Source organism: Petromyzon marinus, unplaced genomic scaffold (assembly GCF_048934315.1).
Source record: "Petromyzon marinus isolate PM22_M1 ecotype Great Lakes invasive population unplaced genomic scaffold, UKy_Petmar_22M1.pri1.0 PM_G_Scaffold_21, whole genome shotgun sequence".
Taxonomy (NCBI): Eukaryota; Metazoa; Chordata; class Hyperoartia; order Petromyzontiformes; family Petromyzontidae; genus Petromyzon; species Petromyzon marinus.
Window position 1 is genome coordinate 2,644,890 of NW_027422773.1, and position 288,358 is coordinate 2,933,247.

General features: G+C 48.5%; 7 protein-coding genes and 2 long non-coding RNA genes across 16 annotated transcripts; 7 read left to right on the plus strand and 2 right to left on the minus strand.

The window, feature by feature from the left end:
* The first annotated feature begins 13,965 nt into the window (after positions 1 to 13,965).
* On the plus strand, positions 13,966 to 15,676 carry LOC142912581 (uncharacterized). The gene is made up of 3 exons (XR_012934146.1): positions 13,966 to 14,079; positions 14,848 to 14,968; positions 15,507 to 15,676. It is a non-coding gene; the product is annotated as an uncharacterized LOC142912581 (long non-coding RNA).
* A 3,987-nt stretch (positions 15,677 to 19,663) lies between these two features.
* Positions 19,664 to 38,632, plus strand: LOC142912564 (hydroxylysine kinase-like). The gene is made up of 6 exons (XM_076060684.1): positions 19,664 to 19,802; positions 25,081 to 25,408; positions 28,421 to 28,563; positions 34,993 to 35,173; positions 36,323 to 36,632; positions 37,298 to 38,632. Exons 1-6 carry the CDS (start codon positions 19,671 to 19,673, stop codon positions 37,470 to 37,472), a joined length of 1,269 nt encoding a protein of 422 aa, XP_075916799.1. The 5' UTR covers positions 19,664 to 19,670; the 3' UTR covers positions 37,473 to 38,632.
* A 10,745-nt stretch (positions 38,633 to 49,377) lies between these two features.
* On the minus strand, positions 49,378 to 58,136 carry LOC142912565 (speckle-type POZ protein-like). Of its 3 annotated transcripts, none has more exons than XM_076060687.1 (8): positions 58,023 to 58,136; positions 57,342 to 57,463; positions 57,008 to 57,159; positions 53,674 to 53,801; positions 52,714 to 52,876; positions 51,247 to 51,302; positions 50,697 to 50,819; positions 49,378 to 49,673 (listed from the first exon to the last, which is right to left on the minus strand). In XM_076060687.1, the coding sequence occupies exons 1-8, from the start codon at positions 58,098 to 58,100 to the stop codon at positions 49,518 to 49,520; spliced, it is 978 nt and encodes a 325-aa protein (XP_075916802.1). In that variant the 5' UTR covers positions 58,101 to 58,136; the 3' UTR covers positions 49,378 to 49,517. The 3 variants fall into 3 exon arrangements, with proteins under 3 accessions (XP_075916802.1, XP_075916800.1, XP_075916803.1); XM_076060685.1 differs by having other exon boundaries at positions 49,380 to 49,673; positions 52,714 to 52,891; XM_076060688.1 differs by lacking the exon at positions 58,023 to 58,136 and adding an exon at positions 57,883 to 57,970 and having other exon boundaries at positions 49,382 to 49,673; positions 52,714 to 52,891.
* A 5,520-nt stretch (positions 58,137 to 63,656) lies between these two features.
* Positions 63,657 to 72,160, plus strand: LOC142912566 (hydroxylysine kinase-like). The gene is made up of 5 exons (XM_076060689.1): positions 63,657 to 63,981; positions 66,993 to 67,135; positions 67,625 to 67,805; positions 68,951 to 69,266; positions 69,403 to 72,160. Exons 1-5 carry the CDS (start codon positions 63,657 to 63,659, stop codon positions 69,575 to 69,577), a joined length of 1,140 nt encoding a protein of 379 aa, XP_075916804.1. The 3' UTR covers positions 69,578 to 72,160.
* A 19,378-nt stretch (positions 72,161 to 91,538) lies between these two features.
* On the minus strand, positions 91,539 to 100,154 carry LOC142912567 (speckle-type POZ protein-like). 2 transcript variants are annotated; one of them, XM_076060690.1, is made up of 8 exons: positions 100,037 to 100,154; positions 99,356 to 99,477; positions 99,031 to 99,182; positions 95,692 to 95,819; positions 94,731 to 94,908; positions 93,281 to 93,336; positions 92,733 to 92,855; positions 91,539 to 91,709 (listed from the first exon to the last, which is right to left on the minus strand). In XM_076060690.1, exons 1-8 carry the CDS (start codon positions 100,112 to 100,114, stop codon positions 91,554 to 91,556), a joined length of 993 nt encoding a protein of 330 aa, XP_075916805.1. In that variant the 5' UTR covers positions 100,115 to 100,154; the 3' UTR covers positions 91,539 to 91,553. The 2 variants fall into 2 exon arrangements, with proteins under 2 accessions (XP_075916805.1, XP_075916806.1); XM_076060691.1 differs by lacking the exon at positions 100,037 to 100,154 and adding an exon at positions 99,897 to 99,988.
* Positions 100,155 to 103,740: 3,586 nt separating this feature from the next.
* Positions 103,741 to 124,893, plus strand: LOC142912568 (uncharacterized). 2 transcript variants are annotated; one of them, XM_076060692.1, is made up of 7 exons: positions 103,741 to 103,811; positions 111,795 to 111,924; positions 114,228 to 114,412; positions 115,496 to 115,697; positions 122,246 to 122,321; positions 123,950 to 124,014; positions 124,671 to 124,893. In XM_076060692.1, the coding sequence occupies exons 2-7, from the start codon at positions 111,873 to 111,875 to the stop codon at positions 124,796 to 124,798; spliced, it is 708 nt and encodes a 235-aa protein (XP_075916807.1). In that variant the 5' UTR covers positions 103,741 to 103,811; positions 111,795 to 111,872; the 3' UTR covers positions 124,799 to 124,893. The 2 variants fall into 2 exon arrangements, with proteins under 2 accessions (XP_075916807.1, XP_075916808.1); XM_076060693.1 differs by lacking the exon at positions 124,671 to 124,893 and adding an exon at positions 117,566 to 117,744.
* Positions 124,894 to 128,543: 3,650 nt separating this feature from the next.
* LOC142912569 (coxsackievirus and adenovirus receptor homolog) lies at positions 128,544 to 199,792 on the plus strand. Of its 3 annotated transcripts, XM_076060697.1 has the most exons (8): positions 128,544 to 128,654; positions 133,879 to 134,006; positions 137,978 to 138,173; positions 145,810 to 145,962; positions 187,056 to 187,169; positions 191,513 to 191,660; positions 192,892 to 192,931; positions 199,558 to 199,647. In XM_076060697.1, the coding sequence occupies exons 1-8, from the start codon at positions 128,564 to 128,566 to the stop codon at positions 199,561 to 199,563; spliced, it is 876 nt and encodes a 291-aa protein (XP_075916812.1). In that variant the 5' UTR covers positions 128,544 to 128,563; the 3' UTR covers positions 199,564 to 199,647. The 3 variants fall into 3 exon arrangements, with proteins under 3 accessions (XP_075916812.1, XP_075916809.1, XP_075916811.1); XM_076060694.1 differs by lacking the exon at positions 192,892 to 192,931 and having other exon boundaries at positions 199,558 to 199,792; XM_076060696.1 differs by lacking the exons at positions 145,810 to 145,962; positions 192,892 to 192,931 and having other exon boundaries at positions 199,558 to 199,792.
* Positions 199,793 to 243,858: 44,066 nt separating this feature from the next.
* On the plus strand, positions 243,859 to 248,523 carry LOC142912582 (uncharacterized). Its single transcript, XM_076060718.1, has 2 exons — positions 243,859 to 244,023; positions 247,455 to 248,523. The coding sequence occupies exons 1-2, from the start codon at positions 243,997 to 243,999 to the stop codon at positions 248,091 to 248,093; spliced, it is 666 nt and encodes a 221-aa protein (XP_075916833.1). The 5' UTR covers positions 243,859 to 243,996; the 3' UTR covers positions 248,094 to 248,523.
* Positions 248,524 to 271,141: 22,618 nt separating this feature from the next.
* On the plus strand, positions 271,142 to 278,366 carry LOC142912570 (uncharacterized). Of its 2 annotated transcripts, none has more exons than XR_012934142.1 (4): positions 271,142 to 271,218; positions 273,063 to 273,460; positions 277,683 to 277,898; positions 278,281 to 278,366. It is a non-coding gene; the product is annotated as an uncharacterized LOC142912570 (long non-coding RNA). The 2 variants fall into 2 exon arrangements; XR_012934141.1 differs by having other exon boundaries at positions 273,063 to 273,430.
* Positions 278,367 to 288,358: the final 9,992 nt, after the last annotated feature.

The following is a 288,358-nucleotide window of genomic DNA, read 5'->3' on the forward strand; positions in this document are numbered from 1 at the left end:
GACAAACAAACGCATGCCGGGAACCGTGTGAGTTTGTGTTTCTTGTTTCCCCTGCGCAATGTGGGGGAGGGCTTGATCCAGCAGTGGATTGACAAAAGCGCTGTATGCATACTGCACCGGCTACGCTAACGTCACATTTAGACCCATGGACCGAACAAACGCGTCTCTCTTTCTCCATCCGTCTCCACTCTCTCTCTCTCTTCCTCTCTTCACTGCTGGCCTGTAGGTTTGGGCCGAGCGAGTTCCTGCCGGGGATTTGGCTTTTCAGGAGCTGATTCCCCCCGTGATTTTGTCGGCACGAGGCGACCGCGCGGAGTGTCAAGGGCTCCACCGGGCCCCAAGCCGCTGCCCCAGCACCACCGTAGTAGCCAAACCACCGGTGCTCGGCATGGCCTCTATGAAGGTCTTGCTGGACCTCATGTTGCGCACGGGGTACAACATTGTCCAGGAGAACGGACAGAGGAAGTTCGGACCACCGCCCGACTGGCAGGGGCCCCCTCCCGCCCATGGCTGCGAGGTGTTTCTGGGGGGGATCCCGCGCGACCTCTACGAGGATGAGCTGGTGCCCGTGCTGGAGACGGTGGGGAAGCTCTACCAGCTCCGCCTCATGATGGATTATAGCGGAGAGACCCGCGGCTATGCGTTCGCTACCTACGCGACGCTCGCCCAAGCCACGGATGCCATCAAGAAACTCGACAAGGTAGAGATCCGTCCCGGACGCCGCATTGCAGTCTGCATCAGCGTGGACAATCGCCGCCTCTTCATTGGGGGGCTGCCAAAGGACAAGAAGCGAGAGGAGGTGATGATGGCGATGAGTGGTGCCACTGAGGGCGTGGTGGACGTCAAGATGAGCGTTTGTCGCTGGGACAAAACCCTCAACCGAGGCTACGCGTTCATCGAGTACGGGAGCCATCGCGCGGCCGCCATGGCCCGGAAGAAGCTCCTTCGAATCAACTTCCGGCCATGGGGCCGGACCATCAAGGTGGGCTGGGCCATCCCGGAGTGGGACACGGCGGCTGCGGCTGCGACAACGGAAGACGAGGACGAGATGGAGGCGGCGGTGCCAGACCTGCTGCAGCCGGAGTGCACGGGCACCGGCAAAGCCGCACACAGCCTGTTTGAGGGCTGGGGGGCACGCACGCGGCTGTGGTGGGTACCTCGCCACCTGCGGCCCATGCCCGTGGCTCTCGAGGCGCTGCCGGAGGCGGCCATGCTGTCGTGGGAGGTGCGGCTGCGGATGCTGTGCCGGACCGCCGGCATCAGCTACCCAATCTTCGAGCTGCACGCTCACTCGGAGCCCGGGATGCCCGTGGGCCTCCTCTATAAGGTGTCGGTTTCCGGGGTGGGAGAAGGCGCCATCATCTTCCCCGAATTTCTGAGCTCAAGCGTGGAGGGAGCACGGGAGGTGGCGTGTCAGCTCGCCTACAACATCCTCACCAAGGCGAATCCTCCTGGCGGTGGTGGTGATGGCGGTGGTGGTGATGGTGGTGGTGGTGGCGATGGCGGTGGTAGGCCGGGCTGCACTGCGGTCACCGGACAACGTCGAGCGGTGGCAGCATCAGCGGCGTCGTCGTCCCACGGCCGCTGCTGTCCCGTGAGCGACAGGGCGCTGCCGTGGCCGCTGGCGGCACCACAAAGGGCGAGGAGGAGGAGGTGGTGGTGGTGGTGATGGAGGAGGAGGGCGATGAAAAGGAGGAGGTGGATGAGAAGGAGGAGGTGGATGAGAAGGTGGATGAGAAGGAGGCGGTGGATGAAAAGGAGGAGGTGGATGAGAAGGAGGAGGTGGATGAGAAGGTGGATGAGAATGTGGATGAGGAGGCGGTGGATGAGAAGGATGAGGGGAAGGTGGTTGAGTAGAAGGACGAGGTGGAGGGTGACTTTGTGTGGTGGTTTATAACCACCACCCCCTGCTCCGATGCCATTCCCACACGGGAGGGGGGCAGCCGTGGCTCCCCCTCACACTTGGAACCAGGTACATACACAAATACATACACACATAAACATACACAATAAACATACACACATATAAACACATACACAAATACATACACACATAAACACATACACAATATACATACACACATATAAACACATACACAAATACATACACACATAAACACATACACAATATACATACACACACATAAACACATACACAAATACATACACACATAAACACATACACAATATACATACACACATATAAACACATACACAAATACATACACATATAAACATACACACATATATACATACACATATATAAACACATATATACATACGCACATATATACATACACACACATATACATACACACATATATACATACACATATATACATACACACATATACATACACACACAAATACATACACACATAAACACATACACAATATGCATACACACATAAACACACACACATATACATACATATACATACACATATATACATACGCACATATATACATACACACATATACATACACACACATATAATTACACACATATACCTACACACACATATACATACACATAACACGTAGGCTTTCGCGACCAATATTATTCATAATAAAGGTTTTTGGGTTAGATCGCGTTATTTATAAATGTGTCGTAACCCTCCACCACCCGACACAGCCAATCAGCAAAAAGTGTCACGTTGACAAAGGACAAATAGTTCACTACTTGTGTTGAAGAGTGAATCCACAAGATTTACAATGTTTGAGTAGTACTGTGACGTTTCGCTGGTAATTACATCCAGCATCATCGGGCGATTCACCAGAATGGTGAAGCCCTCTCCACTTGCTCCCGGTCTTAAATAGAGCAGCAGGGTGACATCATCATTTAACTCATATCAGGTGCAGTGATTTGAGGCGGAGGGGGGGTATTGTAATTATATAATCGATTGGTAATCAGTCAATGGTTATGATTAGTAATGAGTTGTAGATTAGTTGTAATGTGTGTTATTGTGATTATATGCTACGTTAGTAATCCGCGAACATAAAGCAGACTTCAAACACGGTAGAACGAACTCCTCTGCCGTGGCATATCACTGTTATAATTCAGTTGGCTCACATGACATTGACTTCTCGAAGACGGAGGTTCTTTGCAAACCAACCGGCTACCATGAGAGATTCGTTCATGAGGCCATTCACATATACAAGCACAGAGACAATTTCAACCGAGAAGATGGATTCTGGCTTAGTAACCATTGGAAAGATGTTTTAAACCATTTCCGTTCTTAATTAATTGTATTTTATGATGACCTTCAGACCGCAGCTCTTTCGCTGGCATTGACTCTTAATACCTCTCACACCACGGTTAATGGTATGGTTTACAACATGGAGTATAACAGCGCCTCGCAGCTGTCTCTCTCCCCCTCCTCCATTCCGACCATGGATGAACTCGTCCATCTGAACGGGGCTCGTAGCTATCCGTGGTGCTAAAGTTGAGGGTAAGAATCCACCCATTTTTTCGCCATATAGCATTGTGACATATAACGATTTATTGTTGGTAGCTTAGCTGATTGGAGAATATATAGAGTTTATTGATAACATTGAGGTAATTTATATTTTAGTTTTTTATTGGTTTACTATGTAGTATTCATTATATAGTGTAGTGTATACTCAGTTACTGTTAATAGTTCAGATGTGTAGGCTTTGACTTTAACATAGCCATTTCTGTGACCAGTCACAAGCTAATCACTCAGTTATTTCAATGCTTAATTATCCTGTTTGATTTGTACTAGGTGCCTCTGTAGATGTGTAGGCTTTAACATAACTATTTCTATGACCAGACACAAGCTAATCCCTCAGTTATTTCGATGCTAAATTCTCCTGTTTGATTTGTACTAGGTGCGTCTCTGAATGTGTATGCTTTGACTTTAACATAGCCATTTCTGTGACCAGTCACAAGCTAATCACTCAGCTATTTCAATGCTAAATTCTATGCTAATTCCTTTGTCAAGGGGTGCCTCTGTGGATGTGGATGCTTTGACTTTAACATAGCCATTTCTGTGACCAGTCACAAGCTAATCACTCAGCTATTTCAATGCTAAATTCTATGCTAATTCCTTTGTCAAGGCGCTCTGTTTCTTCTCACACAGCTTAAAGGTCGTGGTCTGAGCTTGGCTGTGTTCGCTCCAGCGCTGTCCTCCAGACAGTCTCGTCCCTTCACCTGATGAAGGCCGCTTGTGTTGTGGCCGAAACGTCGTGAGAATTTTATTGTGTTATTTTATTTTATCAATTTATTATTTTGTTCTCATTCTACGTGACTTTACCGAAAGAACCAAAGAAGATGAATCCTTGCAGTCACGAAAGCTTTAAATCAAAACCTGCATGGGTATTTTGTGCCACCAAACACTCCACCCCCCGTTGTTGATGAAGCAGATGTTGAGAGAGTGGAGAGTTTTCCATACCTGGGCAGTGTGCTCATGACCGGCTCTGGTTTGACAGCAGAGGTCTCGCTCAGAATCAGTCGACCGGCATTACGAGGAGAGACGGAGTGCTGTTGGATTTGGAGCTGAGTGTCTCAATCGGTCTCTGTGGAGGAGGCTCGTGTAGGAATCTGCTACTGGGCAGTTGGAGGCAGGCGCCCTCCGTAACTTTCGTTCGGCACTTCACGTGGCCTTAACGTGCACACAGCCTGGCACAATCGCCGTGGTAACGTCACGGCCACTTAGTGGCGAATGGTGGTTGTGTTTGGAGATCTGAAGTGTAGCAGTTAGCGCTACGCTGCACCACGAACCTGACGACCCAAGTTCGATTCCCACTCGCATCCAACATCGGTGACGATTATTTGAACCGGTCCAGGGCCTCCCCTAGGTCGACTCCGCCTCAAATGAGTTCCTGGTGCAGTGTGTAAACATCGCCACTGGGGAGACAAAGGCGGCCGGGCGTGGTGTTGGCCACCCACCCCCTTCGTGTGCCATGCCGGCCTTCATAGGTGCTCGCTAACAGCACTTGCCCCAACGGTCTGTTAAGGCTACACGGGGGATCTTTGTCTTTTTGCGACCCGGTGAGTGTGTGCAGCAAGTGTCTCTGCTGGGCGTATCAGAAGGCAACGAAAATAAGGACAACTTGGCAGTCACACAGACACAGTGACACACATGCGCAGAGACAAACACACATGCAGAGACACAGACACACACGCAGAGACACATAAACACACACGCAGAGACATAGACACACACACAGACACATGCAGAGACAGACACCGATACAGACACATAAACACAGATACACACAGACACACGCAGAGACACACACACACCGATACAGACACACACATAGACACACGCAGAGACAGGCGTGTGTTTGTTGGGATGATTAAAACAAAGCGTTGTTGTTGTTGTTGGGGAGTTTTTGGTGTTTTCACTTTAGGAGTTCATAGATGAGAGATGTAAACATCTCTAATAAATACATCAGTAAGTGGGTTCATAATGGCCGTGTCAGAGACACTGACACCCTGGGTTCAAGCCCTGGGTCTGGGTGTCTCTCTCTCAGTGGGTTCATAATGGCCGTGTCAGAGACACTGACACCCTGGGTTCAAGCCCTGGGTCTGGGTGTCTCTCTCTCAGTGGGTTCATAATGTCAGAGGCACTGAGACCCTGGGTTCAAGCCCTGGGTCTGGGTGTCTCTCTCAGTGGGTTCATAATGGCCGTATCAGAGACACTGACACCCTGGGTTCAAGTCCTGGGTCTGGGTGTCTCTCTCTCAGTGGGTTCATAATGTCAGAGGCACTGAGACCCTGGGTTCAAGCCCTGGGTCTGGGTGTCTCTCTCTCTCAGTGGGTTCATAATGGCCGTGTCAGAGACACTGACACCCTGGGTTCAAGCCCTGGGTCTGGGTGTCTCTCTCTCTCAGTGGGTTCATAATGGCCGTGTCAGAGACACTGACACCCTGGGTTCAAGCCCTGGGTCTGGGTGTCTCTCTCAGTGGGTTCATAATGGCCGTGTCAGAGACACTGACACCCTGGGTTCAAGCCCTGCGTCTGGGTGTCTCTCTCTCTCAGTGGGTTCATAATGGCCGTGTCAGAGACACTGACACCCTGGGTTCAAGCCCTGGGTCTGGGTGTCTCTCTCAGTGGGTTCATAATGGCCGTGTCAGAGACACTGACACCCTGGGTTCAAGCCCTGGGTCTGGGTGTCTCTCTCAGTGGGTTCATAATGGCCGTGTCAGAGACACTGAGACCCTGGGTTCAAGCCCTGGGTCTGGGTGTCTCTCTCTCAGTGGGTTCATAATGGCCATGTCAGAGACACAGTGACACCCTGCGTTCAAGCCCTGGGTCTGGGTGTCGTGGGTTCCATGCCGACCCTGATGCCCGCTGCTGCTGCCGCTGTATAGACTTTGTCTCTGTCCCTTTTGTCGCGTGGATTTTTTCCGGGCCCTCTGGTTTTCCCCTCCACATTTGAGAAACGTGAGTTGTCGAGTATTTGTCAACTGCTCTAAAGGTCCACGTGATGATGACGACGACGATGATAATAAACCGAATTGCTAGAGCTATCATTTGTAATGGTCAGGTCAGGGCCTTCTGAAAGAGCTATGCCGCATCTCAACGAGGGCCTTACCCGGTAAAAATAAAACGTTTCGTTTTTAGTTCAAGTCTCGTGCACAACATCACGCGTCCACCTGTTAAGAGGAGGAGGAGGAGTTCCAGCCCAGGTAAGTGAACTCGCCACCTTTATTATCGTCACCACCACCACCACCGCGATGTCTCCAGCAAACAACGAAACAGCTGCCAGGCCCCCTTCAGTCTGGGGGCAGGCAGGGAGAGAGGGGACGAGGCCACGACAGACCACGTGACCCACAACCAACGCCGGGGCACGTGGCGACATCAAACAGAACCGTGACGCGCAAAGCGCCCCCACCCCCCCCCCCCCCCCTGGGTGGGGGCGAGTCGGACGGACGACGATTCTCTGTCGACTCTCTCGGATCATTCTGGAAGATGCATTGTGGACGCGCCCCAACAACGCACGCACAGCCTCACCACCCACCGGGCCATCGATAAAGTTGTGTGAGTCTGGTGAGTCTTTGGATCTCTGTGTGGTGAGTCTGTGGGTCTTTGTGTGGTGAGTCTGTGGGTCTCTGTGTGATGAGTCTGTGGGTCTCTGTGTGGTGAGTCTTTGGGTCTCTGTGTGGTGAGTCTGTGGGTCTCTGTGTGATGAGTCTGTGGGTCTCTGTGTGGTGAGTCTGTAGGTCTCTGTGTGATGAGTCTTTGGGTCTCTGTGTGGTGAGTCTATGGGTCTCTGTGTGATGAGTCTATGGGTCTCTGTGTGATGAGTCTATGGGTCTCTGTGTGATGAGTCTGTGGGTCTCTGTGTGATGGGTCTCTGTGTGGTGAGTCTATGGGTCTCTGTGTGGTGAGTCTATGGGTCAAACTCAGAAATATCCAGTGGCGGCAGGCATCGTCAGGGGTCGGGATGGAACCCACGACCTCCTGCGTGCCAGGCGAGGTGGTCGAAATCTAACCACCGCGCAGTGTGATTGGTGTGGCGACGACTTGGGGAGCGGCTTTCATCCGGCGGTGTCAACCGGGGGCGGGGACGAGGTCCTAAAGTTCGATTTCTGCTCCACCGCGGTGGTGGCGGCGGTGGCGGCGGTGGTGTCGGCGGTGGTGGCGGCGGTGGTGGCGGCAGCGGCGGTGGCTACCTGCACTCGGCAGAGACAATATCAGGCTTGGGGACCAGGCCTGGGGCGTTCCCCCCTCGCTCGTTCGCCGGGGAACGAGAAGATCACGCAGGGTGGGGAGAAAAACTCACAAGGCACGGAACTCGAAACAACAGCCAGCAGCAGCATCATCATCATCAGGCCCCATGATGATGATGTCGGTGGTGGTCGTAATTAGCGGTGAGGTGTCACCAGGTACTTGAATTGTGAAGGTTGTCGTGGGTTTACTTTACAACACACTACCGGTTCGTACTGAACAAGCATACTACACTGTACACTACACACCACTCTGTACACTACACTACACACAACACTGTACAGTACACTGCACTGTCCACTACACTATACACTACACTGTACAGTACACTATAAACTAGTAACTAATTGGCACGTTTTGTTTACGTGACACTAAACCTGACTAATTGGCTGCGTCAGGTGGTGGCGGGTTTTACGACACAGCGTTTATATATTGACGCCACTTAACACAAAAACAAATTCGACTTTGGACACAACGGGAATATTGTGTTCATGTAGCAGGAGGAATCCACAAATGTACGGTCGGGGGTACGGGGGTCAGAACGTTACAACAGCAAACACGACATGCAAACACGACACGCAGACACGACATGCTAACACGTCACGCAAACATGACAAGCAGACACGACACGCAGACACGACACGCTAACACGACACGCAGACACGTCACGCAAACACGACACGCAGACACGACACGCAGACACAACACGCTAACACGTCACGCTAACACGACACGCAGACGTCACGCAAACACGACACGCAAACACGACACGCAGACACGACACGCTAACATGACACGCGCCGTCGGCACATGCCAGGTATAGCAAAGGTTAACAAATCAATAAAAATAAATATATAGACACAAATATTTTGTGTATCTTACCGGGTAAGCCCCCCGCTGTGCTACTACGTCACTTGTTTAGTAGAAGCTACACCGGCTACCACAAGTGACAGCTCAACTCAGTGGCTTATCGTCATCATCGTCATCATTATCGTCATCATCGTCATTATCATCGTCATCGTTATCATCGTCGTCATCATCATCGTTATCGTCATCATCGTCATCATCGTTATCATCGTCATCATCATCGTCATCATCGTTGTCATCGTCGTCATCATCATTATCATCGTCGTCATCATCATCGTCATCATCGTCATCATCATCGTCGGGTGGCAAATATAGAGCAGCAGCCAAATGGCTCTGAACGCGTAGAGACGCAGGAAGTGTCAGGGTCAGGATAGGACCCACGACCTCCTGCGTACCAGGCGAGGTAATAATACGGTTTTTCCCCTTTTTGGTACTGGCAAAGGAGGTCTAATGATGTAGATGATCCAGGCGAGGTAGTTAACATCTCATAGCCACCGTGATGACGACGATGATGATGAGGGAGACACCTCAAACTCCAAATACACAGGTGTCAGGGGCGGGGAAGTAGCCCACGCCCTCCTGTGGACCAAGCGAGGCAGTCCACATCTCAGCCATTGTGATGCTGATGATGATTATGAGAGACACCGCAAACTCTAAATATACAGCAGCAGCAGGCGTCGTTAGGGTCTGGATCCAACCCACGCCCTCCCGTGTACCAAGCGAGGCAGTCCACATCTCCGTAGCCACCGCAACGCCACCGCCGCTCACCGGGACGCTCGCCGGCATTCCGTCTGCCCCGCACGGTGCACATCAGCAAGGGGAGCAGCACCAGCACCGTCAGCACCGTCATGGCCACCGTCAAGCTGATGGGGTAGATACTGCTGCCGCTGGCGGGGAGCGTCGCCTCGTCTCCCGTAGACACCGCGGACGAGGGTGGGGAGGAGCGGGAGGTGGATGGGGTGGTGGTGGTGGTGGTGGCGGCGGTGGTGGTGGTGGTGGCATTGGTGGTGGTGGCGGTGGTGGCGGCGGTGGTGGTGGTGGCGGCGGTGGTGGTGGCGGTGGTGGCTACGGGATTGGGGACACGAGGAGATTCGGTGAGACGCGGGGAGATAACGGGGAGATACGGGTAGACATGGGGAAGCAGAGACACGGGGAAACAGAGAGACACAGTGAGACAGATACAGACAGAGAGACAGATACAGACAGAGAAACAGACAGAGACTGACAGAGAGACAGACAGAGAGACACAGACAGAGTGGGATGCTGAGCAGTGTTGTTGGATGAGGTTAGTGAGGAGGAGGTTTTGGTCTTAATCACTTCTCTGTGTATGTGTGTGTGTCTGTCTGTGTGTGTGTCTGTATGCTGGGCTGGCTGAGTCATGTAGCCCGCATGCCCAGCCACCGCATGCCGAAACAGCTTTTGTTCGGCCGGATCGAGGGGGCTGAACGGGCGCGGCATGGACTGGAGAAGAGATGGAGTGATGTGGTACAGAAGGACGTGGAGCTGAGTGGACTTGCCGATGACTGGTACCAGCGGTGTCAAGATCGGCCTCTGTGGAGGAGGCTCGTGAAGGACACTACTGGGCAGTTGGAGGCAGTCGCCCTCCAACAACAACGGAGGGCGGAGGAGCGACGCTCACAACAACGAGCGGAGCGCCGGGTGGCTAAAGCCCAGCAGGTTGGCACAGTAGGGGGCACAGGTGGTGCATCAGCCAGTCATCTCAGTCAGTCGACCCGTGGCACCTGGGTCTGCCCCGTGACCTGCCAGCGGGCGTTCGACACTCCACGTGGCCTCAAGGTGCACATGTCCTGGCACAAATGTCGTGGTGACGTCACCACCACTTAGTGGTGAATGGCGGTTGTTGTTGTGTCTGTGTGTCTGTGTGTGTCTGTGTGTGTCTGGTACAAGCGTCGTGGTGACGTCACCGCCACTTAGTGGCGAATGGCGGTTGTTGTTGTCTGTGTGTGGCTGTCTGTGTGTCTGTGTGTGTGTCTGTCTGTCTGTGTCTATTCAACATTGCCTTGCCAGGCACGCTGAGGAGAGGCTTGCAGAGCCCCAATGTGGTTTCAGGAAAGGGCGGTCCTGCACAGATGCCATATTTTCTGTCCGTCTGCTACAGCACAGGTGTAGGGAATTCCAACAAGACCTACATCTCTGCTTTATTGACCTGGTCAAGGCCTATGATACCATCAGTAGGCCTGGGCTCTGGGTTGTTCTTCATGCTTTTGCAGTCCCTGACCCTCTGCTCACTATCATTAAGGACCTTCATGATGGTGAGCAGGCCCGGGTAAAACTACGTGGCCGGGAGTCAGAGCCATTCCCTGTACACCTTGGGGTGCGATAGCGATGTCCTCTGGCTCCCACATTATTTAACATCTATTTCGACCGCGTAGTTCGTGAAGCCTTCGATGGCCGTACCAGACCAGAGGAATTTCCATCTGGTACAGATGTAGCGCCATAGATGGAACGGCGGTGCCTCGTACCGTCAGGGGAGGGGCTGCAGCGGCAGCCCTAGAGGGGAGGGGCTGCTGGGGGCTCAGGACCCCAGACAGCCCCACCCCTCGGCTCTAGGACCCCAGACAGCCCCACCCCTTGATGGGCAGGAGGCACCAGAGGGGACCTCCCCGGCCGATCTGGAGCCAGCCGCAGCCGAAGAACGAAGACCGGCGGCGGCGGCAGCAGCCGGGTAGGACCCTGGACCCCCTCACCCCACCGTCCTTGTGCAGGGCGGTAGTCGGTGACGTCACGTCGCGCTCAGCCCTCCGGTATGATGATGTCACGTGCGGTGACGTCACGGACAGGGGGCCGGGACGGTGACGTCATGTCCCCCCTGGTTGGGACCCCGTGATGCGTTCGAGGTCGTCGCAGGGAGCCAGGAACGTGTGAAGTTGGGAGTTGGGACCCAGGGTAGGGGGAGATTGGCACCGGGCTAGGGGAGCCTGTGGGTGTGCTAGGGACCTCCCCAGTACCCTACCCCTGGGGTGTGGAGTGTAGGCAGTGAGTGTGCAGTACACGGAGTCATGGTGTGTGAAGAGAAGTCTTTAATAAAACAACTGGCACAAGCCCCTACACGAAGATCTGCCTCCGAGTCGTCATTTACGCCTCAACACTTGTAAGGGCCTTGACGCCGTGCGGGCCGGTGGTGGGACTCTGGGACTCCCGGCCCCACGCCCTTGTAAGGGCGTGGTCGCTGTGCGGGCCGGTGGTGGGACTCTGGGCCGGTGGTGGGACTCTGGGCCAGTGGTGGGACTCTAGGCCAGTGGTGGGACTCTCGGTCAGTAGTGGGACTCTGGGTCAGTGGTGGGACTCTGGGCCAGTGGTGGGACTCTGGGTCAGTGGTGGGACTCTGGGCCGGTGGTGGGACTCTGGGCCAGTGGTGGGACTCTGGGCCAGTGGTGGTGAGACTCTGGGCCGGTGGTGGGACTCTGGGCCTGTGGTGGGACTCTGGGCCAGTGGTGGGACTCTGGGCCAGTGGTGGGACTCTGGGTCAGTGGTGGGACTCTGGGCCTGTGGTGGGACTCTGGGCCAGTGGTGGTGGGACTCTGGGCCTGTGGTGAGACTCTGGGCCAGTGGTGGGACTCTGGGCCTGTGGTGGGACTCTGGGCCAGTGGTGGTGGGACTCTGGGACTCCCGGCCCCACGCCCTTGTAAGGGCGAGGTCCGAGGAAGCCAGAGTGTGGACCCGCACCTTGGCTGGATGAGGTCAGGGTAGCCTCCCCTAGGGTGGTCACAGCGGAGGAGCCCAGAGCGTAGGCAGTGTCACGGCACGCTAGGGGCAGGCCGCGTGCCTAGGCTGTAGCAGTGTATCAGGAGGACTGTTGGAGTGCTGCGTTGTAATAAAGGAGTTACCTATGCAAAGTGTCTCCGAAACCCACTACACAGATACAATGGGAGGCTGATCGATGCCCAGGTGCGGTCAAGGGATGGCTCCCTATCGCTCAACCACGTTGCGTATGCCGATGATCTGGTAATCGCTGCTCACTCAGAGGAGGAGTTGGCGGCGCTGCTGCTAAACCTGGAGCTTGCCACTAAGAGGTGGGGCCTTACCATCAGCCCCACCAACACTAAGGACCTGCCTGGGTATTTTGTAACATTGGACAATCTACCCCCACAACTCCCAATTGGTGATTGAGTTGTGGAGAGAGTGGAGAGTTTCCCATACCTGGGCAGTGTGCTTATGACTGGCTCCAGTTTAACAGCAGAGGTCTCACTCCGAATCAGTCGAGCGGCAATATCTTTTCATCGGTTGCGTAACGCTGTGTGGAAGCTACCTGGTCTGTCACTCCGCACGAATCTTCAGGTCTTCTCGGCCACAGTCATTCCCTCCCTTCTCTACGCTTGCGAAAAGTGGACCCCCCTAATGGAACATATTCGCCGGTTAGAAACATTTAGGCTGGCCTGCCTACGATCCAATTTGGGTTTAAACAGGCTGGATTGTGTGAGCTCACAAATTCCAGAAAAATCTGGACAAAGTCCCATTGGTGAGCTCCTCCGGCAGGCAAGGCTCGGACTCCAGCCCCTCGCACCCGTCCAGAGCCCCCGTTTAGCCCCTGTGGTGGTCACATGAGGGGAGGAACCAATCGGAATTGGCCCTCCCCCCACAGCACTGTCCACGACAGAGTTGCCCGTACGGCACCGCGAGGAGGTAGGGGGTACACACACACACACAGGTACATACACACAGGTGCACACACACACACAGGTAAACACACAGGTACACACACAGGTACACACACACAGGTACACACAACCGCCATTCGCCACTAAGTGGCGGTGACGTCACCACGACGCTTGTGCCAGGCTATAAAGCGTCGTGGTGACGTCACCACCACTTAGTGGCGAATGGCGGTTGTTGTGTGTACCTGTGTGTGTACCTGTGTGTGTACCTGTGTGGTGTGTGCACCTGTGTATGTACAGGTGCACACACACACAGGTACACACACAGGTACACACACAGGTACACACACACAGGTACACACACAAACAGGTACACACACAAACAGGTACACACACACAGGTACACACACACAGGTACACACACAGGTACACACACAAACAGGTACACACACACAGGTACACACACACAGGTACACACACAGGTACACACACACAGGTACACACACAGGTACACACACAGGTGGGCATCACACCCACACACGATAGTCGATCATGTTCAATTCTCATGTAATCAAAGTAGGAATCGATTCATTAAGATTCATTTTCGACCACTTAATTCTCATGTTATCCGAACGAAATCGTTTTAATTAGCTTAATCAACCGTATATCGATTCCAATGTTATCCCAATATAAATCGACTCTATACATCCATTACTCTACAATAATCGATTCCTAATGATATCCCATTAAGAATCGATGCGAGTATAGCTAATCGAACCAGGAATCGAATTTCTCTCCACGTGACTAAAGATCGCTCCATGGCGATGCGTCAACTCGTCTCTAGACTTGGCCTACTCTTCCTCCTCCACCTCGTCACGTGGTGCAGCAGCCACGGTGAGCCGAGCCGGTCGATACATCGGGTGCCAGGTTGTGGTGGACGTGGGGAGCGGTGGTGCAGTGGTTAGCGCACTGTGTGTGTGGGGAGCGGTGGTGCAGTGGTTAGCGCACTGTGTGAGTGAGTGTGGGGAGCGGTGGTGCAGTGGTTAGCGCACTGTGTGTGTGGGGAGCGGTGGTGCAGTGGTTAGCGCACTGTGTGAGTGAGTGTGGGGAGCGGTGGTGCAGTGGTTAGCGCACTGTGTGTGAGTGTGGGGAGCGGTGGTGCAGTGGTTAGCGCACTGTGTGTGTGTGGAGAGCGGTGGTGCAGTGGTTAGCGCACTGTGAGTGTGGGGAGCGGTGGTGCAGTGGTTAGCGCACTGTGTGTGCGGGGAGCGGTGGTGCAGTGGTTAGCGCACTTTGTGTGTGTGTGTGTGGGGAGCGGTGGTGCAGTGGTTAGCGCACTGTGTGTGAGTGTGGGGAGCGGTGGTGCAGTGGTTAGCGCACTGTGTTTGTGTGTGTGGGGAGCGGTGGTGCAGTGGTTAGCGCACTGTGTGTGAGTGTGGGGAGCGGTGGTGCAGTGGTTAGCGCACTGTGAGTGTGTGGGGAGCGGTGGTGCAGTGGTTAGCGCACTGTGTGTGTGAGTGTGTGGGGAGCGGTGGTGCAGTGGTTAGCGCACTGTGAGTGTGTGGGGAGCGGTGGTGCAGTGGTTAGCGCACTGTATGTGAGTGTGGGGAGCGGTGGTGCAGTGGTTAGCGCACACTGAGTGCCGTTTGCCCATCTCCCCAGCCCCGGCTTCCCCACTGAATGTGCGCGTGGAGTCTCGAGACCTGCTGACACAACTCCGCTGGGAACCAGCTGACGTGAACCCCGCCACCAGCAGCGTCACCTACAGAGTGGAGAGCAAACTGTGAGATGGTCGCTCACTCACTCACCCAGCCACTCACTCACCCACTCACTCACTCACCCACTCACCCACCCACTCACTCACCCATCAACTCACCCACCCACTCACTCACTAACGCACTCATTCACCCACTTACTCACTCACCCACCCACTCTCTCACTCGCCCACTCACCCGCTTCCTCACTCACTCACTCACCCATCAACTCACCCACCCACTCACTCACTGACTAACGCACTCACTCACCCACTTACTCACCCACCCACTGTCTCACTCACCCACTCACTCAGCCACTCACTCACTCACTCACCCACCCACTCACTCACCCATCCACTCACTCAACCACTCACTCACTCACCCACTTACTCACCCACCCACTCTCTCACTCACTCACTCACCCACCCACTCACTCACTGACTCACTCACCCACTCTCTCACTCGCCCACTCACCCGCTTGCTCACTCACTCACCCACTCACTCACCCACCCACCCACTCACCCACCCACTCCTCACCACCTCCTCAACGTGTCTCTGTCTGTGCAGCTATGGACGAGCCCACTGGCGGACCGTCTGCGCTGCAACAACAGAGACTCGGTGCGATGTCTCCTCAGCTCTGCGGCATCCCGGTGACCGCTATCACCTGCGCGTCAGAGCCACCGTTTCATCGTCATCACCGGGGGCCTCACCAATCTCCCTGCCCTGGGTCGTGGTTGAGGTCTTACCCTTGGAGACAAGTCAGTGGCTTTGTCTATGTGTGTGTCTCTGTGTGTGTGTCTGTGTGTCTCTGTCTGTGTGTATGTATGTGTGTCTGTGTGTGTATCTCTGTGTGTGTGTGTCTGTGTGTATGAGTCTCTCTGTTTGAGTGTCTCTGTGTGTGTCTGTCTGTGTGTATGTGTGTCTGTGTGTGTGTGTCTGTGTGTGTGTGTCTGTGTGTGTGTGTCTGTGTGTGTGTCTGTGTGTCTCTGTCTCTGTGTGTGTGTATGTCTGTGTGTAGAGTGTCTGTATGTGAGTGTCTCTGTGTCTCTGTGTGTGTGTCTATGTCTCTGTGTGTGGCTGCCTGTGTGTATGTGTGTCTGTGTGTGTCTCTGTGTGTCAGTGTCTCTGTGTGAGTGTCTCTTTGTGTGTGTCTGTGTCTTTGTGTGTGTCTGTGTCTGTGTGAGTGTGTCTCTGTGTGTGAGTGTCTCTGTGTGAGTGTCTCTGTGTGTGTCTCTGTGTGAGTGTCTCTGTGTGTGAATGTCTCTGTGTATTGTCTCTGTGGGAGAGTCTCTGTGCGTGTCTGTGTGTGTCTCTGTGTGTCTGTGTGTGTCTCTATGTGTGAGTGTCTCTTTGTGTGTCTGTGTGTGTGTCTCTGTGTGAGTGTCTCTATGTGTGAGTGTCTCTTTGTGTGTGTCTCTGTGTGTGTGTGTCTCTGTGTGAGTGTCTCTGTGTGAGTGTCTGTGTGTGTGTGTCTCTGTGTGTCTGTGAGTGTCTCTGTGTGTGAGTGTCTCTTTGTGTGTGTCTCTGTGTGTGTGTGTCACTGTGTGTCTGTGTGTGTGTGTGTCTGTGTGTGTGTCTGTGTGTCTCTGTCTCTGTGTGTGTGTATGTCTGTGTGTAGAGTGTCTGTATGTGAGTGTCTCTGTGTCTCTGTGTGTGTGTCTATGTCTCTGTGTGTGTCTGCCTGTGTGTATGTGTGTCTGTGTGTGTCTCTGTGTGTCAGTGTCTCTGTGTAAGTGTCTCTGTGTGTGATTGTCTCTTTGTGTGTGTCTGTGTCTTTGTGTGTGTCTGTGTCTGTGTGTATGTGTCTGTGTGTGAGTGTCTCTGTGTGAGTGTGTCTCTGTGTGTGATTGTCTCTGTGTGAGTGTCTCTGTGTGTGTCTCTTTGTGAGTGTCTCTGTGTGTGAATGTCTCTGTGTGTGTCTCTTTGTGAGTGTCTCTGTGTGTGAATGTCTCTGTGTATTGTCTCTGTGGGAGAGTCTCTGTGCGTGTCTGTGTGTGTCTCTGTGTGTCTGTGTGTGTCTCTATGTGTGAGTATCTCTTTGTGTGTCTGTGTGTGTGTCTCTGTGTGAGTGTCTCTATGTGTGAGTGTCTCTTTGTGTGTGTCTCTGTGTGTGTGTGTCTCTGTGTGAGTGTCTCTGTGTGTGTGTCTCTGTGTGTCTGTGAGTTTCTGTGTGTGAGTGTCTCTTTGTGTGTGTCTCTGTGTGTGTGTGTCACTGTGTGTCTGTGTGTGTGTGTCTCTGTGTGTGTCTCTGTGTGTGTGTCTCTGTGTGTGTGTCTCTGTGTGTGTGTCTCTGTGTGTGTGCCTCCGTGTGTGTCTGTGTGTGTGTCTCTGTGTGTGTCTCTGTGTGTGTCTCTGTGTGTATGTATCTGTGTGTGTCTGTGTGTGTGTGTGTCTCTGAGTGTCTCTGTGTGAGTGTCTCTGTGAGTGTCTCTGTGTGTGAATGTCTCTGTGTATTGTCTCTGTGGGAGAGTCTCTGTGTGTGCATGTCTGTGTGTGTCTCTGTGTGTCTGTGTGTGTCTCTATGTGTGAGTGTCTCTTTGTGTGTCTCTCTGTGTGTGTGTGTCTCTGTGTGAGTGTCTCTATGTGTGAGTGTCTCTTTGTGTGTGTCTCTGTGTGTGTGTGTCTATGGGTCTCTATGAGTCTCTACGGGTCTGTACGGGTCTCTGTGTGTCCCTGTGGGTCTCTGTGAGTCTCTGTGTGTCTGTTGGTCTCTGTGTGTCTCTGTGTGTCTCTGTGGGTGTCTCTGGGTCTCTGTGTGTCTCTGTCGGTCTCTCTGAGTCTCTGTGGGTCTCTGTGTGTCTCTGTCAGTCTCTATGTGTCCCTGTGGGTCTCTGTGGGTCTCTGGTGGCCGGGCCTGCTGTTGGCCACCCACTGCTCGTGTGCTGTGCCAGCCTTCATAGACGCTGTTACTCGCCAACAGCAATTGCCTCAACAGTCTGTTATTTCAAGTTTCATTTCAAGTTTTCATGTATTAGGTATAGCCCTGTGACATGGGAATCAATAGTGGTCACCCACCTAAGTTCATTATAAATGTGGGAGCATTATACGCATTAGTTCGCTATCACGACATACAGTACCCTGGTGTCTACAAACTAAGTTGCCTCTGTGGTAGTAGTTACATTGGTGAAACCAAACGCCATGTCTCGGACCGCATTCGTGAACACAAAGCACACCTTAAACACGGTAGGACCAACACCTCGGCCATGGCAGATCACTGTTATAATTCAGTAGGCTCACATGACATTGACTTCTCCAAGACAGAGGTTCTTTGCAATCCATCTGGCTACCATGAGAGATTTGTTCATGAGGCTATCCACATATACAAACACAGAGACAATTTCAACCGAGAAGATGGACTCTGGCTTAGCAATCATTGGAAGGATTTGATCAACCATTTCAGGTCTTAATTGATTGTTCACGCTTACGGTGGCTTTCAGACAGCATAAATTAATTTTTCGTCTCCCCCCTCCTCTTTTCAGAACATAGATGGACTCTTGATTTAAAGATTTCGTGACTGCAGTAATTCATATTCTTAGCTCTTTCGGTAAAGTCACGTTGAAGGGAAACAATAAAACAATAAAATATATATAAAACACAATATATATTTTATTATTTTATTGTTTCCCTTCAACGTGACTTTACCGAAAGAGCTAAGAATATGAATTACTGCAGTAACGAAAGCTTTAAATCAAAACATCAACAGGCTGATGTGCCACATCTCCTCCTTCAAGAAGTCTCACAGCCCTGCGATGTTGTGTCCACACAACCCAAACTACGGAGTGCCTGGTGGTAAACCGCTGTGCTGTAGCCTGCGCCCCTCCAGTGGAGGAGGAACAGTAAAACCTCGCTGATGCTCTCCTGAAGCACTCCTGTGCGCAACAATCATTGAGACTAGTTGCACGTGCATCGATTGTAAAACCCCGTTCCGTTTCAGGAAGTGGGGACAGTTGGTGCCGTGTGCTCGTTTCACGTCGGGGTGCCACTAAAGGCGCAGGTCCCACTCCTGAGTCATCGGTTACGCGACGCTCTTTTGCACGAATAATCAATCTCTTGCAATTTTATTTAATTATTTAAATCTTCCGTGACTGCAGCGATTCATATTCTTTGTTCTTTCGGTAAAGTCACCACGTAGAAGGGAAACAATAAAATAAATAAAAAATATAAAACAATAAAATTCTTACGACGTTTCGACCGCAACACAAGCAATCACCGTCAGGTGTGAAAACCACAGCAAGAACATTTAACTCGTAATCTCGTAGTCACGTACATGTTAATATAGCCTGAAGATGTCACTTCCCTCTTAATGTCGCCTGATGATGTCACTTCCCTCTTAATGTCGCCTGATGATGTCCCTTCCCTCATAATGTCGCCTGAAGATGTCACTTCCCTCTTAATATCGCCTGATGATGTCACTTCCCTTTTAATGTCGCCTGATGATGTCACTTCCCTCTTAATGTCGCCTGATGATGTCACTTCCCTCTTAATGTCGCCTGATGATGTCACTTCCCTCTTAATGTTGCCTGATGATGTCACTTTCCTCTTAATGTCGCCTGATGATGTCACTTCCCTGTTAATATCGCCTGATGATGTCACTTCCCTTTTAATGTCGCCTGATGATGTCACTTCCTTTTTAATGTCGCCTGATGATGTCACTTCCCTTTTACTGTCGCCTGATGATGTCACTTCCTTTTTAATGTCGCCTGATGATGTCACTTCCCGCTTAATGTCGCCATGAGCAGCAGCATCAGTGAGTGTGGCACTGAAGAGAGAACCCCGTGGGTGAGGCTGATGGAGCGCCGCGTGATGATGCTGCTGCTGCTGGCGGTGGCGGCGGTGGCGCTGATCACAGAGCAACAGGCTCAGGTAACGGGGGTCCCCCCCCCTCTCATTCACCCCTCTGGGGCCCCCTCTCATTCACCCCTCTGGGGCCCCCTCTCATTCACCCCCCAGGGTCCCCTCTCATTCACCCCCTGGGGTCCCCACCCCCTCTCATTCACCCCCTGGGGTCCCTTCTCATTCACCCCCTGGGGTCCCTTCTCATTCACCCCCCTGGGGTCCCCACCCCCTCTCATTCACCCCCTGGGGTCCCCTCTCATTCACCCCCCTGGGGTCCCCACCCCCTCTCATTCACCCCTCTGGGGCCCCCTCTCATTCACCCCCTGGGGTCCCCTCTCATTCACCCCCTGGGGTCCCCTCTCATTCACCCCTTGGGGTCCCCTCTCATTCACCCCCTGGAGTCCCCTCTCATTCACCCCCCTGGGGTCCCCTCTCATTCACCCCCCTGTGTCCCCCTCTCATTCACCCCCTGGGGTCCCCTCTCATTCACCCCCCTGTGCCCCCCCCCCTCTCTCTCGGTGTTGGTGGTGTTTGGGGACTTTATCTCCCGCTCGCGGCTCAACCCACACCCAGTGACGGCCGTTATCTGAACCGGTCCTGGGCCTCCCCCAGTCCGACTCAGCCGCAAATAAGTAGCCGGTGTGGCGGTGTAGTAGAGCGGTGAACATCGCTAGCACTGGGGGAGACAAAGGCGGCCGGGCCTGGTGCTGGCCACCCGCCCCCTCGTGTGCCACAGTGCCGGTAGCCTTCATAGGTGCTGCTACTTGGCTAACAGCACTTAACAGCACTTGTCCCTGTCGCACCCCAAGGTGTACAGGGAATGGCTCTGACTCCCTGCCACGTAGTTTTACCCGGGCCCGCTCACCATCATGAAGGTCCTTAATGATCTTGAGCAGAGGGTCAGGGACTCCAAAAGTACGAAGAACAACCCAGAGCCCAGGCCTACTGATGGTATCATAGGTCTTGACCAGGTCAATAAAGCACAAATGTAGGTCCTGTTGGAATTCACCAGGTACTCATTTAAAGCCATGCCGACCCATGGAAAGCGGTTTAAATATTCGGCACCATTATTGGTCGTGAGTGGGGAGGAATTGAACTCTGTTCACTGGGTTCGCAACACAGCGTTGCAAGCCACCACACTGCCGCTCCCCATTAGGACGGCGCACACGGCATTGACAACCTTGATGCTTCCGGTAGCTTGCGATGAAGTGACCGGTTGGCTCAGCCTGTCAAGAGCACCGAGCTGTACCGCTGAGACCATGAGTTTGAAATTCAGGCAACTTGCTTGTGATTTTAAACCAGGTTTCTCAAGCGTATTGCATTTGGCTAAATTCCAGCTGAGAATGAAAATATCAGTTTCACTCTCGTACGTGAAACATTTTTCTCGGTGGCAGGGCGTGTGGGGAGGTGCTGCTCATGACTGTTTGGGGGGGGGGGGGTGGTGGTGACACGTGGCCCCCCAATGATCCGATCAGAATCCCTCATTTCGATCGGATCATTGGGGTTTACAGTGAGGGAAAAAAAGTATTTGATCCCCTGCTGATTTTGTACGTTTGCCCACTGACAAAGAAATATAATTTTAAGAAATATAATTTTAATGGTAGGTTTATTTGAACAGTGAGAGATAGAATAACAACAACAAAATCCAGAAAAATGCATGTCAAAAATGCTATAAATTGATTTGCATTTTAATGAGGGAAATAAGTATTTGACCCCCTCTCAATCAGAAAGATTTCTGGCTCCCAGGTGTCTTTTATACAGGTAACGAGCTGAGATTAGGAGCACACTCTTAAAGGGAGTGCTCCTAATCTCAGCTCGTTACCTGTATAAAAGACACCTGTCCACAGAAGCAATCAATCAATCAATCAGATCCCAAAGTCTCCACCAGTCAACGCCCTACCTGGTTGATTGACGTTGAGAGACCACGCCCACACACGTAATCGTCTAACGTGGTCGATTCCCACGTCTACACAGTCGGAATCGATTAATGAAGGTTCATTTTAGACCACTGTTGATTCCCATGTTATCCCAATGCAAATCGATTTTATTAGCCTAAGCCACAAATAAATCGATTCTCATGTTATCCCAATGGAAATCGACTCATACATTCGTAACTCTACTATAATCGATTCCTAATGTTATCCCATTAGGAATCGGCGCGAGTATAGTTAATCGAAATTTAAATCGATTTTCTCTGCAGGTGACTTGGCGCAGCAACCACGGTGAGCCGAGCCGATCGATACATCATCGGGTGCCAGGTTGTGGTGGAAGTGGGGAGCGGTGGTGCAGTGGTTAGCGCACTGTGTGTGTGTGGGGAGCGGTGGTGCAGTGGTTAGCGCACTGTGTGTGTGTGGGGGAGCGGTGGTGCAGTGGTTAGCGCACTGTGTGTGTGTGGGGAGCGGTGGTGCAGTGGTTAGCGCACTGTGTGTGTGTGGGGAGCGGTGGTGCAGTGGTTAGCGCACTGTGTGTGTAGTGGGGAGCGGTGGTGCAGTGGTTAGCGCACTGCGTGTGTGGGGAGCGGTGGTGCAGTGGTTAGCACACTGTGTGTTGAGTTTGTGTGCGTTGGGGTGGTAGCTGTGAACACAGTGGGTACTGTGTGGTTAGTAGTGACAAGTACATTATTATACAGCAGTGCCTTAAACTTGTTATTAGATTCAAGTATAACGTTGCAATGACTATTGTTTGCTAAACATAACTTAACATTTTTAATGACTGAGTTGAGTTTATGCGTGCGTTGGGGTGGTAGCTGTGAACACAGTGGGGACTGTCTGTGTACTCAGTAGTGAGTAGTTCATTATTATAAAGCAGTGCATCTCATACACACACACACATCTCATACACACACACGCGCGCGCACACACATCTCATACACACACACACATCTCATACACACACACACGCATCTCATACACACACACATCTCATACACACACACACATCTCATACACACCCACGCATCTCATACACACACACCTCATACACACATGTATCTGATACACACACATCTCATACACACACACATCTCATACACACACACATCTCATACACACACACACATCTCATACACACACGCATCTCATACACACACACAAAGACAAAGACCCCCGTATAGCCTTAACAGACTCGGGGCAATGGCTGGGAGCCAACACCTATGAAGGCCGGCCCAGCACACGATGGGGTGGGTGGCCAAACACCACGCCCGGCCGCATTTGTCTCCCAAGTGGCGATGTTCACAGCCTGCACCAAGTACTCATTTAAGGCTGAGTTGACTTCAAAGACGGAAACAGAAATACTTCTTCACAATTATGGCAAATCGCCTGATGAAGCTGGTTGTAATAATCAGTGAAACGTCATACTCTAATGGTAAATGTTCTGGGTTTACTATCCAATACACCAGTGTGCTGAAGAAGTAACTAATTGGCACGTTTTGTTTACGTGAAATATGCTCTGACTTTAACATAGCTATTTCTGTGACCAGTTACAAGCTAATCACTCAGCTATTTCAATGCTAAATTCTATGCTTATTCCTTTGTCAAGGGGTACCTCTGCAGATGTGTATACTTTAACTTAGCTATTTCAATGAGCCATTTCAATGCTAAATTATATGCTAATTCCTTTGTCAAGACACTTGGTCTTTTTCTTCTCACACAGCTTAAAGGTCGTGATCTAAGCGTGGCTTCTCTCACTCCAGCGCTGTCCTCCAGACAGTCTCGTCCCTTCACCTGATGAAGGCCGCTTGTGTTGTGGCCGAAACGTCGTGATTTTTTGTTATTTTATTTTCACCTACGTGACTTTACCCAATAGAACCAAAGAGTATATTTTATACTTTTTGCATTGTTTACAGTCTGGAAGCTACCCACATGGCAAATTTCAAGTTTGTTGCATGTCGGGAAGTATGCTAAACATTTCGAACAGACACACATATTCACAAATTTCGCTTTTATATATACAGACGAAGGGGTGGGTGACAGCACCACGCCCGGCCGCCTTTGTGTCCCCAGTGGCGATGTTCACACACCACAGCAATTACTCGTTTGAGGCTGAGTCGATCTAGGGGAGGCCCAGGAGCGGTTGAAATAATCGTCACCGGTGGTGGCCGTGAGCGGGAATTTAACTCGGGTTGCCGGGTTCGTAGCGCAGTGCGCTAACCACTACACTACAATGCGTTAAGCTTCCACATGCGTGGGTCACGTGACAGATTTGACGTCACAGCTCACTTGCCGTGCAAAAAAGTGCATTATTGAGCTCCCCCCCTCCTCCTCCCAGAATAAAACACAAAAGTGTATTTTAATAATTTTTGCGTGGTGTACAGTCTGGAAAGTACCCACATGGCAAATTTCAAGTTTGTTGCATGTCGGGAAGTACGCTAAACATTTTGAACAGACACACATAATCACAACTTTGCCTTTTACATTTGTATGGAGATAATTTCGGCCAGGGCTGCTCTGTGTCAGCGACTCTGAAAAATCTGCTGACACCCGGCACACCACGTCCAGTGTGTACCTTTCGCTATCGCCGTGGCTACCGGGGCTGTGCTGCCCACTCCACTCCGCACCAGCGACCCAGAAAATATTCAGTGACAGATTAAGCCCTGATTATTATTCACACAATTACACATCCAGTGGAATTTGAACACGTGATTTCGTGCTTACGGGACAAGGTGTTTACTCGGTGGGCCATAGCTGCAGCTCCCCAATGCTGCATAAACCCACGGTTCTTGTTATAATTCCAGTTACAGTAATGCTACTTTATCAGGCACTGGCTGTATTTCCACTGAAATACACAAGGAGAATTCTCTGTTATTACGAATCTTATATCTGACATGTTTAAGTGGTGCTTTTCTGTTCGGTGAAATGTGTTGCTATTAAATGTGATGCGAGCAAAGAGACTTGTTTATTGATCGCTGATCGATCGATTGACTTCATGGCCGAGCGGTAGCGCGTTGCAGATGTTTGTGGTACGAGCCCCACGACCACCCCGGTTAATACTGTGGGTGTATGAACTGTAAATATTGCGCACTGTCTGCTTCACAGTCGGATGCTCAAGATCTCGGAGATGTAATTTAAATAAGTAGTATGCCACGTGTGTCTGCACAACTTTGTAAATGCGAAAACTACTGTGGACTGTCCGTGAAGCGTAGCGCCTCCAGGGTGTAGCCTCGTGTGTATGCTGAGCTTGTTTCGCACCGTACGTAGCCAACCATGCTCATCGGAGGCGCCTCGCGCTGCACGAATGGAGCGGACGCCAACGTGCACTCGCAAAACCCCAAAAAGCTTTTTGATTGCCCTCGTTTTGTCCGTTGAAGACGATGCAAGCCGCGCCGCAGGACGATGGCCACGAGCACCAGAAGCCGTGCCTCAGCGAGTCCCGCGCGGCGGAGCTGGTGGAGCGCCTCTACGGGGTGAGCATGGCGGGGGTGAGCCCGCTGGCGAGCTACGTCGACCAGAACTACCGCGTGCTGGCGCGCGACGGTCGCCAGTTCGTGCTCAAGGTCACCAACACGCGGGACAGCCAGCGGCCGCAGATGCTCGAGGTGCAGATGGCCATGATGAGGTTCCTGCGGGAGAGGGGCTTCCCCATGCAGGAGGTGGTGGACAACGTCAGCGGGAAGATCATGTCGCTCGAGAGCATCGGTGAGCTGCGCCTGCGGGGGTCCCGGGAGCAGAGACATTGGAGAAGACATGTACATAATACTAAATCTTGTTCTATTTGATGTGCTTCTCCATCTCTCTTTGTCTCCCCCTACATGCTAAGGCCTCGGCACAGAGACCCTATCTCTCTGTGCTCCGTACGTTGTGTCTCTCTTTGTGTCTGTGTGTGAACTCCCTCCACTTAGGTGTCTGTATATATCTCTGCGGTTCTGTGTTTCCTCTCTCTCTCTTAAATTTAGCTCTTCTATGCCTGATGATGATTGCTTGCGTTGCAATCGAATCGTCGTATGCTATTATGTAATTTTATTTTTTCTTATTTCTACGTGACTTTACCGAAAAAACCAAAGAGTAATTCCTGCAGTCACGAAAGCGACAAATCAAGTTTAATAGATGTACAGTGCAGTACAATTGATTTTGCTCCAACTGAACTCTGGCCCCCACAACATAGCACCACGCAGCAGCCTGTGATGCCTGTTTAATGCACGATTGTCACCCATAGAAGCCCTAATCCAGGCTCAACCTGCTTTGCTTTCAGATCTTACGATAGGGCACATTCCAGGTGATTTAGTCATAGGCTGATAGTAATCATACGAATACAGCATTGGTTTATACTTGCAAAGACAACGATCAATATCCGAGCATGAGGCGGTGGTACGATACTGGGTCGCACTCCACTGACGATAAGTGATGTAAAAGGATCATACTTTTTAGTTTTTGTGAGGTTGGTGGATGTAACGCACTGCTTGTTGGTACTGGCCCAAGGTCCACATTGTGATATTTTGTAAATTCTTCATATATATAAAAAAACAATGTTTGGTGTGTGGGATGAAACTGGAATGACTGCTCACAGCAAAGCCACACGGACGAGACGATAACATCTGTGGTGAGAGATCAGAAGCACACTTGCTGTTTTCTCATCTACTGACCTGCAGGTTGGTAGATATAATGTTTGTACAGTTCACCGACGCCGCCATTCGCCAACTGCACAGTGTGTTCCACCTCCCCACACCTCCGATGAGCACGGTTGGCTACGTACGTATGGTGCGAAAGAATTTCAACATACTTACAAAACCTAAATCGTAATTTTTGTTTCTGCTTATCTTCCCACGAGACCCTGAGACGTTTTAATGGCACAGAGAAGCAAACGTCAAACTCTTTGCATCGAGTTCCGGATTGGCTGACAAGGGGAACACGTCAAACCAAAACCATGTATTACATGAACAAGCATAGACGGGAGAGAGATGTCACAAGCGATATATTGTAGAGATATGAGAGAGATTTATTCATGATAAAGGTTTTTGGGTGAGATCGCGTTATTTATAAATGTGTCATAACCCTCCACCACCCGACACAGCCAAACAGTAAAAAATGAGTCACGTTGACAACAGACAAAATAGTTCACTACTTTAGCCCACCGGTGTGATGAAGAGTGAATCCACAACATTTACAATATTTGAGTACGACGTTTCGCTGGTAATTACATCTAGCATCATCGGGCAATTCACCAGAATGGTGAAGCCCTCACTTGCTCCTGGTCTTAAATAGAGCAGCAGGGTGATGTCATCATTTAACTCATTCATAGAGAGAGATTTAATCAGAAATATGATATTTATATGGAAGAGATAGGAGAAAGATCTATCCGCAAGAGGAAAGATTTAGAGAAATGCAAACATGTCGATACAGAGCTTATCTCTCCCCCACACCCACTCCGACCTCCTGCATCGCATCACTTCTATTATTATTATTATTGTAATCATCAACGTTACACTTGTTTTCACAGCAGAGCCTCACTGAGTATCGGGAGGGTCTTGTCAAACTTTTCAGTTGGGGGGCGGGCGTGGGAGCGACGGTTGTCGTGTGTAATTTCAAGTGAGTATTGCTGACTGAGACATGTACTTAATTAGTTCTTGTAAGGCGTGGCGGGATAGTTGTCCTGTAGACCAGAATGAATTAATTTTGGTGGTTCGGGCTTGGCCCACGGGCTGTAGTTGGGACAACCCTGGGCTGCTAAACATTTGTAAAGCAAAGTGCTTCATAGCTCATCGGATTCCTCCAGTAAAAGTACATATTCTGATTATAATGCCTGGGCTAGCAGCGCTCCTTTAAACCCAGGCTCGGGGTTCATCGCGTGAGCTGACATCACCGCCCAACGCCGTGTTTGGAATGCGAAGATCACGGAAAGCCGCTGACCCTTATATTTACGTGATGGAACGAGCGATAAAAGTCGCCTCCTGATGCAGATGGGCCCCCATTCACCCTGCTCCTAAGTAATTTGCTCAAGCTGAACCCAGGGAATTCAGCTAGACTCGTGTGCTGACGTATCCATTCTGGCCCGAATCTGGGTGAATTGCCCCCGGTTCCGGTCAGCGTGCGCTAAGGCACGAGGGTTGCGTGCCACGTTGCAACTTTGGCGGATGCCTTACGCATGGGTGTGGCGAGGTATTATTCCTCTCAAATGCTTTATTTAGCTATAGCGGTTTAGACAACAAGGCCATATAGGAATGCGAATTTCGGAATGCGTTCGTGTTATTAATTTCTGCGTTAATAGTACCGTGAAAGAAAGTCATGAGGAAAAAATCACTCCAATTTACTATTTTTGGGGGGGGGAACAGAAATACTCGATTCAAGTTGCTTGAGAGATTGGCGTTTTAAAGACTACACGAATTTTACGTGCGTTATATATCGGACTTGGCACGTTCATTATTGTTATTAACCATTTAATGCTGAGCAGCAAATTGTCGCTTAATTTCCTAAAAAAAGAATAGTAGCCTTGGCTATCAGTTGAGCAATTCATAAGAGACCCTGTGTAGTATAGCACGTGGGTAATGAACACAGGGCGCAAAGTGGTGAGTTGACACTTTGGCCAGACCTTGGAGGTTCCGATATCAGCTTCCGAACAGCTTTTTATGTTCCAGCAAAAGGAAGCGACGGTGAGATTTCACTAACCGTGGTGACCTCTTGACCTCGGTGGCGACTCCTGCTGTGAATTCTCAGACTGCGGCGAAGGAGAGAAGGAGTTCAACGTGCGGCTGCTCACGTACCTGCCCGGCGTGCCGCTGTCCAGGGTGCTGGCGGATGGCAGCCTGTACTACCAGGTGGGCAAGCTGGCAGCAAGCATCCACCAAGCCCTGCAGCAGGTACGAGAGCACGAGCGCCTCTTGACAGGTGACGTGAGACTGCAGGGATTCATATTCTTGTTGCTTTCGGTAAAGTCACCACGTAGAGGGGGAAACAATACAATAATAAAAAATATAAAACAATAAAATTCTCACGACGTTTCGACTGCAACACAAGCAATCGTCATCAGGTGTGAAAACCACAACAAGGAAATTTGAAAAAAAAAATATTGCTGTGGTTTTCACACCTGATGATGATTGCTTGTGTTGCAGTCGAAACGTCGTGAAAATTCTATTGTTTTATATTTTTATTATTTTATTGTTTCCCTTCTACGTGACTTTACCGAAAGAAACAAGAATATGAGAATATTCGCCAAAGTAAAAAGCCAAAAAATAAATAACTCTCAAATTACTTCATTGGGAAATGCGGAGCGATAGTTTCCCCAACCCCTTACTTAAAAAAAAAACTCTTGAGTCTCGGCGAGCCTTTTCTCTCGGTAAGCAAGTGTAATGTGACGTAACGAGCCCACTCGCTCGGAACGTACGCAGCTGTTCATAATTAGCAACGTGAGAGTCCTTCCAAGTGATCGAATGGCTGGTTTTCAAGCAGCGTATTTTTGGTTTAACATGTAGGCTTTCGCGACCAATATTATTCATAATAAAGGTTTTTGGGTTAGATCGCGTTTATTTATAAATGTGTCGTAACCCTCCACCACCCGACACGGCCAATCAGCAAAAAAAGTGTCACGTTGACAAAAAGACAAATAATTCACTACTTTAGCCCACCGGTGTGTTGAAGAGTGAATCCACATTTACAGTTTGAGTACGACGTTTCACTGGTAATTACATCCAGCATCATCGGGCAATTCGCCAGAATGGTAAAGCCCTCGCTTGCTCCCGGTTTTATATAGAGCAGCAGGGTGACGTCATCACTTAACTCATATCAGGTTCAGTGATTAGAGGCGGAGGGGGGGGTATTGTAATTATATAATCGATTAGTAATCAGTCATTGTTTATGATTATTAATGAGTTGTAGATTAGTAATTCTTTAAATCAAAATGTAATGTGTATTATTTAATAATATGCTTCCAGGCCTCACTAAGCCTGTAGCTGTCAGAGCGATTAAAGTTATTCTTGTTCCTCTCAATTTCAATGGATTCTCTAATTAGTCTTTGCCAGTAATAATTAGTTTTACACACCACTGCAACATTGTCAAAATCAATTGAGTGTCCTTGTTGACAAGCATGTTCTGCCACTGCCGACAGTTGTGTTTGAGATAATTTAATATTTCTCTGATGTTCTTTTAGTCTTGCGCTGATGTTACGTCCCGTCTGTCCAATGTAGCAGCTGCCACATAAACAATTAATCCAATATACACCTTCTGTTGATAATTTAGGTAATGCGTCTTTAGTCCCAGACACTAGTTTTTTTAATTTTGTGTACTGTACCAAATCTTACTGTAATGTTTTGCTTTTGCAAAACACGGGCTAATTTGTCAGTTACTCCCGAGATATATGGAATTTTTATTGTTTTAACAATCTGGTCGCTTTCAGCAGTATTGCTTTGCAATCGTGATTTGGCATTCAGTGCTCTGTTAATTTGAGCATTATTGTAGCCATTCTGTCGTAGTGCGTCTTTAACGTGGTTAACCTCTCTCACTAGACTCTCACCATCTGACACTGTTTTAGCCCGATGTATGAGCGTCTTGATAAGAGAGGATTTCTGAGCTGGATGATGATGTGATTCTGCATTCAGATAGGTATCAGTGTGCGTTTGCTTTCTGTAAACGCTGTGTGTTATTTTACCGTTTAGGCCATGTCCAAGCAAAATATCTAGGAATGGGAGTGTGTTATTCACCTCCATTTCCATGGTGAACTGGATGGCCGGGTTTTGTGCATTGAGATGATTTAGAAAATCATTCAGTGTATCTTTACCATGTGGCCAGACAACCAAAGTGTCATCCACATATCTAAACCAAAAGGATGGTTTTAATGTGCTCGAGGCAAGTGCTCTTATTTCAAAGTTTTCCACGTACAAATTTGCTGTAGCAGGGGATAAAGAAGAACCCATTGCTGCTCATTCCTTTTGTTTAAAGAAATCCCCTCTCCATAAGAAGTAAGTGTTATTTAAACAATGGCCAGCAAGTTTCGGAATATATTTTGGTAAACCGGTATTCTTTACTAGTGTATCAAGTAATTTAAGCGATTCGTCCACTGGAACCTTAGTGAATAGAGAAATCACATCAAAACTTACCAGAATATCATCAGGAGTAAGTTTAATATCTTTAAGCACATTCACAAGATGTTCTGAATTTTTTTTTTATGAATGAAGATGTCCTACCGATGTAGGGCTGTATTTGTTGGGTTATATATTTTGCTAATTGATATGTGGCAGAGCCAATTGTACTGACTATGGGTCGTAATGGGATGCCGATTTTATGAATCTTTGGTAGCCCATAGAGTCTAGGTGGTTTTGAGGCCCTTGGCTTAATTTGGTATTGCTCATTTTTAGGGATTAATGAATTTGCAATTATTGCAGTGGTCTTACGTTCTAAAGTATTAGTTGGATCTCGTTTAATTTTAATGTAGGTGCTTTCCTCTAGTAAATTTCTAATTTATTATCATAATCGGCTCGTGACATCACTACAGTAGTGCGGCCTTTATCAGCTGCTAGGATTTGGATATCCTTGTTTACACGCAGCTCTCTTAAGGCTTTTGCCTCGTTAGAGCTAATATTTACTTTTGGAACTTTGCTATTCTCAATTATTTTAGCAACCTCATGTCTAGTCATCTCTGCCTCATTATGTGGAAGGAGTCTAACTGCTGATTCTACCTCAGCAATGATCTCATCCACTGGAATTGTGCGTGGGGTAACGGCAAAGTTAAGGCCTTTAGAAAGGATAGAGACCATGTCACCGGTTAATACAGTGTTAGTCAAGTTCAGTACGGTTTTGTTTTTAAATTTTTGGTTTTCAGTAGGGATTTGTTTATTATGTAGTCTAGAAAATGTATTAATTTGGTTAGTTTTTGTTAGTTTAAACACATTATGAGCCGATTGTTGTGTTATGTTATCGATTATATTCCAATAATGCATAGATACACTATTGCTTATATCTAAGTGTAACTGCTTTAGCGATTCCGAAATGTAAGATAGTTCACTCCTATTGTGCTGTATTCTCTCTATTAATAATAATTCGCTAGCTCTGTGTAGTATTTGGTTAGCTTTAGAAGACTTTATGTGATGTGTTATTTTAACTGCGTTTGGTATTACCTTTGAATCTCTGCACCTTTTGAGGAACGCCAGTGAAGATATCAATTTCATCCGCTTAATGCGGAGCTTCTCCAATTTTCTGGTTTTAAGAAAAGTATCCTCCCCATAGAAGTTAGTCAGTTTAACATGTAGGCTTTCGCGACCAATATTATTCATAATAAAGGTTTTTGGGTTAGATCGCGTTTATTTATAAATGTGTCGTAACCCTCCACCACCCGACACGGCCAATCAGCAAAAAAAGTGTCACGTTTACAAAAAGACAAATAATTCACTACTTTAGCCCACCGGTGTGTTGAAGAGTGAATCCACATTTACAGTTTGAGTACGACGTTTCGCTGGTAAATACATCCAGCATCATCGGGCAATTCGCCAGAATGGTAAAGCCCTCGCTTGCTCCCGGTTTTATATAGAGCAGCAGGGTGACGTCATCACTTAACTCATATCAGGTGCAGTGATTAGAGGCGGAGGGGGGGGTATTGTAATTATATAATCGATTAGTAATCAGTCATTGGTTATGATTAGTAATGAGTTGTAGATTAGTAATTCTTTAAATCAAAATGTAATGTGTATTATTTAATAACACGCTTCCAGGCCGCACTAAGCCTGTAGCTGTCAGAGCGATTAAAGTTATTCTTGTTCCTCTCAATTTCAATGGATTCTCTAATTAGTCTTTGCCAGTAATAATTAGTTTTACACACCACTGCAACATTGTCAAAATCAATTGAGTGTCCTTGTTGACAAGCATGTTCTGCCACTGCCGACAGTTGTGTTTGAGATAATTTAATATTTCTCTGATGTTCTTTTAGTCTTACGCTGATGTTACGTCCCATCTGTCCAATGTAGCAGCTGCCACATAAACAATTAATCCGATATACACCTTCAGTTGATAATTTAGGTAATGCGTCTTTAGTGCAAGATACTAGTTTTGGAATTTTGTGTACTGTACCAAATCTTACTGTAATGTTTTGCTTTTGCAAAACACGGGCTAATTTGTCAGTTACTCCTGAGATATATGGAATTTTTATTGTTTTAACAATCTGGTCGCTTTCAGCAGTATTGCTTTGCGATCGTGATTTGGCATTCAGTGCTCTGTTAATTTGAGCATTATTGTAGCCATTCTGTCGTAGTGCGTCTTTAACGTGTTTAATCTCTCTCACTAGACTCTCACCATCTGACACTGTTTTAGCCCGATGTATAAAATAACACAGCGTTTACAGAAATCAAATGCACACTGATGCCTATCTGAATGCAGAATCACATCATCATCCAGCTCAGAAATCCTCTCTTATCAAGATGCTCATACATCGGGCTAAAACAGTGTCAGATGGTGAGAGTCTAGTGAGAGAGATTAAACACGTTAAAGACGCACTACGACAGAATGGCTACAATAATGCTCAAATTAACAGAGCACTAAATGCCAAATCACGATCGCAAAGCAATACTGCTGAAAGCGACCAGATTGTTAAAACAATAAAAATTCCATATATCTCAGGAGTAACTGACAAATTAGCCCGTGTTTTGCAAAAGCAAAACATTACAGTAAGATTTGGTACAGTACACAAAATTCAAAAACTAGTATCTTGCACAAGAGACGCATTACCTAACTATCAACAGAAGGTGTATATCGGATTAATTGTTTATGTGGCAGCTGCTACATTGGGCAGACGGGACGTAACATCAGCGTAAGACTAAAAGAACATCAGAGAAATATTAAATTATCTCAAACACAACTGTCGGCAGTGGCAGAACATGCTTGTCAACAAGGACACTCAATTGATTTTGACAATGTTGCAGTGGTGTGTAAAATTAATTATTACTGGCAAAGACTAATTAGATAATCCATTGAAATTGAGAGGAACAAGAATAACTTTAATCGCTCTGACAGCTACAGGCTTAGTGCGGCCTGGAAGCGTATTATTAAATAATACACGTTACATTTTGATTTAAAGAATTACTAATCTACAACTCATTACTAATCATAACCAATGACTGATTACTAATCGATTATATAATTACAATACCCCCTCCCCTCCGCCTCTAATCACTGCACCTGATATGAGTTAAGTGATGACGTCACCCTGCTGCTCTATATAAAACCGGGAGAAAGCGAGGGCTTTACCATTCTGGCGAATTGCCCGATGATGCTGGATGTATTTACCAGCGAAACGTCATACTCAAACTGTAAATGTGGATTCACTCTTCAACACACCGGTGGGCTAAAGTAGTGAATTATTTGTCTTTTTGTCAACGTGACACTTTTTTTTGCTGATTGGCCGTGTCGGGTGGTGGAGGGTTACAACACATTTATAAATAAACGCGATCTAACCCAAAAACCTTTATTATGAACAACGTATTTTTGTTGTTTCCCCCCCCCCCCAAATTTTATTCCAAGCGTCGGGGTGGAGCGGTGGCGCAGTTGTGCGCACACTGCGCTACGAACCCGGCCACCTGAGTTTTATTTCCGGCCACGGCTAACATTCGTGGCAAGTGATATCTGAACCAGTCCTGCCCCCCCCACCCCCCCCTTGTCCTCTATCCTTCACCAACCTACACTGACCAGTTTGGCGAAGTATGGTCAAACACCCTACATGACCAACACTGAATACGGCAGTGCCTTGATAAGGGCTGTATGAGTTGTGCTAATTGGTGCCATGTCATGAGATGGAAAAAAACATCTCATTCTGTGCATCACCTCTGGTTAGAGAATGGCCCACAGAAGGTGATCTCACAAAACTACTTCTCAGATCCATTCAAGTGTCCTGTTATTGACAAATACCAATCAAACATTTGCCAGCCGCACGCAGGACTTGGGCAGCCCCACCCTCAGCTGCATAATAAGTCTAGATTTTTAGCTTTCGTGACTGCAAGGATTCATACTCTTTGGTTTTTTCGGTAAAGTCACGTAGGTAAAACTATAAAATGATAGAATGAAAAAAAATGTAGTTGTTTTTTCATTTATTTTTTTATTTTATAGTTTTACCTACGTGACTTTACCGAAAAAAACCAAAGAGAAAATAATAAGTCAAGGAGAACATCTTTTCTGAAACGAAGACTATCCTTTGCTAAGCTTGACGTTTTGCTGCCTTTAACTTACATGTGTACTCAACTGGCCAATGCGATGTTAATCTCGTATTGCATTTTTTGTCATCTTACCGCCTTCGTTTTTAAACATCTGCATAGTTTGAGCACCCGTTCCTGCACTCCCTGCAACGAGACGATTTCATCTGGAACCTGTCAAACACCCACCTGCTCGAGTCCTACCTCTTCACTCTGGATGGCGACCCCAACCAGGGTCTGGTCAGGGAGGTCATCGCCAAGTTCCGCGAGGAGATCCAACCCAACCTGCACAAGTTTACCAGATGTACGCTCGCCTCGCAGCTTCACCCGGGACGTAGCTCCATGCCTCAGGGGGCGAGGGGCGCTTCAGGCCACCGACGAGGCCTTGAAGCCACGACGGGTGCCACGTACGTGTGTACGTTGAACTTCTTTCGCACCGTACGTAGCCAACCGTGCTAATCGGAGGTGCGGGGGAAGGACAACAAACTAAACACAAAAAATCAGTTCAAAAATAAATTAGTGTTCAATCTAGGTTTAAAAGTGCATAGCTCCAGTGCCTTCCTAATATCGGAAAGAAGAGCTTTTCAGACGGCCGCAGAAGTGCATCTGAAAGCGCGCGATGCGGTGACCGTCTTTCTTTGTTCGATGGTTAGCCAAAAGCCGCTGCGAGGATCACCCGAATTCGCGTGATGGTTTATGCTGCTTGACGAGATCAGCAAGGTATTGTGTTTCATTTGTGGCAAGCATTTTCTTTGCAATGTGCTTCACGTGATTACTTTTACCCAGCATACACAGATGCATTACAAGGCATGCATGTAATGGGGGACACTCGCACAGACACTGATCACAGGTGAAATCAAATGACAGGGTTATTACATTCAGACACTACTGTATATAAATCATAATTGTAATTTCTACCAAATCATTTTTCAATGGATGCTAAATTGTGTTCAACAGTTTTTGTTACACATATACTCATAATAATAATAATGTACAGCCCTTTGTCAATGCACTATCTGGACGAAGGCATTCCCAGGCTGTGTAGGGTCATGGGGGTTGTTTTGCCTCCTTCACCATGCTGGTCGGTGAGGAGGTAGGTAGGATCCCAGGACTGGTTCAGATATCAGTGATGTTCTCCATGGCCGGGAATCAAGGGCTCGTGATGCGGTGTGCATACCACTACACACCGCTCCATATCTCGCCCCTGTACAGGGTTGTACGACGCTGGTGGGTTATTGTAATTCTGTGCCTTTGAAGGCAGGAGAAGTCGGTGATTCACTGAGACTCTGCGGGGGCCGTTCTTAGACTCGCACACGCGGCTTGCGCAACACCAATCGTGCGGCCGGAATAAAAACGGCATGGGCACGAACGATGACGACGGCGACGAGGGGAGGACGGTCAACAATAAAAGACAACGGACGAAATCAAATTCGACGTTTCCCCCTCGCCGCAGGCATAATCCACGGTGACTTCAATGACGACAACATCCTGGTGCAGGAGGTGGCCGCGGGAAGCGAGCAGCAGCAGCAGCAGGGGCCCAAGTCGGCGGAGGGAGCGCCGCGGCACCACGTCTCCGGCATTGTGGACCTCAACTCGATGATGTTCGGCTACCACGTGTACGACCTGGCCATGGCCATCATGTACATGATGGTGGAGAGCGGAGAGGCGATGGAGGCCGGGGGTCACGTCCTGGCCGGCTACGAGAGCGTGCAGGCCCTCGTCGAGGACGAGAGGAGGGCCGTTTACTTCCTGGTGGCGTGCAGGTGAGAGCGGAGGTGGGGAGGGGGGCCGGGGCAGGTCGGGTCGGGTCTGCCCGGATCGCCGTTGGCCGCATCGGGAAACGTTGGCTTCAAAAACCTGTGGCGGTTACGTAACGAGAATTAATCCAGGTCTGGCGAGAATCCGATAAACTCGATGATTGTGCGGCAAAAAAAGTGCTTTATTATTTATTTAAAGCTCTTCATCAGACCAATGATGAAGGTCTTGCCAATGCCATGTCGATCGTCGCGGTGGTTGACCATACTTTACCATGCTGGTTAATGTGTATTGGTGAACGGGGGGGATCAGTAACAGTTAAGACATAATAATGCTGATTACCATGATGTTGCTAACAGCACTTCTACGGATGCTGCTGATGACGGTGATGATGATTATAGAAAAGACACTCATAGCGATGTTGTTTACGATCATGTTGCTGATCACACTGCTGCTGCTGCTGCTGGAGACGAGGAAGATGAAGACGGCGACTTTCCTTCTGCTGGCACTTCTGCTGCTGACCACGAGACTTGATCCAACTATGGCTGCGATTCCTGGACGCTAAAATCCCAGCCGATCAACAAGTCGGCAGCAAAAACCCTCTTGAATAACAAACGATATTAACCGTCATGACAGCAACGGCGACAACAACATGGTCTACTTTTCCCCGCAGGTTCTGCCAGTCGCTGGTCATGGCCCGCTACACGATCCTGCGATACCCGCAGAACGCCGACTACCTGCTGATAACGGCGCGCACCGGCTGGGTGAAGCTACGCGAGCTCTGGACCAGGGGCCTGGAGGACATGCAGAAGCTGTGGTCCGATGTTGCGGCACGGTACAGAAACTAGAACCGCGGTGGAGATCGAGCGGACGGCGAGGAGAGAGAAGGGGGAGTTTGGGGTGGGAGGGGGCCCACCGTGAGACACGTCCTCCCACTCGCCCCACCGGTACCTCCCGAGGCTTCGCAAGGAACCGGTTTCAACTTGAACGTGGCGCCGTTGGTTTTGGACACGTGCGATCTTTGAATACGGAATCTGAAAAATGTGAATTGCTCATGCCAGGCACTTAATGCATAGGGGAGGTTTTTCGTGGCTTCAGATTAGGAACGTATTGTTGCTGCATCCAGCGCTGTTGACAAAACAGCGTTCATATGCGCATCCGTGGGTGATAATAATAATACTGTCAGAATATTTTTTTCCCGTTCATTTACTCAGGAAATCCTGACTTGTTTCTGAGATTTTGTATTCATGAAGTTCCAGCGTTCAGATGTTCGACCAATTCTTTTGTAGCTTGTTTGGCTCGTGAGAGGAAACCGGAGTAACTCGGAGATTACCTGTACATACGAAAGGTGGTGGGGGGGGGTAACACTCGACAACTGCATAGATGTTTTATATTTTTATTATTTTATTGTTTCCCTGCTACGTGACTTTACCGAAAGAACCAAGAATATAAAAAGCGTCACCGTACACCGACATCTGTTGGCCAACTTGCAGCGCAAGGCCTAAAACGTCTGCTTTTCCCAGACAGTCTTCAAATTAAGCACTAAACCCAGGCTCTTCCCCGGCTGAGCTTCAAAGATCTGACGAGATTTGGTGCATTCTGGGTTAATTTTGTTATTTTGTGAGTTGTGGTTGCATTCAAATATTTTTGTTAATCTAAACTACAGTTGACCTTAGAACCCTCAGACACGGGCGTGGGGAGTCCTGGCCTCGTGAAAGATCAGTCGACTTTCTTGTGTTGCCATGACCTTCCACTCGGCGGACTTTGGGAACGGTAGTGGGGTGGGGGTGGTGGGTGTTTGATGATTTTGCTGTAAAGGTTTCCTCTACAAAAGTGGGACACTCCTGGGTTTTGCCACCAAGTACTAAGTCATGTTTTGCAGAGGGGTCAAATACTTATTTCCCTCATTAAAATGCAAATCAATTTATAAAATTTTTGACATGCGTTTTTCTGGATTTTTGTTGTTATTCTGTCTCTCACTGTTCAAATAAACCTACCATGAAAATTATAGACTGATCATTTCTTTGTCAGTGGGCAAACGTACAAAATCAGCAGGGGATCAAATACTTTTTTCCCTCACTGTAAGTTCGATTACAGGGAATGACTATAACATGAATTGAAAGTGATATCTGGACCCCTTCAAACAAACCGCATTGACCAGTGTGGTGCAGTATGGTCAAGTAACCCATATAATATGGGGAAAGGCATCATCCAGCAGTGGATTGATCTGAGGCTGTGAAAATTGGCTAAGCCTCGAACGCAGATGCACCACGTATACACTGCCGCCTCCTGTCTTATGCCATTACCGACGAGAATGTTGCCCTCTCATACTAAATTAAAACTTTTTTTATTTTACCAGGGCCCACTGAGCTGTAAAGCTCTTTTTTTTAGAAGCGACCTGGCCACAAATGATAGCTCAACGAAGTGGCTTATTGTGTGAAAATTTCTAGCAGCCAAATACTCCAAACGCATGCTTCTGAATTGGGAGGGAAAAACCGGAGGACTCGGAGAAAAAGCCACACGACCAAGGGGAGAACATCCAAATATACAGCAGCAGGCGTCAGGGTCGAGATCGAACCAACGACCTCCTGTATACTAGGCGAGGTAGTTAACATCTGGCCACGGTGCTTGCAGCCCATCTTACCCGAGTGAATGTGAGCTTGCATTCTGTGCTCTGGTAACCCGTAATTGTACACAAGCGAGAGTGAGAAAGTACACCGCCAGTGTTTCAGGTCGCCCTATCCGATGAGAGCGATCAAACACGAAGTGCGATTCTCAGAGACAGCAATAATATAATCCCATTCCTCTAGAATTACTGTCAGCTGTGCCCCTATGATGGGAAAGGTTATGCCACTCTTCAGAGGTATGGGGTGCTCTCCTTTCCTTCTCACCTCATCTATGCCAACCGTGTCACGATGTATTTATTTCAATTGTGCCTCTCGTTCGCCAGTCTGATTCTTCAGCTTGTGTACGTCTTGTATCGAGTAGGTGGTGTGGCCAACACCACGCCAAAGGGGCCATCCATAAATGACGTCACGCACCTGGGGGGGGGGGTCAGACATTTGTGACGATGTGTGACGAGGGGGGGGTGAGAAATGTGACGTCACATCAAAATGCGCAACTTTAAATAAATATAGACAACACGTTCCACTTAATTAAATAGACTTGTTAATAAATGTTTTCTCCTACAACATCAGAGTGCAGCGGCACAATAAATACGCACTACAATGACAATCGTTTAAAGCGATTTGAAGCATGTTTTATCTTTTTTTTTGGGGGGGGGGGGGTCAGACATTTGTGACAATGACGAGGGGGGGGGTCAAAAATCGTCCAAAATCGCGTGACGTCATTTATGGACGGCCCCAAAGCCGCTTTTGTCGCCCCAATGCTGACGTATCCACAGCACACCAGGTACTCATTTAAGTCTGAGCCGACATAATTGAGGCCCAGGAAGTCACCGTTGTGACCACATACACACGCACGAACATTCGCCAATGCGTCATCATCGCCACTCCGATCACTTAGCGGCCGACGACAACGACGACGACGACAATGTCTGGGGCCGCTCTACCCGATGCAAGGATTCTGCCGACGGCTAAAGGCTCCTCCTCCCGTGCGCCTCTGGCGATGCCCCCCGAACAGCGCTGTGCCGAGATGGCTGCGTCAACGGCGGGCGCTGCGCGGCTCCCTGGCGTGTGCACCTGCAGGGACGGCTACTCGGGGCTTCGCTGCCACAAGCGTACGGCCACCATCTGCTGCTGCTGCTGCCGCCTCTCAAAACCCCGCCGTCAACTCTTCGTAGAGAGAGATTGGGGGGGGGGGGGTATCCGATCGGGATTTCCTTGGCATTTTTCCCTCCAGTCCTCTGCATTCTCAAACTGAAGTTTGTGGGCCAGTCTTCCACGGTCCATTCGCATCTCCCATTAGTCGCCATTGAAGTGTAAATTGGACCGTATCGCTGCATTGTATTGCAGGCTGCTGATTTTGTGGGAAGTGAAAAGTGGGCCGCAGAAAGGTGTATCTACTGGCTTTACGAAACACCTGTTGTAGCCTATAGTTACCTGTGTACTAGAAGACAGCGAAAGAACGCGTCAACTCCTTGGTAGGTCGGTAAGCTGTACAATGTGGTTATTTATATAAGCATCGTGTCTATCTGTTGATTTGAGAGCTGGAATCGAGACATTCTTCCATATAAGCTGGTATGCTTGATTTGTCACATCGTGTTCCCTGAGACATCACAAATAGTGGCATCAAATGACTGCATCTAACAGAGAAATCCATGTTTAGAAGTCTGTCTCCTTCCTGTTTTATTTCCTCGTAATGATGAATATTTCAAATTTTCAGATTCAGGTTAATGTATCAAGATGCGTTAAAATTGTGGGGAAGATACGTGACCGTTAGTCATTATACCCTGGTCAATGCAGGTTGATGAGGAAACTCACCCGACGTGGATAACCACACACCACTTGCACTCAGATGACCCCAACCACTCGGGACTCAAGCAGGTACACGGATAGCACCGGGAGGTCTTCATCCAGCTGTGGATTGATCGTGGTCAATGATGACATTCAATGTTTAAGGTGTAGTAGCGGTGCAATTGTTAGCGCAATGCACTATGAACCCAGCAGCGAGTCAAGTTTGATTACTGATCACGGATGACATCAGTAGCGAGTGATATCTGAACTAATTCCGGGCACCTACCTGTCCTTCACCAATCCACACTGACCAATGTGGTGAATGATGGTCAAACAACCCCCATGGCAGAAACATCGTGGTGGAGGAATTTATCCAGCAGTGGATCGACAAATGTCTTCACATTTAAATAAAATGTTTAGTGCCAAGCGATTGGACTACACATTTTAATTCTAGATTTAAAGCTTTCGTGACTGCTAGGATCCATACTCTTTGGTTCTATTGGGTAAAGTCAGCGCTGTCCTCCAGACAGTCTCGTCCCTTCACCTGATGAAGGCCGCTTGTGTTGTGGCCGAAACGTCGTGATTTTTTGTTATTTTATTTTCACCTACGTGACTTTACCCAATAGAACCAAAGAGTACTACACATTTTACCCAGCAGAATGGCGGTGATTGTTGCACGCGCAAAACGAAATCGTCTCGCAAGTTCACAGCGTCACATTGTGCGTCTTCATTCTTTGTGCCGTCTGCCTTTTGCTCAAGTCAAGCGCGACGTCCCGTGTAGTCACGGCGCTGTCACTGATCACCAATCGATTATATAATCACTGCACCTGAATGAGTTAAATGAAGACGTCACCCTGCTGCTGCTCTATTTAAGACCGGGAGTAAGTGAGGGCTTTACCATTCTGGCGAATTGCCCGATAATGCTGGATGTAATTACCAGCGAAACGTCGTATTCAAACTGTAAATGTTGTGGATTCACTCTTCAACACACCGGTGAGCTGATGTAGTGAAACTCTTTTGTCAATGTGACACTTTTTTTGCTGATTGGCCGTGTCGGGTGGTGGAGGGTTACGACACATTTATAAATAACGCTAGCTCCGTAACCACCAGGCTAACTACACTAATTACACTGTAACTAGCTCCGTGACCACCAGGCTAACTACACTAATTACACCGTAACTAGCTACGTGACCACCAGGCTAACTACACTAATTACACCGTAACTAGCTACCTGACCACCAGGCTAACTACACTAATTACACCGTAACTAGCTACGTGACCACCAGGCTAACTACACTAATTACACCGTAACTAGCTACGTGACCACCAGGCTAACTACACTAATTACACTGTAACTAGCTACGTGACCACCAGGCTAACTACACTAATTACACCGTAACTAGCTACGTAACCACCAGGCTAACTACACTAATTACACCGTAACTAGCTACGTCACCACCAGGCTAACTACACTAATTACACCGTAACTAGCTACGTGACCACCAGGCTAACTACACTAATTACACCGTAACTAGCTACCTGACCACCAGGCTAACTACATTAATTACACCGTAACTAGCTACGTGACCATCAGGCTAACTACACTAATTACACCGTAACTAGCTACGTGACCACCAGGCTAACTACACTAATTACACTGTAACTAGCTACGTGACCACCAGGCTAACTACACTAATTACACCGTAACTAACTACGTAACCACCAGGCTAACTACACTAATTACACCGTAACTAGCTACGTCACCACCAGGCTAACTACACTAATTACACCGTAACTAGCTACGTAACCAGGCTAACTACACTAATTACACTGTAACTAGCTACGTCACCACCAGGCTAACTATACTAATTACACTGTAACTAGCTACGTAACCACCAGGCTAACTACACTAATTACACCGTAACTAGCTACGTGACCACCAGGCTAACTACACTAATTACACCGTAACTAGCTACGTGACCACCAGGCTAACTACACTAATTACACCATAACTAGCTACCTGACCACCAGGCTAACTACACTAATTACACCGTAACTAGCTACGTGACCACCAGGCTAACTACACTAATTACACCGTAACTAGCTACGTGACCACCAGGCTAACTACACTAATTACACTGTAACTAGCTACGTGACCACCAGGCTAACTACACTAATTACACTGTAACTAGCTACGTAACCACCAGGCTAACTACACTAATTACACCGTAACTAGCTACGTCACCACCAGGCTAACTACATTAATTACACCGTAACTAGCTACGTGACCACCAGGCTAACTACACTAATTACACCGTAACTAGCTACCTGACCACCAGGCTAACTACATTAATTACACCGTAACTAGCTACGTGACCACCAGGCTAACTACACTAATTACACCGTAACTAGCTACGTGACCACCAGGCTAACTACACTAATTACACTGTAACTAGCTACGTGACCACCAGGCTAACTACACTAATTACACCGTAACTAACTACGTAACCACCAGGCTAACTACACTAATTACACCGTAACTAGCTACGTCACCACCAGGCTAACTACACTAATTACACCGTAACTAGCTACGTAACCAGGCTAACTACACTAATTACACTGTAACTAGCTACGTCACCACCAGGCTAACTACACTAATTACACTGTAACTAGCTACGTAACCACCAGGCTAACTACACAAATTACACCGTAACTAGCTACGTGACCACCAGGCTAACTACACTAACTACACCGTAACTAGCTACGTCACCACCAGGCTAACTACACTAATTACACCGTAACTAGCTACGTAACCACCAGGCTAACTACACTAATTACACCGTAACTAGCTACGTGACCACCAGGCTAACTACACTAACTACACTGGGAGTAGCTACAACGGACAGAACCCCAGCTTGGGTCCAGGTCCACGTGTTGGTGACTCTTCACGGACGTCGAATGTAGAGCTTCAGGATGACAACAGCAACTCTGGGGACCCAGCTTATATCCTCCGTGGTCGTGGCTGGCCTCACCCTTGGCCACGACCACCTTCTAGAATCCCCAAGCAGGATCTCGCCCCGACACGTGACCACCCCTAGCCCCCCACTTGGGGACCCTGTGTAGACTTTACCAGTCACGTGTTCTCCGGGGTCAACCAGAGTGCCATGGCCTATAGTAACCCGATTCCATGGCTGACACTCTCACACCCCATCCTGTAGGAGTCGGCAATGCACACCTGAGCGTGGTGTCACTCAGCGCTATGACTCAGCGCTCACAGAGCCCCTCTAGGGCCAGCACAACACCCGCATACAAGTGGTGTCCGCGATGTGAGCACATCGCACTCCGTGCCTCTCTAGGGCCGGCATTACACAGTGACATCCACGATGTCACTATATACGTGGTGTCCACGATGTGAGTACATCGCACACCGTGCACCTCTAGCGCCGGCATTAAACAGCGACGTCTGCGATGTCAGTACATCTGCATTCCTCTTTCCATCCCAGAGTAACTCTCAGCATGCACTGCTCCACGCTTTTTTCCTAAATACTTTTCAGCTTTTGTTCCATGTTCTTGTTTGATAATTCTTATTTATCACCGGTGCTATGGTATAAGCCATTGTCCTTGTGTATTCTGTGCAACGGCATGGACCATAAATAGCTCGGCACACACCCGGCTTGTTGATGTCCAATTGAACGATGCAATGCGGTGGCACTTGAACCTTAAAGCAGGATCCAAAATCCTGGCTTCTCGAGTTGCCACGCATCACTTCCCCATCCATTTGCCTCAATACTGCAACTGTCCAGGAAGCACAGCAAATCGTGGAAAAACGAACGTCTCCCCATCCATTCGGATCTCAATACAGTCCCTCGCCAGCACTCGAGTCGCGCAAGCCTTTTTGGACCCACGCGCTTAACCTTCAACAATGTAACTTCAAACGTGATATTCTTGGGTCTTTCGGTAAAGTCACGTAGATAGGTTCAAAGAAAATAACAAAAAATAACAAAAAAAACTGCAACGTTTCGATCACAACACAAGCAATCGTCATCAGGAGAGCAATCTTATTATCTCTGAGATCAGGGCTAGGCCAGCCCTGAACAAGATCCGTCGACTCGATCAAGTCGCTCACATTTCTGAAGAGATGCCGCGACACTAAGGTAATACCGATCGCCTTCACACTGACATCTGCTGTTGTCACTTCTCCCAATGGTAAACGGATCTTGTTCAGGGCTGGCCTAGCCCTGATCTCAAGGATAATAAGATTGCTCTCCTGATGACGATTGCTTGTGCTGTGATCGAAACGTCGTAGTTTTTTTTGTTATTTTATTTAAACCTATCTACGTGACTTTACCGAAAGACCCAAGAATGTGAATTCCTGCAGTCACGAAAGCTTTAAGGCAACATTCAAACGTGATTCTTGGAAATCCGAATGAAGTCCACAAGACACAAACACCTCATGAAAGACCCGATGTAAAAGGTACCTGGCTTCAATCTTCCGTAAAGCTTACGGGCTACCCTAAACAACATCCGGTCGATGCACAAAAAAGGAAAATAGAAAAAACTCTCCAGTGTGCGACTGGGCTCACCCAGAACCATGGAACATATAACAATTCAATGCCCGATTCACAAACATAATGGAGGCATTACAGTGATACAATCTGCTACAGCTGACGCAGTCATCCGGCTCTACCACCTCAAAGAAACATTATTGTAGTTGCTACACGTCTGCACATACGAATAAGATGTTTGTGAAACTTGAATCGATGTGGTCATGCTATATAAAGCTGCTGCACTGGCTGAAATTGTCAGTTTGTATTTATGCATGTTGTTGTTGCAACGCGTTTTCTCAGTGGTCCGTGAACAGTACACGTCGTGTTGAGTGACCAGAACGACACGTACTGCCCCTTCGAGCTTAGTTGTTCCCCTAACTGATAAATGGAGGCTAATGAAAACACTGTTCGTACAGACGTGTCTAATGCCATACAAGACATTGATGTATGGCACCAGTTACCGCAAATGCGAGCTGTTACCTGAGCAAAATGTAACCAAGCAAAAAGTACATTTAAAATGAATAAATCCAACACTCAGTTCAGCAGAAAATACTGAACGTATGATCACCAAAAATAGAATGCGACTTCTAGATTTGAAGCTTTCGTGACTGCAAGGATGAAATTGTCAGTTTGAATTTATGCATGTTGTTGCAACGCAACAACAACATGCATAGTGGTATTCCAAACTCCCAGGGTGGTGTATTATCATCTTGTGCTAATTCCAAACTTTGTCAGTGGTGCGTTTCATGCTAATTTCCTTTGTCAGAGCGTTTGCTGTTTGCCCCCTCACAGCTTAAAGGGAGGCGACCAGCGCTTGGCTTTCTTCACTCCAACCCTGCCCGCTGGACAGGTTGGTCCCTTCACCTGATGAAGGCCGCTTGTGTTGTGGCCGAAACGTCGTGATTTTTGTTGTTTTAATTTTTTTACCTACGTGACTTTACCGAATAGAACCAAAGAGTAAGAATGCCACTTATAATAATACACATTAAACAGGATGTAATTGAATGGAGTGGTGGCACTAGGAAACTGACGAAACAACCAGTTAAATTCCCAGCCACAGTTAACATCAGTGGGTGAAGAATGACCGACATGGTGTGGTGAGGCCTTCGTTTAAGCAGTGGGTTGACAAAACGCTGTAAATGATGAACAGTGAACACATTACAATTCTCCAGTGAACTGTTTATCAACACATGGTAAACATGCCTTTAAAAGTGGCAAGGCTCCAAAATACAACTTGTTAAAATGTTGTTGTTGGGTGTCAATTTAAATTTGACATATCCACATATCTGTAACATTCCCAGAGTAAAGAACATGACAACTTAAACTGGACATATTTCCAGGTACATTCATGTTTTTTTCAACTTTTAAATACACAGCAAAATAGATTCAAAGCTTTCGTGACTGCAGGAATGACTCTTTGGTTCTTTCGGGTAAAGTCGTGTAGTAATTTCTTTCGACGAGACTTTACCGAAAAAAAGTGTAACACTGCAAAATGTCATGAATGAAAATATTAACATCAAAAACAATTTTAATGAAAAAAATGTGGAATAAGTGGTGCAGAGCTAAAAGCAGCTTTTTTTCTTATATCCAAATACTGATTTCTAGAAGAGATCAGATAACGGTAATATATTTACCACATGAAAAGGGTTTATATTGCCATTTATAATGCAAATCAATTTAGAAAACACGTAATATACAAGAATGGTTCATTTTGCAATTCCAATCATCTGCTGACAATTCATTGTAAAAGGGCCTTACAAAACATTTATATTACATCCAAAACAGTATTATCTGTAATGGAAAAAGATAAAAAGGTCAAACATTGGGGCACTATACCGCATTTCTAGCTTTCATCTCTGAATATGCAAAAAAACTCGTGGGAAGAACCCAAAACTGTCTTGCATGCAATCACACTTTTTCAAAACACACACTTTTTACAAAGACCATATTATTATTTCTGCAATTATATATATTTTTTGGCAGTTACAGTATATCCATTTTCCAATAAACATTTACATTTGGCGCAAAGTGTTTTCAATTTCGGAAGTCATACAAGGCAACAATTTGAAGAGTACATTATCGGTAACTGCCTGATACATTTCAGGGGTCAATTAGTCCACCGCACTCACACTCACTTATGACAGCATAGACTTGCTGCAGATTAGAACCCCAATCAGATTTCAATGCTTTAACTCTCACCATGACAACAAATAACTTCCCCGAATCACCTAATCAGTTTTTAATTGAATAGGTATAGTGCAATGTACCATATACATCTTTAGCATCAAATATATATAAGGACGAAACTAAAATATTAAACAAATAACAAAATAAATAGACTGCTTACAACACTGGCTATCCTTAATTTTGCATGTATTATCCAACTTGTTTTGTACGTTTAACACGTAAAAAAAACTCCAACATTCTCGTCGTTTGCATTTGTTCATATCCCAACACATTGCATTAGATTGTAATATTCTTAAAATCGACTCAAATCCATGACACTGCTCATTTGTTGTACTTTCATATTATATCCTGCAGCTTTGAATATTATTTAAATCTGTGCTTCCAAATCTATGTGTGTAATCCTTCAAAGCTTATGCAATTTTATGTACAATTTAATTTTAAGTGAGAGGTTACGTAAAACAGCGCTGATGCAAAAATTATGGTCCTTCCAATCACGTAAAACTCTGGGTTGACATGATGCTACGAGTTGGTAATAGATGAAATTCATAATAAAAACAAATCATTACAATATAATACGAAACAAAACTTAGAAAACAGCACATCTTGTTTCCGTGAATACAAACTACTAAATTGATGGACATAAGATTTACTTTTGTTGTAAGTCAAAAACCTTTGGGTCATACATGAAAGCCCATACGAGCAAAAAAGTGAAATGTTATCAACTGCGTAACATGGCCAAATTGATGCTGTGCCTTGCCTTTTCTTACACCGAGCACTCCATCCATGCTTTGTTATACGCAGGATACACGACTGCAATATTATCTTTGTCAGTCTTCAAACTCGCGCAATCATAGTACTCCTGTTCTAGTCAATGCATAAGCTGTCTGTGCAATGAAAAATCAATCTGAAAAGTTTACCTCTTGAATTAAGGCCTTATATGGCTTGGCACATTCTTATCTTTCAGAACTGGTTGTTCCCTATACCACTATCTGTAACCTTGAGTACACAGACACTGGACGAATACTCATCCTTCACGTTAAGGTAGACATTGCAGGGTTTTAGACCATTCTGTTTTTGCTTAACTAAACAATTGAACCAAATTGTCCTGCCACCTAGGGACAATCACATCGAACGTTTTATTTTACACTCTCTCAATTGGGATATGTCGTGGTGTTTATTAGGTTGTAGTTTTCCACTTTTTCTACATATATACTTGTTTATAGAGTTGTAGATGTATAGATGTAACACTATATTACATGGTAAAGTGAATTTGGCCACCTTTTTGTGAAAGTAAACATATTTGCTTAAATTAACATTATTTTCAAAGCAGAGGAAAGTTGGTAGTCTGATGCAAAGTCTTCACGGTTGTTTGCATGGAGGCCACAGGTAAATAACCGCACCGTGCAGCCAAAGTTTTCCTGGTCATAGATGTTCTTTGCCTGCCACCGTTAAGTCTGTTTGAGACGCTTGCATGGAGGTCCCAGCTGTGGAGACTGGGCCGTGGCCAAGGCACGGAAAGCATCCGCAACCAGGTGAGGGCGAGACAGAACCATGGACTTCCAGCCCGCCGTCTCCATTACGTCCATCGCATGACTGCAAGTACAAGTCAGGGTTAAGCGAGCTCCTAATAAGCAGTGTCTATAAGGATTGGGGCAAACGGTTAGTCTCCATTAAAAGGGACTGTAATGCAAATTGCCAGGTAACATCATCAATGTTACGCAGCTCAGTGACAGTCACACTCTCACTAGACTTGCCTGTTTATTATGAAGTCAATGGCCCGGGCCTTCAACTGCTCTGCACTGTGCAAATCGGCCAAGATCAAAGTCTCTACAACATTTTCCACCGACAAGTTTGTGCATAGTGCCTCCTCGCACATCACCTTCAACCTCTCTAATGCATACTTGAGAAAAGTAAAAACAAAGTGCAATTTCAGTATTAAGAACACTATTTTCTCTACCTATTTCGCTTGTATAACATTCCCTCACCCCATGAACTACTTTATAAACGCAGTATATAGCAGTCAAATGTTTGAGAATTTTCTTAAAACATGACATCAACCTTTCAGCATATTTATGTTTTAAGTCATGTATTTATTGATCTCTACTATAATTAGGGGTCCTTGTCCTAAACTTTATTATATTGGTTACAAAGTCATGCAAATTACAAAGGAGGTGAGATGTTGTTTTCCAAGAGCTTAAAGAGTTTGGTTGTTAAGCTGATAAACAATGCAACTGCAAGCCACCATATTTCAACTCTAGCAGAATATTAAACTTTAATGAACAAAGCTTGAACATGCGACTTTATACGATTTGTATTCTTATTTCATTACAATCGCTTTAGGAACTATTGAATATGACGTTCCAGAAGGGAGAGTAATGACTCTTAACTGATTATCTGGCAGATCTTCAGGAACAGCAGGATATCCGTTTCCTTAATAAAAGTATATTTGTTCCAATTTATTTCTATACAGCCATGCCATATCAAACAATCTTTTAAAACACTTCCCTTTATTTTATTACTAATTGTATCAATTGTTAATGTGATTAACAAAAAACCCTCAATACAAGAACACACAGCCAAATGGTTGCGCTTAGGATAAAAATGCTGCATGTGAATGCACTTCAATGCACACGCACTAGCCTCTAGCATGGACTAATACCAGTTTGACATTCAATTCAATTGTGAAATTGCATGACAATTTATATTTTTTGTTGAAAATTCAATCATCTCCCAGGACATCAATTCCAAAACCTGAAAGCACTAATGTGAACGTCTGCATCATATACATTTGCTATTCATATTATTTGTGACACGGGCTTTAGAAAATACCTAAATGCTGTTTTAATTTCACTTGCGACCTACAACTGCATACCGATACATCACAAGGTGGTGCGATCTCATGTTAATATTTTAAGCGTGTAACCTTGTCAGCAGCGGCCAGCAGCTCATCAGCCATCTTCTCCAGGTTTGGAGCCCTTCCCGTATAGACAAAACTCATCATTTCCTTGAACACGTCAGGCTCCACATCATTAATCTCCACTCGATTCTGCAAGGTAGCAAGACAATATATTCAAATTAACTTCGGCATATATTGGGATACGAAAATATAGCATTAAATAAAATAAACATCCTTTATATCTACACAACACATGTAAAGTGGCTCCATTCAAGTTGTATTCAACTTGCCGATGACTATTTATTGCGCGTAATAAATCCATTCTTGACACACATGCAATGGCCTTCTGTGAAATGTTGTATAAAAAATTGCTATAAAATACAATCTAACATTCCCTCGGAATGAATACTTTTTGATAATAAATGTGCAATGCGCCAAAAGAGTTACTAGGGTAATAGTTCAACATTTGACAGCACTCTCAAGAGATACTTATCAACCGATCCATTGTGACAAATGCACCTTGGAAATGTATGATCACAGTATTAATGTGCTGTATTAAGATTGCATTTAAAGATACCTTTTTGCTCTCTTCCATTTCATGTTCAAACATAGCATTAAAAACAAGTGACCGACCTGAAAAAGGTAAAGCAACTGTTAACAAATACAGTAAAACCTTGGATTGCGAGAATAATTTGTTCCGGAAACGTGTTTGTAATCCAAAGCACTCGTATATCAAAGCACTCGTATATCAGTTGTGATCACGTGACGCTCGGCAGACAAAGCGTATACGTACTACTCGTATTGCAAAACCTCACTCGTTTATCAAATTAATATGTATTAAAAAATTTTGCTCGTCTTGCAAAACACCTGTAGACCAAGTTACTCGCAATTCAAGGTTTTACTGTACAGTGAATTGGAAAAACACCGGAATGTGGTACAGACACATTTAGATGTTATATCTAGAGATCAAATAATCTAGATACAAAAGAGGTAAAATCCAGATCCATATTTTATTTCATATGGCATATCCATTACAGATTTGTCAAACATGGACACAAATAAATGTCCAAATTAGAGGCTCAAAACCTACACAATAACTGCATTGTGAAAAATGAATTCCTGCACAACGATGATATAGTGAAGTAAATAAAAACGGAATAAAAACTTTAGCAACAGGATTATTAAATATGTTTATCTCTCACACAATACAATATTACATTTATATATATGTAGTGACATCGCTAATGTCACTGTGTAATGCCGGCTACAGAGAGGCACGGCGTGCGATGTATTAACATCACGGGCACCACGTGGATGTGGGTGCAGTACCGGCCCGAGAGGGGCATGGTGAGCGCTGTCTGACAGTGCTGAGTGGCACCACGCTCTGCGTGCAGTGCCGACCCCTACAGGATAGGGTGTGAGAGTGCTGGCCATGGGAATGGGGTTACCAAGGGCCATGGCACTTGACCACGAAGGACACGTGACCGGTAAAGTGTACACAGGGCCCCCAGGTGGGGGCTAGGGGTGGTCACGTGTCAGGGCCGGGAACCCGCTAGAGGATTCCAGAAGGTGGCCGTGGCCAAGGGCGGAGCCACCCTCACCACAGAGGATAAAAGCCGGGTCCCTGAGAGGGACCGGCTGCTGTTGTTCATCCTGAAGAATATACGTCCTACAAGAGTCACCAACACGTGGACCCGGACCCCGGCCAGGGTCCGGTCCGTCGTAGCTAATTCCCGTGTAATTAGTGTAGATAGCCTGGTGGTCCACCACCATAGGTTGTTCATGTGTTAAGGGGTAGTACCCCGTGTGTCGGTTGAAGAAGTGCGTCTGTGACTCAGTTGAATTCACTACACATATTTACTGATGTATCCTTTAACAAAAAGCATTACAAATTGACGTAAGCATTTGCCAGTGTTAGTTAATAAAATTCAGTGTAAAACAGGAAATGGCTGTAGTTGATTATCCCAAACTAATTACAGTATCATTAATTATATGGTTCTATTGTACACTAAACGACGCATGTGTTGCTTGTTGTGGCACAGACCTGCCAATACGGCCTTGTGGGCTTTAAACTCCTGGCCACCAACACGAAGCAGGCAGTCAGTGAAGCGGGAATTGTCCCAGATCTCCCCGAAGTCAACTGCCAGCCGGCAATCTGGTACTTTGAATGTACTCATGCTGGATTGACCAGAAATGTTCACGGAATCCTGCACCACAATAACCTGCATAAACATCAACCAGCTTTGAGAAGGCATTGATGATTTTTTTTTACAAATCCTCACTTAACTTCACATTTTGCATGAAGATGTAGGCTTTGGTTCAATCAAGCAAGCAAATCTGCACAAACATCCTATATCAGAACAAGTGTTGTGAATAATGCCAAAATAGTGGTCCGTGAAATGTTTTTCATATTAATAAATTTTCATTCTATATTTTTGTCAAGTTATTTTACACTGTATAAACAGTTTCAACAGGTAGTGAGGCCCCTAATTATGGGTTCTGCACAACAACAGAGGAAGTGAACAGCCTTCCTTGATGTGCTTCCTTTCATTATCAAAAATGCTTGTATTTTGTAAAGGATTTTAAAGGTAAAAAAATTAAATCTGGTGATTAAAAGGACCCCCCCAAGGACAAGAAACATTTACATCAATCTGGCTGATGTCCGAGAATAGGAAAAGGAATTAATGTGGCGACATTTAAACAAAACACTTTATGTAATACCTGACATTCTAGTTTATAAAAATGTCAAGGTTTAAATATAAACACTATCCAGAGGGAGAAAACCTAAAAAAAATTACGATTGATTATTTAATTGTTGTGCTATGTTAACTCTAGCACCAGTGGAAGAAAAAAGTGCTAGGAGAACTCATGTTAACAATTTCCCTGTATGGAACAGGGAAAGTAATTATTACAATCTTCAATTAAGTAGAATATTGACTCCAACTGTGCAATTGTAATGAATAAAATAGAAAATTACACATTAGCTGCAGCATGTCATACTTACTTCACCAAAGAGTGTCAGTTTGTTAACTGGAAGCAAGCTATTAGATTCATCAAACAAAAAATCTCTTCGAATGAATTTTTTAAATCCCCAGCCTTTTCCTTGGACAAAGCGGTATGCTCGCGGGGTATCTGTAAAAAAATAGGTTTCAAACAATACTCACCAGTTCTTACAATAAACTGTGGTAATTTCATGTAATGGGAAAAAAAACTTCATTATATTTTCAAAGTGTAAAGATAGCAATGTATTCTGAAGCCCTGCGCCACGGTGGCAGTCAACTACCTCGCCTGGTATATAGGTCATGGGTTCGATCTCAACCCGGATGCCTGTATATTTGGAGTCTGCATGTTTTACTTGTGGTTGCATGTATTTTTATCCATGTCTTCCGGTTTTTCCCTCCATATTTATAAAAATCCAGAGTATTTGGCTGCTATGCATTTCCACACAATAAGCCATCTCGTTAAGCTATTGTTTGTGGCCAGGGCACTTCTGAAAAAGAGCTATGTACAGTGAGGAAAAAAAAGTATTTGATCCCCTGCTGATTTTGTACGTTTGCCCACTGACAAAGAAATGATCAGTCTACCATTTTAATGGTAGGTTTATTTGAACAGTGAGAGACAGAATAACAACAAAATCCAGAAAAACGCATGTCAAAAATGTGATCAATTGATTTGCATTTTAATGAGGGAAATAAGTATTTTACCCCTCTGCAAAACATGACCTAGTACTTGGTGGCAAAACCCTTGTTGGCAATCACAGAGGTCAGAAGTTTCTTGTAGTTGGCCACCTGGTTTGCACACATCTCAGGAGGGATTTTGGCCCACTCCTCTTTGCAGATCTTCTCCAAGTCATGAAGGTTTCGAGGCTGACGTTTGGCAACTCGAACCTTCAGCTCCCTCCACATATTTTCTATGGGATTAAGGTCTGGAGACTGGCTAGGCCACTCCAGGACCTTAATGTGCTTTTTCTTGAGCCACTCCTTTGTTGCCTTGGCCGTGTGTTTTGGGTTATTGTCATGCTGGAATACCCATACACGACCCATTTTCAATGCCCTGGCTGAGGGAAGGAGGTTCTCACATGGCCCCGTCCATTTTCCCTTTGATGCGGTGAAGTTGTCCCGTCCCCTTAGCAGAAAAACACCCCCAAAGCATAATGTTTCCACCTCCATGTCTGACAGTGGGGATGGTGTTTTTGGCGTCATAGGCAGCATTCCTCCTCCTCCTCCAAACACGGCGAGTTGAGTTGATGCCAAAGAGGTCCATTTTGGTCTCATCTGACCACAACACTTTCACCCAGTTGTCCTCTGAATCACTCAGATGTTCATTGGCAAGCTTCAGACGGGCATGTATATGTGCTTTCTTGAGCAGGGGGACCTTGCGGGCGCTGCAGGATTTCAGTCCTGCACGGCGTAGTGTGTTACCAATTGTTTTCTTGGTGGCTATGGTCCCAGCTGCATTGAGATCATTGACAAGATCCTCCCGTGTAGTTCTGGGCTGATTCCTCACCGTTCTCATGATCATTGCAACCCCACGAGGTGAGATCTTGCATGGGGCCCCAGACCGAGGGAGATTGACAGTTCTTTTGTGTTTCTTCCATTTGCGAATAATCGCACCAACTGTTGTCACCTTCTCACCAAGCTGCTTGGCAATGGTCTTGTAGCCCATTCCAGCCATGTGTAGGTCTACAATCTTGTCCCTGCCATCCTTGGAGAGCTCTTTGGTCTTGGCCATGGTGGAGAGTTTGGAATCTGATTGATTGCTTCTGTGGAAAGGTGTCTGTTATACAGGTAAGCTGAGATTAGGAGCACTCCCTTTAAGAGTGTGCTCCTAATCTCAGCTCGTTACCTGTATAAAAGACACCTGGGAGCCAGAAATCTTTCTGATTGAGAGGGAGTCAAATACTTATTTCCCTCATTAAAATGCCAATCAATTTATACAATTTTTGACATGCGTTTTTCTGGATTTTTTTGTTGTTATTCTGTCTCTTACTGTTCAAATAAACCTACCATGAAAATTATAGACTGATCATTTCTTTGTTAGTGGGCAAACGTATAAAATCAGCAGGGCATCAAATACTTTTTTCCCACACTGTAACTCAGTGGGCCTTGCCTGGTAAAATAAAAATAGTTCAGTTTAGCTTTTAACTTCAAGGTAGATGAAAATCAGACCTGGATTTAAGTGTATGAAGATATAGTTCATATGGATTAGGTGAATGTGTTTGTGTATTAATAATGCTTGTCTTTGTAAACATGGTTGTGTGACGTGAGTTACATGTTAACATTACCAAAGACAACACCAAAGCAAATAATAAGAAAAAAAACATGAAAGTTTAAAACAAAAAGATAGATTTAGACTCTCAGAAAAATGTTAATAGCCTTAGCAAAGCACAGTAAATGTATGGATGTCATCACTTAAAATAGTTATCGCGCATTGAAAGAGTATCCTGAAAGTAATAAGGCAATTATAAAACAAACAATATGAACCACTAAAGCAAGGTAAAGAAGAAGTGTGAAATGGGATGAAAATGCCAACCTTTGTAAAACCACCAGAAATGAATAAAAAAATGGATGAGAATACAAACAAAAATAATGAAGTTGTAATAAACAGTGAGTGCAAGCAGAAAAAACAAAGCCGTCACTTGATAAATTACAATGGAATAACACATGGTGAAGATTGTAAAACTAGGAAAAGAAATGTCCGTGAATGACAATGTCCAGGTACACTAAGCAAAATGAAATTATTATTGGAGGGTCAATATCATGGAAAACAGAAAAAATATGCATAAAGGCAACTTCTGAAGGTGGAACAGGATCAAGAGCACTTTTGGAAAATGAATTTGATAATGAAAAGTTGCAATGTGCTACAGGATGAAAGATTCCAATCTAGTGCATATTACCTACTATGAAACACTGATTACAAATAGAAACACTGACACATGGAACAAAACTACAAAGTACACAAAGCATGGAGAGAAGTATGTTGAGAATTACAGTGAGAAACTGAAAGAGGAACACGTTGGTCAAATCAAAACGGCAAATTAGAGACATCATATTCACTTTTGTAAATATAGATTGGGCTTGGACAGGACACATCGCTAAATGGGATGGTTGATGGATGAGACTAGTGGTCGAATGGGAAGAAAAGTAGAGTACATGCCCAAGACGATGTCAAACGTAGACAAGGAGATATTAGATCAGCTCATGTGAAGGATGAGGGATGGTGTTCGTAAGGTTTATAAAATGTTTCAAGCAGTCGATAAATAATGGCTGATTATGATATAATCCTGTTACCAAATACACATATGACGTGAATTGATACTTTAATACAAGTAGTTTCACCCATAGCCTTGGTTTCCTCTCCCTTGGCATTAAGAATAGAAATCTTGAACTTGGCGTAGACTTCACTCTTGGGACAGCTGACCAATACCAAGTACAACGATAGGTAATCTTTGCTCTCTTCGTCAAAACCCTCGGGGTTTATGCGTAGGCACCTGATTGAACATATGAACAAGACATGGTCGTTAATATTAGGTGTGTATGTACGCGCAGACTACATTACTAAAACAATATAGTATGAACTAAAACATGCACTATGCAAAATTGTTCTAGTAAAGCACCTCCGTGAGCATTGTGATTTTTTTTAATGTCATAAAATAGCCAGAATTTACTGTACCATTTCAATGTATCATTGGTGCCTGCTGAAAATGTAGAACTCTTGAGAACTTGGCCCATTTCTTCACGACAGAAGCTGAAATTGTTGATGGTCCACATATAAGAGAACTTCACGACCTTAACCTGAAATACACGAGCACATAACAGCTATAAAGCTCAATCATTACCATAAATACATGACCATTGAAAAACCCTGAAGTATTTCACCCACACATCTGAATATTGTGCTCAAAAACACAAACTGTCTATAAGGAAAGAAACATTACTGTAAATGAAAGGGTCTTATTAGTGTTCTGGGATTACCTTGCATGTTCATTACTGCACAGCGTTAACACAAGTCTCAACATGTCATAGATTAGAGTGTGCAATAAAAGGCCTTTTTATTTTTATTTGATAAAAACTGCTGCCCCTTTTGTAAAAATACACTACCAGTCAAAATCAGAGACAATTATCTAGTATAATGTTGTTAGTGCAATTCTATGAACTTTGCAATCTGATGTACAAAAATAGCCTGTACAATGATAATCCATAATTGCACTTACACATAATTATGAAACCATTATGGATCGCTTTGCGACGAACAAAAAACGTGTAAAAGTTAAATGCATTAGCCATGCGCATACTTTGACCGGCACAAGATGGAGACCCGTTGAATGTGATTGGCCACAGGGGAACAAGTTACCTGTGTGTAGCACCAGCTTTCTGCGATGGGCGCATTGGACATTTCAGACGGAGGTGGGGGGCTCGGGGCCCTGGACATGTTTGCATTGAATGCGAGGGAAGTGACATCATCAGGTGACATTAAGAGGGAAGTGACATCATGAGGTGACATTAAGCAGGAAGTGACATCATCAGGCGACATTAAGAGGGAAGTGACATCATCAGGCGATATTAACATGTAAGTGACATCATCAGGCGATATTAACATGTAAGTGACTACGAGATTACGAGTTAAATGTTCTTGCTGTGGTTTTCACACCTGACGATGATTGCTTGTGTTGCGGTCGAAACGTCGTAAGAATTTTATTGTTTTATATTTTTTATTATTTTATTGTTTCCCTTCTACGTGGTGACTTTACCGAAAGAACAAAGAATATGAATCGCTGCAGTCACGGAAGATTTAAATAATTAAATAAATCGCCAGAGATTGATTATTCGTGCAAAAGAGCGTCGCGTAACCGATCACTCAGGAGTGGGACCTGCGCCTTTAGTGGCACCCCGACGTGAAACGAGCACACGGCACCAACTGTCCCCACCTCCTGAAACGGAACGGGGTTTTACAATCGATGCACGTGCAACTAGTCTCAATGATTGTTGCGCACAGGAGTGCTTCAGGAGAGCATCAGCGAGGTTTTACTGTTCCTCCTCCACTGGAGGGGCGCAGGCTACAGCACAGCGGTTTACCACCAGGCACTCCGTAGTTTGGGTTGTGTGGACACAACATCGCAGGGCTGTGAGACTTCTTGAAGGAGGAGATGTGGCACATCAGCCTGTTGATGTTTTGATTTAAAGCTTTCGTTACTGCAGTAATTCATATTCTTAGCTCTTTCGGTAAAGTTACGTTGAAGAGAAACAATAAAATAATAAAATATATTGTGCTTTATATATATTTTATTGTTTTATTGTTTCCCTTCAACGTGACTTTACCGAAAGAGCTAAGAATATGAATTAGTGCAGTCACGAAAGCTTTAAATCAAGAGTCCATCTATGTTCTGAAAAGAGGAGATGGGAGACAAAAAAATAATTTATGCTGTCTGAAAGCCACCGTAAGCATGAACAATCAATTAAGACCTGAAATGGTTTATCAAATCCTTCCAATGATTGCTAAGCCAGAGTCCATCTTCTCGGTTGAAATTGTCTCTGTGTTTGTATATGTGGATAGCCTCATGAACAAATCTCTCATGGTAGCCAGATGGATTGCAAAGAACCTCTGTCTTGGAGAAGTCAATGTCATGTGAGCCTACTGAATTATAACAGTGATCTGCCATGGTCGAGGTGTTGGTCCTACCGTGTTTAAGGTCTGCTTTGTGTTCACGAATGCGGTCCGAGACATGGCGTTTGGTTTCTCCAATGTAACTACTACCACAGAGGCAACTTAGTTTGTAGACACCAGGGTACTGTATGTCGTGATAGCGAACTAATGCGTATAACGCTCCCACGTTTATAATGAACTTAGGTGGGTGACCACTATTGATTCCCATGTCACAGGGCTATACCTAATACATGAAAACTTGAAATGAAACTTGAAATAACAGACTGTTGAGGCAATTGCTGTTGGGGAGTAGCAGCGTCTATGAAGGCTGGCACAGCACACGAGCAGTGGGTGGCCAACAGCAGGCCCGGCCACCAGAGACCCACAGAGACCCACAGGGACACACAGAGACCGACAGAGACACACAGAGACCCACAGAGACTCACAGAGACCGACAGAGACACACAGAGACCCAGAGACACCCACAGAGACACACAAAGACACACAGAGACCAACAGACACACAGAGACTCACAGAGACCCACAGGGACACACAGAGACCCGTAGAGACCCGTAGAGACTCATAGAGACCCATATAGACCCAGAGTGACTGAGACTCGTAGACACCCATAGAGGCTCAGGGACTCACAGAGACCCATAGAGAGACCATCACCACCACCATCATCACAACTATGATCATCACCACCATCACAACCACCACCACGATCACACTGCACCAGGTACTCATTTAAAGCCATGGCGACCCATGGAAAGCGGTTTAAATATTCGGCACCGTTATTGGTCGTGAGTGGGGAGGAATTGAACTCTGTTCACTGGGTTCGCAACACAGCGTTGCAAGCCACCACACTGCCGCACCCCATTAGGACGACGCACACGGCATTGACAACCTTGATGCTTCCGGTTGCTTGCGATGAAGTGACCGGTTGGCTCAGCCTGTCAAGAGCACCGAGCTGTACCGCTGAGACCATGGGTTTGAAATTCAGGCAACTTGCTTGTGATTTTAAACCAGGTTTCTCAAGCGTATTGCATTTGGCTAAATTCCAGCTGAGAATGAAAATATCAGTTTCACTCTCGTACGTGAAACATTTTTCTCGGTGGCAGGGCGTGTGGGGAGGTGCTGCTCATGACTGTTTGGGGGGGGGGGGGGTGGTGGTGGCACGTGGCCCCCCAATGATCCGATCAAAATCCCTCATTTCGATCGGATCAGTGGGGTTTACAGTGAGGGAAAAAAGTATTTGATCCCCTGCTGATTTTGTACGTTTGCCCACTGACAAATATAATTTTAAGAAATATAATTTTAATGGTAGGTTTATTTGAACAGTGAGAGATAGAATAACAACAACACAATCCAGAAAAATGCATGTCAAAAATGCTATAAATTGATTTGCATTTTAATGAGGGAAATAAGTATTTGACCCCCTCTCAATCAGAAAGATTTCTGGCTCCCAGGTGTCTTTTATACAGGTAACGAGCTGAGATTAGGAGCACACTCTTAAAGGGAGTGCTCCTAATCTCAGCTCGTTACCTGTATAAAAGACACCTGTCCACAGAAGCAATCAATCAATCAGATCCCAAACTCTCCACCAGTCAACGCCCTACCTGGTTGATTGACGTTGAGAGACCACGCCCACACACGTGATCGTCTAACGTGGTCGATTCCCACGTCCACACAGTAGGAATCGATTAATGAAGGTTCATTTTAGACCACTGTTGATTCCCATGTTATCCCAATGCAAATCGATTTTATTAGCCTAAGCCACAAATAAATCGATTCCCATGTTATCCCAATGGAAATCGACTCATACATCCGTAACTCTACTATAATGGATTCCTAATGTTATCCCATTAGGAATCGGCGCGAGTATAGTTAATCGAAATTTAAATCGATTTTCCCTGCAGGTGACTTGGCGCAGCAACCACGGTAAGCCGAGCCGATCGATACATCATCGGGTGCCAGGTTGTGGTGGACGTGGGGAGCGGTGGTGCAGTGGTTAGCGCACTGTGTGTGTGTGTGGGGAGCGGTGGTGCAGTGGTTAGCGCACTGTGTGTGTGTTGAGTTTGTGTGCGTTGGGGTGGTAGCTGTGAACACAGTGGGTACTGTGTGGTTAGTAGTGACAAGTACATTATTATACAGCAGTGCCTTAAACTTGTTATTAGATTCAAGTATAACGTTGCAATGACTATTGTTTGCTAAACATAACTTAACATTTTTAATGACTGAGTTGAGTTTATGCGTGCGTTGGGGTGGTAGCTGTGAACACAGTGGGGACTGTCTGTGTACTCAGTAGTGAGTAGTACATTATTATACAGCAGTGCATCTCATACACACACATCTCATACACACACATCTCATACACACACATCTCATATACACACACACATCTCATACACACACACACACCTCATACACACACACACATCTCATACACACACATCTCATATACACACACACATCTCATACACACACACACATCTCATACACACATGCATCTCATACACACACACATCTCATATACACACACATCTCATATACACACACACATCTCATACACACACACACTCGCATGCATCTCATACACACAAAGACAAAGACCCCCGTATAGCCTTAACAGACTCGGGGCAATGGCTGGGAGCCAACACCTATGAAGGCCGGCCCAGCACACGATGGGGTGGGTGGCCAAACACCACGCCCGGCCGCATTTGTCTCCCAAGTGGCGATGTTCACACCCTGCACCAAGTACTCATTTAAGGCTGAGTTGACTTCAAAGACGGAAACAGGAATACTTCTTCACAATTATGGCAAATCGCCTGATGAAGCTGGTTGTAATAATCAGTGAAACGTCATACTCTAATGGTAAATGTTCTGGGTTTACTATCCAATACACCAGTGTGCTGAAGAAGTAACTAATTGGCACGTTTTGTTTACGTGAAATATGCTCTGACTTTAACATAGCTATTTCTGTGACCAGTTACAAGCTAATCACTCAGCTATTTCAATGCTAAATTCTATGCTAATTCCTTTGTCAAGGGGTACCTCTGCGGATGTGTATGCTTTAACTTAGCTATTTCAATGAACCATTTCAATGCTAAATTTTATGCTAATTCCTTTGTCAAGGCACTTTGTGTTTTCTCACACAGCTTAAAGGTCGTGATCTAAGCGTGGCTTCTCTCACTCCAGCGCTGTCCTCCAGACAGTCTCGTCCCTTCACCTGATGAAGGCCGCTTGTGTTGTGGCCGAAACGTCGTGATTTTTTGTTATTTTATTTTCACCTACGTGACTTTACCCAATAGAACCAAAGAGTATATTTTATACTTTTTGCATTGTTTACAGTCTGGAAGCTACCCACATGGCAAATTTCAAGTTTGTTGCATGTCGGGAAGTACGCTAAACATTTGAACAGACACACATAATCACAACTTTGCCTTTTACATTTATATGGAGATAATTTCGGCCAGGGCTGCCCTGTGTCAGCGACTCTGAAAAATCTGCTGACACCCGGCACACCACGTCCCGTGTGTACCTTTCGCTATCGCCGTGGCTACCGGGGCTGTGCTGCCCACTCCACTCCGCACCAGCGACCCGGAAAATATTCAGTGACAGATTAAGCCCTGATTATTATTCACACAATTACACATCCAGTGGAATTTGAACACGTGATTTCGTGCTTACGGGACAAGGTGTTTACTCGGTGGGCCATAGCTGCAGCTCCCCAATGCTGCATAAACCCACGGTTCTTGTTAAAATTCCAGTTACAGTATTGCTACTTTATCAGGCACTGGCTGTATTTCCACTGAAATACACAAGGAGAATTCTCTGTTATTACGAATCTTATATCTGACATGTTTAAGTGGTGCTTTTCTGTTCGGTGAAATGTGTCGCTATTAAATGTGATGCGAGCAAAGAGACGTGTTTATTGATCGCTGATCGATCGATTGACTTCATGGCCGAGCGGTAGCGCGTTGCAGATGTTTGTGGTACGAGTCCCACGACTGCCCCGGTTAACGCTGTGGGTGTATGAACTGAAAATATTGCGCACTGTCTGCTTCACAGTCGGATGCTAAAGATCTCGGAGATGTAATTTAAATAAGTAGTATGCCACGTGTGTCGGCACAACTCTGTAAAAGCGACAACTACTGTGGGCTGTCCGTGAAGCGTAGCGCCTCCAGGGTGTAGCCTCGTGTGTACGCTGAGCTTGTTTCGCACCGTACGTAGCCAACCGTGCTCATCGGAGGCGCCTCGCGCTGCACGGATGGAGCGGACGCCAACGTGCACTCGCAAAACCGAAAAGCTTTTCGATTGCCCTCGTTTTGTCCGTTGAAGACGATGCAAGCCGCGCCGCAGGACGATGGCCGCGAGCACGAGAAGCCGTGCCTCAGCGAGTCCCGCGCGGCGGAGCTGGTGGAGCGCCTCTACGGGGTGAGCGTGGCGGGGGTGAGCCCGCTGGCGAGCTACGTCGACCAGAACTACCGCGTGCTGGCGCGCGACGGTCGCCAGTTCGTGCTCAAGGTCACCAACACGCGGGACAGCCAGCGGCCGCAGCTGCTCGAGGTGCAGATGGCCATGATGAGGTTCCTGCGGGAGAGGGGCTTCCCCATGCAGGAGGTGGTGGACAACGTCAGCGGGAAGATCATGTCGCTCGAGAGCATCGGTGAGCTGCGCCTGCGTGGGTCCCGGGAGCAGAGACATTGGAGAAGAGATGTACATAATACTAAATCTTGTTCTACTTGATGTGCGTCTCCATCTCTCTTTGTCTCCCCCTACATGCTAAGGCCTCGGCACAGAGACTCTATCTCTCTGTGCTCCGTACGTTGTGTCTCTCTTTGTGTCTCTGTGTGAACTCCCTTCTACTTAGGTGTCTGTATATCTATCTGCGGTTCTGTGTTTCCTCTCTCTTAAATTTAGCTCTTCTATGCCTGATGATGATTGCTTGCGTTGCAATCGAAACGTCGTATGCTATTATGTAATTTTATTATTATTTCTTATTTCTACGTGACTTTACCGAAAAAACCAAAGAGTAATTCCTGCAGTCACGAAAGCGACAAATCAAGTTTAATAGATGTACAGTGCAGTACAATTGATTTTGCTGCAACTGAACTCTGGCCCCCACAACGTAGCACCACGCAGCAGCCTGTGATGCCTGTTTAATGCACGATTGTCACCCATAGAAGCCCTAATCCAGGCTCAATCTGCTTAGCTTTCAGATCTTATGATAGGGCACATTCCAGGTGATTTAGTAATAGGCTGATAGTAATCATACGAACACAGCATTGGTTTATACTTGCAAAGACAACGATCAATATCCGAGCATGAGGCGGTGGTATAATACTGGGTCGCACTCCACTGACGATAAGTGATGTAAAAGGATCATACTTTTTAGTTTTTGTGAGGTTGGTGGATGTAACGCACTGCTTGTTGGTACTGGCCCAAGGTCCACATTGTGATATTTTGTAAATTCTTCATATATATATAAAAAAAAACAATGTTTGGTGTGTGGGATGAAACTGGAATGACTGCTCACAGCAAAGCCACACGGACGAGATGATAACATCTGTGGTGAGAGATCAGAAGCACACTTGCTGTTTTCTCATCTACTGACCTGCAGGTTGGTAGATATAATGTTTGTACAGTTCACCGACGCCGCCATTCGCCAACTGCACAGTGTGTTCTACCTCCCCACACCTCCGATGAGCACGGTTGGCTACGTACGTATGGTGCGAAAGAATTTCAACATACTTACGAAACCTAAATCGTAATTTTTGTTTCTGCTTATCTTCCCACGAGACCCTGAGACGTTTTAATGGCACAGAGAAGCAAACGTCAAACTCTTTGCATCGAGTTCCGGATTGGCTGACAAGGGGAACACGTCAAACCAAAACCATGTATTACATGAACAAGCATAGACGGGAGAGAGATGTCACAAGCAATATAATGTAGAGATATGAGAGAGATTTATTCATGATAAAGGTTTTTGGGTGAGATCGCGTTATTAATAAATTTGTCGTAACCCTCCACCACCCGACACAGCCAAACAGTAAAAAACGTGTCACGTTGACAACAGACAAAATAGTTCACTACTTTAGCCCACCGGTGTGATGAGTGAATACACAACATTTACAATATTTGAGTACGACGTTTCGCTGGTAATTACATCCAGCATCATCGGGCAATTCGCCAGAATGGTGAAGCCCTCACTTGCTCCCGGTCTTAAATAGAGCAGCAGAGTGATGTCATCATTTAACTCATTCATAGAGAGATTTAATCAGAAATATATTTACATGGAAGAGATAGGAGAAAGATCTATCCGCAAGAGGAGAGATTTAGAGAAATGCAAACATGTCGATACAGAGCTTATCTCTCCCCCACACCCACTCCGACCTCCTGCATCGCATCACTTCTATTAATATTATTATTGTAATCATCATCGTTACACTTGTTTTCACAGCAGAGCCTCACTGAGTATCGGGAGGGTCTTGTCAAACTTTTCAGTTGGGGGTAAGGCGCGGGGGCGACGGTTGTCGTGTGTAATTTCAAGTGAGTATTGCTGACTGAGACATGTACTTAATTAGTTCTTGTAAGGCGTGGCGGGATAGTTGTCCTGTAGACCAGAATGAATTAATTTTGGTGGTTCGGGCTTGGCCCACGGGCTGTAGTTGGGACAACCCTGGGCTGCTAAACATTTGTAAAGCAAAGTGCTTCATAGCTCATCGGATTCCTCTAGTAAAAGTACATATTCTGATTATAATGCCTGGGCTAGCAGCGCTCCTTTAAACCCAGGCTCGGGGTTCATCGCGTGAGCTGACATCGCCACCCAACGCCGTGTTTGGAATGCGAAGATCACGGAATGCCGCTGACCCTTATATTTACGTGATGGAACGAGCGATAAAAGTCGCCTCCTGATGCAGATGGGGCCCCCATTCACCCTGCTCCTAAGTAATTTGCTCAAGCTGAACCCAGGGAATTCAGCTAGACTCGTGGTGCTGACGTATCCATTCTGGCCCGAACCTGGGCGAATTGCCCCCGGTTCCGGCCAGCGTGCGCTAAGGCGTGAGGGTTGCGTGCCACGTTGCAACTTTGGCGGATGCCTTACGCATGGGTGTGGCGAGGTATTATTCCTCTCAAATGCTTTATTTAGCTACAGCGGTTTAGACAACAAGGCCATATAGGAATGCGAATTTCGGAATGCGTTCGTGTTATTAATTTCTGCGTTAATAGTACCGTGAAAGAAAGTCATGAGGAAAAAATCACTCCAATTTACTATTTTTTTTGGGGGGGAACAGAAATACTCGATTCAAGTTGCTTGAGAGATTGGCGTTTTAAAGACTACACGAATTTTATGTGCGTTATATATCGGACTTAGCACGTTCATTATTGTTATTAACCATTTAATACTGAGCAGCAAATTGTCGCTTAATTTCCTAAAAAAAGAATAGTAGCCTTGGCTATCAGTTGAGCAATTCATAAGAGACCCTGTGTAGTATAGCACGTGGGTAATGGACACAGGGCGCAAAGTGGTGAGTTGACACTTTGGCCAGACCTTGGAGGTTCCGATATCAGCTTCCGAACAGCTTTTTATGTTCCAGCAAAAGGAAGCGACGGTGAGATTTCACTAACCGTGGTGACCTCTTGACCTCGGTGGCGACTCCTGCTGTGAATTCTCAGACTGCGGCGAAGGAGAGAAGGAGTTCAACGTGCGGCTGCTCACGTACCTGCCCGGCGTGCCGCTGTCCAGGGTGCTGGCGGATGGCAGCCTGTACTACCAGGTGGGCAAGCTGGCAGCGAGCATCCACCAAGCCCTGCAGCAGGTACGAGCGCACGAGCGCCTCTTGACAGGTGACGTGAGACTGCAGGGATTCATATTCTTGTTGCTTTCGGTAAAGTCACCACCACGTAGAAGGGAAACAATAAAATAATAAAAAATATAAAACAATGAAATTCTCACGACGTTTCGACTGCAACACAAGCAATCGTCATGAGGTGTGAAAACCACAACAAGGAAATTTGAAAAAAAAAAAAATTCTTGTTGTGGTTTTCACACCTGATGATGAAAAAATGTAGTTGTTTTTTCATTCATTCTTTTATTTTATAGTTTTACCTACGTGACTTTACCGAAAAAAAACAAAGAGAAAATAATAAGTCAAGGAGAACATCTTTTTTGAAACGAAGACTATCCTTTGCTAGCTTGACGTTTTGCTGCCTTTAACTTACATATGTACTCAACTGGCCAATGCGATGTTAATCTCGTATTGCATTTTTTGTCATCTTACCGCCTTCATTTTTAAACATCTGCATAGTTTGAGCACCCGTTCCTGCACTCCCTGCAACGAGACGATTTCATCTGGAACCTGTCAAACACCCACCTGCTCGAGTCCTACCTCTTCACTCTGGACGGCGACCCCAACCAGGGTTTGGTCAGGGAGGTCATCGCCAAGTTCCGCGAGGAGATCCAACCCAACCTGCACAAGTTTACCAGATGTACGCTCGCCTCGCAGCTTCACCCGGGACGTAGCTCCATGCCTCAGGGGGCGAGGGGCGCTTCAGGCCACCGACGAGGCCTTGAAGCCACGACGGGTGCCGCGTACGTGTGTACGTTGAACTTCTTTCGCACCGTACGTAGCCAACCGTGCTAATCGGAGGTGCGGGGGAAGGACAACAAACTAAACACAAAAAATCAGTTCAAAAATAAATTAGTGTTCAATCTAGGTTTAAAAGTGCATAGCTCCAGTGCCTTCCTAATATCGGAAAGAAGAGCTTTTCAGACGGCCGCAGAAGTGCATCTGAAAGCGCGCGATGCGGTGACCGTCTTTGTTTGTTCGATGGTTAGCCACAAGCCGCTGCGAGGATCACCCGAATTCGCGTGATGGTTTATGCTGCTTGACGAGATCAGCAAGGTATTGTGATTCATTTGTGGCAAGCATTTTCTTTGCAATGTGCTTTACGTGATTACTTTTACCCAGCATACACAGATGCATTACAGGGCATGCATGTAATGGGGGACACTCGCACAGACACTGATCACAGGTGAAATCAAATGACAGGGTTATGACATTCAGACGCTACTGTATATAAATCATAATTGTAATTTCTACCAAATCATTTTTCAATGGATGCTAAATTGTGTTCAACAGTTTTTGTTACACATATACTCATAATAATAATGTACAGCCCTTTGTCAATGCACTATCTGGACGAAGGCATTCCCAGGCTGTGTAGGGTCATGGGGGTTGTTTTGCCACCTTCACCATGCTGGTCGGTGAGGAGGTAGGTAGGATCCCAGGACTGGTTCAGATATCAGTGATGTTCTCCATGGCCGGGAATCAAGGGCTCGTGATGCGGTGTGCATACCACTACACACCGCTCCATATCTCGCCCCCGTGCAGGGTTGTACGACGCTGGTGGGTTATTGTAATTCTGTGCCTTTGAAGGCAGGAGAAGTCGGTGATTCACTGAGACTCTGCGGGGGCCGTTCTTAGACTCGCACACGCGGCTTGCGCAACACCAATCGTGCGGCCGGAATAAAAACGGCACGGGCACAAACGATGACGACGGCGACGAGGGGAGGACGGTCAACAATAAAAGACAACGGACGAAATCAAATTCGACGTTCCCCCTCGCCGCAGGCATAATCCACGGTGACTTCAATGACGACAACATCCTGGTGCAGGAGGTGGCCGTGGGAAGCGAGCAGCAGCAGCAGCAGCAGCAGGGGCCCAAGTCGGCGGAGGGAGTGCCGCGGCACCGCGTCTCCGGCATTGTGGACCTCAACTCGATGATGTTCGGCTACCACGTGTACGACCTGGCCATGGCCATCATGTACATGATGGTGGAGAGCGGAGAGGCGATGGAGGCCGGGGGTCACGTCCTAGCCGGCTACGAGAGCGTGCAGGCCCTCACCGAGGACGAGAGGAGGGCCGTTTACTTCCTGGTGGCGTGCAGGTGAGAGCAGAGGTGGGGACACTAAAATCCCAGTCGATCAACAAGTCGGCAGCAAAAACCCTCTTGAATAACAAACGATATTAACCGTAACGACAGCAACGGCGACAACAACAATATGGTCTACTTTTCCCCGCAGGTTCTGCCAGTCGCTGGTCATGGCCCGCTACACGATCCTGCGATACCCGCAGAACGCCGACTACCTGCTGATAACGGCGCGCACCGGCTGGGTGAAGCTACGCGAGCTCTGGACCAGGGGCCTGGAGGACATGCAGAGGCTGTGGTCCGATGTTGCGGCACGGTACAGAAACTAGAACCGCGGTGGAGATCGAGCGAACGGCGAGGAGAGAGAAGGGGGAGTTTGGGGTGGGGGGGGGCCCACCGTGAGACACGTCCTCCCACTCGCCCCACCGGTACCTCCCGAGGCTTCGCAAGGAACCGGTTTCAACTTGATCGTGGCGCCGTTGGTTTTGGACAGTGCGATCTTTGAATACGGAATCTGAAAAATGTGAATTGCTCATGCCAGGCACTTAATGCATAGGGGAGGTTTTTCGTGGCTTCAGGTTGAGGAGGCCACAAGTGCCACCTCGGGTTTTCCAGTCTCGGGCGATGGCGCGCGCGTCCGGTGGATTCGTTGAGTAACTGGAATGCGACGGCATTGGCTTCATCAGCAATACGATCCAAGCGCATTGAGAGACCGTCTAAATCCGCATCGCTGAGAATCGCCTAAAAACAGGAAAGTATTCATTTTCTTCTTTGAAACATTTCGGAGACTTGCGACGATCGTAGACAAGAAGGACGAGGAAAGATTTTGGTCTGGACTTGAACAGGGGGCAGTAAGATGGGAGATCTTAGTTGCTGGTGTGCAGATAATATTATAGGCGATTAGAGGGGGGGGGGAGAGGTTGGAGCGTTGAGAGCCCATGGAAGATCTTGAAGACATTGAAGGCGTCTTCAAGATCCTCCATCTTGCGGTTGAGTCGGAATTAGGTTGAGAGCACAGTGGAGGGATCCGAGTACCGGGTTGATGCGTTCTCATGGATGGGTACAAGTTTGAAGGTTGGACGATCACTTGCACTTAGGAAGGTGGGAGATTTGTGGAGTCCACAGAGAGGGGTCCCTCCATGATTAATCAACGAGCATGATGAAGGCACGAATAAGATTCGGAGCAGCAGTTACATCGGCGCTTTCTCCAACCGGACAGGGGCACATATCTTCCCGGGATAAACTGCTCCGTATAATTGGTCCCTAGCAAAGGAGCTTCATCATCATCATCAGACTTTTTTTTCACGTTCCAGTTCTCAATGAATCCACCTGTACGCGCCAAGTGACGGGCGGGGAAAGCACAGGGCCGTCACAGACAATATCCATTGTCGTATTGTGCTTCTATGCTCCCGTGTCCATTCTTGGCCGCCTTTAACCCGCACTGACCGGCACGGTGAATTGTGGTCACGTGACCCCAACGGAGCAGCACGACGTGGGGTGGGGGTCATCCTCATACAGCAGTGGATTGACACGAGGCCTGTACGCGTGCCTCTCAATCTCACGTCACCGGAGGTTGAACAAACCTGAAGTTGAAGCTGTTGTTTCCTCAACCTGGAGGCACTGGTCACCCACTGCCTTGTTGCATATGTACATACGCGGATTTATACATATTTCCATACACATGTACATTTGCTTTCCATAGGTTACGTGTATATGCATGGATGTATACATGCATGTGTACATTCATACCTACACACATGCATTCATATGTGCAGATATAAATATATAAGTCCACTAATAATTTACATAGGAACATGTTAGCATATCTATACATTTGTAAATACATTTACAAACATATACCCATGTATGTGTACGCAACACATGCATGGGTATATGTCTGTATGGCGCGTACATTGACACGTATGCGTATTTCCATACACATACATTTTTTTCCCATAGGTCATGTGTGTATGCATGCATGTATGTATACATGCATGTATGCATGTGTACATTCATACATAGACACATGCATTCATATGTACAGATATATATGTAAGTCCACTAATAATAAACGTAGGAACATGTTTGCAGATATATACATCTCTAAATACACGTACAAACATATACCCATGTATGTGTACGCAACACATGCATGGGTATATGACATTGCTTACTTAGGCCCATATAATTATATTCGTATGTATAGCACATTGTCCTGTACAGGGTGTGTTGTCCTTGAATGTACCCATAATTAAATAATCGTAATTATACATCTAATTGAACTGTGCGGTTCAAGTTTCAAGTTTGCTATGTTCATGCAGATGAGAACCCAAGAGACCAGGATGGTCTCATGTGAAGACTGACCTGGGCCATTCGGATGGGCAGTAGGGAGAGTGATGAACACCATGTATCCAATTGAGATAATTTGCGGTGTAATTTTCGCCAAACGTGGACCCTGACGCCAGCGCACAGTGGTCCCACTCTTGCGAACTACGCCAAGGGATCTTTAACGTGTCCCCCTGGCTGAAATATTGGCAGCAAAAATAATCCTTACCGTGCTTGCATTTAACGATTGCGAAAACCTCGAGCGAATCCGTGTCGGCAGCACGCACAGAGGCGCGTGCCGAGTGCACAAAAATGTCTCCGCCTTGGTCATTGTGCAAAATCACCAATTCCTAAATAACTGCATCCGTTGGTCATCCATCTTTCTAGAGTGGTCGCCGATAGCAGCACACGAGAAAAGCACGTGATGTTGGCAAACACCTGGGACTTTTAAATCTCGATATGATGCGTGTCAACGCGATGGTCGACATGTGGCGGTCGAGAGGAGGGCATGAGACACAGATGATGAAATCTTCACATTACCAAGTGTGTATGGGTTATGTGATTTCATAAACATAGCTAGGACTGCAGTCTACTGTAATCCATTTTCTTCAGTGATTGGTGGACACCCATGTAACAGGTACATTCACAATCTTATACAGTAAACGTGTACATTGAGACATTAAATGCATGCTGTTAGAATTATGATGTATATGTATTACTATTAGGGATGTTCCAGATTTTCAGATTAATCTGAAAAATATCGCAATCCAGGCTGAGACGTAAAATTTGGGACAAAATAAATAAATATTCTTTATATTGATCTGAAAAAGTGATGTCACAAACAGGTGGCATCACCTTCACGCCAAGAGTGGTGTCACTTGACAGGAGGTAATTGCCACATGACATCACTTGTTAAAACCCCAAAACGCATAAAAATTAGGACATCGTGTAAGTGGTCAAAAATCCATAAGAAGATCCATAATTGTTACAAATGCAAGCAAGTAATTTTTTTTAAATCAGAAAATCACCCATAGTATTTTACATGCATAAGCGTATCTGTACACACAAGTATGGGTGTGCATACACAAATACTAGGCGTGTAGCGATGCATAGACCGTAAACAAACGATTCCTACACCCACAAACGTTCGCATCTAATCGTGCATTTGGGAATTTGTTATTTACAAGTGATGCAAACGACGTCCGAGCGACACCGTACGCATCGCAGTCGGGCCAAGTTGAGTGAACGAAAACCGTAGAGACGAGAACGAAAAAAAGTGTGAAACAATACAAATGCGAGTTTCATCATCGATGGTGACCCACTGCAGGACCGGTGTTTTTATCGGTCGTAGTAACGACGCAGCGGATCAGAATCCTCGATTCCGTATGCTCGCAACACGTGTGGCAAATAGTGAACGTTAGAATCGCCCAGTAAACCGTTTGGCCAACGTTGGCCGAACGTTCACCTCTTGCGCTGGTCCAGATGTTCCACTTTTACTGGGAAACCACTTGCATTCCATCCGTGCAATCCACCTAATTGATCCGGTCACCTAATCCACCGCAGGCACTCGAGGTGCCGCGTTCACCACATTTGGTAATTAAAACCAAATTGTTTAATCTTGAATCTATCGAAGCGCCCGAGTGATGACGATACGTCGAACTGCTGGGTGGTGGGGGGGGGTAGTCTTATTCGTACATGCCTAATATTTACCTACATGCATAACCTGCGCGCACAGGATAGTACTGGCGTAACGCGTGTAGCCAGTTTTCCGCCTTCAAAAGTGCCTTTATTTTTTAACAAAACAGGAGAGACGCGAGCGGCCCAGCTGCGGAGAGCTATCCTCCGGAAACGATGCTTGCGTTCCTCTGCACGGCTACCTCCTGGGGCGACAACCTGTGGTTAATCCCAACATTGCTCCCTGCCATAGCTGCTCGTGCGTTAGGAACGTATTGTTGCTGCATCCAGCGCTGTTGACAAAACGGCGTTCACAGTTGACATGTAGTTCACATGTAGTTCACATGTAGTTCACACAGAGTTTCAGTGCAGCGTGCAACGTGTGCCTAGCTTTGAACTATTGTGTCGTGTTGTTTTAGTTTCCTGCCCCCCCCGCCCCCCTCCCCGAATATATTTCACGTTAAGTGTATTTTTTTTCGGCGCAGGTGAGAAACAAAATAAAAATTGGCGCAAAAACAACTTTCGGCACGTAAAATATAAAAATCGAAAAAATAAAAATATAAATGAATGTTATTGAAGATATTCCCTATGGCGCTTGTCGATGTGATTTCCAATTATGCTGTCAATGTCGCGCATATCCATTTGAAAATCCTGCATAGCAGCGCACCACCCTGTGTGCCACGCACTTACAAAAAGAAATCCCCCGAAAATTCAGTTATTGAAAAACGCGACATGTTTCGAATGCCAACCCCCTTCAAAGCACCGTCTATACGTACACACGCAAACCTGAACAGGCTTAGGCTGAAATTAAGCAACAATGCGGATGCCGAATTTTTTAAATTCTGTCATGTTTGGATTTGACATCCTTCAACACTTCCAGACAATACTTTCGCAGGACCCAAGCTTGCAAACGACAAACACACACACACAAGTTTTAGCCCACGGAATTTTTAAGAGGGCAAATCGCAGTTTTCGGATTTTAAAATCTGATGTCATGTTTGGAATGTGTCACCCTTCAGTATCTCCAGATGCAAACTTGATTAAGTCTGAGTTTGTGAAAAAATAAGACACCCAAGTCTAAAATGTTTTGGTCTTACATTTGAGGGGCCTGTCATTAAAATGGCGGTTTTTCAATTTTTCCAAGTCGTAAATGTCGAGACTCTGCTCTCGTTCTTTAAATTTTAAGCTCTCCAAACGCTTTAGAACATCATTATAATTGACATCGCTCGCTCGGTGAACTTACTCGCCACTGTAATTAGATTGGGGAGGCATGAATGGTTATGTTAATTCGCTTATTATTACTGGAATCTTTAGATGTTAATAATGATTTAGTTGCGGTTGATGATCAAATGTGACGGTGCTGTTGTAGGGTCTCTAGCAATTGCACCACAATCGAGGGGTGTCCCAGAATAACCTGGTAACCCACACTTATTATTCTTCTCTCTAACCCCACGTGTGACTTCTTTGAAGCGCTTGACAATACAACTTTCCCCGTACAGATGTTCCGCACAGTGGCCTTAAAACATTCGCTCGCATCATCTCTTCCATCCCCTTACTCTCTTTTACAAAGCCCTACCTCTCACGAAGGTGTGCTGCTTGTGTGGGTTATCAAGTTTTCCTAACACGCCCGCCAGTTGCAGTAGAATCTGGATATAAGCACACCCTTTACAGAGCAAGGCCACCAGTGTAACGTAAGAATGTGTTGCCATATAAGAACTGTGCTTATAGCAGGTGTGCTTATATCCAGCTACTTATCTGTTTTTATTTGCCAATGATTATTGCCCAGGGTCCACAGCATGGCGACTAGTCGCTCGTGACGCCGACGTGCAGTGTTGTCAACGCAAACCACAATGACATGCGATTTGTGTTCTAGAAGTGTCTGCATGCGACCCCTATTGGCCTGCGGCCTAACCGCGCACCTATCTCGTCTGAGCAGGTTTTGAGCCTGGATACTGCTCGGATGGGCGACCACCTTGCACAAAACACAGGTGCAGTAGTAGTGGGCATTCTGGGCAGTGCAGCTAAATCCATTTTGTGTCTGTACTCCCCCTGAGCTTTATCAAGACACATTGACGTGTGGTCAGATAACCCCTCACTACCGACTGCTGGGTGGCGTGAGCCCTTATCCAGCAGTGGATTGACAAACGGGGGATGTATACACGCACACGTACGGCTGTGTAGCCAAGACGAAAGATAATCCGTTTGATCTCTTCGAAACAATGGCATTGTAATCGAACAAATTGTTCAGTCATTTTCACAAGTGAGGGGGAGAGAAAGAAGGGGGAGGGGGGGGGTGGACTTTTTCCAACTCTGACCTCTTTTTAGCTCGCTGGTTGCCCCCAGTGGTCCGGCAGAGGCCGTGGTTTTATACCGGGGGTTTGTGCAGTGCACGGAATTTATAGCGGTCCGCATCCAGTTGGGCGAACCACCACACCCCCCGTACATTCCACGTACAACCAGAGGACCAGAGCCCCCCGCAGTCCATTCAGTCTTCACGCGTGGCGCGCCCGCACACGAGGAGGCCTTACATTTCTCATGGAATATTTTCTGGGTCGCTGGTAGACCGGAGGAGGCACACGTGATTTTTTTTGTTTGTTTAGCCACGGCCGTAGTGTGAGAAGTGCGTACTGGACGTGGTGTGCCGTGTGTGGGATGTGGTTGAAATTAAAGCCCCGCTCCTCACATGCGCACCCGTGGGTGATAATAATAATACTGTCAGAATCTTTTTTTTCCCGTTCATTTACTCAGGAAATCCTGACTGTTTCTGAGATTTTGTATTCATGAAGTTCCAGCGTTCAGATGTTCGACCAATTCTTTTGTAACTTGTTTGGCTCGTGAGAGGAAACCGGAGTAACTCGGAGATTACCTGTGCATACGACATCTGTTGGCCAACTTGCAGCGCAAGGCCTAAAACGTCTGCTTTTCCCAGACAGTCTTCAAATTAAGCACTAAACCCAGGCTCTTCCCCGGTTGAGCTTCAAAGATCTGACGAGATTTGGTGCATTCTGGGTTAATTTTGTTATTTTGTGAGTTGCGGTTGCATTCAGATATTTTTTTAATCTAAACTACAGTTGACCACAGAACCCTCAGACACGGGCGTGGGGAGTCCTGGCCTCGTGAAAGATCAGTGGACTTTCTTGCGTTGCCATGACCTTCCACTCGGCGGACTTTGGGAACGGTAGTGTGGTGGGGGTGGTGGGTGTTTGATGATTTTGCTGTAAAGGTTTCCTCTACAAAAGTGGGACACTCCTGGGTTTTGCCACCAAGTACTAAGTCATGTTTTGCAGAGGGGTCAAATACTTATTTCCCTCATTAAAATGCAAATCAATTTATAACATTTTTGACATGCGTTTTTCTGGATTTTTGTTGTTGTTATTCTGTCTCTCACTGTTCAAATAAACCTACCATGAAAATTATAGACTGATCATTTCTTTGTCAGTGGGCAAACGTACAAAATCAGCAGAGGATCAAATACTTTTTTCCCTCACTGTAAGTTCGATTACAGGGAATGACTATAACATGAATTGGAAGTGATATCTGGACCCCTTCAAACAAACCGCATTGGCCAGTGTGGTGCAGTATGGTCAAGCAACCCATATAATATGGGGAAAGGCATCATCCAGCAGTGGATTAATCTGAGGCTGTGAAAATTGGCTAAGCCTCGAACGCAGATGCACCACATATACACTGCCGCCTCCTGTCTTATGCCATTGCCGACGAGAATGTTGCGCTCTCATACAAAATTAAAACTATTTTTTATTTTACCAGGGCCCACTGAGCTGTAAAGCTCTTTTTTTTAGAAGCGACCTGGCCACAAATGATAGCTCAACGAAGTGGCTTATCGCGTGAAAATTTCTAGCAGCCAAATACTCCAAACGCATGCTTCTGAATGGGGAGGGAAAAACCGGAGGACTCGGAGAAAAAGCCACACGATCAAGGGGAGAACATCCAAATATACAGCAGCAGGCGTCAGGGTCGAGATCGAACCAACGACCTCCTGTATACCAGGCGAGGTAGTTAACATCTAGCCTCTGTGCTTGCAGCCCATCTTACCCGAGTGAATGTGAGCTTGCATTCTGTGCTCTGGTAACCCGTAATTGTACACAAGCGAGAGTGAGAAAGTACACCACCAGTTTTTCAGGTCGCCCTATCCGATGAGAGCGATCAAACACGATGTGCGATTCTCAGAGACAGCAATAATATAATTCCATTCCTCTAGAATTACTGTCAGCTGTGCCCCTATGATAGGAAAGGTTATGCCACTCTTCAGAGGTGTAGAGGAGTAGAATGGGGAAGTGGCATCACTTGTGCTGTCCAGGGCGATGACGTGACGTCATGCGCTCGGGGCAGCAGAGTGACGTCACGGCTCCTGAAGGATAAAAAGGGGACCCCGGGACATAAGAGGGGTCGTAGCTGGAGAGTAGGGTCTGAGAAGGGTGAAACGGGGAGCCAAGGGCAAGAGGGTAGGGATAGGGGAGAGCACAGTGCCAGGCTAGACGTGGCTGTGCTCTTCGCTCGGCCGTGTTGGTTGATCCCACGGCCGGGGCAGAGGAGACAGCACAGGGCAGCCGGCTGTGTCGGGACCTAGCCCGGGACCCCTAACCCCTGGGGAGTTGTTCACCCCTGTGTATTGTTAAAGATTTGTAATAAAACCTTGGCAGAAGCCCCTACCTTACCTTAGCCTCCGAGTGAGTCGTCGGGAACTCCTTTACAGAGGTATGGGGTGCTCTCCTTTCCTTCTCACCTCATCTATGCCAACCGTGTCACGATGTATTTATTTCAATTGTGCCTCTCGTTCGCCAGTCTGATTCTTCAGCTTGTGTACGTCTTGTATCGAGTAATTATCGAATCAAGAAGGCGTCCTGTTCTTAAGCGGTGCTAAATGGATCGCTACATCCCAGGACCATGAGAGATGCCAACGGTTTTGGGAGTGGATTATGGCTGATGAAAATGATGAACATACACATGAACCCAGAAATCTGAGTTGAATTCGCAGCCGTGACTCACATCAGTGGAGAGTTACATATTTATTCATCGTCGCTGGGACTTCCCCCATTTACCATCCCACACTGACCAGCGTGGTGAAGTATGGTCAAATAACCTTAATGACCGACATGCATGGGGATGCCTTCATCCAGCACTGGATTGACAAAGGGATTCAAATGATCATTGTTATTATATATATAAAAAAAACATGTTTCAAATTCTGTCTTTTGTTTTGTGTGTAGCCCTCTGCTATCCACCGTGCTACAATGGAGGTACCCGCTTGAACAGTAACCGGTGTGCTTGTTCCAAGGGATACATGGGTGCGCGATGCACCATCGGTATGTATTTCCTTTATCTTACCATTCAGCGACACGTGTGCGCATTTCATAATTTTTTTGGGGAGTTTGTGCCATCTGCATTTCATAAAAAAACCCATCAATGTTTAGTTTTACATACTGCGTCGTTCATGCAAATTGCGCCTCACAATCGCCGTGGAACTACAGACGAGCTGGAAGAGACAGCAGCCTGCGCGAGGTGAGCGGGCGCATTCATAAATTGCCCAAGCTCTGCTGATCTCAATATATTAAGATTTTTCAACCAAATAATGAGCGATTATATGTGGCAGATTAAGAGGTCTGCAGGTGTGTGTGTGTGTTTAGCAATGGAAAGTGATAACAAGGTCAATAAGGCAAGATCCTTTGCATGTGACAACCACCTATGGCTCATTGCTGGAAACCCTTATTCTTAAAAAGTGTGTTCACGCTGTGTTCACGTGAAAGTGTTTCTACTCCATTGTCGATCAACACTGCAGTGTGTGCTGCACATCCTTTAACATGGTTCCACGTGTAATGACTTTTAACACTTAGTATGTAATTTGTTCATGGTCTGCCAAATGAGGAAAAACGGGATTGCAGTAAACAAAATATATAACTCTGACCGTCAGTACATCAATTCCATTTGTCGTGTCTTCACATGAAGAAGGTAAGCCTACCGTCAACGTATTTGAATCACAAGGGGATATTTCAGACTGGTGGCTAGAAACCCACCATCATTAACAGCGGTCTCTCATACAGCGTTGTTGGGATAAGCACTGTTAGCAATAACATTGCCCATTAAGGTTGGCATGGCTACATGAGTAGGTGGTGTGGCCAACACCACGCCAAAGGGGCCGTCCATAAATGACGTCACGCACCTGGGGGGGGGGGGGGTCAGACATTTGTGACGATGCGTGACGAGGGGGGGGGGGTGAGAAATGTGACGTCACATCAAAATGCGCAACTTTAAATAAATATAGACAACACGTTCCACTTAATTAAATAGACTTGTTAATAAATGTTTTCTCCTACAACATCAGAGTGCAGCGGCACAATAAATACGCACTACAATGACAATAGTTTTAAGCGATTTGAAGCATGTTTTATCTTTTTTTTGGGGGGGGGGGTCAGACATTTGTGACAATGACGAGGGGGGGGGGGGGGGGTCAAAAATCGTCCAAAATCGCGTGACGTCATTTATGGACGGCCCCAAAGCCGCTTTTGTCGCCCCAATGCTGACGTTGTATCCACAGCACACCAGGTACTCATTTAAATCTGCACCGACATGATTGAGGCCCAGGAAGTCACCGTTGTGACCACATACACACGCACGAACATTCGCCAATGCGTCATCATCGCCACTCCGATCACTTGGCGGCCGACGACAACGACGACGACGATGTCTGGGGCCGCTCTACCCGATGCAAGGATTCTGCCGACGGCTAAAGGCTCCTCCTCCCGTGCGCCTCTGGCGATGCCCCCCGAACAGCGCTGTGCCGAGATGGCTGCGTCAACGGCGGGCGCTGCGCGGCTCCCTGGCGTGTGCACCTGCAGGGACGGCTACTCGGGGCTTCGCTGCCACAAGCGTACGGCCACCATCTGCTGCTGCTGCTGCCGCCTCTCAAATCCCCGCCGTCAACTCTTCGTAGAGAGAGATTGGGGGGGGTATCCGATTGGGATTCCTTGGCATTTTTCCCTCTAGTCCTCTGCATTCTCAAACTGAAGTTTGTGGGCCAGTCTTCCACGGTCCATTCGCATCTCCCATTAGTCGCCATTGAAGTGTAAATTGGACCGTATCGCTGCATTGTATTGCAGGCTGCTGATTTTGTGGGAGTTGAAAAGTGGGCCGCAGAAAGGTGTATCTACTGGCTTTACGAAACACCTGTTGTAGCCTATAGTTACCTGTGTACTAGAGGACATCGAAAGAACTGGTTAACTCCTTGGCAGGTCGGTAAGCTGTACAATGTGGTTATTTATATAAGCATCGTGTCTATCTGTTGATTTGAGAGCTGGAATCGAGACATTCTTCCATATAAGCTGGTATGCTTGATTTGTCACATCGTGTTCCCTGAGATATCACAAATAGTGGCATCAAATGACTGCATCTCACAGAGAAATCCATTTTGATTTAAAGCTTTCATGACTGGAGTAATTCATATTCTTAGTTCTTTCGGTAAAGTCACGTTGAAGGGAAACAATAAAATAATAAAATATATAAAACAATAAAAATTCTCACGACGTTTCGACCATAACACAAACGGTCGTCATCAGGTGTGTCGGTTTGCATAAATATATTTTTAAACGGTGTATTTATTTATTTCTAAAAACGTTAGCGCCGTGCGCAGCGATTTGGCAGTTTATTTAGAAGGACTAGTCCATCTATGTTCTGAAAAGAGGAGGGGGGAGACGAAAAATTTTAATGTATGCTGTCTGAAAGCCACTGTAAGCGTGAACAATCAATTAAGACCTGAAATGGTTTATCAAATCTTCCCAATGATTGCTAAGCCAGAATCCATCTTCTCGGTTGAAATTGTCTCTGTGCTTGTATATGTGGATAGCCTCATGAACGAATCTCTCATGGTAGCCAGATGGCTTACAAAGAACCTCTGTCTTGGAAAAGTCAATGTCATGTGAGCCTACTGAATTATAACAATGATCTGCCATGGCCGAGGTGTTGGTCCTACCGTGTTAAAGGTCTGCTTTGTGTTCACGAATGCGGTCCGAGACATGGCGTTTGGTTTCTCCAATGTAACTACTACCACAGAGGCAACTTAGTTTGTATGTCCGGAATCACATCTTTTACAGACGGAACCAGATCACGGATTTTATATAATGTGTTGAAACGGACCTGGATCTTGTGTTTATTCAAGATTTTTGACATCTTTTTTGTGATACCCGCAATGTAGGGTAAAGTGATGGTTTTGAAAGGCTCCTCAAGAGGGTCCTTCTTCATGGTTTGAGTGATAGCTTTGCGGATTGTATAGTCGGAGTAACCATTAGCGTTAAGAGCTTGGTGTACGTGCTTGAGTTCACTGCCTATGTGTTCCTGGTCGGATATGCATTGGGCTCTATGATACAGAGTCTTGATGAGAGAATTCTTCTGTGATGGATGGTGGTGGGAATCCGGTTTCAGATAAGCATCCGTATGGGTAGCTTTCCTGTAGACAGAGTGGCTCATTGAACCATCAGGTCTCTTTTTAATTAGGACATCCAAAAAAGGTAGCTTGCCATCTTTTTCGACTTCCATGGTAAATCTGATGGCTGGGTGTATGGAATTAATGTGGTCGAAGAATTGGTCTAGAGCAGGCCGGCCATGTGGCCAGATGACAAAAGTGTCATCCCCGTACCTCTTCCATAAGGTTGGGCGCAGAGTGGCAGTCTGGATGGCGTCTCAAATTTCTCCATGAAAATGTTAGCTATAACCGGAGATAGGGGGGAGCCCATTGGGGTGCCCTCAGATTGTTTGTAGAAAGTTCCATTCCAAGTGAAGTATGTATTGGTTAAACAGTGTCTCACCAGGGGGTGTACCTCAGTGTTTAGTCCTTGATGAACCAAGTCTTCAATGATTGCGATGGTGTCAGGTACAGGAACCTTGGTGAATAAGGAAACTACATCAAAACTGACAAGCAGGTCGTCTGGGGACAGGGAAATACCCTTGATTGTCGATACCAGGTGAGTAGAATTTTGTACCGCAGAGGTGGTTTTTCCAGTGAAAGGATGCAGGATTTCAGACAAAAAAAGATCTGAAATCGCTGCAACCTTCAAAAACGCTAAGATGCCAGCTAGCAACCTCAGCAAAGATGAGCGTTTTGAATTATATAAATTAAAAAAGAGGGATGATATTGTACTCCTCTCAGCTGACAAGGGCAATGCTACTGTCATCATGGATAAAAAAGAATACAACAACAAAATTAAAGAATTACTCGACGATGGTAGTTATACAAAAATAAAAAGAGATCCCACCAACAGCCTCGTCACACAAACCAACAAAATAATTTCTGATTCAACTGCATTAATTGATCAATCTAAACAGTTTTCGTTGAAACCTTCTGCTGCCAGGCCACTAAGATTATACGGCTTACCAAAAATACATAAAGTAGATACACCCCTTCATCCCATCGTCTCTACTATCAACTCCCCCACCTACAAACTGGCTCGTTTTTTGTCTGAAATCCTGCATCCTTTCACTGGAAAAACCACCTCTGCGGTACAAAATTCTACTCCCCTGGTATCGACAATCAAGGGTATTTCCCTGTCCCCAGACGACCTGCTTGTCAGTTTTGATGTAGTTTCCTTATTCACCAAGGTTTCTGTACCTGACACCATCGCAATAATTGAAGACTTGGTTCATCAAGGACTAAACACTGAGGTACCCCCCCTGGTGAGACACTGTTTAACCGATACATACTTCACTTGGAATGGAACTTTCTACAAACAAACTGAGGGCACCCCAATGGGCTCCCCCCTATCTCCGGTTATAGCTAACATTTTCATGGAGAAATATGAGACTGACGCCATCCAGACTGCCACTCTGCGCCCAACCTTATGGAAGAGGTACGTGGATGACACTTTTGTCATCTGGCCACATGGCCGGCCTGCTCTAGACCAATTCTTCGACCCCATCAATTGCATACACCCAGCCATCAGATTTACCATGGAAGTCGAAAAAGATGGCAAGCTACCTTTTTTGGATGTCCTAATTAAAAAGAGACCTGATGGTTCAATGAGCCACTCTGTCTACAGGAAAGCTACCCATACGGATGCTTATCTGAAACCGGATTCCCACCACCATCCATCAGAGAAGAATTCTCTCATCAAGACTCTGTATCATAGAGCCCAATGCATATCAGACCAGGAACACATAGACAGTGAACTCAAGCACGTACACCAAGCTCTTAAGGCTAATGGTTACTCCGACTATACAATCCGCATAGCTATCACTCAAACCATGAAGAAGGACCCTCTTGAGGAGCCTTTCAAAACCATCACTTTACCCTACATTGCGGGTATCACAAAAAAGATGTCAAAAATCTTGAATAAACACAAGATCCAGGTCCATTTCAACACATTACATAAAATCCGTGATCTGGTTCCGTCTGTAAAAGATGTGATTCCGGACATACAATACCCTGGTGTCTACAAACTAAGTTGCCTCTGTGGTAGTAGTTACATTGGAGAAACCAAACGCCATGTCTCGGACCGCATTCGTGAACACAAAGCAGACCTTAAACACGGTAGGACCAACACCTCGGCCGTGGCAGATCATTGTTATAATTCAGTAGGCTCACATGACATTGACTTTTCCAAGACAGAGGTTCTTTGTAAGCCATCTGGCTACCATGAGAGATTCGTTCATGAGGCTATCCACATATACAAGCACAGAGACAATTTCAACCGAGAAGATGGATTCTGGCTTAGCAATCATTGGAAAGATTTGATAAACCATTTCAGGTCTTAATTGATTGTTCACGCTTACAGTGGCTTTCAGACAGCATACATTAACATTTTTCGTCTCCCCCCTCCTCTTTTCAGAACATAGATGGACTAGTCCTTCTAAATATACTGCCAAATCACTGCGCGTGGCGCTAACGTTTTTATAAATAATTAAATACACCGTTTAAAAATAAATAAATGTATGCAAACCGACACACCTGATGACGACCGTTTGTGTTATGGTCGAAACGTTGTGAGAATTTTTATTGTTTTATATATTTGATTATTTTATTGTTTCCCTTCAACGTGACTTTACCGAAAGAACTAAGAAAAGAGAAATCCATGTTTAGAAGTCTGTCTCCTTCCTGTTTTATTTCCTCGTAATGATGAATATTTCATATTTTCAGATTCTGGTTAATGTATCAAGATGCGTTAAAATTGTGGGAAAGATATGTGACCGTTAGTCATTATACCCTGGTCAATGCAGGTTGGTGAGAAAACTCACCCGACGTGGATAACCACACACCACTTGCACTCAGATGACCCCAACTACTCGGGACTCAAGCAGGTACACGGATAGCACCGGGAGGTCTTCATCCAGCTGTGGATTGATCGTGGTCAATGATGACATTCAATGTTTAAGGTGTAGTAGCGGTGCAATTGTTAGCGCAATGCACTATGAACCCAGCAGCGACTCAAGTTTGATTACTGATCACGGATGACATCACTAGCGAGTGATATCTGAACTAATTCTGGGCACCTACCTGTCCACCAATCCACACTGACCAATGTGGTGAATGATGGTCAAACAACCCCCATGGCAGAAACATCGTGGTGGAGGAATTTATCCAGCAGTGGATCGACAAAGGTCTTCACATTTAAATAAAATGTTTAGTGCCAAGTGATTGGACTACACATTTTAATTCTAGATTTAAAGCTTTCGTGACTGCTAGGATCCATACTCTTTGGTTCTATTGGGTAAAGTCAGCGCTGTCCTCCAGACAGTCTCGTCCCTTCACCTGATGAAGGCCGCTTGTGTTGTGGCCGAAACGTCGTGATTTTTTGTTATGTTATTTTCACCTACGTGACTTTACCCAATAGAACCAAAGAGTACTACACATTTTACCCAGCAGAATGGCGGTGATTGTCGCACGTGCAAAACGAAATCGTCTCGCAAGTTCACAGTGTCATATTGTGCGTCTTCATTCTTTGTGCCGTCTGCCTTTTGCTCAGGCCAAGCGCGACATCCCGTGTAGTCACGGTGCTGTCACTGATCACCAATCGATTATATAATTACTGCACCTGAATGAGTTAAATGAAGACGTCACCCTACTGCTGCTCTATTTAAGACCGGGAGCAAGTGAGGGCTTTACCATTCTGGCGAATTGCCCGATGATGCTGGATGTAATTACCAGCGAAACGTCGTATTCAAACTGTAAATGTTGTGGATTCACCCTTCAACACAGCGGTGTGTAGTTTTTGTCAACGTGACACTTTTTTGCTGATTGGCCGTGTCGGGTGGTGGAGGGTTACGACACATTTATAACTAACGCGATCTAACCCAAAAACCTTTATTATGAATCACGACACTAATTACACCATAACTAGCTACGTGTCCACCAGGCTAACTACACTAATTACAACGTAACTAGCTACATAACCACCAGGCTAACTACACTAATTACACCGTACCTAGCTACGTAACCACCAGGCTAACTACAATAATTACACCGTAACTAGCTACGTGACCACCAGGCTAACTACACTAATTACACCGTAACTAGCTACGTAACCACCAGGCTAACTACACTAATTACATCGTAACTAGCTACGTGACCACCAGGCTAACGACACTAATTACACCGTAACTAGCTACATAACCACCAGGCTAACTACACTAATTACACCGTAACTAGCTACGTGACCACCAGGCTAACTACACTAATTACACCGTAACTACACTGGGAGTAGCTACAACGGACAGGACCCCAGCTTGGGTCCAGGTCCACGTGTTGGTGACTCTTCACGGACGTCGAATGTAGATCTTCAGGATGACAACAGCAACTCTGGGGACCCAGCTTATATCCTCCGTGGTCGTGGCTGGCCCCACCCTTGGCCACGACCACCTTCTAGAATCCTCGAGCAGGATCTCGCCCCGACACGTGACCACCCCTAGCCCCCCACTCGGGGACCCTGTGTAGACTTTACCAGTCACGTGTTCTCCGGGGTCAACCAGAGTGCCATGGCCTATAGTAACCCGATTCCATGGCTGACACTCTCACACCCCATCCTGTAGGGGTCGGCAATGCACACCTGAGCGTGGTGTCACTCAGCGCTATGACTCAGCGCTCACAGAGCCCCTCTAGGGCCAGCACGACACCCGCCTCTCTAGGGCCGGCATTACACAGTGACATCCACGATGTCACTATATACGTGGTGTCCATGATGTGAGTACATCGCACACCGTGCCCCTCTAGCGCCGGCATTACACAGTGACGTCTGCGATGTCAGTACATCTGCATTCCTCTTTCCATCCCAGAGTAACTCTCAGCATGCACCGCTCCACGCTTTTTTCCTAAATACTTTTCAGCTTTTGTTCCATGTTCTTGTTTGATAATTCTTATTTATCACCGGTGCTATGGTATAAGCCATGGTCCTTGTGTATTCTGTGCAACGGCATGGACCATAAATAGCTCGGCACACACCCGGCTTGTTGATGTCCAATTGAACGATGCAATGCGGTGGCACTGGAACCTTAAAGCAGGATCCAAAATCCTGGCTTCTCGAGTTGCCACGCATCACTTCCCCATCCATTTGCCTCAATACTGCAACTGTCCGGGAAGCACAGCAAATCGTGGAAAAACGAACGTCTCCCCATCCACTCGGATCTCAATACAGTCCCTCGCCAGCACTCGAGTCGAGCAAGCCTTTTTGGACCCACGCGCTTAATCTTCAACAACGTAACTTCAAACGTGATGTTCTTGGGTCTTTCGGTAAAGTCACGTAGATAGGTTCAAAGAAAATAACAAAAAAACTACGTTTCGATCACAGCACAAGCAATCGTCATCAGGAGAGCAATCTTATTATCCTGAGATGAGGGCTAGGCCAGCCCTGAACAAGATCCGTCGACTCGATCAAGTCACTCACATTTCTGAAGAGATGCCGCGACACTAAGGTAATACCGATCGCCTTCACACTGACATCTGCTGTTGTCACTTCTCCCAATGGTAAACGGATCTTGTTCAGGGCTGGCCTAGCCCTGATCTCAGGGATAATAAGATTGCTCTCCTGATGACGATTGCTTGTGCTGTGATCGAAACGTCGTAGTTTTTTTGTTATTTTCTTTGAACCTATCTACGTGACTTTACCGAAAGACCCAAGAATGTGAATTCCTGCAGTCACGAAAGCTTTAAGTCAACATTCAAACGTGATTCTTGGAAATCCGAATGAAGTCCACAAGACACAAACACCTCATGAAAGACCCGATGTAAAAGGTACCTGGCTTCGATCTTCCGTAAAGCTTACGGGCTACCCTAAACAACATCCGGTCGATGCACAAAAAAGGAAAATAAAAATAAAACTCTCCAGTGTGCGACTGGGGTCACCCAGAACCATGGAACATATAACAATTCAATGCCCGATTCACAAACATAATGGAGGCATTGCAGTGATACAATCTGCTACAGCTGACGCAGTCATCCGGCTCTACCATCTCCAAGAAACATTATTGTAGTTGCTACACGTCTGCACATACGAATAAGAGGTTTGTGAAACTTGAATCGATGTGGTCATGCTATATAAAGCTGCTGCACTGGCTGAAATTGTCAGTTTGTATTTATGCATGTTGTTGCAACGCGTTTTCTCAGTGGTCCGTGAACAGTACACGTCGTGTTGAGTGACCAGAACGGCACGTACTGCCCCTTCGAGCTTAGTTGTTCCCCTAACTGATAAATGGAGGCTAATGAAAACACTGTTCGTACAGACGTGTCTAATGCCAGACAAGACATTGATGTATGGCACCAATTACCACAAATGCGAGCTGTTACCTGAGCAAAATGTAACCAAGCAAAAAGTACATTTAAAATGAATAAATCCAACACTCAGTTCAGCAGAAAATACTGAACTTATGATCACCAAAAATAGAATGCGACTTCTAGATTTGAAGCTTTCGTGACTGCAAGGATGAAATTGTCAGTTTGTATTTATGCATGTTGTTGTTGCGTTGCAACAACATGCATAGTGATATTCCAAACTCCCAGGGTGGTGTATTATCATCTTGTGCTACTTCCAAGCTTTGTCAGTGGTGCGTTTCATGCTAATTTCCTTTGTCAGAGCGTTTGCTGTTTGCCCCCTCACAGCTTAAAGGGAGGCGACCAGCGCTTGGCTTTCTTCACTCCAACGCTGCCCGCTGGACAGGTTGGTCCCTTCACCTGATGAAGGCCGCTTGTGTTGTGGCCGAAACTTCGTTATTTTTGTTTATTTAATGTTATTACCTACGTGACTTTACCGAATAGAACCAAAGAGTAAGAATGCCACTCATAATTATACACATTAAACAGGATGTAATTGAATGGAGTGGTGGCACTAGGAAACTGACGAAACAACCAATTCAATTCCCAGCCACAGTTAACATCAGTGGGTGAAGAATGACCGACATGGTGTGGTGAGGCCTTCGTTTAAGCAGTGGGTTGACAAAACGCTGTAAATGATGAACAGTGAACACATTACAATTCTCCAGTGAACTGTTTATCAACACATGGTAAACATGCCTTTAAAAGTGGCCAGGCTCCAAAATACAACTTGTTTAAATGTTGTTGTTGGGTGTCAATTGAAATTTGACATATCCACATATCTGTAACATTCCCAGAGTAAAGAACATGACAACTTAAACTGGACATATTTCCAGGTACATTAATGTTTATTCAACTTTTAAATACACTGCAAAATAGATTCAAAGCTTTCGTGACTGCAGGAATGACTCTTTGGTTCTTTCGGGTAAAGTGTAGTGATTTCTTTCGACGAGACTTTACCGAAAAAAAAGTGTAACACTGCAAAATGTCATGAATGAAAATATTAACATCAAAAACAATTTTAATGAAAAAAATGTGGAATAAGTGGTGCAGAGCTAAAAGCAGCTTTTTTTTCTTACATCCAAATACTGATTTCTAGAAGAGATCAGATAACGGTAATATATTTACCATATGAAAAGGGTTTATATTGCCATTTATAATGCAAATAAATTTAGAAAACACGTAATTTACAAGAATGGTTCATTTTGCAATTCCAATCATCTGCTGACAATTCATTGTAAAAGGGCCTTACAAAACATTTATATTACATCCAAAACAGTATTATCTGTAATGGAAAAAAAGGTCAAACATTGGGGCACTATACCGCATTACTAGCTTCAAGTTTATATTTTGTATTACAATTGTAGCAAAATTTTTAAACTAAACCAATTAACATATTTTCATCTCTGAATATGCAAAAAAACTCGTGGGAAGAACCCAAAACTGTCTTGCATGCAATCACACTTTTTCAAAACACACTTTTTACAAAGACCATATTATTATTTCTGCAATTATATATATTTTTGGCAGTTACAGTATGTCCATTTTCCAATAAACATTTACATTTGGCGCAAAGTATTTTTAATTTCGGAAGTCATACAAGGCAACAATTTGAAGAGTTCATTATCGGTAACTGCCTGATACATTTCAGGGTTCAATTAGTCCACCGCACTGGCTGCACTCTGCTAAGAGTTTTTGTCACACTCACTTACGACAGCATAGACTTGCTGCAGATTAGAACCCCAATCAGATTTCAATGCTTTAACTCTCACCATGACAACAAATAACTTCCCCGAATCACCTAATCAGTTTTTAATTGAATAGGTAGAGTGCAATGTACCATATACATCTTTAGCATCAAATATATATAAGGACGAAACTAAAATATTAAACAAATAACAAAATAAATAGACTGCTTACAACACTGGCTATCCTTAATTTTGCATGTATTATCCAACTTGTTTTTGTACGTTTAACACGTGTAAAAAAACCTCCAACATTCTCGTCGTTTGCATTTGTTCATATCCCAACACATTGCATTAGATTGTAATATTCTTAAAATCGACTCAAATCCATGACACTGCTCATTTGTTGTACTTTCATATTATATCCTGCAGCTTTGAATATTATTTAAATGGTGCTTCCAAATCTATGTGTGTAATCCTTCAAAGCTTATGCAATTTTATGTACAATTTAATTTTAAATGGGAGGTTACGTAAAACAGCGCTGATGCAAAAATTACGGTCCTTCCAATCACGTAAAACTCTGGGTTGACATGATGCTACGAGTTGGTAATAGATGAAATTCATAATAAAAACAAATCATTACAATATAATACGAAACAAAACTTAGAAAACAGCACATCTTGTTTCCGTGAATACAAACTACTAAATTGATGGAAATAAGATTTACTTTTGTTGTAAGTCAAAAATCTTTGGGTCATACATGAAAGCCCATACAAGCAAAAAAGTGAAATGTTATCAACTGCGTAACATGGCCAAATTGATGCTGTGCCTTGCCTTTTCTTACACCGAGCACTCCATCCATGCTTCGTTATACGCAGGATACACGACTGCAATATTATCTTTGTCAGTCTTCAAACTCGGCAATCATAGTACTCCTGTTCTAGTCAATGCATAAGCTGTCTGTGCAATGAAAAATCAATCTGAAAAGTTTACCTCTTGAATTAAGGCCTTATATGGCTTGGCACATTCTTATCTTTCACAACTGGTTCCCTATACCACTATCTGTAACCTTGAGTACACAGACACTGGACGAATACTCATCCTTCACGTTAAGGTAGACATTGCAGGGTTTTAGACCATTCTGTTTTTACTTAACTAAACAATTGAACCAAATTGTCCTGCCAAATAGGGACAATCACATCGAACATTTTATTTTACACTCTCTCAATTGGGATATGTCGTGGTGTTTATTAGGTTGTAGTTTTCCATTTTTTCTACATATGTACTTGTTTATAGAGTTGTAGATGTATAGATGTAGCACTATATTACATGGTAAAGTTAATTTGGCCACCTTTTTGTGAAAGTAAACATATTTGCTTAAATTAACATTATTTTCAAAGCAGAGGAAAGTTGGTAGTCTGATGCAAAGTCTTCACGGTTGTTTGCATGGAGGCCACAGGTAAATAACCGCACCGTGCAGCCCAAGTTTTCCTGGCCATAGATGTTCTTTGCCTGCCACCGTTAAGTCTGTTTGAGACGCTTGCATGGAGGTCCCAGCTGTGGAGACTGGGCCGTGGCCAAGGCACGGAAAGCATCCGCAACCAGGTGAGGGCGAGACAGAACCATGGACTTCCAGCCCGCCGTCTCCATTACGTCCATCGCATGACTGCAAGTACAAGTCAGGGTTAAGCGAGCTCCTAATAAGCAGTGTCTATAAGGATTGGGGCAAACGGTTAGTCTCCATTAAAAGGGACTGTAATGCAAATTGCCATGTAAGCATCATCAATCTTACGCAGCTCAGTGACAGTCACACTCTCACTAGACTTGCCTGTTTATTATGAAGTCAATGGCCCGGGCCTTCAACTGCTCTGCACTGTGCAAATCGGCCAAGATCAAAGTCTCTGCAACATTTTCCACCGACAAGTTTGTGCATAGTGCCTCCTCGCACATCACCTTCAACCTCTCTAATGCATACTTGAGAAAAGTAAAAACAAAGTGCAATTTCAGTATTAAGAACACTATTTTCTCTACCTATTTCGCTTGTATAACATTCCCTCACCCCATGAACTACTTTATAAACGCAGTATACAGCAGTCAAATGTTTGAGAATTTTCTTAAAACATGGCATCAACCTTTCAGCATATTTATGTTTTAAGTCATGTATTTATTGATCTCTACTATAATTAGGGGTCCTTGTCCTAAACTTTATTATATTGGTTACAAAGTCATGCAAATTACAAAGGAGGTGAGATGTTGTTTTCCAAGAGCTTCAAGAGTTTGGTTGTTAAGCTGATAAACAATGCAACTGCAAGCCACCATATTTCAACTCTAGCAGAATATTAAACTTTAATGAACAAAGCTTGAACATGCGACTTTATACGATTTGTATTCTTATTTCATTACAATCGCTTTAGGAACTATTGAATATGATGTTCCAGAAGGGAGAGTAATGACTCTTAACTGATTATCTGGCAGATCTTCAGGAACAGCAGGATATCCGTTTCCTTAATAAAAGTATATTTGTTCCAATTTATTTCTATACAGCCATGCCACATCAAACAATCTTTTAAAACACTTCCCTTTATTTTATTACTAATTGTATCAATTGTTAATGTGATTAACAAAAAACCCTCAATACAAGAACACACAGCCAAATGGTTGCACTTAGGATAAAAATGCTGCATGTGAATGCACTTCAATGCACACGTACTAGCCTCTAGCATGGACTAATACCAGTTTGACATTCAATTCAATTGTGAAATTGCATGACAATTTATATTTTTTGTTGAAAATTCAATCATCTCCCAGGACATCAATTCCAAAACCTGAAAGCACTAATGTGAACGTCTACATCATATACATTTGCTATTCATATTATTTGTGACACGGGCTTTAGAAAAGACCTAAATGCTGTTTTAATTTCACTTGCGACCTACAACTGCATACCGATACATCACAAGGTGGTGCGATCTCATGTTATTATTTTAAGCGTGTAACCTTGTCAGCAGCGGCCAGCAGCTCATCAGCCATCTTCTCCAGGTTTGGAGCCCTTCCCGTATAGACAAAACTCATCATTTCCTTGAACACGTCAGGCTCCACATCATTAATCTCCACTCGATTCTGCAAGGTAGCAACACAATATATTCAAATTAACTTCGGCATATATTGGGAGACGAAAATATAGCATTAAATTAAATAAACATCCTTTATATCTACACAACACATGTAAAGTGGCTCCATTCAAGTTGTATTCAACTTGCCGATGACTATTTATTGCGCGTAATAAATCCATTCTTGACACACATGCAATGGCCTTCTGTGAAATGTTGAATAAAAAATAGCTATAAAACAATCTAACATTCCCTCGGAATGAATACTTTTTGATAATACATGTGCAATGCGCCAAAAGAGTTACTAGGGTAATAGTTCAACATTTGACAGCACTCTCAAGAGATACTTATCAACCGATCCATTGTGATAAATGCACCTTGGAAATGTATGATCACAGTATTAATGTGCTGTATTAAGATTGCATTTAAAGATACCTTTTTGCTCTCTTCCATTTCATGTTCAAACATAGCATTAAAAACAAGTGACCGACCTGAAAAAGGTAAAGCAACTGTTAACAAATACAGTAAAACCTTGGATTGCGAGAATAATTTGCTCCGGAAACGTGTTTGTAATCCAAAGCACTCGTATATCAAAGCACTCGTATATCAGTTGTGATCACGTGACGCTCGGCAGACAAAGCGTATACGTACTACTCGTATTGCAAAACCTCACTCGTTTATCAAATTAATATTTATTAAAAAAATTTGCTCGTCTTGCAAAACACTTGCAGACCAAGTTACTCGCAATTCAAGGTTTTACTGTACAGTGAATTGGAAAAACACCGGAATGTGGTACAGACACATTTAGATGTTATATCTAGAGATCAAATGAGGTAAAATCCAGATCCATATTTTATTTCATATGGCATATCCATTACAGATTTGTCAAACATGGACGCAAATAAATGTCCAAATTAGAGGCTCAAAACCTACACCATAACTGCATTGTGAAAAATGAATTCCTGCACAACAACGATATAGTGAAGTAAATAAAAACGGAATAAAAACTTTAGCAACAGGCTAATTAAATATGTTTATCTCTCACACAATACAATATTACATTTATATATGTAGTGACATCGCGAATGTCGCTGTGTAATGCCGGCTATAGAGAGGCACAGCATGCGATGTATTAACATCGCGGGCACCACGTGGATGTGGGTGCAGTACCGGCCCGAGAGGGGCATGGTGAGCGCTGTCTGGCAGTGCTGAGTGGCACCACGCTCTGCGTGGGGTGCCGACCCCTACAGGATAGGGTGTGAGAGTGCTGGCCATGGGAATGGCGTTACCAAGGGCCATGGCACTTGACCACGAAGGACACGTGATCGGTAAAGTGTACACAGGGCCCCCAGGTGGGGGCTAGGGGTGGTCACGTGTCAGGGCCCGGAACCCGCTAGAGGATTCCAGAAGGTGGTCGTGGCCAAGGGCGGAGCCACCCCCGCCACAGAGGATAAAAGCCGGGTCCCTGAGAGGGACCGGCTGCTGCTGTTCATCCTGAAGAATCTACGTCCTACAAGAGTCACCAACACGTGGACCCGGACCCCGGCCAGGGTCCGGTCCGTCGTAGCTAATTCCCGTGTAATTAGTGTAGATAGCCTGGTGGTCCACCACCATAGGTTGTTCATGTGTTAAGGGGTAGTACCCCGTGTGTCGGTTGAAGAAGTGCGTCTGTGACTCAGTTGAATTCATTACACATATTTACTGATGTATCCTATAACAAAAAGCATTACAAATTGACGTAATCATTTGCCAGTGTTAGTTAATAAAATTCAGTGTAAAACAGGAAATGGCTGTAGTTGATTACCCCAAACTAATTACAGTATCATTAATTATATGGTTCTATTGTACACTAAACGACACATGTGTTGCTTGTTGTGGCACAGACCTGCCAATACGGCCTTGTGTGCTTTAAACTCCTGGCCACCAACACGAAGCAGGCAGTCAGTGAAGCGGGAATTGTCCCAGATCTCCCCGAAGTCAACTGCCAGCCGGCAATCTGGCACTTTCAATGTACTCATGCTGGATTGACCAGAAAAGTTCACGGAATCCTGCACCACACTAACCTGCATAGACATCAACCAGCTTTGAGAAGGCATTTGATGATTTTTTTTTACAAATCCTCACTTAACTACACATTTTGCATGAAGATGTAGGCTTTGGTTCAATCAAGCAAGCAAATCTGCACAGACATCCTATATCAGAACAAGTGTTGTGAATAATGCCAAAATAGAGGTCCGTGAAATGTTTTTCATATTAATCAATTTTCATTCTATATTTTTGTCAAGTTATTTTACACTGTATAAACAGTTTAAACAGGTAGTGAGGCCCCTAATTATGGGTTCTGCACAACAACAGAGGAAGTGAACAGCCCTTCTTGATGTGCTTCCTTTCATTATCAAAAATGCTTGTATTTTGTAAAGTATTTTAAAGATAAAAAATATAAATCTGGCTGATTAAAAGGACCCCCCTAAGGACAAGAAACATTTATATCAAACTGGCTGATGTCCGAGAATAGGAAAAGGAATTCATGTGGCGACATTTAAACAAAACACTTTATGTAATACCTGACATTCTAGTTTATAAAAATGTCAAGGTTTAAATATAAACACTATCCAGAGGGAGAAAATCTAAAAAAAATACGCTTGATTATTTAATTGTTGTGCTATGTTAACTCTAGCACCAGTGGAGGAAAAACGTGCTTGTAAAACTCATGTTAACAATTTCCTTGTATGGAACAGGGAAAGTAATTATTACAATCTTCAATTAAGTAGAATATTGACTCCAACTGTGCAATTGTAATGACTAAAATAGAAAATTACACATTAGCTGCAGCATGTCATACTTACTTCACCAAAGAGTGTCAGTTTGTTATCTGGAAGCAAGCTATTAGATTCATCAAGCAAAAAATTTATTCGAATGAATTTTTTAAATCCCCAATCTTTTCCTTGGAAAAAGCGGTATGCTCGCGGGCTCTCTGTAAAAAAAGATTTCAAACAATACTCACCAGTTCTTACAATAAACTGTGGTAATTTCATGTAATGGGAAAAAAAAACTTAATTCTATTTTCAAAGTGTAAAGACAGCAATGTATTCTAAAGCCCTGCGCCACGGTGGCAGTCAACTACCTCGCCTGGTATATAGGTCATGGGTTCGATCTCAACCCTGATGCCTGTATATTTGGAATCTGCATGTTCTCCTTGTGGTTGCATGTATTTTTATCCAGGTCTTCCGGTTTTTCCCTCCATATTTATAAAAATCCAGAGTATTTGGCTGCTATACATTTCCACACAATAAGCCATCTCGTTAAGCTATCGTTTGTGGCCGGGGCACTTCTGAAAAAGAGCTATGTACAGTGAGGGAAAAAAGTATTTGATTCCCTGCTGATTTTGTACATTTGCCCACTGACAAAGAAATGATCAGTCTATCATTTTAATGGTAGGTTTATTTGAACAGTGAGAGACAGAAAAACAACAAAATTCAGAAAACCGCATGTCAAAAATGTTATAAATTGATTTGCATTTTAATGAGGGAAATAAGTATTTGACCCCTCTGCAAAACATGACCTAGTACTTGGTGGCAAAACCCTTGTTGGCAATCACAGAGGTCAGACGTTTCTTGTAGTTGGCCACCTGGTTTGCACACATCTCAGGAGGGATTTTGTCCCACTCCTCTTTGCAGATCTTCTCCAAGTCATTAAGATTTCGAGGCTGACGTTTGGCAACTCGAACTTTCAGCTCCCTCAGATTTCCTATGGGATTAAGGTCTGGAGACTGGCTAGGCCACCCCAGGACCTTAATGTGCTTCTTCTTGAGCCACTCCTTTGTTGCCTTGGCCATGTGTTTTGGGTTATTGTCATGCTGGAATACCCATACAGGACCCATTTTCAATGCCCTGGCTGAGGGCAGGAGGTTCTCACTCAAGATTTGACGGTACATGGCCCCGTCCATTTTCCCTTTGATGCGGTGAAGTTGTCCCGTCCCCTTAGCAGAAAAACACCCCCAAAGCATAATGTTTACACCTCCATGTTTGACAGTGGGGATGGTGTTCTTGGGGTCATAGGCAGCATTCCTCCTCCTCCAAACACGGCGAGTTGAGTTGATGCCAAAGAGGTCCATTTTGGTCTCATCTGACCACAACACTTTCACCCAGTTGTCCTCTGAATCACTCAGATGTTCATTGGCAAGCTTCAGACAGGCATGTATATGTACTTTGTTTTGCAGGGGGACCTTGCGGGCGCTGCAGGATTTCAGTCCTTCACGGCGTAGTGTGTTACCAATTGTTTTCTTGGTGACTATGGTCCCAGCTGCCTTGAGATCATTGACAAGATCCTCCCGTGTAGTTCTGGGCTGATTCCTCACCGTTCTCATGATCATTGCAACCCCACGAGGTGAGATCTTGCATGGGGCCCCAGACCGAGGGAGATTGACAGTTCTTTTGTGTTTCTTCCATTTGCGAATAATCGCACCAACTGTTGTCACCTTCTCACCAAGCTGCTTGGCAATGGTCTTGTAGCCCATTCCAGCCTTGTGTAGGTCTACAATCTTGTCCCTGACATCCTTGGAGAGCTCTTTGGTCTTGGCCATGGTGGAGAGTTTAGAATCTGATTGATTGCTTCTGTGGAAAGGTGTCTGTTATACAGGTAAGCTGAGATTAGGAGCACTCCCTTTAAGAGTGTGCTCCTAATCTCAGCTCGTTACCTGTATAAACGACACCTGGGAGCCAGAAATCTTTCTGATTGAGAGGGAGTCAAATACTTATTTCCCTCATTAAAATGCCAATCAATTTATACAATTTTTGACATGCGTTTTTCTGGATTTTGTTGTTGTTATTCTGTCTCTCACTGTTGAAATAAACCTACCATTAAAATTATAGACTGATCATTTCTTTGTTAGTGGGCAAACGTACAAAATCAGCAGAGCATCAAATACTTTTTGCCCACACTGTAGCTCAGTGGGCCTTGCCTGGTAAAATAAAAATAGTTCAGTTTAGCTTTTAACTTCAAGGTAGATGAAAATCAGACCTGGATTTAAGTGTATGAAGATATAGTTCATATGGATTAGTTGAATGTGTTTGTGTATTAATAATGCTTGTCTTTGTAAACATGGTTGTGTGACGTGAGTTACATGTTAACATTACCAAAGACAACACCAAAGCAAATAATAAGAAAAAAACATGAAAGTTTAAAACAAAAAGATAGATTTAGACTCTCAGAAACATGTTAATAGCCTTAGCAAAGCACAGTAAATGTATGTATGTCATCACTTAAAATAGTTATCGTGCATTGAAAGAGTATCCTGAAAGTAATAAGGCAATTATAAAACAAACAATATGAACCACTAAAGCAAGGTAAAGAAGTGTGAAATGGGATGAAAATGCCAACCTTTGTAAAACCACCAGAAATGAATAAAAAAATGGATGAGAATACAAACAAAAATAATGAAGTTGTAATAAACAGTGAGTGCAAGCAGAAAAAATAAAGCCGTCACTTGATAAATTACAATGGAATAACACATGGTGAAGATTGTAAAACTAGGAAAAGAAATGTCCGTGAATGACAATGTCCAGGTACACTAAGCAAAATAAAATAATTATTGGAGGGTCAATATCATGGAAAACACTAAAAATATCCATAATGGCAACTTCTGAAGGTGGAACAGGATCAAGAGCACTTTTGGAATATGAATTTGATAATGAAAAGTTGCAATGTGCTACAGGATGAAAGATTCCAATCTAGTGCATATTACCTACTATGAAACACTGATTACAAATAGAAACACTGACAAATGGAACAAAACTAAAAAGTACACAAAGCGTGGAGAGAAGTATGTTGAGAATTACAGTGAGAAACTGAAAGAGGAACACGTTGGTCAAATCAAAACGGCAAATTAGAGACATCATATTCACTGTTGTAAATATAGATTGGGCTCGGACAGGACACATCGCTAAATGGGATGGTTGATGGATGAGACTAGTGGTCGAATAGGAAGAAAAGTAGAGTACATGCCCAAGACGATGTCAAACGTAGACAAGGAGATATTAGATCAGCTCATGTGAAGGATGAGGGATGGTGTTCGTAAGGTTTATAAAATGTTTCAAGCAGTCGATAAATAATGGCTGATTATGATATAATCCTGTTACCAAATACACATATGATGTGAATTGATACTTTAATACAAGTAGTTTCACCCATAGCCTTGGTTTCCTCTCCCTTGGCATTAAGAATAGAAACCTTGAACTTGGCGTAGACTTCACTCTTGGGACAGCTGACCAATAACAAGTACAACGATAGGTAATCTTTACTCTCTTCGTCAAGACCCTTGGGGTGTATGCGTAGGCACCTGATTGAACATATAAACAAGACATATTAGGTGTGTATGTACGCGCAGACTACATTGCTAAAACAATATAGTATGAACTAAAACATGCACTATGCAAAATTGTTCTAGTAAAGCACCTCCGTGAGCATTGTGATTTTTTTTTAATGTCATAAAATAGCCAGAATTTACTGTACCATTTCAATGTATCATTGGTGCCTGCTGAAAATGTAGAACTCTTGAGAACTTGGCCCATTTCTTCACGACAGAAGCTGAAATTGTTGATGGTCCACATATAAGAGAACTTTACAACCTTAACCTGAAATACACGAGCACATAACAGCTATAAAGCTCATTCATTACCATAAATACATGACCATTGACAAACCCTCAAGTATTTCACCCACACATCTGAATATTGTGCTCAAAAACACAAACTGCCTATAAGGAAAGAAACATTACTGTACATGAAAGGGTCTTATTAGTGTTCTGGGATTACCTTGCATGTTCATTACTGCACAGCGTTAACACAAGTCTCAACATGTCATAGATTAGAGTGTGCAATAAAAGGCCTTTTTATTTTTTTTATTTGATAAAAACTGCTGCCCCTTTTGTAAAAATACACTACCAGTCAAAATCAGAGACAATTATCTAGTATAATGTTAGTGCAATTCTATGAACTTTGCAATCTGATGTACAAAAATAGCCTGTACAATGATAATCCATAATTGCACTTACACATAATTATGAAACCATTTTGGATGGCTTTGCGATGAACAAAAAACGTGTAAAAGTTAAATGCATTAGCCATGCGCATACTTTGACCGGCACAAGACCGAGACCCGTTGAATGTGATTGGCCACAGGGGAACAAGTTACCTGTGTGTAGCACCAGCTTTCTGCGATGGGCGCATTGGACATTTCAGACGGAGGTGGGGGGCTCGGGGCCCTGGACATGTTTGCATTGAATGCGAGGGAAGTGACATCATCAGGTGACATTAAGAGGGAAGTGACATCATGAGGTGACATTAAGCAGGAAGTGACATCATCAGGCGACATTAAGAAGGAAGTGACATCAGGCGACATTTAGACGGAAGTGACATCGTCAGGTGACATTGAGAGAGAAGTGACATCAATAGGCAACAATAAGAGGGAAGTGACATCATCAGGCGACATTAAGAGGGAAGTGACATCATCAGGCGATATTAAGAGGGAAGTGACATCATCAGGCGATATTAACAGGGAAGTGACATCATTAGGCGACATTAAGAGGGAAGTGACATCATCAGGCGATATTAACATGTAAGTGACATCATCAGGCGATATTAACATGTAAGTGACTACGAGATTACGAGTTAAATGTTCTTGCTGTGGTTTTCACACCTGACGATGATTGCTTGTGTTGCGGTCGAAACGTCGTAAGAATTTTATTGTTTTATATATTTTTTTATTATTTTATTGTTTCCCTTCTACGTGGTGACTTTACCGAAAGAACAAAGAATATGAATCGCCGCAGTCACGAAATATTTAAATAATTAAATAGAATTGCAAGGGATTGATTATTCATGCAAAAGAGCGTCGCGTAACCGATCACTCAGGAGTGGGACCTGCGCCTTTAGTGGCACCCCGACGTGAAACGAGCACACGGCACCAACTGTCCCCACTTCCTGAAACGGAACGGGGTTTTACAATCGATGCACGTGCAACTAGTCTCAATGATTGTTGCGCACAGGAGTGCTTCAGGAGAGCATCAGCGAGGTTTTACTGTTCCTCCTCCACTGGAGGGGCGCAGGCTACAGCACAGCGGTTTACCACCAGGCACTCCGTAGTTTGGGTTGTGTGGACACAACATCGCAGGGCTGTGAGACTTCTTGAAGGAGGAGATGTGGCACATCAGCCTGTTGATGTTTTGATTTAAAGCTTTCCTTACTGCAGTAATTCATATTCTTAGCTCTTTCGGTAAAGTCACGTTGAAGGGAAACAATAAAATATATTTTGATCTAAAGCTTTCGTGACTGCAGTAATTCATATTCTTAGTTTTTTCGGTAAAGTCACGTTGAAGAGAAACAAGAAAATAACAAAATATATATAAAACAATAAAAAATTCTCACGACGTTTCGACCATAACTCAAACGGTCATCATCAGGTGTGTTGGTTTGCATAAATTTATTTTTAAACGGCACATTTATTTATAAATTATGATGACCGTTTGAGTTATGGTCGAAACGTCGTGAGATTTTTTATTGTTTTATATATATTTTGTTATTTTGTTGTTTCTCTTCAACGTGACTTTACCGAAAAAACTAAGAAAAATAAAATATATATTGTGTTATATATATATTTTATTGTTTTATTGTTTCCCTTCAACGTGACTTTACCGAAAGAGCTAAGAATATGAATTACTGCAGTCATGAAAGCTTTAAATCAAGAGTCCATCTATGTTCTGAAAAGAGGAGGGGGGAGACGAAAAATTAATTTATGCTGTCTGAAAGCCACCGTAAGCGTGAACAATCAATTAAGACCTGAAATGGTTTATCAAATCCTTCCAATGATTGCTAAGCCAGAGTCTATTTTCTCAGTTGAAAGTGTCTCTGTGTTTGTATATGTGGATAGCCTCATGAACAAATCTCTCATGGTAGCCAGATGGATTGCAAAGAACCTCTGTCTTGGAGAAGTCAATGTCATGTGAGCCTACTGAATTATAACAGTGATCTGCCATGGCCGAGGTGTTGGTCCTACCGTGTTTAAGGTCTGCTTTGTGTTCACGAATGCGGTCCGAGACATGGCGTTTGGTTTCTCCAATGTAACTACTACCACAGAGGCAACTTAGTTTGTAGACACCAGGGTACTGTATGTCGTGATAGCGAACTAATGCGTATAATGCTCCCACATTTATAATGAACTTAGGTGGGTGACCACTATTGATTCCCATGTCACAGGGCTATACCTAATACATGAAAACTTGAAATGAAACTTGAATAACAGACTGTTGAGGCAATTGCTGTTGGCGAGTAACAGCGTCTATGAAGGCTGGCACAGCACACGAGCAGTGGGTGGCCAACAGCAGGCCCGGCCACCAGAGACCCACAGAGACCCACAGGGAAACATAGAGACTGACAGAGACACACAGAGACCCACAGAGACTCAGAGAGACCGACAGAGACACACAGAGACCCAGAGACACCCACAGAGACACACTGAGATACACAGAGACCAACAGACACAGAGACTCATAGAGACCCACAGGGACACACAGAGACCCGTACAGACCCGTAGAGACTCATAGAGACCCATATAGACCCAGAGTGACTGAGACTCGTAGACACCCATAGAGGCTCAGGGACTCACAGAGACCCATAGAGACACCATCACCACCACCATCACAACCATGATCATCACCACCATCACAACCACCACCACGATCACACTGCACCAGGTACTCATTTAAAGCCATACCGACCCATGGAAAGCGGTTTAAATATTCGGCACCATTATTGGTCGTGAGTGGGGAGGAATTGAACTCTGTTCACTGGGTTCGCAACACAGCATTGCAAGCCACCACACTGCCGCTCCCCATTAGGACGACGCACACGGCATTGACAACCTTGATGCTTCCGGTTGCTTGCGATGAAGTGACCGGTTGGCTCAGCCTGTCAAGAGCACCGAGCTGTACCGCTGAGACCATGGGTTTGAAATTCAGGCAACTTGCTTGTGATTTTAAACCAGGTTTCTCAAGCGTATTGCATTTGGCTAAATTCCAGCTGAGAATGAAAATATCAGTTTCACTCTCGTACGTGAAACATTTTTCTCGGTGGCAGGGCGTGTGGGGAGGTGCTGCTCATGACTGTTTGGGGGGGGGGGTGGTGGTGACACGTGGCCCCCCAATGATCCGATCAAAATCCCTCATTTCGATCGGATCATTGGGGTTTACAGTGAGGGAAAAAAAGTATTTGATCCCCTGCTGATTTTGTACGTTTGCCCACTGACAAAGAAATATAATTTTAAGAAATATAATTTTAAGAAATATAATTTTAATGGTAGGTTTATTTGAACAGTGAGAGATAGAATAACAACAACAAAATCCAGAAAAATGCATGTCAAAAATGCTATAAATTGATTTGCATTTTAATGAGGGAAATAAGTATTTGACTCCCTCTCAATCAGAAAGATTTCTGGCTCCCAGGTGTCTTTTATACAGGTAACGAGCTGAGATTAGGAGCACACTCTTAGAGGGAGTGCTCCTAATCTCAGCTCGTTACCTGTATAAAAGACACCTGTCCACAGAAGCAATCAATCAATCAGATCCCAAACTCTCCACCAGTCACGCCCTACCTGGTTGATTGACGTTGAGAGACCACGCCCACACACGTGATCGTCTAACGTGGTCGATTCCCACGTCTACACAGTAGGAATCGATTAATGAAGGTTCATTTTAGACCACTGTTGATTCCCATGTTATCCCAATGCAAATCGATTTTATTAGCCTAAGCCACAAATAAATCGGTTCCCATGTTGTCCCAATTGAAATCGACTCATACATCCGTAATTCTATTATAATCGATTCCGAATGTTATCCCGTTAGGAATCGGCGCGAGAATAGTTAATCGAAATTTGAATCGATTTTCTCTGCAGGTGACTTGGCGCAGCAGCCACGGTAAGCCGAGCCGATCGATACATCATCGGGTGCCAGGTTGTGGTGGACGTGGGGAGCGGTGGTGCAGTGGTTAGCGCACTGTGTGTGTGTGGGGAGCGGTGGTGCAGTGGTTAGCGCACTGTGTGTGTGTGGGGAGCGGCGGTGCAGTGGTTAGCGCACTGTGTGAGTGTGTTTATGTGTGCGTTGGGGTGGTAGCTGTGAACACAGTGGGTACTGTGTGGTTAGTAGTGACAAGTACATTATTATACAGCAGTGCCTTAAACTTGTTATTAGATTCAAGTATAACGTTGCAATGACTATTGTTTGCTAAACATAACTTAACATTTTTAATGACTGAGTTGAGTTTATGCGTGCATTGGGGTGGTAGCTGTGAACACAGTGGGGACTGTCTGTGTACTCAGTAGTGAGTAGTACATTATTATACAGCAGTGCATCTCATACACACACACATCTCATACACACACACACGCATCTCATACACACACGCATCTCATACACACACACACATCTCATACACACACACATCTCATACACACCCACGCATCTCATACACACACATGCATCTCATACACACACACGCATCTCATATACACATGCATCTCATATACACACACATCTCATACACACACACACATCTCATACACACACACATCTCATACACACACACTCGCATGCATCTCATACACACAAAGACAAAGACCCCCGTATAGCCTTAACAGACTCGGGGCAATCGCTGGGAGCCAACACCTATGAAGGCCGGCCCAGCACACGATGGGGTGGGTGGCCAAACACCACGCCCGGCCGCATTTGTCTCCCAAGTGGCGATGTTCACACCCTGCACCAAGTACTCATTTAAGGCTGAGTTGACTTCAAAGACGGAAACAGGAATACTTCTTCACAATTATGGCAAATCGCCTGATGAAGCTGGTTGTAATAATCAGTGAAACGTCATACTCTAATGGTAAATGTTCTGGGTTTACTATCCAATACACAACCAGTGTGCTGAAGCAGTAACTAATTGGCACGTTTTGTTTACGTGACAAACCTTACTAATTGGCTGTGTCAGGTGGTGGCGGGTTTAACGACACATTTATATTTACGCAATCTAACCCAAAAAAAGGTCCCTTTATTATGGATGATATTGGTCGCAAAAGCCTACTAGGTTTTAAACTGAGTCGACCCAGGGGAAGCCCAGGACTGGTTCAGATCATCGTCGCTGGTGTTGGCCGTGAGTGGGAATCACTCAGGTCGCCAGGTTCGTAGTGCAGCACGCTCACCGCTGCACTACCGCTTCCCATATACACACACACACATGCATCTCATACACACAACAAAGACAAATATTTCGATTTATAGCTTTCGTGACTGCAATGATTCATCTTCTTTGGTTCTTTCGGTAAAGTCACGTAGAATAAGAATAAAATAATAAATTGATAAAATAAAATAACACAATAATATTCTCACGACGTTTCGGCCACAACACAAGCGGCCTTCATCAGGTGAAGGGACGAGACTGTCTGGTAGGACAGCGCTGGAGTGAAAGAGCCACGTTCAGATCACGGCCTTTAAGCCTCAACTTTAGCACCACGGATAGCTACGGGCCCCGTTCAGACGGACGAGTTCGTCCATGGTCGGAACAGAGGAGGGGGAGAGAGACAGCTGCGAGGCCCTAGTATACTCCATGTTGTAAAACCATACCATTAACCGTGGTGTGAGAGGTATTAAGAGGCAATGCTGGCGAAAGAGCTGCGGTCTGAAGGTCATCGTAAAAATACAATTAATTAAGAACAGAAATGATTTAAAACATCTTTCCAGTGGTTACTAAGCCAGAATCCATCTTCTCGGTTGAAATTGTCTCTGTGCTTGTATATGTGAATGGCCTCATGAACGAATCTCTCATGGTAGCCGGTTGGTTTGCAAAGAACCTCCATCTTGGAGAAGTCAATGTCATGTGAGCCCACTGAATTATAACAGTGATCTGCCACGGCAGAGGAGTTCGTCCTACCGTGTTTCAAGTCTGCTTTATGTTCGCGGATGCGGTCCGAGATATGTCTTTTGGTTTCTCCAATGTAGCTACTACCACAGAGGCACTTTAGTTTGTAAACGCCCGGGTACTGTATGTCTGGAACAGCATCTTTTACAGATGGAACTAAATCACGGATTTTATGTACTGTGTTGAATCGGACCTGGATCTTGTGTTTATTCAGGATTTTGGAGATCTTTTTTAGTGACCCCTGCAATGTAGGGTAAGGTAATAGTTTTGAGTGGCTCCACAAGAGGATCCTTCTTCATGACTGGAGTGATGGCTTTGCGGATTGTGTAGTCGGAGTAGCCATTAGCCCTGAGAGCCTGGTGTACCTGCTTGAGTTCACTGGTAATGTGTTCCTGGTCGGAAATGCATTGGGCTCTATGGTATAGAGTCTTGATGAGGGAGTTCTTCTGGGATGGATGGTGGTGGGAATCCGGTTTCAAGTAAGCATCTGTATGGGTAGCTTTCCTGTAGACAGAGTGGCTCATTGAACCATCATGTCTCCTTTTAATTAAGACATCCAAAAAGGGTAGTTTGCCATCTTTTTCGACCTCCATGGTAAATCTGATGGCTGGGTGTATGGAATTGATGTGGTCGCGGAATTGGTCTAGAGCAGGCTGGCCATGTGGCCAGATGACAAAGGTGTCATCAACGTACCTCTTCCATAAGGTCGGGCGTAGAGTGGCAGTCTGGATGGCGTCAGTTTCAAATTTTTCCATGAATACGTTGGCTACAACCGGAGATAGGGGGGAGCCCATTGGGGTGCCCTCAGTTTGTTTGTAGAAAGTTCCATTTCAGGTGAAGTATGTGTTGGTTAAGCAATGTCTCACCAGGGGGGGTACATTAGTATGCAGTCCTTGATGAACCAGGTCTTCAATGATAGCGATGGTGTCAGGTACCGGGACTTTGGTGAACAAGGACACCACATCAAAACTGACAAGCAGGTCGTTTGGGGACAGGGAAATGCCTTTGATTGTCGATACCAGGTGAGTAGAATTTAGTACCGCAGAGGTGGTTTTTCCAGTGAAAGGTCGCAGTATATCATCAAGAAAGCGTGCCAGTTTGTAGGTGGGGGAGTTGATAGTAGAGACGATGGGACGAAGGGGTGTATCTTCTTTGTGTATCTTTGGAAGGCCATATAATCTTGGTGGTCTGGCAGCAGAGGGTTTCAATGAGAACTGTTTGATCTCATCAATTAATGCTGTTGAATCAGAGATGATTTTGTTCGTTTTGGTGACCAGGCTGTTGGTGAGATCTCTTTTTATTTTTGTATAGCTGCCATCGTCGAGTAGTTCTTGAATTTTGTTGTTATATTCTGTTTTGTCCATGATGACAGTGGCATTGCCTTTGTCGGCTGAGAGGACGACAATATCATCCCTCTTTTTTAATTGAGATAATTCAAAACGTTCGTCTTTGCTGATGTTGCTGGGTGGCAACTTAGCGTTTTTGAGGGTTGCAGCGATTTCAGATCTTGCTACGTCTGCAGAGATGTGACTCAAGCCCTTGAGTGCAACGTCGACATGGGCAATGATATCATTAACCGGTAAGTGTCTCGGTGTGACAGCAAAGTTTAGACCTTTAGCTAAAACGGATTTCAGACCATCAGAAATGGAACTGTTACTGCGATTAATTACGACTTTGTTGACGTCTATCTTTTCGGTGTGTGGATCCGATTTTTTGCTGGAGAGGTGATTGAATTTGGAAATCAAATTGTCCCTACATTTGTTCGACATAGTGGCAGCCGAAGAGGTAGTCATATTGTCTACATGTTCCCAATCCGATGTAGACATTGTTGCTGTCAATTTTAAGTGTGATTTGTAGAGTGTCTTGTCTAACTGATCGAGTTCGGTGCGTGTAAGTCTGATTTTTTCCGAGATAAGAGCGAAGCTAGTTCTAGCTAGAATTCGTTTTGCATTGAGAGAAGTTGCAACAGCAGAGGTTAGTGTAAATGCGGTTGGTATTACCTTAGAGTCGCGGCATCTCTTCAGAAAGGTGAGAGACTCGATTAGTTGAGCCTTCTTATCCCGGAGTCTTTTGAATGATCTTAAGGATGTGTGGAATCCCTCCCCGTAGAGGCGGTTAAATTTCGATTTAAAGCTTTCGTGACTGCAATGATTCATCTTCTTTGGTTCTTTCGGTAAAGTCACGTAGAATGAGAATAAAATAATAAATTGATAAAATAAAATAACACAATAATAATTTCAGATGGTCTGAAATCCGTTTTAGCTAAAGGTCTAAAGTTTGCTGTCACACCGAGAGACTTACCGGTTAATGATATCATTGCCCATGTCGACGTTGCACTCAAGGGCTTGAGTCACATCTCTGCAGCGTAGCAAGATCTGAAATCGCTGCAACCCTCAAAAACGCTAAGTTGCCACCCAGCAACATCAGCAAAGACGAACGTTTTGAATTATCTCAATTAAAAAAGAGGGATGATATTGTCGTCCTCTCAGCTGACAAAGGCAATGCCACTGTCATCATGGACAAAACAGAATATAACAACAAAATTCAAGAACTACTCGACGATGGCAGCTATACAAAAATAAAAAGAGATACCACCAACAGCCTGGTCACCAAAACGAACAAAATCATCTCTGATTCAACAGCATTTATTGATGAGATCAAACAGTTCTCGTTGAAACCCTCTGCTGCCAGACCACCAAGATTATATGGCCTTCCAAAGATACACAAAGAAGATACACCCCTTCGTCCCATCGTCTCTACTATCAACTCCCCCACCTACAAACTGGCACGTTTTCTTGCTGATATACTGCGACCTTTCACTGGAAAAACCACCTCTGCGGTACTAAATTCTACTCACCTGGTATCGACAATCAAAGGCATTTCCCTGTCCCCAAACGACCTGCTTGTCAGTTTTGATGTGGTGTCCTTGTTCACCAAAGTCCCGGTACCTGACACCATCGCTATCATTGAAGACCTGGTTCATCAAGGACTGCATACTGATGTACCCCCCCTGGTGAGACATTGCTTAACCAACACATACTTCACCTGGAATGGAACTTTCTACAAACAAACTGAGGGCACCCCAATGGGCTCCCTCCTATCTCCGGTTGTAGCCAACGTATTCATGGAAAAATTTGAAACTGACGCCATCCAGACTGCCACTCTACGCCCGACCTTATGGAAGAGGTACGTTGATGACACCTTTGTCATCTGGCCACATGGCCAGCCTGCTCTAGACCAATTCCGCGACCACATCAATTCCATACACCCAGCCATCAGATTTACCATGGAGGTCGAAAAAGATGGCAAACTACCCTTTTTGGATGTCTTAATTAAAAGGAGACATGATGGTTCAATGAGCCACTCTGTCTACAGGAAAGCTACCCATACAGATGCTTACTTGAAACCGGATTCCCACCACCATCCATCCCAGAAGAACTCCCTCATCAAGACTCTATGCCATAGAGCCCAATGCATTTCCGACCAGGAACACATTATCAGTGAACTCAAGCACGTACACCAGGCTCTCAGGGCTAATGGCTACTCCGGCTACACAATCCGCAAAGCCATCACTCCAGTCATGAAGAAGGATCCTCTTGTGGAGCCACTCAAAACCATCACCTTGCCCTACATTGCAGGGGTCACTAAAAAAGATCTCCAAAATCCTGAATAAACACAAGATCCAGGTCCGATTCAACACAGTACATAAAATCCGTGATTTAGTTCCATCTGTAAAAGATGCTGTTCCAGACATACAGTACCCGGGCGTTTACAAACTAAAGTGCCTCTGTGGTAGTAGCTACATTGGAGAAACCAAAAGACATATCTCGGACCGCATCCGCGAACATAAAGCAGACTTGAAACACGGTAGGACGAACTCCTCTGCCGTGGCAGATCACTGTTATAATTCAGTGGGCTCACATGACATTGACTTCTCCAAGACGGAGGTTCTTTGCAAACCAACCGGCTACCATGAGAGATTCGTTCATGAGGCCATTCACATATACAAGCACAGAGACAATTTCAACCGAGAAGATGTATTCTGGCTTAGTAACCACTGGAAAGATGTTTTAAATCATTTCTGTTCTTAATTAATTGTATTTTTACGATGACCTTCAGACCGCAGCTCTTTCGCCAGCATTGCCTCTTAATACCTCTCACACCACGGTTAATGGTATGGTTTTACAACATGGAGTATACTAGGGCCTCGCAGCTGTCTCTCTCCCCCTCCTCTGTTCCGACCATGGAGGAACTCGTCCGTCTGAACGGGGCCCGTAGCTATCCGTGGTGCTAAAGTTGAGGGTAAGAATCCACCCATTTTTTCGCCATATAGCATTGTGATATATAACGACTTATTGTTGGTAGCTTAGCTGATTGGAGAATATAGAGTTTATTGATAACATTAAGGTAATTTATATTTTAGTTGTTTATTGGTTCACTATATAGTACTGTGAATAGCTCAGATGTGTAGGCCTTGACTTCAACATAGTCATTTCTGTGACCAGTCACTAGCTAATCACTCAGTTATTTCAATGCTAAATTCGCCTAGTTATTTCAATGCTAAATTTTCCTGTTTGATTTGTACTAAGTGCCTCGGTGAATGTGTATGGTCTGACTTTAACGTAGCTATTTCTGTGAGCAGTTACAAGCTAATCACTCAGCTATTTCAATGCTAAATTCTATGCTAATTCCATTGTCAAGGGGTGCCTCTGCGGATGTGTATGCTTTAACTTAGCTATTTCAATGCTAAATTCTATGCTAATTCCATTGTCAAGGGGTGCCTCTGCGGATGTGTATGCTTTAACTTTTAACATAACTATTTCTGTGACCAGTCACAAGCTAATCATTCAGCCATTTCAATGCTAAATTATATGCTAATTCCTTTGTCAAGGCGCTTTGTTCCTCTCACACAGCTTAAAGGCCGTGATCTGAACGTGGCTCTTTCACTCCAGCGCTGTCCTACCAGACAGTCTCGTCCCTTCACCTGATGAAGGCCGCTTGTGTTGTGGCCGAAACGTCGTGAGAATATTATTGTGTTATTTTATTTTATTTTATCAATTTGTTATTTTATTCTCATTCTACGTGACTTTACCAAAAGAACCAAAGAAGACAATGTTTCTACTTGCTCTGATGTCCGTGATCTTTGTGTTTGATATAAATTTCACCCCCTTTTGCAACGTTAGCTGATTCGATGGCTTCGTTATGTTTTCTTCACCATCGTCTAAATTGTTGCTCTCGGCATATACGCGATGCCACCGCAAGATCAGTGACGCGCACGCCGCTGTCATACTTTTTTCTACGATCTCTTATTTCACGTCGACAGTGATCCTCGCCATTTTCTTCGCAGCTTGGCTTTCCTCACTAACCTTCTTGAATTAATTGACAAAAAAAATTAACGTTAAAATGACAAAAAACACCACGTGGAAATTCACGGAGAGTTGTAGCAAAAGGGTTGCGCACTGAACGAGATCTACTGGACAGGCAGACTGAGGAGCGGCGCTTTGTTTAAGTCGTGAACGGGCTCTACTCTACGCGGTGACTCATCCCGACCCATACAAGTTGCAGCAAGCGCGTCGTACCCCAAGCAAGACGTATCCCAAGACATTTTTTCTCTCGTCAAATACACGACGTGGACCAAATTCAACGTATTCCAAAGCGGTCGTCCACTGTAAATGCGTTTTGGTGAGGAGAGTGCGATGTTGCTGTGATGTAACAGTCGATAACGCTGGTGTTGTTGACGAGGTACAAGAACCAATGGTCGCCGCCTCAGAGCTGAATGTGAACGTCCATTTCAATGCTATAAAATACTGTGAATTATTAAGGTCTAAAATATGAAGCGCGGTGGAAGGATGGTGTCTGATCGACTTATTGCAGGTTAGAGATGTTAACTTATTTGTATTGTATAATGTCATTGTAGTGGTGTGTGCATTGTCTTAATCAATAATCTAATGGTGTGAAATGCATTGTGTTTTAATACGCAACATACATAGGGTTCACGGCGGGAGGAGAAGGGGACGGTGGTGGTGTACCAGCTACACCAGCGGCAGCAAGAACGCGCCGGCCACGCCATGTTGCCGCGGTGTCTAGCGGTGCTCCTTCTGGCCTCCGTCGCGGTCCGAGGTAACAACCACCGTGAACACCGACCAGTCCAGTTCGCTTATTGGTTAGAGCCCTGTGAGCCATGCGGCTCTTGAATCGGGTTGCAACCGCAACGAAACAATAACACGAACAAGAAACCGCAGCGGCAGCATCCAGCAAGCGTCACCGTGACGGTAATCGTCATTGACGCCGTTGTTCGGCATCGTCTTGTCTAGCGTCGTCATCGTCGTCGTCATCCGTAGACGCGTCAGCACCGCCATCGTATAATCCGTAGTTGTGGCAGCAGGTTTCCGACATCGCTGTTATCAGCAGAGTTCATCATTTGGAGAGTCTAATAGGGTGGCTGGAATCGCCAGTGTTCTGTGCATTGAACAAATAAACAGCCCAGGGCCTGCGCTTGAGCAATGGCGAGCTACAGGAGAATGCCACACGTATCGGAGCATTCATAGCTCGGGGTGAGCAGCTCTATCATGGGATACCTTTTCACCAGTATCAAAGTATTAAATATAAGAATAGATTTGACCCTTTTGACCAAGAAAACAGATGTTATTATATTTTGATTTAAAGCTTTCGGGACTGCAGGGATTCATATTCTTGGTTCTTTCGGTAAAGTCACCATGTAGAAGGGAAACAATAAAATAATAACAATATAAAACAATAAAATTCCCTTCTATGTGACTTTACCGAAATGACCAAGAAAACATGTTATTATGTTCAAATACCAAATAGATAACTTTGTCAAGGAATCAATTACTGCATCAGCTACACGTACTTGTGGTGAACATGCAAACAGACATGGTCTGATAAAAAATATATATATAGTGCATTGTACTCTTTGGTTTTTTCGGTAAAGTCACGTAGGTAAAAAAAAAATCTAGAATCTAAATGATAACAGCTGAATTAAACAACTAAATTAAATGATTTAATTTAGTTGTTTTCATTTATTTTATTGATTTTTTTTTACCCACGTGACTTTCCCGAAAAAACCAAAGAGTATGAATCCTTGCAGTCACGAAATCTTCAAATCTAGAAATAGCGCATTGTCTTTGTACTGTTGTTGGCGTTCCCTGGTCTGACAATGGTGAGGCTAGGCCATTAAGAACAAGGCTGTCTCTGGTGTAGACCAATCGGTTTCTCAAAGACAATGCATATAACATTATAGTCACGTTACTTTTTTTATTTAAAGCTTTCGTGACTGCAGGGATTCATATTCTTGCTTCTTTCGGTAAAGTCACCACGTAGAAGGGAAACAATAAAATAATAATATATATAAAACAATAAAATTATCACGATGTTTAGACTGCAACACAAGCAATCATCATCAGGTGTGAAAAACCACGGCAAGCAATGTATTTATTATTTTATTGTTTCCCTTCTACTTGACTTTACCGAAAGAACCAAGAATATAGTTACATTATTATTATTAAAGCACTGCATATATTATCAGAGGTTGTTTGCATGGTCACCACACGTACCGTATGTGGTCATTTTCAGACTTGGTTCCCTGAAAAAGGTGTCTATTTGGTGTTGGAACATCTTAACACAACTCCTCTTTGATTAGTTTAACACGTAGGCTTTCGCGACCAATATTATTCATAATAAAGGTTTTTGGGTTAGATCGCGTTATTTATAAATGTGTCGTAACCCTCCACCACCCGACACGGCCAATCAGCAAAAAAAAGTGTCACGTTGACAAAAGACAAATAATTCACTACTTTAGCCCACCGGTGTGTTAAAGAGTGAATCCACATTTACAGTTTGAGTACGACGTTTCGCTGGTAAATACATCCAGCATCATCGGGCAATTTGCCAGAATGGTAAAGCCCTCGCTTGCTCCCGGTCTTAAATAGAGCAGCAGGGTGACGTCATCATTTAACTCATATCAGGTGCAGTGATGAGAGGCAGGGGGGGAATTGTAATTATATAATCGATTGGTAATCAGCCATTGGTTATGATTAGTAATGAGTTGTAGATTAGTAATTAGTTGTAATGTGTGTTAGTGATTATATGCTACGTTAGTAATCCGTTAATTAGCATGTGTTTCCCCTATAAGGAATTGTAATATGTATTATTTAATAATACTCAAACTGTAAATGTTGTGGATTCACTCTTCAACACCACCGGTGTGGGGCTAAAGTAGTGAACTATTTGTCTTTTGTCAACGTGACACTTTTTTTTTGCTGATTGGCCGTGTCGGGTGGTGGAGGGTTACGACACATTTATAAATAACGCGATCTAACCCAAAAACAACCTTTATTGTGAATAATATTGGTCGCGAAAGCCTACTACGTGTTAAACTCTCTTTCTCCTCTCTTCCCGTGCAGATGTAACTGTCGCAGCAAAGCTCCGGCTCTCCCTGCCGGAGAGGCTGGACGTGACGGAGGGGGTGAGCTTGACCATCAACTGCTCTTTCTCACCGCCGCCGACCGACCCGAATCACGTCATCGTCAAGTGGTCCGTGTTGCCCGCGTTCTACTCGAAGAACACGCCCATTGGCGACGTCATCCAGGTGATGGGCGGACCTCATCCCGGCTCTAACTTTGAACGACCTGACTCCCCCGTCCGTGTCGCCGCTGGCATTGACACGCCGCGGTTTTTGTTTAACCGGCGGCGCGTTATTTGCGCGTGTTTGTTTTGCTCCGGAGGAGTGACGGTGTCACTCAACGACCCAGCTAACGTCTCGTCGAGTGCCACTTTTTTGTTGTTTTAAATAAGGATCTCGTTTTAAGAAGTTTGCCTAATTTCGTAATTGAACGGCTTCCTATTGAATGAAACTGGCACACCCAAGGGATAAAGCCCCACGTGCACAAGGAAAGAGCGTGCGATGTTCCAAACAAATAAAGTGGACTCTTTGATTATCCGCACTTACAGATCGGGAAGACGGCCGTGGATAATTCAAAGTCACGGATAATCCACAACTTTAACCAGTTTCTGTGGATCTCTATGCCAGAAACCACTAATATAAGTTATACATTACTAGACTTAAGGCTTTCGTGACTTCACGAGTTCATATTCTTTGGGTCTTTCGCTAAAATTTCGATTTCAAGTTTTCGTGACTGCAGGGATTCATCTTCTTGGTTCTTTCGGTAAAGTCACCACGTAGAAGGGAAACAATAAAATTATAAAAATAAAACCTAATAATGTTATTATGTTTTATTATTTTATTATTTCCCTTCTTTCGGCAAAGTCACGTAGATAGGTTCATTTTATTTGAACCTATCTGCGTGACTTTTACCGGAAGACCCAAAGAATATTTACATGTCACTGACGAGACGCGCATGCCGAATGATAACACTTTACTGCCCCTGCCCAGCAGAAGGCTCCGCCCACTTAAGCGGATGACGGCGGGGCCACAGCCAATCGGGCATCAATCAAATCGCGGCCGAATTCGTACGCTGCAGGAATCAAACAAAATAAAAAAGTCGTGCATCGCGAAACTTCGCCGCCTCCTCCGCACCGGAGTCTGGGAACGCTGCGCGAGTCGCCGGGAGCCGCTGTGGGACGCTCGGGAGAGACGGGCCGGAGACGGCGGGCGGGCGGGCGGGCGGGCGGCAACACCGGATCGCGGCCTTTCCTTTTTTCTCGTCCGCAGATCTACAACTCGGGCGTCGACGTCGTCGGCGTCGGGGTGGCCGCGCTCGTGGGCGACGTGGCGAAGGGCGACTGCTCCGTGAGGCTCCGGCGCGTCTCCGCGGGCCTCGGCCCCGTGATTGGGTGCATGGTGGTCTGCGGGCGGTGCAACGCGGAGGACGTTGCGGTGGCACGGGAGGCGACGCTGAACGTGACGGTCGCAGGTGAACGGAGCGAGCGGCGTTTGGGGGGGACCGTCCGATCACAAAAGGCCACTTGGCAAAAGATGGGTGGGTGGGTGTGGGTTGGTTTTATTCTAGATTTGAAGGGGACTCCAAAAACCTCAACGGTAACCCCACCCAACCCCGGTCAATTAAAATCCAAAAGGGCATCCTCTTAAAATAATCCGTCCCCAATAAACAAGGCATCGCCAGTGAACTTGAAACCAACGCCGGGACAATCCTTTCTACATCACCAATCCATATCGACGCCTCAATCTGGCTCACAATGCCTAAACTCCCGCCATTAGACACTTTTTTTTCCAAATGTCTTTTCCTGTGGTTTTCACACCTGATGATGATCGCTCGTGTTGCGGTCGAAACGTCGTGATTTTTTGTTATTTTATTTTTACCTACGTGACTTTACCGAATAGAACCAAAGAGTGTGGGTTGGTTTTATATATCTACGGGAACATTTTTGGCGGTCTCACGATGATGACGAAAAGAAGAGGCTGCTTTTTTTACCCCTTTCCGTTCGTCACGTCCTGAAGATGTTGCAGACGCCACTGCCGCCGTCTGTTGAGCTTGGGACTCTCGGTCCAAATTAGGCGACCTGACGCACGGGTACCCGGTTTGTTCGTATCTCTGAAAGTTCCTAGTAGGACATTCGTAAGTAGGGAGTCCCTGTGATCAATTATTATAATAATATAAATTATCTTCTTTGGTTCTTTTGGTAAAGTCACGCGGATTGAGAATAAAATAATAAATTGATAAAATAAAATAACACAATAATATTTTATTCTCATTCTACGTGGTGACTTTACCGAAAGAACCAAAGAAGATGAATCCTTGCAGTCACGAAAGCTTTAAATCGAAATATAAATTATATTTGTAAATTCTGATATCGCGTTTAGCATCTATACACGCTAGCATAATGACTCCCCCCACCGCCCCCCTTTAACGAGGATTCCTTTAGCGCTCACTTTTCCCAGGGGGCCGCACCTCGAGCACTGAGGGAGGCCTGCCTGCAGTGTACCGGTGGCGTGCGCGCGAGGGGAGAATTCTCGTGTAGCACGATTCACACGGGCCCGAAGGATGAAGCCGGTGTCATCCCGTGCGACGGCCCGAGCGGGGAGCAGCTGCGTTGGCGGTTAGCGCTACGCTGCTGCTGCTACGAATTTGGCGGCCCGAGTTCGATTCCCGTTCGCGGCCAACGCCGGTGACGGTGATTTGATCCGGCGTCGGCCTGAAACGAGTTCCCCGGTGCGGTTTGTAAACACCGCCGCTGGGGAGACAAAGGCGAGCCGGGCAGGCGTGGTGCTGGACACCCACCCTGGTGTGGCGTGCCAGCTTCCATTGCCGCTGCTCGCGAGCGGCACTTGACCTAACCGTCTGTCGAGGCTACGCCTTTGATACCCTTGAGCGTCCTGCGTGATAACGTCGCACGTCTGGTGCGCATCGGTCGACCCCACGGCGCCTGCTGCTGGGTCTGTCCCCGTGACCTACCGCCAGTCTTCAAGTGCACCGAGCCTGGCGACAAGCGCCGTGTTGTTGTTGTTGTCGACACCCTTAGAAGAGAGCGTGCGGGGTTAGAGTGATAACGGTGAAGATGCCCCCCCCCTCCCCCCGGTGAGCCGTGTCCAGGCAGTGCCACGTTTTAGCGATTGATCCTCCTGCCTGCCTTGCCGCAGGCGAAGTTTCAAGTTTTTTTTTTCATTTCATTTTATCGGGCGCGGCCCTGCGAGCCGCGCGGCTCTCAGGTCGGGTGCAGCAACAACAGCGAACGAACAAAACGCGAAGCCGCGTTGAGCCGGTGGCGCCGCGTGCCGGTCTCACCGAGCCCCTTCTCCGTCGCCGCCCCGGTTCTCTGTCAGCCCCGCGGCGGCGCGGTGGCGACGCCGCCTCCGACCCCACAGCGACCGCGCCGCTCCCCTCGCCCACGAAGGGGACGTGGCTGGTGGCGGCGGTGGTGGAGGCGGTGGCGGTGGCGACGTTGACAGCGCTGGGCTTGGTGGCCGGGGCTGCTGCCGTCGTCGCCGCGTTCGTCTGCAAGGTGCGCTGAAGCCCGCCACCTGTTCTGTATTTTGAATTTGTGGTGTCTCTCATCATCACGGTGGCTATGAGATGTTAACAACTAGCCCGGTATGCAGGAGGTCATGGGTCTGACCCTGATGTCTGCTGTACATTTGAAGTCTGCGTCTCTCTCTGTCTTTCTAAACACGAGATTTTGATCCTGTCCATAGTAGAGTTTGTTTGGGTGAGATCGTGTAAATATAAATGCTCTGTCGTTAAACCCGCCATCACCTGACACAGCCAATTAGTAAGGTTTGTGTCACATAAACAAAACGTGCTAAGTAGTTACTCGTTTATCGTGTAGTCTATAGTGTACTGTACAGTGTAGTGTATAGTGTAGTGTACAGTGTAGTATGCAGTGTAGTCTATAGTGTAGTATACAGTGTAGTGTATAGTGTAGTCTATAGTGTAGTATACGAGTTCATCACATACCGTTTGTGTGTTGGAGCGTGAACCCACTACAACATTTACAATTATAGTGTAGTTTATAGTGTAGTTATAGTGTAGTATAGTGTAGTTATAGTGTAGTATACTTGTTCAACACTAACTCGTTGTGTGTTGGAGCGTAAACCCACTGCAACATTTACAATTATAGTGTAGTTTATAGTGTAGCGTAGTATACAGTTTAATGTATAGTGTAGTGTATAAAGTAGTATACTAGTTCAACACTAACTGGTTGTGTGTTGGAGAGTAAATCCACTACAACATTTACAATTATAGTGTACTCTTTGGTTTTTTCGGTAAAGTCACGTATAAATAAGAAATAATGAAATAACATAATAGCGTACGACGTTTCGGTTGCAACACAAGCAGCCATCATCAGGTACAGAAGAGCTAAATTTACGAGACGGGAGACACATAACCTCAGATGTATACACAGACACCCAAGTAGGGGGAACTAACACAGATACAACAGGGGACACAGAGAGAGAAGCATACCAGACAAACAGGGTTTAGCAAAATTTTTGGAAACCATGTAAAGCAACACAGTCGGTCGGTCAAAACACAATTAACGCATAGTCCGGTTGATCACGCTATTTCAAAAGATTGCTAAATTGCAAGTAAAGTATGAAACTCAAAATACAACAACAACCGCCATTCGCCACTAAGTGGCGGTGACGTCACCACGACGCTTGTGCCAGGCTATGTGCACCGTGAGGCCACGTGAAGTGTCGAACGCCCGCTGGCAGGAGGTCACTGGGCAGACCCAGGTGCCACGGGTCGACTGACTGAGATGACTGGCTGATGCACCACCTGTGCCCCCTACTGTGCCAACCTGCTGTGCTTTAGCCACCCGGCGCTCCGCTCGTTGTTCTAAGCGTCGCTCCTCCGCCCTCCGTTGTTGTTGGAGGGCGACTGCCTCCAACTGCCCAGTAGCATCCTTCACGAGCCTCCTCCACAGAGGCCGATCTTGACACCGCTGGTACCAGTCATCGGCAAGTCCACTCAGCTCCACGTCCTCCTGTACCACATCACTCCATCTCTTCTCTAGCCCGTGCCGCGCCCGCTTAGCCCCCTCTTCTTCTTCTTCTGGCACTGCAGCCTCAGCAGGGTCATCCTCACTTTGTGCCACGATGTTTTCCTGGCTGAGGGATTTTCCCTCCCCCAGGACCTCACAGAAATGCTCAGCAAATCTGCGAACCTGTTCCTGGGGGTCGGAGATTGGATCACCGTTTTTTCCCCTAATGATGGTAATAGGTGTGGCGCTGCAGGTTACTTTTTTGATGGAGTTAAATAGAGATTTGTGATCACGGGCCACTGAGGCAGACTCCATCTCCTCAGCAACCCGCGACCACCACCCATCCTTGCAGCGCCTCACGGCTCTCCGAACCTCCGAGCGAAGGCTGCGGTAAGCCTCCTCATTCTCTGACGTGGGATTCTGTAGCCGATGACAGTGGGCCTGTCGCTTTTTCTCAACCATCCTGAACACCTCCTCTGTCAGCCAGGGTCTCTGGGGAGGTCTGGACCGCATACCCAAAGCAGCCATTGCAGCTGCATGAGTCAGTCCTAAACCTCGCCCATTTACCCTCGACATCAGGAGGAGTCGGGGACGATGCCAATCCCAGCCGCAAGCGATGATGAAATTCTCGCTTGCAACTTTCATCAGATAACTGAGACCAGGCCACTTTATGTTGGAATGGGGTCCTGGGTGTACACCCACCACCGGAGTGGAAGAATGGCAGGCACATCTTACAGATGACTAGTCGATGGTCAGAGGGCAGATCAGCTCCACGGTAGGTCCTGGTGTCAAGGACATGGGCTCGCATTCGCTGGTCCGTCACTATGTAGTCCAGCAGATGTTCTTGCTTGGACCCGGCATGCATCCATGATGTTGTATGGATGCGCCGATGCCCGAACAGCATGTTGGTAATTACAAGCCCATGGGCTGCACAAAAATCTAGCAGCCTCCTACCGTTGTTATTGAGCTGATCTGGCCCATGCCCTCCAATCACTCCAGACCAGGTGCCAGTATCATGACCAACTCGGGCATTGAAGTCACCCAACATGATGACTCTATCCCGAGGGGCCACTTTAGCCAGCACCTGTGACAGGAGGTCATAGAAGGCATCTGACTCATCGGCTTTGCCTGCATCCCTCCACGGATGTTCATCTTCGGTGGGGGCATAAGTAACCACGACCACCATTCCTCGCCTCCGGTTGATGGGAAGGCGAGCCCAAAGTAGCCTGGGGCTTACAGCTTCCCACACCTCACCGCCACGCTCCCACGCCCCCTTCATTCTTTTGTTCAAAAGAAGACCCACACCCTGTTGTTTGGCAGTCTGCTGCCCCGAGTAGAGGACTGTCCACCCCTCATGGTGGCAGGAGCCAGAGCCGGTCCACCGGACCTCCTGAATGCCGCATAGATCCAGGCGGTACCGGTCCAGCTCCCGACAGAGGAGTGGCAGCCTCTCCTCTGCAGTGAGCGTTCGAACATTCCATGTGGCCACCCGTAGTGGCTTTTCGTTGTTTCTGGAGTAGCCCCGAGGGTAGGTATTCAATCTCCTGGCTCCGCCAATTGGGGTTTGGCCAGGAGACGTCATAGACGCCTGGCCCCCCGGGGCCTCCGGCACAAGCTTATTAGTTACATATTTCAGTTTAATTCGTGGTTTCGTGGTAATTAATTGAAGGTGGAGGGGTTACCAGCCCCTCGCACCCGTCCAGAGCCCCCGTTTAGCCCCTGTGGTGGACACATATGCCATGAGGGGAGGAGCCAATCAAAATTGGATCTCCCCCCACAGCACTGTCCACGACAGAGTTGCCCGTCCCGCACCGCGAGGAGGTAGGGGGTTGTTTTGCCGGACTCAAAATACAGACACACACAGACAACCACGTGGAGCGAGCCAGCACAGAGACAAGGACACAGCAAAGCCGCCCCAAACAGGCAGAGAAGGCAAGGCTGAGTGACAATGGGACAAAATCAGCACGAGGCATGCACGGAGCAAAGCAGGGCGCTGCAGCACACAACATTTGTCTGTGTTGCTTTATATGGTTTCCAAAAATTTTGCTAAACCCTGTTTGTCTGGTATGCTTCTCTCTCTGTGTCCCCTGTTGTATCTGTGTCAGTTCCCCCTACTTGGGTGTTTGTATATACATCTGAGGTTATGTGTCTCCCCTGTCTTGTAAATTTAGCTCTTCTGTACCTGATGATGGTTGCTTGTGTTGCAACCGAAACGTCGTACGCTATTATGTTATTTCATTATTTCTTATTTATACGTGACTTTATCGAAAAAACCAAAGAGTTATCCCTGCAGTTACGAAAGCTTCAAATCAAATTATAGTGTAGTGTAGTATACAGTGTATAGTGTAGTCTATAGTGTACTGTACAGTGTAGTGTATAGCGTAGTCTATAGTGTACTGTACAGTGTAGTGTATGGCGTAGTCTATAGTGTAGTATACTAATTCATTACTAACTGGTTGTGTGTTGGAGAGTAAATCCACTACAACATTTACAATTATAGTGTAGTTTATAGTGTAGTGTAGTATACAGTTTAATGTATAGTGTAGTGTATAATGTAGTATACTAGTTCAACACTAACTGGTTGTGTGTTGGAGAGTAAACCCACTACAACATTTACAATTATAGTGTAGTTTATAGTGTAGTGTAGTATACAGTGTAGTGTATAGTGTAGTCTATAGTTTAGTTTATAGTGTAGTCTATAGTGTAGTATACAGTGTGGTGTATAGTGTAGTCTATAGTGTAGTATATAGTGTAGTGTATCGTGTAGTCTATAGTGTAGTATACTAGTTCAGTACTAACTGGTTGTGTGTTGGAGAGTAAATCCACTACAACGTTTTACAATTCGAGTACCTGGTGACATTTCACCGGTAACTACGACAACAACAACCAGAAACATCAACAGACCTGACGATGCTGCTTGCTGCTGCTGCTGTTGTATTTCGGGAAGCGTCAACGGAGTTCCGTGCGTTGTTGAGTTTATCTTCCCACCCTGCGCGTGATCTTCTCGTTCTCTTTCCTCCAGCGAGGGAGCGACGGAGCGTCCCAATCCTGGTTCCCGAGTGCCTGCTGATGAGTCACGCCGTCTCTGCCGAGTGCAGGTAGCCACCGCCACCACCACCAGCAGCTCCACTATCACCATTCCCAACACCACCACCCCCACCACCACCACCACCAGCAGCTCCACCATCACCATTCCCAACACCACCACCACCACCAGCAGCTCCACCATCACCATTCCCAACACCACCGCCGCGATAGTTTTGATGTAGTCTCTTTGTTTATCAAAGTTCCTGTGCCTGACACAATTGCAAGCATTGGAGATTTGGTCCAACAAGGGCTGAATGCTGATGTACCGGCCCTGGTGACACACTGCCTCACCAACACTTACTTCACCTGGAATGGAACATTCTGCAAACAAGTTGAAGGTACCCCAATGGGTTCTCCCTTATCTCCAATCCTAGCCAATGTTTTGCATGGACAACTTTGAGACGGATGCCGTCCAGGCATCCACCCTACGTCCATCCTTGCGGTACGTGGATGACAAATTCGTCATCTGGCCACATGGCCGACCAGCTCTGAACAGATTCCTCAACCGCATCAACTCTCCATACACCCAGACATCAAATTCACAATGGAAGTGGAAAAGGATGGCAAGCTACCCTTCTTGGATGTTTTAATCGAAAGGAGACCAGATGGCTCAATGGGACACTCTGTCTACAGGAAAGCCACCCATACGGATGCTTATCTAAAACCTGACTCCCACCACCATCCTTCCCAGAAGAATTCCCTCATCAAAGCTCTACACTATGGAGCTGGATATATTTCCGACCGTCATCACCGAGCCAGTGAACTTGAACACGTACACCAAGCTCTCAAGATGAATGGATATTCAGACTACACAATCCGTAAAGCTATCACCCCAACCGTTGGGAAATAACCGTCTGAGGACCCAATTCAAAAACATCACCTTGCCATAGCAAGAGGTCACCAAAAATAATTAAAAAACAATGAGCAAACACAAAATGCAGGTTCGAATTAACACAGCACGTAAAATTCGTGATCTGATCGCATCTGTGAAGGATGTGATCCCTGACATGCAATACCCCAGCGTCTACAAACTAAGCTGTCGTTACATTGGGGAAACTAAGCGACGTGTCTCGGACCGTTCTCGTGACCATAAGTCAGATCTGAAACACGGTAGGACCAATACCTCGGCCGTGTGCTGATCATTGTTTTAATGCGGTGGGCTCACACGACATTGATTTCTCTAAGACGAAGGTACTTTGCAACGGCATTGAAGGCAACAACCATCTACAGGCAACGATGACGATGGTAATTGTTGTTGTTCCATTGGAAACCTCATTTGCCAGTAACAAAATATGATAATTGTTTTTTTAGCCTTTTATCTGGCAACAAAACTGACACCTTTTTTACAAGGAGTCATGTTTACATTGACCACAATACCTGTGGTCGGAAAGCAACCAAAAAACAACAACTCTGATAATGTATGCACGAGGCTCTAAAGAAAGCTGTCTCGGGTGTGGACCAATCAATTTCAAGTACAGTGCCACATACATTATCAGAGTTGTTGTTTTGTGTTTGCGTTCCGACCGCAGGTATTGTGGTCAATGTAAACATGACTCCTTGTTAAAAAAGGTGTCAGTTTTGTTGTCAGATAAAAGGGTAAAAAAAAACAATTATCATGTTGTTGTTGTTTTCCCGGCAGGAGAGGGGGAGGAAGTGGAGGTTTGGCCGATGAAGACGATGAGAAAGGGTGGGGAGAGACCGCCGGTGGGTGGGGAGGGACCGCCCGTGGGTGGGGAGAGACCGCCGGTGGGTGGGGAGGGACCGCCGGTGGGTGGGGAGGGACCGCCGGTGGGTGGGGAGGGACTGCCGGTGGGTGGGGAGGGACCGCCGATGGGTGGGGAGGGACCGCCGGTGGGTGGGGAGGGACCGCCGATGGGTGGTGGGGAGGGACCGCCGGTGGGTGGTGGGGAGAGACCGCCGGTGGGTGGTGGGGAGAGACCGCCGGTGGGTGGTGGGGAGAGACCGCCGGTGGGTGGTGGGGAGAGACCGCCGGTGGGCGGGGAGAGACCGCCGATGGGTGGTGGGGAGGGACCGCCGGTGGGTGGTGGGGAGAGACCGCCGGTGGGTGGTGGGGAGAGACCGCCGGTGGGTGGTGGGGAGAGACCGCCGGTGGGTGGGGAGGGACCACCGGTGGGTGGGGAGAGACCGCCGGTGGGTGGTGGGGAGAGACCGCCGGTGGGTGGGGAGAGACCGGCGGAGGGTGGGGAGGGACTGCCGATGGGTGGTGGGGAGGGACCGGCGGAGGGTGGGGAGGGACTGCCGATGGGTGGTGGGGAGGGACCGCCGGTGGGTGGGGAGGGACCGCCGGCCTTCGGATCTTCATTCCTTGTTCTTTGTGGCGGGGTTCTTTTCCCTTTAAGGTTTTGCAAACGGCGTCAAAGTGCAGACATCCGGAGGGCATCCCGACTCCGCCCAGTGCCACAAGACAACGGAGACAAGTTTGGGAAGCCCCGGTGCATCCGTTACAAAAACCTCGTTCTTTTCTTGAATACCCAACGATGCCCATGCACATCGTATAATTAGATTATTATTATAATGCGTTGTTTACGTTGTTTTACGTTCTAATGATATAAAAATGTTTGGGGGGGGGGGTGGGCGGGAACGGCATGGAAACCACCACGAAATCCACGGTGGGGTTTCTGCGGCGCGATCGTGACGGAGTCGCGTGTCGCACGTCGGGAAGGAGGTTGTTGCGTGTACCTCGGGCGGGCGTCCACGAGTGGCTGAGCTCCGTCGGGGACTGGGGGACCACCGAGGACCACGGGTTCCACTCCCGCGGTCCGATCGCGGCTTCAGCCGGCGTTGGTTCTTCGCGGACACGGCTCGCCTTTCGGCGCGAGCGCGCGGCGAGTTGACGGCGAGCCGATGGGCTTAACCTCCATCGCCAACGGCCTCGCAAAATCATTCTCATTATGAGACCTCCTTTGCCAGTAACAAGATATAGGAATAGGTTTTACCCTTTTAACTGGCACAAAAACTGACACCTTTATTCAAGGCATCGTGTTTGCAATAACCACAACACAAGCAGTCAAAATGCAAACAAAAAAGACAACTCTGATAATAATAATATTGGCACTGTCCTTGAATTTGATTGGTCCACACCCGAGACGGCTTTTCTTAGAGCCTAGTCTCCATTGGTGTTGGACCAGAAGACGCCAAAAGGTCCAACACCAGTGGAGACTAAAGGGCTCTAAGAAAAGCTGTCTCGGGTGTGGACCAATCAAATTCAAGGACAGTGCCAATATCATTATCAGAGTTGTCTTTTTTGTTTGTTTGCATTTTGACTGCTTGTGTTGTGGTTATTGCAAACATGATGCCTTGAATAAAGGTGTCAGTTTTTGTGCCAGTGGTGACTTTACCGAAAGAGCTAAGAATATGTAATGGGGGGGTTGCGAGGCCATACTTCACCGTGCCGGTCGGCGCGGGTTGCTGAAGGGGACCGATCCGGACATCGCTTGCCATTTAAGTTAACCGCGGCCGGCAATGAAGGTCGGGTCAGCGGGTTCAGAGGACGGCGCGCTAACCGTTCTTCTGATGATGATGATGCGTCGTCGATTTCCCGAGAAAGCCTCGCCCGAGTCTCGGGACGCGCGCTTCAGGAGGGTGCTTGCGTGAGGACGCGTTGCGTTGCTGTGAACCGTTGTTCATTTTAAATTTCGACTTGAAGCTTTCGTGACTGCAAGGATTCATCTTCTTTGGTTCTTTCGGTAAAGTCACCACCACGTAGAATGAGAATAAAATAATAAAATAACACAATAAAATTATCACGACGTTTCGGCCACAACGCAAGCGGCCTTCTTCAGGTGAAAGGAACAAACCTGCCGGGACGACAGAGCTTCAATGTAGCTCTGAACAGAGAAGAGGCTCCGTCGTCCCGACAGGTTTGTTCCTTTCACCTGAAGAAGGCCGCTTGCGTTGTGGCCGAAACGTCGCGAGAATTTCATCGTGTTATTTTATTATTTTATTTTCATTCTACGTGGTGGTGACTTTACCGAAAGAACCAGAGAAGGTTGTTCATTTCCCCCGCTGCCGTGTGACCGCTGCCGTGTGAGCGTGCGTAGCGTGCTGTACTATGGCGAGTTGAATAAACGTTGGTGATGTTTTTCATACCGACCGTGTGTCTGCAGTAACTCGACGTAGCGTCTCGTTTCAGAGACTGAGCCTCAAGCGAGCGCTGAGCTCCGTCACCGCCTCTTCCCTGTTCACGCTCCTGAATTTAATTTTTTATTTAAAGCTTTCGTGACTGCAGGGATTCATATTCTTGGTTCTTTCGGTAAAGTCACCAGCACGTAGAAGGGAAACAATAAAATAATAAAAATATAAAACAATACAATTAAATCACCACGTTTCGACTGCAACACAAGAAGCAATCATCATCAGGTGTGAAAAACCACGGCAAGAAAATTTGAAAAAAGTGGCGTTTTTTTTTTCAAATGGTTCTTGCTGTGGTTTTCACACCTGATGATGATTGCTTGTGTTGCTGTCGAAACGTCGTGATTTAATTTTTATAATTTTATTGTTTCCCTTCTACGCGGTGACTTTACCGAAAGAACCAAGAATATGAGGTCCTGAATTGGTCTGTGGAAATTCCACATTGCTACTAAAGCACCGTCACCGGTCGCTCCATGCACGACAACCGCTCCCCCTCCCTTCCTCAAACACTCCCCACCCCCACGATGCTCTCGTTGAGACGTAAGAAAGAGCTGCAACGCCAACGTGCCCACGCCTGATTTGTGTTTCCGATTTGCCTTCTAAAGAAACGTCTGGCCGTGTCGTCTCGCACGCCCAGAGAGGGCATCTCGCATTCCCCCTGGAGGTGATGAAGAACGCCCGATGATCTAGAGACACAAACCTGCATCAGGATTTGCGTCGTATTCATAGGCAGCGTTTGATTTTCATATTTACCGAGGGGGGGGGGGGTGGGGGGGTGGTAGTTAGTGGCAGGGGGTTTGTGTAATAATTTAATAAGTACTTGTCGAGTTTGAACAGGAGAATGCGGTGGATTATTTTGCATCGCTCTCTATGCAAGATGCAGCGGAATGGAAGCACAGTTGGGTTCCAGTTTGCTTTGTCCCTCGCGTTCGGAATCGCGGGTCCATTTAATAAAACTTCCACCCCCCCCGCCCCTAACTTGTAAACTACTGAACATACATTGATGAAGGTGTGCAGGTTAGGGGGGGCATTGCCCCCCACCCCACCCCAAAACTCCGCCCGTGGGTGTAGTCCATTGTTGTTGAGGGGTCACGTGAGGAGAGTTGCTTGGTCCACCGGTGACGATGACGGTGATGGTGATGATGACGGTGACGACGGTGATGATGGTGATGATGGTGACGGTGATGATGGTGATGGTAATGATGATGGTGATGATGACGGTGATGATGATGGTGATGATGACGGTGATGATGATGGTGATGATGATGATTACGGTGATGATGATGGTGACGGTGGTGATGACAGTGATGGTGATGATGACGGTGATGGTGATGACGGTGATGACGGTGATGATGATGACGGTGATGGTGATGATGATGGTGATGAGGTTGATGGTGATGGTGATGATGACGGTGATGATGGTGACGACGGTGATGATGACGGTGATGGTGGTGATGGTGATGATGGTAATGATGATGACGGTGATGATGGTAATGATGATGTTGACGGTGATGGTGATGATGGTAATGATGATGTTGACGGTGATGGTGATGATGGTAATGATGACGGTGATGATGGTGACGGTGACAGTGACGATGACGGTGGTGATGATGGTGATGATGGTGACGGTGATGATGACGGTGATGGTGATGATGATAACGGTGATGATGGTAATGATGATGTTGACGGTGATGGTGATGATGATGACGATGATGGTGATGATGGTAATGATGACGGTGATGATGGTGAATGACGGTAAGGGTCAAAGATCGGGCAAAAGTCGGCTCGTTGCTTTTGACCTTTAACCTTGCCGAGGTCTTAGGGAAGGGGGAGGGTCCTTGTAAAGAGGGGCGTGGTTGGGGCGGGGGAGTCTACCGGAGCTCCACCCCTCGCCCACGTGACGTGTTGAGAGCGGAGTGGGGGAGAGAGAGAGGGGGTTGGGTGAATGGGGTGAGGGGCGTGGCCGTGGGTGGGTGGGTGGGGGTAGTTTCGTGGGTGGGGGTTGCGTGAGGAGGGGGTGGGGGGTGAATCCACCGGAGCTCCGCCCCTCGCCCACGTGATGCGTGACGTCAGGGCGCGAGAGAGCCGAGGAGAAGACAAGATGGCGGCTATGGCGGTGTCTCGCTCTGCGCTGCTGCTGCCGCTGCTGCTGCCGCTGCTGCTGCTGCAGGTGACTGCGATCGCTATGAGCGGTGAGTCGGCGGCTGTCTCGCTGGTCGTGCCGTCTTATTGGCGAGGCTTTGTGTGTGTGTTTGTTTGGGTAAGTTTGTTCTGTTTTCCCAAGTGCACCTAGCCTGGCACGAGCGGCGTTGATAACGTTGGTGGGCGGGGGCGGTGCGGGCGGTGCGGATCTGTGAGGGGGTGTTCGATGTCTCAAAGTGAACCTAGCCTGGCACACGAGGCTGGTGCGGTAACGGGGAGCGGTGGCGCAGTGGTTAGCGACTGGGTTGAACGTCGCCACTGGGGGGGGGTGGGAGGGAGGGAGACAAAGGCGGCCGGGCGTGGTGCTGTGTCACATGTTGTAGCAGCTGCTGCTGCTGCTGACTCGCTAGCAGCACTTGCCCCTACAGCCTGTTGAAGGCTACACGGGGGAGCTTTGTCTTTCCTGGACACAGTCTCCCTCGCGTGTCAGACCTTCATCATAGGTGACACTTCATAGGTGACACTTCATAGGTGACACTTCATAGGTGACACGTCATAGGTGACACTTCATAGGTGACACTTCATAGGTGACACTTCATAGGTTATACTTCATAGGTGACACTTCATAGGTGACACTTCATAGGTTATACTTCATAGGTGACACTTCATAGGTGATACTCATAGGTGACACTTCATAGGTGACACGTCATAGGTGACACTTTATAGGTGACACTTCATAGGTGACACTTCATAGGTGACACTCATAGGTGACGCTTCATAGGTGACACTTCATAGGTGACACTTCATAGGTGACACTTCATAGGTGATACCACAGGTGATACTTCATAGGTGATACTTCATAGGTGACACTTCATAGGTGATACTTCATAGGTGACACTTCATAGGTGATACTTCATAGGTGACACTTCATAGGTGATACTTCATAGGTGATACTTCATAGGTGATACTTCATAGGTGACACTTCATAGTTGACACTTCATAGGTGATACTTCATAGGTGATACTTCATAGGTGACACTTCATAGGTGATACTTCATAGGTGATACTTCATAGGTGACACTTCATAGGTGACACTTCATAGGTGATACTTCATAGGTGATACTTCATAGGTGACACTTCATAGGTGACACTTCATAGGTGATACATCATAGGTGATACTTCATAGGTGACACTTCATAGGTGACACTTCATAGGTGACACTTCATAGGTGACACTTCATAGGTGATACTCATAGGTGACACGTCATAGGTGACACGTCATAGGTGACACTTCATAGGTGACACTTCATAGGTGACACTTCATAGGTGACACTTCATAGGTGATACTCATAGGTGACACGTCATAGGTGACACGTCATAGGTGACACTTCATAGGTGACACTTCATAGGTTATACTTCATAGGTGACACTTCATAGGTGACACTTCATAGGTTATACTTCATAGGTGACACTTCATAGGTGATACTCATAGGTGACACTTCATAGGTGACACGTCATAGGTGACACTTCATAGGTGACACTTCATAGGTGATACTTCATAGGTGATACTTCATAGGTGACACTTCATAGGTGATACTTCATAGGTGACACTTCATAGGTGACACTTCATAGGTGACACTTCATAGGTGACACTTCATAGGTGACACTTCATAGGTGATACTCATAGGTGACACGTCATAGGTGACACTTCATAGGTGACACTTCATAGGTGACACTTCATAGGTTATACTTCATAGGTGACACTTCATAGGTGACACTTCATAGGTTATACTTCATAGGTGACACTTCATAGGTGATACTCATAGGTGACACTTCATAGGTGACACGTCATAGGTGACACTTTATAGGTGACACTTCATAGGTGACACTTCATAGGTGACACTCATAGGTGACGCTTCATAGGTGACACTTCATAGGTGACACTTCATAGGTGACACTTCATAGGTGACACTTCATAGGTGATACCACAGGTGATACTTCATAGGTGATACTTCATAGGTGACACTTCATAGGTGATACTTCATAGGTGACACTTCATAGGTGATACTTCATAGGTGACACTTCATAGGTGATACTTCATAGGTGATACTTCATAGGTGATACTTCATAGGTGATACTTCATAGGTGACACTTCATAGGTGATACTTCATAGGTGATACTTCATAGGTGACACTTCATAGGTGACACTTCATAGGTGATACTTCATAGGTGATACTTCATAGGTGATACTTCATAGGTGATACTTCATAGGTGACACTTCATAGGTGACAATTCATAGGTGATACATCATAGGTGACACGTCATAGGTGACACTTCATAGGTGACACTTCATAGGTGACACTTCATAGGTTATACTTCATAGGTGACACTTCATAGGTGACACTTCATAGGTTATACTTCATAGGTGACAATTCATAGGTGATACTCATAGGTGACACTTCATAGGTGACACGTCATAGGTGACACTTCATAGGTGACACTTCATAGGTGATACTTCATAGGTGATACTTCATAGGTGACACTTCATAGGTGACACTTCATAGGTGATACTTCATAGGTGATCCTTCATAGGTGACACTTCATAGGTGACACTTCATAGGTGATACATCATAGGTGATACTTCATAGGTGACACTTCATAGGTGACACTTCATAGGTGACACTTCATAGGTGATACTCATAGGTGACACGTCATAGGTGACACGTCATAGGTGACACTTCATAGGTGACACTTCATAGGTGACACTTCATAGGTGACACTTCATAGGTGACACTTCATAGGTTATACTTCATAGGTGACACTTCATAGGTGATACTCATAGGTGACACGTCATAGGTGACACGTCATAGGTGACACTTCATAGGTGACACTTCATAGGTGACACTTCATAGGTTATACTTCATAGCTGACACTTCATAGGTGACACTTCATATCTTATACTTCATAGGTGACACTTCATAGGTGATACTCATAGGTGACACTTCATAGGTGACACGTCATAGGTGACACTTTATAGGTGACACTTCATAGGTGACACTTCATAGGTTATACTTCATAGGTGACACTTCATAGGTGACACTTCATAGTTGATACTTCATAGGTGATACTTCATAGGTGACACTTCATAGGTGACACTTCATAGGTGATACTTCATAGGTGATACTTCATAGGTGACACTTCATAGGTGACACTTCATAGGTGACACTTCATAGGTGACACTTCATAGGTGATACCACAGGTGATACCACAGGTGATACTTCATAGGTGATACTTCATAGGTGACACTTCATAGGTGATACTTCATAGGTGACACTTCATAGGTGATACTTCATAGGTGACACTTCATAGGTGATACTTCATAGGTGACACTTCATAGGTGATACTTCATAGGTGATACTTCATAGTTGACACTTCATAGGTGATACTTCATAGGTGATACTTCATAGGTGACACTTCATAGGTGACACTTCATAGGTGATACTTCATAGGTGATACTTCATAGGTGACACTTCATAGGTGACACTTCATAGGTGATACTTCATAGGTGATACTTCATAGGTGACACTTCATAGGTGACACTTCATAGGTGATACTTCATAGGTGACACTTGATAGGTGACACTTCATAGGTGACACTCATAGGTGACGCTTCATAGGTGATACTCATAGGTGACACTTCATAGGTGACACTTCATAGGTGACACTTCATAGGTGACACTCATAGGTGACACTTCATAGGTGACGCTTCATAGGTGACATTTCATAGGTGACACTTCATAGGTGACACTTCATAGGTGACGCTTCATAGGTGATACTCATAGGTGACACTTCATAGGTGACGCTTCATAGGTGACACTTCATAGGTGACACTTCATAGGTGACACTTCATAGGTGACACTTCATAGGTGACACTTCATAGGTGATACTTCAATGTGTGATGTCCACTTCCGCGGGTTCCGTTCCCAGTGAACCACAGAGAGTCACTTGAAGAAGCAGGCAGCTCAGAGGCAGCTCTGTGATGTCCACTTCCGCGGGTTCCGTTCCCAGTGAACCACAGAGAGTCACTTGAAGAAGCAGGCAGCTCAGAGGCAGCTCTGTGTTGTTCATGGCCACCGCGAGGAGGGAGCTTTCGCAACGAGAGTCTAGTCACCACCACCACAACAACAATCTGCTTTTAACGTTTAGTTTTTTTGTCCTTCCCCCGCACTTCCGATTCGCACGGTTGGCTACGTTACGGTTGTGCGAAAGAAGTTCAGCGTGCATATAGACGTACCCCTCCGCCCAGGAGTGGGTCACCTTAGCTGATTTTGTTTCAAGCGGGTGAAAACGCAAGAGGCCACGATAAAATCTTATCGGTCCCCGTGTAATTCTCTGGGTATGGGTCTCTGTGTGAGTCTGCGGGTATCTGTGTGAGTCTACGGGTCTCTGTGTGAGTCTATGGGTCTCTGTGTGAGTCTACGGGCATCTGTGTGAGTCTACGGGTATCTGTGTGAGTCTACGTGTCTCTGTTTGAGTCTACGGGTCTCTGTGTGAGTCTACGGTTCTCTGTATGAATCTACGGGTATCTGTGTAAAGTCTATGGCTCTCTGTGAGTCTTTGGGTCTCCGTGTGAGTCTATGGGTCTCTGTGTGAGTCTACGGGCATCTGTGTGAGTCTACGGGTCTCTGTGTGAGTCTACGGGTCTCTGTGTGAGTCTACGGGTATCTGTGTGAGTCTACGGGTCTCTGTGTGAGTCTACGGGTCTCTGTGTGAGTCTACGGGTCTCTGTGTGAGTCTACGGGTCTCTGTGTGAGTCTATGGGTCTATGTGTGAGTCTACGGGTCTCTGTGTGAGTCTACGGGTCTCTGTGTGAGTCTACGGGTATCTGTGTGAGTCTACGGGTGTCTGTGTGAGTCTATGGGTATATGTGTGAGTCTACGGGTATCTGTGTAAAGTCTATGGGTCTCTGTGAGTCTATGGGTCTCCGTGTGAGTCTACAGGTCTCTGTGTAAGTCTACGGGTGTCTGTGTGAGTCTACGGGTGTCTGTGTGAGTCTACGGGTATTTGTGTGAGTCTATGGGTCTCTGTGTGAGTCTATGGGTATATGTGTGAGTCTACGGGTATCTGTGTAAAGTCTATGGGTCTCTGTGAGTCTATGGGTCTCCGTATGAGTCTACAGGTCTCTGTGTGAGTCTACGGGTCTCTGTGTGAGTCTACTTGAAGATATTACTTCACAACCGTGTCACCACCACCACCCCCTTTCCCCCCTCTTTGCAGCCGTCTCGTGGATGGAGAAAGTGCAGGGGGAGACGGTGGTGCTGGGCTGCACCTGGACGGGCGACCCCACGGACACCGAGGTCCTGGACGTGGAGTGGTTCCTGCAGATGCCCACTACGAACATCTACGTGAGGAAGAGAGAGGGATACAGAGACGCACATCGCTACTCAGAGATGCCTGTAGCTTCTACTCAGAGACGCCTGTAGCTCCTACTCAGAGACGCCCGTAGCTCCTACTCAGAGACGCCTGTAGCTCCTACTCAGAGACGCCCGTAGCTCCTACTCAGAGACGCCTGTAGCTCCTGCTCAGAGACGCCCGTAGCTCCTACTCAGAGACGCCCGTAGCTCCTACTCAGAGACGCCCGTAGCTCCTACTCAGAGACGCCTGTAGCTCCTACACAGAGACGCCCATAGCTCCTACTCAGAGACGCCTGTAGCTCCTACTCAGAGACGCCTGTAGCTCCTACTCAGAGACGCCCGTAGCTCCTACTCAGAGACGCCTGTAGCTCCTGCTCAGAGACGCCCGTAGCTCCTACTCAGAGACGCCCGTAGCTCCTACTCAGAGACGCCCGTAGCTCCTACTCAGAGACGCCTGTAGCTCCTACACAGAGACGCCCATAGCTCCTACTCAGAGACGCCTGTAGCTCCTACTCAGAGACGCCTGTAGCTCCTACTCAGAGACGCCCGTAGCTCCTACTCAGAGACGCCCGTAGCTCCTACTCAGAGACGCCCTTAGCTCCTACTCAGAGACGCCTGTAGCTCGTACTCAGAGATGCCTGTAGCTCCTACTCAAAGACGCCTGTAGCTCCTACTCAGAGACGCCCGTAGCTCCTACGCAGAGACTCCCTTGGGCTCCTATTCAGAGACGCCCGTAGCTCCTACTCAGAGACGCCCGTAGCTCCTACTCAGAGACGCCCATCGGACACGCAGAGACGCCTGTAGCTCCTACTCAGAGACTCCCTTGGGCTCCTACTCAGAGACGCCCGTAGCTCCTACGTAGAAGTCCGCAGGCTCCTACACAGGCACCAGCAGGCTCCTACACAGGCACCAGCAGGCTCCTACACAGGCACCAGCAGGCTCTTACACAGACACCAGTAGGCTCCTACACAGACACCAGCAGGCTCCTACACAGACACCAGCAGGCTCCTACACAGACACCAGCAGGCTCCTACACACACACCAGCAGGCTCCTACACAGACACCAGCAGGCTCCTACACAGGCACCAACAGGCTCCTACACACGCACCAGCAGGCTCCTACACAGACACCAACAGGCTCCTACACAGGCACCAACAGGCTCCTACACAGGCACCAGCAGGCTCCTACACAGGCACCAGCAGGCTCCTACACACACACACCAGCAGGCTCCTACACAGACACCAGCAGGCTCCTACACAGGCACCAACAGGCTCCTACACAGGCACCAGCAGGCTCCTACACAGGCACCAGCAGGCTCCTACACACACACCAGCAGGCTCCTACACAGGCACCAGCAGGCTCCTACACACACACCAGCAGGCTCCTACACAGACACCAGCAGGCTCCTACACAGGCACCAACAGGCTCCTACACACACACCAGCAGGATCCTACACAGACACCAGCAGGCTCCTACACAGACACCAGCAGGCTCCTACACACACACCAGCAGGCTCCTACACAGGCACCAGCAGGCTCCTACACAGACACCAGCAGGCTCCTACACAGGCGCCCGTAGGATCCTACACAGAAGCCGCCCCCACAGGCTCCTACACAGGCACCAGCAGGCTCCTACACAGAAGCCGCCCCCACAGGCTCCTACACAGAAGCCGCCCCCACAGGCTCCTACACAGAAGCCGCCCCCACAGGCTCCTACACAGAAGCCGCCCTCACAGGCTCGTACAGAATCAGAATTCACCTTCTTGGTTCTTTCGGTAAAGTCACCGCCACATAGACTGGAAATAAAATAATGAAATAAAATAATAATAATGCGATTCTCACGACGTTTCGGCCACAACACAAGTGGGCCTTCTTCAGGTGAAGAAACAGGGCTATCAAGAAGACGGAACTTGAATGAACGCTGTCAGGCAAGGACCGCGTCTTTTGAAGCTGTGTGGGCGAAGTTGAATTAGCATGTTACCAGCCTCACCTCCGGAGAGGGAGGTGGGATGGTAACATGCTAATTCAACTCTGCCCACACATATTCTTAGCTCTTTCGGTAAAGTCACGTTGAAGGGCAACAATAAAATAATAAAATATATTAAAATAATAAAATATATAAAACAATAATTTTCTATTGTTTTATATATATTTTATTATTTTATTGTTTCCCTTCAACGTGACTTTACCGAAAGAGCTAACAATATGAATCACTGCAGTCACGAAAGCTTTAAATCAAAATTCCGCCCACACAGCTTCAAAAGACGTGGTCCTTGCTTAACAGCGTTCATTCAAGCTCCGTCTTCTTGATAGCCCTGTTTCTTCACCTGAAGAAGGCCACTTGTGTTGTGGCCGAAATGTCGTGAGAATTGCATTATTACTTGACTTCATTATTTTATTTCCAGTCTACGAAACAGAATCGGAATATGTATATACACTGCAGGAGGAATCCGATGAGCTGTAAAGCTCTTTGTTCACAGATGGGGTGGGTCAGAACGTTCCAACAACAAACGGCTACAAGAACACGTGTCAGGAGTGCAACGTATAGGAAAACAAATCAATTGAACAGTATAAAAATAAATGTAAATTTAAACCTGGTAAAGCCCACTGAACTATTAGGGTCTTATTCTTGGTTCTTTCGGTAAAGTCACCGCCACGTAGAAGGGAAACAATAAAATAATAAAAATATAAAACAATAAAATTCTCACGACGTTTCGACTGCAACACAAGAAGCAATCATCGTCAGGTGTGAAAACCACAGCAAGAACAATTTGAATAAAAATGGCGGGTTTTTTTTAACGTCAGCACCACGGAGAGCGATTTGGAAGTTTGTTCAGATGGACGAGTCCATCTATGTTCGGAAAAGAGGAGGGGGGAGACGAAAATAATGGATGCGGTCTGAAAGTCACCGTAAGCGTGAACAATCAATCAAGACCCGAAATGGTTTAGCAAATCCTTCCAACGATTGCTAAGCCCAGAATCCATCTCCTCGGTTGAAATTGTCTCCGTGTTTGTATATGCGGATAGCCTCATGAACGAATCTCTCTTGGTAACCGTAATCGTGAACAATCAATTAAGACCCCAAATGGTTTATCAAATCCTTCCAACGATTGCTAAGCCCAGAATCCATCTCCTCGGTTGAAATTGTCTCCGTGTTTGTACGTGCGGATAGCCTCATGAACGAAACTCTCTTGGTAACCGTAAGCGTGAACAATCAATTAAGACCCGAAATGGTTTATCAAATCCTTCCAACGATTGCTAAGCCCAGAATCCATCTTCTCGGTTGAAATTGTCTCCGTGTTTGTATATGCGGATAGCCTCATGAACGAATCTCTCTTGGTAACCGTAAGCGTGAACAATCAATTAAGACCCCAAATGTGTTATCAAATCCTTCCAACGATTGCTAAGCCCAGAATCCATCTCCTCGGTTGAAATTGTCTCCGTGTTTGTACGTGCGGATAGCCTCATGAACGAATCTCTCTTGGTAACCGTAAGGGTGAACAAGCAATTAAGACCCCAAATGGTTGATCAAATCCTTCCAATGATTGCTAAGCCCAGAATCCATCTCCTCGGTTGAAATTGTCTCCGTGTTTGTACGTGCGGATAGCCTCATGAACGAATCTCTCTTGGTAACTGTAAGCGTGAACAATCAATTAAGACCCCAAATGGTTTGTCAAATCCTTCCAACGATTGCTAAGCCCAGAATCCATCTCCTCGGTTGAAATTGTCTCCGTGTAGGTACGTGCGGATAGCCTCATGAACGAATCTCTCTTGGTAACCGTAAGCGTGAACAATCAATTAAGACCCCAAATGGTTAGTCAAATCCTTCCGACGATTGCTAAGCCCAGAATCCATCTCCTCGGTTGAAATTGTCTCCGTGTAGGTACGTGCGGATAGCCTCACGGCGGCGGCGGTGGCGATGGCGGAGCCCTTTTTGTCCGTCCCCCACCCCCCTGCCCTCAGGTTGCCACGTTCGCCGGGGGCGAGGGGCACATCTACCCGGACTTCGCGTCCCGCGTGCGATTCGCCCGCAACGCGACGCGGAGGGACGCGTCGCTGCAGATCGCCGGGCTGCGGGCGAGCGACGCCGGCGTCTACACGTGCAAGGTGAAGTTCGGCACTTTCATCAAGCTAGAGACCATCAGGCTCACCGTGCTGGGTAACGAACGCACGCACGCGCACACGCACGTACGCACACGCAGGTACGCACGTACACACACGTACACGCACGCACACACACGTACACACACGCATGCACGTACACACGTATACGCACGCACACGCACGTACACACATGCACGCACACGCACGCACACGCACGTACACACGTACACGCACGCACACGCACGTACACACACGCACGCACACGCACGCACGCACGTACACACGTACACGCACATGCACGTACACACACGCACGCACGCGCACATGCACGCACGCACACACACGTACACACACGTACACGCACGCACGTACACACACGCACGCACACACACGCACGTACATGCACGCACGCACGCACGTACAACAACAACAACCGCCATTCGCCACTAAGTGGCGGTGACGTCACCACGACGCTTGTGCCAGGCTATGTGCACCCTGAGGCCACGTGAAGTATCGAACGCCCGCTGGCAGGAGGTCACGGGGCAGACCCAGGTGCCACGGGTCGACTGACTGTGGCAACCTGCTGTGCTTTAGCCACCCGGCGCTCCGCTCGTTGTTGTGAGCGTCGCTCCTCCGCCCTCCGTTGTTGTTGGAGGGTGACTGCCTCCAACTGCCCAGTAGCGTCCTTCACGAGCCTCCTCCACAGAGGCCGATCTTGACACCGCTGGTACCAGTCATCGGCAAGTCCACTCAGCTCCACGTCCTCCTGTACCACATCACTCCATCTCTTCTCTAGCCCGTGCCGTGCCCGCGTAGCCCCCTCAATCCGGCCAAACAAAAGCTGTTTCGGCATGCGGTGGCTGGGCATGCGGGCTACATGACCCAGCCATCGCAGCCTTCCCCGCCGGAGGAGCTCACCGATGGGACCTTGCCCAGATCTTTCAAGGATTTGTGAGCTCCTCACACAATCCATTCTGGTTAAACCCAGGATGGATCGTAGGCAGGCCAGCATAAATGTTTCTAACCGGCGAAGATGTTCCATTAGGGGGGTCCACGTTTCGCAAGCGTAGAGAAGGGAGGGAATGACCGTGGCCGAGAAGACCTGAAGCTTAGTGCGGAGCGACAGACCAGGTAGCTTCCACACAGCGTTACGCAACCGATGAAAAGATATTGCCGCTCGACTGATTCGGAGTGAGACCTCTGCTGTTAAACTGGAGCCAGTCATAAGCACACTGCCCAGGTATGGGAAACTCTCCACTCTCTCCACAACTGCCCCATCACCGATTGGGAGTTTTGGGGGCGGAGTGTCCGATGGTACAAAATACCCAGGCAGGTGCTTAGTTTTGGTGGGGCTGATGGTAAGGCCCCACCTCTTAGTGGCACGCTCCAGTCTCAGCAGCAGCGTTTCCAACTCCTCCTCTGAATGAGCAGTTATTACCAAATCATCAGCATACATAACATGGTTGAGCAATAGGGAGCCATCCCTTGACCGCACCCGGGCGTCGATCAGCCTCCCATTATAACTGTACCATATGGAGATTCCCCCGGTACAGCTATTGAAGGCTTCACGAACTACGTGGTTAAAGTAGATGTTAAATAATGTGGGAGCCAGAGGACATCCCTGTCACACCCCAAGGTTAACAGGGAATGGCTCTGACTCCCGGCCACGTAGTTTTACCCGGGCCCGCTCACCATCATGAAGGTCCTTAATGATCGTGAGCAGAGGGTCAGGTACTCCAAAAGCACGAAGAACAACCCAGAGCCCAGGCCTACTGATGGTATCATAGGCCTTGACCAGGTCAATAAAGCAGAGATGTAGGTCTTGTTGGAATTCCCTACACCTCTGCTGTAGCAGACGGACAGAAAATATGGCATCTGTGCAGGACCGCCCTTTCCTGAAACCGCATTGGGGCTCCGCAAGCCTCTCCTCAGCATGCCTGGCAAGGCGATGTTGAATAATCCTTGCCAGGACCTTTCCCGGCACACTGAGGAGTGAGATGCCCCTGTAGTTGTTACAGTCTGTGCGGTCCCCCTTCTTAAAAAGGGGGACCACCAGGGCATCCTTCCAATCCTGCGGAACCCATCCAGTGGTCCAGACTGTTGTTATGATGTCATATAGGGCAGTCTGTGCACAAACGCCGCCCTCCCTCAGCATTTCGCTTGGGAGATCATCTCTGCCCGCTGCCTTTTCTGGTCTCAGACTCCGGATCGCCTTCAGTACTTCCTCAACAGATGGCACCTCAGCCAGCCACTCACAGGGGGTGACTTCTTCCAATATTTGAGGCACCGCAGCCTCAGCAGGGTCATCCTCACTTTGTGCCACGATGTTTTCCTGGCTGAGGGATTTTCCCTCCCCCAGGACCTCACAGAAATGCTCAGAAAACCTGCAAACCTGTTTCTGGGGGTCGGAGATTGGGTCACCGTTTTTTCCCCTAATGATGGTAATAGGTGTGGCGCTGCAAATTACTTTTTTGATGGAGTTAAATAGAGATTTGTGATCACGGGCCACTGAGGCAGACTCAATCTCCTCAGCAACCCGCGACTACCACCCATCCTTGCAGCGCCTCACGGCTCTCCGAACCTCCGAGCGAAGGCTGCGGTAAGCCTCCACATTCTCTGACGTGGGATTCTGTAGCCGATGACAGTGGGCCTGTCGCTTTTTCTCAACCATCCTGAACACCTCCTCTGTCAGCCAGGGTCTATGGGGAGGTCTGGACCGCGTACCCAAAGCAGCCATTGCAGCTGCATGAGTCACAGTCCTAAACCTCGCCCATTTACCCTCGACATCAGGAGGAGTGGAGGACGATGCCAATCCCAGCCGCAAGCGATGATGAAATTCTCGCTTGCAACTTTCATCAGATAACTGAGACCAGGCCACTTTAGGTTGGAATGGGGTCCTGGGTATACACCCACCACCGGAGTGGAAGAATGGCAGGCACATCTTACAGATGACTAGTCGATGGTCAGAGGGCAGATCAGCTCCACGGTAGGTCCTGGTGTCAAGGACATGGGCTCGCATCCGCTGGTCCGTCACTATGTAGTCCAGCAGATGTTCTTGCTTGGACCCGGCATGCATCCATGATGTTGTGTGGATGCGCCGATGCCGGAACAGCGTGTTGGTAATTACAAGCCCATGGGCTGCACAAACATCTAGCAGCCTCCTACCGTTGTTATTGAGCTGATCTGGCCCATGCCCTCCAATCACTCCAGACCAGGTGCCAGTATCATGACCAACTCGGGCATTGAAGTCACCCAACATGATAACTCCATCCCGAGGGGCCACTTTAGCCAGCACCTGTGACAGGAGGTCATAGAAGGCATCTGACTCATCGGCTTTGCCTGCATCCCTCCACGGATGTTCATCTTTGGTGGGGGCATAAGTAACAACGACCACCATTCCTCGCCTCCGGTTGATGGGAAGGCGAGCCCAAAGTAGCCTGGGACTTACAGCTTCTCACACCTCACCGCTATGCTCCCACGCCCCCTCATTCTTTTGTTCAAAAGAAGAGCCACACCCTGTTGTTTGGCAGTCTGCTGCCCCGAGTAGAGGACGGTCCACCCCTCATGGTGGCAGGAGCCAGAGCCGGTCCACCGGACCTCCTGAATGCCACACAGATCCAGGCGGTACCGTTCCAGCTCCCGACAGAGGAGTGGCAGCCTCTCCTCCGCAGTGAGCGTTCGAACATTCCACGTGGCCACCCGTAGTGGCTTTTCGTTGTTTCTGGAGGAGCCCCGAGGGTAGATATTCAATCTCCTGGCTCCGCCAATTGGGGTTTGGCCAGGAGACGTCATAGACGCCTGGCCCCCCGGGGCCTCCGGCACAAGCTTATTAGTTACATATTTCAGTTTAACTCGTGGTTTAGCGGTAATTAATTGAAGGTGGAGGGGTTACCAGCCCCTCGCACCCGTACACACACGTACACACACGCACGTACACACACACACGTACACGCGCGCACACGCACGTACACGCACGTGCACGCACACACATGCACGTACACGCATGTACACGCACGCACGCACATGCACGCACGCACACGCACGTACACACACGTACACACATGCACGTACACACACGCACGTACACGCACGTACACGCACTTGCACGCACGTACGCACGTACACGCACACATGTAGACATACGTACACGCACACATGTAGACATACGTACACGCACGTACACGCACGTACGTGCACGCACGCACACACACGTGTGCGTGCGTGCGTGTACGTGTGGGTCTCTGTGGGTCTGGGTGTCTGTGGGTGTCTACGAGTGTACGTGTGCACGTTGAACTTGTTTCGCGCCGTAAAGTAGCCAACCGTGCTGTGGGTCTCTGTGTCTGTGGGTCTCTGTGTCTGTGGGTCTCTGTGGGTCTCTGTGTCTGCGGGTCTCTGTGGGTCTCTGTGAGTCTCTGTGGGTCTCTGTGAGTGTCTCTGTGTCTGTGGGTCTCTGTGGGTCTCTGTGGGTCTCTGTGTCTGCGGGTCTCTGTGGGTCTCTGTGGGTCTCTGTGTCTGCGGGTCTCTGTGGGTCTCTGTGGGTCTCTGTGGGTCTCTGTGTCTGTGGGTCTCTGTGGGTTTCTGTGGGTCTCTGTGAGTGTCTCTGTGAGTCTCTGTGGGTCTCTGTGGGTCTCTGTGGGTCTCTGTGGGTGTCTCTGTGTCTGTGGGTCTCTGTGAGTGTCTCTGTGTCTGCGGGTCTCTGTGGGTCTCTGTGAGTCTCTGTGGGTCTCTGTGGGTCTCTGTGGGTCTTTGTGGGTGTCTCTGTGTCTTCGAGTCTCTATGGGTCTCTGTGGGTCTCTGTGGGTCTCTGTGGGTTTCTCTGTGTCTGTGGGTCTCTGTGGGTCTCTGTGGGTGTCTCTGTGTCTGCGGGTGTCTGTGGGTCTCTGTGGGTCTCTGTGGGTCTCTGTGAGTGTCTCTGTGTCTGCGGGTCTCTGTGAGTCTCTGTGGGTCTCTCTGGGTCTCTGTGTCTGTGGGTCTCTGGGTCTCTGTGAGTGTCTCTGTGTCTGCGGGTCTCTGTGGGTCTGGGTGTCTGTGGGTCTCTGTGGGTCTCTGTGGGTCTGGGTGTCTGTGGGTCTCTGTGGGTCTCTATGGGTGTCTCTGTGTCTACACGTCTGTGTGGTTCTCTGTGAGTCTCTGTGGGTCTCTGCGGGTCTCTGTGGGTCTCTGTGGGTGTCTCTGTGTCTGCGGGTCTCTGTGGGTCTCTGTGAGTCTCTGTGTCTGCGGGTCTCTGTGGGTCTGGGCGTCTGTGGGTCTCTGTGGGTCTCTGGGTGTCTGTGGGTCTCTGTGGGTCTCTGTGGGTCTCTATGTCTGCGGGTCTCTGGGTCTCTGTGAGTCTCTGTGGGTCTCTGTTGGTCTGGGTGTCTGTGGGTCTCTGCAGGTGTCTCTGTGTCTGCGGGTCTCTGGGTCTTTGTGGGTGTCTGTGGGTCTCTGTGAGTCTCTGTGAGTGTCTCTGTGTCTGTGGGTCTCTGTGAGTCTCTGTGAGTGTCTCTGTGTCTGCGGGTCTCTGTGGGTCTCTGTGGATCTCTGTGTCTGTGGGTCTCTGGGTCTCTGTGAGTGTCTCTGTGTCTGCGGGTCTCTGTGGGTCTGGGTGTCTGTGGGTCTCTGTGGGTCTCTGTGGGTCTGGGTGTCTGTGGGTCTCTGTGCGTCTCTATGGGTGTCTCTGTGTCTGCACGTCTCTGTGGGTCTCTGTGAGTCTCTGTGGGTGTCTCTGTGTCTGCGGGTCTCTGTGGGTCTCTGTGAGTCTCTGTGTCTGCGGGTCTCTGTGGGTCTGGGCGTCTGTGGGTCTCTGTGGGTCTCTGTGGGTCTGGGTGTCTGTGGGTCTCTGTGGGTTTCTGTGGGTCTGGGTGTCTGTGGGTCTCTGTGGGTCTCTGTGGGTCTCTGTGTCTGCGGGTCTCTGGGTCTCTGTGAGTCTCTGTGGGTCTCTGTGGGTGTCTCTGTGTCTGCGGGTCTCTGTGGGTCTCTGTGGGTCTGGGTGTCTGTGGGTCTCTGTGGGTGTCTCTGTGTCTGTGGGTCTCTGTGGGTCTGGGTGTCTGTGGGTCTCTGCAGGTCTCTGTGGGTGTCTCTGTGTCTGCGGGTCTCTGGGTCTCTGTGGGTGTCTGTGTGTCTGCGGGTCTCTGGGTCTCTGTGGGTGTCTCTGTGTCTGCAGGTCTCTGTGGGTCTCTGTGGGTCTCTGTGAGTGTCTCTGTGTCTGCGGGTCTCTGTGAGTCTCTGTGGGTCTCTCTGGGTCTCTGTGTCTGTGGGTCTCTGGGTCTCTGTGAGTGTCTCTGTGTCTGCGGGTCTCTGTGGGTCTCTGTGAGTCTCTGTGTCTGCGGGTCTCTGTGGGTCTGGGCGTCTGTGGGTCTCTGTGGGTCTCTGGGTGTCTGTGGGTCTCTGTGGGTCTGGGTGTCTGTGGGTCTCTGTGGGTCTCTGTGGGTCTCTGTGTCTGCGGGTCTCTGGGTCTCTGTGAGTCTCTGTGGGTCTCTGTGTCTGCGGGTCTCTGTGGGTCTCTGTTGGTCTGGGTGTCTGTGGGTCTCTGTGGGTGTCTCTGTGTCTGTGGGTCTCTGTGGGTCTGGGTGTCTGTGGGTCTCTGCAGGTCTCTGTGGGTGTCTCTGTGTCTGTGGGTCTCTGGGTCTTTGTGGGTGTCTGTGGGTCTCTGTGAGTCTCTGTGAGTGTCTCTGTGTCTGTGGGTCTCTGTGAGTCTCTGTGAGTGTCTCTGTGTCTGCGGGTCTCTGTGGGTCTCTGTGGGTCTCTGTGGGTCTCTGTGTCTGTGGGTCTCTGGGTCTCTGTGAGTGTTTCTGTGTCTGCGGGTCTCTGTGGGTCTGGGTGTCTGTGGGTCTCTGTGGGTCTCTGTGGGTCTGGGTGTCTGTGGGTCTCTGTGGGTCTCTATGGGTGTCTCTGTGTCTGCACGTCTCTGTGGGTCTCTGTGAGTCTCTGTGGGTGTCTCTGTGTCTGCGGGTCTCTGTGGGTCTCTGTGAGTCTTTGTGTCTGCGGGTCTCTGTGGGTCTGGGCGTCTGTGGGTCTCTGTGGGTCTCTGTGGGTCTGGGTGTCTGTGGGTCTTTGTGGGTCTCTGTGGGTCTGGGTGTCTGTGGGTCTCTGTGGGTCTCTGTGGGTCTCTGTGTCTGCGGGTCTCTGGGTCTCTGTGAGTCTCTGTGGGTCTCTGTGGGTGTCTCTGTGTCTGCGGATGGGTCTCTGTGGGTCTGGGTGTCTGTGGGTCTCTGTGGGTGTCTCTGTGTCTGTGGGTCTCTGTGGGTCTGGGTGTCTGTGGGTCTCTGTGAGTCTCTGTGAGTGTCTCTGTGTCTCTGTGTCTGTGGGTCTTTGTGAGTCTCTGTGAGTGTCTCTGTGTCTGCGGGTCTCTGTGGGTCTCTGTGAGTCTCTGTGGGTCTCTGTGGGTCTCTGTGGGTGTCTCTGTGGGTCTCTGTGAGTGTCTCTGTGTCTGTGGGTATCTGTGGGTGTCTGTGGGTCTCTGTGAGTCTCTCTGGGTCTCTGTGAGTGTCTCTGTGGGTCTCTGTGGGTGTCTCTGTGTCTGCGGCTCTCTGTGGGTGCCCGTGGGTGTCTGGGTGCCCGTGGGTGTCTACGAGTGTTACGTGCGCACGTTGATCTTGTTTCGTCATGTGGCCACAGGCGCCAAACGGAACGCAACAGAGAGGACTTGGGCCTGTTGTGAGCCCTTTCTCCTGCTGCCCCACCCCCACCCCCCACTGTCCCACCTGGCACAGTGAAGCCGTCCCAGCCCAGCTGCGTGGTGAACGGTTCGCTGCAGCAGGGCGAGGAGCTGTCGCTGCAGTGCCTGTCCACGGAGGGGACGTCGCCCATCAGATATCGGTGGAGCAAGGCCGGCGGGGAGGAGGGTCCCTCACCGTCCGTGCTGGGTGGGTGGCACCTCAGACGGCGCGAGGAACGTGACGAGGACGATGACGACGATGACGACGATGACGACGATGATGACGATGATGACTATGATGATGATGATGAGACCCACAGACTCAACACACATAGAGACCCATAGACTCACCACACAGAGACCCATAGACTCACCACACAGAGAGTCCCACAGACTCACCACACAGAGACCCATAGACTCACCACACACAGAGACCCATAGACTCACCACACACAGAGACCCACAGACTCACCACACACAGAGACTCATAGACTCACCACACACAGAGACCCATAGACTCACCACACACAGAGACCCATAGACTCACCACACACAGAGACCCATAGACTCACCACACACAGAGACCCATAGACTCACCACACACAGAAACCCATAGTCTCACGACACACAGAGACCCATAGACTCACCACACACAGAGACCCATAGACTCACCACACACAGAGACTCATAGAATCAGCACACAGAGACTCATAGACTCATCACCACACAGAGACTCATAGACTCAGCACACACAGATACTCATAGACTCACCACACAGAGACCCATAGACTCACCACACAGAGACCCATAGACTCACCACACAGAGCCCCATAGACTCACCACACAGAGACCCACAGACTCACCACACAGAGACCCATAGACTCACCACACAGAGACCCACAGACTCACCACACACAGAGACCCACAGACTCACCACACAGAGACCCATAGACTCACCACACAGAGACCCATAGACTCATCACACAGAGACCCATAGACTCACCACACACAGAGACCCATAGACTCACCACACAGAGACCCACAGACTCACCACACAGAGACCCACAGACTCACCACACAGAGACCCACAGACTCACCACACACAGAGACCCATAGACTCACCACACACAGAGACCCATAAACTCACCACACACAGAGACCCATAGACTCACCACACAGAGACCCATAGACTCACCACACAGAGACCCATAGACTCACCACACAGAGACCCATAGACTCACCACACAGAGACCCACAGACTCACCACACAGAGACCCACAGACTCACCACACACAGAGACCCATAGACTCACCACACAGAGACCCATAGACTCACCACACAGAGACCCACAGACTCACCACACAGTGACCCATAGAATCATCACACAGAGACCCACAGACTCACCACACAGAGACCCACAGACTCACCACACACAGAGACCCATAGACTCACAAAGAGACCCACAGACTCACCACACAGAGACCCACAGACTCACCACACACAGAGACCCACAGACTCACCACACAGACACCCAAAGACTCACCACACAGAGACTCATAGACTCACCACACAGAGACCCACAGACTCACCACACAGAGACTCACAAACTCACCACACGCAGAGACCCACAGACTCACCACACAGAGACCCACAGACTCACCACACACAGAGACCCACAGACTCACCACACAGAGACCCACAGACTCACCATACAGAGACCCACAGACTCACTACACAGAGCCCACAGATTCACCACACACAGAGACCCACAGACTCACCACACAGAGACCCACAGACTCACCACACAGAGACCCACAGACTTACCACACAGAGACCCATAGACTCACCACACACAGAGACCCACAGACTCACCACACACAGACCCACAGACTCACCACACACAGAGACCCACAGACTCACCACACAGAGACCCACAGACTCACCACACAGAGACCCACAGACTCACCACACAGAGACCCATAGACTCACCACACACAGAGACCCATAGACTCACCACACAGAGACCCATAGACTCACCACACAGAGACCCACAGACTCTCCACACACAGAGACCCATAGACTCACAAAGAGACCCACAGACTCACCACACAGAGAGTCCCACAGACTCACCACACAGAGACCCATAGACTCACCACACACAGAGACCCATAGACTCACCACACACAGAGACCCACAGACTCACCACACACAGAGACTCATAGACTCACCACACACAGAGACCCATAGACTCACCACACACAGAGACCCATAGACTCACCACACACAGAGACCCATAGACTCACCACACACAGAGACCCATAGACTCACCACACACAGAGACCCATAGACTCACCACACACAGAGACCCATAGACTCACCACACACAGAGACCCATAGTCTCACCACACACAGAGACCCATAGACTTACCACACACAGAGACCCATAGACTCACCACACACAGAGACCCACAGACTCACCACACACAGAGACCCATAGACTCACCACACACAGAGACCCACAGACTCACCACACACAGAGACTCATAGACTCACCACACACAGAGACCCATAGACTCACCACACACAGAGACCCATAGACTCACCACACACAGAGACCCATAGACTCACCACACACAGAGACCCATAGACTCACCACACACAGAGACCCATAGACTCACCACACACAGAGACCCATAGACTCACCACACACAGAGACCCATAGCCTCACCACACACAGAGACCCATAGACTTACCACACACAGAGACCCATAGACTCACCACACACAGAGACTCATAGAATCAGCACACAGAGACTCATAGACTCATCACCACACAGAGACTCATAGACTCAGCACACACAGATACTCATAGACTCACCACACAGAGACCCATAGACTCACCACACAGAGACCCATAGACTCACCACACAGAGCCCCATAGACTCACCACACAGAGACCCACAGACTCACCACACAGAGACCCATAGACTCACCACACAGAGACCCACAGACTCACCACACACAGAGACCCACAGACTCACCACACAGAGACCCATAGACTCACCACACAGAGACCCATAGACTCATCACACAGAGACCCATAGACTCACCACACACAGAGACCCATAGACTCACCACACAGAGACCCATAGACTCATCACACAGAGACCCATAGACTCACCACACACAGAGACCCATAGACTCACCACACAGAGACCCACAGACTCACCACACAGAGACCCACCACACAGAGACCCACAGACTCACCACACACAGAGACCCATAGACTCACCACACACAGAGACCCATAAACTCACCACACACAGAGACCCATAGACTCACCACACAGAGACCCATAGACTCACCACACAGAGACCCATAGACTCACCACACAGAGACCCACAGACTCACCACACAGAGACCCACAGACTCACCACACACAGAGACCCATAGACTCACCACACAGAGACCCATAGACTCACCACACAGAGACCCACAGACTCACCACACAGAGACCCATAGAATCATCACACAGAGACCCACAGACTCACCACACAGAGACCCACAGACTCACCACACACAGAGACCCATAGACTCACAAAGAGACCCACAGACTCACCACACAGAGACTCACAAACTCACCACACACAGAGACCCACAGACTCACCACACAGAGACCCACAGACTCACCACACACAGAGACCCACAGACTCACCACACAGAGACCCACAGACTCACCACACAGAGACCCACAGACTCACTACACAGAGCCCACAGACTCACCACACACAGAGACCCACAGACTCATCACACAGAGACCCACAGACTCACCACACAGAGACCCACAGACTCACCACACAGAGACCCACAGACTCACCACACAGAGACCCATAGGCTCACCACACACAGAGACCCACAGACTCACCACACACAGACCCACAGACTCACCACACACAGAGACCCACAGACTCACCACACAGAGACCCACAGACTCACCACACAGAGACCCACAGACTCACCACACAGAGACCCATAGACTCACCACACACAGAGACCCATAGACTCACCACACAGAGACCCACAGACTCACCACACAGAGACCCACAGACTCTCCACACACAGAGACCCATAGACTCACAAAGAGACCCACAGACTCACCACACAGAGAGTCCCACAGACTCACCACACAGAGACCCATAGACTCACCACACACAGAGACCCATAGACTCACCACACACAGAGACCCACAGACTCACCACACACAGAGACTCATAGACTCACCACACACAGAGACCCATAGACTCACCACACACAGAGACCCATAGACTCACCACACACAGAGACCCATAGACTCACCACACACAGAGACCCATAGACTCACCACACACAGAGACCCATAGACTCACCACACACAGAGACCCATAGACTCACCACACACAGAGACCCATAGTCTCACCACACACAGAGACCCATAGACTTACCACACACAGAGACCCATAGACTCACCACACACAGAGACCCACAGACTCACCACACACAGAGACCCATAGACTCACCACACACAGAGACCCACAGACTCACCACACACAGAGACTCATAGACTCACCACACACAGAGACCCATAGACTCACCACACACAGAGACCCATAGACTCACCACACACAGAGACCCATAGACTCACCACACACAGAGACCCATAGACTCACCACACACAGAGACCCATAGACTCACCACACACAGAGACCCATAGACTCACCACACACAGAGACCCATAGTCTCACCACACACAGAGACCCATAGACTTACCACACACAGAGACCCATAGACTCACCACACACAGAGACTCATAGAATCAGCACACAGAGACTCATAGACTCATCACCACACAGAGACTCATAGACTCAGCACACACAGATACTCATAGACTCACCACACAGAGACCCATAGACTCACCACACAGAGACCCATAGACTCACCACACAGAGCCCCATAGACTCACCACACAGAGACCCACAGACTCACCACACAGAGACCCATAGACTCACCACACAGAGACCCACAGACTCACCACACACAGAGACCCACAGACTCACCACACAGAGACCCATAGACTCACCACACAGAGACCCATAGACTCATCACACAGAGACCCATAGACTCACCACACACAGAGACCCATAGACTCACCACACAGAGACCCACAGACTCACCACACAGAGACCCACCACACAGAGAACCACAGACTCACCACACACAGAGACCCATAGACTCACCACACACAGAGACCCATAAACTCACCACACACAGAGACCCATAGACTCACCACACAGAGACCCATAGACTCACCACACAGAGACCCATAGACTCACCACACAGAGACCCATAGACTCACCACACAGAGACCCACAGACTCACCACACAGAGACCCACAGACTCACCACACACAGAGACCCATAGACTCACCACACAGAGACCCATAGACTCACCACACAGAGACCCACAGACTCACCACACAGAGACCCATAGAATCATCACACAGAGACCCACAAACTCACCACACAGAGACCCACAGACTCACCACACACAGAGACCCATAGACTCACAAAGAGACCCACAGACTCACCACACAGAGACCCACAGACTCACCACACACAGAGACCCACAGACTCACTCACATAGAGACCCACAGACTCACCACACACAGAGACCCACAGACTCACCACACAGAGACCCATAGACTCACCACACAGAGACCCACAGACTCACCACACACAGAGACCCACAGACTCACCACACAGAGACCCATAGACTCACCACACAGAGACCCATAGACTCATCACACACAGAGACCAACAGACTCACCACACACAGAGACCCACAGACTCACCACACAGAGACCCACAGACTCACCACACAGAGACCCACAGACTCACCACACAGAGACCCACAGACTCACCACACAGAGACCCATAGACTCACCACACACAGAGACCCACAGACTCACCACACACAGACCCACAGACTCACCACACACAGACCCACAGACTCACCACACACAGAGACCCACAGACTCACCACACAGAGACCCACAGACTCACCACACAGAGACCCACAGACTCACCACACAGAGACCCATAGACTCACCACACAGAGACCCACAGACTCACCACACAGAGACCCACAGACTCTCCACACACAGAGACCCATAGACTCACAAAGAGACCCACAGACTCACCACACAGAGAGTCCCACAGACTCACCACACAGAGACCCATAGACTCACCACACACACAGACCCATAGACTCACCACACACAGAGACCCATAGACTCACCACACACAGAGACCCACAGACTCACCACACACAGAGACTCATAGACTCACCACACACAGAGACCCATAGACTCACCACACACAGAGACCCATAGACTCACCACACACAGAGACCCATAGACTCACCACACACAGAGACCCATAGACTCACCACACACAGAGACCCATAGACTCACCACACACAGAGACCCATAGACTCACCACACACAGAGACCCATAGTCTCACCACACACAGATACCCATAGACTTACCACACACAGAGACCCATAGACTCACCACACACAGAGACCCATAGACTCACCACACACAGAGACCCATAGACTCACCACACACAGAGACCCACAGACTCACCACACACAGAGACTCATAGACTCACCACACACAGAGACCCATAGACTCACCACACACAGAGACCCATAGACTCACCACACACAGAGACCCATAGACTCACCACACACAGAGACCCATAGACTCACCACACACAGAGACGCATAGACTCACGACACACAGAGACCCATAGACTCACCACACACAGAGACCCATAGTCTCACCACACACAGAGACCCATAGACTTACCACACACAGAGACCCATAGACTCACCACACACAGAGACTCATAGAATCAGCACACAGAGACTCATAGACTCATCACCACACAGAGACTCATAGACTCAGCACACACATATACTTATAGACTCACCACACAGAGACCCATAGACTCACCACACAGAGACCCATAGAATCACCACACAGAGACCCATAGACTCACCACACAGAGACCCACAGACTCACCACACAGAGACCCATAGACTCACCACACAGAGACCCACAGACTCACCACACACAGAGACCCACAGACTCACCACACAGAGACCCATAGACTCACCACACAGAGACCCATAGACTCATCACACAGAGACCCATAGATTCACCACACACAGAGACCCATAGACTCATCACACAGAGACCCACAGACTCACCACACAGAGACCCACCACACAGAGACCCACAGACTCACCACACACAGAGACCCATAGACTCACCACACACAGAGACCCATAAACTCACCACACACAGAGACCCATAGACTCACCACACAGAGACCCATAGACTCACTACACAGAGACCCATAGACTCACCACACAGAGACCCATAGACTCACCACACAGAGACCCACAGACTCACCACACAGAGACCCACAGACTCACCACACACAGAGACCCATAGACTCACCACACAGAGACCCATAGACTCACCACACAGAGACCCACAGACTCACCACACAGAGACCCATAGAATCATCACACAGAGACCCACAGACTCACCACACAGAGACCCACAGACTCACCACACACAGAGACCCATAGACTCACAAAGAGACCCACAGACTCACCACACAGAGACCCACAGACTCACCACACACAGAGACCCACAGACTCACTCACATAGAGACCCACAGACTCACCACACACAGAGACCCACAGACTCACCACACAGAGACCCATAGACTCACCACACAGAGACCCACAGACTCACCACACACAGAGACCCACAGACTCACCACACAGAGACCCATAGACTCACCACACAGAGACCCATAGACTCATCACACACAGAGACCAACAGACTCACCACACACAGAGACCCACAGACTCACCACACAGAGACCCACAGACTCACCACACAGAGACCCACAGACTCACCACACAGAGACCCACAGACTCACCACACAGAGACCCATAGACTCACCACACACAGAGACCCACAGACTCACCACACACAGACCCACAGACTCACCACACACAGACCCACAGACTCACCACACACAGAGACCCACAGACTCACCACACAGAGACCCACAGACTCACCACACAGAGACCCACAGACTCACCACACAGAGACCCATAGACTCACCACACAGAGACCCACAGACTCACCACACAGAGACCCACAGACTCTCCACACACAGAGACCCATAGACTCACAAAGAGACCCACAGACTCACCACACAGAGAGTCCCACAGACTCACCACACAGAGACCCATAGACTCACCACACACACAGACCCATAGACTCACCACACACAGAGACCCATAGACTCACCACACACAGAGACCCACAGACTCACCACACACAGAGACTCATAGACTCACCACACACAGAGACCCATAGACTCACCACACACAGAGACCCATAGACTCACCACACACAGAGACCCATAGACTCACCACACACAGAGACCCATAGACTCACCACACACAGAGACCCATAGACTCACCACACACAGAGACCCATAAACTCACCACACACAGAGACCCATAGTCTCACCACACACAGATACCCATAGACTTACCACACACAGAGACCCATAGACTCACCACACACAGAGACCCATAGACTCACCACACACAGAGACCCATAGACTCACCACACACAGAGACCCACAGACTCACCACACACAGAGACTCATAGACTCACCACACACAGAGACCCATAGACTCACCACACACAGAGACCCATAGACTCACCACACACAGAGACCCATAGACTCACCACACACAGAGACCCATAGACTCACCACACACAGAGACGCATAGACTCACGACACACAGAGACCCATAGACTCACCACACACAGAGACCCATAGTCTCACCACACACAGAGACCCATAGACTTACCACACACAGAGACCCATAGACTCACCACACACAGAGACTCATAGAATCAGCACACAGAGACTCATAGACTCATCACCACACAGAGACTCATAGACTCAGCACACACATATACTTATAGACTCACCACACAGAGACCCATAGACTCACCACACAGAGACCCATAGACTCACCACACAGAGACCCATAGACTCACCACACAGAGACCCACAGACTCACCACACAGAGACCCATAGACTCACCACACAGAGACCCACAGACTCACCACACACAGAGACCCACAGACTCACCACACAGAGACCCACAGACTCACCACACAGAGACCCATAGACTCACCACACAGAGACCCACAGACTCACCACACAGAGACCCACAGACTCTCCACACACAGAGACCCATAGACTCACAAAGAGACCCACAGACTCACCACACAGAGAGTCCCACAGACTCACCACACAGAGACCCATAGACTCACCACACACACAGACCCATAGACTCACCACACACAGAGACCCATAGACTCACCACACACAGAGACCCACAGACTCACCACACACAGAGACTCATAGACTCACCACACACAGAGACCCATAGACTCACCACACACAGAGACCCATAGACTCACCACACACAGAGACCCATAGACTCACCACACACAGAGACCCATAGACTCACCACACACAGAGACCCATAAACTCACCACACACAGAGACCCATAGTCTCACCACACACAGATACCCATAGACTTACCACACACAGAGACCCATAGACTCACCACACACAGAGACCCATAGACTCACCACACACAGAGACCCATAGACTCACCACACACAGAGACCCACAGACTCACCACACACAGAGACTCATAGACTCACCACACACAGAGACCCATAGACTCACCACACACAGAGACCCATAGACTCACCACACACAGAGACCCATAGACTCACCACACACAGAGACCCATAGACTCACCACACACAGAGACGCATAGACTCACGACACACAGAGACCCATAGACTCACCACACACAGAGACCCATAGTCTCACCACACACAGAGACCCATAGACTTACCACACACAGAGACCCATAGACTCACCACACACAGAGACTCATAGAATCAGCACACAGAGACTCATAGACTCATCACCACACAGAGACTCATAGACTCAGCACACACATATACTTATAGACTCACCACACAGAGACCCATAGACTCACCACACAGAGACCCATAGACTCACCACACAGAGACCCATAGACTCACCACACAGAGACCCACAGACTCACCACACAGAGACCCATAGACTCACCACACAGAGACCCACAGACTCACCACACACAGAGACCCACAGACTCACCACACAGAGACCCATAGACTCACCACACAGAGACCCATAGACTCATCACACAGAGACCCATAAACTCACCACACACAGAGACCCATAGTCTCACCACACACAGATACCCATAGACTTACCACACACAGAGACCCATAGACTCACCACACACAGAGACCCATAGACTCACCACACACAGAGACCCATAGACTCACCACACACAGAGACCCACAGACTCACCACACACAGAGACTCATAGACTCACCACACACAGAGACCCATAGACTCACCACACACAGAGACCCATAGACTCACCACACACAGAGACCCATAGACTCACCACACACAGAGACCCATAGACTCACCACACACAGAGACGCATAGACTCACGACACACAGAGACCCATAGACTCACCACACACAGAGACCCATAGTCTCACCACACACAGAGACCCATAGACTTACCACACACAGAGACCCATAGACTCACCACACACAGAGACTCATAGAATCAGCACACAGAGACTCATAGACTCATCACCACACAGAGACTCATAGACTCAGCACACACATATACTTATAGACTCACCACACAGAGACCCATAGACTCACCACACAGAGACCCATAGACTCACCACACAGAGACCCATAGACTCACCACACAGAGACCCACAGACTCACCACACAGAGACCCATAGACTCACCACACAGAGACCCACAGACTCACCACACACAGAGACCCACAGACTCACCACACAGAGACCCATAGACTCACCACACAGAGACCCATAGACTCATCACACAGAGACCCATAGACTCACCACACATAGAGACCCATAGACTCACCATACAGAGACCCACAGACTCACCACACAGAGACCCACAGACTCACCACACAGAGACCCACAGACTCACCACACACAGAGACCCATAGACTCACCACACACAGAGACCCATAAACTCACCACACACAGAGACCCATAGACTCACCACACAGAGACCCATAGACTCACCACACAGAGACCCATAGACTCACCACACAGAGACCCATAGACTCACCACACAGAGACCCACAGACTCACCACACAGAGACCCACAGACTCACCACACACAGAGACCCGTAGACTCACCACACAGAGACCCATAGACTCACCACACACAGAGACCCATAGACTCACCACACACAGAGACCCATAGACTCACCACACACAGAGACCCACAGACTCACCACACACAGAGACTCATAGACTCACCACACACAGAGACCCATAGACTCACCACACACAGAGACCCATAGACTCACCACACACAGAGACCCATAGACTCACCACACACAGAGACCCATAGACTCACCACACACAGAGACGCATAGACTCACGACACACAGAGACCCATAGACTCACCACACACAGAGACCCATAGTCTCACCACACACAGAGACCCATAGACTTACCACACACAGAGACCCATAGACTCACCACACACAGAGACTCATAGAATCAGCACACAGAGACTCATAGACTCATCACCACACAGAGACTCATAGACTCAGCACACACATATACTTATAGACTCACCACACAGAGACCCATAGACTCACCACACAGAGACCCATAGACTCACCACACAGAGACCCATAGACTCACCACACAGAGACCCACAGACTCACCACACAGAGACCCATAGACTCACCACACAGAGACCCACAGACTCACCACACACAGAGACCCACAGACTCACCACACAGAGACCCACAGACTCACCACACAGAGACCCATAGACTCACCACACAGAGACCCACAGACTCACCACACAGAGACCCACAGACTCTCCACACACAGAGACCCATAGACTCACAAAGAGACCCACAGACTCACCACACAGAGAGTCCCACAGACTCACCACACAGAGACCCATAGACTCACCACACACACAGACCCATAGACTCACCACACACAGAGACCCATAGACTCACCACACACAGAGACCCACAGACTCACCACACAGAGACCCACAGACTCACCACACAGAGACCCACAGACTCACCACACACAGAGACCCATAGACTCACCACACACAGAGACCCATAAACTCACCACACACACAGACCCATAGACTCACCACACACAGAGACCCATAGACTCACCACACACAGAGACCCACAGACTCACCACACACAGAGACTCATAGACTCACCACACACAGAGACCCATAGACTCACCACACACAGAGACCCATAGACTCACCACACACAGAGACCCATAGACTCACCACACACAGAGACCCATAGACTCACCACACACAGAGACCCATAAACTCACCACACACAGAGACCCATAGTCTCACCACACACAGATACCCATAGACTTACCACACACAGAGACCCATAGACTCACCACACACAGAGACCCATAGACTCACCACACACAGAGACCCATAGACTCACCACACACAGAGACCCACAGACTCACCACACACAGAGACTCATAGACTCACCACACACAGAGACCCATAGACTCACCACACACAGAGACCCATAGACTCACCACACACAGAGACCCATAGACTCACCACACACAGAGACCCATAGACTCACCACACACAGAGACGCATAGACTCACGACACACAGAGACCCATAGACTCACCACACACAGAGACCCATAGTCTCACCACACACAGAGACCCATAGACTTACCACACACAGAGACCCATAGACTCACCACACACAGAGACTCATAGAATCAGCACACAGAGACTCATAGACTCATCACCACACAGAGACTCATAGACTCAGCACACACATATACTTATAGACTCACCACACAGAGACCCATAGACTCACCACACAGAGACCCATAGACTCACCACACAGAGACCCATAGACTCACCACACAGAGACCCACAGACTCACCACACAGAGACCCATAGACTCACCACACAGAGACCCACAGACTCACCACACACAGAGACCCACAGACTCACCACACAGAGACCCATAGACTCACCACACAGAGACCCATAGACTCATCACACAGAGACCCATAAACTCACCACACACAGAGACCCATAGTCTCACCACACACAGATACCCATAGACTTACCACACACAGAGACCCATAGACTCACCACACACAGAGACCCATAGACTCACCACACACAGAGACCCATAGACTCACCACACACAGAGACCCACAGACTCACCACACACAGAGACTCATAGACTCACCACACACAGAGACCCATAGACTCACCACACACAGAGACCCATAGACTCACCACACACAGAGACCCATAGACTCACCACACACAGAGACCCATAGACTCACCACACACAGAGACGCATAGACTCACGACACACAGAGACCCATAGACTCACCACACACAGAGACCCATAGTCTCACCACACACAGAGACCCATAGACTTACCACACACAGAGACCCATAGACTCACCACACACAGAGACTCATAGAATCAGCACACAGAGACTCATAGACTCATCACCACACAGAGACTCATAGACTCAGCACACACATATACTTATAGACTCACCACACAGAGACCCATAGACTCACCACACAGAGACCCATAGACTCACCACACAGAGACCCATAGACTCACCACACAGAGACCCACAGACTCACCACACAGAGACCCATAGACTCACCACACAGAGACCCACAGACTCACCACACACAGAGACCCACAGACTCACCACACAGAGACCCATAGACTCACCACACAGAGACCCATAGACTCATCACACAGAGACCCATAGACTCACCACACATAGAGACCCATAGACTCACCATACAGAGACCCACAGACTCACCACACAGAGACCCACAGACTCACCACACAGAGACCCACAGACTCACCACACACAGAGACCCATAGACTCACCACACACAGAGACCCATAAACTCACCACACACAGAGACCCATAGACTCACCACACAGAGACCCATAGACTCACCACACAGAGACCCATAGACTCACCACACAGAGACCCATAGACTCACCACACAGAGACCCACAGACTCACCACACAGAGACCCACAGACTCACCACACACAGAGACCCGTAGACTCACCACACAGAGACCCATAGACTCACCACACACAGAGACCCATAGACTCACCACACACAGAGACCCATAGACTCACCACACACAGAGACCCACAGACTCACCACACACAGAGACTCATAGACTCACCACACACAGAGACCCATAGACTCACCACACACAGAGACCCATAGACTCACCACACACAGAGACCCATAGACTCACCACACACAGAGACCCATAGACTCACCACACACAGAGACGCATAGACTCACGACACACAGAGACCCATAGACTCACCACACACAGAGACCCATAGTCTCACCACACACAGAGACCCATAGACTTACCACACACAGAGACCCATAGACTCACCACACACAGAGACTCATAGAATCAGCACACAGAGACTCATAGACTCATCACCACACAGAGACTCATAGACTCAGCACACACATATACTTATAGACTCACCACACAGAGACCCATAGACTCACCACACAGAGACCCATAGACTCACCACACAGAGACCCATAGACTCACCACACAGAGACCCACAGACTCACCACACAGAGACCCATAGACTCACCACACAGAGACCCACAGACTCACCACACACAGAGACCCACAGACTCACCACACAGAGACCCACAGACTCACCACACAGAGACCCATAGACTCACCACACAGAGACCCACAGACTCACCACACAGAGACCCACAGACTCTCCACACACAGAGACCCATAGACTCACAAAGAGACCCACAGACTCACCACACAGAGAGTCCCACAGACTCACCACACAGAGACCCATAGACTCACCACACACACAGACCCATAGACTCACCACACACAGAGACCCATAGACTCACCACACACAGAGACCCACAGACTCACCACACACAGAGACTCATAGACTCACCACACACAGAGACCCATAGACTCACCACACACAGAGACCCATAGACTCACCACACACAGAGACCCATAGACTCACCACACACAGAGACCCATAGACTCACCACACACAGAGACCCATAGTCTCACCACACACAGATACCCATAGACTTACCACACACAGAGACCCATAGACTCACCACACACAGAGACCCATAGACTCACCACACACAGAGACCCATAGACTCACCACACACAGAGACCCACAGACTCACCACACACAGAGACTCATAGACTCACCACACACAGAGACCCATAGACTCACCACACACAGAGACCCATAGACTCACCACACACAGAGACCCATAGACTCACCACACACAGAGACCCATAGACTCACCACACACAGAGACGCATAGACTCACGACACACAGAGACCCATAGACTCACCACACACAGAGACCCATAGTCTCACCACACACAGAGACCCATAGACTTACCACACACAGAGACCCATAGACTCACCACACACAGAGACTCATAGAATCAGCACACAGAGACTCATAGACTCATCACCACACAGAGACTCATAGACTCAGCACACACATATACTTATAGACTCACCACACAGAGACCCATAGACTCACCACACAGAGACCCATAGACTCACCACACAGAGACCCATAGACTCACCACACAGAGACCCACAGACTCACCACACAGAGACCCATAGACTCACCACACAGAGACCCACAGACTCACCACACACAGAGACCCACAGACTCACCACACAGAGACCCATAGACTCACCACACAGAGACCCATAGACTCATCACACAGAGACCCATAAACTCACCACACACAGAGACCCATAGTCTCACCACACACAGATACCCATAGACTTACCACACACAGAGACCCATAGACTCACCACACACAGAGACCCATAGACTCACCACACACAGAGACCCATAGACTCACCACACACAGAGACCCACAGACTCACCACACACAGAGACTCATAGACTCACCACACACAGAGACCCATAGACTCACCACACACAGAGACCCATAGACTCACCACACACAGAGACCCATAGACTCACCACACACAGAGACCCATAGACTCACCACACACAGAGACGCATAGACTCACGACACACAGAGACCCATAGACTCACCACACACAGAGACCCATAGTCTCACCACACACAGAGACCCATAGACTTACCACACACAGAGACCCATAGACTCACCACACACAGAGACTCATAGAATCAGCACACAGAGACTCATAGACTCATCACCACACAGAGACTCATAGACTCAGCACACACATATACTTATAGACTCACCACACAGAGACCCATAGACTCACCACACAGAGACCCATAGACTCACCACACAGAGACCCATAGACTCACCACACAGAGACCCACAGACTCACCACACAGAGACCCATAGACTCACCACACAGAGACCCACAGACTCACCACACACAGAGACCCACAGACTCACCACACAGAGACCCATAGACTCACCACACAGAGACCCATAGACTCATCACACAGAGACCCATAGACTCACCACACATAGAGACCCATAGACTCACCATACAGAGACCCACAGACTCACCACACAGAGACCCACAGACTCACCACACAGAGACCCACAGACTCACCACACACAGAGACCCATAGACTCACCACACACAGAGACCCATAAACTCACCACACACACAGACCCATAGACTCACCACACACAGAGACCCATAGACTCACCACACACAGAGACCCACAGACTCACCACACACAGAGACTCATAGACTCACCACACACAGAGACCCATAGACTCACCACACACAGAGACCCATAGACTCACCACACACAGAGACCCATAGACTCACCACACACAGAGACCCATAGACTCACCACACACAGAGACCCATAAACTCACCACACACAGAGACCCATAGTCTCACCACACACAGATACCCATAGACTTACCACACACAGAGACCCATAGACTCACCACACACAGAGACCCATAGACTCACCACACACAGAGACCCATAGACTCACCACACACAGAGACCCACAGACTCACCACACACAGAGACTCATAGACTCACCACACACAGAGACCCATAGACTCACCACACACAGAGACCCATAGACTCACCACACACAGAGACCCATAGACTCACCACACACAGAGACCCATAGACTCACCACACACAGAGACGCATAGACTCACGACACACAGAGACCCATAGACTCACCACACACAGAGACCCATAGTCTCACCACACACAGAGACCCATAGACTTACCACACACAGAGACCCATAGACTCACCACACACAGAGACTCATAGAATCAGCACACAGAGACTCATAGACTCATCACCACACAGAGACTCATAGACTCAGCACACACATATACTTATAGACTCACCACACAGAGACCCATAGACTCACCACACAGAGACCCATAGACTCACCACACAGAGACCCATAGACTCACCACACAGAGACCCACAGACTCACCACACAGAGACCCATAGACTCACCACACAGAGACCCACAGACTCACCACACACAGAGACCCACAGACTCACCACACAGAGACCCATAGACTCACCACACAGAGACCCATAGACTCATCACACAGAGACCCATAAACTCACCACACACAGAGACCCATAGTCTCACCACACACAGATACCCATAGACTTACCACACACAGAGACCCATAGACTCACCACACACAGAGACCCATAGACTCACCACACACAGAGACCCATAGACTCACCACACACAGAGACCCACAGACTCACCACACACAGAGACTCATAGACTCACCACACACAGAGACCCATAGACTCACCACACACAGAGACCCATAGACTCACCACACACAGAGACCCATAGACTCACCACACACAGAGACCCATAGACTCACCACACACAGAGACGCATAGACTCACGACACACAGAGACCCATAGACTCACCACACACAGAGACCCATAGTCTCACCACACACAGAGACCCATAGACTTACCACACACAGAGACCCATAGACTCACCACACACAGAGACTCATAGAATCAGCACACAGAGACTCATAGACTCATCACCACACAGAGACTCATAGACTCAGCACACACATATACTTATAGACTCACCACACAGAGACCCATAGACTCACCACACAGAGACCCATAGACTCACCACACAGAGACCCATAGACTCACCACACAGAGACCCACAGACTCACCACACAGAGACCCATAGACTCACCACACAGAGACCCACAGACTCACCACACACAGAGACCCACAGACTCACCACACAGAGACCCATAGACTCACCACACAGAGACCCATAGACTCATCACACAGAGACCCATAGACTCACCACACATAGAGACCCATAGACTCACCATACAGAGACCCACAGACTCACCACACAGAGACCCACAGACTCACCACACAGAGACCCACAGACTCACCACACACAGAGACCCATAGACTCACCACACACAGAGACCCATAAACTCACCACACACAGAGACCCATAGACTCACCACACAGAGACCCATAGACTCACCACACAGAGACCCATAGACTCACCACACAGAGACCCATAGACTCACCACACAGAGACCCACAGACTCACCACACAGAGACCCACAGACTCACCACACACAGAGACCCGTAGACTCACCACACAGAGACCCATAGACTCACCACACACAGAGACCCATAGACTCACCACACACAGAGACCCATAGACTCACCACACACAGAGACCCACAGACTCACCACACACAGAGACTCATAGACTCACCACACACAGAGACCCATAGACTCACCACACACAGAGACCCATAGACTCACCACACACAGAGACCCATAGACTCACCACACACAGAGACCCATAGACTCACCACACACAGAGACGCATAGACTCACGACACACAGAGACCCATAGACTCACCACACACAGAGACCCATAGTCTCACCACACACAGAGACCCATAGACTTACCACACACAGAGACCCATAGACTCACCACACACAGAGACTCATAGAATCAGCACACAGAGACTCATAGACTCATCACCACACAGAGACTCATAGACTCAGCACACACATATACTTATAGACTCACCACACAGAGACCCATAGACTCACCACACAGAGACCCATAGACTCACCACACAGAGACCCATAGACTCACCACACAGAGACCCACAGACTCACCACACAGAGACCCATAGACTCACCACACAGAGACCCACAGACTCACCACACACAGAGACCCACAGACTCACCACACAGAGACCCACAGACTCACCACACAGAGACCCATAGACTCACCACACAGAGACCCACAGACTCACCACACAGAGACCCACAGACTCTCCACACACAGAGACCCATAGACTCACAAAGAGACCCACAGACTCACCACACAGAGAGTCCCACAGACTCACCACACAGAGACCCATAGACTCACCACACACACAGACCCATAGACTCACCACACACAGAGACCCATAGACTCACCACACACAGAGACCCACAGACTCACCACACACAGAGACTCATAGACTCACCACACACAGAGACCCATAGACTCACCACACACAGAGACCCATAGACTCACCACACACAGAGACCCATAGACTCACCACACACAGAGACCCATAGACTCACCACACACAGAGACCCATAAACTCACCACACACAGAGACCCATAGTCTCACCACACACAGATACCCATAGACTTACCACACACAGAGACCCATAGACTCACCACACACAGAGACCCATAGACTCACCACACACAGAGACCCATAGACTCACCACACACAGAGACCCACAGACTCACCACACACAGAGACTCATAGACTCACCACACACAGAGACCCATAGACTCACCACACACAGAGACCCATAGACTCACCACACACAGAGACCCATAGACTCACCACACACAGAGACCCATAGACTCACCACACACAGAGACGCATAGACTCACGACACACAGAGACCCATAGACTCACCACACACAGAGACCCATAGTCTCACCACACACAGAGACCCATAGACTTACCACACACAGAGACCCATAGACTCACCACACACAGAGACTCATAGAATCAGCACACAGAGACTCATAGACTCATCACCACACAGAGACTCATAGACTCAGCACACACATATACTTTTAGACTCACCACACAGAGACCCATAGACTCACCACACAGAGACCCATAGACTCACCACACAGAGACCCATAGACTCACCACACAGAGACCCACAGACTCACCACACAGAGACCCATAGACTCACCACACAGAGACCCACAGACTCACCACACACAGAGACCCACAGACTCACCACACAGAGACCCATAGACTCACCACACAGAGACCCATAGACTCATCACACAGAGACCCATAAACTCACCACACACAGAGACCCATAGTCTCACCACACACAGATACCCATAGACTTACCACACACAGAGACCCATAGACTCACCACACACAGAGACCCATAGACTCACCACACACAGAGACCCATAGACTCACCACACACAGAGACCCACAGACTCACCACACACAGAGACTCATAGACTCACCACACACAGAGACCCATAGACTCACCACACACAGAGACCCATAGACTCACCACACACAGAGACCCATAGACTCACCACACACAGAGACCCATAGACTCACCACACACAGAGACGCATAGACTCACGACACACAGAGACCCATAGACTCACCACACACAGAGACCCATAGTCTCACCACACACAGAGACCCATAGACTTACCACACACAGAGACCCATAGACTCACCACACACAGAGACTCATAGAATCAGCACACAGAGACTCATAGACTCATCACCACACAGAGACTCATAGACTCAGCACACACATATACTTATAGACTCACCACACAGAGACCCATAGACTCACCACACAGAGACCCATAGACTCACCACACAGAGACCCATAGACTCACCACACAGAGACCCACAGACTCACCACACAGAGACCCATAGACTCACCACACAGAGACCCACAGACTCACCACACACAGAGACCCACAGACTCACCACACAGAGACCCATAGACTCACCACACAGAGACCCATAGACTCATCACACAGAGACCCATAGACTCACCACACATAGAGACCCATAGACTCACCATACAGAGACCCACAGACTCACCACACAGAGACCCACAGACTCACCACACAGAGACCCACAGACTCACCACACACAGAGACCCATAGACTCACCACACACAGAGACCCATAAACTCACCACACACAGAGACCCATAGACTCACCACACAGAGACCCATAGACTCACCACACAGAGACCCATAGACTCACCACACAGAGACCCATAGACTCACCACACAGAGACCCACAGACTCACCACACAGAGACCCACAGACTCACCACACACAGAGACCCGTAGACTCACCACACAGAGACCCATAGACTCACCACACAGAGACCCATAGACTCACCACACAGAGACCCATAGACTCACCACACAGAGACCCACAGACTCACCACACAGAGACCCATAGACTCACCACACAGAGACCCACAGACTCACCACACACAGAGACCCACAGACTCACCACACAGAGACCCACAGACTCACCACACAGAGACCCATAGACTCACCACACAGAGACCCACAGACTCACCACACAGAGACCCACAGACTCTCCACACACAGAGACCCATAGACTCACAAAGAGACCCACAGACTCACCACACAGAGAGTCCCACAGACTCACCACACAGAGACCCATAGACTCACCACACACACAGACCCATAGACTCACCACACACAGAGACCCATAGACTCACCACACACAGAGACCCACAGACTCACCACACACAGAGACTCATAGACTCACCACACACAGAGACCCATAGACTCACCACACACAGAGACCCATAGACTCACCACACACAGAGACCCATAGACTCACCACACACAGAGACCCATAGACTCACCACACACAGAGACCCATAGACTCACCACACACAGAGACCCATAAACTCACCACACACAGAGACCCATAGTCTCACCACACACAGATACCCATAGACTTACCACACACAGAGACCCATAGACTCACCACACACAGAGACCCATAGACTCACCACACACAGAGACCCATAGACTCACCACACACAGAGACCCACAGACTCACCACACACAGAGACTCATAGACTCACCACACACAGAGACCCATAGACTCACCACACACAGAGACCCATAGACTCACCACACACAGAGACCCATAGACTCACCACACACAGAGACCCATAGACTCACCACACACAGAGACGCATAGACTCACGACACACAGAGACCCATAGACTCACCACACACAGAGACCCATAGTCTCACCACACACAGAGACCCATAGACTTACCACACACAGAGACCCATAGACTCACCACACACAGAGACTCATAGAATCAGCACACAGAGACTCATAGACTCATCACCACACAGAGACTCATAGACTCAGCACACACATATACTTATAGACTCACCACACAGAGACCCATAGACTCACCACACAGAGACCCATAGACTCACCACACAGAGACCCATAGACTCACCACACAGAGACCCACAGACTCACCACACAGAGACCCATAGACTCACCACACAGAGACCCACAGACTCACCACACACAGAGACCCACAGACTCACCACACAGAGACCCATAGACTCACCACACAGAGACCCATAGACTCATCACACAGAGACCCATAGACTCACCACACATAGAGACCCATAGACTCACCATACAGAGACCCACAGACTCACCACACAGAGACCCACAGACTCACCACACAGAGACCCACAGACTCACCACACACAGAGACCCATAGACTCACCACACACAGAGACCCATAAACTCACCACACACAGAGACCCATAGACTCACCACACAGAGACCCATAGACTCACCACACAGAGACCCATAGACTCACCACACAGAGACCCATAGACTCACCACACAGAGACCCACAGACTCACCACACAGAGACCCACAGACTCACCACACACAGAGACCCGTAGACTCACCACACAGAGACCCATAGACTCACCACACAGAGACCCACAGACTCACCACACAGAGACGCATAGAATCATCACACAGAGACCCACAGACTCACCACACAGAGACCCACAGACTCACCACACACAGAGACCCATAGACTCACAAAGAGACCCACAGACTCACCACACAGAGACCCACAGACTCACCACACACAGAGACCCACAGACTCACTCCCACAGAGACCCACAGACTCACCACACACAGAGACCCACAGACTCACCACACAGAGACCCATAGACTCACCACACAGAGACCCACAGACTCACCACACACAGAGACCCACAGACTCACCACACAGAGACCCATAGACTCACCACACAGAGACCCATAGACTCATCACACACAGAGACCAACAGACTCACCACACACAGAGACCCACAGACTCACCACACAGACACCCACAGACTCACCACACAGAGACTCATAGACTCACCACACAGAGACCAACAGACTCACCACACAGAGACTCACAAACTCACCACACACAGAGACCCACAGACTCACCACACAGAGACCCATATAATCATCACACAGAGACCCACAGACTCACCACACACGGAGACCCATAGACTCACAAAGAGACCCACAGACTCACCACACAGAGACCCACAGACTCACCACACACAGAGACCCACAGACTCACTCCCACAGAGACCCACAGACTCACCACACACAGAGACCCACAGACTCACCACACAGAGACCCATAGACTCACCACACAGAGACCCACAGACTCATCACACACAGAGACCCACAGACTCACCACACAGAGACCCATAGACTCACCACACAGAGACCCATAGACTCATCACACACAGAGACCAACATACTCACCACACACAGAGACCCACAGACTCACCACACAGACACCCACAGACTCACCACACAGAGACTCATAGACTCACCACACAGAGACCCACAGACTCACCACACAGAGACTCACAAACTCACCACACACAGAGACCCACAGACTCACCACACAGAGACCCACAGACTCACCACACAGAGACCCACAGACTCACCACACACAGAGACCCACAGACTCACCACACAGAGACCCACAGACTCACCACACAGAGACCCACAGACTCACTACACAGAGACCCACAGACTCACCACACACAGAGACCCACAGACTCATCACACAGAGACCCACAGACTCACCACACACAGAGACCCATAGACTCACCACACACAGAGACCCATAAACTCACCACACACAGAGACCCATAGAATCATCACACAGAGACCCACAGACTCACCACACAGAGACCCACAGACTCACCACACACAGAGACCCATAGACTCACAAAGAGACCCACAGACTCACCACGCAGAGACCCACAGACTCACCACACACAGAGACCCACAGACTCACTCCCACAGAGACCCACAGACTCACCACACACAGAGACCCACAGACTCACCACACAGAGACCCATAGACTCACCACACAGAGACCCACAGACTCACCACACACAGAGACCCACAGACTCACCACACAGAGACCCATAGACTCACCACACAGAGACCCATAGACTCATCACACACAGAGACCAACAGACTCACCACACACAGAGACCCACAGACTCACCACACAGACACCCACAGACTCACCACACAGAGACTCATAGACTCACCACACAGAGACCCACAGACTCACCACACAGAGACTCACAAACTCACCACACACAGAGACCCACAGACTCACCACACAGAGACCCATAGAATCATCACACAGAGACCCACAGACTCACCACACACGGAGACCCATAGACTCACAAAGAGACCCACAGACTCACCACACAGAGACCCACAGACTCACCACACACAGAGACCCACAGACTCACTCCCACAGAGACCCACAGACTCACCACACACAGAGACCCACAGACTCACCACACAGAGACCCATAGACTCACCACACAGAGACCCACAGACTCATCACACACAGAGACCCACAGACTCACCACACAGAGACCCATAGACTCACCACACAGAGACCCATAGACTCATCACACACAGAGACCAACATACTCACCACACACAGAGACCCACAGACTCACCACACAGACACCCACAGACTCACCACACAGAGACTCATAGACTCACCACACAGAGACCCACAGACTCACCACACAGAGACTCACAAACTCACCACACACAGAGACCCACAGACTCACCACACAGAGACCCACAGACTCACCACAGAGAGACCCACAGACTCACCACACACAGAGACCCACAGACTCACCACACAGAGACCCACAGACTCACTCACACAGAGACCCACAGACTCACCACACACAGAGACCCACAGACTCACCACACAGAGACCCATAGACTCACCACACAGAGACCCACAGACTCACCACACACAGAGACCCACAGACTCACCACACAGAGACCCATAGACTCACCACACAGAGACCCATAGACTCATCACACACAGAGACCAACAGACTCACCACACACAGAGACCCACAGACTCACCACACAGAGACCCACAGACTCACCACACAGAGACCCACAGACTCACCACACAGAGACCCACAGACTTACCACACAGAGACCCATAGACTCACCACACACAGAGACCCACAGACTCACCACACACAGACCCACAGACTCACCACACACAGACCCACAGACTCACCACACACAGAGACCCACAGACTCACCACACAGAGACCCACAGACTCACCACACAGAGACCCACAGACTCACCACACAGAGACCCATAGACTCACCACACAGAGACCCACAGACTCACCACACAGAGACCCACAGACTCTCCACACACAGACACCCATAGACTCACAAAGAGACCCACAGACTCACCACACAGAGAGTCCCACAGACTCACCACACAGAGACCCATAGACTCACCACACACAGAGACCCATAGACTCACCACACACAGAAACCCATAGACTCACCACACACAGAGACCCACAGACTCACCACACACAGAGACTCATAGACTCACCACACACAGAGACCCATAGACTCACCACACACAGAGACCCATAGACTCACCACACACAGAGACCCATAGACTCACCACACACAGAGACCCATAGACTCACCACACACAGAGACCCATAGACTCACCACACACAGAGACCCATAGACTCACCACACACAGAGACCCATAGTCTCACCACACACAGATACCCATAGACTTACCACACACAGAGACCCATAGACTCACCACACACAGAGACACATAGACTCACCACACACAGAGACCCATAGACTCACCACACACAGAGACCCACAGACTCACCACACACAGAGACTCATAGACTCACCACACACAGAGACCCATAGACTCACCACACACAGAGACCCATAGACTCACCACACACAGAGACCCATAGACTCACCACACACAGAGACCCATAGACTCACCACACACAGAGACGCATAGACTCACGACACACAGAGACCCATAGACTCACCACACACAGAGACCCATAGTCTCACCACACACAGAGACCCATAGACTTACCACACACAGAGACCCATAGACTCACCACACACAGAGACTCATAGAATCAGCACACAGAGACTCATAGACTCATCACCACACAGAGACTCATAGACTCAGCACACACAGATACTTATAGACTCACCACACAGAGACCCATAGACTCACCACACAGAGACCCATAGACTCACCACACAGAGACCCATAGACTCACCACACAGAGACCCACAGACTCACCACACAGAGACCCATAGACTCACCACACAGAGACCCACAGACTCACCACACACAGAGACCCACAGACTCACCACACAGAGACCCATAGACTCACCACACAGAGACCCATAGACTCATCACACAGAGACCCATAGACTCACCACACATAGAGACCCATAGACTCACCATACAGAGACCCACAGACTCACCACACAGAGACCCACAGACTCACCACACAGAGACCCACAGACTCACCACACACAGAGACCCATAGACTCACCACACACAGAGACCCATAAACTCACCACACACAGAGACCCATAGACTCACCACACAGAGACCCATAGACTCACCACACAGAGACCCATAGACTCACCACACAGAGACCCATAGACTCACCACACAGAGACCCACAGACTCACCACACAGAGACCCACAGACTCACCACACACAGAGACCCGTAGACTCACCACACAGAGACCCATAGACTCACCACACAGAGACCCACAGACTCACCACACAGAGACGCATAGAATCATCACACAGAGACCCACAGACTCACCACACAGAGACCCACAGACTCACCACACACAGAGACCCATAGACTCACAAAGAGACCCACAGACTCACCACACAGAGACCCACAGACTCACCACACACAGAGACCCACAGACTCACTCCCACAGAGACCCACAGACTCACCACACACAGAGACCCACAGACTCACCACACAGAGACCCATAGACTCACCACACAGAGACCCACAGACTCACCACACACAGAGACCCACAGACTCACCACACAGAGACCCATAGACTCACCACACAGAGACCCATAGACTCATCACACACAGAGACCAACAGACTCACCACACACAGAGACCCACAGACTCACCACACAGACACCCACAGACTCACCACACAGAGACTCATAGACTCACCACACAGAGACCAACAGACTCACCACACAGAGACTCACAAACTCACCACACACAGAGACCCACAGACTCACCACACAGAGACCCATATAATCATCACACAGAGACCCACAGACTCACCACACACGGAGACCCATAGACTCACAAAGAGACCCACAGACTCACCACACAGAGACCCACAGACTCACCACACACAGAGACCCACAGACTCACTCCCACAGAGACCCACAGACTCACCACACACAGAGACCCACAGACTCACCACACAGAGACCCATAGACTCACCACACAGAGACCCACAGACTCATCACACACAGAGACCCACAGACTCACCACACAGAGACCCATAGACTCACCACACAGAGACCCATAGACTCATCACACACAGAGACCAACATACTCACCACACACAGAGACCCACAGACTCACCACACAGACACCCACAGACTCACCACACAGAGACTCATAGACTCACCACACAGAGACCCACAGACTCACCACACAGAGACTCACAAACTCACCACACACAGAGACCCACAGACTCACCACACAGAGACCCACAGACTCACCACACAGAGACCCACAGACTCACCACACACAGAGACCCACAGACTCACCACACAGAGACCCACAGACTCACCACACAGAGACCCACAGACTCACTACACAGAGACCCACAGACTCACCACACACAGAGACCCACAGACTCATCACACAGAGACCCACAGACTCACCACACACAGAGACCCATAGACTCACCACACACAGAGACCCATAAACTCACCACACACAGAGACCCATAGAATCATCACACAGAGACCCACAGACTCACCACACAGAGACCCACAGACTCACCACACACAGAGACCCATAGACTCACAAAGAGACCCACAGACTCACCACGCAGAGACCCACAGACTCACCACACACAGAGACCCACAGACTCACTCCCACAGAGACCCACAGACTCACCACACACAGAGACCCACAGACTCACCACACAGAGACCCATAGACTCACCACACAGAGACCCACAGACTCACCACACACAGAGACCCACAGACTCACCACACAGAGACCCATAGACTCACCACACAGAGACCCATAGACTCATCACACACAGAGACCAACAGACTCACCACACACAGAGACCCACAGACTCACCACACAGACACCCACAGACTCACCACACAGAGACTCATAGACTCACCACACAGAGACCCACAGACTCACCACACAGAGACTCACAAACTCACCACACACAGAGACCCACAGACTCACCACACAGAGACCCATAGAATCATCACACAGAGACCCACAGACTCACCACACACGGAGACCCATAGACTCACAAAGAGACCCACAGACTCACCACACAGAGACCCACAGACTCACCACACACAGAGACCCACAGACTCACTCCCACAGAGACCCACAGACTCACCACACACAGAGACCCACAGACTCACCACACAGAGACCCATAGACTCACCACACAGAGACCCACAGACTCATCACACACAGAGACCCACAGACTCACCACACAGAGACCCATAGACTCACCACACAGAGACCCATAGACTCATCACACACAGAGACCAACATACTCACCACACACAGAGACCCACAGACTCACCACACAGACACCCACAGACTCACCACACAGAGACTCATAGACTCACCACACAGAGACCCACAGACTCACCACACAGAGACTCACAAACTCACCACACACAGAGACCCACAGACTCACCACACAGAGACCCACAGACTCACCACACAGAGACCCACAGACTCACCACACACAGAGACCCACAGACTCACCACACAGAGACCCACAGACTCACTCACACAGAGACCCACAGACTCACCACACACAGAGACCCACAGACTCACCACACAGAGACCCATAGACTCACCACACAGAGACCCACAGACTCACCACACACAGAGACCCACAGACTCACCACACAGAGACCCATAGACTCACCACACAGAGACCCATAGACTCATCACACACAGAGACCAACAGACTCACCACACACAGAGACCCACAGACTCACCACACAGAGACCCACAGACTCACCACACAGAGACCCACAGACTCACCACACAGAGACCCACAGACTTACCACACAGAGACCCATAGACTCACCACACACAGAGACCCACAGACTCACCACACACAGACCCACAGACTCACCACACACAGACCCACAGACTCACCACACACAGAGACCCACAGACTCACCACACAGAGACCCACAGACTCACCACACAGAGACCCACAGACTCACCACACAGAGACCCATAGACTCACCACACAGAGACCCACAGACTCACCACACAGAGACCCACAGACTCTCCACACACAGACACCCATAGACTCACAAAGAGACCCACAGACTCACCACACAGAGAGTCCCACAGACTCACCACACAGAGACCCATAGACTCACCACACACAGAGACCCATAGACTCACCACACACAGAAACCCATAGACTCACCACACACAGAGACCCACAGACTCACCACACACAGAGACTCATAGACTCACCACACACAGAGACCCATAGACTCACCACACACAGAGACCCATAGACTCACCACACACAGAGACCCATAGACTCACCACACACAGAGACCCATAGACTCACCACACACAGAGACCCATAGACTCACCACACACAGAGACCCATAGACTCACCACACACAGAGACCCATAGTCTCACCACACACAGATACCCATAGACTTACCACACACAGAGACCCATAGACTCACCACACACAGAGACACATAGACTCACCACACACAGAGACCCATAGACTCACCACACACAGAGACCCACAGACTCACCACACACAGAGACTCATAGACTCACCACACACAGAGACCCATAGACTCACCACACACAGAGACCCATAGACTCACCACACACAGAGACCCATAGACTCACCACACACAGAGACCCATAGACTCACCACACACAGAGACGCATAGACTCACGACACACAGAGACCCATAGACTCACCACACACAGAGACCCATAGTCTCACCACACACAGAGACCCATAGACTTACCACACACAGAGACCCATAGACTCACCACACACAGAGACTCATAGAATCAGCACACAGAGACTCATAGACTCATCACCACACAGAGACTCATAGACTCAGCACACACAGATACTTATAGACTCACCACACAGAGACCCATAGACTCACCACACAGAGACCCATAGACTCACCACACAGAGACCCATAGACTCACCACACAGAGACCCACAGACTCACCACACAGAGACCCATAGACTCACCACACAGAGACCCACAGACTCACCACACACAGAGACCCACAGACTCACCACACAGAGACCCATAGACTCACCACACAGAGACCCATAGACTCATCACACAGAGACCCATAGACTCACCACACATAGAGACCCATAGACTCACCATACAGAGACCCACAGACTCACCACACAGAGACCCACAGACTCACCACACAGAGACCCACAGACTCACCACACACAGAGACCCATAGACTCACCACACACAGAGACCCATAAACTCACCACACACAGAGACCCATAGACTCACCACACAGAGACCCATAGACTCACCACACAGAGACCCATAGACTCACCACACAGAGACCCATAGACTCACCACACAGAGACCCACAGACTCACCACACAGAGACCCACAGACTCACCACACACAGAGACCCGTAGACTCACCACACAGAGACCCATAGACTCACCACACAGAGACCCACAGACTCACCACACAGAGACCCATAGAATCATCACACGGAGACCCACAGACTCACCACACAGAGACCCACAGACTCACCACACACAGAGACCCATAGACTCATAAAGAGACCCACAGACTCACCACACAGAGACCCACAGACTCACCACACACAGAGACCCACAGACTCACTCCCACAGAGACCCACAGACTCACCACACACAGAGACCCACAGACTCACCACACAGAGACCCATAGACTCACCACACAGAGACCCACAGACTCACCACACACAGAGACCCACAGATTCACCACACAGAGACCCATAGACTCACCACACAGAGACCCATAGACTCATCACGCACATAGACCAACAGACTCACCACACACAGAGACCCACAGACTCACCACACAGACACCCACAGACTCACCACACAGAGACTCATAGACTCACCACACAGAGACCCACAGACTCACCACACAGAGACTCACAAACTCACCACACACAGAGACCCACAGACTCACCACACAGAGACCCATAGAATCATCACACAGAGACCCACAGACTCACCACACACAGAGACCCATAGACTCACAAAGAGACCCACAGACTCACCACACAGAGACCCACAGACTCACCACACACAGAGACCCACAGACTCACTCCCACAGAGACCCACAGACTCACCACACACAGAGACCCACAGACTCACCACACAGAGACCCATAGACTCACCACACAGAGACCCACAGACTCATCACACACAGAGACCCACAGACTCACCACACAGAGACCCATAGACTCACCACACAGAGACCCATAGACTCATCACACACAGAGACCAACATACTCACCACACACAGAGACCCACAGACTCACCACACAGACACCCACAGACTCACCACACAGAGACTCATAGACTCACCACACAGAGACCCACAGACTCACCACACAGAGACTCACAAACTCACCACACACAGAGACCCACAGACTCACCACACAGAGACCCACAGACTCACCACACAGAGACCCACAGACTCACCACACACAGAGACCCACAGACTCACCACACAGAGACCCACAGACTCACCACACAGAGACCCACAGACTCACTACACAGAGACCCACAGACTCACCACACACAGAGACCCACAGACTCATCACACAGAGACCCACAGACTCACCACACACAGAGACCCACAGAATCACCACACAGAGACCCACAGACTCACCACACAGAGACCCATAGACTCACCACACACAGCGACCCACAGACTCACCACACACAGACCCACAGACTCACCACACACAGAGACCCACAGACTCACCACCCAGAGACCCACAGACTCACCACACAGAGACCCACAGACTCACCACACAGAGACCCATAGACTCACCACACACAGAGACCCATAGACTCACCACACAGAGACCCACAGACTCACCACACAGAGACCCACAGACTCACCACACACAGAGACCCATAGACTCACAAAGAGACCCACAGACTCACCACACAGAGACCCACAGACTCACCACACACAGAGACCCACAGACTCACTCACACAGAGACCCACAGACTCACCACACACAGAGACCCACAGACTCAACACACAGAGAACCATAGACTCACCACACAGAGACCCACAGACTCACCACACACAGAGACCCACAGACTCACCACACAGAGACCCATAGACTCACCACACAGAGACCCATAGACTCATCACACACAGAGACCCACAGACTCACCACACACAGAGACCCACAGACTCACCACACAGACACCCACAGACTCACCACACAGAGACCCATAGACTCACTCACAGAGAGACCCACAGACTCACCACACACAGAGACCCACAGACTCACCACACAGAGACCCATAGACTCACCACACAGAGACCCACAGACTCACCACACACAGAGACCCACAGACTCACCACACAGAGACCCATAGACTCACCACACAGAGACCCATAGACTCATCACACACAGAGACCCACAGACTCACCACACACAGAGACCCACAGACTCACCACACAGACACCCACAGACTCACCACACAGAGACCCATAGACTCACCACACAGAGACCCACAGACTCACCACACAGAGACTCATAGACTCACCACACAGAGACCCACAGACTCACCACACATAGACTCACAAACTCACCACACACAGAGACCCACAGACTCACCACACAGAGACCCATAGACTCACCACACAGAGACCCATAGACTCATCACACACAGAGACCCACAGACTCACCACACACAGAGACCCACAGACTCACCACACAGACACCCACAGACTCACCACACAGAGACCCATAGACTCACCACACAGAGACCCACAGACTCACCACACAGAGACTCATAGACTCACCACACAGACACTCACAAACTCACCACACACATAGACCCACAGACTCACCACACAGAGGCCCACAGACTCACCACACAGAGACCCACAGACTCACCACACACAGAGACCCACAGACTCACCACACAGAGACCCACAGACTCACCACACAGAGACCCACAGACTCACCACACAGAGACCCACAGACTCACCACACACAGAGACCCATAAACTCACCACACACAGAGACCCATAGACTCACCACACAGAGACCCATAGACTCACCACACAGAGACCCATAGACTCACCACACAGAGACCCATAGACTCACCACACAGAGACCCACAGACTCACCACACACAGAGACCCGTAGACTCACCACACAGAGACCCATAGACTCACCACACAGAGACCCACAGACTCACCACACAGAGACCCATAGAATCATCACACAGAGACCCACAGACTCACCACACAGAGACCCACAGACTCACCACACACAGAGACCCATAGACTCACAAAGTGACCCACAGACTCACCACACAGCGACCCACAGACTCACCACACACAGAGACCCACAGACTCACTCCCACAGAGACCCACAGACTCACCACACACAGAGACCCACAGACTCACCACACAGAGACCCATAGACTCACCACACAGAGACCCACAGACTCACCACACACAGAGACCCACAGACTCACCACACAGAGACCCATAGACTCACCACACAGAGACCCATAGACTCATCACACACAGAGACCAACAGACTCACCACACACAGAGACCCACAGACTCACCACACAGACACCCACAGACTCACCACACAGAGACTCATAGACTCACCACACAGAGACCCACAGACTCACCACACAGAGACTCACAAACTCACCACACACAGAGACCCACAGACTCACCACACAGAGACCCATAGAATCATCACACAGAGACCCACAGACTCACCACACACAGAGACCCATAGACTCACAAAGAGACCCACAGACTCACCACACAGAGACCCACAGACTCACCACACACAGAGACCCACAGACTCACTCCCACAGAGACCCACAGACTCACCACACACAGAGACCCACAGACTCACCACACAGAGACCCATAGACTCACCACACAGAGACCCACAGACTCATCACACACAGAGACCCACAGACTCACCACACAGAGACCCATAGACTCACCACACAGAGACCCATAGACTCATCACACACAGAGACCAACATACTCACCACACACAGAGACCCACAGACTCACCACACAGACACCCACAGACTCACCACACAGAGACTCATAGACTCACCACACAGAGACTCACAAACTCACCACACACAGAGACCCACAGACTCACCACACAGAGACCCACAGACTCACCACACAGAGACCCACAGACTCACCACACACAGAGACCCACAGACTCACCACACAGAGACCCACAGACTCACCACACAGAGACCCACAGACTCACTACACAGAGACCCACAGACTCACCACACACAGAGACCCACAGACTCATCACACAGAGACCCACAGACTCACCACACAGAGACCCACAGAATCACCACACAGAGACCCACAGACTCACCACACAGAGACCCATAGAATCACCACACACAGCGACCCACAGACTCACCACACACAGACCCACAGACTCACCACACACAGAGACCCACAGACTCACCACCCAGAGACCCACAGACTCACCACACAGAGACCCACAGACTCACCACACAGAGACCCATAGACTCACCACACACAGAGACCCATAGACTCACCACACAGAGACCCACAGACTCACCACACAGAGACCCACAGACTCACCGCACACAGAGACCCATAGACTCACAAAGAGACCCACAGACTCACCACACAGAGACCCACAGACTCACCACACACAGAGACCCACAGACTCACTCACACAGAGACCCACAGACTCACCACACACAGAGACCCACAGACTCAACACACAGAGACCCATAGACTCACCACACAGAGACCCACAGACTCACCACACACAGAGACCCACAGACTCACCACACAGAGACCCATAGACTCACCACACAGAGACCCATAGACTCATCACACACAGAGACCCACAGACTCACCACACACAGAGACCCACAGACTCACCACACAGACACCCACAGACTCACCACACAGAGACCCATAGACTCACTCACAGAGAGACCCACAGACTCACCACACACAGAGGCCCACAGACTCACCACACAGAGACCCATAGACTCACCACACAGAGACCCACAGACTCACCACACACAGAGACCCACAGACTCACCACACAGAGACCCATAGACTCACCACACAGAGACCCATAGACTCATCACACACAGAGACCCACAGACTCACCACACACAGAGACCCACAGACTCACCACACAGACACCCACAGACTCACCACACAGAGAGCCATAGACTCACCACACAGAGACCCACAGACTCACCACACAGAGACTCATAGACTCACCACACAGAGACCCACAGACTCACCACACATAGACTCACAAACTCACCACACACAGAGACCCACAGACTCACCACACAGAGACCCATAGACTCACCACACAGAGACCCATAGACTCATCACACACAGAGACCCACAGACTCACCACACACAGAGACCCACAGACTCACCACACAGACACCCACAGACTCACCACACAGAGACCCATAGACTCACCACACAGAGACCCACAGACTCACCACACAGAGACTCATAGACTCACCACACAGAGACTCACAAACTCACCACACACATAGACCCACAGACTCACCACACAGAGGCCCACAGACTCACCACACAGAGACCCACAGACTCACCACACACAGAGACCCACAGACTCACCACACAGAGACCCACAGACTCACCACACAGAGACCCACAGACTCACCACACAGAGACCCACAGACTCACCACACACAGAGACCCACAGACTCATCACACAGAGACCCACAGACTCACCACACACAGACCCACAGACTCACCACACACAGAGACCCACAGACTCACCACACAGAGACCCACAGACTCACCACACAGAGACCCACAGACTCACCACACAGAGACCCATAGACTCACCACACACAGAGACCCATAGACTCACCACACAGAGACCCACAGACTCACCACACAGAGACCCACAGACTCACCACACAGAGACCCACAGACTCACCACACAGAGACCCATAGAATCACCACACACAGCGACCCACAGACTCACCACACACAGACCCACAGACTCACCACACACAGAGACCCACAGACTCACCACCCAGAGACCCACAGACTCACCACACAGAGACCCACAGACTCACCACACAGAGACCCATAGACTCACCACACACAGAGACCCATAGACTCACCACACAGAGACCCACAGACTCACCACACAGAGACCCACAGACTCACCGCACACAGAGACCCATAGACTCACAAAGAGACCCACAGACTCACCACACAGAGACCCACAGACTCACCACACACAGAGACCCACAGACTCACTCACACAGAGACCCACAGACTCACCACACACAGAGACCCACAGACTCAACACACAGAGACCCATAGACTCACCACACAGAGACCCACAGACTCACCACACACAGAGACCCACAGACTCACCACACAGAGACCCATAGACTCACCACACAGAGACCCATAGACTCATCACACACAGAGACCCACAGACTCACCACACACAGAGACCCACAGACTCACCACACAGACACCCACAGACTCACCACACAGAGACCCATAGACTCACTCACAGAGAGTCCCACAGACTCACCACACACAGAGGCCCACAGACTCACCACACAGAGACCCATAGACTCACCACACAGAGACCCACAGACTCACCACACACAGAGACCCACAGACTCACCACACAGAGACCCATAGACTCACCACACAGAGACCCATAGACTCATCACACACAGAGACCCACAGACTCACCACACACAGAGACCCACAGACTCACCACACAGACACCCACAGACTCACCACACAGAGAGCCATAGACTCACCACACAGAGACCCACAGACTCACCACACAGAGACTCATAGACTCACCACACAGAGACCCACAGACTCACCACACATAGACTCACAAACTCACCACACACAGAGACCCACAGACACACCACACAGAGACCCATAGACTCACCACACAGAGACCCATAGACTCATCACACACAGAGACCCACAGACTCACCACACACAGAGACCCACAGACTCACCACACAGACACCCACAGACTCACCACACAGAGACCCATAGACTCACCACACAGAGACCCACAGACTCACCACACAGAGACTCATAGACTCACCACACAGAGACTCACAAACTCACCACACACATAGACCCACAGACTCACCACACAGAGGCCCACAGACTCACCACACAGAGACCCACAGACTCACCACACACAGAGACCCACAGACTCACCACACAGAGACCCACAGACTCACCACACAGAGACTCACAGACTCACCACACAGAGACCCACAGACTCACCACACACAGAGACCCACAGACTCATCACACAGAGACCCACAGACTCACCACACACAGACCCACAGACTCACCACACACAGAGACCCACAGACTCACCACACAGAGACCCACAGACTCACCACACAGAGACCCACAGACTCACCACACAGAGACCCATAGACTCACCACACACAGAGACCCATAGACTCACCACACAGAGACCCACAGACTCACCACACAGAGACCCACAGACTCACCACACAGAGACCCACAGACTCACCACACAGAGACCCATAGAATCACCACACACAGCGACCCACAGACTCACCACACACAGACCCACAGACTCACCACACACAGAGACCCACAGACTCACCACCCAGAGACCCACAGACTCACCACACAGAGACCCACAGACTCACCACACAGAGACCCATAGACTCACCACACACAGAGACCCATAGACTCACCACACAGAGACCCACAGACTCACCACACAGAGACCCACAGACTCACCGCACACAGAGACCCATAGACTCACAAAGAGACCCACAGACTCACCACACAGAGACCCACAGACTCACCACACACAGAGACCCACAGACTCACTCACACAGAGACCCACAGACTCACCACACACAGAGACCCACAGACTCAACACACAGAGACCCATAGACTCACCACACAGAGACCCACAGACTCACCACACACAGAGACCCACAGACTCACCACACAGAGACCCATAGACTCACCACACAGAGACCCATAGACTCATCACACACAGAGACCCACAGACTCACCACACACAGAGACCCACAGACTCACCACACAGACACCCACAGACTCACCACACAGAGACCCATAGACTCACTCACAGAGAGACCCACAGACTCACCACACACAGAGACCCACAGACTCACCACACAGAGACCCATAGACTCACCACACAGAGACCCACAGACTCACCACACACAGAGACCCACAGACTCACCACACAGAGACCCATAGACTCACCACACAGAGACCCATAGACTCATCACACACAGAGACCCACAGACTCACCACACACAGAGACCCACAGACTCACCACACAGACACCCACAGACTCACCACACAGAGAGCCATAGACTCACCACACAGAGACCCACAGACTCACCACACAGAGACTCATAGACTCACCACACAGAGACCCACAGACTCACCACACATAGACTCACAAACTCACCACACACAGAGACCCACAGACTCACCACACAGAGACCCATAGACTCACCACACAGAGACCCATAGACTCATCACACACAGAGACCCACAGACTCACCACACACAGAGACCCACAGACTCACCACACAGACACCCACAGACTCACCACACAGAGACCCATAGACTCACCACACAGAGACCCACAGACTCACCACACAGAGACTCATAGACTCACCACACAGAGACTCACAAACTCACCACACACATAGACCCACAGACTCACCACACAGAGGCCCACAGACTCACCACACAGAGACCCACAGACTCACCACACACAGAGACCCACAGACTCACCACACAGAGACCCACAGACTCACCACACAGAGACCCACAGACTCACCACACAGAGACCCATAGACTCACCACACAGAGACCCACAGACTCACCACACAGAGACTCATAGACTCACCACACAGAGACTCACAAACTCACCACACACATAGACCCACAGACTCACCACACAGAGGCCCACAGACTCACCACACAGAGACCCACAGACTCACCACACACAGAGACCCACAGACTCACCACACAGAGACCCACAGACTCACCACACAGAGACCCACAGACTCACCACACAGAGACCCACAGACTCACCACACACAGAGACCCACAGACTCATCACACAGAGACCCACAGACTCACCACACACAGACCCACAGACTCACCACACACAGAGACCCCACAGACTCACCACACAGAGACCCACAGACTCACCACACAGAGACCCACAGACTCACCACACAGAGACCCATAGACTCACCACACACAGAGACCCATAGACTCACCACACAGAGACCCACAGACTCACCACACAGAGACCCACAGACTCACCACACAGAGACCCACAGACTCACCACACAGAGACCCATAGACTCACCACACACAGAGACCCACAGACTCACCACACAGAGACCCATAGACTCACCACACAGAGGCCCACAGACTCACCACACAGAGACCCACAGACTCACCACACAGAGACCCATAGACTTACCACACAGAGACCCATAGACTCACCACACACAGAGACCCATAGACTCACCACACAGAGACCCACAGACTCACCACACAGAGACCCACAGACTCACCACACAGAGACCCACAGACTCACCACACAGAGACCCACAGACTCACCACACACAGACCCACAGACTCACCACACACAGACCCACAGGAGTGAGCTCTCCGCTTGTTGATTCTCCCCGCTTGGTGCGGCACGCAGGAGGAACGCTGCGCATCAGCAACGCGAGCGAGAGCCACGCGGAGACCTATCGGTGCAACGCCAGCAACCGCGTGGGCTGGCGGTCGTGCGTCGTGACCCTCTCGCTCGTGAGCCGTGAGTCTGCCTCTCGCTACGCACGCGGGCGCCACGCGTGTGTGTGCGTGTGTGTGTGTGTGTGTGCGTGTGTGTGTACGTGGCAAAACAACCCCCTACCTCCTCGCGGTGCCGGACGGGAAACTCTGTCGTGGACAGCGCTGTGGGGGGAGATCCAATCTTGATTGGCTCCTCCCCTCATGGCATATGCGTCCACCACAGGGGCTAAACGGGGGCTCTGGACGGGTGCGAGGGGCCGGTTAACCCCTCCACCTTCAATTAATTACCACGAAACTACGAATTAAACTGAAATATGTAACAACTAAGCTTGTGCCGGAGGCCCCGGGGGGCCAGGCGTCTATGACGTCTCCTGGCCAAACCCCAATTGGCGGAGCCAGGAGATTGAATACCTACCCTCGGGGCTACTCCAGAAACAACGAAAAGCCACTACGGTTGGCCGCGTGGAATGTTCGAACGCTCACTGCAGAGGAGAGGCTGCCACTCCTCTGTCGGGAGCTGGACCGGTACCGCCTGGATCTATGCGGCATTCAGGAGGTCCGGTGGACCGGCTCTGGCTCCTGCCACCATGAGGGGTGGACAGTCCTCTACTCGGGGCAGCAGACTGCCAAACAACAGGGTGTGGGTCTTCTTTTGAACAAAAGAATGAAGGGGGCGTGGGAGCGTGGCGGTGAGGTGTGGGAAGCTGTAAGCCCCAGGCTACTTTGGGCTCGCCTTCCCATCAACCGGAGGCGAGGAATGGTGGTCGTGGTTACTTATGCCCCCACCGAAGATGAACATCCGTGGAGGGATGCAGGCAAAGCCGATGAGTCAGATGCCTTCTATGACCTGTCACAGGTGCTGGCTAAAGTGGCCCCTCGGGATAGAGTCATCATGTTGGGTGACTTCAATGCCCGAGTTGGTCATGATACTGGCACCTGGTCTGGAGTGATTGGAGGGCATGGGCCAGATCAGCTCAATAACAACGGTAGGAGGCTGCTAGATTTTTGTGCAGCCCATGGGCTTGTAATTACCAACACGCTGTTCCGGCATCGGCGCATCCACACAACATCATGGATGCATGCCGGGTCCAAGCAAGAACATCTGCTGGACTACATAGTGACGGACCAGCGAATGCGAGCCCATGTCCTTGACACCAGGACCTACCGTGGAGCTGATCTGCCCTCTGACCATCGACTAGTCATCTGTAAGATGCGCCTGCCATTCTTCCACTCCGGTGGTGGGTGTACACCCAGGACCCCATTCCAACCTAACGTGGCCTGGTCTCAGTTATCTGATGAAAGTTGCAAGCGAGAATTTCATCATCGCTTGCGGCTGGGATTGGCATCGTCCCCGACTCCTCCTGATGTCGAGGGTAAGGTTTAGGACTGTGACTCATGCAGCTGCAATGGCTGCTTTGGGTACGCGGTCCAGACCTCCCCAGACACCCTGGATGACAGAGGAGTTGTTCACGATGGTTGAGAAAAAGCGACAGGCCCACTGTCATCGGCTACAGAATCCCAAGTCAGAGAATGAGGAGGCTTACCGCAGCCTTCGCTCGGAGGTTCGGAGAGCCGTGAGGCGCTGCAAGGATGGGTGGTGGTCGCGGGTTGCTGAGGAGATGGAGTCTGCCTCAGTGGCCCGTGATCACAAATCTCTATTTAACTCCATCAAAAAAGTAACCTGCAGCGCCACACCTATTACCATCATTAGGGGAAAAAACGGTGATCCAATTTCCGACCCCCAGGAACAGGTTCGCAGATTTGCTGAGCATTTCTGTGAGGTCCTGGGGGAGGGAAAATCCCTCAGCCAGGAAAACATCGTGGCACAAAGTGAGGATGACCCTGCTGAGGCTGCGGTGCCTCAAATATTGGATGAAGTCACCCCCTGTGAGTGGCTGGCTGAGGCGCCATCTGCTGAGGAAGTATTGAAGGCGATCCGGAGTCTGAGACCAGGAAAGGCAGCGGGCAGAGATGATCTCCCAAGCGAAATGCTGAGGGAGGGTGGCGTTTGTGCACAGACTGCCCTATATGACATCATAACAACAGTCTGGACCACTGGACGGGTTCCGCAGGATTGGAAGGATGCCCAGGTGGTCCCCCTTTTTAAGAAGGGGGACCGCACAGACTGTAACAACTACAGGGGCATCTCACTCCTCAGTGTGCCGGGAAAGGTCCTGACAAGGATTATTCAGCATCGCCTTGCCAGGCACGCTGAGGAGAGGCTTGCGGAGCCCCAATGCGGTTGCAGGAAAGGGCGGTCCTGCACAGATGCCATATTTTCTGTCCGTCTGCTACAGCAGAGGTGTAGGGAATTCCAACAAGACCTACATCTCTGCTTTATTGACCTGGTCAAGGCCTATGATACCATCAGTAGGCCTGGGCTCTGGGTCGTTCTTCGTGCTTTTGGAGTACCTGACCCTCTGCTCACGATCATTAAGGACCTTCATGATGGTGAGCGGGCCCGGGTAAAACTACGTGGCCGGGAGTCAGAGCCATTCCCTGTACACCTTGGGGTGCGACAGGGATGTCCTCTGGCTCCCACATTATTTAACATCTATTTTGACCACGTAGTTCGTGAAGCCTTCAATAGCTGTACCGGGGGAATCTCCATATGGTACAGATATAATGGGAGGCTAATCGATGCCCGGGTGCGGTCAAGGGATGGCTCCCTATTGCTCAACCACGTTATGTATGCTGATGACTTGGTAATAGCTGCTCAGTCAGAGGAGGAGTTGGAGACGCTGCTGCTGAGACTGGAGCGTGCCACTAAGAGGTGGGGCCTTACCATCAGCCCCACCAAAACTAAGCACCTGCCTGGGTATTTTGTACCATCGGACACTCCACCCCCACAACTCCCAATCGGTGATGGGGCAGTTGTGGAGAGAGTGGAGAGTTTCCCATACCTGGGCAGTGTGCTTATGACTGGCTCCAGTTTAACAGCAGAGGTCTCACTCCGAATCAGTCGAGCGGCAATATCTTTTCATCGGTTGCGTAACGCTGTGTGGAAGCTACCTGGTCTGTCGCTCCGCACTAAGCTTCAGGTCTTCTCGGCCACGGTCATTCCCTCCCTTCTCTACGCTTGCGAAACGTGGACCCCCCTAATGGAACATCTTCGCCGGTTAGAAACATTTAGGCTGGCCTGCCTACGATCCATCCTGGGTTTAACCAGACTGGATTGTGTGAGGAGCTCACAAATCCTTCGAAGATCTGGGCAGGGTCCCATCGGTGAGCTCCTCCGGCAGGCAAGGCTGCGATGGCTGGGTCATGTAGCCCGCATGCCCAGCCACCGCATGCCGAAACAGCTTTTGTTTGGCCGGATTGAGGGGGCTAAGCGGGCGCGGCACGGGCTAGAGAAGAGATGGAGTGATGTGGTACAGGAGGACGTGGAGCTGAGTGGACTTGCCGATGACTGGTACCAGCGGTGTCAAGATCGGCCTCTGTGGAGGAGGCTCGTGAAGGATGCTACTGGGCAGTTGGAGGCAGTCGCCCTCCAACAACAACGGAGGGCGGAGGAGCGACGCTCAGAACAACGAGCGGAGCGCCGGGTGGCTAAAGCACAGCAGGTTGGCACAGTAGGGGGCACAGGTGGTGCATCAGCCAGTCATCTCAGTCAGTCGACCCGTGGCACCTGGGTCTGCCCCGTGACCTCCTGCCAGCGGGCGTTCGACACTTCACGTGGCCTCAGGGTACACATAGCCTGGCACAAGCGTCGTGGTGACGTCACCGCCACTTAGTGGCGAATGGCGGTTGTTGTGTGTACGTGTGTGTGTGTGTGCGTGTGGCTGTGCTACGAACCCGGCGACCCGGGGTTCGATTCCCGCTCACGGCCAACACCGCCGGTGACCATTATCTGAACCGGTCCCTGGGCCTCCGCTCGGTCGACACGGCCTCAAATGAGTACCTGGTGCGGTGTGTAAACATCGCCACTGGGGAGACAAAGGCGGCCGGGCGTGGTGCTGGCCACCCACCCCCTCGTGTACCGTTCCGGCTTTCATAGCTGCTGCTGCTCGCTAACAGCACTTGCCCCTACAGTCTGTTACAGACAGCACTTTCCCCTACAGTCTGTTACAGACAGCACTCGCCCTGACAGTCTGTTACAGACAGCACTTTCCCCTACAGTCTGTTACAGACAGCACTTGCCCCTACAGTCTGTTACAGCCAGCACTTTCCCCTACAGTCTGTTACAGACAGCACTTGCCCCTACAGTCTGTTACAGGCAGCACTCGCCCCTACAATCTGTTACAGACAGCACTTGCCCCTACAGTCTGTTAGAGACAGCACTTGCCCCTACAGTCTGTTACAGACAGCACTTTCCCCTACAGTCTGTGAAGGTTACGCGTGTGTGGGTGATCGTGTCGTGTGCAGCGAGCGCTAACGCCGGCGTCGTGACGGGCGCCGTGATGGGCGTGCTCCTCCTCCTCGTCGTCGTCGCCGCCATCGGCTTCCTCGTCCTGTACCCGCTGCTCAAGCGCAAGGCGGCGTGGGACCGAGACTACCGCCACAACGACATCCGGTGAGGGCCCACCCGCTCGCTCGCTCGCCCGCCCGCTAGCCCGGGCCGCCCGCTCACTTGCTTTACCCGCTCGCTTACCTGCTCGCTCGGCCACTGACCCACTCGCCCACTGACTCACTCACCCACTGACTCACTCGCCCACTGACCCACTCGCCCACTGACCCACTGACTCACTCGCCCACTGACCCACTCGCCCACTCGCCTACTCGCCCACTGAATCACTCGCCCACTCGCCCACTTGCCCACTGACTCAGTCGCCCACTGACACACTCGCCCACTCGCCCACTGACCCACTCGCCCACTCGCCCACTGACCCACTGACCCACTCGCCCACTGACTCACTCGCCCACTGACCCACTCGCCCACTGACCCACTCGCCCACTGACCCACTCGCCCACTGACCCACTCACCCACTCGCCCACTGACCCATTCGCCAACTCGGCCTCTGACCCACTCGCCCACTGACCCACTCGCCCACTGACCCACTCGCCCACTGACCCACTCGCCCACTGACCCATTCGCCCACTCGGCCTCTGACCCACTCGCCCACTGACCCACTCGCCCACTGACCCGCTCGCCCACTCGCCCACTGACCCACTAGCCCACTGACTCACTCGCCCACTGACTCACTCGCCCACTCGCCCACTGACCCACTCGCCCACTGACCCACTCACCCACTCGCCCACTGACCCACTCGCCCACTGACCCACTGACCCACTCGCCCACTGACCCACTCGCCCACTCGCCCACTGACCCACTCACCCACTCGCCCACTGACCCACTCGCCCACTGACCCACTGACTCACTCACCCACTGACCCACTCGCCCACTGACTCACTCGCCCACTGACCACACTCGCCCACTGACTCACTCGCCCACTGACTCACTCGCCCACTCGCACAGCTGCAGCAGCAGCGTTGGTCCGAATCTGCCTGAGATTCTCGGACGGTGACAGTCGGAGGACAAACTCCAGCAAGTGGAAGCGTCCGTGTGTGTGTGAGCATCAACTCGCTGAGCCCCTGCCCTCACTGCACCTCGGTGAAAGAGAGCTTCAGAGCTCATCGGATTCCTTTCCTCCTACAGCCTGAATACACATTCTTGATTCTGAGATTCTGAGCAGTCGTGACTTTAACAGATGGACGTTTGTCTGATCCCCTCCCTCACCTCCCTCCCTCTCTCCCTCACCTCCCTCACCTCCCTCACCTCCCTCCCTCTAAATTTCGATTTAAAGCTTTCGTAACTGCAATGATTCATCTTCTTTGGTTCTTTCGGTAAAGTCACGTAGAATGAGAATAAAATAATAAATTGATCAAATGATATAACGCAATAATATTCTCACGACGTTTCGGCCACAACACAAGCGGCCTTCATCAGGTGAAGGGACGAGACTGTCTGGTAGGACAGCGCTGGAGTGAAAAAGCCACGTTCAGATCACGACCTTTAAGCTGTGTGAGAGGAAACAAAGCGCCTTGACAAAAGAATTAGCATATAATTTAGCATTGAAATGGCTGAGTGATTAGCTTGTGACTGGTCACAGAAATGGCTATGTTAAAAGTTAAAGCATACACATCCGCAGAGGCACCCCTTGACAAAGGAATTAGCATAGAATTTAGCATTGAAATAGCTGAGTGATTAGCTTGTAACTGGTCGCAGAAATAGCTATGTTAAAGTCAGAGCATACACATTCACCGAGGCACTTAGTACAAATCAAACAGGAGAATTTAGCATTGAAATAACTAGGCGAATTTAGCATTGAAATAACTGAGTGATTAGCTAGTGACTGGTCACAGAAATGGCTATGTTGAAGTCAAGGCCTACACATCTGAGCTATTCACAGTACTATATAGTGAACCAATAAAAAACTAAAATATAAATTACCTTAATGTTATCAATAAACTCTATATTCTCCAATCAGCTAAGCTACCAACAATAAGTCGTTATATATCACAATGCTATATGGTGAAAAAATGGGTGGATTCTTACCCTCAACTTTAGCAACACGGATAGCTACGGGTCCCGTTCAGACGGACGAGTTCATCCATGGTCGGAACAGAGGAGGGGGAGAGAGACAGCTGCGAGGCGCTATTATACTCCATGTTGTAAACCATACCATTAACCGTGGTGTGAGAGGTATTAAGAGTCAAGGCTGACGAAAGAGCTGCGGTCTGAAGGTCATCGTAAAATACAATTAATTAAGAACAGAAATGGTTTTAAACATCTTTCCAATGGTTACTAAGCCAGAATCCATCTTCTCGGTTGAAATTGTCTCTGTGCTTGTATATGTGAATGGCCTCATGAACGAATCTCTCATGGTAGCCGGTTGGTTTGCAAAGAACCTCCGTCTTGGAGAAGTCAATGTCATGTGAGCCCACTGAATTATAACAGTGATCTGCCACGGCAGAGGAGTTCGTTCTACCGTGTTTCAAGTCTGCTTTATGTTCGCGGATGCGGTCCGAGATATGTCGTTTGGTTTCTCCAATGTAGCTACTACCACAGAGCCACTTTAGTTTGTAAACGCCCGGGTACTGTATGTCTGGAACAGCATCTTTTACAGATGGAACTAAATCACGGATTTTATGTACTGTGTTGAATCGGACCTGGATCTTGTGTTTATTCAGGATTTTGGAGATCTTTTTAGTGACCCCTGCAATGTAGGGTAAGGTGATGGTTTTGAGTGGCTCCACAAGAGGATCCTTCTTCATGACTGGAGTGATGGCTTTGCGGATTGTGTAGTCGGAGTAACCATTAGCCCTGAGAGCCTGGTGTACGTGCTTGAGTTCACTGGTAATGTGTTCCTGGTCGGAAATGCATTGGGCTCTATGGTATAGAGTCTTGATGAGGGAGTTCTTCTGGGATGGATGGTGGTGGGAATCCGGTTTCAAGTAAGCATCTGTATGGGTAGCTTTCCTGTAGACAGAGTGGCTCATTGAACCATCATGTCTCCTTTTAATTAAGACATCCAAAAAGGGTAGTTTGCCATCTTTTTCGACCTCCATGGTAAATCTGATGGCTGGGTGTATGGAATTGATGTGGTCGCGGAATTGGTCTCGAGCAGGCTGGCCATGTGGCCAGATGACAAAGGTGTCATCAACGTACCTCTTCCATAAGGTCGGGCGTAGAGTGGCAGTCTGGATGGCGTCAGTTTCAAATTTTTCCATGAATTCGTTGGCTACAACCGGAGATAGGGGGGAGCCCATTGGCGTGCCCTCAGTTTGTTTGTAGAAAGTTCCATTCCAGGTGAAGTATGTGTTGGTTAAGCAATGTCTCACCAGGGGGGGTACATCATTATGCAGTCCTTGATGAACCAGGTCTTCAATGATAGCGATGGTGTCAGGTACCGGGACTTTGGTGAACAAGGACACCACATCAAAACTGACAAGCAGGTCGTCTGGGGACAGGGAAATGCCTTTGATTGTCAATACCAGGTGAGTAGAGTTTAGTACCGCAGAGGTGGTTTTACCAGTGAAAGGTCGCAGTATATCAGCAAAGACGAACGTTTTGAATTATCTCAATTAAAAAAGAGGGATGATATTGTCGTCCTCTCAGCCGACAAGGGCAATGCCACTGTCATCATGGACAAAACAGAATATAACAACAAAATTCAAGAACTACTCAACGATGGCAGCTATACAAAAATAAAAAGAGATCCCACCAACAGCCTGGTCACCAAAACGAACAAAATCATCTCTGATTCAACAGCATTAATTGATGAGATCAAACAGTTCTCGTTGAAACCCTCTGCTGCCAGACCACCAAGATTATATGGCCTTCCAAAGATACACAAAGAAGATACACCCCTTCGTCCCATCGTCTCTACTATCAACTCCCCCACCTACAATCTGGCACGTTTTCTTGCTGATATACTGCGACCTTTCACTGGAAAAACCACCTCTGCGGTACTAAATTCTACTCACCTGGTATCGACAATCAAAGGCATTTCCCTGTCCCCAGACGACCTGCTTGTCAGTTTTGATGTGGTGTCCTTGTTCACCAAAGTCCCGGTACCTGACACCATCGCTATCATTGAAGACCTGGTTCATCAAGGACTGCAAACTGATGTACCCCCCCTGGTGAGACATTGCTTAACCAACACATACTTCACCTGGAATGGAGCTTTCAACAAACAAACTGAGGGCACCCCAATGGGCTCCCCCCTATCTCCGGTTGTAGCCAACGTATTCATGGAAAAATTTGAAACTGACGCCATCCAGACTGCCACTCTACGCACGACCTTATGGAAGAGGTACGTTGATGACACCTTTGTCATCTGGCCACATGGCCAGCCTGCTCTAGACCAATTCCGCGACCACATCAATTCCATACACCCAGCCATCAGATTTACCATGGAGGTCGAAAAAGATGGCAAACTACCCTTTTTGGATGTCTTAATTAAAATAAGACATGATGGTTCAATGAGCCACTCTGTCTACAGGAAAGCTACCCATACAGATGCTTACTTGAAACCGGATTCCCACCACCATCCATCCCAGAAGAACTCCCTCACCAAGACTCTATACCATAGAGCCCAATGCATTGCCGACCAGGAACACATTACCAGTGAACTCAAGCACGTACACCAGGCTCTCAGGGCTAATGGTTACTCCGACTACACAATCCGCAAAGCCATCACTCCAGTCATGAAGTAGGATCCTCTTGTGGAGCCACTCAAAACCATCACCTTACCCTACATTGCAGGGGTCACTAAAAAGAGCTCCAAAATCCTGAATAAACACAAGATCCAGGTCCGATTCAACACAGAACATAAAATCCGTGATTTAATTCCATCTGTGAAAGATGCTGTTCCAGACATACAGTACCCGGGCGTTTACAAACTAAAGTGCCTCTGTGGTAGTAGCTACATTGGAGAAACCAAACGACATATCTCGGACCGCATCCGCGAACATAAAGCAGACTTGAAACACGATAGAACGAACTCCTCTGCCGTGGAAGATCACTGTTATAATTCAGTGGGCTCACATGACATTGACTTCTCCAAGACGGAGGTTCTTTGCAAACCAACCGGCTACCATGAGAGATTCGTTCATGAGGCCATTCACATATACAAGCACAGAGACAATTTCAACCGAGAGGATGGATTCTGGCTTAGTAACCATTGGAAAGATGTTTTAAACCATTTCTGTTCTTAATTAATTGTATTTTACGATGACCTTCAGACCGCAGCTCTTTCGCCAGCCTTGACTCTTAATACCTCTCACACCACGGTTAATGGTATTGTTTACAACATAGAGTATAATAGCGCCTCGCAGCTGTCTCTCTCCCCCTCCTCTGTTCCGACCATGGATGAACTCGTCCGTCTGAACGGGGCCCGTAGCTATCCGTGTTGCTAAAGTTGAGGGTAAGAATCCATCCATTTTTTCGCCATATAGCATTGTGATATATAACGACTTATTGTTGGTAGCTTAGCTGATTGGAGAATATAGAGTTTATTGATAACATTAAGGTAATTTATATTTTAGTTTTTTATTGGTTCACTATATAGTACTTTGAATAGCTCAGATGTGTAGGCATTGACTTCAACATAGCCATTTCTGTGACCAGTCACTAGCTAATCACTCAGTTATTTCAATGCGAAATTCGCCTAGTTATTTCAATGCTAAATTCTCCTGTTTGATTTGTACTAAGTGCCTCGGTGAATGTGTATGCTCTGACTTTAACATAGCTATTTCTGTGACCAGTTACAAGCTAATCACTCAGCTATTTCAATGCTAAATTCTATGCTAATTCCTTTGTCAAGGGGTGCCTCTGCGGATGTGTATGCTTTAACTTAGCTATTTCAATGCTAAATTCTATGCTAATTCCTTTGTCAAGGGGTGCCTCTGCGGATGTGTATGCTTTAACTTTTAACATAGCTATTTCTGTGACCAGTCACAAGCTAATCACTCAGCCATTTCAATGCTAAATTATATGCTAACTCCCTCCCTCTCTCCCTCACCTCCCTCACCTCCCTCTCTCACCTCACCTCCTTCACCTCCCTCACCTCCCTCACCTCACCTCCATCTCTCACCTCCCTCACCTCCCTCACCTCTCTCACCTCCCTCACCTCCCTCACCTCCCTCACCTCACCTCACCTCCCTCACCTCCCTCACCTCCCTCATCTCCCTCACCTCCCTCACCTCCCTCACCTCCCTCCCTCACCTCCCTCACCTCTCTCCCTCACCTCCCTCACCTCCCTCTCTCACCTCACCTCCTTCACCTCCCTCACCTCCCTCCCTCCCTCACCTCCCTCACCTCCCTCACCTCCCTCACCTCATCTCACCTCACCTCCCTCACCTCCCTCCCTCACCTCCTTCACCTCCCTCACCTTACCTCCCTCACCTCACCTCACCTCCCTCTCTCCCTCACCTCCCTCACCTCACTCACCTCCCGCACCTCACCTCCCTCACCTCACCTCCCTCCCTCACCTCCCTCACCTCCCTCACCTCCCTTTCTCACCTCCCTCACCTCACCTCCCTCCCTCACCTCCCTCACCTCCCTCCCTCACCTCCCTCACCTCCCTCACCTCCCTTTCTCACCTCCCTCACCTCACCTCCCTCCCTCACCTCCCTCACCTCCCGCACCTCACCTCCCTCACCTCCCTCACCTCCCTCACCTCCTTCCCTCACCTCCCTCACCTCCCTCACCTTACCTCCCTCACCTCACCTCACCTCCCTCTCTCCCTCACCTCCCTCACCTCACTCACCTCCCTCACCTCACCTCCCTCACCTCCCTTTCTCACCTCCCTCACCTCACCTCCCTCCCTCACCTCCCTCACCTCCCTCACCTCACCTCCCTCACCTCCCTCACCTCCCTCCCTCACCTCCCTCACCTCCCTCACCTTATCTCCCTCACCTCACCTCACCTCCCTCTCTCCCTCACCTCCCTCACCTCACTCACCTCCCTCACCTCACCTCCCTCACCTCCCTCACCTCCCTCCCTCACCTCCCTCACCTCCCTCCCTCACCTCCCTCACCTCACCCCCCTCCCTCACCTCCCTCACCTCCCCTCCCTCACCTCACCTCACCTCCCTCACCTCCCTCCCTCACCTCCCTCACCTCCCTCTCCTCCCTCACCTCCCTCACCTCCCCTCCCTCACCTCACCCCCCATCACCTCCCTCACCTCCCCTCCCTCACCTCACCTCCCTCCCTCACCTCCCTCACCTCCCTCACCTCCCTCCCTCACCTCCCTCACCTCCCTCACCTCCCTCCCTCACCTCCCTCACCTCCCTCACCTCCCTCTCTCACCTCCCTCACCTCACCTTCCTCCCTCACCTCCCTCACCTCCCTCACCTCCCTCACCTCACCTCCCTCACCTCCCTCACCTCCCTCACCTCCCTCCCTCACCTCCCTCACCTCCCTCCCTCACCTCACCTCACCTCTCTCACCTCCCTCCCTCACCTCCCTCACCTCCCTCTCTCACCTCCCTCACCTCCCTCACCTCCCTCCCTCACCTCCCTCACCTCCCTCACCTCCCTCACCTCCCTCACCTCACCTCACCTCCCTCCCTCCCTCCCTCCCTCCCTCACCTCACCTCTCTCACCTCCCTCCCTCACCTCCCTCACCTCACCTCCCTCCCTCACCTCCCTCACCTCCCTCACCTCCCTCACCTCCCCTCCCTCACCTCACCTCACCTCCCTCACCTCCCCTCCCTCACCTCACCTCCCTCCCTCACCTCCCTCACCTCCCTCACCTCACCTCCCTCACCTCCCTCTCTCACCTCCCTCACCTCCCTCCCTCACCTCCCTCACCTCCCTCACCTCACCTCACCTCCCTCACCTCCCTCACCTCCCTCACCTCCCTCACCTCACCTCCCTCACCTCCCTCCCTCACCTCCCTCACCTCCCTCACCTCCCTCCCTCACCTCCCTCACCTCCCTCACCTCCCTCACCTCCCACCGCAGGATTGACGACTGCCCCCCCGTGTCGATGTGCCGCCCGCCCACGCCCGCGACCCGCGACCCGCCCGGCACCGGCGCCTCCGTCGGCCTCCCGGCACCGGCGCCCCCCGACGGCCTCCCGGCGCTCCGCCGGTCCCCGGGCGGGTCGCCCCACGGGCGAGCGGAGGGCCGCGCGGGGGCCGGGGCCTCCTCCGGCGCGAGGGGGGGGGAGAGCGGCCCGTGAGAGCGTCGCCGTTCCATCGTGCGGCGGCGACCTCTCGGCTCGCTCCCGGTTCTCGGAGGGGGGGGGGCGGGGGTGGGGGGGGGCTTGTGGGACGGCGAGCGAGAGACCCCCGAAGCCCGATTGAATCGGCGGCGTCGGGAGCCCTCCGTTGGCGTCGCGTCGCGGACCCGGTAAACGAAAGCGACGTTTCAAACGAAGGCGGAACGACGCGTCAGGCGGTGAACGTCGTCGCCGCCGCGAATCGCCGAACGGTAATCCGGAGAGAGAGAGAGGGAGAGTGGGTAGCGGTGGGGGTGGTGGCGGTTCCGGTTAGACGTGCGATCACGATTTCAATTTTGTCAGCGCGTAGCTCCCAGCGGCGAACGTGCCGCGCGCCTCTCTCGCCCGCCTCCCCCTCCACCCCGACGCGTGATCGGTCGATGGTGGAATCGGCAGGGCGGGCGGGCGAGCGAGTTGGGCGAAAGGTTTGTTCAGTGTCGGGGGGGTTCCGGATTAGAGAATCGAATCTTAAAATCTGTCGATTTTTGCTTTAAAAAATAAATAAAAAATTTGCACAATTTAACCCCGCGGCTTATCGCGAGCCAAACCGCCGTGCGGCAGACGAGGGGGGCGTGGCCTGTTGGGGTGGGCGGGGCACGGCGAGGGGGTTTCCGGCCTTCGCGAGGCTGCAATTGGCTTGTCGCGGGTGACTCCGTCCGCTCGCAAGCGAGTTTGGGTTCCAGAGGGGCCGTTCCCGAAGTCGCTTTGTTGGCGAGCCCAAAATTTGGTTCGCGAGTCCAACGTTGAGCCCCGTCGATTCGCTCGCTCGGCGCGGCATCGCAAGCGGGTGGCGGTGGTCGGCACGCTCCCGGCAACGGCGCCGCATTCCGCGGTATAACAGGCGCGTAGCGACGGGACACGTTGTACACGGTGACGGTGCACGTTGTACACCGTGACGGTGGTGATGGTGCACGCTCTACACCGTGACGGTGGTGACGGTGCACGTTCTACACCGTGACGGTGGTGACGGTGCACGTTCTACACCGTGACGGTGTCACGCTCTACACCGTGACAGTGCACGTTGTACACGGTGATGGTGGTGACGGTGCACGTTCTACACGGTGACGGTGCACGTTGTACACCGTGACGGTGGTGACGGTGTACACAGTGACAGTGTCACGTTCTACACCGTGACGGTGGTGACGGTGCACGTTCTGCAACTTGCCGTGTTGCTGTGGAGTTTCGTGTCGAGCTGAGGGGGTGGGAGGAACCCGCATTGAATAGAGAAGGGGGGAGGCTGGGGGGGTGAGTTGCCTCTTGTGGTCTGGAAGTTCACCGGCCTTGCCTCGGGCGAAGCCTCTGGGCGTCACACACAGTGACGCTTTTTCCTTTCGTGTTGAACCCAGAACACGGTGGGTCACGGCGGTGGGTCAAAGTCAACGGGTTCCTTTAGGAGGCTTTCACGACCGATATCCGCAACGGAGGTGTTTTGGGGGTTAGACGGCGTGAATATTTAAACGCGTCGTGAAAGACCCGCCGACGAGCAAGGGTTGTCAACGTCAACAGAACGTGGCAAAATTCGTCACCGGTTGTGCGCGTGTTTGATTGTGCACAGTCGTCTATTCGTTTCGTTGTTTTAGTTGACGTCATTAAATTTTTACGCGGAAATTTGCAAAAAAATGTATTCCGTGTCAACGCTCAAAACAAGTGGTGTGTGGGGTGCACAGTCGGTGGTGGAGATTCCACATCCCTACTGGGGGAGGGGCAGAGCCAAGCCACAACATTTACAATCCGAGTGCCGTGACGTTTCGCCAGTAATTACAACCGGCTTCATCAGGTCGACAGCCAGACTTGTGGAGCAGTCCACCAGTTTCGTTCCTTGTACGTAGCCGGCCGTGCGCTAACCGGAGGTGCGGAGCGGTGGCGCAGCGGTTAGCGCCACGCTGCACTGCGAACCCGGCGACCCACAGTTCACTTCCCGCTCACGGCCACCGGCACCGGCGACGATTTTTTGTTATCCGGTCCTGGGCAACCCCCTAGGTCGACTTAGCCTTAAATGAGTAACCTGGTGCAGTGCGTATACATCGGCCTCGAGGGAGACAAAGGCGGCCGGGCGTGGTGCCGGCCACCCACCCCCTCTTGTTCTGTGCCGGCCTTCGTAGGCGCTGCTCGTTACACTGGGGGTCTTTGTGTGTTGTAGCACCAGGACTAGATGTGTGGAATCTGTCCACTTTTGGCTGGGTTGGCAGTGGTGAGCAACTTTGTGGGCTAGTGGTGAGCTATTCTCTCTGTGTGCCAGTGGCGAGCTGTGTCAGTGGTAAGCTGTTCTCTCTCTGTGTGCTAGTTGTGAGCTGTTCTCTCTGTGTGCTAGTGGTGAGCTGTTCTCTCTGTGTTTGTGCCAGTGGTGAGCTGTTCTCTCTCTGTGTGTCAGTGGTGAGCTGTTCTCTCTGTGTGCCAGTGGTGAGCTGTGTCAGTGGTGAGCTGTTCTCTCTGTGTGCCAGTGGTGAGCTGTCAGTGGTGAGCTGTTCTCTCTCTGTGTGTCAGTGGTGAGCTGTTCTCTCTCTGTGTGCCAGTGGTGAGCTGTTCTCTCTGTGTGCCAGTGGTGAGCTGTTATCTCTGTGTGTGTCAGTGGTGAGCTGTTCTCTCTGTGTGCCAATAGTGAGCTGTTCTCTCTCTGTGTGTCAGTGGTGAGCTGTTCTCTCTGTGTGCCAGTGGTGAGCTGTTCTCTCGCTGTGCCAGTGGTGAGCTGCTCTCTCTCTGTGTGTCAGTGGTGAGCTGTTCTCTTTGTGTGTCAGTGATGAGCTGTTCTCTCTCTGTGTTTGCCAGTGGTGAGCTGTTCTCTCGCTGTGCCAGTGGTGAGCTGTTCTCTCTGTGTGCCAGTGGTGAGCTGTTCTCTCTGTGTACCAGTAGTGAGCTGTTCTCTCTGTGTACCAGTAGTGAGCTGTTCTCTCTGTGTGCCAGTGGTGAGCTGTTCCCTCTGTGTGCCAGTGGTGAGCTGTTCTCTCTCTGTGTGCCAGTGGTGAGCTGTTGTCTCTGTGTGTGCCAGTGGTGAGCTGTTCTCTCTGTGTGTGGCAGTGGTGAGCTGTTCTCTCTGTGCTAGTGGTGAGCTGTTCTCTCTGTGTACCAGTAGTGAGCTGTTCTCTCTGTGTGCCAGTGGTGAGCTGTTCTCTCTGTGTGTCAGTGGTGAGCTGTTCTCTCTCTGTGTGCCAGTGGTGAGCTGTTCTCTGTGTGCCAGTGGTGAGCTGTTCTCTCGCTGTGTGCCAGTGGTGAGCTGTTCTCTCTCTGTGTGCCAGTGGTGAGCTGTTCTCTCTCTGTCAGTGGTGAGCTGTTCTCTCTGTGTGTGTGCCAGTGGTGAGCTGTTCTCTCTGTAGGCCAGTGGTGAGCTGTTCTCTCTATGTGCCAGTGGTGAGCTGTTCTCTCTCTGTGTGCCAGTGGTGAGCTGTTCTGTCTGTGTGCCAGTGGTGAGCTGTTCTCTGTGCCAGTGGTGAGCTGTTCTCTCTCTGTGTTTGCCAGTGGTGAGCTGTTCCCTCTGTGTGCCAGTGGTGAGCTGTTCTCTCTCTGTGTGCCAGTGGTGAGCTGTTGTCTCTGTGTGTGCCAGTGGTGAGCTGTTCTCTCTGTGTGTGGCAGTGGTGAGCTGTTCTCTCTGTGCTAGTGGTGAGCTGTTCTCTCTGTGTACCAGTAGTGAGCTGTTCTCTCTGTGTGCCAGTGGTGAGCTGTTCTCTCTGTGTGTCAGTGGTGAGCTGTTCTCTCTCTGTGTGCCAGTGGTGAGCTGTTCTCTGTGTGCCAGTGGTGAGCTGTTCTCTCGCTGTGTGCCAGTGGTGAGCTGTTCTCTCTCTGTGTGCCAGTGGTGAGCTGTTCTCTCTCTGTCAGTGGTGAGCTGTTCTCTCTGTGTGTGTGCCAGTGGTGAGCTGTTCTCTCTGTAGGCCAGTGGTGAGCTGTTCTCTCTATGTGCCAGTGGTGAGCTGTTCTCTCTCTGTGTGCCAGTGGTGAGCTGTTCTGTCTGTGTGCCAGTGGTGAGCTGTTCTCTCTGTGTGCCAGTGGTGAGCTGTTCTCTCTGTGTGCCAGTGGTGAGCTGTTCTCTCTCTGTGTACCAGTGGTGAGCTTTTCTTTCTGTGTGCCAGTGGTGAGCTGTTCTCTCTGTGTGCCAGTGGTGAGCTGTTCTCTCTGTGTGTGGCAGTGGTGAGCTGTTCTCTCTGTGCTAGTGGTGAGCTGTTCTCTCTGTGTACCAGTAGTGAGCTGTTCTCTCTGTGTGCCAGTGGTGAGCTGTTCTCTCTGTGTGTCAGTGGTGAGCTGTTCTCTCTCTGTGTGCCAGTGGTGAGCTGTTCTCTCTCTGTGTGCCAGTGGTGAGCTGTTCTCTCTCTGTGTGCCAGTGGTGAGCTGTTCTCTCTCTGTGTGCCAGTGGTGAGCTGTTCTCTCTCTGTCAGTGGTGAGCTGTTCTCTCTGTGTGTGTGCCAGTGGTGAGCTGTTCTCTCTGTAGGCCAGTGGTGAGCTGTTCTCTCTATGTGCCAGTGGTGAGCTGTTCTCTCTCTGTGTGCCAGTGGTGAGCTGTTCTGTCTGTGTGCCAGTGGTGAGCTGTTCTCTCTGTGTGCCAGTGGTGAGCTGTTCTCTCTGTGTGCCAGTGGTGAGCTGTTCTCTCTCTGTGTGCCAGTGGTGAGCTTTTCTTTCTGTGTGCCAGTGGCGAGCTGTTCTCTCTGTGTGCCAGTGGTGAGCTGTTCTCTCTCTGTCAGTGGTGAGCTGTTCTCTCTCTGTCAGTGGTGAGCTGTTCTCTCTGTGTGTGTGCCAGTGGTGAGCTGTTCTCTCTGTAGGCCAGTGGTGAGCTGTTCTCTCTGTGTGCCAGTGGTGAGCTGTTCTCTCTCTGTGTGCCAGTGGTGAGCTGTTCTCTCTGTGTGCCAGTGGTGAGCTGTTCTCTCTGTGTGTCAGTGGTGAGCTGTTCTCTTGCTGTGCCAGTGGTGAGCTGTTCTCTGTGTGCCAGTGGTGAGCTGTTCTCTCTCTGTGTGTCAGTGGTGAGCTGTTCTCTCTCTGTGCCAGTGGTGAGCTGTTCTCTCTGTGCCAGTGGTGAGCTGTTCTCTGTGTGTCAGTGGTGAGCTGTTCTCTCTGTGTGTGCCAGTGGTGAGCTTTCTCTCTGTGCCAGTGGTGAGCTGTTCTCTCTGTGTGTCAGTGGTGAGCTGTTCTCTCGCTGTGCCAGTGGTGAGCTGTTCTCTCTGTGTGCCAGTGGTGAGCTGTTCTCTCTGTGTGCCAGTGGTGAGCTGTTCTCTCTGTGTGTCAGTGGTGAGCTGTTCTCTCTCTGTGTTTGCCAGTGGTGAGCTGTTCTCTCTTTGTGTTTGCCAGTGGTGAGCTGTTCTCTCGCTGTGCCAGTGGTGAGCTGTTCTCTCTCTCTCTATGTGCTAGGGGTGAGCTGTTCTCTCTGTGTGCCAGTGGTGAGCTGTTCTCTCTCTGTGTGCCAGTGGTGAGCTGTTCTCTCTCTGTGTGCCAGTGGTGAGCTGTTCTCTCTCTGTGTGCCAGTGGTGAGCTGTTCTCTCTCTCTGTGCTAGTGGTGAGCTGTTCTCTCTGTGTGCCAGTGGTGAGCTGTTCTCTCTCTGTGTGCCAGTGGCGAACTGTTCTCTGTTTGCCAGTGGTGAGCTGTTCTCTCTGTGTGCCAGTGGTGAGCTGTTAGTGTGTGCCAGTGGTGAGCTGTTCTCTCTGTGTGCTAGTGGTGAGCTGTTCTCTCTGTGTACCAGTGGTGAGCTGTTCTCTGTGTGCCAGTGGTGAGCTGTTGTCTCTGTGTGCCAGTGGTGAGCTGTTCTCTCTGTGTGCCAGTGGTGAGCTGTTCTCTCTGTGTTTCAGTGGTGAGCTGTTCTCTCTGTGTGCCAGTGGTGAGCTGTTCTCTCTGTGCCAGTGGTGAGCTGTTCTCTCTCTGTGTGCCAGTGGTGAGCTGTTCTCTCTGTGTGCCAGTGGTGAGCTGTTCTCTCTGTGTGTCAGTGGTGAGCTGTTCTCTCGCTGTGCCAGTGGTGAGCTGTTCTCTGTGTGCCAGTGGTGAGCTGTTCTCTCTCTGTGTGTCAGTGGTGAGCTGTTCTCTCTCTGTGCCAGTGGTGAGCTGTTCTCTCTGTGCCAGTGGTGAGCTGTTCTCTCTGTGTGTCAGTGGTGGGCTGTTCTCTCGCTGTGCCAGTGGTGAGCTGTTCTCTGTGCCAGTGGTGAGCTGTTCTCTCTCTGTGTGCCAGTGGTGAGCTGTTCTCTCTCTGTGTGCCAGTGGTGAGCTGTTCTCTCTCTCTGTGCTAGTGGTGAGCTGTTCTCTCTGTGTGCCAGTGGTGAGCTGTTCTCTCTCTGTGTGCCAGTGGTGAGCTGTTCTCTCTCTGTGTGCCAGTGGTGAGCTGTTCTCTCTGTGTGCCAGTGGTGAGCTGTTAGTGTGTGCCAGTGGTGAGCTGTTCTCTCTGTGTGCTAGTGGTGAGCTGTTCTCTCTGTGTACCAGTGGTGAGCTGTTCTCTCTCTGTGTGCCAGTGGTGAGCTGTTCTCTCTCTGTGTGCCAGTGGTGAGCTGTTCTCTCTGTGTGCCAGTGGTGAGCTGTTCTCTCTGTGTGCCAGTGGTGAGCTGTTCTCTCTGTGCCAGTGGTGAGCTGTTCTCTGTGTGTCAGTGGTGAGCTGTTCTCTCTGTGTGCCAGTGGTGAGCTGTTCTCTCTGTGTGCCAGTGGTGAGCTGTTCTCTCTCTGTGTGCCAGTGGTGAGCTGTTCTCTCTCTGTGTGCCAGTGGTGAGCTGTTCTCTCTCTGTCAGTGGTGAGCTGTTCTCTCTGTGTGTGTGCCAGTGGTGAGCTGTTCTCTCTGTAGGCCAGTGGTGAGCTGTTCTCTCTATGTGCCAGTGGTGAGCTGTTCTCTCTCTGTGTGCCAGTGGTGAGCTGTTCTGTCTGTGTGCCAGTGGTGAGCTGTTCTCTCTGTGTGCCAGTGGTGAGCTGTTCTCTCTGTGTGCCAGTGGTGAGCTGTTCTCTCTCTGTGTGCCAGTGGTGAGCTTTTCTTTCTGTGTGCCAGTGGTGAGCTGTTCTCTCTGTGTGCCAGTGGTGAGCTGTTCTCTCTGTGTGTGGCAGTGGTGAGCTGTTCTCTCTGTGCTAGTGGTGAGCTGTTCTCTCTGTGTACCAGTAGTGAGCTGTTCTCTCTGTGTGCCAGTGGTGAGCTGTTCTCTCTGTGTGTCAGTGGTGAGCTGTTCTCTCTCTGTGTGCCAGTGGTGAGCTGTTCTCTCTCTGTGTGCCAGTGGTGAGCTGTTCTCTCTCTGTCAGTGGTGAGCTGTTCTCTCTGTGTGTGTGCCAGTGGTGAGCTGTTCTCTCTGTAGGCCAGTGGTGAGCTGTTCTCTCTATGTGCCAGTGGTGAGCTGTTCTCTCTCTGTGTGCCAGTGGTGAGCTGTTCTGTCTGTGTGCCAGTGGTGAGCTGTTCTCTCTGTGTGCCAGTGGTGAGCTGTTCTCTCTGTGTGCCAGTGGTGAGCTGTTCTCTCTCTATGTGCCAGTGGTGAGCTTTTCTTTCTGTGTGCCAGTGGCGAGCTGTTCTCTCTGTGTGCCAGTGGTGAGCTGTTCTCTCTCTGTCAGTGGTGAGCTGTTCTCTCTCTGTCAGTGGTGAGCTGTTCTCTCTGTGTGTGTGCCAGTGGTGAGCTGTTCTCTCTGTAGGCCAGTGGTGAGCTGTTCTCTCTGTGTGCCAGTGGTGAGCTGTTCTCTCTCTGTGTGCCAGTGGTGAGCTGTTCTCTCTGTGTGCCAGTGGTGAGCTGTTCTCTCTGTGTGCCAGTGGTGAGCTGTTCTCTCTGTGTGTCAGTGGTGAGCTGTTCTCTTGCTGTGCCAGTGGTGAGCTGTTCTCTGTGTGCCAGTGGTGAGCTGTTCTCTCTCTGTGTGTCAGTGGTGAGCTGTTCTCTCTCTGTGCCAGTGGTGAGCTGTTCTCTCTGTGCCAGTGGTGAGCTGTTCTCTGTGTGTCAGTGGTGAGCTGTTCTCTCTGTGTGTGCCAGTGGTGAGCTTTCTCTCTGTGCCAGTGGTGAGCTGTTCTCTCTGTGTGTCAGTGGTGAGCTGTTCTCTCGCTGTGCCAGTGGTGAGCTGTTCTCTCTGTGTGCCAGTGGTGAGCTGTTCTCTCTGTGTGCCAGTGGTGAGCTGTTCTCTCTGTGTGTCAGTGGTGAGCTGTTCTCTCGCTGTGCCAGTGGTGAGCTGTTCTCTGTGTGCCAGTGGTGAGCTGTTCTCTCTCTGTGTGTCAGTGGTGAGCTGTTCTCTCTCTGTGCCAGTGGTGAGCTGTTCTCTCTGTGCCAGTGGTGAGCTGTTCTCTGTTTGTCAGTGGTGAGCTGTTCTCTCTCTGTGTGCCAGTGGTGAGCTTTCTCTCTGTGCCAGTGGTGAGCTGTTCTCTCTGTGTGTCAGTGGTGGGCTGTTCTCTCGCTGTGCCAGTGGTGAGCTGTTCTCTGTGCCAGTGGTGAGCTGTTCTCTCTCTGTGTGCCAGTGGTGAGCTGTTCTCTCTCTGTGTGCCAGTGGTGAGCTGTTCTCTCTCTCTGTGCTAGTGGTGAGCTGTTCTCTCTGTGTGCCAGTGGTGAGCTGTTCTCTCTCTGTGTGCCAGTGGTGAGCTGTTCTCTCTCTGTGTGCCAGTGGTGAGCTGTTCTCTCTGTGTGCCAGTGGTGAGCTGTTAGTGTGTGCCAGTGGTGAGCTGTTCTCTCTGTGTGCTAGTGGTGAGCTGTTCTCTCTGTGTACCAGTGGTGAGCTGTTCTCTCTCTGTGTGCCAGTGGTGAGCTGTTCTCTCTCTGTGTGCCAGTGGTGAGCTGTTCTCTCTGTGTGCCAGTGGTGAGCTGTTCTCTCTGTGTGCCAGTGGTGAGCTGTTCTCTCTGTGCCAGTGGTGAGCTGTTCTCTGTGTGTCAGTGGTGAGCTGTTCTCTCTGTGTGCCAGTGGTGAGCTGTTCTCTCTGTGTGCCAGTGGTGAGCTGTTCTCTCTCTGTGTGCCAGTGGTGAGCTGTTCTCTCTCTGTGTGCCAGTGGTGAGCTGTTCTCTCTCTGTCAGTGGTGAGCTGTTCTCTCTGTGTGTGTGCCAGTGGTGAGCTGTTCTCTCTGTAGGCCAGTGGTGAGCTGTTCTCTCTATGTGCCAGTGGTGAGCTGTTCTCTCTCTGTGTGCCAGTGGTGAGCTGTTCTGTCTGTGTGCCAGTGGTGAGCTGTTCTCTCTGTGTGCCAGTGGTGAGCTGTTCTCTCTGTGTGCCAGTGGTGAGCTGTTCTCTCTCTGTGTGCCAGTGGTGAGCTTTTCTTTCTGTGTGCCAGTGGTGAGCTGTTCTCTCTGTGTGCCAGTGGTGAGCTGTTCTCTCTGTGTGTGGCAGTGGTGAGCTGTTCTCTCTGTGCTAGTGGTGAGCTGTTCTCTCTGTGTACCAGTAGTGAGCTGTTCTCTCTGTGTGCCAGTGGTGAGCTGTTCTCTCTGTGTGTCAGTGGTGAGCTGTTCTCTCTCTGTGTGCCAGTGGTGAGCTGTTCTCTCTCTGTGTGCCAGTGGTGAGCTGTTCTCTCTCTGTCAGTGGTGAGCTGTTCTCTCTGTGTGTGTGCCAGTGGTGAGCTGTTCTCTCTGTAGGCCAGTGGTGAGCTGTTCTCTCTATGTGCCAGTGGTGAGCTGTTCTCTCTCTGTGTGCCAGTGGTGAGCTGTTCTGTCTGTGTGCCAGTGGTGAGCTGTTCTCTCTGTGTGCCAGTGGTGAGCTGTTCTCTCTGTGTGCCAGTGGTGAGCTGTTCTCTCTCTATGTGCCAGTGGTGAGCTTTTCTTTCTGTGTGCCAGTGGCGAGCTGTTCTCTCTGTGTGCCAGTGGTGAGCTGTTCTCTCTCTGTCAGTGGTGAGCTGTTCTCTCTCTGTCAGTGGTGAGCTGTTCTCTCTGTGTGTGTGCCAGTGGTGAGCTGTTCTCTCTGTAGGCCAGTGGTGAGCTGTTCTCTCTGTGTGCCAGTGGTGAGCTGTTCTCTCTCTGTGTGCCAGTGGTGAGCTGTTCTCTCTGTGTGCCAGTGGTGAGCTGTTCTCTCTGTGTGCCAGTGGTGAGCTGTTCTCTCTGTGTGTCAGTGGTGAGCTGTTCTCTTGCTGTGCCAGTGGTGAGCTGTTCTCTGTGTGCCAGTGGTGAGCTGTTCTCTCTCTGTGTGTCAGTGGTGAGCTGTTCTCTCTCTGTGCCAGTGGTGAGCTGTTCTCTCTGTGCCAGTGGTGAGCTGTTCTCTGTGTGTCAGTGGTGAGCTGTTCTCTCTGTGTGTGCCAGTGGTGAGCTTTCTCTCTGTGCCAGTGGTGAGCTGTTCTCTCTGTGTGTCAGTGGTGAGCTGTTCTCTCGCTGTGCCAGTGGTGAGCTGTTCTCTCTGTGTGCCAGTGGTGAGCTGTTCTCTCTGTGTGCCAGTGGTGAGCTGTTCTCTCTGTGTGTCAGTGGTGAGCTGTTCTCTCTCTGTGTTTGCCAGTGGTGAGCTGTTCTCTCTTTGTGTTTGCCAGTGGTGAGCTGTTCTCTCGCTGTGCCAGTGGTGAGCTGTTCTCTCTCTCTCTATGTGCTAGGGGTGAGCTGTTCTCTCTGTGTGCCAGTGGTGAGCTGTTCTCTCTCTGTGTGCCAGTGGTGAGCTGTTCTCTCTCTGTGTGCCAGTGGTGAGCTGTTCTCTCTCTGTGTGCCAGTGGTGAGCTGTTCTCTCTCTCTGTGCTAGTGGTGAGCTGTTCTCTCTGTGTGCCAGTGGTGAGCTGTTCTCTCTCTGTGTGCCAGTGGCGAACTGTTCTCTGTTTGCCAGTGGTGAGCTGTTCTCTCTGTGTGCCAGTGGTGAGCTGTTAGTGTGTGCCAGTGGTGAGCTGTTCTCTCTGTGTGCTAGTGGTGAGCTGTTCTCTCTGTGTACCAGTGGTGAGCTGTTCTCTGTGTGCCAGTGGTGAGCTGTTGTCTCTGTGTGCCAGTGGTGAGCTGTTCTCTCTGTGTGCCAGTGGTGAGCTGTTCTCTCTGTGTTTCAGTGGTGAGCTGTTCTCTCTGTGTGCCAGTGGTGAGCTGTTCTCTCTGTGCCAGTGGTGAGCTGTTCTCTCTCTGTGTGCCAGTGGTGAGCTGTTCTCTCTGTGTGCCAGTGGTGAGCTGTTCTCTCTGTGTGTCAGTGGTGAGCTGTTCTCTCGCTGTGCCAGTGGTGAGCTGTTCTCTGTGTGCCAGTGGTGAGCTGTTCTCTCTCTGTGTGTCAGTGGTGAGCTGTTCTCTCTCTGTGCCAGTGGTGAGCTGTTCTCTCTGTGCCAGTGGTGAGCTGTTCTCTGTTTGTCAGTGGTGAGCTGTTCTCTCTCTGTGTGCCAGTGGTGAGCTTTCTCTCTGTGCCAGTGGTGAGCTGTTCTCTCTGTGTGTCAGTGGTGGGCTGTTCTCTCGCTGTGCCAGTGGTGAGCTGTTCTCTGTGCCAGTGGTGAGCTGTTCTCTCTCTGTGTGCCAGTGGTGAGCTGTTCTCTCTCTGTGTGCCAGTGGTGAGCTGTTCTCTCTCTCTGTGCTAGTGGTGAGCTGTTCTCTCTGTGTGCCAGTGGTGAGCTGTTCTCTCTCTGTGTGCCAGTGGTGAGCTGTTCTCTCTCTGTGTGCCAGTGGTGAGCTGTTCTCTCTGTGTGCCAGTGGTGAGCTGTTAGTGTGTGCCAGTGGTGAGCTGTTCTCTCTGTGTGCTAGTGGTGAGCTGTTCTCTCTGTGTACCAGTGGTGAGCTGTTCTCTCTCTGTGTGCCAGTGGTGAGCTGTTCTCTCTCTGTGTGCCAGTGGTGAGCTGTTCTCTCTGTGTGCCAGTGGTGAGCTGTTCTCTCTGTGTGCCAGTGGTGAGCTGTTCTCTCTGTGCCAGTGGTGAGCTGTTCTCTGTGTGTCAGTGGTGAGCTGTTCTCTCTGTGTGCCAGTGGTGAGCTGTTCTCTCTGTGTGCCAGTGGTGAGCTGTTCTCTCTCTGTGTGCCAGTGGTGAGCTTTTCTTTCTGTGTGCCAGTGGTGAGCTGTTCTCTCTGTGTGCCAGTGGTGAGCTGTTCTCTCTCTGTCAGTGGTGAGCTGTTCTCTCTGTGTGTGTGCCAGTGGTGAGCTGTTCTCTCTGTAGGCCAGTGGTGAGCTGTTCTCTCTGTGTGCCAGTGGTGAGCTGTTCTCTCTCTGTGTGCCAGTGGTGAGCTGTTCTCTCTGTGCCAGTGGTGAGCTGTTCTCTCTCTGTGTGCCAGTGGTGAGCTGTTCTCTCTGTGTGCCAGTGGTGAGCTGTTCTCTCTGTGTGTCAGTGGTGAGCTGTTCTCTCGCTGTGCCAGTGGTGAGCTGTTCTCTGTGTGCCAGTGGTGAGCTGTTCTCTCTCTGTGTGTCAGTGGTGAGCTGTTCTCTCTCTGTGCCAGTGGTGAGCTGTTCTCTCTGTGCCAGTGGTGAGCTGTTCTCTGTGTGTCAGTGGTGAGCTGTTCTCTCTGTGTGTGCCAGTGGTGAGCTGTTCTCTCTCTGTGTGCCAGTGGTGAGCTGTTGTCTCTCTGTGTGTCAGTGGTGAGCTGTTCTCTCTGTGTGTGGCAGTGGTGAGCTGTTCTCTCTGTGCTAGTGGTGAGCTGTTCTCTCTGTGTACCAGTAGTGAGCTGTTCTCTCTGTGTGCCAGTGGTGAGCTGTTCTCTCTGTGTGTCAGTGGTGAGCTGTTCTCTCTCTGTGTGCCAGTGGTGAGCTGTTCTCTGTGTGCCAGTGGTGAGCTGTTCTCTCGCTGTGTGCCAGTGGTGAGCTGTTCTCTCTCTGTGTGCCAGTGGTGAGCTGTTCTCTCTCTGTCAGTGGTGAGCTGTTCTCTCTGTGTGTGTGCCAGTGGTGAGCTGTTCTCTCTGTAGGCCAGTGGTGAGCTGTTCTCTCTATGTGCCAGTGGTGAGCTGTTCTCTCTCTGTGTGCCAGTGGTGAGCTGTTCTGTCTGTGTGCCAGTGGTGAGCTGTTCTCTCTGTGTGCCAGTGGTGAGCTGTTCTCTCTGTGTGCCAGTGGTGAGCTGTTCTCTCTCTGTGTGCCAGTGGTGAGCTTTTCTTTCTGTGTGCCAGTGGTGAGCTGTTCTCTCTGTGTGCCAGTGGTGAGCTGTTCTCTCTGTGTGTGGCAGTGGTGAGCTGTTCTCTCTGTGCTAGTGGTGAGCTGTTCTCTCTGTGTACCAGTAGTGAGCTGTTCTCTCTGTGTGCCAGTGGTGAGCTGTTCTCTCTCTGTGTGCCAGTGGTGAGCTGTTCTCTCGCTGTGTGCCAGTGGTGAGCTGTTCTCTCTCTGTGTGCCAGTGGTGAGCTGTTCTCTCGCTGTGTGCCAGTGGTGAGCTGTTCTCTCTCTGTGTGCCAGTGGTGAGCTGTTCTCTCTCTGTCAGTGGTGAGCTGTTCTCTCTGTGTGTGTGCCAGTGGTGAGCTGTTCTCTCTGTAGGCCAGTGGTGAGCTGTTCTCTCTATGTGCCAGTGGTGAGCTGTTCTCTCTCTGTGTGCCAGTGGTGAGCTGTTCTGTCTGTGTGCCAGTGGTGAGCTGTTCTCTCTGTGTGCCAGTTGTTGTATACGGCCCTTTTTCCACAATTAATATCCATAAGAATATTTACGGATGCATACACCTAGATTTCTTTTTCCTTTCTTTCGTGACAAACAATATATATATTTTTTTTTAATGAATCAAACCAGTAAGCCAGAAACACGAAAAACCAGATGTCGGTCATAAACAGACCATTAAAGAATAAAGAAATAATAAAACTCTCAAGGCGAGGATGTAACAGCTATCGGCGAAAATCTCCAGATGAACAAGAGTTTGATGGGCCCCTTAGGAAAGGTCCCTCCGAGGTCAGAACACCAAGAGAGCAGACACCAGACGCCAACAGGGTAAATCGTATACATATTCTTTTCCTTATTTTCCAGTAAAACAACAAAAAAATTAAAAGGCAACAACAAGAATAAGATAAAATTAGCGATCCTAACGCTCACTCCAATTAAGAACAGGCCACCAGACACAACAGTGAATTATTATCCAATGATTAATTCGCTATCAAATGATTTTCACCTTTAATACTTTTACTGTTAAAACAAAGCTTGGAGCAAGAATACCGAGTCACATCAAAGGTTATCGAGAAGGAATGAGACAACGGGCAAACTTGCGAAAGAGTTTAAACAATATTCCAAGCAACCCCGACCACATTTGTCTCTCTCACAGCGCGGAGAAGCAGGAATTGCACCTTATCACAAGGGGCCATCTGGAAAAGCCAGCCGGGTTTGATGAGGAGACACACCCACCCCACACACGGCAACCAGGCAAAGAAAGTTTTAAAGAAAATTGCAAGATAATATTAATAATAACAACGTGTTAACCTTACACGACATTCCATTATAGAACCTTACAGAACCAAGGGATATGGATTCCAACAATCAAGAAACGGACCTCTTAAACTCAGGATGATAATTATTTTTCTTTTTAATAATTCCATCATAACAATTCGAACCTCGGTAAAACCGAGAGGTGTCGGGAGGACGCAGTTACAAACACGAGTCTTGGCGAACATGGGACCAAATGGTATTTGAGCAATATAAGTCAAAAGTATAAAGAGGTGCTCCCGGCCACCTTTGTCTTTCCCTGCAGAACGTGATAAAATGCATACGCTCGGAAGAGCATCTTCACTTGGAAATAAATCAAATACTATGAATCACAAGCAGGATCATAACTGTGTATGATAAGATACCAACTGTGATGTGAAATGTTAAACTTAAAAAAAATCTTAACCATTTCTTTGTGCGTCGGAACGCGTACGGAAAAGGGGGGGGGGAACCCGCCCCTCTCTCTGGGTGGAGGGATTAGACAACCAGACGCCACCAAGATGAATCGAGGTGTCTGTTGTCTTGATGTTTATGGCTTGAGGAAAGACCCCAACAGAGCCATGTCATAAATGACACACACACAAACATACACACTGACACACGAACCCCCCCCACCACCGACACACGAACCCCCCCACCGACATACGATCAGATCAAAGATAGCTCCACCTCGTGAGGGGGAGCCGAGAAGGGGAGAGATTTTTGGCATAAAAGGAGCCGTTTCAGCATTGAAACCAGCTCATCAGCCCTCGGGGCCAACTCATCAGCCCTCGGGGGCAGCTCAACAGAAGAAGACTCATCTCAACTCAGCTCAACAGAAGAAGACTCATCTCAACTCAACTCAGCAGAAGAAAAAACTTGACCTGTCGCTCGCGAGCGCAGCGTCAGCTACTACAGCAGCGGAAAGAGCGCGCGCCGGCGTAGCTCATCCAGCAGTGGAGGAAACTGCTGTCAGCGAATCAGCACGGAAGCGTTCGCGCATCTTCAAGGAGAAAGAGCGCGGCCAGCAACGCCAAGCAAGAGCGTGCAGCAGCTCAGCCAGCAGTGGAGAGAAACTGCTGTCAGCGAACCAGCACGGGCGCGTTCGCGCATCTTCAAGGAGAGGGAGCGCGCGCCACCAGCGTGCCATCAGCACCTGCATCAGCACCAGCGCGTGCCAACAGCGTGCCATCAGCACCTGCATCAGCACCAGCGCGCGCCACCAGCGTGCCATCAGCACCTGCATCAGCACCAGCGCATGCCAACAGCGTGCCACCAGCGTGCTACAGCGCGCAACTTCGCGTCACCAGGGCTGAGAGGGAAGCGGCCCCGCACTCAACGCCCATCGGCGCGACGACGGCGAGCGTCGTGCTGACTCTTCCAGCCAGCAGTGGACAGAAACTGGCAGCCGTTCGTATGCCCCAACCCCTCCCCCACACTCTTCCCCTCACTCCCCCACCGCGCCGCAACACACAGGAAACACATTTTGGACACACGAGATGCTAACCTCGGCGTCTGCTTTACGCAAAGAATTGAACCAGTGATAACGAAGACACGATACGCATATCGGGATAATCAAGAAGGGTTGCCACTCCAAGGTGCGGCATTAAAAATCAATTCATAACGAAAAATTCTGCTGTCATTGAGTTGCATAATAACCAATCGTCCTACTGTTAAAAACGTGATAAGAATTGACTTGAAGGTCTATGAATGGATGTGGTACTCTGTGGGCAATGTTTAAATACGAATTCACATTATAAGGTTAAGGTTTTGATAGAATAGTTCACTTGTTTTTAATCTCTCTCTCAACAACCGATCGATTGCGTTACACGTCAGGAATTAACCACAGGTGCCGCTATCGAGGTGAAACAACGCAATCGTGAGGGTATCGTGTTAACGCTGTGTTGAAATTCCAAATCCCGAGATTGAGTTTTTCATATTATCCAAAAATTAAAGTTAGCTAGAAATAAAATTGATTAAAGCAGAAGGTTTGTGTGTGATTCTTCCTGAAATTCTGCATAATATTGTTCTGCGTATGAGATCTGAATCCTGGGGACCTATCATAAGCACACTATCACCACATAATCCATAACACACATAATCCGTAATGTTCAATCGAGAGTAATCGTATCCTTATCGATAATACGGAATTGAAGAGCAGAGTCGAATCGTCTCTCTCTCATTCACGCTCACAACGCCTGCGTCACTGCATACGATTAATTGCGTTATTCCAATTCATAACACAATCCTCGTCACCGAGGCTCGACCTGATAATCCATAACGACCTGCATTATCATAACCACGCCCACTCGCATAAATTAATACGATTATCTCTCGAATCAGCATAATTTATGCACATAATTACACTAATTAACATGATTTCGGATAAATTATGCAAATCTCAAATTTCATTTAATTTTCATTATTTTCATCAATTTTCATAACACCTATATATACAACATATTGGGGGCTCGTCCGGGATCTCTCGCAGACAGTTTATGCTTGAATTAAGGAACAAATCACTGTTGTATTAACCAAGGTTTTATGATCTAACGTTGCCCTGTGACTGTAACGGGTGTAAAGCAAACAAAAAAACGCACTCTGAAGGGAAATTCCAGAGTAGCAGGGTATAACAAAGACAATTGAAGTAAGATTATTTGCTCGAGTCAAACTGACCATATCCTGTGATACAATTGTTTATACGTACTCTGAAGGGAATACCAGAGTCACAGGAGTCGAACTGATGCATTCTGGATACAACTGTTTTGATATGCACTCTGAAGTGAAATTCCAGAGATGCTCGTATTAAGAGTAATTTTTGAGTGGATTGCGGGATATTGGGAACTTGTACCAAAAAGGTCAGGCCGATCTGCTACAGAGCAAACAAATCAGGGAGACACATGGAAGGGGAGCTGTATTGATGACATTGGGACACTGCTTAAGAACTGGATAAAATGGGAGAAAAGCGAACACGATGTAAAAACATCAGGAATAGCTACGCTGAACTCAGACCCTCTCGCACAGACAGACAAACAGAGATTATGGGATGAGGAAAATTTCGGAAAAGAAACAGGTGGGACTGATAACTCCGAAGTCAGAGTGAGACAGAATATCAAAACTAAATCACCAGGAGATTATGTACTAATAACGCGAGAAAGGGCGGAGCCGAAGCTCCGAGGCAACTCTCCAGGAAAACGTACACCACGCACAGACGGCCGACACAAACATCGCGACAGGCACGACGCACCAGACAAATATAAATCAAACACCCCACAAAAACCACCTAAGTATGAGCCATGGGGAAAACAGGAGTCACCGAGCAAAGTTGACCCACGTTACAGGCGCAAAATACACTACAAAAATCATGTTAAGCAACGCCACCGTGATGTTAATGACTCATCCGAATCTGACTCGGATGACGATGATCAACTTTCCGAATACTCGTTCAGTAGTAACACTCTGAACTTGATGGACAAAGCTCTCGTCAGAATTCCCTATTTTGATCCACACAATAAGAACAGGGACATTCACACTCACATCGCAACGGTAGAAGCAGAAGCAATGATCAGGGGTCTGAGGAAAACGGATGAAAAAGCGAGTTTGCTGAAACGCAGCTTGCATGGACAGTCCATATCATGGGTAAAGTCGCTACCATACGAGGTTCGGAACGATTTTAAAAAGCTGAGCCTGGCAGTGATTCGGAAGTTTGGAGAATATTTAACACTGTCTGAGGGATTTAACGCTGCAAAATCTATGACCCAGTGTGCAGACGAGGATCCTCGGGATTACCTCATGCGATTTAAAAGAGCGTACTATGCGGGCGATGTGGATCAGTATCACGAAGGTGACAAAAGGTTCAAAATTATGTTTTTTGGATCTTTGAGTCCGGAGATTACAGAAATTGTGGGAATGGTCTTGAATCCAGAGACAGCCTCCTTAGACCACATAGTGGATCGGGCACACATGGCTTGGCTGTACCGGGCTAAAAACAATGATTTCACAGCACACAGTGAACGGGACAAGGCAACCAGCCTATCAGACGAAAATAAAAAACATGTGAGGCATTTGATGCACGCAGGCCCACAGTGCAGAAAACAAAAAGCACCCACGGATTACCAACATAATTACATACACGGGTGGTCAAATAACAATTACACGAGACAATGGCACGCAGACCAGGAGCGATCGCAGCATGCAGGGACGCATATTTGCGAGAATCGCAACGTGTGGAGACCACGAGCAAAGTCAGACCAGTGCTCAATTCCACGGCACACAGACCGAGAGCGTTCGCAGTGTGCAGAGACGCGTATTTGCGACAATCGCCACGGGTGGAAGCAAAGAGCAGGACCATATCTTCACCCAATGCAGCGGCACACAGCCGGCCAAAATTACCCACACAGATGGCGAGATAACAATTACGGTCGACAGTGGCACATAGAGAATGGGCGGCCACGACACACAAAGACACATAATCGCGAGAATCACGGCGTGTATAGGCCAAGAGCAGAATCACGCCGATTCCCCATTCCACGATACACAAGGGGCACACATGGCTTGGCTGTAACAAAGAGGGTGACATGGGCACGTGACAAATCGCTCACACTGGTTGAGAGGAAAATGACAGGGAAAGAGGTGTCCGCTGATCTGAAAAAAAAATCACAGCCCTTGGAAAAAATCAAGCAGGCTGGAGGTTACAAACAGAACCAAGAGGGGAACCATGATTGTGGAAAACTAAATGCGCCATGCACACGCTTTGATGTGGTGGGGAACGCGAGAGTCGCTCCCGTGGTGAACACACCTATTGAACAAGGAAAATTAACCATGAAGCGTGATCTAACAGGAAATGATAACCAACAGGATCGGGAGGAGAAACATGCTTGTTTGGTAAATGGAAACGCGATCAATTGTGTCGCAAAATTGCGTGAGAGTACAGTAAAAGTGCCAGGGAAACGCGTTACGGAGACAAAAATCCATGATGGATTGGGGAATGTGTGGAAATCCAGCACACGCAAAAACATGGAATCGAATCGAGGCACGGAATCAGATCGTGGTACGGAGTCAGCAAATCTGCACATGGCTGCGGAGAAGGCAAATGACCCCAACAGTCGAGCACGGAAACTCGTGTTGTGTACTAATCCTGGTGGTGCTCGACATGGCTTCACGCCACATAAACCCACAGGGAAGGCGAGGGATAAAAAAAATGACCGATACGAACCAAGGAACCGTGCTCATTTGGCTAAAGCCATACCGACAATGAACCAAAACGACGATGTGATGATGTTGCATGGAAAGGTCACAGGTTACTCGAAAATACCTGGTCATGAGAAAAATTATTCTGTACTTTTGACCAAACGTGGCAGTAAGGTTGCCAATAACTTGGTAAACATTAAACAAAGAGATGCCAGGAGGGAAACGGTGTACCACCGGGCTCGAAACCGCTATCCAGTGTTTCCCAGGAACTGAAACAAAAATCAAAGCAATAATTGATAAGACCCGATGTAACATGTTGCCTTAATTTTTCTCTTTTTCCTGTTCTTTTATTTTCTTATTTCAAATGTAATCATGCTAAGTTGTGACACGTACGCGCGCGTTGTAAGGAAAAATCACAAACTTGAAGACAATCGATAGTTCATGGTGGAAAAAGGCATTTTTCTTTAATATTAAAAATAACCGGTGGCAGACCACCGATCATTTTTAAAAGGGCGGAATGTTGTATACGGCCCTTTTTCCACAATTAATATCCATAAGAATATTTACGGATGCATACACCTAGATTTCTTTTTCCTTTCTTTCGTGACAAACAATATATATATTTTTTTTTAATGAATCAAACCAGTAAGCCAGAAACACGAAAAACCAGATGTCGGTCATAAACAGACCATTAAAGAATAAAGAAATAATAAAACTCTCAAGGCGAGGATGTAACAGCTATCGGCGAAAATCTCCAGATGAACAAGAGTTTGATGGGCCCCTTAGGAAAGGTCCCTCCGAGGTCAGAACACCAAGAGAGCAGACACCAGACGCCAACAGGGTAAATCGTATACATATTCTTTTCCTTATTTTCCAGTAAAACAACAAAAAAATTAAAAGGCAACAACAAGAATAAGATAAAATTAGCGATCCTAACGCTCACTCCAATTAAGAACAGGCCACCAGACACAACAGTGAATTATTATCCAATGATTAATTCGCTATCAAATGATTTTCACCTTTAATACTTTTACTGTTAAAACAAAGCTTGGAGCAAGAATACCGAGTCACATCAAAGGTTATCGAGAAGGAATGAGACAACGGGCAAACTTGCGAAAGAGTTTAAACAATATTCCAAGCAACCCCGACCACATTTGTCTCTCTCACAGCGCGGAGAAGCAGGAATTGCACCTTATCACAAGGGGCCATCTGGAAAAGCCAGCCGGGTTTGATGAGGAGACACACCCACCCCACACACGGCAACCAGGCAAAGAAAGTTTTAAAGAAAATTGCAAGATAATATTAATAATAACAACGTGTTAACCTTACACGACATTCCATTATAGAACCTTACAGAACCAAGGGATATGGATTCCAACAATCAAGAAACGGACCTCTTAAACTCAGGATGATAATTATTTTTCTTTTTAATAATTCCATCATAACAATTCGAACCTCGGTAAAACCGAGAGGTGTCGGGAGGACGCAGTTACAAACACGAGTCTTGGCGAACATGGGACCAAATGGTATTTGAGCAATATAAGTCAAAAGTATAAAGAGGTGCTCCCGGCCACCTTTGTCTTTCCCTGCAGAACGTGATAAAATGCATACGCTCGGAAGAGCATCTTCACTTGGAAATAAATCAAATACTATGAATCACAAGCAGGATCATAACTGTGTATGATAAGATACCAACTGTGATGTGAAATGTTAAACTTAAAAAAAATCTTAACCATTTCTTTGTGCGTCGGAACGCGTACGGAAAAGGGGGGGGGGAACCCGCCCCTCTCTCTGGGTGGAGGGATTAGACAACCAGACGCCACCAAGATGAATCGAGGTGTCTGTTGTCTTGATGTTTATGGCTTGAGGAAAGACCCCAACAGAGCCATGTCATAAATGACACACACACAAACATACACACTGACACACGAACCCCCCCCACCACCGACACACGAACCCCCCCACCGACATACGATCAGATCAAAGATAGCTCCACCTCGTGAGGGGGAGCCGAGAAGGGGAGAGATTTTTGGCATAAAAGGAGCCGTTTCAGCATTGAAACCAGCTCATCAGCCCTCGGGGCCAACTCATCAGCCCTCGGGGGCAGCTCAACAGAAGAAGACTCATCTCAACTCAGCTCAACAGAAGAAGACTCATCTCAACTCAACTCAGCAGAAGAAAAAACTTGACCTGTCGCTCGCGAGCGCAGCGTCAGCTACTACAGCAGCGGAAAGAGCGCGCGCCGGCGTAGCTCATCCAGCAGTGGAGGAAACTGCTGTCAGCGAATCAGCACGGAAGCGTTCGCGCATCTTCAAGGAGAAAGAGCGCGGCCAGCAACGCCAAGCAAGAGCGTGCAGCAGCTCAGCCAGCAGTGGAGAGAAACTGCTGTCAGCGAACCAGCACGGGCGCGTTCGCGCATCTTCAAGGAGAGGGAGCGCGCGCCACCAGCGTGCCATCAGCACCTGCATCAGCACCAGCGCGTGCCAACAGCGTGCCATCAGCACCTGCATCAGCACCAGCGCGCGCCACCAGCGTGCCATCAGCACCTGCATCAGCACCAGCGCATGCCAACAGCGTGCCACCAGCGTGCTACAGCGCGCAACTTCGCGTCACCAGGGCTGAGAGGGAAGCGGCCCCGCACTCAACGCCCATCGGCGCGACGACGGCGAGCGTCGTGCTGACTCTTCCAGCCAGCAGTGGACAGAAACTGGCAGCCGTTCGTATGCCCCAACCCCTCCCCCACACTCTTCCCCTCACTCCCCCACCGCGCCGCAACACACAGGAAACACATTTTGGACACACGAGATGCTAACCTCGGCGTCTGCTTTACGCAAAGAATTGAACCAGTGATAACGAAGACACGATACGCATATCGGGATAATCAAGAAGGGTTGCCACTCCAAGGTGCGGCATTAAAAATCAATTCATAACGAAAAATTCTGCTGTCATTGAGTTGCATAATAACCAATCGTCCTACTGTTAAAAACGTGATAAGAATTGACTTGAAGGTCTATGAATGGATGTGGTACTCTGTGGGCAATGTTTAAATACGAATTCACATTATAAGGTTAAGGTTTTGATAGAATAGTTCACTTGTTTTTAATCTCTCTCTCAACAACCGATCGATTGCGTTACACGTCAGGAATTAACCACAGGTGCCGCTATCGAGGTGAAACAACGCAATCGTGAGGGTATCGTGTTAACGCTGTGTTGAAATTCCAAATCCCGAGATTGAGTTTTTCATATTATCCAAAAATTAAAGTTAGCTAGAAATAAAATTGATTAAAGCAGAAGGTTTGTGTGTGATTCTTCCTGAAATTCTGCATAATATTGTTCTGCGTATGAGATCTGAATCCTGGGGACCTATCATAAGCACACTATCACCACATAATCCATAACACACATAATCCGTAATGTTCAATCGAGAGTAATCGTATCCTTATCGATAATACGGAATTGAAGAGCAGAGTCGAATCGTCTCTCTCTCATTCACGCTCACAACGCCTGCGTCACTGCATACGATTAATTGCGTTATTCCAATTCATAACACAATCCTCGTCACCGAGGCTCGACCTGATAATCCATAACGACCTGCATTATCATAACCACGCCCACTCGCATAAATTAATACGATTATCTCTCGAATCAGCATAATTTATGCACATAATTACACTAATTAACATGATTTCGGATAAATTATGCAAATCTCAAATTTCATTTAATTTTCATTATTTTCATCAATTTTCATAACACCTATATATACAACACAGTGGTGAGCTGTTCTCTCTGTGTGCCAGTGGTGAGCTGTTCTCTCTCTGTGTGCCAGTGGTGAGCTTTTCTTTCTGTGTGCCAGTGGCGAGCTGTTCTCTCTGTGTGCCAGTGGTGAGCTGTTCTCTCTCTGTCAGTGGTGAGCTGTTCTCTCTCTGTCAGTGGTGAGCTGTTCTCTCTGTGTGTGTGCCAGTGGTGAGCTGTTCTCTCTCTGTCAGTGGTGAGCTGTTCTCTCTCTGTGTTTGCCAGTGGTGAGCTGTTCTCTCTTTGTGTTTGCCAGTGGTGAGCTGTTCTCTCGCTGTGCCAGTGGTGAGCTGTTCTCTCTCTCTCTATGTGCTAGGGGTGAGCTGTTCTCTCTGTGTGCCAGTGGTGAGCTGTTCTCTCTCTGTGTGCCAGTGGTGAGCTGTTCTCTCTCTGTGTGCCAGTGGTGAGCTGTTCTCTCTCTGTGTGCCAGTGGTGAGCTGTTCTCTCTCTCTGTGCTAGTGGTGAGCTGTTCTCTCTGTGTGCCAGTGGTGAGCTGTTCTCTCTCTGTGTGCCAGTGGCGAACTGTTCTCTGTTTGCCAGTGGTGAGCTGTTCTCTCTGTGTGCCAGTGGTGAGCTGTTAGTGTGTGCCAGTGGTGAGCTGTTCTCTCTGTGTGCTAGTGGTGAGCTGTTCTCTCTGTGTACCAGTGGTGAGCTGTTCTCTGTGTGCCAGTGGTGAGCTGTTGTCTCTGTGTGCCAGTGGTGAGCTGTTCTCTCTGTGTGCCAGTGGTGAGCTGTTCTCTCTGTGTTTCAGTGGTGAGCTGTTCTCTCTGTGTGCCAGTGGTGAGCTGTTCTCTCTGTGCCAGTGGTGAGCTGTTCTCTCTCTGTGTGCCAGTGGTGAGCTGTTCTCTCTGTGTGCCAGTGGTGAGCTGTTCTCTCTGTGTGTCAGTGGTGAGCTGTTCTCTCGCTGTGCCAGTGGTGAGCTGTTCTCTGTGTGCCAGTGGTGAGCTGTTCTCTCTCTGTGTGTCAGTGGTGAGCTGTTCTCTCTCTGTGCCAGTGGTGAGCTGTTCTCTCTGTGCCAGTGGTGAGCTGTTCTCTGTTTGTCAGTGGTGAGCTGTTCTCTCTCTGTGTGCCAGTGGTGAGCTTTCTCTCTGTGCCAGTGGTGAGCTGTTCTCTCTGTGTGTCAGTGGTGGGCTGTTCTCTCGCTGTGCCAGTGGTGAGCTGTTCTCTGTGCCAGTGGTGAGCTGTTCTCTCTCTGTGTGCCAGTGGTGAGCTGTTCTCTCTCTGTGTGCCAGTGGTGAGCTGTTCTCTCTCTCTGTGCTAGTGGTGAGCTGTTCTCTCTGTGTGCCAGTGGTGAGCTGTTCTCTCTCTGTGTGCCAGTGGTGAGCTGTTCTCTCTCTGTGTGCCAGTGGTGAGCTGTTCTCTCTGTGTGCCAGTGGTGAGCTGTTAGTGTGTGCCAGTGGTGAGCTGTTCTCTCTGTGTGCTAGTGGTGAGCTGTTCTCTCTGTGTACCAGTGGTGAGCTGTTCTCTCTCTGTGTGCCAGTGGTGAGCTGTTCTCTCTCTGTGTGCCAGTGGTGAGCTGTTCTCTCTGTGTGCCAGTGGTGAGCTGTTCTCTCTGTGTGCCAGTGGTGAGCTGTTCTCTCTGTGCCAGTGGTGAGCTGTTCTCTGTGTGTCAGTGGTGAGCTGTTCTCTCTGTGTGCCAGTGGTGAGCTGTTCTCTCTGTGTGCCAGTGGTGAGCTGTTCTCTCTCTGTGTGCCAGTGGTGAGCTGTTCTCTCTCTGTGTGCCAGTGGTGAGCTGTTCTCTCTCTGTCAGTGGTGAGCTGTTCTCTCTGTGTGTGTGCCAGTGGTGAGCTGTTCTCTCTGTAGGCCAGTGGTGAGCTGTTCTCTCTATGTGCCAGTGGTGAGCTGTTCTCTCTCTGTGTGCCAGTGGTGAGCTGTTCTGTCTGTGTGCCAGTGGTGAGCTGTTCTCTCTGTGTGCCAGTGGTGAGCTGTTCTCTCTGTGTGCCAGTGGTGAGCTGTTCTCTCTCTGTGTGCCAGTGGTGAGCTTTTCTTTCTGTGTGCCAGTGGTGAGCTGTTCTCTCTGTGTGCCAGTGGTGAGCTGTTCTCTCTGTGTGTGGCAGTGGTGAGCTGTTCTCTCTGTGCTAGTGGTGAGCTGTTCTCTCTGTGTACCAGTAGTGAGCTGTTCTCTCTGTGTGCCAGTGGTGAGCTGTTCTCTCTGTGTGTCAGTGGTGAGCTGTTCTCTCTCTGTGTGCCAGTGGTGAGCTGTTCTCTCTCTGTGTGCCAGTGGTGAGCTGTTCTCTCGCTGTGTGCCAGTGGTGAGCTGTTCTCTCTCTGTGTGCCAGTGGTGAGCTGTTCTCTCTCTGTCAGTGGTGAGCTGTTCTCTCTGTGTGTGTGCCAGTGGTGAGCTGTTCTCTCTGTAGGCCAGTGGTGAGCTGTTCTCTCTATGTGCCAGTGGTGAGCTGTTCTCTCTCTGTGTGCCAGTGGTGAGCTGTTCTGTCTGTGTGCCAGTGGTGAGCTGTTCTCTCTGTGTGCCAGTGGTGAGCTGTTCTCTCTGTGTGCCAGTGGTGAGCTGTTCTCTCTCTGTGTGCCAGTGGTGAGCTTTTCTTTCTGTGTGCCAGTGGCGAGCTGTTCTCTCTGTGTGCCAGTGGTGAGCTGTTCTCTCTCTGTCAGTGGTGAGCTGTTCTCTCTCTGTCAGTGGTGAGCTGTTCTCTCTGTGTGTGTGCCAGTGGTGAGCTGTTCTCTCTGTAGGCCAGTGGTGAGCTGTTCTCTCTGTGTGCCAGTGGTGAGCTGTTCTCTCTCTGTGTGCCAGTGGTGAGCTGTTCTCTCTGTGTGCCAGTGGTGAGCTGTTCTCTCTGTGTGTCAGTGGTGAGCTGTTCTCTTGCTGTGCCAGTGGTGAGCTGTTCTCTGTGTGCCAGTGGTGAGCTGTTCTCTCTCTGTGTGTCAGTGGTGAGCTGTTCTCTCTCTGTGCCAGTGGTGAGCTGTTCTCTCTGTGCCAGTGGTGAGCTGTTCTCTGTGTGTCAGTGGTGAGCTGTTCTCTCTGTGTGTGCCAGTGGTGAGCTTTCTCTCTGTGCCAGTGGTGAGCTGTTCTCTCTGTGTGTCAGTGGTGAGCTGTTCTCTCGCTGTGCCAGTGGTGAGCTGTTCTCTCTGTGTGCCAGTGGTGAGCTGTTCTCTCTGTGTGCCAGTGGTGAGCTGTTCTCTCTGTGTGTCAGTGGTGAGCTGTTCTCTCTCTGTGTTTGCCAGTGGTGAGCTGTTCTCTCTTTGTGTTTGCCAGTGGTGAGCTGTTCTCTCGCTGTGCCAGTGGTGAGCTGTTCTCTCTTTCTCTATGTGCTAGGGGTGAGCTGTTCTCTCTGTGTGCCAGTGGTGAGCTGTTCTCTCTCTGTGTGCCAGTGGTGAGCTGTTCTCTCTCTGTGTGCCAGTGGTGAGCTGTTCTCTCTCTATGTGCCAGTGGTGAGCTGTTCTCTCTCTCTGTGCTAGTGGTGAGCTGTTCTCTCTGTGTGCCAGTGGTGAGCTGTTCTCTCTCTGTGTGCCAGTGGCGAACTGTTCTCTGTTTGCCAGTGGTGAGCTGTTCTCTCTGTGTGCCAGTGGTGAGCTGTTAGTGTGTGCCAGTGGTGAGCTGTTCTCTCTGTGTGCTAGTGGTGAGCTGTTCTCTCTGTGTACCAGTGGTGAGCTGTTCTCTGTGTGCCAGTGGTGAGCTGTTGTCTCTGTGTGCCAGTGGTGAGCTGTTCTCTCTGTGTGCCAGTGGTGAGCTGTTCTCTCTGTGTTTCAGTGGTGAGCTGTTCTCTCTGTGTGCCAGTGGTGAGCTGTTCTCTCTGTGCCAGTGGTGAGCTGTTCTCTCTCTGTGTGCCAGTGGTGAGCTGTTCTCTCTGTGTGCCAGTGGTGAGCTGTTCTCTCTGTGTGTCAGTGGTGAGCTGTTCTCTCGCTGTGCCAGTGGTGAGCTGTTCTCTGTGTGCCAGTGGTGAGCTGTTCTCTCTCTGTGTGTCAGTGGTGAGCTGTTCTCTCTCTGTGCCAGTGGTGAGCTGTTCTCTCTGTGCCAGTGGTGAGCTGTTCTCTGTTTGTCAGTGGTGAGCTGTTCTCTCTCTGTGTGCCAGTGGTGAGCTTTCTCTCTGTGCCAGTGGTGAGCTGTTCTCTCTGTGTGTCAGTGGTGGGCTGTTCTCTCGCTGTGCCAGTGGTGAGCTGTTCTCTGTGCCAGTGGTGAGCTGTTCTCTCTCTGTGTGCCAGTGGTGAGCTGTTCTCTCTCTGTGTGCCAGTGGTGAGCTGTTCTCTCTCTCTGTGCTAGTGGTGAGCTGTTCTCTCTGTGTGCCAGTGGTGAGCTGTTCTCTCTCTGTGTGCCAGTGGTGAGCTGTTCTCTCTCTGTGTGCCAGTGGTGAGCTGTTCTCTCTGTGTGCCAGTGGTGAGCTGTTAGTGTGTGCCAGTGGTGAGCTGTTCTCTCTGTGTGCTAGTGGTGAGCTGTTCTCTCTGTGTACCAGTGGTGAGCTGTTCTCTCTCTGTGTGCCAGTGGTGAGCTGTTCTCTCTCTGTGTGCCAGTGGTGAGCTGTTCTCTCTGTGTGCCAGTGGTGAGCTGTTCTCTCTGTGTGCCAGTGGTGAGCTGTTCTCTCTGTGCCAGTGGTGAGCTGTTCTCTGTGTGTCAGTGGTGAGCTGTTCTCTCTGTGTGCCAGTGGTGAGCTGTTCTCTCTGTGTGCCAGTGGTGAGCTGTTCTCTCTCTGTGTGCCAGTGGTGAGCTTTTCTTTCTGTGTGCCAGTGGTGAGCTGTTCTCTCTGTGTGCCAGTGGTGAGCTGTTCTCTCTCTGTCAGTGGTGAGCTGTTCTCTCTGTGTGTGTGCCAGTGGTGAGCTGTTCTCTCTGTAGGCCAGTGGTGAGCTGTTCTCTCTGTGTGCCAGTGGTGAGCTGTTCTCTCTCTGTGTGCCAGTGGTGAGCTGTTCTCTCTGTGCCAGTGGTGAGCTGTTCTCTCTCTGTGTGCCAGTGGTGAGCTGTTCTCTCTGTGTGCCAGTGGTGAGCTGTTCTCTCTGTGTGTCAGTGGTGAGCTGTTCTCTCGCTGTGCCAGTGGTGAGCTGTTCTCTGTGTGCCAGTGGTGAGCTGTTCTCTCTCTGTGTGTCAGTGGTGAGCTGTTCTCTCTCTGTGCCAGTGGTGAGCTGTTCTCTCTGTGCCAGTGGTGAGCTGTTCTCTGTGTGTCAGTGGTGAGCTGTTCTCTCTGTGTGTGCCAGTGGTGAGCTGTTCTCTCTCTGTGTGCCAGTGGTGAGCTGTTGTCTCTCTGTGTGTCAGTGGTGAGCTGTTCTCTCTGTGTGTGGCAGTGGTGAGCTGTTCTCTCTGTGCTAGTGGTGAGCTGTTCTCTCTGTGTACCAGTAGTGAGCTGTTCTCTCTGTGTGCCAGTGGTGAGCTGTTCTCTCTGTGTGTCAGTGGTGAGCTGTTCTCTCTCTGTGTGCCAGTGGTGAGCTGTTCTCTGTGTGCCAGTGGTGAGCTGTTCTCTCGCTGTGTGCCAGTGGTGAGCTGTTCTCTCTCTGTGTGCCAGTGGTGAGCTGTTCTCTCTCTGTCAGTGGTGAGCTGTTCTCTCTGTGTGTGTGCCAGTGGTGAGCTGTTCTCTCTGTAGGCCAGTGGTGAGCTGTTCTCTCTATGTGCCAGTGGTGAGCTGTTCTCTCTCTGTGTGCCAGTGGTGAGCTGTTCTGTCTGTGTGCCAGTGGTGAGCTGTTCTCTCTGTGTGCCAGTGGTGAGCTGTTCTCTCTGTGTGCCAGTGGTGAGCTGTTCTCTCTCTGTGTGCCAGTGGTGAGCTTTTCTTTCTGTGTGCCAGTGGTGAGCTGTTCTCTCTGTGTGCCAGTGGTGAGCTGTTCTCTCTCTGTCAGTGGTGAGCTGTTCTCTCTGTGTGTGTGCCAGTGGTGAGCTGTTCTCTCTGTAGGCCAGTGGTGAGCTGTTCTCTCTGTGTGCCAGTGGTGAGCTGTTCTCTCTCTGTGTGCCAGTGGTGAGCTGTTCTCTCTGTGCCAGTGGTGAGCTGTTCTCTCTCTGTGTGCCAGTGGTGAGCTGTTCTCTCTGTGTGCCAGTGGTGAGCTGTTCTCTCTGTGTGTCAGTGGTGAGCTGTTCTCTCGCTGTGCCAGTGGTGAGCTGTTCTCTGTGTGCCAGTGGTGAGCTGTTCTCTCTCTGTGTGTCAGTGGTGAGCTGTTCTCTCTCTGTGCCAGTGGTGAGCTGTTCTCTCTGTGCCAGTGGTGAGCTGTTCTCTGTGTGTCAGTGGTGAGCTGTTCTCTCTGTGTGTGCCAGTGGTGAGCTGTTCTCTCTCTGTGTGCCAGTGGTGAGCTGTTGTCTCTCTGTGTGTCAGTGCTGAGCTGTTCTCTCTGTGTGTGGCAGTGGTGAGCTGTTCTCTCTGTGCTAGTGGTGAGCTGTTCTCTCTGTGTACCAGTAGTGAGCTGTTCTCTCTGTGTGCCAGTGGTGAGCTGTTCTCTCTGTGTGTCAGTGGTGAGCTGTTCTCTCTCTGTGTGCCAGTGGTGAGCTGTTCTCTGTGTGCCAGTGGTGAGCTGTTCTCTCGCTGTGTGCCAGTGGTGAGCTGTTCTCTCTCTGTGTGCCAGTGGTGAGCTGTTCTCTCTCTGTCAGTGGTGAGCTGTTCTCTCTGTGTGTGTGCCAGTGGTGAGCTGTTCTCTCTGTAGGCCAGTGGTGAGCTGTTCTCTCTATGTGCCAGTGGTGAGCTGTTCTCTCTCTGTGTGCCAGTGGTGAGCTGTTCTGTCTGTGTGCCAGTGGTGAGCTGTTCTCTCTGTGTGCCAGTGGTGAGCTGTTCTCTCTGTGTGCCAGTGGTGAGCTGTTCTCTCTCTGTGTGCCAGTGGTGAGCTTTTCTTTCTGTGTGCCAGTGGTGAGCTGTTCTCTCTGTGTGCCAGTGGTGAGCTGTTCTCTCTGTGTGTGGCAGTGGTGAGCTGTTCTCTCTGTGCTAGTGGTGAGCTGTTCTCTCTGTGTACCAGTAGTGAGCTGTTCTCTCTGTGTGCCAGTGGTGAGCTGTTAACTCTCTGTGTGTGAGTGGTGAGCTGTTCTCTCTCTGTGTGCCAGTGGTGAGCTGTTCTCTCTCTGTGTGCCAGTGGTGAGCTGTTCTCTCGCTGTGTGCCAGTGGTGAGCTGTTCTCTCTCTGTGTGCCAGTGGTGAGCTGTTCTCTCTCTGTCAGTGGTGAGCTGTTCTCTCTGTGTGTGTGCCAGTGGTGAGCTGTTCTCTCTGTAGGCCAGTGGTGAGCTGTTCTCTCTATGTGCCAGTGGTGAGCTGTTCTCTCTCTGTGTGCCAGTGGTGAGCTGTTCTGTCTGTGTGCCAGTGGTGAGCTGTTCTCTCTGTGTGCCAGTGGTGAGCTGTTCTCTCTGTGTGCCAGTGGTGAGCTGTTCTCTCTCTGTCAGTGGTGAGCTGTTCTCTCTCTGTCAGTGGTGAGCTGTTCTCTCTGTGTGTGTGCCAGTGGTGAGCTGTTCTCTCTGTAGGCCAGTTGTGAGCTGTTCTCTCTGTGTGCCAGTGGTGAGCTGTTCTCTCTCTGTGTGCCAGTGGTGAGCTGTTCTCTCTGTGTGCCAGTGGTGAGCTGTTCTCTCTGTGTGTCAGTGGTGAGCTGTTCTCTTGCTGTGCCAGTGGTGAGCTGTTCTCTGTGTGCCAGTGGTGAGCTGTTCTCTCTCTGTGTGTCAGTGGTGAGCTGTTCTCTCTCTGTGCCAGTGGTGAGCTGTTCTCTCTGTGCCAGTGGTGAGCTGTTCTCTGTGTGTCAGTGGTGAGCTGTTCTCTCTGTGTGTGCCAGTGGTGAGCTTTCTCTCTGTGCCAGTGGTGAGCTGTTCTCTCTGTGTGTCAGTGGTGAGCTGTTCTCTCGCTGTGCCAGTGGTGAGCTGTTCTCTCTGTGTGCCAGTGGTGAGCTGTTCTCTCTGTGTGCCAGTGGTGAGCTGTTCTCTCTGTGTGTCAGTGGTGAGCTGTTCTCTCTCTGTGTTTGCCAGTGGTGAGCTGTTCTCTCTTTGTGTTTGCCAGTGGTGAGCTGTTCTCTCGCTGTGCCAGTGGTGAGCTGTTCTCTCTCTCTCTATGTGCTAGGGGTGAGCTGTTCTCTCTGTGTGCCAGTGGTGAGCTGTTCTCTCTCTGTGTGCCAGTGGTGAGCTGTTCTCTCTCTGTGTGCCAGTGGTGAGCTGTTCTCTCTCTGTGTGCCAGTGGTGAGCTGTTCTCTCTCTCTGTGCTAGTGGTGAGCTGTTCTCTCTGTGTGCCAGTGGTGAGCTGTTCTCTCTCTGTGTGCCAGTGGCGAACTGTTCTCTGTTTGCCAGTGGTGAGCTGTTCTCTCTGTGTGCCAGTGGTGAGCTGTTAGTGTGTGCCAGTGGTGAGCTGTTCTCTCTGTGTGCTAGTGGTGAGCTGTTCTCTCTGTGTACCAGTGGTGAGCTGTTCTCTGTGTGCCAGTGGTGAGCTGTTGTCTCTGTGTGCCAGTGGTGAGCTGTTCTCTCTGTGTGCCAGTGGTGAGCTGTTCTCTCTGTGTTTCAGTGGTGAGCTGTTCTCTCTGTGTGCCAGTGGTGAGCTGTTCTCTCTGTGCCAGTGGTGAGCTGTTCTCTCTCTGTGTGCCAGTGGTGAGCTGTTCTCTCTGTGTGCCAGTGGTGAGCTGTTCTCTCTGTGTGTCAGTGGTGAGCTGTTCTCTCGCTGTGCCAGTGGTGAGCTGTTCTCTGTGTGCCAGTGGTGAGCTGTTCTCTCTCTGTGTGTCAGTGGTGAGCTGTTCTCTCTCTGTGCCAGTGGTGAGCTGTTCTCTCTGTGCCAGTGGTGAGCTGTTCTCTGTTTGTCAGTGGTGAGCTGTTCTCTCTCTGTGTGCCAGTGGTGAGCTTTCTCTCTGTGCCAGTGGTGAGCTGTTCTCTCTGTGTGTCAGTGGTGGGCTGTTCTCTCGCTGTGCCAGTGGTGAGCTGTTCTCTGTGCCAGTGGTGAGCTGTTCTCTCTCTGTGTGCCAGTGGTGAGCTGTTCTCTCTCTGTGTGCCAGTGGTGAGCTGTTCTCTCTCTCTGTGCTAGTGGTGAGCTGTTCTCTCTGTGTGCCAGTGGTGAGCTGTTCTCTCTCTGTGTGCCAGTGGTGAGCTGTTCTCTCTCTGTGTGCCAGTGGTGAGCTGTTCTCTCTGTGTGCCAGTGGTGAGCTGTTAGTGTGTGCCAGTGGTGAGCTGTTCTCTCTGTGTGCTAGTGGTGAGCTGTTCTCTCTGTGTACCAGTGGTGAGCTGTTCTCTCTCTGTGTGCCAGTGGTGAGCTGTTCTCTCTCTGTGTGCCAGTGGTGAGCTGTTCTCTCTGTGTGCCAGTGGTGAGCTGTTCTCTCTGTGTGCCAGTGGTGAGCTGTTCTCTCTGTGCCAGTGGTGTGCTGTTCTCTGTGTGTCAGTGGTGAGCTGTTCTCTCTGTGTGCCAGTGGTGAGCTGTTCTCTCTGTGTGCCAGTGGTAAGCTGTTCTCTCTCTGTGTGCCAGTGGTGAGCTTTTCTTTCTGTGTGCCAGTGGTGAGCTGTTCTCTCTGTGTGCCAGTGGTGAGCTGTTCTCTCTCTGTCAGTGGTGAGCTGTTCTCTCTGTGTGTGTGCCAGTGGTGAGCTGTTCTCTCTGTAGGCCAGTGGTGAGCTGTTCTCTCTGTGTGCCAGTGGTGAGCTGTTCTCTCTCTGTGTGCCAGTGGTGAGCTGTTCTCTCTGTGCCAGTGGTGAGCTGTTCTCTCTCTGTGTGCCAGTGGTGAGCTGTTCTCTCTGTGTGCCAGTGGTGAGCTGTTCTCTCTGTGTGTCAGTGGTGAGCTGTTCTCTCGCTGTGCCAGTGGTGAGCTGTTCTCTGTGTGCCAGTGGTGAGCTGTTCTCTCTCTGTGTGTCAGTGGTGAGCTGTTCTCTCTCTGTGCCAGTGGTGAGCTGTTCTCTCTGTGCCAGTGGTGAGCTGTTCTCTGTGTGTCAGTGGTGAGCTGTTCTCTCTGTGTGTGCCAGTGGTGAGCTTTCTCTCTGTGCCAGTGGTGAGCTGTTCTCTCTGTGTGTCAGTGGTGAGCTGTTCTCTCGCTGTGCCAGTGGTGAGCTGTTCTCTCTGTGTGCCAGTGGTGAGCTGTTCTCTCTCTGTGTGCCAGTGGTGAGCTGTTCTCTCTGTGTGCCAGTGCTGAGCTGTTCTCTCTGTGTGTCAGTGGTGAGCTGTTCTCTCTCTGTGTTTGCCAGTGGTGAGCTGTTCTCTCTCTGTGTTTGCCAGTGGTGAGCTGTTCTCTCGCTGTGCCAGTGGTGAGCTGTTCTCTCTCTCTCTATGTGCTAGGGGTGAGCTGTTCTCTCTGTGTGCCAGTGGTGAGCTGTTCTCTCTCTGTGTGCCAGTGGTGAGCTGTTCTCTCTCTGTGTGCCAGTGGTGAGCTGTTCTCTCTCTGTGTGCCAGTGGTGAGCTGTTCTCTCTCTCTCTGTGCTAGTGGTGAGGTGTTCTCTCTGTGTGCCAGTGGTGAGCTGTTCTCTCTCTGTGTGCCAGTGGTGAGCTGTTCTCTCTCTGTGTGCCAGTGGTGAGCTGTTCTCTCTGTGTGCCAGTGGTGAGCTGTTAGTGTGTGCCAGTGGTGAGCTGTTCTCTCTGTGTGCTAGTGGTGAGCTGTTCTCTCTGTGTACCAGTGGTGAGCTGTTCTCTGTGTGCCAGTGGTGAGCTGTTGTCTCTATGTGCCAGTGGTGAGCTGTTCTCTCTGTGTGCCAGTGGTGAGCTGTTCTCTCTGTGTTTCAGTGGTGAGCTGTTCTCTCTGTGTGCCAGTGGTGAGCTGTTCTCTCTGTGCCAGTGGTGAGCTGTTCTCTCTCTGTGTGCCAGTGGTGAGCTGTTCTCTCTGTGTGCCACTGGTGAGCTGTTCTCTCTGTGTGTCAGTGGTGAGCTGTTCTCTCGCTGTGCCAGTGGTGAGCTGTTCTCTGTGTTTCAGTGGTGAGCTGTTCTCTCTGTGTGCCAGTGGTGAGCTGTTCTCTCTGTGCCAGTGGTGAGCTGTTCTCTCTCTGTGTGCCAGTGGTGAGCTGTTCTCTCTGTGTGCCAGTGGTGAGCTGTTCTCTCTCTGTGTGCCAGTGGTGAGCTGTTCTCTCTGTGTGCCAGTGGTGAGCTGTTAGTGTGTGCCAGTGGTGAGCTGTTCTCTCTGTGTGCTAGTGGTGAGCTGTTCTCTCTGTGTACCAGTGGTGAGCTGTTCTCTCTCTGTGTTTGCCAGTGGTGAGCTGTTCTCTCTCTGTGTGCCAGTGGTGAGCTGTTCTCTCTGTGTGCCAGTGGTGAGCTGTTCTCTCTGTGTGCCAGTGGTGAGCTGTTCTCTCTGTGCCAGTGGTGAGCTGTTCTCTGTGTGTCAGTGGTGAGCTGTTCTCTCTGTGTGCCAGTGGTGAGCTGTTCTCTCTGTGTGCCAGTGGTGAGCTGTTCTCTCTCTGTGTGCCAGTGGTGAGCTTTTCTTTCTGTGTGCCAGTGGTGAGCTGTTCTCTCTGTGTGCCAGTGGTGAGCTGTTCTCTCTCTGTCAGTGGTGAGCTGTTCTCTCTGTGTGTGTGCCAGTGGTGAGCTGTTCTCTCTGTAGGCCAGTGGTGAGCTGTTCTCTCTGTGTGCCAGTGGTGAGCTGTTCTCTCTCTGTGTGCCAGTGGTGAGCTGTTCTCTCTGTGCCAGTGGTGAGCTGTTCTCTCTCTGTGTGCCAGTGGTGAGCTGTTCTCTCTGTGTGCCAGTGGTGAGCTGTTCTCTCTGTGTGTCAGTGGTGAGCTGTTCTCTCGCTGTGCCAGTGGTGAGCTGTTCTCTGTGTGCCAGTGGTGAGCTGTTCTCTCTCTGTGTATCAGTGGTGAGCTGTTCTCTCTCTGTGCCAGTGGTGAGCTGTTCTCTCTGTGCCAGTGGTGAGCTGTTCTCTGTGTGTCAGTGGTGAGCTGTTCTCTCTGTTTGTGCCAGTGGTGAGCTTTCTCTCTGTGCCAGTGGTGAGCTGTTCTCTCTGTGTGTCAGTGGTGAGCTGTTCTCTCGCTGTGCCAGTGGTGAGCTGTTCTCTCTGTGTGCCAGTGGTGAGCTGTTCTCTCTCTGTGTGCCAGTGGTGAGCTGTTCTCTCTGTGTGCCAGTGCTGAGCTGTTCTCTCTGTGTGTCAGTGGTGAGCTGTTCTCTCTCTGTGTTTGCCAGTGGTGAGCTGTTCTCTCTCTGTGTTTGCCAGTGGTGAGCTGTTCTCTCGCTGTGCCAGTGGTGAGCTGTTCTCTCTCTCTCTATGTGCTAGGGGTGAGCTGTTCTCTCTGTGTGCCAGTGGTGAGCTGTTCTCTCTCTGTGTGCCAGTGGTGAGCTGTTCTCTCTCTGTGTGCCAGTGGTGAGCTGTTCTCTCTCTGTGTGCCAGTGGTGAGCTGTTCTCTCTCTCTCTGTGCTAGTGGTGAGGTGTTCTCTCTGTGTGCCAGTGGTGAGCTGTTCTCTCTCTGTGTGCCAGTGGTGAGCTGTTCTCTCTCTGTGTGCCAGTGGTGAGCTGTTCTCTCTGTGTGCCAGTGGTGAGCTGTTAGTGTGTGCCAGTGGTGAGCTGTTCTCTCTGTGTGCTAGTGGTGAGCTGTTCTCTCTGTGTACCAGTGGTGAGCTGTTCTCTGTGTGCCAGTGGTGAGCTGTTGTCTCTATGTGCCAGTGGTGAGCTGTTCTCTCTGTGTGCCAGTGGTGAGCTGTTCTCTCTGTGTTTCAGTGGTGAGCTGTTCTCTCTGTGTGCCAGTGGTGAGCTGTTCTCTCTGTGCCAGTGGTGAGCTGTTCTCTCTCTGTGTGCCAGTGGTGAGCTGTTCTCTCTGTGTGCCAGTGGTGAGCTGTTCTCTCTGTGTGTCAGTGGTGAGCTGTTCTCTCGCTGTGCCAGTGGTGAGCTGTTCTCTGTGTGCCAGTGGTGAGCTGTTCTCTCTCTGTGTGTCAGTGGTGAGCTGTTCTCTCTCTGTGCCAGTGGTGAGCTGTTCTCTCTGTGCCAGTGGTGAGCTGTTCTCTCTGTGTGTCAGTGGTGAGCTGTTCTCTCGCTGTGCCAGTGGTTAGCTGTTCTCTCTGTGTGCCAGTGGTGAGCTGTTCTCTCTCTGTGTGCCAGTGGTGAGCTGTTCTCTCTCTGTGTGCCAGTGGTGAGCTGTTCTCTCTCTCTGTGCTAGTGGTGAGCTGTTCTCTCTGTGTGCCAGTGGTGAGCTGTTCTCTCTCTGTGTGCCAGTGGTGAGCTGTTCTCTCTCTGTGTGCCAGTGGTGAGCTGTTCTCTCTCTGTGTGCCAGTGGTGAGCTGTTCTCTCTGTGTGCCAGTGGTGAGCTGTTCTCTCTGTGTTTCAGTGGTGAGCTGTTCTCTCTGTGTGCCAGTGGTGAGCTGTTAGTGTGTGCCAGTGGTGAGCTGTTCTCTCTGTACCAGTGGTGAGCTGTTCTCTCTCTGTGTGCCAGTGGTGAGCTGTTCTCTCTGTGTGTGACAGTGGTGAGCTGTTCTCTCTCTGTGTGCCAGTGGTGAGCTGTTCTCTCTCTGTGTGCCAGTGGTGAGCTGTTCTCTCTGTGTGCCAGTGGTGAGCTGTTAGTGTGTGCCAGTGGTGAGCTGTTCTCTCTGTGTGCTAGTGGTGAGCTGTTCTCTCTGTGTACCAGTGGTGAGCTGTTCTCTCTCTGTGTGCCAGTGGTGAGCTGTTCTCTCTCTGTGTGCCAGTGGTGAGCTGTTCTCTCTCTGTGTGCCAGTGGTGAGCTGTTCTCTCTGTGTGCCAGTGGTGAGCTGTTCTCTCTGTGTTTCAGTGGTGAGCTGTTCTCTCTGTGTGCCAGTGGTGAGCTGTTAGTGTGTGCCAGTGGTGAGCTGTTCTCTCTGTACCAGTGGTGAGCTGTTCTCTCTCTGTGTGCCAGTGGTGAGCTGTTCTCTCTGTGTGTGACAGTGGTGAGCTGTTCTCTCTCACTGTGTCAGTGGTGAGCTGTTCTCTCTCACTGTGTCAGTGGTGAGCTGTTCTCTCTGTGTGCCAGTGGTGAGCTGTTTTCTCTGTGCCAGTGGTGAGCTGTTCTCTCTCAGTGCCAGTGGTGAGCTGTTCTCTCTGTGTGCCAGTGGTGAGCTGTTAGTGTGTGCCAGTGGTGAGCTGTTCTCTCTCTCTGTAACAGTGGTGAGCTGTTCTCTCTGTGTGCCAGTGGTGAGCTGTTCTCTCGCTGTACCAGTGGTAAGCTGTTCTCTCTCGCTGTGCCAGTGGTGAGGCCGTCGCTGTGCCGGTGAGTGGGTCAATCCCCAACGTCGCCCCCCCCCCCGCCACGCCTCGTGTGCTGCTCTGTACAGCTCTCACACTAACAACAACTCTTCTCTCCGCCTGATGAAGGCCGCTCGTGTTGCCATCGAAACGTCGTGGGCTTTTTTGGCTTTTGTTATTTCCCCAGTGATTATTTAAACATTTTTACTATCTAATTTTTGCCGCGTTATTTTTATTTTCTATCTACCGTTACTTCATAGAAAGGACCAGGAATCACTAATAAAACCCTGTGTCTTCTTTGGTTCTTTCGGTAAAGTCACGAGGAATGAGAATAAAATAATAAATTGATAAAATAAAATAACACAATAATATTCTCACGACGTTTCGGCCACAACACAAGCGGCCTTCATCAGGTGAAGGGACGAGACTGGTAGGACAGCGCTGGAGTGAAAGAGCCACGTTCAGATCACGGCCTTTAAGCTGTGTGAGAGGAACAAAGCGCCTTGACAAAGGAATTAGCATATAATTTAGCATTGAAATGGCTTAATGATTAGCTTGTGACTGGTCACAGAAATAGTTATGTTAAAAGTTAAAGCATACACATCCGCAGAGGCACCCCTTGACAATGGAATTAGCATAGAATTTAGCATTGAAATAGCTAAGTTAAAGCATACACATCCGCAGAGGCACCCCTTGACAATGGAATTAGCATAGAATTTAGCATTGAAATAGCTGAGTGATTAGCTTGTAACTGCTTACAGAAATAGCTACGTTAAAGTCAGACCATACACATTCACCGAGGCACTTAGTACAAATCAAACAGGAGAATTTAGCATTGAAATAACTAGGCGAATTTAGCATTGAAATAACTGAGTGATTAGCTAGTGACTGGTCACAGAAATGACTATGTTGAAGTCAAGGCCTACACATCTGAGCTATTCACAGTACTATATAGTGACCCAATAAAAACTAAAATATAAATTACCTTAATGTTATCAATAAACTCTATATTCTCCAATCAGCTAAGCTACCAACAATAAGTCGTTATATATCACAATGCTATATGGCGAAAAAATGGGTGGATTCTTACCCTCAACTTTAGCACCACGGATAGCTACGGGCCCCGTTCAGACGGATGAGTTCGTCCATGGTCGGAACAGAGGAGGGGGAGAGAGTCTCTCCGTGTCTCTCCACGTCTCTCTGTGTCTCCGTGTGTCTCCGTGTCTCTCCGTGTCTCTCCGCGTGTCCGTGTCTCTTGTCTCCGCGTGTCTCTCCGTGTCTCTCCACGTCTCTCCGTGTCTCTCCGTGTCTCTCCGTGTCGCTCCGCGTCTCTCCGTGTCTCTCCGTTTCTCTCCGTGTCTCTCTGCGTCTCTCCGTGTCTCTCCGTTTCTCTCCGTGTCTCTCCACGTCTCTCCATGTCTCTCCTTGTCTCTCCGTGTCTCTCCGTGTCTCTCCGTGTCTCCGTGTCTCCGCGTGTCTCTCCATGTCTCTCCGTGTCTCTCCGCGTCTCTCCGTGTCTCTTGTCACCGCGTGTCTCTCCATGTCTCCGCGTGTCTCTCCGTGTATCTCCGTGTCTCTCCGTGTCTCCGCATGTCTCTCCGTGTCTCTCCGTGTCTCTCTGCGTCTCTCCGTGTCTCTTGTCACCGCGTGTCTCTCCGTGTCTCTCCGTGTCTCTCGCGTCTCTCCACGTCTCTCCGTGTCTCTCCGCGTCTCTCCATGTCTCTCCGTGTCTCTTGTCACTGCGTGTCTCTCCGTGTCTCTCCGTGTCTCTCCGTGTCTCCGCGTGTCTCTCCGTGTCTCTCCGTGTCTCCGCGTGTCTCTCCGTGTCTCTCCGTGTCTCCGTGTCTCTCCGTGTCTCTTGTCACCGCGTGTCTCTCCGTGTCTCTCCGCGTCTCTCCGCGTCTCTCCGTGTCTCTTGTCACCGCGTGTCTCTCCGTGTCTCTCCGTGTCTCTCCGCGTCTCTCCGTGTCTCTCCGTGTCTCTTGTCACCGCGTGTCTCTCCGTGTCTCTCCGTGTCTCTCCGCGTCTCTCCTTGTCTCTCCCTGTCTCTCCGTGTCTCTCCTTGTCTCCGCGTGTCTCTCCGTGTCTCTCCGTGTCTCTCCGCGTCTCTCCTTGTCTCTCCGTGTCTCTCCATGTCTCTCCTTGTCTCCGCGTGTCTCTCCGTGTCTCTCCGTGTCTCTGCGTGTCTCTCCGTGTCTCTCCGTGTCTCTCCGTGTCTCTTGTCACCGCGTGTCTCTCGTCTCTCTGTGTCTCTCCGCGTCTCTCCGCGTCTCTCCGTGTCTCTTGTCACCGCGTGTCTCTCCGTGTCTCTCCGTGTCCGTGTCTCTCCACGTCTCTCCGTGTCTCTCCGCGTCTCTCCGTGCCTCTCCATGTCTCTTGTCACCGCGTGTCTCTCCGTGTCTCTCCTTGTCTCTCCTTGTCTCTCCGTGTCTCTCCTTGTCTCCGCGTGTCTCTCCGTTTCTCTCCGTGTCTCTCCTTGTCTCTCCGTGTCTCTCTGCATCTCTCCGTGTCTCTCCGTGTCTCTCCACGTCTCTTCACGTCTCTCCTTGTCTCTCTGTGTCTCTCCGTGTCTCTCCGTGTCTCTCCGCGTCTCTCCGTGTCTCTCCACGTCTCTCCTTGTCTCTCCGTGTCTCTCCGCGTGTCTCTCCTTGTCTCTCCGTGTCTCTCCGTGTCTCTCCGTGTCTCTCCGTCTCTCTCCATGTCTCTCCGTGTCTCCGTGTGTCTCTCCGCGTCTCTCCTTGTCTCTCCGCGTCTCTCCGTGTCTCTCCGTGTCTCTCCGTGTCTCTCCGTGTCTCTCCATGTCTTTCCGTGTCTCCGCGTGTCTCCGCGTGTTTCCGCGTCTCTCCGTATCTCTCCGCGTCTCTCCGTGTCTCTCCGTGTCTCCGCGTGCGTTCGATGCGCGTGGAGCGACCCGCGTCACGGACTCACGCGCTATCTTCCTTTCTCATCGCCGCCCGCCCGCCCTTCTCTCTCTCCTCCTCCTCCTCCCTCTCCATGACCTCGTCGCCCATCGAGTCGACGAGCGAGGAGCAGCCAAATTCAACTGTGCGCCGGCCAGCCGGGGTGGAAGGCCGGACACACTGGACATACAGGGGAGGGTCGTGCATGCGGGCGTGCGGGTGGGCGGGCGGGCTCGCGTTCCACTCACTTACTAACTCACTCACTCACCCGCTCACTCACCCACTCACTCACTCACCCGCTCACTCACCCACTCACTAACTCACCCGGTCACTCACTCACCCGCTCACTCACCCATCCACTCACCCACTCACTCACCCACCCACTCACCCACCCACTCACCCGCTCACTCACCCATCCACTCACCCACCCAACCACCCACTCACTCACCCATCCACTCACCCACCCAACCACCCACTCACTCACTCACTCATTAATTTTTCCCTCCCGCAAAGACGTCCAGCAGGGGCACGGGGCTCAGCGAGTGACACCGACAATCGGGGCGACATTCTCGTCACAACAGACGGTCACGTGGGCTGGCGGCACCTGACGACAGCACGTGGGTCAAAACGTTGGACGCCGCGTTTGGTGGAATCGGGTGACATTGCTCATCGCTGTGCCAAGGTGCGACTCGAAGCGGTCTAAGTACGGGGCTCACGAGCGGCCGCGTTTGTTCCTCCGTGCCTGCTTGTAGCGGCTAAACAGCAAAATAAAACCCATCGCATTTAGAGGATATTGTCCCTTGTGATGCTTTGAATGTTGAACTGTGTCCATGTACATACAGAACAGAACAAACATACTCGTGATTAAAAAACACAAACATTAAATTCCGATTTAAAGCTTTCGTGACTGCAAGGATTCATCTTCTTTGGTTCTTTCAGTAAAGTCATTACCACGTAGAATGAGAATAAAATAATAAATTGATCAAATAAAATTCTCACGACGTTTCGGCCCAAACAGGGTGAGGCCACTTCAGGTTGTCCGTTAGTTCTGCAAGATATAAACCCCACGGCGAAAGGTCTCGAGACCTCCCACGAGGCACAAATCAGACCGCGCGGCGTTGCAGCGGCGGTTTCTTATACGAACTACTCAAAATGTTACCTATAGCAAAGTCTTTTTTATTTGAAAAATCATTCTCATGTCCAGCTGCCTGGTGGGGTGGCGCCCCACCGCCCCCTAGTGGACTAAGTCAGACACCACCCCCCACTGCCCCTAGTGGACTAAGTCAGACACCACCCCCACTGCCCCCTAGTGGACTAACTAAGTCAGACACCACCCCCACTGCCCCCTAGTGGACTAAGTCTGACACCACCCCCACTGTCCCCTAGTGGACTAAGTCAGACACCACCCCCACTGTCCCCTAGTGGACTAAGTCAGACACCACCCCCACTGTCCCCTAGTGGACTAAGTCAGACACCACCCCCCACTGCCCCCTAGTGGACTAACTAAGTCAGACACCACCCCCACTGTCCCCTAGTGGACTAAGTCAGACACCACCCCCACTGTCCCCTAGTGGACTAAGTCAGACACCACCCCCCACTGCCCCCTAGTGGACTAAGTCAGACACCACCCCCACTGCCCCCTAGTGTGTGAACGCGCACCACCACTGCCACCACTGCCACGACCGCCACCACCACCACTGCCACCACCGCCACGACCGCCACCACCACCACCACCACGGCCACCACCACCACTGCAACCACTACAACCACCACCCACCTCACCTCAAATGAGTACCTGGTGCGGTGTGTAGTAATCATCGCCAGGAGGGAGACAAAGGCGGCCGGGCGTGGTGCTGACCACCCACCCCCTCATGTGCCACAGTGCCGGCAGCCTTCATAGCTGCTGCTACTCGCTAACAGCACTTGCCCCTACAGTCTGTTACAGGCTACACAGTGGGGAATCTTTGTGTTTGTGTGTGCCTGGCCCCGCCCTGCCTCACCCACCCACCACAGCCAGAATACCTCGTCACACACACAGCGTGACGAGGTGTGAACACACACAGCGTGACGAGGTGTGAACACACACAGCGTGACGAGGTGTGAACACACACACAGTGTGACGAGGTGTGAACACACACAGTGTGTGACGAGGTGTGAACACACAGTGTGACGAGGTGTGAACACACACAGCGTGACGAGGTGTGAAAACACACAGCGTGACGAGGTGTGAACACACACATTGTGACGAGGTGTGAACACACACACAGCGTGTGACGAGGTGTGAACACACACTGTGTGTGATGAGGTGTGAACACACACACACCGTGACGAGGTGTGAACACACACAGCGTGACGAGGTGTGAACACACACACAGCGTGACGAGGTGTGAACACACACAGCGTGACGAGGTGTGACACACACACATCGTGACGAGGTGTGAACACACAGCGTGACGAGGTGTGAACACACAGTGTGACGAGGTGTGAACACACACACACAGCGTGACGAGGTGTGACACACAGTGTGACGAGGTGTGAACACGCACAGCATGACGAGGTGTGAACACACACAGTGTGACGAGGTGTGAACACACACACAGCGTGACGAGGTGTGAACACACACTGCGTGACGAGGTGTGAACACACACAGCGTGACGAGGTGTGAACACACACTGCGTGACGAGGTGTGAACACACACACAGCGTGACGAGGTGTGAACACACACAGCGTGACGAGGTGTGAACTCACACAGTGTGACGAGGTGTGAACACACACACAGTGTGACGAGGTGTGAACACACACAGTGTGTGACGAGGTGTGAACACACACAGTGTGACGAGGTGTAACACACACACATTGTAACGAGGTGTGATCACACAGTGTGTGACGAGGTGTGAACACACACAGTGTGACGAAGTGTAACACACACAGTGTGACGAGGTGTGAACACACATTGTAACGAGGTGTGATCACACAGTGTGTGACGAGGTGTGAACACACACAGCGTGACGAGGTGTGAACACACACAGTGTGACGAGGTGTAACACACACACATTGTAACGAGGTGTGATCACACAGTGTGTGACGAGGTGTGAACACACACAGCGTGACGAGGTGTGAACACACACAGTGTGACGAGGTGTAACACACACACACATTGTAACGAGGTGTGATCACACAGTGTGTGACGAGGTGTGAACACACACACAGTGTGACGAGGTGTGAACACACACAGTGTGTGACGAGGTGTGAACACACACAGTGTGACGAGGTGTAACACACACACATTGTAACGAGGTGTGATCACACAGTGTGTGACGAGGTGTGAACACACACAGTGTGACGAGGTGTAACACACACACATTGTAACGAGGTGTGATCACACAGTGTGTGACGAGGTGTGAACACACACAGCGTGACGAGGTGTGAACACACACAGTGTGACGAGGTGTAACACACACACATTGTAACGAGGTGTGATCACACAGTGTGTGACGAGGTGTGAACACACACACAGTGTGACGAAGTGTAACACACACAGCGTGACGAGGTGTGAACGAGGTGTGAACACGGAGTGATTGAGAACCCAGCAATAATGATCATTTCATTCACGCACGACTTGACCGTGGTAAAATCCTCTATACAAAAATAATAATTAAGGGGACGTACATAAATGACGTCACGCGACTTTGGGTCATTCGGTAAAGTCACGGATAAAGGTTTCAAAGGAAATAAAATTAACTATGACGTTTCGATCCCAACACCAAGAAAATGAATTCCTGCAGTCGTGAAAGTTTTAAGTCTTAAAATTGTATTTCTTACACTTGGCCAAAATAATGGGGTGGAGGGTATCGCGTGATTTCAAGAGGAGATTGTATATACACACCACCACACCTGGCTAAAGCAATTAACCACTCAATTAATTAAGGTGCTAAGTGGAGGCACGTGGCTGGGCTAAACCATTTAAATACTCCCGCGCCACCCGCTAAAGCAATTAACCACTCAGTTAATTAAGGTACTAAGTGGAGGCACGTGGCTGGGCTAAACAATTTAAATACTGACACGTGACACCCGCTAGGCACTTTGAACACAGCACGTGGCTGGGCTAAGACATTTAAATACTGACACGTTACACCCCCACACGCACAGCAGCGGTGGTGGTGGTGACGGTGGTGGTGGAATCTGCTCCTCCGCTTCTCAGTTGACGAAATTTTTTTTTATCTGCCGTTGTAGCGATGGAGAATGTAAAATCTCCGCTGGAAGTGAGTAGATAACCCCCCTCTCTCTCGTTCAGCGCTCCCCCATCTCTCCCCATCTCTCTCTCCCCCTACCCCGACCCTCTCCCCCATCCACCTCCCGTACCGCGCGTCCTTCATTTCCGCAGTTTTGACTTCAGCAGCCAAAGTGCGTCTCTGTGTTGTCTCTCTCTCTGTGTCTCTGTGTTGTTGCTGTGTCTCTCTCTATCTGTGTCGTTGCTGTGTCTCTCTCTGTGTCTCTGTGCTGTGTCTCTCTCTGTGTCTCTGTGTTGTTGCTGTGTCTTTATCTGTGTCTCTGTGTTGTTGCTGTGTCTCTCTCTCTATGTGTCTCTGTGTTGTTGCTGTGTCTCTCTATCTGTGTTGTTGCTGTGTCTCTCTGTGTCTCTGTGTTGTTGCTGTGTCTCTCTATCTGTGTTGTTGCTGTGTCTCTCTCTCTGTGTCTCTGTGTTGTTGCTGTGTCTCTCTATCTGTGTTGTTGCTGTGTCTCTCTCTCTGTGTCTCTGTGTTGTTGCTGTGTCTCTCTCTCTCTCTATCTGTGTTGTTGCTGTGTCTCTCTCTCTGTGTCTCTGTGTTGTTGCTGTGTGTCTCTATCTGTGTTGTTGCTGTGTCTCTCTCTATCTGTGTTGCTGTGTCTCTCTCTGTGTCTCTGTGTTGTTGCTGTGTCTCTCTCTGTGTCTCTGTGTTGTTGCTGTGTCTCTCTCTATCTGTGTCTCTCTCTGTGTTGTTGCTGTGTGTCTCTCTCTATTTGTGTCTCTCTCTGTGTCTCTGTGTTGTTGCTGTGTGTCTCTCTCTATCTGTGTTGTTGCTGTGTGTCTCTCTCTATCTGTGTCTCTCTCTGTGTCTCTGTGTTGTTGCTGTGTCTCTTTCTCTATCTGTGTTGTTGCTGTGTCTCTCTCTTTGTGTCTCTGTGTTGTTGCTGTGTGTCTCTCTCTATCTGTGTCTCTCTCTGTGTCTCTGTGTTGTTGCTGTGTGTCTCTCTCTATCTGTGTCTCTGTGTTATTGCTGTGTCTCTCTATCTGTGTCTCTGTGGTGTGCCTCTCTCTGTGTCTCTGTGTTGTTGCTGTGTCTCTCTATCTGTGTCTCTCTCTCTGTGTCTCTGTGTTGTTGCTGTGTGTTTCTGTGTCTCTCTCTGTGTTGTTGCTGTGTGTCTCTCTCTATCTGTGTCTCTCTCTGTGTCTCTGTGTTGTTGCTGTGTGTCTCTCTCTATCTGTGTCTCTGTGTTATTGCTGTGTCTCTCTCTATCTGTGTCTCTGTGGTGTGCCTCTCTCTGTGTCTCTGTGTTGTTGCTGTCTCTCTCTCTGTGTCTCTGTGTTGTTGCTGTGTTTCTCTCTCTCTGTGTTTCTCTCTGTGTTGTTGCTGTGTCTCTCTCTTTGTGTCTGTCTCTGTGTTCTCTCTCTGTGTCTCTGTGTTGTCTCTCTCTCTGTGTCTGTGTGTCTATGTTGTGTGTCTCTGTGTGTCTCTGTGTTAGCAGTGGTGTTGGCAATTCCAACAAGACCTACATCTCTGCTTTATTGACCTGGTCAAGGCCTATTATACCATCAGTAGGCCTGGGCTCTGGGTTGTTCTTCGTGCTTTTGGAGTACCTGACCCTCTGCTCACGATCATTAAGGACCTTCATGATAGTGAGCGGACCCGGGTAAAACTACGTGGCCGGGAGTCAGAGCCATTCCCTGTACACCTTGGGGTGCGACAGGGATGTCCTCTGGCTCCCACATGATTTAACATCTATTTTGACCACGTAGTTCGTGAAACCTTCAGTAGCTGTACCAGAGGAATTTCCATCTGGTACAGATACAATGGGAGGCTGGTCGATGCCCGGGTGCAGTCAAGGGATGGCTCCCTATTGGTCAACCACGTTATGTATGCCGACGACCTGGTAATTGGGGTTCACTCAGAGGAGGCGTTGGAGGTGCTGCTTCTGAAACTGGAGTGTGCCACTGAGAGGTGGGGCCTTACCATCAGCCCCACCAAAATGAAGCACCTGCCTGGGTATTTTGTACCATCGGGCACTCCACCCCCAAAACTCCCAATCGGTGATGGGACAGTTGTGGAGAGAGTGGAGAGTTTCCCATACCTGGGCAGTGTGCTCATGGCCGGCTCCGGTTTAACAGCAGAGGTCTCACTCCGAATCAGTCGAGCGGCATTATCTTGTCATCGGTTGCGTAACGCTGTGTGGAAGCTACATGGTCTGTCGCTCCGCATCTCTACGCTTGCGAAACATGGACCCCCCTAATGGAATATCTTCGCCGGTTAAAAACATTTAGGCTGGACTGCCTACGATCAATCCTGCGTTTAACCAGGCTGGATTGTGTGAGCAGCTCACAAATCCTCGAAAGATCTGGACAAAGTCCCATCGGTGAGCTCCTCCAGGCAGGCAAGGCTGCGTTGGCTGGGTCATGTAGCCTGCATGCCCAGCCACCGCATGCCTAAACAGCTTTTGTTCGGCCGGATTGAGGGGGCTAAACGGGCGCGGCACGGGCTAGAGAAGAGATGGAGTGATGTGGTACAGAAAGACGTGGACCTGAGTGGACTTGCCGATGACCGGTACCAGCGGTGTCAAGATCGGCCTCTGTGGAGGAGGCTCGTGAAGGACGCTGCAGGCCAGTTGGAGGCAGTCGCCCTCCAACAACAACGGAGGGCGGAGGAGCGACGCTCACAACAACGAGCGGAGCGCCGGGTGGCTAAAGCACAGCAGGTTGGCACAGTAGGGGGCACAGGTGGTGCATCAGCCAGTCATCTCAGTCAGTCAACCCGTGGCACCTGCTGGGTCTACCCCGTGACCCCCTGCCAGCGGGCGTTCGACACTTCACGTGGCCTCAGGGTGCACATGGCCTGGCACAAGCGTCGTGGTGACGTCACCGCCACTTAGTGGCGAACGGCGGTTGTTGTCTCTGTGTTATCTCTCTGTGTCTGTGGCGAGGGGTGATGCAGCGGGCCGTGAGCGGTGTGCTCCCTCTCCACGCCCCCGCGCTACGTCCTGATGACACCCAAACGGGCAGACTCATTCTTCGTTACATTTTCGGAAAAGGCAAACAGCGATGGTGCTGCTGCTGCTGATGATGATGCTGCTTGTTACTGCATGATGATGGGTGATGATGGATGCTGCTGATGATGATGCTGCTTGTTACTGCATGATGATGGGTGATGATGGTGCTGCTGCTGCTGATGATGATGCTGCTTGTTACTGCATGATGATGGGTGATGATGGTGCTGCTGCTGATGATGATGATGCTTGTTACTGCATGATGATGGGTGATGATGGTGCTGCTGCTGATGATGATGATGATGCTTGTTACTGCATGATGATGGGTGATGATGGATGCTGCTGCTGATGATGCTGCTTGTTACTGCATGATGATGGGTGATGATGATGCTGCGTGATGATGATGATGAATAGGGGAGTGTATTGCCTAGAGCTCCTGTGTTATCTCCCGCAGCTGCAGCAGCAGCTGGAGCTGCAGCAGCAGCAGCTGGAATTCCAGCAGCAGCAGCTGGAGCTGCAGCAGCAGCAGCAGCTGAGGCGTCAGCAGGAGGAGCTGCTTTTCCAGCAGCTGGACGCGAGCCTGGAGCTGCACCTGGTGATGAGGCTTCAGCACCACGAGTGGCTGGAGCAGGCGGAGCTCCGGCAACAGCAGCAGGAGCTGCAGCAGCATCTGGAGCTGCGGCACCAGCAGGCGCTGGAGCAACAGCAGCAGGAGCTGGAGCTGCAGCAGCAGCTGCAGCAACAGCAGCCGCTGGAACTTCGGCAGCAGCAGCAGCCGCTGGAGCTGCGGCACCAGCAGCAGCTGGCGCAGCAGCAGCAGCTGGAGCTGGAGCTGCAGCAGCAGCTGGAGCTGCTGCAGCAGCAGCATCAGCTGGAGCAGCAGCAGCAGCAGCAGCGGTTTGAGTTTGAGGAGCAGCAGCTGGACCCGCACCTGGAGCTGCACCTGGTGCTGAGGCACCGGCAGCATCAGCGGCCGCAGCAGCTGGCGCTCCAGGAGCAGCAGCGGCTGGAGCAGCTGGATCTTCGGGAGCAGCAGCGGCAGCAGCGGCTGGAGCATCCGGAGTGGCAGCAAGCTCCAGCGGATGGAGCATGACCTGGAGCATGTGGAGCGGCAAGCTGCCGCTGCCGCTGCTCCTCGGTGAAGATCCAAACGACGTCAATCAGCCGACGCTGACACCGAGAGTGGTGGTGCTGGGGGAGCGGTGGTGGTGGTGGTGGTGTCAAGAAGCTGCTGTTTGCTTCTCTTGGACAGCTGCTCAGCGTGCAGCAGCACGATCACAGCCAGATGCTGAGTGAGCTCTTGAGTCGAAAGTGATTGGGGGGGGGGGGCAATAAGCCAATTGCTTGACCGCATTCATTTTTTTATTTTTCCATCCCCATAGGAGATACTCTGCGGCGACACAAGCGCCGGTGCTTTTGCCGAGATTGTTGACAAAGCACGCTGGCCTTGAACCAGTTGATGCGTGCTGCTGTATGCCTCTTCGTGCTTACCTGCAGCGTGGAAAATAAAGACGATTTCCTGTCTTCTGTCCGGGCCACTTTATCACAGTTCGTTACACAACACTCGCCTGCTAGGCCCGTCGCTCGTTCGCTCCCTCACTCGCCTCGTCCTTATCCTATTACTACACTCCTTCACGATCCTATTACTACCCTCCACGATCCTATTACTAAACTCCTTCCCGATCCTATTACTACACTCCTTCACGATCTTATTCACTACTCTCCTTCCCGATCCTATTACTACACTCCTTCCTGATCCTATTACTACCCTCCTTCATGATCCTATTCACTACTCTCCTTCCCGATCCTATTACTACTCTCCTTCACGATCCTATTACTACTCTCCTTCCCGATCCTATTACTACCCTCCTTCACGATCCTATTCACTACTCTCCTTCACGATCCTATTCACTACTCTCCTTCCCGATCCTATTCACTACTCTCCTTCCCAATCCTATTCACTACTCTCCTTCCCAATCCTATTCACTACTCTCCTTCCCTACTCTCCCCGTTTCACCCCTCCTGGCTGCCGTGTCTCGCCGTGTCTCAGCAGTCCCCGGGGGATCAAGCGTGCCGACGTACGGACCGCGCTTAACCCCCTAGCGGCCCTACCCTAGGCAGCTACGCAGGGCCACACAGGGCCACTCTCAGCCTGGCGAGCTTGGCCGGTCCAGCTTCGGCTTCTCTCGTCCTCTGTCTTCATCGACTCGACCCCCTAGCGGCCCTATCCTAGGCAGCTACGCAGGGCCACACAGGGCCACTCTCAGCCTGGTGAGCTTGGCCGGGTCCGGCTTCGGCTTCTCTCGTCCTCTGTCTTCATCGACTCGACCCCCTAGTGGCCCTACCCTAGGCAGCTACGCAGGGCCACACAGGGCCACTCTCAGCCTGGCGAGCTTGGCCGGTCCGGCTTCGGCTTCTCTCGTCCTCTGTCTTCATCGACTCGACCCCTCCGGCTCGTCTTGCCCCTCTCTCTCTCGTGTGTCCCTCGCGACCCCTCCCAGGTCTCCCCGTCGATCCTCTCGTTTTGTTTATTTCCATGTTTTTTGCGTGCACCGGGATCATCCATCCCGAGAGACAAAGTGCACGGCGGCTTGCGGCTCTTGGTTTTGATTGACGTGCCATTAAATGACCCCCATTGGGCGAGGCAGTCACGCCAAAACCCGTTGGCTTCCGCTACATTTCAGTCCTTGGCCTGCAAGCAGATAGGCCGGTAATTAATTCATCTGTAACTTTAGACGGTGGTGCACGTGGGGGCACATTGTCAGAACTCCACAATTGTGCTGTAATTTAAGTCGTTGAGGGAGCGGGATTTTATCGTTATTGGGTGCTCCCAATTACAACTGTCATCTATCGTGTCACGTCCCCTGAAAATAAAATTGCGCAGTTCACACGAATGGAAGTCGGGCAGATTCATGTCGTATGAGCTCGGCAATCACAACGTTTGTGTGTTTCACATTAAATAAAATGCTGGTTATGACTCCAAATAATTGGATTTTTTTTATATGTGATGGACACTAATCCATTTGTTGCGAAACGGATGCCTTCTGATATGAGATTAAGACAACGATGTTGAAAAATTCCGGATGTAACATCTCATGAATCGTGAAGGTGAATTTTAAATCGTAAATGGTAACGTGACCGTAGACTTCGACAATCCTTTTTCTCTTTACAGGTCACTTATTTGTGAAGTAGTCATACATTACCACAACAAATAATTTTTGACAATGCTAATTTTGTATGCTAATTCCTTTGTCAAGGCATCTTGATTCCTCTCACACAGCTTAAAGGTTGCGGTCTGAGCTTAGCTGTGTTCACTCCAGCGCTGTCCTCCAGACAGTCTCGTCCCTTCACCTGATGAAGGCCGATTGTGTTGTGGCCGAAACGTCGTGATTTTTGTTGTTTCATTTTTTTTACCTACGTGGTGACTTTACCGAATAGAACCAAAGAGTAATTTTTGGTTCTATTCTAGTCGAGAGACTCTGTGACGTGACGTGAACACGTGGTCAAGGCTCACAGTCTTGCCCACGGCAACAACTCCCTCGCCAGGTACGCAGGAGGTCACCGATTCGATCCCGATCCTGACGCCCGTATATATTTGGAGTCTGCGCGTCCTCTCCATTCCCCGTGGCCGAGCAGATTTTTCTCCGGTTCCTCAGGGGGGTTTTTCCCCCTCCGCATTTGGAATCGACGTGCATTTAGAGTTTTTTTTTGCTTGCTGCCAGCTATACATGCCCACGTGATAAGCCACTTTTGTTGAGCTGTCATTTGTAACCAGGTCGCCTCTGAGAAAGAGCTAAGTAGCTCGGTGGGCCTTTACCTGGTAAAATAATAATAAATAAAAAACAGTTTGAAGTCACGTGATCATATACTTCACGGAATCTCAAAACATTCGCCCGTAACACTGCCCTGCTAGGAAATTAATTGCGTGAAGAGAGAAAAAAAACAGACAAGTTTTACATGAAAAAGGGTCATTTCTCAGAAATGTCACCGATGTATATGTAGTGCCGTGTGAATTCACTCGGACGACAACCGTCTCTTTTCCCACCGTCACTTTTATTCCATCGTTTCGTACACACAGTAATTCTCTCCGTGCTACGCCAACTAGGACACTCCGATTTACTTCAGCATCGTCCGCGCATCCCCTTCCACACACAGTGTTTCTTCGCCTATCTCTTCACACAGTGTCTACCCTTCCACACACAGTGGTTCGTCTTCTATCTCTTCCACACACAGTGGTTCGTCTTCTATCTCCTCACACACAGTATCATCGCTATCTCTTCACACGCAGTGACTTCCATCTATTCACACACAGTGACTCTATCTATCTCCGCTAACGCTGACTCTCCCTATCGCTATTTACTGTCTTTGGGGTCCGGCTCTCTATCTATTCTTCCCTAACATTTCCAGCTGTCTTCTCCGTATCTCTTCACCTCTCGCCAACAACTGCCCAGCAACAACTTCCCAGCAGCAACTCTCCAACAGCAACCACCAACAGCCACCCCCTTCCGTTCAAACCACCTCGCGTTTTATCCCCTCTCGCATTAGCCTCAATTAATTGCCACGTGGCTCGCTGGCCGTTTCCCGCCAGCCCGCACCTGCCCCCCTCAGACATTCCGACGCCACCACTTAACGCTAACAGCCTCTCGACCAATCACAGCCCTCGTGCCACGACTCCCTTAATTACTTGGGTTTGTTTACGGCACTTGCGACTCGACCACCTGTTCGCCCTCGTGTGACCCGTCCTCCTTGTCTGTCTGTATGTACTGTACATGGCCAATTCCCATGCGCATTATCTACTCCACTACATCACCCCCCCCCCCCCCCCCCCCGTGATGAAAGAACCTAGCCGTCCCCGGCTACGATATACTCGAATTGGAGTAGTGGAGTGAAGCGGACAGAACGATGACAACATATATACATAACGCATTTGCAATATACAACCCTTTTGTACAATCACGCAACGACACGCACACAACACCTTTATACAGAATTCCCAACCCCCCAAAGTCAATGTATTGTACTCCTCCTGGAACGGGTTCCCGCTGCCGGTCCATCTCCCCTGCACGGGATACCCTGCGGTAAGGGAGGGCCTCGCTCGTCTTGCCAATGAACCCTACGCCCATCCCTGTCCTAGCGACACTCAGCTGGCGGGGCTGTCCGTCGTTCCCGGTCGGGACGGCCATTGGTCCGGATCTGTGGCCGTTCAATCGGCATCCGGTCGGTAACCCTGCCCAAAAACGGTGATCCTGCAGGCACACGGGGGGCAGATCTCTGGGACGCGCGCACTTGTGACCTCCCCACAGGTTCGTCGGACACATCCAATACAGGCCGCTCTCGGATGGGGGATGACGCGTCATGTGGTAACACAAATTTCTTCAGGCGCGACGGGTGAACAAACCATGTCCGACGACCGAATTTTATTCGCACACTCTGATCCCTTAAAACCTCCACAATATCAATGGGCCCCTGCTAGGGGCGGTGAAATTTCGGGGACGTTCCCACCGGCACCATGGGGCAGTGCAACCAGGCTTTATCTCCAACACTCCACGGCTCTCGTGGCCGCTGCCTGCCGAACAATCTTTCGTTAGCGGCTTGTCGTCGTTCCGTATTTTGCAATGCAGCCTCTCGGGCTTCCCTTAGACGGTCCAAAGCCACCTGCATCGGAGCAGGCACCGTCGTAGATTTCTCCCGTTTTCGAATTCCCAATTTCACAATAGCCGGCGCTTCCGGTTCCCGTCCATACATCAGAAAAAATGGCGAGTACCCCGTTGAGGCATGCGGGGCCAATCTATACGCGGCCAGCGTCGCTGCAACATGCAGGTCCCAATCATCTTGAGCGGTGTTTACTTGGTGACAAAGCATGGACGTCAGCGTCCTATGCAGCCGCTCGACCATCCCGTCAGTCTGCGGGTGGTACGGGGACGTCCGAATCTTTTTGGTCCCCAGCGAGTCACACACGTCCTTAATCAATTTCGATGAAAAATTTCTGCCTTGGTCAGTAAGCAAATGTTCCGGGGCCCCCTTATCTAGTACGTATCCATTCAAGAAAGCATCAGCGATCGACGTCGCTGACTGGTCTACTAGCGGCCATGCCATCGGCCAACGAGTTAAGTATTCCACCCCGACGAGCAAATATCTGTGCCCTCGGGGGGTGACGGGAAACGGACCCAAAATATCCAGCGCCACAATTTCGTTCACTCTCGAAACTTGAATCGATTGCAAAGGGACACGATATGGCCGTGCCGGCGCTTTCCTCCGTGCACATTCCTGGCATGCTTTTACATGCTGTTTCACATCGTTAAACATTCCCGGCCAGTAAAATTCACTCCCCACCGTCAACGCGGTCTTCTTCTCCCCCAGATGCAGCAATTTCTCATGTACCTCGTTAATCAGTTTCCCCCGCAACACCTTCGGGACAACAATACAAAATTTTTGAGCTTCCACATCCCAGCGAACAAGCAACCCCTCCGTTAACATAAAAAATGGGCGATCCTCCGAACCCCTTGAACGAGAGGCACGCAGCCTCATCCTGGTCAGCAAGGAATCTTCCACCTGCAGTTGCTTCCACTGCTTCAATGACAACCCCAACAGTCCAATTTCTGCTCCAGGGACTATCTCTGGCACCCCCGAACCCGCTGCAGCGACCGTTTGCGGAAACTCCTGCAGGGGCGTGCCGCAACGCTGCGAGCCCTCTTTGCACCGACACGTCTCAGCCGGTCGCGGCAACCTCGACAAAGCATCCGCGTTTACATGGTGCGTCCCTTTCCTATGCTGGATCGTGAAAGAATACTCCTGGAGGGTCTCAATCCAGCGAGCCATTTGCCCCGATGGCTGATCCACGCGCAGCGAGTACTGTAGCGCCGCGTGATCAGTGCGGATCAAAAATTCCCTGCCGTATAAATACGGTCGGTACTGGCGTACAAAATGGACAATCGCCAATAACTCCCTACGCGTCACACAGTATTTTTGCTCCGCCGGCGATAACACCCGGCTGCCATATGGCACCACTCTCTCGACGCCATCAACCATTTGTGACAAAACCGCGCCTATGCCCGTATCACAGGCATCCGTGTCAAGTATAAATTGCTTCGTAAAATCCGGGTATCCCAACGGCGGTGCGTCCGCCAGTGCAGCCCGCAACGCTTCAAACGATTTTTGTTCAGCAATCCCCCATTGAAACTTTACACCTTTCCCGGTCAGTGTATGCAATGGTCGAGCAATTGTGGCAAAATCCTTAACGAACCGCCGATAATACGACGCAAAGCCCACAAAGCTACGCACTTCCCCTGCTGTTTTCAGCACTGGCCATGTACGCACACAACTCGTCTTTTCCGGATCAGTGGCCACTCCTGACGCACTAACGACGTGCCCCAAATACTTCACCGATGTTCTCAACAATTGGCACTTCTGTGGTTTAAATTTCAATCCAGCGCGCCGCACTCTGCCAAAAACGGCGCGCAGCCGTTGCAAATGTTCATCGAAATTCCTACTGAAAACAATCACATCATCTAAATATATCAAGCACGACTCCCACTGCAGGCCCGACAACACGAGTTCCATTAATCGCTGGAAGGTCGCCGGCGCTGAGTGGAGTCCCATCGGGAGCACGTTAAATTGATACAATCCTTGTGGTGTCCGAAATGCCGTTTTAGGTCTTGACTCTTTATCCAGGGGCAATTGCCAAAAGCCCGACAACAAATCGAGGGTCGAAAAGATTCTGGCGCAGGACAGGGCGTCCAGCGAATCATCAATTCGTGGAAGCGGGTACGCTTCCGCCACCGAAACTTTATTCAATTTCCGATAGTCAAAACAAAATCGCATGGTTCAGTCACGTTTTTTAACGAGGACAATAGGGGCTGGACGATGGGGCGATAATATCGTGCTCTAGCATTTCATCAACAGATCGCCGAATACATTCTTTCTCAAGAGGACCTACACGATGCGAATTTAACCTGATCGGGGGTGCGTTCCCCGTGTCAATACGATGCTGCAACAACGTCGTTCGACCCACGTCGTATTTCCCTGAACTGAACACATCTTTAAATTCCACTAGCAACGCATGCAAACCCGACCGCTGCACAGGCGATAACTCTGGGTTTTGTTTGTAAAGATCCCTTAACCATTACGAATCGTCTTCCTCCCTTGACAACATTTCATCCTGTCCCCTAGGCAAGCATGTTTTCGTTTCTGGACCCGGCGCACCCATGGCGTGCGCCAACGTAGTGCCCTCTTGAATAACAACCTCTTCGTGCCCCGTATTTACAATTTGAATGAAAGGATCGCAATACGTTGGTATTATGGTCAAAGCCCCTACCACGGTGGGCATTCTCGATACAGCATTTGAGGGTGTTAACAGCAATCCCTCCTGCAGCTCATCCCAAGGCAATTCCTTCTTTAACCGTAGAGGTATCAATATTTGCGATGCAGGTGGGACACGCACGGTGCGGCTCACCACGGCCTGCACCACAGCGTTCGCCACCGCAAATTTCGAAGGTGTCCCCAAAAATTTCATACATCTCCCCGACGGTAATTCCAAACAACCTCTTTCCACTGAAATCTTAATTGGCATCTTTTGCAATAAATCTGTGCCCAACAAACACGGTACCGCCAAGGCCGTTGAAACCAAAACACTTCCCGTCACAATCACCTCCCCAATTTGAATTGTCGCAACCACGCAGCCCATAATGCCCAAACTACCCCCGATTGTCGCTACGCATGGCCCTTCCACTGACGCTAACGAGCCACGCGACGTCGGCAGCGACCGAAAAGTTTGCAACGAAATGAGAGTCGCCGACGCCCCATCACATCCAACGATCCTGGCGTGGCCCCCAACACACGATGTACCAACGCGCCCCACGTATCCCGGCCATGCGTACTATCCGAACCCGATGAATACGGGTGAGATGACGCGGATGAGTGATGTGGATAGGGCGGCCCTGTATTGAATGCATCTCGACTCACCCGGGATCCTTGGTCTTGGGGGAACCGCCCGCTGTAGTAGTTCGGCGCCCATGGAGGACAACCTCTTCGTCTCCAGCAGTCGCGGGCGAGATGACCCCTCCGCCCGCACTCGTAGCATGTCCGATGCACGCCATCTCCATATGCCCCGGGACGACGCCGTCAGTCTCCGGTCGACACCCCGGCCGCCGCTGCCATCGGCGGCGCCTCGTCCACCACCACCACCACCGTGCTCACAGCCCCGGCAGGGGTCGTCAGCAACGGCTGCGCTACCGCCGCCGCTGGTTCGTCTCATATATCAAGGTTGACTTCTATGTTCCTGGCGATCAGCAACGATGACACGTCGTCGTCATCATCCTTGTCTGGGAGCGACAAGACGACTTTCAGTTCCTTTGCCAGCTGTATCATCTTCTCTTGCAGCAGGGAGTCCCAGCCCTCCTCGTCCATCGCCGGGTATGCAACCTGGGCGAGGGCCAGCAAGGCGCTGCGAAATGCCAGGGGGGACTCCGTGGCCTCCCGTTTCCTCTGTTGAAATCGACGTTTGGCGACCGACCGCGGCTCGTAGACCTTCCTCATTGCCGCAATAGCACCGTCCAATGTTTTTCTGACAGCGGCAGGGAGTCCGTTAAAAGTCGCCAAGGAGTCATCATCCAATGCCGTCGGCAGTGCTCGTAACGCGGCACTCTCCGTCCACTTCAGGAACTCGTAAGCCGCACGTATGAATGCCGTCCAATCTCCCACCTTGGCCTCAAATCGTTGTACGTGTAGCCATCGTGGCGGTCCCTCCGACTGGTCGTCTTCGTCGTCAGATTCTTCCAACCGCTCCGGCTGAGCGGCAACCTCCGGCGGTGGACCCGGTACGGGTAGTTGAATGCGGTTCTCCGTCAAGAAGTTCTGGAATTCCTCCAACATCTTTTCCATTCTGGCCTCCCACTGGGTCATGAGGACTCGCCAATCTTCCGGCGATCCCGGGCCTTCAGCACCACCCGAACCGCTGTCACCGTCCGGAGTACTGCCGGCCATCTGGCCGGGCTGCAAATCGTCATTGTCGCTGTCGCCGCCCGAGTCCACTGGCACATTTCTCTTCTTTGCCGCTTTCCTGACATTGTGGCGTGTTGCGTACTTTTTCTGACACCAAATGTAGTGCCGTGAATTCACTCGGACGACAACCGTCTCTTTTTTCGCCGTCACTTTTATTCCATCGTTCCGTACACACAGTAATTCTCTCCGTGCTCCGCCAACTCGGACGCTCCGATTTACTTCAGCATCGTCCGTGCATCTCCTTCCACACACAGTGTTTCTTCGCTTATCTCTTCACACACAGTGTCTTCCCTTCCACACACAGTGGTTCGTCTTCTATCTCTTCCACACACAGTGGTTCGTCTTCTATCTCCTCACACACAGTATCGCCGCTATCTCTTCACACGCAGTGACTTCCATCTATCCACACACAGTGACTCTATCTATCTCCGCTAACGCTGACTCTCCCTATCGCTATTTACTGTCTTTGGAATCCGGCTCTCTATCTATTCTTCCAGAACATTTCCAGCTGTCTTCTCCGTATCTCTTCACCTCTCGCCAATAACTGCCCAGCAACAACTTCCCAGCAGCAACTCTCCAACCGCAACTCCCCAACAGCAACCCCCCTCTGTTCAAACCACCTCGCGTTTTATCCCCTCTCGCATTAGCCTTAATTAATTGCCACGTGGCTCGCTGGCCGTTTCCCGCCAGCCCGCACCTGTCCCCCTCATCAGACATTCCGACGCCACCACTTAACGCTAACAGCCTCTCGACCAATCACAGCCCTCGTGTCACGACTCTCTTAATTACTTGGGTTTGTTTACGGCACTTGCGACTCGACCACCTGTTCGCCCTCGTGTGACCCGTTCTCCTTGTCTGTCTGTATGTACTGTACATGGCCAATTCCCATGCGCATTATCTACTCCACTACATCAATAATACAAATAAAACATAATAAAATAACATTTTATTTTTATTATTTTATTATTTCCCTTCTACGTGGTGACTTTACCGAAATAATCCAAGAAGATGAATCCCTGCAGTCACGAAAGCTTTAAATCGATAAATTGTGAGACTTGTGTAGACCTTGGCAGTCGAGCTTGGGTGAAGTCCAGTAAAGTGAACATGGATGGGAGTTGACAGGGTAGGCTGAGTAAAAGTTGTCAATAGGTAACTTGAGACTGCACATGTGGCATAGACTCTGACCCTAGGATTCAACACACAACACGCTCGTATTTTTGTTCAGAAAAACAAAATATGCATTAAATTTTGATTTAAAGCTTTCGTGACTGCAGGGATTCATATTCTTGGTTCTTTCGGTAAAGTCACCACGTAGAAGGGAAACAATAAAATAATAAAAATATAAAACAATAAATGTATCACGACGTTTCGACTGCAACACAAGCAATCATCATCAGGTGTGAAAACCACAGCAATAACAATTTGAAATTTTCTTGCTGTGGTTTTCACACCTGATGATGATTGCTTGTGTTGCAATCTAAACGTCGTGATACATTTTATTGTTTTATATTTTTATTATTTTATTGTTTCCCTTCTACGTGGTGACTTTACCGAAAGAACCAAGAATAAAAATACGCATTGTAAATAATTTCTGTCAATGTTGAGTCAAAGTCTAGGCCCCAGCCAAAGTGTAATGACAAGCTGCCACAGGGCATAACGTCACGAGGTATGATGATGCAGTGCGGTTGGTTCACGACGTTTCCCCCATCGCTGCTGTTTGCTCATTGTGGGAGGTCGTTATGGTACCGATGACATCTGACAGTGCCACAATTTCTGCACTCACAGACAAGGACATCAAAAGACACAGAACCAGAGCCACGCGTACAAACAAAGAACACAACAATACTCTTTGGTTCTATTCGTTAAAGTCACGTAGGTAAAAAATAAAACAAGAAAAATCACGACGTTTTGGCCACAACACAAGCAGCCTACATCAGGTGAAGGGACGAGACTGTCTCGAGGACAGCGCTGGAGTGAAACACAGCCACGCTAAGACCGCGACCTTTAAGCTGTGTGCGAGGAAACAAGGTGCCTTGACAAAGGAATTAGCATAAAAATTAGCATTTGATTGGCCGACTTAGCATGATGAACGGTGTAGAGGTGGTGTACATGCGGGTGCACATGCCGGTTGGCACGGGGGGGGAGTTTACCTATTGATGGTGTGAAAAGGGAATTTTAGAGCTGCGAAAGTTTGGGGTACCACTACTTGAAAAATACGTCGTGATTTTTTGTTTTATTTTTTACCTACTACGTGACTTTACCGAATAGAACCAAAGAGTATGGATCCTTGCAGTCACGAAAGCTTTAAATCGATAACACAACAATAACAACAACCGCCATTCGCCACTAAGTGGCGGTGACTTCACCACGGCGCTTGTGCCAGGCTATGTGCACGTTGAGGCCACGTGAAGTGAAACCACAAAGGACATCCATAGACGCACACGGTCACACATTTGCAGACTGCACGTTTGATGTCACGCCAAAAAAAATTGTTATTTCTAACATTGTTTGTACTGAAAAACTGTATAATACATACACATTGAATGTATTGTCAAAAAGTGTCACTCATTGGAGAGTTAACCTGTATTATGGACATTTCTTTGCTGATGAAAAACTTCTCCTTTGAAAAGGCGTTCATTACAAATTGACAGTTTTTTTTGCAGCTGTTAAGACATTGTGCATATGTGGGATAAATAAATCTACGTCCTTTGTGTGCCAAACCATCCCCCCAACTGGTGTCCTACCACCCCCCCCCCCCCCCTTGGCTAGAAATTATTTTCACGCCTTAAGATGTCGAGACATGCACGGACAGGGTAGAGGGCGACGCGGTGCGTGTCTCAGCATCTGTCAGCGTCTCTCGGGATCGATGCACGGTCAGGGTAGAGGGCGACGCGGTGCGTGTCTCAGCATCTGTCAGCGTCTCTCAGGATCGATGCACGGACAGGGTAGAGGGCGACGCGGTGCGTGTCTCAGCATCTGCCAGCGTCTCTCAGGATTGATGCACGGACAGGGTAGAGGGCGACGCGGTACGTGTCTCAGCATCTGTCAGCATCTCTCAGGATCGCTCCGCACCGCCCTGGAGTCGGGAAACACCAAACTTGGGAACGGGTGGCACTGCCCATTGTTTAACAAAAAATCTTTAATTTTACGACTGAAGTGAAAAGGATTGTACGTAAACAATCGCCAGGGGCAGCCGGGGCTGCCGTTCGGGGCCCTGGATTTTGAGTGGTCCACAAAACTTCTCCTGCTTTATACCGGTTAACAATTCTGTTGCACGAGCAGGTCAGCGGTGGCCAATGCGTGGATCGTGATTCATGGGTGGATCGCAAAATATTTTTTGTTTGTGGATCTCGGGATAAGTCGGCACGTTACGCTGTCATAAGCAGACGGAAATTGTCGTGATGGCTGATGGCCCATAAAAAAGTCCCCAAGAATCCACGCTTTAAAACAGCATAACGTCTATCAATATATGGTGCAAGTACTTGGTATGCCCATGCATGTTCAGTATATTACCGTACAGGGTTAAATCCATCGGGGTAATTGTCGGCCATGGCTGTCCCGCTTGATGCCCACCACCAAGCCGATGGATCGTGCCATTGCTCGCTAGACTTGACCCCAATCATCGACCCGTAACTGCCTCCCGAACGAGCCAGAATCCAGAACCGGCCGTGGCCGCTGCTGACAGACCGTCGCCTTCAGCGCCCTCATAGCGGCTAGCTTCTAGCGTCGACAGAAAACCGGCACGGCGACGACCGGCCTCTCCGCTGCTGCCTTTCACGCTCCTTGGCATCGTGGCCTGCTGCTGAAGTCTGTTCCACTGTGAAGCTGACCGACGCGATGTTTCCTACGTGCAGAGGGAAAAACCGGAGGAGCCGGAGGAAAAATCCACTCAACCACGCGGGGAGAGAGGCCTGCAAAACTCCAAATACGCAGGCCTCGGGATCGCACCGCGGGCTGCATAACGGGCGAGGTGTGGTTAACACCCCGGCCACTGCGGCGTGCACGCGGCCTGACGCACGTGCCGCTGGACAGTTCCCGCGCGCGCGGAGCCTCCGCGGCGAGCGCGGCCACGAGCGAGCGCAGGGCTGTGGGGGGACCAGGCGGCGTCCAGCGCAGCCTGACCGCCGCATCGCAGGGTGGGCACGGGGGGACGTCGTGGTCCACCCTCCCACAGCCGCACGCTCCCGTCGGAGGAGCCGCTCGGGAAGACTCCCGGCTCGAAGGGAGGCCGCGGCACGCGGTAGACTGGGCCCTGTGCCGCACGGACATCGCGCGGCGATTTAGCCGACCGCACCTCAGGTTAGCGCGGTTGGCTACGTACGGTGCGAAAGAAGTTCAACGTGCGTGCATACGTACAAGTTTGTCTCCGTCAACGCACGTTTTTAAGCCGCGTCTAATGTGACAATGGTTATTTTAGGTTGACAGGTTTATACTCTTTGGTTCTATTCGGTAAAGTCACCACGTAGGCAAAAAATAAAACAACAAAAATCACGACGTTTCGGCCACAACACAAGCGGCCTTGATCAGGTGAGGACAGCGCTGGAGTGAAACACAGCCACGCTCAGACCGCGACCTTTAAGCTGTGTGCGAGGAAACAAGGTGCCTTGACAAAGGAATTAGCATAAAAATTAGCATTTGATTGGCCGACAGCATAGAGGTGGTTTACGTGCGGGTGGACTTGCCGGAGGGGGAGTTTACCTATTGATGGTGTGAAAAGGGATTTTTTAAGGGCTGCGAAAGTTTGGGGTACCACTACTTCAAAAATATACTGTACCATTGAAAATTAGTTTAATGTTTGGTTCGATTTAGAACAACTTTCCAATGGTTGCTTAATTTGAAACAATTTTATCAGTTGAAATTGTGTCTGTGTTTGTAGATCTGAATTTCCTCGTGAACAAATCTGTGATAAAAACCCGTGGGTTTGCAAAGAACCTTGGTATCTAGAATTGACAGGTTTACTTTATTACACACCGGGGGGAAACCCCTGTTGAGACCACAGCTGGTGGTAATACGGGCCAGTTCAGACACGAACGCGCAGTCGCATATCACAAATTCCCACGAAAGTCCGCGAGCTCTGCCCGAGTAATTTTCGGCTCGTCATTTCACGGGCCGCATGGCCCACTTCGCCAACGGCGGGGGGCTCCAGCCACTCTGAGCGGGGCCCGACCCTCGGAAAGCCTCGTGGCTTCACGGCGAAGATGCGCGTTTGCTGACGGCGTCTGTCGCTTTATGTCGACTTACGGATCCGCATTTTTTAACGTTCAAAAAGTGAATGCGGAAAAATCTCGAAAGCGACGTAAAAAAACGAAATTTTGATTTAAAGCTTTCGTGACTGCAGTAATTCATATTCTTAGCTCTTTCGGTAAAGTCACGTTGAAGGGAAACAATAAAATATATATAAAACAATAAAAATTCTCACGACGTTTCGACCATAACACAAACGACACACACAGTGTACACACACAGAGTGTAAACACACACAGTGTACACACACACACACACAGTGCAAACACACAGTGTACACACACACAGTACACACACAGTGTATACACACACACAGTGTAGACACACGCAGTGTACACACACACAGTACACACACAGTGTATACACACAGTGTACACACACAGTGTACACACAGTGTAAACACACACAGTGTACACACACACACAGTGTAAACACAGTGTACACACACACAGTACACACAGTGTACACACACAGTGTACACACACACAGTGTACACACACGCACAGTGTACACACACACAGTACACACACAGTGTATACACACAGTGTACACACACACACAGTGTACACACACACAGTGTACACACACACACAGTGTACACACAGTGTAAACACACACAGTGTACACACACACAGTGTAAACACAGTGTACACACACAGTGTACACACACACACACAGTGTACACACACACAGTGTACACACAGACACAGTGTATACACACAGTGTACACACACACACAGTGTACACACAGTGTATACACACAGTGTACACACACAGTGTATACACAGACACAGTGCACACACACACGGTGTACACACACACAGACAGTGTACACACACAGTGTATACACACAGTGTACACACGCACAGTGTACACACACACAGTGTACACACAGTGTAAACACACACAGTGTACACACACACAGTGTAAACACAGTGTACACACACACACACAGTACACACACAGTGTACACACACAGTGTATACACACAGTGTACAGACACACACAGTGTACACACACAGTGTACACACACACACAGTGTAAACACAGTGTACACAAACACAGTACACACAGTGTATATACACACACACAGTGTACACACACACAGTGTACACACACGCACAGTGTACACACACAGTACACACACAGTGTACACACACAGTGTACACACACGCACAGTGTACACACACACAGTACACACACAGTGTATACACACAGTGTACACACACACACAGTGTACACACACACACAGTGTAAACACACACAGTGTACACACACACAGTGTAAACACAGTGTACACACACAGTGTACACACACACAGTGTACACACACACACAGTGTACACACACAGTGTACACACACACACAGTGTATATACACACAGTGCACACACAGACACAGTGTATACACACAGTGTACACACACACACACACAGTGTATACACACAGTGTACACACACAGTGTACACACAGACACAGTGTACACACACACGGTGTACACACACACACACACAGTGTACACACACAATGTATACACACAGTGTACACACACAATGTACACACACACAGTGTACACACACACAGTGTACACACACAGTGTATACACACAGTGTACACACACAGTGTACACACACACAGTGTACACACACAGTGTAAACACACAGTGTACACACACACAGTGTACACACACAGTGTACACACACAAACTGTATACACACAGTGTACACACACAGTGTACACACACACAGTGTACACACACACAGTGTACACACACAGTGTACACACACACACAGTGTATATACACACAGTGTACACACAGACACAGTGTATACACACAGTGTACACACACAGTGTACACACAGTGTATACACACACTGTACACACACAGTGTACACACACACACGGTGTACACACACACACACAGTGTACACACACACAGTGTATACACACAGTGTACACACACAGTGTATACACACACAGTGTATACACACAGTGTACACACACAGTGTACACACACACAGTGTACACACACACAGTGTAAACACACAGTGTACACACACACAGTGTACACACACAGTGTATACACACAGTGTACACACACAGTGTACACACACACAGTGTACACACACAGTGTAAACACACAGTGTACACACACACAGTGTACACACACAGTGTACACACACAGTGTACACACACACAGTGTACACACACACAGTGTACACACACACACAGTGTATATACACACAGTGTACACACAGACACAGTGTATACACACAGTGTACACACACAGTGTACACACAGTGTATACACACACTGTACACACACAGTGTACACACACACACGGTGTACACACACACACACAGTGTACACACACACAGTGTATACACACAGTGTACACACACAGTGTATACACACACAGTGTATACACACAGTGTACACACACAGTGTACACACACACAGTGTACACACACACAGTGTAAACACACAGTGTACACACACACAGTGTACACACACAAACTGTATACACACACAGTGTACACACACAGTGTACACACAGACACAGTGTATACACACAGTGTACACACACACACAGTGTACACACACAGTGTACACATACACACTGTATACACACAGTGTACACACACAGTGTATACACACAGTGTACACACACACACAGTGTACACACACAGTGTATACACACATTGTACACACACAGTGTACACACACACAGTGTATACACACAGTGTACACACACAGTGTATACACACACAGTGTATACACACAGTGTACACACACAGTGTACACACACACAGTGTACACACACACAGTGTAAACACACAGTGTACACACACACAGTGTACACACACAGTGTATACACACAGTGTACACACACAGTGTACACACACACAGTGTACACACACAGTGTAAACACACAGTGTACACACACACAGTGTACACACACAGTGTACACACACAGTGTACACACACACAGTGTACACACACACAGTGTACACACACACACAGTGTATATACACACAGTGTACACACAGACACAGTGTATACACACAGTGTACACACACAGTGTACACACAGTGTATACACACACTGTACACACACAGTGTACACACACACACGGTGTACACACACACACACAGTGTACACACACACAGTGTATACACACAGTGTACACACACAGTGTATACACACACAGTGTATACACACAGTGTACACACACAGTGTACACACACACAGTGTACACACACACAGTGTAAACACACAGTGTACACACACACAGTGTACACACACAAACTGTATACACACACAGTGTACACACACAGTGTACACACAGACACAGTGTATACACACAGTGTACACACACACACAGTGTACACACACAGTGTACACATACACACTGTATACACACAGTGTACACACACAGTGTATACACACAGTGTACACACACACACAGTGTACACACACAGTGTATACACACATTGTACACACACAGTGTACACACACACAGTGTATACACACAGTGTACACACACAGTGTACACACACACAGTGTACACACACATACAGTGTACACACAGTGTACACACATTGTGTACACACACACAGTGTACACACACACAGTATATACACACAGTGTACACACACACAGTGTACACACAATAATGTCCACGTTGTTGTTGTAGCTGAGCCCACGCTCCCAAGGGAGGGAGCAATGAAAATGAATCTAAATCAACTTAAACTCCAATCCCGCTCTGTGACGTCACCACTCAGCATTACTTCATCGGCGTGAAACGCCAGGGGGAGGTGTACCTCGCTAGTGACGTCATGTCACCAAGGTATTCATCCCTCCCCCGTCCACCGCGCTCTTGAGCGTGACGTCACCTCCGCTTGTGTCATTGCCGATTGCGTTCCAGTGCCAATCCTTATTTGGGCAAAGCTACGCCCAGTGACGGCAACTCATTAGCATAATTTATTCGTTAAAGCCGACGAGTTCATTGCCCACGACACATGGGACGAGTTACATTAACATTTATTCTCTATTTAGTTACGGAGCTGCTCATTGTGGGAGGAGCGTGTATCGTTCCCCGGATGTGCCGTCATGTCACCTGCTGCCGCGTGACGTCACGAGGTAACTGCACTGAAATCCGAGGTGAGAACTTCTCATTGCGATTGTGGTTGTGGTGGTGGTTGTTGTGGTTGTTTACCAAGGTAGAGCCTCGCTCTCTCTCGTAGGGATGTCAGTTGAGTAGCAGCGAGCATGGGAATCGATGTCCAGGTTGGAACTTTACAACGCGGGGCCTAGCCACGCGGGGCCTTGCCTCCTGCCCTCGTCTGATTGCATTCACTTTAATAATCTTGCTTAAGTTTAATTTGTCTTCACCCGGCTCGCCACTTTGTAACTTTGTTTTATTGCAAATATTCACGCAGTTTTTATTTTCTTTTGTTAGCAGGCCAAGCCCGCTTGAGCTGCTATACTGCTCTTGTTATCAGAAGCGACCTGCCCACAACAACACAAGGTGAGGCTTTGTCAACGTGTGTGAATGTTTTGACTTAAAACTTTGGTGACTGCAGGAATTAATATTCTTGGTTCTTTCGGTAAAGTCACGTAGATAGAAAATAAAATAAAAATAACAGATACTATATTTTTTTAAATGAAGCAAAAAAGCCCACAACGTTTCTATGGCAACATTAATGTTGAAGATGCGAGGGCTTACAGGAATATTTATGACATTTGCCCTCTCATTGCGTGCCATGACAGTGCTGTTTGCACAGTCACACAAAGTCACTGTAAGATGATTTTCTTGGTCGTGTTTTTGTTTTGTTGCTTGTTGTGGTTGCACCCAATTCAAGAGCCGAATGGCTCACGGGACTATAACCAAAATAAATAAAACTGAAAATCAAAAAACTGAAACCGCGTGATGAATTTTGGGAAAGTTTTTCACTGCATCTCCAAATATATATAAAAGGCAAAGTTGTGATTGTGTGTGTCTGTTCAAAATGTTTAGTGTACTTCCTGACATGCAACAAACTGGAAATTTGCCATGTGGATACTTTCCAGACTGTACACCGTGCAAACATTATACAAATACACTTTTGGTTTTTATTGGGGGGGGAGCTCAATAATGTATAGATTTTTTGCACGGCAAGTGAGCTGTGAAGTTAAATCTGTCACGTGACCCTCGCATGTGGAAGCGTCACACATTGTAGTGTAGCGGTTAGCGTTGTCTGTGTGTGTGTGGAAGTGTAACGCATTGTAGTGTAGCGGTTAGCGTTCTCTGTGTGTGTGTCTATGTGTGTCTGTGTGTTTGTGTCTGTGTGTGTGTCTGTGTGTGTGTGTGTCTGTGTGTTTGTGTCTGTGTGTGTGTCTGTGTGTGTGTCTGTGTGTTTGTGTTTTTGTGTCTGTGTGTGTGTCTGTGTGTGTGTCTGTGTGTGTGTCTGTGTGTTTGTGTTTTTGTGTCTGTGTGTATGTGGAAGCGTAACACATTGTAGTGTAGTGGTTAGCGCTACGCTACGCTACGAACCCGGCGACCCGAGTTCGATTCCCGCTCACGGCCACCACCGGCGACGATTATTTAAACCGCTTCTGGGCCTCCCCTAGGTCGACTCAGCCTAAAACGAGTAACTGCTGTTGTGGTGTGAACATCGCCACTGGGGAGACAAAGGCGGCCGGACGTGGTGGATCAAAGTCCCGGGCGAAGCCGGGCAGTACAGCTAGTCATGAATACATGAATGAATATAGACGTCTAAGTCACGTGTGACTGTATATATTAATTCCTCCATGGCTTGATACTGACGTGTAGATGGTGTGGATATTCTTATTTTCTGTCTGCAGCTGACGCTGGTCTGATGGAGCAAATGCACTCAGCACAGCAGCTCGGTACGACAAGTCAACATTGCGACCAGCGTGCATACAGCACGGATCGGACTGGAAATTTGACACAGCACCAGAGAACTCGCACAGGAGAGAAACCTTTCAAGTGCACTGTGTGTGACAAGGCATTTTCAGATTCATCGACTCTTAAAAAACACCAGAGAACACACACGGGAGAGAAACCCTTCAGGTGCACAATGTGCGGGGTGGCGTTTACACAGTCATATAATCTTGTAATACACCAGAGAACACACACGGGAGAGAAACCCTTCAAGTGCAGTGTTTGTGGGAAGACATTTTCAGGTTCATTTGTTCTTAAAACACACCAGAGAACACACACGGGAGAGAAACCCTTCAAGTGCAGTCTGTGCGTGAAGGCATTTGCACAGTCATCTGATCTTGTAAAACACCAGAGAACACACACGGGAGAGAAACCCTTCAGGTGCACGATGTGCAGGATGGCGTTTACACAGTCATGTAATCTTGTAACACACCAGAGAACACACACGGGAGAGAAACCCTTCAAGTGTACTCTGTGTGGGAAGGCGTTTACACTTTCATCTACTCTTGTAATACACCAGAGAACACACACGGGAGAGAAACCCTTCAGGTGCACTCCGTGCGGGAAGGCGTTTGCACAGCAACCACATCTTATAGAACACCGGAAAACACAGAAGCATCAGAAGATCCACAAGGAGTGGAGTCTGAAATCAGCTTGTGAAAGTCAAAGTGCCACAATAAGCCCATCCCTCTTGAAACAAGACCCGGAAGAAAATCCCAGCTTGGACACTTTTAAAGGTATCGAGGTGAAATATGAAGAGGTGATGGTGAAGAAGGAAGAAGTGAAGGTGAAGAGGGAAGAAGTGATGGTGAAGAGGGAAGAGATGATGGTGAAGAGTGAAGAAGTGAAGGTGAAATGTGAAGATGAAGATTCAACACCAAAATGGGACCTTCACATCGATGGAGGCAACGTAAAGCAGGAGGAGAATTCTCACTGTGAGGCAGAGTGAGGCAACTCCCAGCAGTTTGTGGAAGTGGAGGTGTGGGTGGACTTCCTCCGAGACAATCCAAAGTCAAGTGGAGACCCGGTAGATGTGTAAGCCAGAGACGATGTCGCTCCAATAGATGCACCTTTGTCACAGGCCTTTAATGACAAGAATGTGAAGTTGAACACTCAGTTCCTAGGTGCAACCTGCAGAGTAAGGGCGGCCAATCTTTGTGGACCTGTGGGTTGGGTAGATCTTTAACCAGGAGCGAGAGACAATAAGCTCCCAAGCATTCACTATGTTATTATATTTGCATTTACACGGTGCTTGCTTAACCGCCTCAGCAACACGAAGATTTGTGTCGTACCTCGTCTGAAACACTCGAAGAGCATCCCCAAGTAGCAGCTGCCCCTGTGTGGCACAAGGTGGTGGCCCTGCACCAGCCTGCATGTGGACAAGAGCCTGTCAGTAGGGGGCGATGATTGATGCATCATCTCAGTTGTGTAGTTTGTAGGTAATCTTGATTCGAAGCTTTCGTGACTGCAGGAATCCACACTCTTGAGTTCTTTTGGTAAAGTCACCACGTGGGTAGAAACATAACAGATCACGGCGTTTAGATCACAACACAAGCAATCGTCATCAGGTGGGACAACCACAGCAAGAGAAACTGCTGAAGTAGTAGGCGCCTACTCCAGCAGTTTCCTCTTATTGCTGCTGTGCTTGTCCCACCTGATGACGATTGCGTGTGTTGCCATCGAAACGCCCTCATCTATTATTTGTAGTGTAATGTTTAGAATTTGCTACATTTTGACCCAGACGCCAGCATGCAACGGCCTACTCGTTTTGAATGACGAAGCAATAGTACGTTGTACATTCACTGTTAAGCAGACGGTGCGTATTTGTAAAATAACTTCTTGTTAATACGATGTAACGTGATGCAGTCAATTTCGCTGCAGTAATTCAATGTTGTTAATATGCCCGTCAATGATTTAGAATGAATACTTGTCTGATTGTGCGCGTGCATGTAACATTTTGTCTGAGGGTCAAACATTGAATAAGTGATGTTAGGACAAAGTGTGTGTGTGTGTGTTTGGAAGTAACCTGTACAGAGAACTCAGGTGAGACTCATTGTTCTTGTGATACAGGTCAAAGGGTACTTTTGTGTTTCACAAAGCGTCTGCCTCTGGAGCAACTCATTGTCTTTGAAATAGGGAGCACGCTCGGATCATTCATCAGTTACAAGGCATACCACTTAAAAGTTACACGTATAGGAGGAGGTACATTCTCTACAACACGAATTGTAGTTTTGTCTTACGTGTTGACGTAGATTTTGTCTAGCTAGGACTATCAATGCTCCTTGCTGATTGACGTCTGGATGTTCGTACCTATCGGTTGAAGCAAACCCCACTGCTGTTGTTGAGACGCTGTGCACCAATAAGGGTCCAACACATTGACGGCCTTCAGGCCAGGAATGTCACAACATTTGCACACGAAGGACGCATTCACGCAAGTACCCCATGCTCTGTTTTGAAGTTTTAAAATTAAGCATCTTTGAATTGTGTTGTGTTTTGAATTAGATTATTTTATTTCTTCATTAAAAGCTTGTATCAATTTACATCTGGAAGACTTCATTGAAAAGGACATTTCGTGTGAATTTTCTCTCGTCATTAAGTAGATGGCCTTGCCGGGGGTTCGGTTCAATGCGGACACAAACAGTGTACACACACAATGTACACACACAGTGTACACACACACAGTGTACACACACAGTGTACACACACACAGTGTATACACACAGTGTACACACACAGTGTACACACACAGTGACACAGCGACACACACAGTGACACAGTGACACACACAGCGTACACACACACAGCGATACACACAGTGACACACGTGGTGTCAATAAAGTTACAGCCACCACGTGGTGTCAATAAAGTTACAGGAAACCGTGTGGTGTCAAAGTTACAGCCACCACGTGGTGTCAATAAAGTTACAGGAACCGTGTGGTGTCAATAAAGTTACAGCCACCACGTGGTGTCACTAAAGTTACAGCGGCTCAGGGAGGCGGACCGCGAAGCCTCGGCGAAAACCTCGTGCCGGTAAAACCCCTCACACCCCTTAGGCAGGGATCCCCTTGACCCCTCACACCCCCTAAGCAGGGATCCCCTTGACCCCTCACACCCCTAGGCAGGGATCCCCTTGACCCCTCACTCCCTAGGCAGGGATCCCCTTGACCCCTCACACCCCCTAGGCAGGGATCCCCCTATGGGCAGTGTTGAGTCTATGGTGCAGTGTTGAGTCTATGGTGCAGTGTTGAGTCTATGGTGCAGTGTTGAGTCTATGGTGCAGTGTTGAGTCTATGGTGCAGTGCTGAGTCTATGGTGCAGTGTTGAGTCTATGGTGCAGTGCTGAGTCTATGGTACAGTGTTGAGTCTATGGTGCAGTGTTGAGTCTATGGTGCAGTGTTGAGTCTATGGTGCAGTATTGAGTGAGTCTATGGTGCAGTGTTGAGTCTATGGTGCAGTGTTGAGTCGATGGTGCAGTGTTGAGTCTATGGTGCAGTGTTGAGTCTATGGTGCAGTGTTGAGTCGATGGGCAGTGTTGAGTCTATGGGCAGTGTTGAGTCTATGGTGCAGTGTTGAGTCTATGGTGCAGTGCTGAGTCTATGGTGCAGTGCTGAGTCTATGGTGCAGTGTTGAGTCAGTGGGCAGTGTTAAGTCTATGGTGCGGTGTTGAGTCTATGGTGCAGTGTTGAGTCAGTGGGCAGTGTTGAGTCTATGGTGCGGTGTTGAGTCTATGGTACAGTGTTGAGTCTATGGTGCAGTGCTGAGTCTATGGTACAGTGTTGAGTCTATGGTGCAGTGTTGAGTCTATGGTGCAGTGTTGAGTCTATGGGTAGCAGTGTTTAGTCTATGGTGCAGTGTTGAGTCTATGGTGCAGTGTTGAGTCTATGGTGCAGTGTTGAGTCTATGGTGCAGTGTTGAGTCTATGGGCAGTGTTGAGTCTATGGTGCGGTGTTGAGTCAGTGGGCAAACGTACAAAATCAGCAGGGGATCAAATACTTTTTTCCCTCACTGTAGTAGAGACGATGGGACAAAGGGGTGTATCTACTTCATGTATTTTTGGTAAGCCGTATAATCTTGGTGGCCTGGCAGCAGAAGGTTTCAAAGATAACTGTTTGGTTTGATCAATTAATGTGGTTGAATCAGAAATGATTTTGGTTTGTATGACGAGGCTGTTGGTGGGATCTCTTTATTTTTGTATAGCTACCATCATTGAGTAATTCTTTAATTTTGTTGTTATATTCTATTTTATCCATGATGACAGTGGCATTGACCTTGTCGGCTGAGAGGATGACAATGTCATCCCTCTTTTTTAATTCATATAATAATCAAATTTGATTATTTTTATTTATTTATTCTTATTTAAATATAATCAAATTTGCTTAGTAAAATTTTAAACGGAATGTTATTTATTTATTATTTGAAATAATCAAATGTGATTATTTGTAAGTTTTATTTATTATTACTTTAAAATATTAAAATTTGGTTATAAAGAAAGGCTAAATTATTAATTAAATATTTCTGCCTTGATTTATTATGCAAAAGTGATCGAAATTGCGCAATTATTTTATTATTTAATCATTATTATTTAAAAATAATCCAATTTGATTATTTTAACATATAATGTTTATTTATTTATTATTTAATAATAATTGCATTTCATTATTTTAGTTTATACATTTTTATTTATTTATGCTTATTTTAAAAATAATCTAATTTGGTTTTTATTTATTTATTCTTATTTAAAAGTAATCAAATTTGATTATTTTTAATTTATTTTTATTTATAATGATTTTACAATAATCAAATTTGAGTATTTTTATTTATCATTTATTATTATTTATTTAATATTATAAAAATATAATCAAATTTTATTGTAGTCCGAGTCCGACCTAGGGGGAGGCCCACGACTGCTTCAGATCTCCGTCGCCGGCCCCAGTCGGCCGAGAGAGGCGTCACGTGACGAGTGGCTGTGGGGTCACACCAAGCCGCGCGAACATCGCCAGAGGCCACATCGATCCGAGAATCGATGTCACGCGTTGGAATCGCCCCGCCGCCGCCGCCCGCTGCTGCCGCTGACGCTCGGCGATCCGCGCGGGCGTCGTTTTCGAGCGACAGGATCGCGAATCGATTCCCTCCGGCGCTCCACGCCATCACGATGTTGACCACCGCCTCCGCCGCCCGGCACGCGGCCAAGCGCCTGGGAGTCAATGGCGAAGGCAACGACCGCGTCCAGGCGGGCGCGATGGTGAGCGTCAGTGACGAGCGACTTGACGAGGTGTTTTTATAACGAGAAGATGTTTCTTTTACTCCTCCTCGCCCAGAGCCTCGTTGTGAGGCCTGGGCCAGAGGCTTCACTCAGGCGACGTGCCACCACCACCACCAGCCGTGTTTATATTATTTAACGTGATTGTTTAGCTTTGTAACTCGCAGATTCCAGTGCCGTTGCGAAGAGCTTCTCGTTGTTGGTGTTGGGGATGGACCACGCGGACCACAGCATCGCTAGGCTCTGCTTACGTTCAGTAAAACGCGTTTTGGTAAACGTGGATTTCGTGTTCGTTAACACTTTGGGCTATTTCCAGTGTAATTTTTTTATACGGCGTTTTCTCTTCTAAGGGTGGGTATTCTCTTTGCACTGAACTAAAATAATAAAAAAATATGAAACAATAAAAACATTACTCATTGTTTTTTTCGGTAAAGTCACGTATGTAGAAATACAATAAAATTATATTAAAACCAAAAACAATCACGACGTTTCAATCACAACGCAAGCGATCTTCATCAGGTGTCAAGAACAAATCACGGAGGTAAATACAGCAAAAGATGAGAGACGAGAATTCAACAAACCTGAAACAACATTATGTGAAGCACATCCAGTCAGGCCAACAACACAGACACTTCCTGGCGGACCACGAATAAAAACATTGCCTACCAGGAAAAATTCGTTCATGAGGCTATCCACATATACAAGCACAGAGACAATTTCAACCGAGAAGATGGATTCTGGCTTAACAATCATTGGAAGGATTTGATAAACCATTTCGGGTCTTAATTGTTCACGCTTACGGTGGCTTTCAGACCGCATCCATTATTTTCGTCTCTCCCCTCCTCTTTTCAGAACATAGATGGACTGGTCCATCTGAACAAACTCTCAAATCGCTCTCCGTGGTGCTGACGTTAAAAAAAATGCCACTTTTATTCAAATTTTCTTGCTGTGGTTTTCACACCTGATGATGATTGCTTCTTGTGTTGCAGTCAAAACGTCGTGAGAATTGTATTGTTTTATATTTTTATTATTTTATTGTTTCCCTTCTACGTGGTGACTTTACCGGAAGAACCAAGAATATTAATCCCTGCAGTCACGAAAGCTTTAAATCAAAAGTTAAAATACTAATTAAGTAAAAATACCGATATGTTAAATGTCCCACGCGATAGCGTCGTGGGGTAGCTCTTCGACCCTCCCCAATGTGATTAAAAACTTTGCGGAATAAAACTTTACAGCGTCTACAAAAGCGCACCTGGCGGTGGGGGATGCGAGTTCCAGAGTTTGTAACTCGAGGGCCGTTTAGATTTAAAGTTAAACTCGCAAACGTTCTTAGTGATTACTGAAATGATGGCACTGAGCTATGGCCATTTTTTGCCAAACGGATGCAGATTTAAAAAGCCCTTTAATGCAAGTGTCTGCATCTGCTCCGATATCACTTGCCGGCGATGTTAGCCTTGGCTTTATTTTGGTGATTTTGAAAAAGTTTTATGGTTTGGCCATGATTGTTTTGTTGTAGTACGGAGTTAGACTGATGGCTTTAATCTTAGTTGTCTTGTGGTTGTTGTTGTTTGACTTGCATCCCACTGGGATTTTTGCACACAGCGTTGGTGTACGGTGCTATTTCAAGGATTATTTTGCTGTTTTTTCCTGGATTTTTTGTTTGCACAGTCACACAAAGTCACTTTAAGATGTTTTTATTGTTCATGTTTTTGTTTGTTGCGGTTGCACCCGATTCAAGAGCCAAATGGCTCACAGGGCTATACCAAATAAATGAAACTGAAAACTGTCTTCTCGGTATAGGAGGAAACAACAGCTTTGCACAATAGTCGTGTTGAGTTTGCTTCCTTGCCGACGTGCACAGGACACGTTTGAGGACCCACACAAGCCCCCACCGTCGGCTGTGGTTCACGTGCGGGGACTCTCGGACACAGCCCTCGAGTCGGACCTCGTGGAGGCCGTGCGGTACTTTGGCCTAGTCAGGTGACCAGTCGGTGGTGACCATTGCCCGCATGGGGAAGAAAGCTGTATTATTATTATTGTTGTTTACCGAAAACACCAAAGATTAATTCCTGCAGTCACGAAAGCTTTGAACCAAGTTTAAACCGCCTCTACGGGGAGGTGTAAGGTCTGTATCTTTGTGTCTGTCTTTGTGTTGTCTTGTGTTGTCTCTGCTTGTGTATCTGCCTTTGTGTCTGTGCTTGGATTTGTTTCTCTGTGCTGTCTCTGCCTGTGTGTCGGTCTTGGTGCTTCCGAATGTTTGCTGCCGTGCTCCACTTTGCTCTATGCATACCTCATGCTAAAATGTCCCATTGTCTCTCAGCCTTGCCTTCTCATGCTAAAATGTCCCATTGTCTCTCAGCCTTGCCTTCTCATGCTAATATGTCCCATTGTCTCTCAGCCTTGCCTTCTCTGCCTATTTAAGGCGACTTCACTGTGTGCTTGTACCTGTGCTGGTCCGCTGTACTTGAATGTCTATGTGTGTGTGTGCCGTCTGTATCTTAAATTTCATACTTAACTTGCAATTTAGCAATCTTTGAAATAACGTAATCAACCAGGCTTTGCGTTAATTGTGTTTTGACCGACCGTCTGTGTTGCTTTATTTGGTTTCCAAATTCTGCTAAACTCTTGTCTGTTTGGTATGCTTCTCTCTCTATGTCCCCTATTGTGTCGGTGTTAGTTCCCCCCTACTTGGGTGTCTGTATATACATCTGGGGTTATGTGTTTCCCCTCTCTCTTAAATTTAGCTCTTCTGTACCTGATGATGGCTGCTTGTGTTGCAACCGAAACGTCGTACGCTATTATGTAATTTTATTAATTCTTATTTATACGTGACTTTACCGAAAAAAAACAAAGATTATTGTTGTTATTATAGTTATTATTGTTATTGGTGTTGTTATTATTGTTATTATTGTTGTGGTGGTGGTGTTTGCGGACGTGGAGTGAACGTAGACCTTGGAAATTCGAGTATTACCGATTTTCGGTTCAATAACTCAAGAAATTGCATAACACAAAAATACTCGATGGTTCTTAAGCACGGGGTGGGAGATGCCCTTTCTGGGGGTGCAAGACGTGCCAGATTATTTTTTAACAAGGTAAATCCATCGAAACACATTGAGCACGGGCACGTACGCACCGCTACTTTGTTCCATCAAACCTCTAAATTAATAAACATTGTACGTTTTAAAAAAATATTGAGAACCAAAGGGGGGGTGGCAAGGCTGCAGGTTAAAGCTCAAGAACCACTTCCGTAAATAAAAAGTCGTGGCCGCGTGTGGCGGTGGACGAGAGGGCGCGGCGTTGCCCACGTCACGGCGTGATCGGCGACGCCGTGCGTGGCTTACTCGGGGCCTTGCCAGCCTGAAGTGACCAACCAAAAACCACTTCATCTTCTTTGGGGTTCTTTCGGTAAAGTCACCACCGCGTAGAATGAGAATAAAATAATAAATTAATAAAAATAACACGATAAAATTCTCACGACGTTTCGGGCCACAACACAAGTGGCCTTCATCAGGTGAAGGGACGAGACTGCCAAACTGAAATGGGACAGTCTCGTCCCTTCACCTGATGAAGGCGACTTGTGTTGTGGCCGAAACGTCGTGAGAATTTTATTGTGTTTTTTATTAATTTATTATTTTATTCTCATTCTACGCGACTATACCGAAAGAACCAAAGAAGATGCATCCTTGCAGTCACGAAAGCTTTAAATGGAAACAAAAACCGTTTGTTTTTCAATTTCCCCAAGTCACGAATTCCCTCCGAATTAAAGTGCCGCTGCTGCTTTTGTTGTGCCGTCTGACAAAAGCGGCACACGTTCAACTGTGATTAGTAACCGTGTTAAAAATTAATATCTCGTATTGAAATGGTGCACACACGTACCTTGTTTATGTACGTTTGAAGAGGCTTCGTTTGTCAGGTGATACATCGACAGAAGAAGACTACATTACCCTCAAGATGTATTTTAAATATAATTATATTCTTACAGTACATTCAATTCCAACGTACTACACTGCCAAACTGAAATGGGACGTGGCATCTAACCTGCATCCAACCAGTCTCCACTCCGTTGCATGCATTGAAACATTTCTTGAGATCAAATGAGGTGACTTGGAGCAGACCAACCTCGTGTTTAACATTAACAACAACAGGCATGCGTTTTAAAGTCGGCCACATCTTTGAATAACGGCACTCGTTTGAATCGCTCCCTCCGTGCAGCTACGTGGTGATGATACTCAAGACGCGGCAGGCGCTGGTGGAGTTTGAAGACCCGGAGAGCTCCCGCAGCTGCGTCGACTACTCGTCCAAGGGCTCCGTCTACGTGTGCGGGCAGCCGGCCTACTTTAACTTCTCTACCAGCTAGAAGCTTTGGCGCCCTGGCGTCCTGGGGGACAACGGCAACAGCAACCACATCCTGCTCTTCACCATTCTCAACCCCATCTACCCCATCACCACGGTGGGCATTGTTACACTTACAGCAGCTGGACATTAATGTGTGAATAGTTTGTCGGGTGTGCCACGCACACACGCGCATGTTTCATTTATACGAGTGAAATTATGTCCGTTTTTGGATTACAGTGAATGGCTTTGCTAAGGAAATTACATTGATCCTTTGGTTCATTTGAGGCAATTGAAGTCGTGTTTTTTGTTTGTGCTTTGAAGTCTACCAATGGCATTGAATAAAAAACAATATATAGACCTAATGTTGATTTTGGAAAGCATTGATGTCCTGTATGGCTCGATCTTAAAAATTCACTGGAAAAAAAGCTTTTCAAATTTACTTGGTAATGCGTGCAAAATCACCTCGCTGCGTTTGTGTGCTCCATGTGGTCCTGCAGGATGTGCTTTACAACATTTGCAAACCATTTGGGCCTCTGCAACGCATTGTTATCTTCAGGAAGAATGGCCTGCAGGCCTTTGTGGAATATCCTTTCAACGAGATGCATAACCGTAACGATATGTCCGCCATTCACGTAATTTTACGTGTTATTTTGGAGATGCTAAATGTATTGTTTTTAAAATGAAATGGTCGTGTTTTCCTTAATTTTTGGCCACGTTTGTTTCGGTTGAGAGCGCCGAGAGAGCGAACTCATCTCTGAATGGAGCGGACATCTATTCGGGCTGCTGTACTCTCATAGTGGACTATGCAAGGGCAAGTACAACCGATACTTTGTACATTCACAAGTGTGTGCACCACAACCTGGGTTTTTTCACCCGCAGACCAAAGATTTCATTTAATATTATGAATTGACCACTTTGGTGAGCAAATAATGCTGAATACACATGGCAATTCATTGCTAGATGAGGGCTTCCGCACTCGATGCCTGTTGTGGGGGTTATTTGACTTGTGTGCGGGGTAAAGGAGTGTAGCATATATTGTGGCAGCATAGAAATACAATGCACCCAATGGATTTTACAGCTGCCCACCACACAGCCCCACAACCTACAACAACCCATTGTGCATGACGGGCATCCTTGCCGTTGTCTAAAGTCAAACTTTTCCCAATTGATATTACCGTGTGAGGGTGGTTCTCATCTGAGCCAGTGCCCTGAGCCAGTTAATGGAAAATTCGCATCCAGTGGGAAGGGTAGAGTTGGTTTTCAATTCGATTTTATTTGGTGACGGGTGATTAACATTCAGCCATAGGCTGCTTTGCGAGACCTGCAGAGTACCTGAGGGGAGATGTTACATTGTTAGCAGGAAATAAAATTACAGAATAGTAATAACGAATGCATCATTTTCATAACGGGGTTATGGCACTTCAACATTTTTGAGGTATACGATCAAGGCTAACGCTTTACAGTACACGAGGAACACTGCGAATAAATAATACCGAGTTAGGCAGAGCATGCCAAACTTATGTGCGATTAAACAAGTTTGGAATTTAAATAGGCCACCGAGGGATAGCGATTTTTATCTGCAAACACGAAGGGAGCTTGTTCCAACGAAGAGGGATAATCAACACGTGATCTTAAAAAAAAACTGGTGGCAGAAGGCCACTGTTTTCCCACAACTCCGATAAGCACGCTTTTGCTACGTACGGTGCGAAAGTTTAGCTTATCGTTGACTTGCTACGTGTGGCAGCTCTTATTCATTCATCTCCCAGGAGGTTAAGGGTTGCGTTAAGTACCTCGGCTTTACCGCAAGTTGCGTGCCGTAATTGTCTCGGGGGTAATGACCGCTTAATAATTATTATGCTTGTAAATTTTAAATGGTTCTAAAGTTTCGATTTAAAGCTTTCGTGACTGCAAGGATTCATCTTCTTTGGTTCTTTCGGTAAAGTCACCACGTAGAATGAGAATAAAATAATAAAATAAAACAATAAAATTATCACGACGTTTCGGCCACAACACAAGGTCGGGACGACAGGTTTGTTCCTTTCACCTGAAGAAGGCCACTTGTGTTGTGGCCGAAACGTCGTGAGAATTTTATTGCTTTATTTTATTATTTTATCCTCATTCTACGTGGTGACTTTACCGAAAGAACCAAAGAAGGTTCTAAAGTTATATAATTTTTTCCCAGCATCTATGCCCTATATGCTGGCCACGAATAATGTTTATCTTTTCCCCCTGCTGTGTCCTCTTTACAGGCGACGCGTCTGAATGTGTTTAAAAATGACTCTGAGACCTGGGACTTCACCAACCCTGGCCTCAAGCAAGGTAAGACCAATATTGAGCATATCAGAGCCGCGCTCTCTCGACAGCTGGTGGTGGTGAGCCCTCGGGTGTGTGGGGGGGGGGGGTGACGTTTTTAACGCAAGGGCTGGGGGGTGTGCACGGCGTGATGAAACAGGCATTGACTTTCTGTACGCGGCCGGCTTTGCCGTGTTATACTTGAAGATCAGTGGCCAAGTAGAGGGGGAAGTTTGGAGCGTTCTCAAGAGGATAATGCAGCTTCTGCACTTGAGATTTTGGTTGCAGAAAAATGTCACACCTGCAGACACTTGGTTGTCTTGAAGCACATTGGTGTACTGTTTACAATCTACAGAACTTGGTCGTTGTCACAGGAAGTTATTTGAAACGCCATTCCCCTCTTTTGTATCAATCATGCAATCACTGCAATTGTGTAGAGCTGGTCAAGGTTATTTTCGTTTATACCTATCTTCTCCATATATATAAAAGGCAAAGTTGTGAATATGTGTGTCTGTTCAAAATGTTTAGCGTACTTCCCGACATGCAACAAACTGGAAATTTGCCATGTGGGTACTTTCCAGACTGTACACCGTGCAAACATTACACAAATACACTTTTGTTTTTTGGGGGGGGGGGGAGCTCGATAATGCATTTATTTTTTGCACGGCAAGTGAGCTGTGACGTCAAATCTGTCACGTGACCCGTAGTGTAGCGGTTAGCGCTACGCTGCGCTACGAACCCGGCGACCCAAGTTCGATTCCCGCTCACCGCCACCACCGGTGACGATTATTTTAACCGGTCCTGGGCCTCCCCTAGGTCGACTCAGCCTCAAACGAGTAACTGCTGTGGTGTGTGAACATCGCCACTGGGGAGACAAAGGCGGCCGGGCGTGGCGGATCCAAGTCCCGGGCGAAGCCGGGTAGTAACAGCTAGCGCAACATATAACTAAATAATCTTTGTGTTTTTTTAGCCCATGCTAAGCTTGCGTAGTTTACTCTGGGCAGATTGGTTTTAAACTCCTGCCCGTGTACTTTGTTTTTCTAGTTTACCCTTCACAACAATGTGGCAGTATATGTGAATGTTGTGAAGAACAGGATTCACAAGGAGGCATGTGGCTGCTGGAGTGTTCAATAATCCATTGGATTAATTTTTTTGTTACCATTAAAGCTGTTGCCCTGGTACTGGACATGCGATAGACATTGCCATTAAGTTGGTGGCGTTTTAGATTTTGATCAGCTTTGAAGATTTTCCCAACGTCAAGTGCATGTGGCCCATAGGCGGGTACTCGGTTGTTCGGGGTGTATCAAGGCTGGGCATTTTTACACTACAGTGTAAAACCTTGCATTGCGAGCATAATTCGTTCCGGGAACGTGTTTGTAATCCAAAGCGCTCGTACATCAAAGCACTCGTCTATCAGTTGTGTGATCACGTGACTCACGGCAGTACAAAGTGTGTCTACACGTACACTGCTCGTATTGCAAGACCTCGCTCGTTTATCAAGTTAATATTTATTTTCAATTTTAGCTCGTCTTGCAAAACACTTGCAGACCAAGTTACTCGCAATCCAAGGTTTTACTTTTATATTTAGATTTACCAGGGTGTGTGTCTGTTGGATCAGAAGTAGGTGCCAACTTTCACTGGCATATTTGAGGTGGACATTGAACGTTGCGTTTTTATATTTTGTAGGGTTGAGAAACCTTGACTGCATTATGTGGTGTCTGGATACTTAATACGCCTATTTAATAAACCTATTTAATAAGTATTTAATGAGCCTATGTATTAAGTCTATTTAATAAGCCTTTTTAATAAGCCTATTTAATAAGTCTATTTAATAAGCCTATTTAATAAGCCTATTTAATAAGCCTATTTAATAAGCCTATTTAATAAGCCTATTTTATAAGTATTTAATGAGCCTATTCAAAAAGTCTATTTAATAAGCCTATTTAATAGGGCTATTTAATAAGTCTAAGTTGCTGAAATAAACCTATTTAATAAGCCTAAGTTGCTAAAATAAGCCTATTTAATAATTTAATAAGCATAATCTTTCGGTAAAGTCACGTAGAATGAGAATAAAATAATAAATTGATAAAATAAAATAACACAATAATATTCTCACGACGTTTCGGCCACAACACAAGCGGCCTTCATCAGGTGAAGGGAGCGAGACTGTCTGGTAGGACAGCGCTGGAGTGAGAGCCACGTTCAGATCACGGCTTTTAAGCTGTGTGAGAGGAACAAAGAGCCTTGACGAAGGAATTAGCATAAAATTTAGCATTGAAAAGGCTGAATGATTAGCTTGTGACTGGTCACAGAAATAGCTGGTTCAATGAGCCACTCTGTCTACAGGAAAGCTACCCATACAGATGCTTACTTGAAACCGGATTCCCACCACCATCCATCCCAGAAGAACTGCCTCATCAAGACTCTATACCATAGAGCCCAATGCATTTCCGACCAGGAACACATAAGCAGTGAACTCAAGCACGTACACCAGGCTCTCAGGGCTAATGGCTACTCCGACTACACAATCCGCAAAGCCATCACTCCAGTCATGAAGAAGGATCCTCTTGTGGAGCCACTCAAAACCATCACCTTACCCTACATTGCAGGGGTCACTAAAAAGATCTCCAAAATCCTGAATAAACACAAGATCCAGGTCCGATTCAACACAGTACACAAAATCCGTGATTTAGTTCCATCTGTAAAAGATGCTCTTCCAGACATACAGTACCCGGGCGTTTACAAACTAAAGTGCCTCTGTGGTAGTAGCTACATTGGAGAAACCAAAAGACATATCTCGGACCGCATCCGCGAACATAAAGCAGACTTGAAACACGGTAAGACGAACTCCTCTGCCGTGGCAGATCACTGTTACAATTCAGTGGGCTCACATGACATTGACTTCTCCAAGACGGAGGTTCTTTGCAAACCAACTGGCTACCATGAGAGATTCGTTCATGAGGCCATTCACATATACAAGCACAGAGACAATTTCAACCGAGAAGATGGATTCAGGCTTAGTAACCACTGGAAAGATGTGTTAAATCATTTCTGTTCTTAATTAATTGTAATTTTACGATGACCTTCAGACCGCAGCTCTTTCGCCAGCATTGCCTCTTAATACCTCTCACACCACGGTTAATGGTATGGTTTACAACATGGAGTATACTAGGGCTTCGCAGCTGTCTCTCTCCCCCTCCTCTGTTCCGACCATGGACGAACTCGTCCGTCTGAACGGGGCCCGTAGCTATCCGTGGTACGGAAATTTGAGGGTAAGAATCCACCCATTTTTTCGCCATATAGCATTGTGATATATAACGACTTATGGTTGGTAGCTTAGCTGATTGGAGAATATAGAGTTTATTGATAACATGAAGGTAATTTATATTTTAGTTTTTATTGGTTCACTATATAGTACTGTGAATAGCTCAATGCTAAATTCGCCTAGTTATTTCAATGCTAAATTCTCCTGTTTTGATTTGTACTAAGTGCCTCGGTGAATGTGTATGCTCTGACTTCAACGTAACTATTTCTGTAGCAGTTACAAGCGAATGCCTTAATTTAGCTATTTCAATGCTAAATTCTATGCTAATTCCTTTTAACAATGGGTGCCTCTGCGGAGGTGTATGCTTTAACTTTTAACATAGCTATTTCTGTGACCAGTCACATGCTAATCATTCAGCCTTTTCAATGCTAAATTTTATGCTAATTCCTTCGTCAAGGCTCTTTGTTCCTCTCACACAGCTTAAAAGCCGTGATCTGAACGTGGCTCTCTCACTCCAGCGCTGTCCTACCAGACAGTCTCGCTCCCTTCACCTGATGAAGGCCGCTTGTGTTGTGGCCGAAACGTCGTGAGAATATTATTGTGTTATTTTATTTTATCAATTTATTATTTTATTCTCATTCTACGTGACTTTACCGAAAGAACCAAAGAAGATGAATCATTGCAGTCACGAAAGCTTTAAATCGAAATTTAATAAGCATAAGTTGCTGAAATAAGCCTATTTAATAAGCCTAAGTTGCTGAAATAAGCCTATTTAGTAAGGCTATTTAATAAGTCTAAGTTGCTGAAATAAACCTATTTAATAAGCCTAAGTTGCTAAAATAAGCCCATTTAATGAGGCTATTTAATAAGTCTATTTAATAAGCCTATTTAATACGCCTATTTAATAAACCTATTTAATAAGTATTTAATGAGCCTTTTTAATAAGCCTATTTATTGAGCCTATTTAATGAGCCTATTTAATAAGTCTATTTAATAAGCCTATTTAATACGCCTATTTAATAAGTATTTAATGAGCCTATTTAATAAGTCTATTTAATAAGCCTATTTAATAGGCCTATTTAATAAGTCTAAGTTGCTGAAATAAGCCTATTTAATAAGCCTGAGTTGCTGAAATAAGCCTATTTAATAAGCCTAAGTTGCTGAAATAAGCCTATTTAATAAGGCTATTTAATAAGTCTAAGTTGCTGAAATAAACCTATTTAATAAGCCTAAGTTGCTAAAATAAGCCTATTTAATGAGGCTATTTAATAAGTCTATTTAATAAGCCTATTTAATAAACCTATTTAATAAGTCTATTTAATAAGCCTATTTAATGAGTCTATTTAATAAGTCTATTTAATAAGCCTATTTAATAAGTATTTAATGAGCCTATTTAATAAGCCTATTTATTGAGCATATTTAATAAGCCTATTTATTGAGCCTATTTAATAAGCCTATTTATTGAGCCTATTTAATAAGCCTATTTATTGAGCCTATTTCATACGCCTATTTAATTAGTCTATTTAATACGCCTATTTAATCAACCTATTTAATAAGTATTTAATGAGCCTATCTATTAAGTCTATTTAATAAGCTTTTTAATAAGCCTATTTAATAAGTCTATTTAATAAGCCTATTTAGTAAGCCTATTTAATAAGCCTATTTAATAAGCCTATTTAATAAGCCTATTTATTGAGCCTATTTAATAAGTCTATTTAATAAGCCTATTTAATAAGCCTATTTAATAAGTATTTAATGAGCCTATTTAATAAGTCTATTTAATAAGCCTATTTAATAGGCCTATTTAATAAGTCTAAGTTGCTGAAATAAGCTTATTTAATAAGCCTAAGTTGCTGAAATAAGCCTATTTAATAAGGCTATTTAATAAGCATAAGTTTCTGAAATAAGCCTATTTAATAAGCCTAAGTTGCTAAAATAAGCATATTTAATGAGGCTATTTAATACGTCTATTTAATAAGCCTATTTAATAAACCTATTTAATAAGCCTATTTAATAAGCCTATTTAATACGCCTATTTAATCAACCTATTTAATAAGTATTTAATGAGCCTATTTAATAAGCCTATTTATTGAGCCTATTTAATAAGCCTATTTATTGAGCCTATTTATTGAGCCTATTTAATAAGCCTATTTATTGAGCCTATTTCATACGCCTATTTAATTAGTCTATTTAATATGCCTATTTAATAAGCCTATTTATTGAGCCTATTTAATAAGTCTATTTATTAAGCCTATTTAATAAGCCTATTTATTGAGCCTATTTAATGAGCCTATTTAATAAGTCTATTTAATAAGCTTATTTAATAAGCCTATTTAATAAGCCTATTTAATAAGCCTATTTATTGAGCCTATTTAATAAGTCTATTTAATAAGACTATTTAATAGCCTATTTAATAAGTATTTAATGAGCCTATTTAATAAGTCTATTTAATAAGCCTATTTTAATAGGCCTATTTAATAAGTCTAAGTTGCTGAAATAAGCCTATTTAATAAGCCTAAGTTGCTGAATGAGCCTATTTCATAAGCCTAAGTTGCTGAAATAAGCCTTTTTAATAAGTCTAAGTTGCTGAAATAAGCCTATTTAATAAGCCTAAGTTGCTGAAATAAGCCTATTTAATAAGGCAATTTAATAAGCCTAAGTTGCTGAATAAGCCTATTTAATAAGCCTAAGTTGCTAAAATAAGCCTATTTAATGAGGCTATTTAATAAGTCTATTTAATAAGCCTATTTAATACGGCTATTTAATAAGTCGATTTAATAAGCCTATTTAATAAGCCTATTTAATAAGCCTATTTAATAAGCCTATTTTTTAAGCCTACTTAATGAGCCTATTTAATAAGCCTATTTAATTAGTATTTAATGAGCCTATTTAATAAGCCTAAGTTGCTGAATAAGCCTATTTAATAAGCCTAAGTTGCTGAAAAAGGCCTATTTAATAAGCCTATTTAATAAGCCTAAGTTGCTGAATAAGCCATTTAAAAAGCCTAAGTTACTGAAATAAGCCTATTTAATAAGTCTAAGTTGCTGAAATAAGTCTATTTAATAAGCCTTTTTAATAAGCCTATTTAATAAGTCTTTTTAATAAGCCTATTTAATAAGTCTATTTAATAAACATATTTAATAAGTATTTAATGAGCCTATTTAATAAGCCTATTTATTGAGCCTATTTAATAAGCCTATTTATTGAGCCTATTTAATAAGCCTATTTATTGAGCCTATTTAATACGCCTATTTCTTGCGCCTATTTAATAAGTCTTTTTAATACGCCTATTTAATACGCCTATTTAGTAAGCCTATTTAATAAGCCTATTTAATAAGCCTATTTAATAAGCCTATTTATTGAGCCTATTTAATAAGTCTATTTAATAAGCCTATTTAATAAGCCTATTTAATAAGTATTTAATTAGCCTATTTAATAAGTCTATTTAATAAGCCTATTTAATAGGCCTATTTAATAAGTCTAAGTTGCTGAAATAAGCTTATTTAATAAGCCTAAGTTGCTGAAATAAGCCTATTTAATAAGGCTATTTAATAAGCATAAGTTGCTGAAATAAGCCTATTTAATAAGCCTAAGTTGCTAAAATAAGCATTTTTAATGAGGCTATTTAATAAGTCTATTTAATAAGCCTATTTAATAAACCTATTTAATAAGCCTATTTAATAAGCCTATTTAATACGCCTATTTAATAAACCTATTTAATAAGTATTTAATGAGCCTATTTAATAAGCCTATTTATTGAGCCTATTTAATAAGCCTATTTATTGAGCCTATTTATTGAGCCTATTTAATAAGCCTATTTATTGAGCCTATTTCATACACCTATTTAATTAGTCTATTTAATAAGCCTATTTAATAAGCCTATTTATTGAGCCTATTTAATAAGTCTATTTAATAAGCCTATTTAATAAGCCTATTTATTGAGCCTATTTAATGAGCCTATTTATTAAGTCTATTTAATAAGCTTATTTAATAAGCCTATTTAATAAGCCTATTTAATAAGCCTATTTATTGAGCCTAATTAATAAGTCTATTTAATAAGACTATTTAATAGCCTATTTAATAAGTATTTAATGAGCCTATTTAATAATTCTATTTAATAAGCCTATTTTAATAGGCCTATTTAATAAGTCTAAGTTGCTGAAATAAGCCTATCTAATAAGCCTAAGTTGCTGAATGAGCCTATTTCATAAGCCTAAGTTGCTGAAATAAGCCTTTTTAATAAGTCTAAGTTGCTGAAATAAGCCTATTTAATAAGCCTAAGTTGCTGAAATAAGCCTATTTAATAAGGCAATTTAATAAGCCTAAGTTGCTGAATAAGCCTATTTAATAAGCCTAAGTTGCTAAAATAAGCCTATTTAATGAGGCTATTTAATAAGTCTATTTAATGAGGCTATTTAATACGGCTATTTAATAAGTCGATTTAATAAGCCTATTTAATAAGCCTATTTAATAAGTCTATTTAATAAGCCTATTTAATAAGCCTATTTAATAAGCCTATTTAATAAGCCTATTTTTTAAGCCTACTTAATGAGCCTATTTAATAAGCCTATTTAATTAGTATTTAATGAGCCTATTTAATAAGCCTAAGTTGCTGAATAAGCCTATTTAATAAGCCTAAGTTGCTGAAAAAGGCCTATTTAATAAGCCTATTTAATAAGCCTAAGTTGCTGAATAAGCCATTTAAAAAGCCTAAGTTACTGAAATAAGCCTATTTAATAAGCCTAAGTTGCTGAATAAGCCATTTAAAAAGCCTAAGTTGCTGAAATAAGCCTATTTAATAAGCCTAAGTTGCTGAAATAAGCATATTTAATAAGTCTAAGTTGCTGAAATAAGGCTATTTAATAAGTTGAAGTTGCTGAAATAATCCTATTTAATCAGCGTAAGTTGCTGAAATAAGCCTATTTAATAAGGCTATTTAATAAGCCTAAGTTGCTGAAATAAGCCTATTTAATAAGGCTATTTAATGAGCCTAAGTTGCTGAAATAAGCCTATTTAAT

Coding starts and splice junctions, on each gene's coding strand:
- LOC142912564 (XM_076060684.1), top strand. CDS start 19,671: ATGAGCAGCAGCATCAGTGAGTGTGGCACTGAAGAGAGAACCCCGTGG. Junction 19,803..25,080: donor TCACAGAGCAACAGGCTCAG/GTAACGGGGGTC, acceptor TGTCCGTTGAAG/ACGATGCAAGCCGCGCCGCA. Junction 25,409..28,420: donor CATGTCGCTCGAGAGCATCG/GTGAGCTGCGCC, acceptor GTGAATTCTCAG/ACTGCGGCGAAGGAGAGAAG.
- LOC142912565 (XM_076060685.1), bottom strand. CDS start 58,100: ATGTCCAGGGCCCCGAGCCCCCCACCTCCGTCTGAAATGTCCAATGCG. Junction 57,464..58,022: donor AAAGCTGGTGCTACACACAG/GTAACTTGTTCC, acceptor CGTGTATTTCAG/GTTAAGGTCGTGAAGTTCTC. Junction 53,802..57,007: donor AGAGGAAACCAAGGCTATGG/GTGAAACTACTT, acceptor ATTTTTTTACAG/ATACCCCGCGAGCATACCGC.
- LOC142912566 (XM_076060689.1), top strand. CDS start 63,657: ATGCAAGCCGCGCCGCAGGACGATGGCCGCGAGCACGAGAAGCCGTGC. Junction 63,982..66,992: donor CATGTCGCTCGAGAGCATCG/GTGAGCTGCGCC, acceptor GTGAATTCTCAG/ACTGCGGCGAAGGAGAGAAG. Junction 67,806..68,950: donor CCTGCACAAGTTTACCAGAT/GTACGCTCGCCT, acceptor CCCTCGCCGCAG/GCATAATCCACGGTGACTTC.
- LOC142912567 (XM_076060690.1), bottom strand. CDS start 100,114: ATGTCCAGGGCCCCGAGCCCCCCACCTCCGTCTGAAATGTCCAATGCG. Junction 92,856..93,280: donor AAATGGAAGAGAGCAAAAAG/GTATCTTTAAAT, acceptor GCTACCTTGCAG/AATCGAGTGGAGATTAATGA. Junction 91,710..92,732: donor TGCTGGCCGCTGCTGACAAG/GTTACACGCTTA, acceptor ACTTTTCTCAAG/TATGCATTAGAGAGGTTGAA.
- LOC142912568 (XM_076060692.1), top strand. CDS start 111,873: ATGTTGCCGCGGTGTCTAGCGGTGCTCCTTCTGGCCTCCGTCGCGGTC. Junction 111,925..114,227: donor GGCCTCCGTCGCGGTCCGAG/GTAACAACCACC, acceptor CTTCCCGTGCAG/ATGTAACTGTCGCAGCAAAG. Junction 124,015..124,670: donor AGGGTGGGGAGAGACCGCCG/GTGGGTGGGGAG, acceptor TTTCCCTTTAAG/GTTTTGCAAACGGCGTCAAA.
- LOC142912569 (XM_076060694.1), top strand. CDS start 128,564: ATGGCGGCTATGGCGGTGTCTCGCTCTGCGCTGCTGCTGCCGCTGCTG. Junction 138,174..145,809: donor CATCAGGCTCACCGTGCTGG/GTAACGAACGCA, acceptor CACCTGGCACAG/TGAAGCCGTCCCAGCCCAGC. Junction 191,661..199,557: donor TACCGCCACAACGACATCCG/GTGAGGGCCCAC, acceptor CTCCCACCGCAG/GATTGACGACTGCCCCCCCG.
- LOC142912582 (XM_076060718.1), top strand. CDS start 243,997: ATGGAGAATGTAAAATCTCCGCTGGAA. Junction 244,024..247,454: donor ATGTAAAATCTCCGCTGGAA/GTGAGTAGATAA, acceptor TATCTCCCGCAG/CTGCAGCAGCAGCTGGAGCT.